Source organism: Equus przewalskii, chromosome 7 (genome assembly GCF_037783145.1).
Source record: "Equus przewalskii isolate Varuska chromosome 7, EquPr2, whole genome shotgun sequence".
Classification (NCBI taxonomy): Eukaryota; Metazoa; Chordata; class Mammalia; order Perissodactyla; family Equidae; genus Equus; species Equus przewalskii.
Window position 1 is genome coordinate 42,543,822 of NC_091837.1, and position 286,670 is coordinate 42,830,491.

The 286,670-nt window shown below is 42.0% G+C and overlaps 2 protein-coding genes and 1 long non-coding RNA gene across 7 annotated transcripts; 2 read left to right on the forward strand and 1 right to left on the reverse strand.

Annotated features, from left to right (window-relative positions):
* Nucleotides 1-30,006: 30,006 nt before the first annotated feature.
* COLEC12 (collectin subfamily member 12) lies at nt 30,007-209,534 on the reverse strand. 5 transcript variants are annotated; one of them, XM_070629739.1, is made up of 10 exons: nt 209,306-209,534; nt 191,218-191,268; nt 75,013-75,135; nt 67,061-67,159; nt 65,270-66,316; nt 53,410-53,898; nt 52,293-52,429; nt 50,950-51,059; nt 43,393-43,538; nt 30,007-33,604 (listed from the first exon to the last, which is right to left on the reverse strand). In XM_070629739.1, the coding sequence occupies exons 1-10, from the start codon at nt 209,310-209,312 to the stop codon at nt 33,585-33,587; spliced, it is 2,229 nt and encodes a 742-aa protein (XP_070485840.1). In that variant the 5' UTR covers nt 209,313-209,534; the 3' UTR covers nt 30,007-33,584. The 5 variants fall into 5 exon arrangements, with proteins under 5 accessions (XP_070485840.1, XP_070485838.1, XP_070485842.1 ...); XM_070629738.1 differs by lacking the exon at nt 30,007-33,604 and adding an exon at nt 42,606-43,059; XM_070629737.1 differs by lacking the exons at nt 191,218-191,268; nt 209,306-209,534 and adding an exon at nt 93,733-93,865.
* Nucleotides 94,225-102,148, forward strand: LOC139084826 (uncharacterized). The gene is made up of 2 exons (XR_011542614.1): nt 94,225-94,778; nt 101,585-102,148. It is a non-coding gene; the product is annotated as an uncharacterized lncRNA (long non-coding RNA).
* A 49,802-nt stretch (nt 209,535-259,336) lies between the features above and the next one.
* Nucleotides 259,337-260,821, forward strand: CETN1 (centrin 1). The gene has a single exon (XM_008535300.2). It carries the CDS (start codon nt 259,614-259,616, stop codon nt 260,130-260,132), a length of 519 nt encoding a protein of 172 aa, XP_008533522.1. The 5' UTR covers nt 259,337-259,613; the 3' UTR covers nt 260,133-260,821.
* The last annotated feature ends 25,849 nt before the right edge of the window (nt 260,822-286,670 follow it).

The window sequence follows — 286,670 nt, forward strand, 5'->3', positions numbered from 1 at the left end:
GGTTAATATCCAAAATATATATGGAACTCCAATAGCTCAATAGTAAGAAAACAAATAACCCAATTAAAAAATGGGCAATGGACCTGAATAGGCATTTCTTCAAAGAAGACATACAAATGACCAAAAGGGATATGAAAAGGTGCTCAACATCACTGGTCGTCAGGGAAATGCAAATCAAAATTACAATGAGATATCACCTCACACCTGTTAGAATGGCTATTATCAAAAAGACAAAAGATAAGTGTTGATGAGGATCTGGAGAGAGGGAAACTCTTGTACACTGTTGGGGGCAATGAAAAATGGTGCAGCCACTATGGAAAACAAAATGGAGGTTCCTCAAAAAATTAAAAATAGACGGCCATATGATCCAGCACTCTCACCTCTGGGTATATATGTATATATCCAAAGGAAATGAAATCAGTATCTTGAAGAGGTATCTGCACTCCCATGTTCATTGCAGCACTATTTACTATAGCTAAGATATGGAAACATCCTAAGGGTTTGTTGATGGATGAATAGGTAAAGTAAATGTGATACACACCCTGGAATATTATTCAGCCTTAAAAAAAGCCTTGTGCCATTTGTGACAACCTGGATGAACTTGAAGGGCGTTATGCTAAGTGAAATAAGCCAGACACAGAAAGACAAATATTGCATAACCTCATGTATATGTGGAATCTGAAAAAGTCAAACTCATTAACCATAGAGTAGACTGGTGTTTGCCAGGGGCTAGAGATGGAGGAAATGGGGAGATGCTGGTCAAAGGGTACAAACCTTCAGTTATGAGTACTGAGGATCTAATGTACAGCATAGTGACTATAGTTAATAATACTGTACTGTATACTTGAAATTTGCCAAGAGAGTAAATCTTAGGTGTTTTCATCAATCACAAAAAAGGTAACCATGTAGGGCCAGCCCGGTGGTGCAGCGGTTAAGTTAGCACATTCCGCTTCTCCGCGGCCCGGGGTTTGCCAGTTCAGATCCCGGCTGCAGACATGGTACCGCTTGGCACGCCATGCTGTGGTAGGCGTCCCACATATAAAGTAAAGGAAGATGGGCACGGATGTTAGCTCAGGGCCAGGCTTCCTCAGCAAAAAAGAGGAGGACTGGCAGTAGTTAGCTCAGGGCTAATATCCCTCAAAAAAAAAAAAATGTAACCATGTGAGGTGATAGATATGTTAATTAGCTTGATCGTGGTAATCATTTCACAATGTATACTATATCAAAACATCACGTTGTATACCTTAAATATAGTCAAGTTTTATTTGTCAATTTTTCCTCAGTAACACTGGTTAAAAATTAAAACCTGCCTTACCAGATATGAACTTATTAGAACCATAGTAATTAATATGCCATAGTAATAGTTTAGGTAAAGATAGGCTAATGAAAGAGAATAGGGAGCCCCAAACAGACCCATACATGTGTAAACAATTTATCTGTTTCACTGTATTACTTTATAAGACATTGTGACTAACAGTCAATAGGAAAATGAGAGATTGTATGATAAATCATTCTGGGTCAATTGGTTAGCTACATGTGAAAAAAACCCCTCATGTCATACGAAAAAATACTAGCTGGATTAAAGACAGTATGAAATGTAAAATTAAATTATTTAGAATATATCTTAATTACCTTGGAGTAGGGAGGGATTTCTCAAACAAAATACAAAAAACATAAACCATAAAGGAAAAGACTGATAATTTTGGCTACATTAAACTTAACTTCCGCTTATCAGAAGACATGATAATAAAAACAGAAAGAGAGAGAGGACTTAGAGTGGCAGAAGATATTTGCAACTCATATAACCAGTGGTTAGTGTCTAGAATATATTAAAAACTTTTATAAATCAATAAAAATGTGGCAAACAATCAAGTTAAAAATGGCAAAAGACATAAGCAGGAAATTCATACAGAAGAGGAAACATGAAAAAATGCTTAACCTCACGAGTAATCAGGGAAATGCATGTAACAATACTGAGATACTGTTTTCTCATCTATCAGATTGGCATGAGTCCAAAAAGCCTGATGAATGTTGGTGAGGAAATGGGGCACATATACTCAGTTGATGGAAATGTAACCTGGTACAACCATTTCGGAAAAGAATTTGGCATTCTAGTAAGGTTGAAGATGTAATACACTTCAATTCAAGAATTCTACTCTAGGTATAAACAAGAAGATTTCTTACACTTGTATACGAAGAACCCTGTACAAGAATGTTTATTTCAGTACAGTAGGTAATGCCACAGAATTAGAAATGGCCATGTCAATCAATGAATTGGTGAATAAATTTTTAAGTATTCATTTGATGAGCGTGTGAGACATTGAAAATGAAAGAACTAGATTGAGATTGCCAAGGAGAAAGCATTTTGTGGATGAAGTTTTTTTTCTTTTGCCATGAAAATATGATCATTTAACTTACTTTGCATCTTGCTATTCATAATAACACAAATTATCCTAAATTCCATTGGAATGATACCTTCTTTGAAGTAACTGATTCTTCCCACAAGAGGTCAGCATTTGCATGAAAATATTTCCTCCAAAATAGTATAGTGGAAAAACAGACAAAAAAATGAACTTTTTGTATTTAGATGTGTTCCTATCTGAAGTAGATTCTGGTATTGACCTTCAACTGATTTAGTCAATGCAAATTTTAAGTAAGTCATTACAGAAAACTGTGTATATAGTGCTGTTCTGAGTAACTCAGCAGCTCTATGCTGCAGAAGTCAAGAAGGTTTATCTTGATTTTGGTGGTGTGTTTCTTTCAAGGTGTTCCTCTAATGGCTATTTTTGCCAGTTTAACAAAATAAGTGACACATACCTTCATCAGAGGGACTTACTAAGTTATGAGGTTTTGTGACCTTCACTCTTGCATGTATTGTTTTTATTAATACCTCTTAGAGGAAAATGAAGCACTTTGCCCTCAGGGCTAGAAGAGATCTCTGCCACTTGGTTCTGATTAGACTTTCCTCTACAGTGTTTCTTCACTCAACTCCCGCTTCCTTCCACCCACTTTGTAAATGGAAAGTGAAGAGTTTCCTGTTTTGAAGTCAGCACCAGACTTACACTAAATTGTCAGCATTGATGGCTGTGAATCACAGACTTGGAGTCGAAGACAGCATTTTTATTCACACACCTTCCCCACAGTGCTTAGCATACTGTCTTGTACTTGAATATGTGCCTTAATGAAAACAGAAACCTGATCAATCTATTCCCAACTAAAAATCCTTCAGCTGCTTCGAATAGCTTTCAAGATCTACTTGAATTGGCTCCACATTCAAAACTATCCGTGTGGCCCTACCTAACCCGTCAGACTTATATATTAATATAATCGTATTAATAATCAGTTGCTTTGTGCTAAGAACTCATCATATTCCATCGTCTTTCATACTGTATATACAAGATCTCATTTATTCCTTACTTTTTGAGACATTGCATGCAAATGAGGAAACCAAGACTCAGAGAACTTTACTCTTTACACGCTGGGATTTGAACTCGAGTGTATTTGACTTCAAAGTCGTAAATGTATGTCATACTTTTCTCATCTTGCCTCTCCTCACAACCGCACACTCTACAGTCAGACTGAGTTACTCTCAGTTCCTTTTATGTCTGGTAACTTTTACACACTTTTTTGCCCTCTCTGGAATGCCTTTCTCCTCTGCTCTAACTGGTCAAATTCTTGTGTTTAAGACCCAGGTAGTCATCACCTGCTGTGGTTGACCCTCCCTGATCCATTCAGCTGTATTCTTGCCTCTGCTCTGAGTTACAGTCATAGCCCTGAGCAGCTTTCTTAGGATGTGTGTGTGGTGGTGTGGCAGGGGCTGGGGGAGGTAATTGCTGATGCGACACTGGAAGAACCGTCGCTCTGTGTAGTGTGGAAATCCGTTTTTAGCTTGAACCCCAACAAGGAGGTGATTCTTCCTTCCAAAGGGAGCGAAATAAGTCCCTCTCCCTTTACCTTCAGATACAGTCACTAGGAGAAAGAGAGTACTTACTGAAGCAGTAACTAAAGTGTCAAGACAGCGCTCCCAAGTCAGAAGGAGTTGCAGGGTAAGAGATTAGAAAAAGATATTACCTGGGTTAACAAATCAAACGGGCAGCTGTATTTAAAGGCGAGACTTGAAATGAACTTTGAGCCTTTGCAAATACGAAGACCAAAAAGGCCTCAAAAGTAAGGAACAACAATCTCCACCCACACTACTACAGGGAGGATGTGGGTACTGAGAACGGGCAAATCCAGAAAAGTAACAGCCCTTTCTTAAAATTCTTCTCTCTAGCTTATTGCTGTGTGAGCAATGTGGGAACAGAACATTTGAGGGATTATATTGCCAACATTCCTTCTCAAAAATTGGGAGCTAGACTTTCACTTAGATTTGTAGGATGAATGTTGCCTTTCTTATCTAGCTATGGTTTCTTCCTCTTTATTCTTTTATTTGCATGTTGAACAGCTTTCTAATTGATGAGGCTGTGAAAATTTCCAGGCAAATTATGGTTCCATTTTCTTGACAGGAAGGAATTCTTTAAAGATATGGCCTTAGTAGTTTCCCATTTCAAGTATTTTCTTTTCATCACTCATTTTGAAAATGTTACGAGAAAGGGAAGGGAATTAGCATTTACTGAGGATATGTGACGTGCCAGACTACTTTTTCACATGCGTTGTCTGATGTAATTCCCAACAGAGTCCCTGAGATATGTTAGTATTATCCCCATTTCATAGAGGAGGAGATAGAGACCGGGAGACATTGAATAACCTGCTGGTCAGTAAGGAAGCTGAGGTTTGAATAATCTGATTCCCCTACCCCAGGGTTGCCCAAATTTGAATGAAGAATAAATATGTATATATATATTTTTTAGGAAAACATTTCCACAAACCCTTTGTGTTGACTAAAGTTATTTTATGTTTCTTAAGTGAACAATCATAAAAGTAGACGTAAACATCTCATGCTTATGGCATTTATATAACTACAAATATACAAATTAAATAGAAACAGAACTTCAAAATCAATAAAATTCAAATTAATGTTAATAAGGGACAATTAATACGTTTTGTTGAAATAAAGTTGAAGCTTGCAATATAAATATAATATTGATTCTTATAGTGCAGGTTCTTTTTAATTTGGCATTTCTATCTGCTGTGTGATAAGTCCATTTTCACAATATTGTTTTCTCTTTGAACTACTGTGAAAATCCTAGATTTTTACAGCACATTGTGATGCAATTTAGCCTTTGTTTGGCCCAAATGGTGATTTCGTCATGAAATCCACCTCTGTTCCGGTTTCCTTAGCCCACGACAATAAAAAAGCACTATATTACTGGAACGTCCTCTCCTTGCAGGTGGGTCCTTTGTCTGCCTTTTTCACTGTTGTATTCTTGGTGTCTAGAACAGTACCTGGGCACATGGTAGGTGCTCAATAAATATTTATTGAACATAAGAGTTAACAAAAAAATACTTGGGGCTAATACATTATTAAATGTAAATGCTGGCTATGAAATCTTGCAGCAGTAATAGATTGTAAGATGGTCATCGAGATGATCCAAAATGTGCTTATACTGCTGAGATAATATCTAGATATTTATTGATTGATTTCTGCCTGTGTTTTCCCTCTCTAGTCATTCCCTTTCTTCGTGCCCCAGCCATTCAAGCAGGTACTTGGGTTCTAGGCCTGTGACCTCATGGGAGAGATATGGTGGGTCAGAAAAGCAGAAATTGTTTGCAAGCTTTCTTGGTTTGTGTTCCATAAGCCTCCAGATGAAAGAGCCATTTCTGAGTGCACTCTTCCTCAATGTGCTGCTTATCTTCCATTTGTACCTCCAGACCTACTCTCCATTCTTCTTCATCCTCATCTGTGCTCTTGGAGGCTGATCATTATGAGTTGCATCACTAGGCCCTCTTGCCGTTTGGCTTCTGCCTGGATTTAGCCAGTGGGAGGCCCTGGCATGAAATTGGGGGACCACATCTCACTGGCTACTTGTTTGGATAGGTGTTCTTCTCCGACACAGCACCCCATGCTTTGGTATTTGGGCTCTGTGAAGGGTCATGGAGTTGTATCAAAACCCTGGAGATGTGGAGTGAGGGAGCAAGGAGATCTGAGGTTAGGTTGTCTGTCTTCTTGGGGGAATGGTAGACTCAATGTTAGAAATTAAGTTTAATTATAGAGAACTAAGTAATACATTTTTCCATATATAAATTTGCAGACTGAGATTCATACTCTCTCTGTTATATTTTTTAAAGGTTATCATTAAAATGGAAACTTAAAACTTCAAAATTGTTGTAGTGAATTCAATTGACCCCATCTAGGAATCCAGTTTGAGTTATACTACACTATGTCATGCTAAACTTTGGGTTATAAAATTCTAAAAGCTGTTTTCTTGTGTGCATGAATAAAAGTTGTGATTAAAAGTTATACTCTGGGAAGCAGCAAAACATAGTGGATAAGAATGAGGGGTCTGGATTCAGAATCCAGCTTTGCCACTTAACAGCTGTATGACTTTTAGTAAATTGCTTAATCTCTGTTCCTCATCTGTAAAAGTACACAAAACTTTGAGGATTAAATAAGATAAATGTGTAAATAACTTAGAAAGTTGTACATGATAAGCTCTCAACAAGTGATTATTATTATTACTATTATTCTTCTGACCTCAGTAGTCACTGACGCATTCATTTGTTTCACTAATGTCTGCTTACACGAACCTTGAAATGCACAGCAGGAGGCACTCATGCAAAGATGATTAGAGCATTTATCTGCTTCTAAGCAGATGTCAAGCCATTCCTTGAGAAATCCATTTCTTCTTTTTTGGGACACACAGCTAGACTACCTTTCTTGCACCCTTACAGGTAGGCATTGACTGTAACTAAGTTCTAGCCAATGGTTTCTGAGTAGAATTTGCATGTCACTGTTGACTCAGGGTTTTTAGGAGGCTGATGTGCCTTCTTCATACGTGTTTCCTTCCATTGTTTCAATGCATAAGATGTCAAGGCCCTCGGAAATGACAGCCACAAAACAGATGAAGCCTAGGTTCCTGAATCACCATTGGAAGAGAGCTGCCAAACCAGTAGGAATATCTCCCTCACACTGAATTATGGGCAAGAAATAAACTTCTATGGTCTTTAAGCCATTACATACTTTTTTGAGGAGCTGTTTGTTATAGCAGCTAGTGTTATCCAAATTAATACACTCTCCTCATAACTATAACCATGATGGAACACATGGAAAGGGTGGATTTTTACAATCGAATGTGTTGTCTTGTTGGATTCAAATTTTCCGGAGGGGGAGTGTGGGGAAGAAGCTAGAAAAATGGAATCCTTTTGCATCTTGTTTTTTTTTTTACTGAAGCTAGACCCCTCCCAGATCCTCCTGGTCTCCCCATTGTGTTTCACCCTGGGCAATGTTTTCCCCTGACCTTTTCTCCATCATTTTCTTTGTTAGTAGAGCTTTGAGGCAGCAACCTCCTCAGCTCAACCATGAATAGCATCTGCTGGAAGTGCTGGCCCCTTTTTATATCTGGGTCATGCTTTGTGTGTCTTTCTGCATTAGTATGATAAAGAGCTCTTCCTGACCCTTTGGTTCCTTTCTCAAATGATCAATTGGCAATTTGTACAGTGAAAGATTGGTCTTCCAACAGTCCATAAATAATGTGACTTACTAATCAAAGGAAATTCATTATACACAAGGCACTTAAACCGTTTCTTTTAAAATACAGTATATTGTTACTTTGGGAAAATATTTTTTAAATTTCAGGTTAATGCACATCTACTTCTTGAGACAAAATACCTTAATTTCAGTCAGCACTTTTCTGGAATGAAAGACCTTCCCTAAAATGGTAAAAACAGGTCGTGGTTCCCGTACTATTTTAGCACCATCCTCTAACCTAAATTATGGTTTAACAGAGACGTTTCTCAGGACGGAAACAAACACCCATTTAGCAAATCTGTATATATCCCCAGACAGGCCTCTCCAGTGGGCTCAAGTGAAGACTGATTCTAAGGGTGCTGCTCTGATTCAGGGCAGCACAGGGAGACCTGCCCTGGGTCAGTTCCAGTGCAGCCTGCTCCAGGCTCTGTCTGGAGGCCTCCCTAAAGGGGCGGTGTACGTAGTGTCCAGTTCTTTCCCTCCTCCAGGGCACTGCCAATCTGCAACCTTAGCTTGAAAGGTGTAATAACACAACTAAAAACAAATCGTAGGTACATTTTCACCTGGAGTTGCCAACTGTCCTGGATTGACCATTCGCATCCAATAAGCAAACCTGAATCTAAGAGAAAAATAAGCACTTCAGAAACATTTGGATGTTCTCTCTCTCTCGTTTTTAGACTCCCAAAACCTGAAACCAAAAGAAGGCAATACTTCTTAAGTTGCTGTATGTAGATTCAAGTGCCTACATTGATAATATTTGCTATCAGGACTTCATTTTACATTTTAAAATAATATTCCAACTCTGAAAAAATTTACTCTTTTGGCAGGTTTTCAGGAAATAAATGCTTACCATGTGAGATTTTAGAAAAAAGGAAGGGAAATTAGTCACTCAATACTTCGAAGCATCCAGCAACTTCTAAATCCCTGGAAAAATCAACACAAGGCAGACCTGTTGCAGATTTCTTAACTTCTCTATTCTCCTAGGAATGCCAATCTCTCAGCTGGCTGGAACACAATTTGTGAGCTAGGACTGGCCCAAACCAAATCATGTTTTTTTCATTTTTCTATAGCAATGGCATTCAAACTACTCATAACAGCCACAGCCTGAAGTGTGTCCCCCTTACCCCCGCCTCCTCCCAAACTGGGCAGAGTTGGTTCTAGCACACAGATATTTTTCTGACGTGCTCTGTGGAGGGTGTCATGTTCTGGCCAGACACTAGAGTAGTAGTGACCACCCACTGGGCATGGAACTTATGGGGGAAACTACATCCCCCAACCCAGCACTACTCTGGTTTGGCAGGGTGGGTCACCAAGGAAAAGCACAGATGTAAGTGCCAAAGAGCGTCACTCATATTACATCTCTGCCCTGAACTGACCACAGCGGAGAAGTTAACCAGCCACCTACCATCCATTTACCAGCAAAGTGGACGATAAAGATCACAGGATCTCAGTGCCGGCTGGAAATGGACCGCTGCCATGTTATAGCCCCTCTCAGAGTGGCCTTAACAGAAAGCAGCAAGGGTAATTCTTCCAGTGGGAGGAGATGCAAGCAGCATACTTGGTGGCTCACTTTATAAAGAGGGAGAAGCAGCCTGAGATACAGATTGATATGAACTCTGGGACAAGAGTGAATGGCTTGGCTGCTTGGTCAAGGCCCAGAAGGAACAAGATTGGAAGGTTTATGATAAGGTAATCTGGGGAAGAGGCATGAGGACAAATCTATAGTTGTGGGCACAAAGTGTGTGTATCTTTAATCTTACATTAATGCCTACCAGAGAACTCCCGCTGCAGAGGAAGCTCTCAGCAATGAGGAAGACAAGATGTCTCATCCTGTGGATGTGGACAAGTAATGATGAGCCTTGAGAAGATCAGACCCCCACCTGATGGCAGAGTGATTTCAATTTCAATTTGTCCTGCCCACATGTCTCTGTTAGCACCACCATCCAAGGCTCACAGAATTCCTGGTCTATTGAAGTGGCATACTGTACAACATTGTGGCAATGGGCACATGACTGTGAGATCCACTGGTCTACCAGATATCTGATCAATCAGAAATAGCTGGTCTAATGGGACAGTGGAAAGATATTGCAGGTTCAGCTAGGGTGCTAGCCTTGGGGCAATAAGCTGTAGGGTTAGGGTGCTGTCCTCCAGTGTGTAGTATATGTACTAAATCAGTGAGTATGGTGCAGTGTTCCCATTAACTAGCATTCACAGGTACAGGAACCAAGGGGTAGATGTAGATATGGATCCTCCCACAATCACTGCTTTTCAAGCTTGCAACTTTAGGGTCTGCCCTATTAAAGGTCCTGGTTCCCACAAGGGAAACACCAGGCAGTAATTCACCTTGAAGCTGTGACCACTGCCAGGTCATTGTAGACTCCTCATATTAGTGGAAGGATTGGCAAAAAAAAACAATTACTACCTTGGTGGGTGAAATTGACCCTAATTACCATGAGGAGTAGGGTTGCTCCCACATAATGAAAGCATGGGGGAATTGACTGGAACCCAGAGGGACTTACTGGGTGTCCCGTAGTGCTTTCCTGCTAGGGATAACAGTAAATGGGCAACTTCAACAGCTATGGCTTGATGAGGCTAAGGCAGCTGAGGACTCAGGGCAGAGATTCTGCATCAGACCAGGCAGGCAGCCTTGACTGGAGTACTGGCCAAGGGTGAGTGAGATCTAGAATGGGTATTGGAGGAGGGAAATGAAGACTTTATCTTGGGATTCGCTTTCCAGGGAACTGAAGAAAGATCCCCAGCACGGACACAGGATCTGGAACATAGTAGAGAGGCCCTATGTAGTTGACTATATGAATCTTTGATGAATATATGAATAACTGTGCCCTGTGCTCTGTCATAAAGGTGCTCAAGTTAATTCATGTTTGAGAAGTGCTTGAGGATCTCAGGGGGAGGTCTGTATGTTAACACGTGGCACTCCCAGCCCCTGTTTCAGCAAGGTCCACTCACCGTCCCTCCTGCAGAACCAGGGTTTTGTGGTGAAGGCTCACACACAGCTTTGGAATTGCACCAAACCACCTCTCTGTTTGCCTCCGCAAGCCACTGTGTCACCAGCAGGAACTCATTATTCCCTCAGAGTCAGAGCAACAGAGAGAAATACAATCCTTAAGGCTTAACCATTTTCTTTCCCCCAAATAAAAAAGCCAAATCACACATGGCTACAATTTGGATGCTGTGTCACTTTCACACTTTATTTCTCCACATATAAGCCAATTGAATGTTTTTGTAAGTGACTGAATAAATTTAGTTTTTAAATTATCCCATGTACCTTACCCCGATAAATTACCAAAATAAACAGTAAGCGTAATATAATTACAGTGTTGACAGTGGTCTAAGGCTCAGCTTGATGAAAAATTGCTTTCCCTCCACCCCTTCATTTCTCTCTCCTGGGATGGGTTGGTTGGAGATGAATTCTCCAAATATGAGCTATCTTCTTGAAATGTAATAGTAGGCCTGGATGGGCTGGGAAGTGTTTTGCCGGGTGCCTAATTGTGAAAGCAGAGGCTTTGCAGATAGGGTCAGAAATCTTTCAGTTTTTCACTCTATTCCCATCCTTTCTGGTGTCTATTAGTTTTGACATTTTGACAGTCTGACTCAATGACTCTCAACTCCTACGTTTCTAGCCCATTCTTGTATGCTAGAATTTTGGTGGCATACTTGAAGAGATTGAAATACTCAAAACAACAGTAAACAAGTAAGCAATAAATTACCATGTGATCACTGCTAGGGTTTAACACTTTCTCATGGTGTCTATGAAAGCATCCACAGCTATTGCCTCTTTCACCTGACAGTTTCTTAGGCCATGTTGTTGTTCGAGAAGACTTTTTCACTGCCCTGGCCTTTTGCTCGCATGTTTAAATTTGCCTTTTCTACTGGCCCGATAAAAATATGCATTTTACCACCCTTACTCACAGTAGGTTGTACATAGCTCTATATTGCTTTTTCATAACCTTCTCACCTCTGTTTCATCTTTTTTTTAATGTGTGCTATTCTTTTTTACTTTTTTAATTGAAGTACAGTTGGCATGCAATATTATATTAATTTCAGGTGTACAACATAATGATTCAATATTTATATGCATTATGAAATGATCACCACATAAGTCTAGTTACCATCTGTCACTATACAAAGTTATTACAATATTATTGGCTGTATTCCCTATGCTGTACGTTATATCCCCATGACTTATTTTATAACTGGAAGTTTGTAATTCTAAATCCCCTTCACCTATTTCACCCATCCCCTGACTCCCCTGCCTTCTGGTGACCACCAGTTCCTTCTTTGTATCTATGAGTTTGTTTTTGTTTTATGTTTGTTCATTTGTTTTGTTTTTTAGATTCCACAAATAAGTGAAATCATATGCTATTTGTCTTTCTCTGTCTGACTTATTTCACTTAGCATAATACCTTCTAATTTCCTCCATGTTGTTGCAAATGGCAAGATTTCATTCTATTTTATGGCTGAGTAATGTTTCGTTTATATATATACCACATCTCCTTTATCCATTCATCCATCACTGGACACTTAGGTTGTTTTCATATCTTGGCTGTTGTAAATAGTGCTGCAATGAACATAGGGGTGCATATATCTTTTCGAATTAGTGTTTGCCTTTTCTTCAGATAAATACCCAGAAGTGGATTTGCTGGATCGTATGGTAGTTCTATTTTTAATTTTTTGAGGATCTTTCATAGTGTTTTCCATAGTGGCTGTACCAATTTACATTCCCACCAACAGTGTACAAGAGTTCCCTTTTCTCCACATCTTCATCAACACTTGTTATTTGTTGTCTTTTTGATAATAGCCATTCTGACATGTGTGAAATGATATCTCATTGTGGTTTTGATTTGCATTTCCCTGATGATGAGTGATGTTGAACATCTTTTCATGTGTCTGTTGGCCATCTGTATATATTCTTTGGAAAAATGTCTGTTCAGATCTGCCCATTTTCTAATTGGATTTTTTTTTCACTATTGAGTTATATGAGTTCTTTATATATTTTGGATATTAACCCCTTATCGGATGGATGATTTGCAAATATCTTGTCTTATTCAGTAGGTTGCCTTTTTTGTTGTTGATGGTTTCCTTAGCTGTGCAAAAGCTTTTTAGTTTGAAGTAGTCTCATTTGTTTATTTTTGCTATGCTGCCTTTGCCTGAGGAGATAGGTCCAAAAAAATATTGCTAAGACTGATGTCAAAGAACTGACTGCCTATGTTTTCCTCTGGGAGTTTCAGATGTAACACTTAAGACTTTAATCCATTTTGAGTTTATTTTTGTATATGGTGTCAGAAAGTGGTCCAGTTTCATTCTTTTGCATGTCCAGTTTTCCCACCACCATTTATTGAAGAGACTTTTTCCCATTGTATATTCTTGCCTCCTTTGTCATAGATTAATTTACCATATAAGTGTGGGTTTATTTCTGGGCTGTCTATTCTGTTCCATTGGTCTATGTGTCTGTTTTTATGCCAGTACCATACAGTTTTGATTACTATAGCTTTGTAGTATAGTTTGAAATCATGGAGTGTTATACCTTCAGCTTTGTTCTTCTTTCTCAAGATTCTTTGACTATTTGGGGTCTTTTGTGGTTCCATACAAATTTTAGGATTCTTAGTTCTAGTGCCATTCGTATTTTGATAGCGATTGCATTGAATCTACAGATTGTTTTGGGTAGTATGGACATTTTAACAATATTAATTCAATATTAATTCTTCCAATCCTTGATCACAGTGTATCTGTCCATTTATCTGTGTTGTCTTTAATTTCTTTTATTAGTGTCTTAGTAGTTTTCAGAGTACAGGTTAAATTTGGTTAAACTTATTTTTAGGTCTTTTCGTCTTTTTGATGCATCTATAAATGGGATTGTTTTCTTAATTTCTCTTTCTGATTGTTCATTCTTAGTGTATAGAAATGCAACAGATTTTTATATATTGATTTTGTATCCTGCAACTTTACTGAATTCATTTATTAGTTCTAATAGTTTTTTGGTAGAGTCTTTAGGGTTTTCTATGTATAGTATCATGTCACCTGCAAACAGTGACAGTTTTACTTCTTTCTTTCCAATTTGGATGCCTTTTATTTATTTTTCTTGTCTGATTGCTGTGGCTAGGACTTACAATACTGCATTGAATAAAAGTGGTGAGAGCGAGTATCCTTGTCTTGTTCCTGATCTTAGAGGAAAAGCTTCCAGCTTTTCACCATTGTATATGATGTTAGCTGTGGGTTTGTTACGTATGGCCTTTATTATGCTGAGGTATGTTCCCTATATACCAACTTTGTTGAGAGTTTTTATCATAAATGAATGGTGAATTTTGTCAAATGCTTTTTCTGCATCTATTGAGATGATCATATGATTTTTATTGTTCATTATGTTAATGTGGTATATCACATTGATTGATTTGTGGATATTGAATGTTCCTTGCATCTTTGGGATAAATTCTACTTGATCATGGCTTTTAATGTATTGTAGAATTTAGTTTGCTAATATTTTGTTGAGGATTTTTGCATCTGTGTTCATCAGGGATATTGGCCTGTAATTTTCTTCTTCTCTTGCTCTCTTCCCTTGTGATTTGATGACTTTCTTTAGTGTGATGTTTGTATTCCTTTCTCTTTATTTTTTGTGTATATATTATAGATTTTTGGTTTGTGGTTACCATGAGGTTCTTATATAACAATGTATGTATATAGCAGTCTATTTTAAGTTGGAAGTCACTTAAGGTTCAAATGCATTCTAAAAGCACTACATTTTTACTCCCCCTCCACATTTTTTTAACGTTGTATTTTACATCTTTTTATTTTGTCATCCCTTAGCTACTTGTTGTAGATGTAGATGACTTTACTACTTTTGTCTTTAAGCTTCATACTAGCTATATAGATGGTTTATCCATTACCTTTATTATATGTTTGCCATTACCAGTGAGATTTTTTTCTTTTGTAATTTTCTTATTTCTAGTTATGGCCTTTTTTTTTCATTTGAAGAAGTCCCTTTAACATAACATTTCTTGTAAGGCTGGTTTAGATGTGATGAACTCCTTTAGTTTTTGCTCATCTGGGAAACTCTTTATCTCTCCTTCAATTCTGAATGATAACCTTGCTGAATGGAGTATTCTTGGTTGTAAGTTTTTTTCCTTTCAGCACTTTGAATATATTGTGCCACTCCCTTCTGGCCTGTAAACTTTCTGCTGAAAAATCAGCTGATAGTCTCATGGGAGTTCCTTGTACATAGCGAGTTGTTTTTTTCTTGCTGCTTTTAAGATTCTCTCTTGATCTTTAACTTTTGACATTTTAATTGGAACGTGTCTTAGTGTGGGTCTCTTTGGGTGCATCGTTTTGGGGACTCTCCATGCTTCCTGGACTTGGATATCTGTTTCCTTCCCCAGGTTAGGGAAGTTTTCAGCCATTATTTCTTCAAATTAATTTTCTGCCCCTTTCTTTCTCTCCTCTCCTTTTGGGACCCCTATAATGAGAATGTTATTATGCTTGATGTTGTCCAAGAGGTCCCCTAGGCTATCCTCATTTTTTTAAAATTCTTTTTTCTTTTTGATGTTCTGATTAGGTGATTTTCACTACCCTGTCTTCAAGATTGCTGATCTATACTTCTGCACAATCTAATCTGCTGTGGATTCCCTTTAGTATATATTTCATTTCTTATTGTATTCTTCTTCTTCTTATTATTATTGTAGTTACTGTCTTCTTCAGCTCTGATTGGTTATTTTTTATATTTTGTATCTCTGCTGGAGTTTTCACTGTGTTCATCCATTCTTCCCCTGAGTTTGGTAAGCATCTTTATAACCATTACTTTGAACTCTTTATCTGCTACGTTGCTTATCTTTGTTTTGTTTAGTTCTTTTTCTGATATTTTGTGTTTTTCTTTCATTTGGAACGTATTCCTCCATCTCCTCATTTTGCCTAACTCTCTGTATTTCTTTGTATGTGTTATGAAGATCAGCTATATCTTCCAGTCTTGATATGGTGGTCTTATATAGATAGTGTTTTGTGGGGCCCAGTAGCACACTCCCCCCTGATCACTAGAACCAGGTGCTCCAGGGGTGCCTGGGCTGTGATTACTGTGGCACTATGGTGTGTGTGGCTGACCCTGTGGGGCAAGGGCTCCTTTGGAGAGCCACTGATGCTGGCTGGGGCCACTCACTGGGTGGAGCAGGTTGGGAGGCCCTTTGGAGGGGTATCAGCCAGGGCATGTTTGCAGGAGAACGCTGGGGTGTGGCAAGTGGAGCTAGCAAGGTAGATGAGGAGTGTTAGAAATGGTGCCCACCAGGGCTGGGCTGGGCTGGGCCAGCTAGGTAGAAGGAGAACAAAAAATGCACCCCGCCCCACCCCCCCCACCCCCCCCCCCGCTGTTCCATCCCTGGAGAAAGTTCCAACGGATCCCTGCCCCTCCAGCATATGCCTTAAAATTAGTCAATGAATCTCCTCATGTATAACCTAGGTACTTTTCAAACTGCTGCCTCTGTGCTGGGACTCAGAACAAAGTGAGTTTGTGTGTGTGTCCTTACAGAGTGGAGTCTTGGTTTCCTACAGTCCTCCAGCTCTCTGGGGTGTAAGCCCTGCTGTTTTTCAAAGCCAGACCATTATGGGGACTCAACTTTCTGGTGCAGGTCCCCCAGGCTGGCAAGCCTGATGTGGGGCTCAGGCCCCTTGCTCATCTGGGAGGACCTCTACAGCTGTGATATCCCTCCTGCTTGTGGGTTGCAGTGCTGGGGGTGTGGGTCCTGACCAGATCACATCTCCGTCCCTCTTACCCATCTCAGCGTGGCTTTTTCTTTATATCTTTAGTCGTGGAAAATCTGTTCTGCTAGTCTTCAGGTCATTCTCAGTGATAGTTCTATATGTAGTTGTAGTTTTCTGTGTTTGTATGAGGAGGTACGCTAAGGATCCCACTACTCTGCCATCTTGATCCAAGCCTCTTCCTGTGTTTCATCTTTCACTGTGTAACAGTAAGGATTCTAGTTGTGCCCAAAATGAAATTTATACCTTGATCACTATTTGGCCGCATGTTCGCAATGGATTTTTGAGATGCCATAGTTCGGTATGTGACCTACCCGTTAAGAACCACGGATCTAGCTAGTAGTAATGATTTCTGTGAAGAAAGCAGTATAAGAGTTACAAGCTATGTTTGTTGAGATAAAATTATCCAAACCTTGGAAATAAGATAAAAAGGATGAATGTGTATTCATGGAATTGTCATCCTGTCCTATTGACAAATAAGCCCATCTAAGGATCATCAGAACCTCTAGGGGAATGAAACTTTGATGACTTACGCTGATTATGGCTCAGAATCTGTGAAACTGGATGGTAATGAAGATAATTGATAAGCTGCCAATGATTATTGTCCAGCAGAGGGGCAGAAGATTTCCATCTGGCTGAAGAGATAACTCCAAAGGTTATGACTTTATCACTCTGCAGTATAGTTTTGCATCTAATTCAGTAACTTTTATTTTTTTTAAAAATAGACTTTAGGGGCCGGCCTGGTGGTGCAGCGATAAGTTCCCATGTTCTGCTTTGGCAGCCCGGGGTTTGCTGGTTCAGATCCTGGGTGCAGACACGGAACCGCTCAGCAAGTCATGCTGTGGCAGGCATCCCACGTATAAAGTAGAGGAAGATGGGCACAGATGTTAGCTCAGGGCCAGTATTCCTTAGCAAAAAGAGGAGGATTGGCAGCAGATGTTAGCTCAGGGCTAATCTTCCTCAAAAATAAACAATAGATTTTATTTTTTAGAATAGTTTCAGATTTACAGAAAAATTGAGGAGATAGTACAGAGGATTCCCTTATATCCTGCACCCAGTTTCCTTTATCATCTTACATTAGTATAATATGTGTGTTATAGCTAGTAAAACAATATTGATACATTATTATTAATCAAAGTCCATACTTTACTCAGATTCCCTTAGTTTTGACCTAATGTACTTCTTCTGTCCCAGGATCCCATCCAGGACCCTACCTTACATGTAGTTGTCAGGTCTCTATAGGCTCCTCTTGGCTATGGCAGTTTCTCAGTCTGTCTTTGTTTTGATGACATTGACAGTTTTGAGGAGTACTGGTCAGATATGTTGTAGGATGTCCCTCTATGGGAATGTGTCTGATGTTTTCCACATGATTAGGCTGGTTTTATTGGCTTTTGGGAGAAAGACTGCGGAGGTTAAGTGCCATTTTCATTACCACATATCGTATGACTTATGACTATTAATATTGGCCTGATCACCTGGCTGACATAGCATTTGTCAGGTTTCTCCACTGTAAACTTTCTCTTTTCTTCCCCCTTTCCACTCTGTCCTCTGTGTCAGGGAGTCGCCAGGTGCAGTCCATTCCTAAGGAGTGGGGAGGTTTGCTCCTCCTCCTGGAGGGTAGAGGATCTACATAGATTATTGGGAATTCTTCATGGGAGAATTGTCTCTTCTCCCCACATTAATTTATTCAATCATTTGTTTCTATCGTATTTATATGGGCTCATGGGTACTTGGTGCTGGGTGTACTTGTTGCTAATGGGGTGTTGCTTCTCTTGGACCCTCTGAGCTGACAGCATGGAAATATATATATGTCTATTACCCTGTATGTATACACATGTCGATGAATATTTCTACATGTAACCATCTGTATCCATGTTAAGCTAAACATGAGTTCTCACTGATGTCTCCAACTCTAACCACATGGATCATTCTTCCCCTTGCTTACCTGTAAATTCTCACTTCAAGAGTGAGAAGCCTGACTCCCCCTATCCACCATCCACTTACTTAATTGTTCAATTCCAGGATAGATGTAGAGCAGTATCAGAATTGTTCATCCGTGCCCCCATGGGAAACCATTTTATCCACTAGAGTACAGTGCTTATGTCCAGCACATTTGCCTTTAGTCTTACAGACTCCACTCATTCCCAAAGTTAGTGAAGTCAGCACCTTTTCCTCCTCCCTCTTCAGTGAGGTTGTTTCATACATTTGTAATACAGTTACATTCTCATGTCACAGTCTGCCTTCCTTCCTGGGATCCCCCAACTTCCTAAGTGATTTTTTTCAAATTTTGAACACATTAAGGTTCACTCTTTATACTGTAAAATTCTGTGGATTTTGACTATTGTAATAATGTTAAGTATCTACCATTATAGTTTCATACAGTTTTACTGTCCTAAAAATCCTCTGTGCTCCACCTCTTCATCCCTCTCCCCTCTCTCCTGGCAACCACTGATTTTTATGCTGTCTCTATAGTTTTGCCTTTTCCAGAATGTCATATGACTGGAATCATACAGTATGTAGCCTTCTACTTAGCAATATGTGTTTAAGTTTCTTTTATATCTTTTCATGGCTTGATAGCTCATTTCTTTTTGTCACTGAATAATATTCCATTGCACAGATGTACCACAGTTTGTGTATGCATTCACTTATTGAAGGACATCTTGGTTGCTTCCAGTTTTTGGCATTATGAAGAAAGCTGCTATAAACATTCATGCCAGCAAGCTTTTTTTTACTGACTATATAAACATTCATGTCTTGTGTACCTCTTTGAACCAGTTTTTCCGTCCTGCCAGTTCCCACATTAACGACATGTGCTCACTATATATTTGTATGAGAAGTATGTTTTTAACCTTTTGACAATTATACCTTGATATGCTATTTTTATAAAATGCCTATGAGACGATGTAAGTATTCCCTTTGTGACTTGGGGCACATGCTACATGACCTCAAGATTGGCCACCAACCTCATTTCCATAGGCGTGGACCTTGATGGGTGAGTCCTTCTAAGGGTAAGCCAAGAGGAGTATTTCTGATGAGTGGTGCTATTGTTGGTGACCTCCTACGAGAGAGGTTGTTGAAAGTACTACTTTGCTTTTAAAACTCCTTAAGATGATTCTGTGTGCGCTTAAGACTTTTATCAGGTCACATTAAGGACATTATTGTTGTAAGGAGAGTGACAAGAGAGTGGGATGGAAACAGCACTGGGTTTGAGGACCCCTCTGCTATTCAGTACCAAGTCTGTTAACACCTTGAGCCTCAGCTTGCTCATTTTGTAAGGTAGGATACATCTTAGCAATGCAATGATACTATGACTGATAAAATATCCTAATCCATTGAGATTTTTTGGAAATAAAAGAAATTATATGTGTAAAATACTTACTAAGCACTATAGAAGGATAAGTTATTACTGGCTAGCATAGGGGTTGGCAAACTTTTTCTATAAAGGAACAGATAGTAAATATTTTCAGCTTTGCAGGCTATATGGTCTCTGTCACAGCTACTCAACTCTGCTATTGCAGTTCAAAAGCAGCCATAGACAGCACATAAACCAATGGAGCATGGCTGTGTTCCAATAAAACTTTATTTATAAAAACAAACAGTGGGCTGTATTTGGCCTATGGGCTGTAGTATGCTGACTCCTTTGTCTCGAATAAGCGTGGAAAGACACAAACAACTCTCTGCTCCCTTCCTCTTGAAATCTCTTCCAAATACAGCGCTGGGGAGTACATTCAATAATTTACTGAGAGTCTTGACTCACAGACTACAAAGTCCCCAGGTGGGTTGAGTTACTTGTCAGCCCAGCTCTTTAAAAAACACAACTAGTTCCCTGCTTTCTACAAGGGGTCTCATCTTCCCTATGGGTGGAGCCCACCCTGCTCCTTCAGGAACTGCCACCCTTGTCTATGCATAAAACTGCTCATTCACTCCCCTGGGCCATAATATTAAATGTCTGGGATGACTAAAACCTTGTTATTTCCTTAGCTAAACCAGATACTTGGAAGAGAGATCCACAGAAATGGAAAGGACCTGAGATTTTTGTCTGCATCTTATGATCCAGACACTGTGCTAGATGCTTTTACTACTTGAACTCATTTAAAACTTGCAATAATTCTGTAAGATAGGTATTAATACACCTATTTTACACTTGGCAAGTTCAAATTTTATAATTAGTACATTCAGCTTTCCATATATGTACATTTCCTCTGAAGTCATGACATCCCAATTTCCACAGAGAACAGAAAATGTAATTTGTCAACTCAAGGTAACTCAATCACTTCTGCATTTCAGTGTAGTTAATACAGTTTTAAACTCAATTAATGCAAATTTCCTCCCCTCCCCTCCTTCACCCCTCATCCCTGGGGGTGAGCTAAGTTTCTGTGGCTTGGCTTATTTATATACCATTCTGGAGGGAGAGGTGGATGCTGGCCTCTGTCCTTGCTGCATTCTCCTGAGAAGGTTTGTCTTTTCTAGTCCTCATGGTTTCCTATCATGTCTGTGAGGATCGTACACTCCTGCTCCTTGTCCCAAACCCTGGCTCCTTTGGGACTGTGGCTCGTGCTCAGTCACTTTCCTGTTCCTCTAGGGGCGCACAGGAACCTTCTGCTTATGGTTCTATGAGGCTGCTCTGAGGGTTGCCTGACCAGGAAATTCCCTCAGCCGTTGTTAGGCTGCCCCTCTGGGGCCACACTGGACATGAGGCTTCTTCGTAAGACTTGGATTCTCCTTTGCTAGTCCTTGGGAAGCCAGGCAATGGTCTGTTTGCCTCTGGAGACCTTCTTGGGTTATCTGAAGTTTCTGTCTCCCCTCTGTCTAAGGTTTTTGATCCATGGAGGGGACCATTGTGCAGGGCATGTCTTAGGGGCATAAACATTGGCTATAGCCCCGCTGATCCTTCTTCCCACAATCACTGAATTCATCTTTTTTTTTTTTTTCCAAGTAGAGAAAAATGTTTTTGTGGCATCCTACATTTCCCCTGTTCTTTAGTTCATGGTATAAACTCTGCTGAAGCCTACCAGGATGCTAGTCCCTTAGGAGTTCAACATTTTCTCTCTCAAACCCCTGCCTGCTGCAGCAAAAAAGCTTTGTTTTCAGGATGTTGTCTCTGCCCTACGCTCTCAAAAGTCTGACTCGGAACTCAGAGGTGCGCAATTATTTCTTTGATTTCAGCATATTTGCCTTCCCCCTAAGAAGAGTATGTATGGAGAACTGCTTTCATTTTGTTGGCTCGTTTTTTCCTAGAAACAAACATTAGGAAAAGATTAAGATCAGGTTAAATATAGATCAGTTTAGGATTCTGTTTCTTTGTCTCAGTGACAGAGGAAAGGGAAAGGGCACAAGGAAGCTGGAGGAAGAAAAGCCTTGGGTAGCTTCTCTAAATACCATTCATGCATACTCACCTCTGAGGAACCCGAGGCCCTGAGAGGCACTGGAGAGAATGGAGGACTCAAGGCTCCTTGCTGGGTGGGCAGCCAGGTCTGCCTGACTCCAAAACAAACACTGGCAGGGGTGGGAGTGGGAGTGGCAGGGGGCAGGGGGAGAGTTTTAAAAGGAAGGAGTTTTCAGTTTCAGCAGTTTCAAATGCTGCAGAGACTCCCAGAAAGATAAGCATGAAGACAGAGGTTTTTCAGACGAGGGGGTCATAGGTAGCCTCTGACAGGGCTGTGCTTTGCTCCACGCTAGACCTCGTCCACTAGCACAAGACTGCAGACTCGCAAGTCCTGATCCAGAGGTCAGATGCACCACTGAGGCACTGCTGATTATGGAGAGCTCCCAAGGAGTGGTGCATCCTTAAAACATTTTATTCTGGGTGTCCAGTTGGAGAAGGTTCTAAAGACTAGAACGTCAGCAAGATATACAGTACTTGACCATTACATAAGAAACCTGGGCAGAGGAAAGTGCTAATTTGAAGAAAATAGGAAAAAGGAGGTTTTGAAGTGAGTGGATAAAGGGGTTTGAGTGAGGGCATGGGGGTGCCCCCAAATTCCCAAAGTGAGAAGCACCCGTGACAGAAAAGAGGCAAAGCTGGAAGGGCTACCCACTCTGAAGACAGGCTAACAATTGCCATCTGTGAGGGAATTCTTTCTTTTTAACTTTTTTGCAAACTTTTCTAAATAAGTGGTGTCAGTTTGTAGGCCCTCCCAAGCTGTGTGCTAAGTGCTAAGCATGCAGAGTCTTTGTTATCTTACTCCTGGAGGGTTGGCCGCTGCCTTCCTCTTACAGGACAGATTTTCTTTTTATCTTTTTTTTTTCTGGAACTGCCTCCTAAATGCCCTGTGACAGCAGGTTTCCAAGGCACAGGGCCTCACAGAGGTCTGTCCCCTCAATGACCTCACTGACGGGCCTCACTCCACCTGTGCAGTTTCAATTGGCTTTACGGTCTCCTGCTATGTAAGGAGCAAACACAGGGCTGGGAGGGAAAGGACATTAGTCATGAGATTGGAACCCATCTGTTTCTCAAACAGCAGCTTCTCGAGAATGGCCAGTCACTGGCGAGGGGGGAGAGGCAGCCTGTCGGGGAAGACTAGTCTACTCTCAAAACAAACTTTTGGCTGTTTGCTTCATTTCTTGTAGAAATATAAAAAGCTTAAATTCAGTTTAAATAAAGATGAGTTTAGGATTCTGTTCACTTTGTTCTTTTATATTTATTTTTTAAATTTTATTTATTGGTGAGGAAGATTGGCCTTGAGCTAACATCTGTTGCCAATCTTCCTCTTTTTGCTTGAGGAATATTTGCCCTGAGCTAACATCTGTGCCAGTCTTCCTCTATTTTGTATGTGGGACGCCGCCACAGAGTGGCTTGATGACTAGTGTGCAGGTCTGTGCCCAGGATCCAAACCTGCAAACCCTGGGCCGCCAAAGCAGAGCACATGAACTTAACCATTGTGTCACCAGGCCAGCCCCTTATTTATTTATTTTTAAAATTTTATTTTATTTATTTATTTTTAAAATTTTACATTATTGTGGGAAGAATACTTAACATGAGATCTACCCTCTTAACATGTTTCAATTGAGATATAATTAACATGTAACATTGTATTAGTTTTAGGTGTACAACATGACAATTTGATATATGTGCATCTTGTAAAATGATCACCACAATAAATTTAGTTAACATCCATCATCACCTCTTGACATTTTTTAAGTGCACAACACAGCATTGTTGACTGTCGGCACAATGTTCTACGACAGATCTCTAGAACTTACTCGTCTTAACTGAAACTTTATGCCTATTGATTAGTAACTCCCCTTCTCCCCCTCCCGTGTCCCTTTATTAATTCAATTTGACTCCTATGTGTTGAGCGCCTTCTATGTACAGGGCACTGTGGCAGGTGGCAATAAAAATGTGAAATAGAAAGTGCCAGCTCCTATTGCCTTGTGGGGCCAAGGTAGGCAAATATTCAGGTAACTATTACTTGGTGGAAGGTCAGTGCCTTAAGAGAGGAAGAAAGGGGCATGAGAGTTTTAAAAATTATTTCTGGTTGGAGTCTTCACAGAGAACATAGCATTTGAGGCAAAATTTATACGGCGGCCCCAATTTCACTGGGTGGAGGTGTGGATAAAGAGTGTTCCACCTGGGGGCTGGCCTGGTGATGCAGTGGTTAAATGCGCAGGTTCCGCTACAGCGGCCCGGGGTTCACCAATTTGGATCCTGGGTGCAGACATGGCACCACTTGGCATGCCACGCTGTGGCAGGCGTCCCACGTATAAAGTAGAGGAAGATGGGCATAGATGTCAGCTCAGGGCCAGTCTTCCTCAGCAAAAAGAGGAGGATTGGCAGCAGTTAGCTCAGGGCTAATCTTCCTCAAAAAAAAAAAAGAGTGTTCTACCTTGGGGAAGCTGGCTAAGGATATAGACATTCTGGACTTGTTGCCCCGCTACAGACCCCAGGCCACCTAATAGTAGAAGCAGATCCCACTGTGTTCCTCTGCTTTTTTCCCTAGGACTTCCTGAGACTTCAGTTTATTGTATAAAATTCCAAGCCACCTTGAATGTGGAAATAAACCAAAAGGACTTTCCTGGGAAGATGGAGAAGAGTTTGCTTTGGGAAAAGGATAAGAAATAGGTCCTAGGAAGCCAGAGAAGAGGGGGAAGAACAGACTTTGTCTGCAGAGGAAAGAAGTAACAAGTCAATGTAGGTGACTAACGACCTCTTAATGCCTCAATAGATCATGAAGAAGGGACAACCAGAGTTAGAAGAAAGACAGGATGTGCACTGCGGATGTGTGTCAGGAAAGGATGGATTTGAGGGATCAAAGCAGAGCTGTATCTGCAGCTATTTGCAGTTTGGCCTAGTGACCGCCTCATCAATCAGTGGGCTCATACGGGAAGGGCCATTTGGCACATACATTGAATTCTGAGGAGCTCACACCTGGACACTTGGGCTCTTTCTGCAAGTGGAGGTGGCCCTGTCCCTGGCAGCACTGCCCAGGTGCAGGCACAAAGGCCTGGTCAGTGCAGCAGGAGGGAAGCAAGGGCTGGGCAGGATGGTAGATGAGAAATAACAACCAGAGTACTTAGGGCAGATTCTGGGCTCTAAAGGCCTTAGCTGAATTTTCTAACTTAATCTCTGTAAAAAGTCAGGTGGTCACTGATGACCTTGGAGAGCACTTTTTCCAGAGGACAGTGGGAGTGGGAGCCAGGTCTGCAAGGGGTAAAGCACTGAGAAGGTGGAGGGAAATTGAAGGCTGCAGTTCTAGGCCATTCTAAGAAGCATGTCAGTGACAGGAAGTGGGAGAAAGCATAGCAGCTTAAAGAGGAAGAAAGTTCTTTTTTATATTTTTCCTTTTATTAATTTTTTTTCTTGCTATGAAATAAACTGAGGGGAGGGGAAGAAACAAGTGGCAGAGGAGAGGCTGCAAATACAAGAGAAGGGTCCCTTGAAGTGGCATGTTCCTGGAGGAGGCAGTGTGATGCTTCCTCCCAGTGGTGCAGTGAGTTGGTTCTGGGGACAAGTATAGATGGGGTCAGGGGGCACAGGGAGATGGGACTTCTTCCTCGACAAAAAAAGGAATGAACAGGTGAAGGCACAGACATATTAAAATAGGCAGGAGGAAGTTTGAAGAGTGCACTTTGATTGGCCTCAACATTTTTAATAAAGTGGGAGAAACAGTCATTTACTAAGAGCGAAGGGGGCATGAGGAGTGGTATGGACTCAGTTGTTTTCCCTCCCCTCCCAACCTTCCCAAATTCATATGTTGAAGTCCTAACCCCCAGTACCTCTGAATGTGACTGTATTTGGAGACAGGTTCTTTAAGGAGATCATTAAGTTAAGCAGGTTATTAAGGTGGGCCCAAATTCAATATGACTGCTGTCCTTATAAGAAGAGGAGATTAGGACACAGATACACACAGAGGGAAGATCATGTGAGGCCACAGCAAGAAGACGGCCATCTGCAAGCCAAAGAGAGAGGCCTTAGGAGAAACAAAACCTGCTGACACCTCGATCTCAGACATATAGCCTCCAGAACTTTGAGAAAATTAGTTCCTGTTGTTTAAGCTATCCAGCCTGTGGTACTTTGTTACAGCATCCCTAGCAGACTAGTATAGGGAGGAAGTGAAGGCTTGAGAAATGTCTAACAGCCAGGGCAGGGAATGTCATAAGGAGTGAAAACGAGGGTGGAGTGAGTGCCTGGTGGCAATTTGTGGGCAGAGGAGTTGAGACACCGGATATGTGTTGGACCCATTCAGCTTGGCTTCATGTATGAGTCAATTTGGAAAAAAAATTTTTTTAAGTCTTAAAAACAAAAGTTTTAGTACAAGCAGGAACAAAAAGTACTGGCTTAAATAAAAGGCAGGTGGGAGTCCCGTCCTCTAGCCAGCTTCCTCCCCACCTCCCAGCGCCACTGCAGCATAGCCCAGGGCCCTGAGGCTGGGGCAGAGCTGTTTCTCCCAGAGAGGACCATCTGTGTCTGCCACTTCTCAGCTGCCTGTGACCCACTAGCCTCTGGAGCAAGGAAGGGCAAGATGCAGGTACTTCTGTGTCACTTTCCGAGGGTTTTAGCCCACCTGAAGGGCTAAGGAGGGGGATGTGTGTGGGGGTGTGTATTTATAAACACACTGGTAGGTATCAAGGTTTCAGTCATCTTCCGTTTGGAAAGACATGACATGAAGATGTCTGATTTAAGAAGTTGCATGGTGATTTACACATATACAGGATAAACAATTAATCCAAAAGCTCTGAAAAGTTTTACACTATGTTCCCAAACCCCTAGGCAAAAGCAAAAAAAGAGGGGAGACAACATCCCTTCCCTCCCCCAGCTCCCAGCCACAGTCCTTCCTTCTAGTCTGTTCTATCCCCATCAGCTTCATATTCAGCCTTTCCTTGGTAAAGACAGATCCTCAGAGAAAGCTACCACATAATAATACATAATGTGAAAAATCTTCCTTTGTTTCTGCTGGTGAGATTTTGGAGGCCTGTCTGGCTCAGGGAGAGGAGTTATGGGAGGGTAAAACATACGAGGCTGGTGCCTTCTCTCTTGCTTCTCTCCCCAGAGAACTGCTTTGGGGCCTCTTCTCTTCCCTGCCAGAGCTTCTGAGATATGCATGAGATGCTAGCTGGACCCTCCCCAGGGCTGGCTTTAAGTGTAGGGTTGGGTCGTAGAGCAACCATGCCAGCCTGGGCTTTCCTTGAGAGTTCAGGATTTGTGTAACGTCAATTTGGCCAACAAAAAAGAAATTAAATTTACCAAACATGATTTTGGGGTGGATCTTTTTTAAAAAGCTTCTTTTAAAAAAAAATCACATTCACAAATTTTAGCAAAACACTTTGTCAAGATTTCCTATTCTAATATTTTGTTCATCAAACATGGTCCACTTATAGGTGGAGCACAGGGGATTTTTAGGGTGGTGAATGATTCTGTATGATCCAGTAATGATGGGCACATCATTATATATTTGTCAACATCCATAGAACATACAACACAAAGAATGAACCCTAATGTAAACTATGGGCCTTGGTTAATAGTTATCCGTATTGGTTCATCAACTATAACAAACGTACCACACAATACAAGATGTAAATAACAGGGGAAACAGAGTGTTGGGTGTTGCGGGGAGATGGAGGAGGGGATATGGGAACTCACTGTACTTTTTGATCATTTTCCATAAATCTAAAACTTCTCTAAAAATGTAACATCTATACAGATAAGGGTAAAAAATCACGGTCGCTTTATAAATTGTCATCCCCCTTTTTACTTCCTATCCCCAAATTCCTCCTCACAATAACTAAGAGTACACCTTTGGAGATAAGCTTCTTTGGGTGAAGTATCACCTTCCCAGCCTTGTTACTGAGGTTTGCCTTCTCCTCCCCTACCTCTCCCTCTGTCTCTTGTACTAATGGCTTTGGGTTTTATTGAGATTTGGTTTCTCGGGTGCAGACCCCTGGAGGGAGAGGCTGGAATCTTGCCTGAGGGCTGAGGTATGTTTCTGTTAATAACCTGAGTCAGGTGTCTCTCAGGGTGGACCCGTGGACCTGTGTAGGCAGGAGAGGGGCACTTCAGGGGGCTGCAAGCCTATGAGATGGTTCTAGACTGAGGGTTTTAAAGATGACTTCCAGTGGCAACCTGGAGCCAGGAAGGGAGGAGTCCAGGTGAGTCCTCTTTTCCCTGGAACCTTCCGAGGACGGCAAGCTCTGGATTGCTCTCTGTGGCTGTTCATCTTCTGTTGTGCCCTGGCCTTTTTGTAAAGCCTTCTTCAGAGCATCTAACCTAGAAGATGAAAGGAAGGGATTTGGTTCATCCTTGGGCATGAGTGTTGAAGGAGCCCCTCCCCTCCTTGCTGGGATGACAGCAGGGATCAGGGAGGGCCCCAGGAGAATGTGAACCTTAGGGACTTACCAGGCTGTGTGGCCCAGGACATTATCCTTCAAGTGCTAATCTCGGGGATTGGTTTATTTTCTTATGAGAACTGGTATTTTCTTACATAATCTCTAACACTAAGTATGAGATTATTTCTCAGAAATAGCAAGGGGCTGGACCAGAAAGGATGAGACTCCAGAGTTCATTCAAATGTTCAGACAGATCAGCCTTGCCTGCTTTTCACTGGTGCCAAATGCCGTCCCGCGGGGGTTCAGGTTCCCTGTTCTGCTCCTGGCAGATCTGCTCTTGGGGAGGTTCATTTCCAACCTGTGTTTGGATAACAAGCTGGGTTCTCGGTTTCCCCTGCCCTGGGCCCACTAAGTGCCCCTTGTTTCAGGGTGCACGTCAGTGAGCTGAATTACAGAGGGAGGAAAATTGTCCCCACAGGAGGAGGAAAGCAGCAATCTCAAATGCCAGGGCCAGTTGACCAAGATGCCAATTCTTACTGCAGACTGTGGAAAAAGCAATGCATGTGATTTTGTTGCCTGTGATGGAAAATGAAAACAGGAAAAGGTAATTTCTTGGGCTCTATAATTTCCAAACATTATAGCCGCAGACTTGAAAAGTGAGCACAAATGATCTTGAGCAGATGATTTTTTCATGTCCTCAGAAGTGTGTGTGTAGCAGTGCTAGCTCCTCCTAACCTGTCAGAACCTAAAACTCTGGCATGGGGCCAGGTGGAGAATTTCAGTGGACTTTAAGGGCACTGCTTTTTCCACTGAAAGAACTCTTTCAAATGGATTCTGGGTTAAAAAAAGTAACAGCTTTCTCCGAGCTGGTCCTCAAACTCTTTCTCTCTCTTCCCTTCTATGTATCTATGTGTATCTCTCTCTGTGTATCTATCTTTCTATTTTCCATCCATCCATCATCTAATTTTTCTAAGCTTTTTTTTTCCTTTTTGAGAAATGTCAGGGTCTATATGAAGATGTTGGTCATTATTCCTTGTGCCTATGGATTCAGGACTCCTGGTATACTTCACCCAGTGAAATTGTAGGTATAGGGTTGAAATAGGTGAAGTTCCATTATAAAATGATTATGTCTTTGCAGAGCATCAATTAAGTGGCATATTATAGAACCTGAAATCCAGACCATTTTATAAAATGGACCCCAAACTATACATTTGGAGAAAAAACAGCTTCTTTTCACGTGGTATTGTCCAAATGGAGGCCTAGCAAATAGTTATTTAGAAAAAAGTTATCACCATCAAAAACAAGGTAGTGTGAGTGCTACAGCATATGCTGATTAAGCCAAAGAAAAATGATTACTTTATTCATTTTACTGTATATGAACATCATGGTTGAAGATTTGAGCTAGGAAAACTTTTTTGGGGTGAAATTATAGATTTTTAAAAGCATGTTTGCAAGTCTACTGGGGACTGATGCTTTTTTGTGTGTTTGAGCAGGATTTCCCACAGCATCAGGCTTCTGCAGCATTCCTCTTGCACCACTTTCCCTCAGGTCTCACTAAGTGGGATCTGGAGCTGCCTAGCGCAACTAGTCCAGCCAGCTTCTCCCACATCCATTCTGACCTTTGGCTCCCCTTTAGTTGGCCTTTTAGAGTTTGACTGAAGTTCCAGGAGAGACGATTCCAGCAGGATTTGTGTAGGAGCAAAAAGACATTTTCCTACAGATTATGAGAAAGGGGGCAGAACCTGTGAAGAAACTGCTTATGGTGGGGTCCAGAGCCTGCCCATCCATGCACACATCCATGCATCCTTCCATCTGTTCATCTGCCCCTATAACAAAGAGAGAACACAGACTCCTTGATGTTAGAGATATTAAAATTCATTTTATTCATTTTGGGTAGATAAGATTTATACGCATAAAAAGTTAAAAACTAGTGTGCTGCATTAAAGTTTTCAAACTTTTAAAACAGTGACCCTCAAATGAAATCTCATATATGAGATAAATACGTAGCTGTCTGGGTAGTGATCTGGAGCTCCACTTGCTCTGCAAATACCCCCCTCCCAACCACTGTGGCAACTTCCCAGGGTCCCTGGGCTCCCCAGAGCATGGTTTACAGACTGCTGTGCTTCAGCGTGAAACAAAGTGTTATGATGTGGCGCGGGTGGTGGATCTTGGGAAAATTAAGGGAAGGGAGAGCTCACTGGGGCCTGGAGACTTTGGAGGAAGTGTCTTGAAAGAGGGAGTGTGCCTTGAAAGGGGCGTCATCTTTGGACCCACAAAGAAGAGAGGGAGACATGCTATGTGGCAGAGTAGAGGCCAGGGAAAGGATGAGCACAGGTCCTGGAGGTGGAGGTGGGGTACAGGTGCGGGTGGTGTAAGTCAGGGTCCAGCAGGAAAAAGATGGCACACTCAAGCTGGGTAATTGAGGACAGTGTAATTAAGGGGCAGGTGACAAAGCTGTGGACAGGGTTTAGGGAAAACAAGAGAGGAGAGTGCAGAATCTTGGGCCTAGTGGCAGCTGTGAGCCATTACTAGGGGCAAGAGGAAGTTGCCATTCCTGGACCCAGAGAGAGAGCTGGACCACCTGACAGGAGATGTGACCTTTGGTAGAGGGATACAACCTAGCCCTGGTGGCCTTCAGGGAGGAAGCCAGGGAAATAAATACCCCACTCATTCTCTGTCTCCTGCCAGTGGCTCTCACTGTCCAAATCAACTGGAAGCCAGAAGCTAAGGGAGCCCATAGAGACCTACCTCCCAAAGCCCAGAGAATGATGGAGAAGGGATCTGGAAGGGACAATAGAAAATAACCACATAGAGAGCTACTGGGTTAGAGCCTAAGAACTCATATCAGTTAGCTCTTGCTCCAATAATGCTATGTAATAAACAACCCCCAAATCTCAATGGAATATGTATCACATTAAGCATTTATTCTCACAGGTCTGTGGGTTGGCCAGATGGCTCTGCTGCAGGCTCTGAAGGTTGGGCTGGCTCTACTTCTTGCCGCAGGTCTGTCTTGGCTGGGGCAGCTTTGTTCCATATGGGCTCATTCTAGAGCTCAGGCCACAGAGGCAGCAGCTGCCCAGGGGAAGCCCTCAGGTGATGGCAGATGTGCAAGAGGACAAACTCAGTGACCCTAGCACTTCTCAAGCCTTTGGTCATGTTACATCCACCAATATTGGTCAAAGCAAGTCACATGCCTGAGCCCAAGTCAAGGAACAGGAAGGTTCCCTCCTCCCAGAGAGATGGGGGCATTGCCAGGTTGTGTGGCAAAGGGGTGGATAACTGGAGCCAGTAATTCAGTAATTCACCAAAGTCTCCATAGGAGACCAAGGTGGAAAATATGTTGTACAGGAGGGGAATGAGTGTGGGCGGCTTTGGATGGTGCAACTACCTATTCATACTCCCTCCCACCCATATACAGTCTTTCTTCCTTTTATCATAATAGGACTTTTAGGGTGGCATGTAACTGCATTTTGCAGCTAAAGACTATTTCCCAGCCTCCCTTACAAATAAGTCAGGTTATTTGACTTAGTTTTGGCTAAAGCGATGTGAGTGGAAATGATGTATGCAATTTCTGCCCTTAAATGGATTAATTTCTTTCCTCACCTCTCCCTCAAGTCTGCTTCCTGCAGTGTGGGTGTGTGCTGAGCCCTCTGGGACCATGCGAATGACGATGATAGTTTCAGGATGGCAGAGCAAGAAGACACCAGGAAGGTGGCTCCCTGGGCTGCTTATGCACATATAGTTAGATGTGTGGGAAAGAAGCCTCCGTCTTAAGCTGCCGTTATTTTGGGTCTTTATTTCAGCAGCCAAATCTGTAATTAACACAAATTGAGAGGAACCTCTACTCTGATACCTAATGGAAGGGATAACACAGAAAGAGATACAAATTAATTTTTTTTTTCAGTATGTACTGGTCTAAGAGAGAAGAGATATCACAATTTTAGTTTTTCTCTGTCACCCCTGTCCAGTATTTTGAAAGGATGCATTATCAGTGAGCTAACTGTCAATGCAAACTCTGCCTAGTGATATCAGGACAAGCAATGCCAGTTCTGAACCACTTCTGGATCAATGCTGGTTCTGTATGTGAGCAGAGGGCCTGGTGGGAAAAGGAGAGAGATGAGGGGAGAGAGCTATCTGCTGTTTGTTTGAATATGTTTCACAACTAGGAAGTAGGCAGCAGGATTCAAACCTGAGCCTGTTTGGCTCCAAAACCCATCTTTCATTTGACACTAATTATATCGGAGAACTCTGTGAGAGGTCCAGCTACTCTAGAATCTAGGGTGGTTTCTCCAAACTAGACCTCTTTGGACATCCATGGCATTGGACACAAGTCGACTTTTGACTCTTTGCTCATTGATAATGAAGGGATTGGTCTTGTACTTTTATCTAAAGTGCACAAATCAGGATTTCTACATTATCTCCCTGGTTCTGGTAGAAAGAGAGAGGTACTCTTGATGGCCTAAATAATTTCCTGTGGCAAAGATCAAAATACAATGCAAAAAGCCCAGGCACTCAGGAATGTCACTGTTGGAGTGTAGAAGACAGCATGGCAGGGTGGAAGCTAGGTGGCCATGGGTTCGAATCCCAGTTCTTGGGAATTTATTTAACCTGTCTCATCTTCAGTTTCCTTGCATAGAGGTTGGAGATAGTAGGTGCTGTTAGAGCTACTATAGAGCCAGCACTTGTGCTTGTTTATGTCAGGCCTGGCCTAGCTCCTTTGCTCCATACCACAGGAATTGATTTTAAGAATCTTATAATTTCCTGCAGCTTCCAGGAATGATTTAGTGGGTCATGGCAGTGAGTGATGATTAAAGAATACAGCAAACTCTGGCAGCAGAGGTTGGAAAACTGGCCAAAGGACAATTCTCCATCCCTGGCGAAGAGGACTAACTCAAGACCCTTTGGTTAAGCCCATTTAATGACCCGGCTGGATGAATTGTTGGCAGGATTCTTCTCACTGGTGGCTGACTCCTGCTCAAGTTGCATGGGCAATCCTTGCTTTGCAAACTCAGGGCTAAGAAGTCCTTGGAGAAGAGCTGGAGGCTGGGATACAATCCTGGCTGTGGCAGGCAGGGCTGGAGTGAGATAGTTCATTCATAGACCCATTCATTGAAAAATCTGAAAATCAGGGGCTTTGCCTCTGGAGAATTAAAATTTGGTTTCCTTAAGCCTGCTTTTCTCTGGACTTTTGCCCACCTGGTGTAACATGGGCATGCTGTGTACTTATTTGAACAAGAATATCTAGGAGGAGAGGAAAAAGGATGAACGGATCCTTGAGTAATGGTGGATGGTAAAGAACACTAGCTGTCAATTTTTTCAGTAATTGGTTTTTAGTGCTTTTTTTCAATCTGGGGAGAAGGTGATGCAATCAAAAAGAATTATCCTTTGCCTTTGAGAACTCTTTGAAAATTTGCTCATGTTATTACATCACCGTCCTTTATAATGCAGATGATAGTACTAAAAGAGAAGAAAAAGGATGGGCATTAGTTTTTTTTTTTTAAAGAATAACATACAATTCAAATAATGTTAATGTACCATTCAAAAAGGAACATGTATTTTTATAGGGAAGAGTCCAAAATACATCCTTCAATAATATTTATTGTTTCAAAGAAATGCCTAGAAGTCCTTATTCAGATTAAGTAAAAGTAAAGTTTCATTTTGAAGGAGCCTATTCTGGGGAAGCCTAGAATAACTCACATCCCAAATGGCCAAACAAGGCAAACAAATGACAAATCTAGGTCACTTGTCACCTTCTACTTGTTTAGGTATTTGTGTTCTCCCCCTGCAGCTGACCAGGCTGGAAGTTCCCTATGCATCTCGAGACTGCCAGCACTTGGACCAGTGGCTGACACATCAAAGATATTCACTATGTCTGTTGAATGGATATATGGATAATTTGTGTCTCAGTTACTACCAAAAATATATTTGAGCTTTTTGTTTACCAACAACTTAGTAATTTGATATTTGTAAATATTACGAAATAATCACCACAATAAGTCTACTTGACATCCATTACCACACATGGTTACAAAATTTTTTGTGTGATGAGAACTTTTAACAGCTTTTAGCAACTTTCAAAAATACAATACAGTATTATTAACTATAGTCACCATACTGTACATTACATCCCCATGACTGACTTATTTATTTATTTTTTTTAAAGATTTTATTTTTTCCTTTTTCTCCCCAAAGCCCTCCGGTACATAGTTGTATATTCTTCGTTGTGGGTCCTTCTAGTTGTGGCATGTGGGACGCTGCCTCAGCGTGGTTTGATGAGCAGTGCCATGTCCGCGCCCAGGATTCCAACCAACGAAACACTGGGCCGCCTGCAGCGGAGTGCGCGAACTTAACCACTCAGCCACGGGGCCAGCCCCCATGACTTACTTATTTTATAACTGGAAGTTTGTACCTTTTGACCCCCTTCAGCCATTTCACCCACCACTTCCCGCCTCTGGCAGCCACCTATTTGTTCTCTGTATCTATGAGTTGCATTTTTTTCAGATTCCACACACAAGTGAGATCATATGGTATTTGTCTTTCACTGTCTAATATATTTTACTTAGCACAATGCCTTCAAGGTCCATCCGTGCGTGTTGTCACAAATGGCAAGATTTCCTTCATTTTACAGCTGAGTAATATTCCATTGTATATATATACACCAAATTTACTTTATCCATTCATCCACAATGGACACTTAGGTTGCTTCCATGTCTTGCCGTTGTAAATAATGATGCAATGAACAAGGGGGTGCATATATCCTTTCAAGTTAGTGTTTTTGTTTTCTTCAGATAAATACCCAGTACCCAGAAGCAGATCTGCTGGATCTTATGGTAGTTCTATTTTTAATTTCTTGAGGAACTTCCATACTGTTTTCCATAGTGGCTTCACCAATTTACATTACTCAAACAGTGCACAAGGGTTCCCTTTTCTCCACATCCTCTCCAATGCTTGTTATTTCTTGTCTTTTTATAATAACCATTTTAACAGGTGTCAGGTCAAATCCCATTGTGGGTTTTTTTTTTTTTTTGATTGGCACCTGAGCTTACATCTGTTGCCAATCTTTTATTTTTCCTTCTTCTCCCCAAAGCCCCCCAGTACATAGTTGTATATTCTAGTTGTGGATCCTTCTAGTTGTCCTATATATGGGATCCTGCCTCAGCATGGCTTGATGAGCAGTGCCATGTCCTTGCCCAGGATCCGAACTGGTGAAACCCTGGGCAGCTGAAGCGGAGCATGCAAACTTAACCACTCAGCCATGGGGCTGGCCCCCTATCCCACTGTGGTTTTAATTTGCATTTCCTTGATGATTAGTGATGTTAACTATCTTTTCATGTACCTGTTGGCTATCTATATGTCTTCTCTGGTATGCTTTGGCCATTCAGGGTCTTTTGTGGTTCTGTACAAATTTTAAAATTGTTCTACTTCTGTGAAAAATGCCATTGGTATTCTGATGGGAATTGCATTGAATCTGTATATTGCTTTAGGTAGTATGGACATTTTAACAATATTAATTCTTCCAATCCATGAGCATGGTATATGTTTTCATCTATTTGTGTCGTCTTCAATTTCTTTCATCAGTCTTACAGTTTTCAGAGAATAGGTCTTTCACTTCCTTGGTTAAATTTATTCCTAGCTATTTTATTCTTTTTGATCCAACTGTAAATGGGATTGTGTGCTTAATTTCTCTGATAGCTTGTTATTAGTATTTAGATATGTGACAGATTTCTTTTTTTTTTTTTTTTTTTTTTTTTTTTAAAGATTTTATTTTTTCCTTTTTTTCTCCCCAAAGCCCTCCGGTACATAGTTGTGTATTCTTCGTTGTGGGTCCTTCTAGCTGTGGCATGTGGGACGCCGCCCCAGCGTGGTTCGATGAGCAGCGCCATGTCCGCGCCCAGGACTCGAACTAACGAAACACTGGGCCGCCTGCAGCGGAGCGCGCGAACCCAACCACTCGGCCACGGGGCCAGCCCCGATATGTGACAGATTTCTGTATGTTAATTTTGTGTCCAACTTTACTGAATTGATTTATCAGTTCTAATAGTTTTTTGGTGGAGTCTTTAGGGTTTTCTATGTATAGTATCATTTTACCTGCAAATAGTGAGTGTTTTACTTCTTTCCAATTTGGATGCCTTTTACTTCTTTTTCTTGCCTAATTGCTGTGGCTAGGACTTCTAATAGTATGTTGAATAAAAGTACTGAGAGTAGGCATCCCTGTCTTGTTACTGTTCTTAGAAAGGTTTCAGCTTTTCACCATTGAGTATAATGTTAGCTGTGGGTTTGTCATATATGGCCTTTATTACATTGAGGTATGTTCCTTCCAGACCCACTTTGTTTTTATCATAAATTGATGTTGAATTCTGTCAAATGCTTTTTCTGCATCTATTGTGATGATCATATGACTTTTATCCTTTGTTTTGTTAATATGGTGTAACATGCTAATTGACTTGCAGATGTTGAACCATCCTTGCATCCCTGGGATAAATCTTATGTGATCGTAGTATATGATCCTTTTAATATATTGTTGAATTTGGCTTGTTAATATTTTGCTGAGGATTTTTTCGTCTATGTTCCTCAGGGATATTGCCTGTAATTTTCCTTTTTTTGTGTTGTCTTCATTTGGTTTTGGTATCAGGGTAATGCTAAGCCGTGTAAAATGAGTTTGAAAATGTTCCTTCCTCTTCAATTTTCTGTAATAAACTGAGAAGGATAGGTGTTAACTCTTCTTTACGTGTTTGGTAGAATTCACTTGTGATGCCATCTGGTCCTGGACTTTTGCTTTTTGGAAGTTTTAAAATTACTGATTTCATTTCATTACTTGTAATCAGTCTATTCAGATTTTCTATTTCTTCATGATTCAGTCTTGGTAGGTTGTGTGTTTCTAGGAATTTATCCATTTCTTCTAAGTTTTCCAAGTTGTTGGGGTACAATTGTTCATAACAGTCTCTTATGATCCTTTATATTTTGTCTGATATGAGGATTGCTACCCCAGCTTTCTCTTCCTTTCCCTTTGCATGAAATATCTTTTTCCATCTCTTCACTTTCAGTCTGTGTATGTCTTTAGATCTGAATTGAGTCTCTCATATGCAGCATATTGATGGGTCTTGTTTTTTAATTCATTCAGCCACCTTATGTCTTTTGATTGTAGAATTTAGCCCATTTACATTTAAATTAATTATTAATAGGTATGTACTTATTGCCATTTTGTTAATTGTTTCTAGTTGTTTTTGCAGTTCTTCTCTGTTCCTTTCTTGGTCTCTTCCCTTGTGGTTTGATGGTTTCCTTTAGTGTTATGTTTGTATTCCTTTCTCTCTATTTTTTGTGTATCTATTGTAGGTTTTTCGTCTGTGGTTACCATGAGGTTCATATATAAAGTGATAGTTACTTAAGTTCGAACACATTCAAAAAGCACTACATTTTTACTCCCCTGACCCCACATTTTATGTTTTTGACAACACATTTTACATCTTTTTATTTTGTGTACCCCTTAACTACTTATTGTAGTTATAGTTGATTTTACCTTTTTTTTTTTGTCTTTTAATCTTCATACTAGCTTCATCCATTGCCTTTACTGAATATTTGCCTTTACCAGTGAGATTTTTTTCTTTCATATATTTTCTCATTTCTAGTTATGGCTTTTTCTTTTCTACTTAAAGAAAACCCTTTAACATTTCTTGTAAGGCCAGTTTAGTGGTGATGAACTCCTTTAGTTTTTGCTTGTCTGGGAAACTCTTTATGTCTCTTTCAATCCTGAATGATAACCTTGTTGGGCAGAGTATTCTTGGTTGTAAGTTTTTTTCCCTTCAGCACTTTAAATATATCATGACACTCCCTTCTTGCCTGCAAAGTTTCTGCTGAAAAATTAACTTATAGTCTTAGGGAGGTTCCTTTGTATGCGACTCGTTTTTCTCTTACTGACTTTAAGATTCTCTCTTTATCTTTAACTTTTGCCAATTTAATTATAATATATCTTAGTGTGAATCTCTTTGGGTTCATCTTGTCTGGAACTCTCCTGGATCTGGATGTCTGTTTCCTTCCCTAAGTTAGAGAAGTTTTCAGCCATTATTTCTTCAAATAAATTTTCCGCCCCTTTCTCTCTCTCTTCTCCTTCTGGGACACCAATAATGAGAATGTTATTATGCTTGATGTTGTCCCAGAGGTCCCTTAAAGTATCCTCATTTTTTAAAATTCTATTTTCTTTTTGATATTCTGATTGGTGATTTCCACTACTTTGTCTTCCAGACTGCTGATTCGTACTTTATCATCTAATCTGCTGTTGATTCCCCCTAGTGTATTTTTCATTTCCATTATTGTATTCTTTAGCTCTGATTGTTTCTTTCTTATATTTACTATTTGTTGAAGTTCTTACTGTGTTTCTCCATTCTTCTCCTGAGTTCAGTGAGCATCTTTATGACCTTTACTTTGAATTCTTCATCAAGTAAATTACTTATTTCCATTTCTTTAGAGTTTTTTCCTGTGGTTTTATCTTGTCCTTTTGTTTGGAACATATTCCTCTGTCTCCTCATCTTGTTTGACTTTCTGTATTTATTTTTATGAATTAGATAAAACAGCTACCTCTTCCAGTGTTGAAGGAGTGGCCTGTGTAGGAGCATCCCCTGTGTAGACTGCATGTGCTGGGTGGCTTTGCAGGCTAGCTGAAGTGGGTGCAGGCTGGAGGAGTCCTGGTGCTTGTTGCATCTGAGCTGCCTTGGTGGGATCGCTAGAGCTGGAGCAGACATGGGCCAGGGGGTGTCCTGGGGCATGCTGTGCTGGGACCACCTTGGTGGGACAGCTGGAGCTGGCACAGGCTGGGGGGTCCTGGTGCATGCCATGCTGAGGTTGTTTTGCTGGCACAGCTGGAGTTGGGGTGGGTGTGGGCAGGGGGACATGGTTTGTGCCACATGGGGCTGCCTTGGAGGGACAGATGGAGCTGGTGTGGGCCAGAGGCCTGGGGTATGCTGGGGTGGCCTTAGCAGGCTGGCCAGAGCGTCTGGACCAGGCTCCTGCCCTGGTTACCAAAGTGAAGGGAGAATGTGCCATATGGTGCTCGCCACTGCCTCCAGCCCCAGAGAGAGTTTCAGCAGTTCCCTGCCCATTTGGCAGATGCTCTAGAGTTACTAAATGGATTTCCTTCCCATATAGTCTAGGTGCCCTTTAAACTGCTGTTTTTTCACTGTGTCTCAGGGTGGGCAAGCCTGTGCAGGCCCCTCAGTGATATCTCTCCCTGCTACAGATTGCTGTGTTAGGGGCGGAGTTCCTGTCAATACCCTGTCTTTGTCTCTCCTACCCACATCTATGTGGTCCCTCTATCCTTTGTTGTGCACAAGCTGTTCAATCAGCCCTCAGTTCTTCTTCAGGAGGAATTGCTCTATGTGTAGACAAAGAGTCAGTTTGTCCTCTGGAGAAGGTGAGTTCACCATCTTCCTATGCCACCATCTTGGACCCTCCCTGTTTCAAGGTAATTTTTTATTTCCCTTCTGATTTCATTTTTGACTCATTGGTTGTTCAGTAGCATGTTGTTTAATCTCCACATATTTGTGAAGTTTTAAATTTTCTTGTAATTGCTTTCTAGTTTCATGCTGTTGTAATATGATTGGAAAAGATAACTTGAAATTATTTCAGTCTTCTTAAATGTAAGACATATTTTGTGGCCTAACATATGCTGTATCCTAGAGAATGTCCCATGTGCACTTAAGAAGAATATATTCTGTTGCTTTTGGACAGAATGTTCTGTATATATCTGTTAAGTTCATCTGGTGTAATGTGTCATTTAGGGCCAATATTTCCATATTGATTTTCTGTCTGGATAATCTATCCATTGATCAAAGTGGGGTATTATTAATCCCCTTCCATTATTGTATTGTCTATTTCTCCCTTTAGGTCTGTTAATATTTGCTTTATATATTTAGTGCTCCTATGTTTGGTGTATAAATATTTACAAATGTTATATCCTCTTGTGGGACTGACTCCTTTATCATTATGTGATGACCTTCTTTGTCTCTTATTACAGTCTTTGTTTTAAAGTCTATTCTGTCTGATATAAATATAGCTACCCCAGCTTTCTTTTTGTTCCCATTTGCATGAAATATCTTTTTCCATCCCTTCCCTTTCAGTCTGTGTATGTCCTTCATCTGAAGTGAGTCTCTTGTAGGCAGCATATAGATGGATCCTATATTTTTATTCTTGCAGCCACTCTGTCTTTTGATTGGAGAATTTAGTCCATTTACATTTAAAGTACTTATTGATAGGTATGTATTTACTGCCATTTTGTCAATTGTCTTCTGGCTGTTTTGTAGTTCCTCTGTTTCTTTCTTCTTCTCTTGCTCTCTTCCTTTGTAATTTGATGATTTTCTGTAGTGGGTATGCTTAGATTCCTTTCTCTTTATCTTTTGTGTATCTACTACAGGTTTTTGCTTTGTGGTTATGAGGCTTACATATAACAACTTATATTTACAACAGTCTATTTTAAGTTGATAACAACTTAAGTTCAAATGAATTCTAAAGCTCTACATTTTTACTCTCCCTACCGTAAGTTTTGTTTTGATGTAACAGTTTACAGATTTTTATTTTGTGTATCCCTTAATTATTGTATAGTTATTTTTACTACTTTTGTCTAACTTTCATACTAGCTTTATAAGTGATTGATCCACCACCTTTACAACATTAGGTTATTCTGAATTTTACTATATATTTACCTTTATCAGTGAGGTTTATACTTTCAAATGTCTTCCTGTTGTTAATTAGTACCTTCATTTTCAGCTTAACGAAGCCCCTTAACATATGTTGTAAGGCTGGTCTGGTGGTGATGAACCCTTTCAGCTTTTGCTGGTCTGGAAAACTCCTTCTCTGTCCTGCAATTGTGAAGGACAACTTTTCCAGGTAGAATATTCTTGGTTGTAAGTTTTTTTCTTTTAGCATTTGGAATATATTGTGCCAGTGCCTTCTGGTCTGCCAAGTTTCTGCTGAAAAATCTGGTGATAATATTATGGGGGTTCCCTTACATGTAACAAGTTGTTTATCTTTTGCTGCTTTTAAGATTCTCTTGCTGTCTTTAACTTTTGACACTTTAATGATGTGTCTTAGTGTGGGTCTCCTTGGGTTCCTCTTATTTGGAACTCTCTGGGTTTTCTGGATTTGGATGTCTATTTCCTTCCCCAAATTAGGGAAGTTTTTGGCAATTATTTCTTCAAATAAGTTTCTGCCCCTTTCTCTTTCTCTTCTCCTTCTGGGACCCACATAATGTGAATGTTGGTCCACTTGCTCTCTCTTAAGTCCCTTAAGCTGTCTTCACTTTTTTTCATTCCTTTTTCTTTTTCCTGCTGGATTGGGTGAGTTCCACTGCTCTGTCTTTTGAGTTCACTGACCCTACTGTTGAACTCCATTAGTCTATTTTTCAGTCCAGTTATTGTATTCTTCAGCTCTGTGACTTCTATTTGGTACTTTCTTATATTTTCTGTTTCTTTGTGGAAGTTCACTGTGTTCATCCATTCTCCTCCCAAGTTCAGTGAGCATCCTTATGACTATTATTTTGAACTCTTTATCAGGTAAGTTACTTACCTCTATTTCATAAAGGACTTTTTCTGTTGTTTTATCATATTCTTTCATTTGGGACATACTTCTCTTTCTTCATTTTCCTTGATTCTCTGTGTTGGTTTCTATGCATTAGATAAAACAGCCACTTCTCCCAGTCTTGAGGGAGTGGTCTTGTATAGGAATGAACCTTATCATTCAACCTAACCTAGCTCTTGGTTGTCTCTCAAACCTTTGTGATTATTCAAGCAGCCTATTTTATTTTTAGTGGCTCCCAGTAGTTGAGGGTATGCAAGACCTGTCAGTGTCCCAAAAAGGAGGATCTCAATCAGCACCTAGATTTAGGCTGATAGGCAACAAGACCCTCAGGCAGTAGCTTTTAAAGTATGCAGGCCTGTGGTACTACAAACATATGTCCACTGGCTGCCAGAGTCAGGTGACCTAGAAGTGTTTCCTGCACAGTTGTTGCAAAAATCGGGGCACCAGATTAGTGTACAAGGTCCTTTCCAGGAGGTACTGGTGACCTGCAGTGAGGCAGAGGGCGAGCACAAAGATGGCATCCAACAGCCTCTGTCCCTGGAGAACACCTAGGAGGCCCCTAGATGTATGCCAAAGCAGAAGCCTGCCCTTCTTGCCAAAGCTCCAGGACAAGCAAATAGGCCTGAAAGACTGGGGGAGTGTTTCAGTCTGCCCAGTGGTGGTAGCCGGCCAAGAACTCTCTCTCCATTTGTTTCAGTCCTATGGGGCCTGAGAATGCAAGCCCTGCTGGCCACAAGAGCTAGGTGACAAGGGGTGTCCCCTGGGCAGCAGCCACACAAAACTGGGGCACCCGACACATGTAGAAGCTCCTCTCTAGGACATACAAGTTCTCTGGAGCACAGCAAAGAGAGAGTGTGAAGACAGCACCTGCCTTCCAAGGTCTCCCACCAACTTTTTAAATAAAGTCTTTATGAGATATAATTCACATATCACATAATTCACCATTTGAAGGACACAATTCAGTGTTTTTTATAATATTACAAAGTTGTACAATTTAGAACTATCTACTCACATTTTAGGACATTTTCATCACCCCCAAGAGAAATCCCATACCTATTAGCACTCACTCCCCATTTCCTCCTTCCCCCACCACAAATTTTTAAATCTAGTTCTGATGAAAAAAAAATAAGATGCTACATTCTGAAGACGGTCATGTTTAAATGAAGCTTTACATAAAGTACTCTTTGAAATGAAAAAATATCTCCAAAAGCCTCTTTGGTTTATGAGCTTATAAAGGGCACAGATTATGTCCTCCATTATGTAGCACAGCATCTGGCTCATAGTAAATGCTCAATACATGTGGAATTGAATGCTTGGCCATCTGAATAGTCTGTGTATGGAACTCTCTGAAAAAGACATAGCATTGGTGCCATATGTTAAAGAACAATTGACTGACAATAATATAAGGTAATGACCTAGGCCACTTAGTCTAACATTTATTGAGTACTTCCTATACATTAGGCACATTTATTAACTTATTTAAGTCCTCACAATAACCCCATTAAGAAGTTACGATTATTATTCCCCTGGGGTTAATATCCTGCCCAGCCAGTAAGGGCAGAACCAGGGCTGGAACCCAATTGCAGAGCCTGGACTCAGAGCCCTTAGACTCCTCACCTCTCACTCTTTAATAGGATGTGAGCCCTGCAGCTCCCTCTTGAAGCCCCTCTACTGCTCACCTGTCTCTCTGTCTTTTTCACAAATGAAGTTATTGATGTCTTCACACTGGAAATCGTTCCACTGCCCAGCATAAATCAGCCCAGCGCAGTCTTCTCCTGGCCCATGGCCATGGCCCCAGTTATCTGGCTGTCCAGCTTTCCAATTTCTTTTAACAAAACAGAAATTGAGTGTTATTTGTGCACACAGATGTTGTCTTTACCCAAGAGCAGCAGAGAAATGTAAAAAATGAAACCGAAGCGTGTCATTTGTCCTAGAATGAAAATGCACTGTTTAAAAAGCCACGCATGCTCTTACTCAGAATAAGAAGCAGCTGTTTTGCAGAGTAGCGTATAATGAAGGACCTCCCTGCAGGCTTGTTATCTTTGCCACAGGGAAATCAACTCACTGAGCTGCTTCCTCACAGTGCCAAGGGAGTAAATCCTTCTTCAACACAGTTAGATGAATGACAACTTCCTAATGTGCACTGGAACGCTGACTTCTGGGCATGCGTGTATTTATTTGTGCATGAACATATACGCCCTCTGAGGACAGGATGCACACGCTCTTGTGAGAACCCAGAGGGATCCTTGTACATTAAGAGACCTTGCCTCTAAGAAATCAAAGCATCAGCCAGAGAAAGTGAGGGACCTTTGATATATATTTACAGGAACCTACAATTACAAACAGTTATGGTTGTCTGACCAAGCTGTAGATGTTTGATTGCTTTAGAAAGAAATAGTAATTTAGTCTTACTGAAAATGACTCATACATTTCATTGCCTTTTTTGGGAGAGAGATTCTTAAAAATAAATTTTCTTTAGGATGAGTTTACTTGGGGCTTGTTAACTTGGATACCGCTGCTCAAAACACCACTCTGGCAGGGTTCGTTGTTCTTGATTCTGTTTCCATGCAATAAATTAGATGTGCTTCCAAGACTCAAAACTTGAAAGCTGAATTTTCTCTAAGAAGCAGGTTCTTACACAGAAGCTTGTGGTTACTGCCTGAGAAGACAAGCTTGCCTCATGTGGAGGGTCTGAAAAAACATCTGCAGTGGGAGGTGCTTCCCATAAACAATGACTCATTATCCCATCAGCCATAGGGTGTCCCAGGGTCAGCCGAGGATAGAGCCCATATTGCCCGACATCTTTGGCCAATAAGACCATTAAACCAGAGGGCAGTGGGAAAGGACAGCTGAAATTTACAGTTAAAAGTGGGGAAACAAGGTAGAATTGACTCCCCCACACCAAATGAATATCTCGGGGTTTTTTAAAAATAAAAAGTCACCTCACTTAAATAAATCTAGTGATGAAAAGATAATTTAGATGAAACTATCAACTGATGAGAGTAAAAATGGGACAATATTTAGGATAGAGAGTGAGAAATAGCCACAGAGGACCTACTATGTGCCAGAGATAATGCTAGGTGATGACAGTACAGCAGTGCGGAGAACAGAGTCCCAGCCCTCACAGAACTTACCTAATAGGCAAGAAACAAATGAATTAAAAATCCCAGACTGCCACGGCCAGAGAGATGAAGTTGGAAGAATAAATAGTTTACTTTCATGTGTATTTCTGTCCACCCTGCAGAACCCCTCTGGAAACATGAACAATGCCCGAACAGTCTGATCTTGTTGATGTACCATTTTGTTCATTTCTGCCAGTAATGTGAGGGGGTTCGATTCCAATTTTGTTCACAGAATTTGAGATCTGTGATTTCTGAACTGTGTAACGATGGAAGATTCGATATTTTTTCTCTCTTAATTAAATGGGAAATTATATAAATATGACTTCTGATAGACGACCTGCTTAATATCTTTCCCTTGCATTTTCTTGTCATTTTAAGTAGATAAAAGGGATTTACAGACTCAACAAAAAGAGAACTGATTGACAAGAAAGGAGGTAATCTTTATCACCATTCTCCATTCATTTTTGAAGGTCATTGGAATTCTTCACATACAGTGCCCAAGGTTTTCTTTTGGGACTAAAGGTAGAGTGCAGGTCTCTGGCTGTGAGTGCAGTGACTGAGGTGGGACCAGCGTGGATGGTGGGGGAGGAGCCTGAAGCCAGGCTGCAGGGGCAATTTGTCTTGTAGACTGAGCACCCAGAGTCTCATAGCATCTCTTTGGAAAAGCTAAAAATCACATGGGGTGATGTGTGGCAAACCCCCTCAGTGTGCATGCTTGTAATAAATAACAGAACAGAACATGTCAGATAAAGAACATATATATTTTGGAAAAGAATTTCAGCTTAAATGGTGCCTTAACGTCATTTATAGGTGCACTCTGAAATAAAGCCTGAGCTGAAAATCCCTGAATCCCGTATTATAATGCACGTGTCATAGAAGTGGTTGGCTAACAACACACATATGCACTTGGACAGCAGACTCTAAGTAGACCAGGGACCTTGGAACACACTGGACTCACTGTTCCACTGCACTGGAAACACAGAAGCATGTCAGCTAGAGTGGGTGTGAACCTCCTCCAGGATTTTGGGTTTATTCTAATCGAAGCAGAGCACAAACTCTCAATCTTGGGAATGGCCCTTTTTGACCTCACAACTTAGTACTTTCTCATTGACCACAAGACTGACTGAGGCTTCAGGGTCAAGAAACTTCTGCTGGCAACAGCCTGGTCTCAAAGCAGGACAATCTTAGTAGTGAGAAGTGTTTCTTTGCTATAGAATTTTCTCCCACTATAAGGGTCTGTAAAGTGGAAGATTTCTCTCTAAGGCCTAAGCCAGAGCCACTCTGATAGAAATAAGAAGCATGGGTCACAGTGAGTTATTATTGAATTAGATGACACTGAAAGTTCCCTTCTGATCCCCGCCGTTCTATGGCTCTATATTCTAAAAAAAATATATATGCAATATTATAAGGTAGGAGTCTCTGTGGACAGAAAGGCAACCCAGGTTTTATCTTTGCCGTGTAGAGATGAAAGCAGCTACTCGTAACTTAACAGCATACTCCCACCAAATGATGTCCTGTGCAGGGGACCAAGAAGTGGACAAGAGGAAGAGAAGAGATTCAAGTGTGCTTTGGGAAACCCTCAGGAGGAATATCACATCTCTGGTGATCTAAGGTGGGCAAATGCAAGCAGCGTGGGGCATGGAAGGCCTTAAAGGCTACCTTATAGTTCTGCTCTGAGCGAGGGGGCAGACTCCCACATGCCTACCAGGCAGCCTCCATTAACAGTGATGACCTCTGCCAGACGACAGGCTTGCATTTATTCCATTAAGAGTAGAAAGATCAGCTTTAACATGCTCCTGGTTTCACTGATCTTCTCTATGGCTTGTCTATTTTCTATTTCATTGCTTTCTAGTCAGTATTATTTTCTTCCTTCTACTTACTTTGGGATTAATTTGCTCTTCTACCATCATAAAGTAGAAGCATAGATCATTAATTTTCAACTTAAAAAAAATTTTCCAAATATAAGCATTTTAAAGCTATAAATGCCCCCTCCAAACTGTTTTAGCTGCATCCCATAAATTTTGATGTGTTGTGTTTTCATTTTATTTGAAACATTTTCAAATTTCCTTTGTGATTTCTTCGACCCATGAGTTATTTAGAAGTGTGTCATTTAATTTCAAATATTTGGCCGTTTTGTAGATATTTTTCTGTTATTGGTTTGTAATTTAATTTTGTTTTGGTCAGAGAACATACTCTATATAATTTCAGTGCCTTTAAATTTATTGAGACTTGTTTGATGGCCCAGCATGTAGTTTATCTTGGTGAACATACTATATTCACTTGAAAGGAATGGGTATTTGTAGTTGTTGGGTGAAATGTTCCATAAATATCAATGAAGTCAAGTTAGTTGATAGTGTCTACTATTTCCCTTTTGATTTTTCTACCTACTTTTTCTATTAATTACTGAGAGAAGAACGCTGAAATCTCCTCCGAAGCCCTGCTCTTGGCCATATCCACAGTTAGGGTTGGTATGTCTGTCTTCTTGATTGTGACATGGTCCTGGAAATCAGACATTTTTACATGAATAGAACAACATCTCTCACTCATATTGCTGCCTCCACATTCTAGAAAATATCCTCCAGGCCAGCACAGAGGCTGGTTCACAGTGGATGCTCCAGTGTAATTCACTGAATGTTATCACAGGACTGTGAGCCAGTGGATCCCAATCGCCAGTTAGGGGGTCGGTGTTGGCCAGGAATGCAGTTTTCACAGGTCTGCAGTGAAATGAGAAAAAGAAGGACAACGTGTGTGTGTGTGTGTGTATGTATGTGTGAAAGTATGACGGCCAGCTGTCTTTTCTTGGAAAAGATTGTGGGTTTTGTTTTTGGTTTTTAATGCTGGGATTTGTTATTGGTAATTTTTAAAAACCATGTTCTTAATTGGCAAATAAAACCTTGGCAATATATTTCAGCCCTCCAGTCTTTCTTTGGGAACTGTATTGGTGTGTGGATCCAAAGCATTTGGAAACTTCTCCTAGGCACCATCCTGAGCCATCACAGATTGCTTCTCCTCCGTCCTTTTCTCTGACTGTTCCTGCCCTGCTTTAGGTCAGAAAGAGCTGTAGATTCAGCCAGGTCCTATGTTTCATTGGAAATAAACCATAGTTCAGGTCTGCATGTGCCCTAAGCCTTTGGCATCCTATCCACGTCACCAGTACTTTTTGTCTGTTTATTCCAGCACTGCCTTTCTCAACCATGAAAATGGAGTGTAGACAAGAGACAGAGGAGAGCGCCTTTATCCCTTGTCCGTTTCCTCTTTAGCAGTAACCACAAAAGTGTGAAACAACTTCAAAAGGGCTGTGAGAGTGTGTGTGTATGTGTGTTGGGGAGAAAGAGTGAGAGGAGAGCAGAAAGCCTTGGTTCTCCTGTGGCCCGGGCAGGGCCTGAGGAGGGGCCAGGGCAAGACACCATTGCTGGAGCAGGGAACGGAAGCAGATGGGCCAGTGTGTGGAGGCCACAGAGGCAAAGAGGAGGCGGGTAAAGGTGAGTCTGAATAGACAGAGTATTTGGAGAGACTTAAACTGGTGGGGGACCCCTGAGAGCCTGACCCCCAGTCTCCATCCCAGGCTATTGCAGAGAACATTCTTGTTTTCTTCACGAATCTGTGTGAGATCTGAGTGAAATACTGTGTGTGGCATCTCAATCAGGATACTATAAAATACACAAATCCTAGGTAGTATTATCCTGCAATTACTGACTAGTATAAAAATAATCATGACTATGACAATAATAGGAATAACGCCAATACCAGCAGATGACATTCCTTGAGCACTTCCCAGGGGCCAATGCTTTATATATATTATCTCATTTAATTTTCACAATGCCGACGTAGGTCCTTCTGCAATGTTCATTTCTAGATGAGGACACGAGAATTCGCAGGGTTGAGTAACTCACACAAGGTCACGCAGCTGTTGAGTGCTGGGTCGAGGCCTGGAACGTGACCTCATTCACTCCAGGGTATGTGCTCTCTCCCCTCGCTGCACTGGCTCTTTTTCTAGTTTGTGCAGTGTTTATTATTATATGTCAAGTTAAATTAGCCTTCAGTATTGAGGCCGTATAATATGTCTGCCTAATTTATTCCTGCCTTTAAAGTTTGATCCTGGGGATTTTGACAGGTATATGTATTCCTTTGGGTGGAAAACGAGAAGCATGGGTCTGTGCTGTGGCCGGGATGCAGAAGCCAAACTCTCAGGAGGCCCCAGGGTGGCTGTGGCTGGGGACTGAGTTCCAGGAAGGTGTCTGGTGATGTAATCCTTCTCAGGTCCTGGGTAGCAATGCTGGTGCTCTCCTCCCAGATCACATGATTCTTGCTGGAGCCCGGAAAGAGGAGAAAAGTTCCACCTCAGGAGAGCTGGTATAGACAGTGATGTTCTAGCTCTATCCATTCCATATTGGCCAATCCAGTTTTTTCTTGGAGGAAAGCTTAAGACTGAATTTCTGAGTGAGTCTAACCCAGAACTTTTGTGCATTTATGGCTGTGAGAGAAGTGGAGGAGACTGATTTTGTTTTCTAGCTCCCTGCCAACTCCCTTAAGAAAAATAATTCTGGCACTCTTGACTATCAAAGTCACAGATTTATCTTTGCCTTTAATAATCTCTGCCTCCCATCCCTACCTCCAACCCTGCACTTCCCTGATTTTAGACAACACCTCTCACAAGGGTTTACAGTCTCCTGAAGTGCATCTCCACATGCTGGGCGCTCTCCTCAGCCGTCAGCCCAATTCCCGAGTGCCAGGACGCGTGTGGGGCAGCTTCTCCTCCCGGAGGACAGGTGCAGAGGGAGCAGACAGGGACCCATCAGGCTAGCAGGTAGACAGCCGTTTGCTCTGGGGGCATCTGAGGCTCACCTTCGGAGCAGACCTAAAATCTTCAAATGTTTTGCTCGACGATTAGTCACTCTTTTTTAAAGAAATGGCCTTATTCTAGCTTCCACCTCTATCCTCTAATCATGCTCTTCACACGGAGGATTTAAAAGTACAAAGTTGCTTGTTCGTCTATCCACGTGCACAGTCATGTGCACACAAACATTTTTAAACTCCATCCGGCCCCTCCATCACCTCTGACCCCCACTCCTCCTTGACCACTACAGGTCCAGCCTCAATTCCTGAGACACTGACTTAGACTTGAAACACCTGGCTTTCTCCTCTCCTGGTGCCATGGATGCTTTGGTCTCCTCCATGCTTGGGACACGATCCTGAAGCCGAGATGCCCTCACACCTGCTTGAGCCTCTGCAGGGCCAGCCTTCTCTGTCTCCAGCAAAAGAAAGTTATTCAGAGGAGGTTTTTAGAGATTCTGCTCCATTTGGTACAGTTTATTGCATCTTTTCACACCCATTAGAGGCAAAGCAGGAGAAGGAAGTAGAAGTGAAGTTCAAATTGGCACAATTTAGTCATCTTAAAGGCCAGGGGTAGGAGGACGGAAGGAGGAAACCTGGGGTAGGATGAGGTTTGTGGAGACTTCTGTGTCCCTAGGGGCCCCGAGAAGGTACCGTCAAGTTCTCCATTCTTTTTCGCTGCCTTTCGAGAACTCAGGTCACATCGGACTTACAGAGACTCTTCAGATATTTGGGGGATGGTTGTCCCACATATGCCTTTGCTCATGGTGCAGCTGAACTTCCTATGTGGAGGAGAGTCGTGAACCTGTAATTCATCATCACACTCTGGCCAGAAAGCCAACCAGGTGAGGGGCACTGATGGTGTGACCCTGATGAGAGCTCCCAGCCCTTGTCAGAATCACAGCTCAGGTGAGCTCTGAACGTGCCTGAGGCAGCCTGGGCTTCCCAATCCTTCACGGTAGCATTTAAAGAGAACGCCTCGGCCACAAGTACTGTACTGTGTGGTGTGTGGTTTTATAAGCCTCTGATGGTTTGTTTTGTAGAAAGGAAAAAAAATTCATTCCATGAAAAGGAGAAAGGAAAATGCTATTTTACAGCATATAGATTCTCAACCACAATTTCTTTACATGGAAATATGTACAAAACCGGTACCAGGAGCCTCAGTTAGAGGAGCATCTAGGACATAAGGTCATTAGAGGAGAAACTGTAGGGAGTCAGGCAAGAGGAGAAAAACAGAACAGGAGAGTCTGACCACCACTCTGGAAGTTTCTGAGCACTCACTTATACTCTGGAGATGTCCCATCCAGCCACTTCCACTCGTTTTCGTGCTCCGAGTCCGTGAGGCCGATCCAGTGGCTCTCTCTCCCCACCATCTGCTTTTTTATCCATTGCTGAAAAAGAAATCAGTTGTCAGTGTGTTACTCTTTTCTTGGAACAGATGTCTGGGGGGCTTTCCCCCCAGCAACATTTAGGAAAAAAAAGACATTTCAAAAGAGGATGTTTATCAGAACACGTACACTGCTTTTGTGGCCCTCTTTTTTAGTGAACTTGCTTTGTTTTGCATTGTTTTGGGGGCTTTGACATTTTTTTCCCCTTATAAACTTACAAGTGATATTTCCTCTAAATCACCCAGATCACTCAATGAATTCCAGCAGCCTCCATCCCCTTCCACCACCTGGCCTTCCCATGTTCTAATAATAGTAACAGCTATGGCATCCTTGACTTCTTCCTCTGGGCCAGGTCCCACACTCAGTGTGTTGCTAGCACCATGTCTTGAAGTCTTTTCAACAATCTCCGTAGTGAAGACAATAAGTGGCTGAGCTGGGACTGGGCCCAGGGCTGTATACTCTAAAGCCCAGGCCTTGATTGTACTGTCATTCTTAGTCAGTTACTGCGGGAAGCAGCTGTTTCAGGGTTGTGTCTGTGCAGATACTTAGGGAAAAGGAAGGCGGCACTGGAACAGTGTGGCGCCAAAGAAAGAGCATTGGCCTTGCTGCTATATGGACCTCAGTTTCAGTCTCAGCACTGCATTTACTTGTCATCCCATGAATAAATCGTTCAGCCTTGCAGGGCCTCAGTTTTCTTAGCTGTAAAATGAGGATACTACTACCCATAGGTTGTAGGGTTAGTGTGAGGTTTAAAGGAGAAAATGCCTCATAAAGTGCCTGGTACGTAGTAGGGACCCAGGGAGTGGTCACCACTGTTATCTCATGTGGGCTGTGTCCCCATGGCCGCCTCCGTCCTCCCTGACCCTGCTGAGGCCACATACCTGGTCCCATGTATGCCACCCCACCCCTATAGTGCTCATGCCTCTTTGCTTCTCTCTCCATAAGTGCCTGCTGCTGGCCTGCAGGCTTCTCTTCTGCATTACGGCTCTCTTGACAGCCACACATCTCCAGGCTTGAGAAAGCAGTATCTTCCAGGTGGGAGCAAGAGGACATAACTCCCATGCCATGAATGCTTCTTGTCACTGGATGAGGCCCACATCTCCATAATGTAGCCTTCTGTGTTTATGTGACTATGAATTCTTGATATCTTTGAATCCCCAGTAAGCATGCAATTTCCAGATGTAAACTATCCTTAAATTATAGTTTTCTGCAATGGTAAGTACGCTGCAAACATACCTGTTCCTCTCTTGTGTTTATGAAAACGAGATGTGAAGACTTGTCTTCACAGAAAAGTTTTGCATCCTCAAAAATTTCTTTCTCAACCGAAAAATAGTAGCATTTGTCTGTGAAGTTCTTCCAGTGAGGCGGGCAGCCTAGGAGTGCAAAGGTTTAAAACATTGACTTAAAAAAACAAAGAAAGCACTCTGTCTTTCTTCCGCTATGTTTAAGAGGCCACAGCTATGGCCCTGCTTCCCTTGCAAGCCAGGAGCAGCCCCATCGTCTGTGTATGGAGCCCATGACTGCCGTTCACAGACATGCTGGGAGCAAAGACCAGTATAGGGATGTAGACTGCAGAGCACACAGTAGCTAAAACGGTATAACCTGGAAAATATCTATGCTGGGTCTTTGTTCTTCTGTGTCTGGAATAGTCTTTACAATGACAGAAATAACAGAAACAACAATACAAAGCAGTGCAGGCACAGGTGTTCAGCGTCAGTCTGGAATCATATGGAACCTATAAACAACCAGATGGGAGAACCCAGAACCAAAACTGGGCTATGACCCAAGGATGACCCAAGTTGTACTGAAGGAAATCAAGTGGAATCAAGTGTGGGTCAAAGGAGAGAAAAATAGGCTTGGTTGCAAAGCCAACAGTTAGGGTTTTACCAAAGGTTTAATCATCAGAGGACGAGAAGGCACCATAACACCTTCTCAAAAGGAAATGAAATCTGGGCTTCAGTAACAGAAAGTTCCATCTGCATGTTAACTGAGGGATGGTCTTTCCCCAGGGTGAAGGGCATAAAATGGGGACAGGACGGTCGTGGGGAGCCCAGCCTTGGACTTTTATGAAGGAAACGTCTGGGAACACGTTTGTCCCTGAGGACCAAACTCAGCTGAATAAACGAGTGCCAGAGAACCCAGTCGTGTTTAGACAGAAACGTGCGCCTGAGTGGCACCACCTGGCATGGAGGCTGTGAAGGCAGCAGGGCCCTGTGCCTGCCGCACGTGCTGCCTTCACTGCCCAACGAAATGAGGCGGGAGTGGAGGGACTGTGGGGTCGCACGCTGGGGGCCGCCCAGCCAGGAGCCCACGCACTGCTGGGCCCCTGGTGGGAGGAAGGGCTCAGACTTACCATTGGCCTCCGGTGCTGCGGTTGGCTCGTTCTGCAGGGCCTGGGGAACCACTGCGCCCGATGGACCTGGGGGGCCGGGGGGACCCTTGGGGCCTGGCATGCCTGGCACCCCAGGCAAACCCGGCAGCCCCCGCGGTCCCGGCACCCCGGGCTCCCCGACAGTCCCCTGCAGTCCCTGGAAGCCAGGAGGGCCCTGGGGGCCTGGAAGTCCATCCTTGCCTGGGGGGCCTGGGGGGCCTGGGTCTCCATTGGGGCCCTGAGGGCCGGGCTTCCCAGGGGACCCGCGGGAGCCTTTGGGGCCCTGCAGGCCTTTGGAGCCTTTGCCGCCGCGCTCTCCAGGGGGGCCGACTGGCCCAATTGGGCCCCTCTCACCGGCGGGGCCAGGTGGCCCAGGCTCCCCCTTTTCTCCTTTCTGCCCCTTGTTGCCAGTGGGACCAGGGGGGCCCTGCTGTCCTCTGTCACCTTTGGGACCCCTGGGGCCAGGAGGACCTAAAATATAAAAAAATGTAAATGGCATAAACATAAAATCCACCGTGAGTCATAGTGAAGAATTTATCTTCCTATAAAACCTCCAACTTAAAAAAATCTAGACATACAAAATCTATGCAATAAGGAATGCTTATTATTTTACCATGCTATTGTTGATGGCATTTTTTTTTATAAAAAGCTTTCTTTACTAAGTTTACCCTTCCTGCTCCAAGCATTTGGAATACATCTTAACAACACACCGCTTTTGAGTATCTGTGGATGTTTCAGGGTAAGGGACATCTTCCTGTTGACCCTGCCGCAGTGTGACTCACATCATTAACTTGGGCCCTTTTAGTTGTCTGGGACCATCTGTCACCAGCAGAAAAGCCATGCATGTTGGGATCAGGATTCCCTCCTACTTACTTCCTCTTCTTTTCATTAAGTTGACAAATATTTATTGACAACCTATTATATGACAAGCGCTGTGTAAGGTGCTTGGGATGAAGAGTTGACTTAGACACGAAAATGCCATCGAGCATTGAGAGGCACGGTCCTTTTCATTCCCTCACCACACCAAGCCCACCTGGTGCTCCTGTCCCCTCTGCCAGCATTGCTGCAGGGACACTGCTGTCCTTGGGGCTGACCCTCACCCATCGAGGACCAGCTCAGAGGGACGGGAGGTCTATGGAGAAAGCGCTCCCCTGGCCAGGGCTGAGGAGGGGCAGTGTCCGTTTCTCCAGTTTGTTTGTCCAATAATGCAAATAGGGAAGGGGAGATAGAGAAGAACCAGGGGGGCCGTCTAACTGGCGGGGGAGAAAAAATGACACCATTTTCCCACCAAAGGAGGAAAACGCAGTCCTCCCTAAAAAAAGCAGGGGAAGAAGGAAGCCAAGTGCCTTCTCATCCTGTAAAGCAGCTCCCTTAACACAGGACTGCTTTGTTTTCTTTGAGTTCTCAGGGGTAAGAGGCCATCTGACACCCATACACCACAACCAGGATTTGTGTTGTGAATGACTATACACTCGAAAGTTCGAGGTACTTTTACATACACTATGTCGCCTGACCTTCGTCTATGACATGTTATTCCCACAGCACATCTGAGGACAGGCAGGGCCAGAGATGTCAAGCTCTGTGTTCAGGGTTACTTAGCTACTCAGGACAGATAAACCCGGGGAACAAGGGATGGGCAGTCACAATCTAGTCATGGAGCTGGGACTGGAATCCAGGTCCTCTCCTGTTGACATGAATGGATCTCGGAGGACACTGTTCTCAAACTTTCTACTCCCCGGAATCTCAGAGTTTTGGAGATCTCCTGATTCTACATGAATAAGTAAAAGAGGCCCATGCTTGTTCTTTCTTCAGAAGCAGAAAGCCTTTCTGGCTGGAAGGGTGGAAGTGCTGGGGGGATGAATGGTGGGTAGGCCTCCCACCCTCAGTTTTCTCAATCCCCCTACATCACCACCAACCCCCAGCTGGTCAGGACAGAATGGTGCAGCAGCCTTCCCACCTCTGTGTGGGGATCTCTCTGCCCTGCTCCCCTCCTAGGCCCTGATGGACCTCACTGTACCCTCATACATGGCCCCAAGTCCATCCCATCCATCTGCTCTCAGCAAGAACCCAGGCCCTGGACTCGCTTTCCTTATTTAAGGCTACCCATGATGTCACCCATGGATTTACTGGCAGGACCCTCTACTGAGCTGTAAGAGAGTTTACGCTATACTAGGACTAGCTTCATTGAGACCCTTCTAGGGTTGTCTGCTCCATAACTGCAAGACTTTAGGACGAAGCACCCTCTCCCTGAACCCGACTCATTGACTTCTGCCCACCAACTTCTGTTGGCTCTTCTCTATCATCAGCTCTTCTGGGCTCTGGGTCCTTATTTCCATCTCATCATTGGATGGTCCATTTTCTCTGGGATGTCCTGCCAGTACCTCCAACCTGGCAGGTCTAAAACTGACCTTATCATCTCTTCGTTGTTATGATGTCTTTCCATCATCCCTTATCCCACCACATCATCATAACTGGCTCTCCCTTTCTGCTGCTCATCATGACCCTAGTGTGGGTGTCCTCTCTCTCTCCCCTCCCCCTACTCTGTCTTTTTGGTAGATTTTTATGGTAATCTCTTAACTGCTCTTCCTACCTCTGAGTTCTCTCCATTACCCCACTCTGTATCTTTCCCACATTTGTCTTCCTTACACACACCTCTGATCTCCACTTGTTCCAGAGTATTCAGCCCCTACTTGATCATCTGGTATCAAGGCTTTTGTGAGCAGGCGTCACATGTGTTTATTCCATCCTTCTCTGCACTTCTGCACATCTCTTCTCTTAGAATTTCCTCTGCCTGAATCCATCTGGAAAATTCCTATTCACTCACCATGTAATCCTCCCAGGTCACTCCAGATGGAAGTTTTTCCTCCTTCTCTATTCTTTTAGTCCTTGTTTGTTCTTCGGGGACACTTCCTCATCTAGCAGCCAGCAGCGTCTGGCACATAGTCATTGTTCAGCGAGTGTTTACCGGATCAATGTGCATCAAGGGTCAAAAGGCCCAAAGAGCTAATGCTAACATTTTGGGCCCCAGGAGACACCAGAAAGGAGAGATTTTTTCGGGAATGGTGAACTGCCTGGTGTCCCTCAGTTTAGTCTAAGAAGTATAGCTCCACTCAATCTATATGTCAATTGACCCTGGCTCCCACTATGGAATGATCATGGGGAGATGTCTTTTTTAAGAAATGATCCAGCGGTCTCTTCATCTGCAATCTGAGGTTTTTCTCTGTTTAACCTGAGGAGGTTCATTGAATAGTCCAGCCTATTTAGCAAAGATAGGGAAGGTGGATGTTCACTGCCAGATTCACCTTTTAAAAAGGTATATTAGTTCCTTTGTGTAGTTGAGAAATAGTGTCCTAGAGATTAATAGCGTGGAAGGTGGCATGTACATTCCCCATAATGGATGTAGCATTATGGAAAATTCTAGTGGAACAACACTGACAATAGGCCAAAGCATATATACAAATTCTAATTTATTTGGAGTAACGGCAAAAATGAAAGTAGCTTTTCTTCTCAACTATTTCTGTTTTCTGTTCTATGTTTAGCCTTAAGAAATCCAAATAATGAAGAAGGTCTGTTGGGAAATTCAAGTGGTTTAAAAATTCTTTATCCTTATTCTCTCTACAAATTTCACCAATAATCAGTGTTTCTCACTCACTCACATCTGGGTGCTATACTTGTAAGTGTATGAGTTTACCTGCGCCCATGAAATAGGGACTGTTCAGGGGCTGGTCTCCCTGTTCTGACACACCGATGTGGCAGGAGTTGTATTTCTTCCAGAACACCTTCCCCTGGTTTCTGACAACTCCAAAGACACACAACTCTCTTCCTCCCTTGACGTGAATCCAAGACGCCCCTCACCCAGGGTGACAGCTTTTCATTAATCTTATTTCTTTCTGGTGTTGGGTAGTTCATGGTGTTCAGCTGTTGCCCTCTGCACTGAGGTGGTTCTTGAATGTCCCCACTCACTCCACATAAGCTGTGGCTTATTTTAAGAACAGCGTCAAGCCTGGATCCCGCAGTCAGCACAAAATACCAGCAGATGCTAATTTAGAGATCTTGTGAAGGAAGGGAATAGATATTGGGAGAATATACAAGTTTTTGCCTTTGACAAAGGTCTAACATCCTACTTGTGATGGATTTCCCAGCTGGATTAGCACAAAAACCGAATTTTTCATACGAAGTACTAAATCCATCACAAATAGGTTATCTGTCTCTCTCTCACCAATACTCAATAAGGTTGAGTATTGGTGGCCGTGGACACACTCCTGGTAAGCACACTGTTAATGCTGTCTTCATCCACAGCTGCCCTGGCCTTGGGGAAACCATCACAGAGCTGGAGCAGGAAACCAGCGCTCTGCCTTCAGATGCTGGGCTCTGTGAAAATGTACTCTGTGTGTCCCATACATAAAGAGAGTCATATAATGTACTTTGCTCATTAAGACCTAGAAATTTGCTGTTTATTTCTTTTTAAAAATCACTGAGAAAGAGAGGTAAAACCATTTAAAAGTCAGCACTAGACCCCCTAAAAAAGTTGATTATTAATGCCAGGGGTGTATCTTCCTCTAGGACCCAGGACACTAGTATCACTTATTAGCATCTGGATGATCCCAGGCTTTTAGGTCTTACTTGAATCTTTTATTGGGCAGCTGTTGAAGTGAAAATAAAGTGAAATAAAATATAAGCCACCTTTTGTGCCTTAAAACCAAAAACACTGAGATATATGACATGGGAGTATTTGTGAGCTTGTGCAGTTACAACTTGAATTCAGGATCAAGAAAATGGCTACACTACATGTGGAAGTACATGTGATGTCCCAAACAGAAGCAAATTTGAGATTTGCTTTCAGTGCCAAGTGGGTGACTGCCTGGCTCAGCATTCTGAAATGCCCGGGATACCCGTGTTGCTGGTAAAGCCATCACAAGCTCCAGAAATGCCCAAATATGACTGAGACCCAAGCACTGAGCAGTCTCTGTTTGCACTGCCAGCAAAGCCCCCTCCCTGTGTTCCCCAGACTCCAGAGCTGGGAGCTGTGAACACCCGAATTCTCTAAACAAGCAGTTCAAAGAGGACAGAAGATTTGAAATCTCTGCGCCCTTTCTGCTTTGGCAACTACACTGCAGGCCTTCAGAAGGGCCCAGCCCCGGGTCCCACCCCTGAGATAAGGTTCCAATTTGTTTTCCAACAAAACAGGAAGTAGAGAAACCACTTTAATTCTTACTGCCATGCAAAATCTTGAAGACTTCATTTTAGAACCACTAGTGGTAAGGTTGGAGGATAGAGAAAAAGAGTAAAATAATCTGATGCATTTTTCTTCTCATTTAAAAATCTACTTTGAATGCAACTGAATTAAACATTTATTAAACACCTACAATATGAAAAAGTTATTCTGCTTCACTGAAGTGAATATAGAATGTACAAATTAAAAGGAAATTTAATTGATATTATATAGCAATTGTTTTGAAGAATAATTTGATTCTTGACTTGACTCCTGACTGTTTAAGACAGTCAGACTTCTAGGAAGCCACGAAAGCTCCTTGTCCACAGAGGAGGGTATATTTAAACCACTGTTTCTCACCAACTGCCCCCAGTCTGCTTCTATACCTTTGAACATGAGCTCTCAAGGATCCCTAGATAGCAGTCTTGTTTGGGGAAGTGTACCACGAGGGAGTACGGTAGGCAATGAGAGAAACTGAAGCCTCCTGCCTGATCCACTTTGCTTTGTCCCCTGCCCCTTCAGCTTTCCTATGCATCTTTCAAGGTCCAGCTCAAATGTTAGTTCCTTGATGAAGCCTAAACCAATTGTTCTCTTGAAAATAAACTCTCCTGCATTTCAACCTCCCTGAATATATCATCTGTTCTCTTGAATCATCATAGGGCAGCAGGGTGCCATTGGAGGCACGGGTTTGGGAACTAGACAGACCGAAGGTTAGCACTGTCTGCCATTTACTAGCTGCTTCATCTCAGATAAGTTACTCAGGCTCTCTCTGTGCCTCAGTTCCCTCCCCTGAAAATGGGGAATGCTGGTAATTCCTATCTCAAAGAGATGTATGTAATAATGAAAACAGACAATTTATCCAAGTGCTCAGCAGCATGATTGGCATATCGCAGACACTCAATAAATGTGGATTAAAAAATGAGTGAAAAGGGGCCAGCCTGGTGGCGCAGTGGTTAAGTTTGCCTGTTCCGCTTTGGTGGCCCAGGGTTCACTGGTTCAGTGTGGATATGGCACCACTTGGCATGCCACGCTGTGGTAAGCATCCCACATATAAAGTAGAGGAAGATGGGCACGGATGTTAGCTCAGGGCCAGTCTTCCTCAGCAAAAAGAGAAGGATTGGCAGCAGATGTTAGCTCAGGGCTAATCTTCCTCAAAAAAAAAAAATTAGTGAAAGCTGTTGACAGCACCTGAGTCTGACTCTTCTCCAGGGCTGAGCACCAGGAAGCCAGCAGGAAGTACTTTTGGACCCAAATCAACCTTAACCCCATCTGTACAATTTTATTCCTTGTGCACATGAGGCTGTTGTTTTCCAGTGCAATTGTACTGGGTGGGGCTACAGCAGAAGGGAAACCTTGGATGGGAACTGAACTTACTCACACCTGGGTATGACTATTAGCTAACTCCCGCCGGGCACTGCATTAAGCGCTTTACATTATCTCATTAAGTTCTCATAACCTCTAAAAGGTAGACACAGACGAGGAAACTGAGGCACAGAGAGGATGAGGAACTTGGTACTTGTATCCAGGTCTGTCCCTGTCAGATTCCAGAGCGCTTGTTCTTCCTTACTAAATCTTACATCTCTCTCAGAAGAGCGGATGAAGGGAACTCTGATCGTACTGGGAGGATGCAACTGACATTCTCCGTAGCGTGCGGAAGACCTCAGGATGTGAGGTGAATTCCTACCCAAGAGTGTGTGTTATGAGGTATGAAGTCCTCTGTGTCCATAATTAGGATAAAAATCTTTGTTATTTGTAACAACAAAAAAAATAAGGCTTTCATAACTAGGTTTTTTAGTTTATGGATGTAGAGATAATTGTCAGGATTCAACATGTTTTAATATCTGTTTCCACATTGTCATCTAGCTTCAGTGCAATCAGTCAGCTTCAGCTTTCACTTCTTCATTAGGCAATTGTCTTAGGTGGCTGAACTGTACAGGCAGCATCAGGGTTCATTAAGTGTGAGTCACCAAGAATTTCCCAGAAAGCATTAGAGTATTTTGAATCTTGCAGAGGCAAGCCCAACATAAGCCAATGTTAATCCCGTCCTGCTCCATCTTGCTTTATCCCATCCTTCCCTTATCCTCAGGGATGGGAGTTGCATGTAGAGAAAGAGGGAAGGCACTAGAGAAGAAGCATGGAAGGAAACGCTTGCATTGGGAAACGGAGTTCTTCCCTCAGTCCCTTGTGCTCTTGGAATAGCTAGTGGGCATTCCTGTTCTGGAGGAAGTTGAATAGGTTGAATAGACAGGGGGCAACTTGGTTGACTTGAGAAATTTCTCAGGTCAACATATAGAAAGTGCAGGTAATGACAAGACCAAGGACAGATTTAATATGGGCAGGCATATGTGAAAAGGAAAATAGCATTCAGAAACCAAGGTCTGAGGCATCTCAGAAACATTGAGTCAGAAACCTCATTCTAATAGACATCTTCCACTTAACAGGCCACTCTTTCTGTACCTCTCCAGTCTGTACCACCATCCACTGGTTGCTCAAGCTAAAAATTTAGGAGACATCTTGTTCCTCTCTTTCCCTCACTCCTCACAGCCCATCCATCCATCAACCTTGTCCAGCCACACACACCAGCCCCTGACCCTGTGTTCAATTTCTGTCCATTCCCCATCCCCCACCCCTACAACACAGAGGTACCACTTGGCTGCTTCTTTGGGCTTGGGATACTGCGGGTAGGGAATTCAAGGGTCCTGGGCACCAAACATGGTCAAGAACGGGTTGGCATGGGCTCTGAATACTCAGCCCGTTGAGCCTGTGGATTCCTCGCCTTGGTGGGGCATGGCTGGAGGAGGCCAGTCAGGACCTTTCACAGCAGGGCCCTCCTGTCCAGAGAAGGGCAGGGCTGCCCTTGAGTCTACCTCCAAGACTCCTCCTGAATGAAGAGACCCACTTCTATCATCTCCACCGCTACCATCCCATTCTAAGTCACCTATAACTGGTCCATAGCCTCTCACTGGACCCTTGCCTCCACACTCACTCTCCTGAAATCTATTTTCCTCCCAGCGCCAGCATTTATATTTTAAAAATATAAATCAGGTCATGTCACCACCTTGCTTAAAACCTCCCCCTCACACTGAGAATGAAATCCCAACTTCTTGCCCTCACAGACTCCTTCAGCAGCAACTGGGGACAGGGAAGAGGGACATCAGTTTCAGTTAGTATTGATGGGGTTAACAGCCTGGGCTTTGGTCCCACACAGCCTGGCCTCAGATCCTGTTTAGCTACTTGTCATTTCTGTAAGTTTGAGGAAGTTCCTTAAACTTCTCTAAGCCTTAGTTTCCTCATCTATAGACTGGTGATGATCCTGTAAGTGCCTATCTTACAGAGCTGTTGGCAGCACTCACTGGGATGGTTCGGGAAAAGCACTCAGTCAACTCACAGTCAATGTTAGCTGATAAAAATAATCAGTATAATGGAAACATTAAAGCCATTGTTTGATCTTCAACTATAAGTGTTCCATACACTTCCTTAGCTGACACGCCATACTGTCTATAAACTAAGGATGTCAGAAGTTTCCTTACAGAAAATAAGCTAACAATTAAACTAATGGAATAGTAAAACTATGAAATTTATAGATAGAAAATATCCAGAATACCATGATAGGATTGTCTAAGATACTATAATTGCAAGAGAAATTTAGAAAGCTCTCATTTTATTAGATTGCACATCTGCTAAGATCTGCCCTCATTCTGAATTTAGGTCGAGAAAGGATAGGAAAAAAAGTAAATTAAGCACTGAAGAGCTTTCTCATCATCTGCAAGCCCATCCCTTATTCAGAGGATGACTCACACCTACAGTGTCCCTGACTCCCAACTCTTCAGTCCCTCTCGAGTTTGGGCACTCATATTGCTAAGGGAAGCCATTATATTTTCAGGCAACACCAATTTTTCTAAGAAACATCATATAAAACCAAAATTTATCTTCCTTTAATGAACACCCACTTGTCTCAGTTTCACCCTCTGGACATCCTCAGATATCATTTAAAATCTCTTCCACATGATAGCCTTGTAAATAGTTGTAGATGGCTGCCCTGTTCCCCCACTAAGCAGTCTCTCCTGTAGGTTAAATTTTCCGGATCCTTCAATCCTTCCTCACAGCACATGGTTTCTATACTCCATCATCCTGGTCATATTCTTTTGACCATGCTGGTCTGTGAATGTCCCTCTTGAAAGAGACTCCCTAAAGTACACACTATTCTCCAGGGGTTGTCTTGCCATACTGAATGGAGCAAGATTATCACCTCCCTCATTTTGGATACCATGTTTTTATTGATATAGTCAAAAATCACATTAGATTCCCTGGTAGACACATTTACTTGCTTACAGTCAACTAAAACTACCATGCTTTTCATGCATACTTTCTTTAAGCCACGCCTTCCCATCAAATTTGTCTGTTTGATCTTTTCCATCTACAAGCAAGATTTTACATGTATTTCCTATCTATTTCCTTTTGTTGGCATCTCTTTACTCTTCCAGCCTCTCAAGATCATTTTGGATTATGATTCCATCATCCGCTAGCTAGTATATACAGTTTCATGTCACACAAGTATTGGATTATTTCCAATAGGTCATTCATATCTTCATGCTAGTCACCGACAAAGCTGTTGAACAGGGCCCTGCCATTGCCATCCAGACCTGCCTCTAGGCTCATGGGGGCTCATGAACTATTACTCTTAGTACTCGGTCATTCAACCAATGTGGTGGACACACCCTAGGTCACCCCCAATGACTCATGCCCTGTGTAATCCCTTCCCCTTGAGTGTGGAACCTGTGTCTTGTTTCTAACCAATAGAATATGGTGACGGTGATGGGATGTGACTCCCTTGAGTAGGTGACATTATATAAGACTTCACCTTTGCAGACTGGAGTGAAAGAGACTCCCTTGCTGGCTTTGAAGAAGTTGCAATGCTGTGAGATAGTCACATGGCAAGGGACGGTAGATGGCCTCTAGGAGCTGAGAGCAGTCTCCGGCTGACAGCCAAACAGAAAACAGGAACCTCAATCTTACACTTGTAAGGAGATCAATTCTGCCAGGAACCTGAGGGAGGTGGACATGGACTTTCCCCACTTGAGCCTCTGATGAATCCTCAGCCCCTCAATGAGACTGCAGCCTGGTGAGACCCTGAGCAGAGGACCCACCTAAGCCATGCCCAGACTCCTGGCCCACAGAAACTGTGAGATAAGAAATGGGTGTTGTCTTAATCTGCTGATTTTGTAGTAATTTGTTATGCAGCACAGAAAACTAATACAACCAATAAATCCATCAAACTGTGCTATAATCCAGCATCTATTTCTCCATCTTGTTCTTAAGGGTATCAGTGCCAAATGCCCTAGTAAAATCCAGATATGCTATTTTTCATTCTCCTAGTGTAAAAAAATCTAATAACTCTGTTAATGTGATGATATAAGATTAAGTTCACCTGCTTTCTTCTTAGTGCATTCATTCTGATGATTGCTGCTTTCCTAAAAGCTCACATATTATCCTTTTAATAATCTCTTCTCAGGCTTGAAGACAAATTCCTCATTTTACATAATTTGTAGAATCCACCTTTATCCCCTTTTTGAAAATCAGGATTGCTTTGCTTGGAGCCAGTCTCCTGATGCTCTAAAATTCTCTCGATTGTAAGCTATCTGAGGGCAAAGACCATCTGGTCTTCTTTGTATACTCCATTCAGAGTACTGAGCGCAGCATTTTCCACATAGTACTTTCAACTTAAAACCTGTGAAAATAGTTGCTAACTGGAACATACTATTAATATATAGTTGCTGCAAATCTTCAAAAGTAGACTTAATGTGAGCGAAGAACATTCACTTTATGTGGATGACCTGGAAGGGAGTAAAACTCAGATTTTGTATGCAAGTTATGTTGCTTCCTTTCTCTGTGGCCTTACAGTTACTGTGATGGCCAGCCATCTATCTGCTCATAACACTGGAAACAGGGATCTCTTAATGGTAACTCTGTGACCTAGAAGAATTAGTCTTGCTTTCAAAGGAGTCAATTTATAGTGGCATTGAAGTAGCTAGACACTGAGAAAATCCAAATTAACCAATCTTTCATTCAACAAATATTTAATGGAGTGTCTTTGAGCACTGTCCATAAAGTCTTAGTTATACCTCTCTTCAAGATGTGGAGCTTAATTCCCCTCCCCCTTGAGTGTGGGCTGGACTTAGTGACTTATTTCCAAAGAACAGAATATGGTGGATGTGATGGTATGTGACTTCTGAGTTTAGGTCATAGAAGGCATCGTAGCTTTCTTCTTGCTTTTTTTCTTGGATCGCTTGCTCTGGAGGCAGCCAGCTGCCATGTTGTAAGGATACTTGAGCAATTTCACATGGTGAGGAACTGAGGCCTCCTGCCAACTGCCGTGTAAATGACCTATCTTGGAAGCAGATCGTCAGCGCCAGTTAAGGCTTCAGATGGCTGCAGCCCTGGCCAATATCTTGACTACAACCTCATCAGAGATACTGAGCCAGAACCGCCCAACTAAGCTACTCCTGAATTCCTAATCCATAGAAACTATGAGATAATAAATGTTTATTGTTTTAAATTGCCAAGTTTTAGGGTAATTTGTTATACAGCAATCTATAACTAATACAATATAAATTCAGAATTTTCACTTACCTTGTAGTATCGTAAAGTTCTTGATAAGCTGACCATGCTTTGAGTCCACCAGCTTCATTTCTTCCATAATCACTGATAAGTTGGCTACTTCAGTGTCTAACCTCGACCTCATCATATCTTGTTGCATCCTGAGAGAAACAGAATCCAAGCGGATGTTGGCCAGTGTATTATTCAAGGAGGTCAGATCGTCCGTGTGTTTGGTCAGCGTATCCGTGCAAGTGGTCCTGACTTCATTCAGATTGCTGGTCAGTGTCCGAAGGTGGTGAGCTGTGTAACTGATGTTGCTGATGATGTTCACAATATCCGTCTCAAAGAGCTGGAAGCGTTCTTCCAGCTGGCTGAACTTGATGGCCATTCTGTTCTCCGCATCCCTGTGTACATCCTGCAGGTCTTTCAGGTTCTGCTCGTTGGCTTGTGAGGCCGTGGTGATGTTGTCCATCTGACCTGTGAATGAGCTGAGCTGGCTGTTCATATCCTCCAGGGTGTCATTGTTGGCTTTGGCCAAGGCAGAGTTATTGGCAGCCAGCGTCTGCAGGCTCTGCACTTTCTCCTTCAGCCAATCAGTGTCCTTCTTGGCTTGAAGGAAAACCTGCTGTAGATTTTGGAAGTCGTTCTTGATTCGCTGGATGGCCTGGCTCGTGTCATCCACAGACCGTTGCAGGTTAGTGATGAGGTTCCTCTGCTGCACCTGGGTCAGGTTCAGGTTGTTGAGGTTCATAATGACCACGTTGTGAGAATACATTTGGCTCTGCAGATTGCCCTGCAGCACGCTGGTATCTTGTTGCAGATTTGTGACGTAGCCATTGTACGCCTGCAGGGTTTTGTTCACAGTGGTGATGAGGAAAGTGTTATTCTCCAGAGTTTCTTTCAGTTGACTCTGCCTGTCCACCAGTACATCCCCACTCGCCTGCAACTTCTCCAGCGTATCTTTGTTCCTGCTGGTCTTCTCTGTGATCTCACGAAGTTGTTGTCGAAGATCCAGAATGTCTGATCGGAAGGTGGAGAGCTCTGAGTTGGTGCTTATAGCTTTCTTCCCAGTTTGGTCCCCTGGAATAAGGCACGTTTGTTACTTAGATTGGTGGTATGGACAAGTGTTCAGGTGAGGTCAAAGGTCCCAACGAGACTTAACTGGTATGCACTGTATTTCAGATATAAAATTTGTGGGATATGCAGACTGCTCTGCATTAGTAAAGTCCACATATCTATTAAAACTGGGTCCTGGGGAATTGGAAAGGATGCTGAGAATTAGGACCAACTAACTAGGGTCAATAGTTTTCTTAAAGAAGGAGAATTTACCTGATTCTAGAGCACTGGGCAGGGTGTCAAAAAGGAAATAACCTACTGTTGATTAAATTCACCAAAATTCCTTTTCAAAAAATGAAAACAAAAATCAAAGGATAGAATAGGCTGGAATCTTTCATTTTTAAAATTAATCTCTACAATTCTTCTATGCAGTTTAAAATAATTCAAATAGGAATTTACTGAGCATTTTATAAAACAGCTTTTAATAAAGAGTGTTTGTGGTTCTTTCTGATCAGGATTGGTCTTCAGATTTTATTTGGCACATAACAGTGTTTTGGGTGGGGAATTGAACTCCAAAATTGGTCCTTAACTTTAAAATTTAAAAATCTTCTAATTAAATCATGAAGAAAGATTCAATATACAATACAAAAGTTTATGTCCTTCTGAGTGAATATGGATTTACAGCAACATCATTCCAAAAAGCTGTGGTCATTTATACAAAGCAGAGTCAGAGGATTCAACTTTATGGCTACTCTCATTGCAGATTACCTAATTTTTTCAGGTCGCTTTCCACTGCTGTGAGCTTGTCGTCATAGGTTTGGCGAGATGTCTCCATGCCACCTGTGACATTGTCCATTTTCTCTACAACTGAGATGTGGAAATCAATGCATTAATAAACATACCTGCTCAAATTTTATTTTTCAGTTTGAACAAGAGATTCTTTCGTTAGAGAATAAAGGAAATAGATTGAAACAGAGTATGAATGAAATCAAATATGAGGAAAAAGCCATTCTTTTAGAAAAATAAATAACCTACTTGTCATAAAACCCAGTGGTAGTTTACTTGTAAATTAGAGAATTGTATGTTTTTAACTGTTCTCATGATTCGGTATTGTCTTTTAGAAACTGTTTGGCACTCATTTGTAAATTTTTATCTACTATGAAAGTCCTCAATCTGTATCATTTCCTATATTAATTTCCACAGATGGAAGCATAACACTGTGATCACTTACAAAATTTCATCACTCATCAGATTCCCTACCATTCCTGGCAGGTAGGACTCACTCACCTAGAGGGAGATTCCATGACAAATAACGCCTACCTCGAGTCTGTACACAGAGTCTCCGTAGAAGGGGTGCAAAGTCAAGAGTGTCTGCCCCTCTCTATCATGAGTTCCACCACTGAGGCCTGGAAATCTGCTTCTCCTTAGGGATAAGGGAACCTGTAGTTTATCAGTTCCCAGGAAGATGCCTCAGTGGGTTTCCAAACAATGATTTACCAAGAAGGCTTTTTTAAAAAAAATCATTTTCTTGATTATACATGAGAGGGAAAGTTAGTGATGTGGTATTAAATAAAAGCTTCTGTTCTTATTCGTTCTCAGAAGACAATAATTCTCTACGGTTGTGAGTTCAAGTTTGTTTTTCTAAAATGTCTAATAAGAGTGTATTTCTCCTGTGGGATCCAACCTCTAGCAGCTTGGGATTAGGTCTGACTGTCCTTCTTGGTATCAACAGCCTTTTTTTAAATAGTGGCTTTTTTTAAGCATGACTATGCTTTGCCTATTGTGAGCCAGTGGATCCAATTTATTGGATTCATCTAGTGTTCCTCCTACGCATGACTGTGTGAGGAGATTCTCCTGGCTCCAGCAGCAAGGAGAAGTACACGCCCACAGGTCTGCAGGACCGGAGTGAACCAGCTCCGTAGCTCCCGCGCTGTCCCTGGAGACTTCTACACTCTGGCTTTTATGAGATGTGAGCGATGCACCAAATGCTCTTTCTCACCTGAGCCTTCTCAGATGTTCTCCTTCCCACCTAGAATGTTCCTCTCTGGCCTCTTCACCAAGCTAAGCCCTACTTGCTGTTCAAGACCCAGCTCGTCACTTCCTGGGGGACATCTGTGCCAAAGTGCGTCTTGCCGAGCCCCCCCGGCAAGGAGTCCCCTCCCTATTGTGGGACTTCTTCACTGTGTTGTTGTGGCTTGGTGACTAGAAGATCTCTTAAGGCAGGGAAATTTGCCTTGAGTTTTATCTCCAGCTCTTGGCTCAGTGTGTGGCATTTAGTAGTTGTTCAACACATACTTACTTATTATGCCATTTATTTAAATAAATGAGAACCTGCCTGCTGGCTGCCGAGGCCTGTGAAAAATTGGCCGAGCCAGAGGTCACGCAAACACACACACAAACCCACCAGCCCAGGGAAGGCTTGGCACCCGCAGCAAGTGTGACATTTAGCTGAATAATTACTGTTTTTAAAAAAATGACTCTGTAGCCACAGAGGTATAGTTACAGTAATCCGCACCTCAGGGTTGTTTGATAGGTACTCCTAAATCCTTGGGAACTCTGAAGAACAAGATGTTTCAGCTGCATTTCAGCAAAGCTACACTTTTAAAAAATAAAACACAGAATGTTTACAAGTTTAGGTTTGGTTTTGATTCTCAAATCAAAACACATGCCTCAGTCTGTCCTCAAACCACACGCAGTCCTCCCTTTTTCCTGGAAGCCAAAGAAACCTCTCACTATGCTGACAACCAGTCATTTTCTACCCTCTCTGATTTTTCTTCCATGTGTGTTTGAAAAAGAACAGAACTGTCGTCGATGGATAATTCAAGTTTGCACAGAGTAAAAGGAACAAATACATTCACTTTTAAAAAAAAACCTGTTAGGTTTCTCTTCGGTACAGCAAGGAAACTATTTGCCCTGCCCACAAGTGCTAATGAACTAGTTACATGCACTGGGGCATGTGTGTCTGTGTTTAAAAAAAGGATCTTAGGGTGTCTGCCTCGTGGCATAGCAGTTAAGTTGATGCACTCCGCTTCTGTGGCTCAGGGTTCAGTGGTTCAGACCCCGGGTGCAGACCTAGCACTGCTTCTCAAGCCATGCTGCGGCAGGTGTCCCACATATAAAGTAGAAGATGGGCACAGATGTTAGCTCAGGGCCAGTCTTCCTCTGCAAGAAAAGGAGGATTGGTGGCGGACGTTAGCTCAGGGCCAATCTTCCTCAAAACAAAACAGGATCTTGGTATAAAGCTGCAAACATTAGGGTTGAAAAGCTGGCAGCTTCTCACTGCATAAAAATACTAGACTGACAGAGATCCAGAACCAATACCTGCTGTCACAGCACACAGCATTTTCGTTGGTTTTTACTCTTATCAACACAAATTCTCAATCAGGAAAACACGGGCAGAGCTGTCCTCTCTCTCCTGAGAAACTCCCAGTCTCTAGATGTCGACTCAGTTTGTAGATGATTCTCACATGAGGAAAATGGACGTGAGACACACAGGGTTACTAGCTGTCTGCTTCTTCAGGGGCTCCCCTTTATTGGAAACTGTTTCTTGACAGAGTTTTTCTTCAGAATATCAGTACTTCAGGTTACACCTGAAGATCTGTCCCTCTTCAAGTTCCCAAAGCCAACTCTCTGGGATAATCTGACAAGAACATCTCTTCTGTAAAAGCACTTTGGTATCATCCCTTAGCCTGGGCCACTAACCTCCTCCTCCCTTGTCTTGATCCCGCCCATCCTCTAAGGTCCACTCCAGCCCTCCCCCGACACTGTGCTAAGCCTTCCCTAATGGTTTGATTCCACACCACACCAACTGACCCTTTATCTGAATAGCAATAGGAACAGCCTCTATTTATTGAGCGCCTACTCTTTGCAAGGTGCACTGCACCACACTGCAGTTAAACCTTACAACTCTTTAACAGATGAAGAAATTGAGGCTCAGAGATGTTCAGTAACTTGTCCAGAGTTGCACAGCTTGGAAATAACTAAGTGGGATAGCAGGCCAGGAGCTCTAACTCCAAATCCATGCTTTCTCTGTAATTCCACATTGCCTTTCATTTAGCATTCCTTTTTCCTAAATCTAGTTGCCTCCAATAAAAATCCCTTGAAGTGAAGGATTGTGTCTTCTTTATCTTCTCTTTACAGGCATCATCCTCAGATGTTTACTAAGCATCTGCTACGTATATGGCACAGTGCTAGATACTGAGGACACAAGAGACACAGTTCACAGGCCCAGGCCTTGAAGACAGGGAACAAGAGCAGAGCACTGAGTTCCTATCCAGTGCTCACGAGTGTCTGTACCAGACTGATCATGGTCCTGAGGGGGGAACACAACCCCCCTGGTACCTGAGACTCCCCAGTAACACCCGTGATACTCCCAGGGAACGCAGTAAAGACCTCTCTACCTTGAACACTATTTCAGGTTTCATTACAGAAATGTGGAAGATCTGGTTATAGAATGTTACCCTGGATTCTAACAAGAGCTACACAGTGTGATCTGATGCACATCGGAAAACTTTCTCATCCAGTTGGAATCACTACTTTGGCCTTAAGGTAGACATTCTATGAGTAGGAATGTTGAGTCAGAGATTCTCACTGAGAAAGATTCAGATTTCTGCCTTTCTTCTTTGTTCTAACTACCTTAAGATAGATGCCTGCTGGGCAGGACAACTGGGTGGAATTTTCCTCTTCAGGGAATGTTCTGGAGGAAACATGATCCATTGAACTTAGGAGATGGCTTCTACCATGGAAGCTCTGTTGATGGATGATGAAAAATCCAGGGCGAGGGCTGGCCCGGTGGCATAGTGGTTAAGTCCCCACGGTCCGCTTTGGCGGCCGGTGTTCGCTGGTTCGGATCCCAGGCACAGACATGCGCACCACTTATCAAGCCATGCTGTGGCAGGTGTCCCACACATAGAGGAAGATGGGCACAGATATTAGCTCAGGGCTAATCTTCCTCAGCAAAACAGAGGAGGATTAGTGGTGGATGTTAGCTCAGAGCAAATCTTCCTCAAAAAAAAAAAAAAAAAAAAAAGGCCCAGCGCAAAGGATGCATCACGCTGTAACCGTCCAGGAATGTGCTTTCTGTAAAGTGGCTGACGTGCCTCCCAGTCACAGCCACTGTACAGACCTGTCTGCGTGACTCAGCAGTTCTCTGACTTGTTCAGCAAATTCTCTAGAGGGAACTTAAGTTTCATCCTAGCTTGTAGCTGTGTGAGTGACATAAAAGGAGAAGAAAAGGACAGTTTTGAGGAAAACAGTATGGAGTTGCCTTTGCTAACTCTGATAAATAAAGGAGTTTTTATTTTATTTCCCTTCAACTTCTCCTTCGGAGAAACATCGTTTCAATAAATAGTCCTTTTTTTCTTTCTTCCTTTTTTTTAATGGAGAGCTTCTCTAGACTGCAAAGGGAGACGTGTGAAGGGAGACTGGGTCTTGTCTTTCTGCCTCTTACAATGTTGGGTCACGAGAATCTCCTCAGCAAGAAAGAGGAATCATGTACAAGCAAGGAGAAAACACATCTGGAAAACAGCAACATTTCAGTTCACTGGGGCTGTGTTTGGAAACCAAAACTGCATGTTGTATTATCTTATTTTTGTCAGCAGAGGCCTGAGGGACGGGGGCCTTGAAGGGGGGAAAGAGGGGCGAGAACGCCATTCGCCTGCACTTGTCTTGCTCCCTCAGTCTCTCCTCCCTCCTTCTGCTCAGTTACACCCACAGGGCGGGCCCAGCGGATCCTCAGGATGTTGGGTGTCCAGGTAGGGCCTTGAGGTGCGGCGATTGTGACGGGTCCCCGGGCCTTGATTTGACTGCCTTTCTAGAGGTCCGTCCTAATCTACAACTCATGCATCCATCCATCCATCCTCTCATCAAATTATGCAGTAAACTTTATTGGTACATATTAAGCACCATGAGGCTTGGGGCTAGCGGGAGATAGAACAAATGAGTGATGGTCTCTTGCCTTCATGGAACTTAAAATTTGGGTGGTGAGACAGACAAGCCCACTGGCCATAATGAAACAGTGTGACAGAGGCTAAGAGTAAGTAAAGGTGCTAGGGAATAAATGGGGGGCTCCTAACTCGGCCTTCAGGGGCTTCTTGCAGGACACGTGTCTAAGTGAGCTATGAGGGGAAAGGAGGAGTCATTCAGGTAGCGAGCGGTGAAGAGGTGTTCCAGGCAAAGGGACCAGCACATGTAAAACATGTCAGAGCCGAGAAGGGCTTTCCATTGTCATAAAAATGGAGGAAATATCTGTACTTTAAAAACAATGAGCAAACAAACAAAACCCTCTCCTTTGGATCTTTCTGTATAATTCTGAAGGCATAAAGATCCTAGACCTTATTTCCTTCCAGAGGTAAAAATTACAAAATACCACACGGTGATACGCTCATCAAACCTTTCTCACCTCCCTTCCAGTAGTCAATGTTTACTTTCCTGTCATCACACAGTACTGAGCCAAAAGTTACTTATTAAATGACTGTTGTGGGGCCGGCCCATAGCCAAGTGGTTAAGTTTGCATGCTCTGCTTCGGCAGGCCAGGGTTTCACCAGTTCGCATCCTGGGTGTAGACATGGCACCACTCATCAGGCCATGCTGAGGCAGTGTCCCACATAGCACAACCAGAAGGACCTACAACTAGAATATACAACTATGTACTGGGGGGCTTTGGGGAGAAGAAGAAGAAGAAACAAAAAAGATTGGCAACAGTTGTTAGCTTAGGTGCCAATGTTTAAAAATAAACAAATAAATAAATGGCTGTTTGATTCCAAGCTTCTCCATTATCTGGGTTCAGTAGGAAAAGTCCTGGAGAAGTGAATAATGACCTGAATAACCCAGGAAAGGAGGAGAGCCAGTCTGAATTACCTGGGACATAAAATGCCCTCCTTTTTCCCACTAGGTTTCACTCCCACCCTCTGTCCAACCGTCGCCGTGACTTAATAACCTTTCTTAACCCTTACTCTCTTAATCCTAGGTCAGGTTAACTCATCACAAATGGATGAAATGACCTGGTAATTTTCCAAATTTCCACTGCCCAAATTCATCAGTCAACACACTCCAGGATGCACATAACTTTGCATGGATGTAGCCTTAGAGATGGGACTTGACAAGCCTTGACTATATTGAGTATTTTTAACATGTTTTGCCATTTTAATGGCTAGAGCTGTATAAATGCAGTTATGAAGAAGTGAGAAACAGAGAGAGAATGCTACTTACGTCCTGGGACCAACTATAGGACCGGTGGCTGACTTACATCATCTTTGCTCAGCCCAATCACTTTTAAAAGTGGCATTATTATTGCCCTTTTATAGATAAGAAATCAGAAACTCTAAGAGGTTATGATTCATACCCAGGTTACATAGCCATGCACAGGACTTAGCATGATGCCTGACATACCAGCTAGCACTTAATAAAGTACACAGTTGTATTACAAGTGGTGGAATCAAGAATTGAACTTGGGGACGGGTCCAGTGGTGTAGTGGTTAGGTTTGTGTGCTCTGCTTCGGCAGCCCGACATTCACCAGTTCAGATCCTGGGCGTGGACCTACACACTGCTCATCAAGCCACACTGTGGTGGGGTCCCACATACAAAATAGAGGAAGACTGGCACAGCTGTTAGCTCAGTGACAATCTTCCTCATCACAAAGAAAAAAAGAAAAAGAACTGAACTTGGACCATCTGGCTCCAAAGCCCATTCTCACTCCATTACACTGTATCTCAGGAAACTACTAAACAGTGGAAGAGAGGTGGGAGGAGTTACTAGATGGAGGGGATTCACTTTGACTCTTTCTCTTCCAGGTCAAGTCGATGGGCTAGAACAGAGACTGGAATGTGTGGGAATTCTCCTCTGTTAATCTGTCAGTTCTGAGGGAAGGCAGCTGAGACGGCTGCTGAGTGAAGGATTTGAAGCTCAGCAGACCCACGTCTGCCTCTTGCTGAAACCAGACGACGTGTCTGTCTCACGTGTCTTTGATGGGGAGGCTTCCACGGCTGTTTTCTGTAAGAGGGTTTATGTAGTTCATGATTCTGAATCATGACACCTTCTACCTGTGGTGTCTGGAATGGCTGTAGGGGGTGGGGAGAATTCACTTTGTCTGCAAGTCTGGAGGATTCAGGCAAAAATCCTCCACTGACCTTAAACCAGACACATTGAAAGAATGCCTAACGTCCCATAAAGTATAGTTGAGGTGGCGGTGCTGTCTCTGTGTTTAACTTCCACAGGGCAGTATTTTCATGGAGCTATATAAACAACAGTGACCACAGTAAATGTGCTGAAGAGAAAAGGGGAATTAATTGGCCAGTCCCTTGGTGAAGTAAGTCATATCCCTGGAGATCTTGTGTTTGGCTTTTCCTCTGTCAATACAGCTTTCCTGTGTGCTGACTCCAGGGTTCCCAGAGAGCCTCTTAGAGATAAGAGGAAAACAGATTGAGGAAAAGGGAGCAGCAGGAAATAGGTAGGAAAAAGCAACAAAGAGGAAAAATCTTCATAACACATAGAGGACCATTATTATTGTTGAAATGAGTCAAAGGTATTGCTTTTTTCCCCCTTTCAGTTCCTACAGCTACAAGAAGCTCAAGACACGAAGATGGAACTTAGGATATTGCTTAGTTTTGCCTCTGAGTTGTATTAATGAAATACTTGATACTTACAAATGGGTTTTTTTTTAAATGATTAAATTAATAAAGGGAAACTTACTATTTGGAAGGAAAAAGGAAAGAGTACTTACCTTTGTATCCCAAAATGGCTACTGTGATTGTTAGCAAGGCACACAAAATGTATAATAAAATGATAGAAAACTTCAGTGCCCAGTTATTTTTACATTTGGTACATTGCGTTCCTTCCTGAATATCTGTAAGAGAAGTCAAATTTTAATAATAGTAACCAAAAAGCATTTTTGAAAAGTATCTTTTTGCATTTTGGTTCAAATACTATGACTAAGAATAATTTTTACATATACCTTACTATAGGATGAGTGGTATTTTAAAATTAAACATACCACTTTAGCAACACAAGCACTTTAAATATTGCCATTATGTTGCTGTAATTTAATATGTTGTATTTAATATGACTTGAAAATAGCACATAACTTTGTCTCACAGAATAGTTTCAAATCAAATTTCATTATGATAATTACAATTATAATTTCTATAAAAATCTCTACATGACAGAAGATTTAAAACACTCAAATCTACTTGTTTCAACCATTACTGGACCTGTAGCAATTCCAATACAACCAGCCAAAAAAAATCGTGACTTGTCCCTTGATGTTTGTTTCAGTGGTATGCTCCAGCGAATTCCCACTGGCTTGCAAGAGTCAATTGTTAAAATTGTAGGAATTTGGGGAGCTGGTTGTTAAACTGTTGGTAGCTTGAAATCAGCCCTGGAGGGGGTATTTACACCACAGAAACTGGCAAACACTACAGATTATGATCCCCCTGACCCCCTAGAAGTGGTTTCCCAGCATGCCACTGGCTTAAATGTACTATAATCTATAGCAGAAAATATAGGTAATTTTATGATTAAAATGCTCCTATATATCCATTTTTGTACATTACATGGATACAGAAAACAGACACTGACCCTTATTTATCACAGTGATTTGAATAACAACTATGAAACAACTAGAAAAACTAGACAGTTTAGATAAGAGGAGGTCAATTTTTACTGCTCACAGTTCAACTTTTTGAAAGACATTCTAGTCTAAGTGGTAAACCACCATCACTTCTGTAAGTGACTCCGGAAACTAACCCATAAAAAGGGAACTTTCCATTGGATTGATTAGAAACACAGAAGACAAGACTGTGGACATTTTAATGTGAAAATCACATGGTAAGGAGTATTGGGAGATTCCTTATTTTCCCATGTGTTTCTTACAAATAGCATCCCCCAGGAGCAAAGGCATATAAAGGCCTCATCTCCTATAATTGCGCTCAATAACTTTTGATGGGTAAGTCGTGAGGATTAAGCCACAGCCAAAGTTTCTCTCTTCTGGTTTGTAATTTTACACATAGTGCCCTTTTTCAGTGAAAAGAGTTCTTCAGCTGTGTTTAATGCAAAATGATGAGAGAAACAATGACTCAAATTTAACTTTCAGGGTTTAACCAGTCCCTCTGGTGTTCTGGGCTACAGACCAAAGGAGAGGAGGTCCAATCTGCTTGTTTCATGATTCAGAGCAGTGATTCTCAAACTCTGGGGCACTCACTTGAAAGGCTCATTAAAACACAGCGTCTCTAATTCAGGAAGTCTGAGAAGGTGCCTGAGAATGTGGATTTCTAACAGGCTCCCAGGGGCTGCTGATGCTGCTAGTCTGCGCACCATGCTGTAAAATGGTGCTCCTCAAACCCTAAAGAGCTCACAAATCACATTCTTGAAATGCAGATTCCAGTTCAGTAGGTCTGAGGTAGGAGCTAAGATTCTGCATTTCTGACAAGGTCCAGAAGACGCTTTGTCAGAGAAACACATTTTGAGGAGCTAAGGTTTAGTTTAGCAGATGGGCAAGCTGGATCAACCTTTGGTTAGGCAATCCTTGAAGATGAAGCTGTAAAGTCAGATCCATTGATCAAACAGACCTAGAGTAAATCAGTTTCTTTGCATCACAGTTTTCCCACTCCTTTTCCTTTCCATCCTTTTTCTTTAATTGCCACCTAGATGTCTCAGCACTACCTCTCATGTCCCAAATGGACGTTGGTACTAGCCCTGCCAAACCAGATCTCCAATTTCCATCCAAGTTTCTTATTTCCATTCAACCTCAATACTACTACCATGCCAATGGTTAAACTCAAAGACATCCTAAAGTCTTCTCTTGTACTCATTCTCTAATTCAATCAGTCACCAGCCCTGCTAATCTTCCTGTAGGATATTTTTATCATGATCATCTCATCTACAGTTCACTGATGTTCATTTACTGCCTACCCTGTACCAGATTCTGAACTAGGTACTTTATACATGGCATCTTTAATCCATAAAATAACCCCTTAAAGAGACAAGCTAGTGACAGCTGAAACGGCACCCCTTATACACCACAGCTAGGATTCAAACCTGGGTCTGCCTCCAAATGCCATGATCTCTCCACTACGCCATGGTGCCTCTCTCTGGTCATTCTTTCCTCTGCATTTCCACTGCCACAATCCTAGTGAGAGATCTTTTAATCTCAGTGGAAACTTCCTCTTCCTTTCCCACTGGAATCCATCCTCACCCTGTACTAAGATACTGCTATCCTCATGACATGCCAAAAAGAAAAAAAATGCAAAAACACCTTAATGGCTCACCATTAGCTAAAGGATGAACATACAGTCACACACATACACCTCGCATGTGCACACTCTTATGCTCTCTATAATCTGGCAGTTTAAAATGAAACAAAGACCCCTCACATCCAGTTAAAATGAAAATATTTTTTGTAATTGGGAGAGGAAGAAGCATGGGTAGACCCACGAACATGCCACATTTCATGTTCAGAAACAATAAACTTGCTTTAGTGGCAAGTGTCAAACACAAGAGGAGGATAGACACAAGGATGCTGGAGGGGCCTCCCACAGAAAGACTGGATGACACTTTTATGGTTGATGGGGGGGTGTCATTCCTTTTAGATTTTAGGACCGCAGTGGATGAGCTTTTTACACCTCTCCAGGGCTGCTTCTCACATTCCCTGAGAAGAGCCCCAGGAGATTTGGTCAGAGGGGAGATCGTGGTAGATAATAGAATCTGGGGCCAGAAGGTTGCTTAGAGGTCATCTGGTCAAGCATCATTGTGTTATTGATGGGGAAAGTGAGGCCAGCAAAGTAAAGCAGAAACAGAAGCCACGCGTCCTGACTCCACATGTAGGGGTCTGTCCCTCCCATCCTGGCCATGTGCAAGCACTGTGTTTGCCATGCAGATCTGCTCCAAGATAGTTGTCACTAGTTCACATTCTGAAGAACAGGGTCACTTCCTCATGAGGTGCATTTCTCATTACTGACTGTATCAGCATTTAATCAATATCAGATGGCACCACCTGGCCTCCCTTTCCACTTGACACACTTTCTGTCTTGTTTCCCCAACTCCCCCCAAGACTTATTTTTAATAAGAGTTCTGTTTTATCTTTCCTTTTCTGCCCTCCGCTGGGAGGACATCTGGCCAAACACACGGGTGCCTATTACAAAGAGACCCTGCTGGCTCATGTAGCTGGGGGACCCCCTCCTCCTTGAACTTAGATGGTCACAAAAAACATTCACGAGAGATATCCCCCTGTTACCAGCCTTTGTAGTGTTTGTTTTCTTAGCATTGCTTTCCAGAGACTGGGGACTTTGTTCCCACTGGAGGGGGCGGGGAGGAAGGGCAAGGGAATGGACCTGCAGAGTGCTACGGGTAAGAGAGTCAGGTTCAGGAAGTGAAGCAGTTTTGCCCCTAACCACCAAGAGATCTAGCTCTTCAAAAGACCTGGCCCAAACAGCACATTTGTAATTCAGCAGGCTACAGACAGAATATGCCGGAAGGTTCCATGCTTTTTCATTGGTTATCCCTGGTGAACTGTCTCCCACTGAACTTGATTCTTGGCTCACGTTTGGAATGTATCTTCCAGTGTCCAAGTCTTTATAATACAAAAAAAGTTTGGGGGCCAAGTGAAGCCTGAATCACCCTGGTTAACTCCTTGAGTATCCTCCCGAAGTCCAGAATGGGCTAACAATTTGGTCCCAGTGCCCAAACCCAAAGTTCCTGGTGTTTCCCTATTTCCAACAACACATGTTTAAAGTAAGAAGGGTGGGGGCCAGTGGGGCCACCGATCAGGGGCAGTTAGCTGGGTGGAGAGAATAATTTAAACACTGCAGGGAGGCCAATGCAGAGGGCCAGAAGAGTTCACCAGCAGAGAGAATTCCTTTCTGCTGTGGTTCTCCATAAAGAGCCCTCCTAAGTGCTGTGGTCCAGCCTCCAACCCAGTGAGTTTTTCCAGTCTTCCTGGAGAACAAAAGAGTCTCCCTCACTGTCATATTTTTCTGCCATGTATATCACCAAAGGAGGGCTTGTCTGTTAAAATGGATAGATGTTGATCAATGCCCTTCCTCCTTGAGTGAAGGCAGCACTGTGGGCAGGTGTGGGGCACTCCTGGTCCATCTAATTATCACAAGTGTCTAGAGCCTGGTGGTGTTGCCATAAAGGCTCATGTTACCAAAGAGAAGCTTCAAAAAGCGGGTGGGTTGCAAAATCCAGAAAACCACAGGGTTTGATGTGAGATTTGCACTGGCCTTTTCATGTGGTTTTTTCATAGTTATTAATCTACTGCCTGGTGGCATATATTCCCATAAGCCCAGGAGAATGATTTGGCTCTAACAGTAAAACTGATGATTCCAATCAATTCCTACAATTAAAATGCCCTCAAAAGCAACAAAACAGCAAGAGCTCACATCTTGGTTAGCTATTTGCATGCTATACAGTATCACTAGGGCAAAAGTTAAATACATAAAACACTTTATCCTGCAAATATCTAGCTTTTTCTTATTATAAAGGCCATTTACTAAACGATGGGATATGGATTTACTTAGTGAAGAAATTCTTACTAGTGAGTAATCTAGTTCTCCAAATGCAAACCACAGTCCTACATACCTTATTACGCCAAGTTTCCTAAACAATGTGGAAAATCATGAAAACGGAAGCAGGACGAGAATTGGAAATGAAATCACTTTCTGTGCAAAGTAAATGAAGCCTTATAGCATCTCTGTATTCACAAAGATGTAGTCAAACCAGAAGAATTATTTAGAAGAGAGTTTTGTGAGTCTGAAATTTTCAGCATTCATTCTGAGCTTATATTAATATTCTGCACCTTTACCAAGGGTACAGTTTTTTCCATTAAAAAGTTTTCATGTATATATACATAAAAAGGCAGTCCATTCTGGTTTGGTTTTAATGTTTAAAAAAAGGAGTATGTATTGCTTATTTAACATTTATAATTTATACTTTCCATTAAAAAGGAATTGTAGGCAAAAGCCAGATGTAATGATGCTACTCAGAATATACAGTGTCTGCCAGACTACAGAGTGTCTTGAAAGAATGCCATTATTTTCTCTTTGTGGTTTTTATAAGACGACATCCTTTATTGTATGAACTGTACACAAATGCTTTCAATTCCGAGGAGAGGAATCCTTGCTCACTGGGGAGCTCAACCATCACATCTCTTACATTTGTCTCTCCTGGCTGGCCCCTTCCTCTTGGCCCCCTTCCTATTCATTTTAGTCTATGGGCAGAGAGAGAACTGTCAACAATCCTGATGATACATTTCAGCAACCCTGACTAGTTCATTATCTGGCACTACCAAACAATGTCCCTCTGTGATTAGGCACTGAATCTTTTAATTAAAAGGACTCATGAAAATTCAGCCCCAGCTCGGGCCATCAGAATCTGTTGCATAATTGAGCTGGACGCTTACACTGCACAGGTATTTGGAGGAAGGCCACTAGACATTTGCCTGTTGGTGAAGTTTGCTATTGCTGTGAAAACACAGAGGAATTGTTGAGGACTGCTGCCATTACTGAGGATCTGATATGTGCCAGGCAGCCCCTCCTGGTTACTTACAATCCCTTTAAGAATCTCACACAGTAGGAATTCTGACCCTAATTTTACAGATTTTAGGAAAGTGGGGGTCAAAGAGGTTAAGTATCCAAGCCAGTGAGTGGCTGAGCTGGGAGCTGGACCCCGATTATCACACAAGCTTACTGACTTCCAGAAATCGATGCCTAACCAGATAAACTACAGCAAGCTGACAAGTTAGACTTGTAGAAGTGTTCTGTCAAAAAAAGAGGTGCACAAACTTCCTTTCAAGTGCTGACAGATAAGCCTTTCTCAGAAATGAGCAGTAAAATTTAGTCTCCAGTAAGTTAACGATTATAGGCCTGAGGCTTCTACAGGCTGTAATTTCTCTCCTACCATTTTGTTGTGACACACTTGAGCAGCAAATTAATTCCACCCTAAATAAATGCTCATTATCTCTGTGAGAGGTCAGGCCTGGTGTGGAGGTTTGGCTGGTAAGGTCTGTTAGGTCCTCAGGGGAATCACCCCCAATGGTAATGAAACTTTGGGAACAGGGTGGGCCGGGAAGAGAAGGTATCTTTATAACTTCAAGGTAACTATGAGACACGCAGGGGCCTCGCTCAGTTTAAGCTTGAAACTAAAACAAGTTGGTTGCCCCTATTGACTTTTCTCCTGAAGTTCTAGTACACTGAAATAGGAGCCGCAAAAGCCAGTCTCCAATGGCTCATTCATCTATAGACCCAAACAACTGGTGCTGGTTCCAGCCTGCAGTACTGGGTGGGATAAGGTAGTGGAAAGGAGGAGGTGAAAGAAGGATTTATTAGATGGTGATAAAACATTAATTAAGCTCTAGCCTCTTAACCTCTCCCCCCTTAAAAAAAACCTGCCTAGAGTATACTGGAAAAAACAATTTCTTTTACAAATAACAGCTTGAACCCATGGTTCAGAAATCCACAGTAATTTTCCACTGCTATGGTAACAGCTCCAGGTGCTCAAAGTAGATTCTAAGATGCTCACCAGCCAGCATCCTCTGACCATGCGGGTTCTCAGAGCCTCAGGGCCAGGAGCAGCATCAGCTGTCATCACAGCCAACATCTCTCTTACCAACGAGGAAACTGTAGCCCAGTGAACTGCACTGCCTGCCGCTCACACACGGGCCAACCCTGGCTTTAGGACTCAGGTTTCGGGATTCTCCACCAGAGTTCTTTAGGCCAAAACACAGCCCACTTCACCACACTGCTTTCTTGCTGCATCTCAGTCATTAATTCAAAAAATAAATATGGAGCACCCACTACGTACCAGGCACTGGGTGTAATCGGGAACAAAACAGACAACAGTCTCTGCCTTATCAAACTTACAATCCAGGGGCAGAATATTTTAACATGTTAGCAGGTGCTAAATGCTCCGGAGAAGGATAAAGCCAGGAATGAGCGAAGGGCATGTGGGAGAAGAGGTGGACGGCGGTTGTAAATTGGTGGTCAGAGAAGGCCTGGCAGATTCACATTTGAGCAAAAGCTTGAAGGAATGTGGGAAAGAGCACCAGGGTACCTGGCTGGGCGCTCACGGCAGCACCCCAACCTCTGCCATTCCCTCTCCCTGCAACACCTGTCCTCTCCCTTTAAAACCTGACTCACAAACCTCCTTCTCAATGAAGCCTGTTCTGCTCAGCCTCGCCCCAAGCCCAGCCAGGCCTGAATCCCTTTGGTACCCATGTGGTTCACGTTGCATAAATCTAGGCTCATTTGTGTGCTTTTCAATTAATTTAAATGTCATCTTCATGGCTAACACCTCCTACAGGTATGAGAATTTAATTTTCTCCAGTATTTCTTTTGCATTTTTCTAAACAAACCAGCACCCTCGAGTACTCGGCTCGGCGCACAGTTTAACAGCCACAGACTGGAGTGTGGATCCCGGCAGCGGAGGAAGCCCGCTGCCTCGCTCCTTCACTCCCTCACACAAACTGGAAGCTCTCAGGGGCCGGATTTCACAACCTTCTCTCCCTTCGTGTCTAGCTTTCTAGGTGACCAGTGACATGCTGATCTATGCCGCTGTCTTCCCAGCCAGGGTACAGATGTCCTGGGAGAGCCATTCAGCTCAGGGGCCTGTCAGTCAAAACACAGACACTCAGGAGAACACCTTCCCCCAAGCAACCAGGGACCCGCGGTCCGAAAGGAGGAGGTCTCTTCCCATGGCGGAGGTGGGAGGCAGTGGGGTTTTCCGCCTTCCTTCAGGGCCTGTCTCAGACTGAAACAAATCCCAAGGCATAAAGCTGCACGGGAGCCTTTCTACAAGTCCCTCAGCACTCAGGAAACTAAATCTGACAGGGCCAAGAGGAAAAAAGTAAGCCCACAAGCCAGCACTTGCCTTGAGCGTGGTTGCCTTAAAAAGCGTCATTTGGGGGCAGCTAAGGAGCCAGTATAATGATGGTGGGGACCCTGCAGGGCTGAGCGGACAAGTCTCAGTTAATGACAGTGTACCTGTTGTTTACACTGGCGCAGTGTTGGGGCATGTGGGAATTACGCTGTGCAGCAGGTGCTGGCAAATGAGGCCTCAATCCATTCTCTCTCTCAAATACCTACTTGATTTTTTTAAACCCACAGAACTAGTGTTTTAAAGAAAAAAAAGGGAGTGGGGGCTTCAATGTAAATGAAAATATCAATCAGCCTGAGAGACATTCCTCATTCCTCCATGAATATGTGTTTTTTACTTTCTTTAAGTGAAGACTATAGTTGAGGACACTTCAATTAAGGGAAACTGAGCCAAGACAGTACTGTCGGTGTGTTAAAGGAATTCTCTATTCTGCCCTGAATGTAGCCTCAGTTCTGACGCTTAATGAGAAATGAGTCAATCGACTTGAAATGACCCAAATGAGAAAAAGTTGGCAAATAAATGATGAGGAAAGTGGGAGGGAGCTGTTGTATAGACTACTGGCCCATGGAGGCCGTGAGGGGAGTGTGACCCCAGATTCAGTGAGGAGCATCCCATTCACAAGCTTGTTATTCATACTTCTTATCAAAACTGGACACAGGACAGAGAGAGGAAGAAATCTGCACGGGGCAGACAGCCACGGTTGCAGAGTTCAAAAGAATGAAACTGGAAAATAAAAATGGAAAATGACTACACAAAAAAGTCAGAAGGCATGCAATAAATTATAATTGAATGTAAAGTAAGTGGGAAAATGTACGTTTATTAAATTTTCCATGCCTTTATAAAGAGTTCATAAAGGACTGTGTTAAATTTAGAAAATTGTTTAAAATGGAGATAACTAGATAAAAAGATAAATAAGTACATACATTTGTATGGACACACACAGAAAGTAACTTTCTTCAGACAGTGGAGATGTTTTTAAAAAAAAGGATTTCTAGGGGCCAGCCCAGTGGTGCAGTGGCTAAGTTTGCATGTTCTGCTTCGGTGGCCCAGGGTTCGCTGGTTCAGCTCCTGGGTGCGGGTCTACACACTGTTTGTCAAGCCATGCTGTGGCAGGCGTCCTACATATAAAGTAGAGGAAGATGGGAATGGATGTTAGCTCAGGGCCAGTCTTCCTTGGCAAGAAAAAAAAGGAGGATTGGTGGCAGATGTTAGCTCAGGGCTAATCTTCCTCAGAAAAAAAAAAAAAAGGATTTCTAGGGCAAAATTCAAATCCACAATTTCCCACAGATTTCTCAGAGTGTGCTGGAGCCAGCTTACAGTGACGGGTGAGAGCCAATTGGTTCTCTCTCTCATAACTCTCTGTTCAGTGACTCCAGTTGGCAGCTCGAAATTGGTCATGCTGGGAGTATTTATACCTCAAAAATCAGCAAATGCTATAAATCAGGGCTTTTGCTTCCTCGAGAGCTGCTTGTTAAACACTTGCCAGCACACCACTCAACCTGGTACAACTGACCCATCACATTTAAACAAGTCAAACGACCGCTCTGTCCATGACGAGTAATCGCTTGGGAAGTTCAGGATCACTGGCGCAGCCAAGCCTGGACATGGTGGAGATTCTACTGAACCACTGTTCTTTCTCTCCCCCTTGAGGCTGCAGAGGTACCATATGCATTCTTATTAGAGATATTTGTGCACAATAGATGGCTCAAATTCGAAACTTTCATGGAAATTTAATAAATTTCAAATTCATAATCTCTGTGCAGTGAGATAAGCTTAGATTCCCAGTGAGGCTGACAATGCTTAGGGCTCAATTCTCACATCTCTGTTAACCTCACACCACAGATACAGGTTTGACTTAACTCTGACCAATCACCCTAAAAGTGAATTCCCTTCTCAGGTAGAGACAACATGCAGAAGGATAGGCCTGATTGGTCACTCTCCTGAAGCCACCAGGGCAAAGTTAAGAGATGGAGCCCAGGGGAATCGGCCCTGGGACAGGCAGTTGTGGAAGACACATTTGGACTTGGATAGAGGAATCACCCAGAGGAAGGGATTTCGAATGACTACCCTCAGTCTGGAAGGTATTCTCTTTGCCTCCTAAAATCATGCAGGAATTAAAACCCCATCAGCTAGGCAGAAAAAATCCAAGAGTCCAAATGAGCACGAAACTTCCGAACATTCATGAGATGTACAAATGCCTGTGACAGCAACAATCAGACTCACAGACGGAAACAGGAAAAAACATTAGAAACACACCAGCTGAGCTGCAAATAGTGGAGGCAGAATGCCTTTTGAACTTGACCTCATACAGCAGAGAATTGCAAAATTTGGTCAGGGCCACATCAGCTCTGGTCTATTATTCAATGTAGATCAGAGATGCAGAAAATATATGCACAATTTCATACGATAAGAAATGCTTAGGGTAAAATCACTTAATTGTATTTCATACTCAAAGAAATAAATTGTGTGTCCCAGATGGCCAGTAGCTCCTAATTAGGGTTGTAAACTGGTTAAACAGGCTGAAAGAAGAGGCTTGGGACAAGTTCTTAACAACACTGTCCAATCCACACCCAGCTCAGGTTTTTCTCTAACCCAGTGAATGTGGAATTTGGAATTAGTATCAGAATGGCCCACTAGAGGAGTCATTCATATATTTCTCATTTGCAGCATATATTTATTGACATTAACTCTTAGTAAACTGTACATAGTGTAGAACATAATGTGAGGTCATTGCTTACTACTCTTTAAAATATCCTGTGGTAAGAGTCCCTCCTGGTTAACAAGAGGTACTTGTCTTGAGTGGCCATGACACAATGGGATGCTGGAGATGGGCTCAGCTCGGCAGACCAAGGGCACACACTCCTTCTAGAATGGGGCCCGAGCAGGGCTCTTCCTTCTTGGGGCAGTGCAACCTCTCACAGCTCTACTGTTGGGAAAGGCGCTCAGAGTTCAGGTCCTACTGATGACGGGTCAGCAGCATCGTCTTGCAAACACAAAGAGAACACTATTTCATTACCTTCACGTTATGCACGTCCTGAAGAGGAACTGAAAAAGAAGGATTCAGTGAGTCACAAAACGTCTGTTCCTAAATGAGGAATAAAACGAAATCTGGACTTAATAGCTTCAGCTACTATGCAAAGTTCCTTCCTGCTGGAAAGCAGTTGTGTTATAGCAGCAAAGCTAGTAAAGACAACCAACCACCTGTAAATAAACCTACTGGCTGCCCTGAAACAATCTGTCACTTTATACAGCACTTAGGGGAAACAACACCTAATAAACAACACCTAGTAAAGCAAAGGAACATACACTACACTGAAAGGAAAAATACTACCTACCACTGTGGTTATGCCAGTGCTTATAAAATTAGAAGCACTAATTTATTGGGGTAAACAGTGCCCCAAATGACTGTGTGACTGTATATTCACTAAATTTTATCTCTAGGACTATTGCATAGAAGTAAATTTTGGCTCTGAGTTTGGGGGGAAGATCTGTCTGTTTCCACTCCTGCTTATTTCCCAGACACACATCTCAACCAGACACAAATCATCTAAGAGAAATGTTTATCCAAGTGGAGCTGGAGAAGGCAGGGGCTCCGGGCAGGCCCTCGGGCTCCAGGAGGGCTCCCTCCTTCAAAGGCTTCTGCTGGACAGGCCTAGGGTAGGATGGAAAGGATCACAGAATAGGGGACAGAAACAAGAAAGAAATTTTTTTTTTGAGGAAAAGAGCCAAGATTTGTGAAAGAATAAGAGAAAGGAGAGAACTGTAGCAACAGGGAGATGAAAATACATAAGCAACTACAGGCCTCGTGAAATAGACCATTTGGAAGGTTCCTACCATCGAGTCATTATGTCCTAACAAGCTGCAAGACCCTGAAGTGGAGAGTCGGTGCGTCACTCATTGAGACACAGAGACGATGTGGATTATTCCTATTAATAATGAAGAGCAGCTTCTGGAGTGTGAAGGGAAAACAAACAAGAGCATGAAACGAATATTTGCACAACAGTCCTGTAAAATTACCTGGACATCTAGGGCAGAACCAAGCAAGTATGTCACATAAAGAAATAAGTACCAATCCAGCCTCTACCATTAAAATGCAGTGATTCTTATTTCCCAAATGGCCGATCTACCTCCAATACTAAGGTTTCATGTCTGTACACCTGGTCCTCAGAGCAGGGTGGTATCTCAGCTCCCACCCCCTCCCATCAGCCAGCTGCCTTCATGAGGCACCAAGATTGGGGACCAAGCACTGCAGCTCCACCCGTCCGTCCAATGCCCCGACTTGGGCACTGTGTCTAGACAATGAAAGCATTCTTCTTTAAATGCATTGCAGAGTCAACTCCCCTCCCTCCACCCATCCTCATGAAACACAAAATAGGTATTAAGTTGAAGAGACCAAACTGATTCCATTCATTTTCATTGCACTGTCTCTAGTAAGTCAAACGCCACAGTCCTAAAGTCCCTGAGCCACAGCGGGGAGCAGACTGTGCAAACCTTGAAGTGGGTGCAGAAGCAGGTGGACAAGAGAGTTTCCTACCTCTATCATTTTGTAGGGCACACCTGAGAGTGTTACCTACTGACCCTGGTAATGTAATTCACACAATGTTGAGCAGTCAGTGATTCAAGAGTATACCTCAAACTACTTTCTGCCAATGGGACATTTAATGTTGTGACACAGGAAGTATACTGACATCTCGCGAATAGGGGATCCATTTTTCAGTCTGATCTCCCAGCAGACAAAGAGTAAACCTCCTCCCATTCTTAAAGGAAACATTACAGCTCTGTTGCAAAAGATAATGACTCTCCCTGAGAGACTGATACTGTTAAATTAATTAAACAAGGAGGCCATTAGACTGAGGTGGCTCTAACGCCTGGCAGCCCACATAAACAAACCAAAACCTAAGCCAGAAATGCCTCATCGTTAGGAAATCAAAACCTAAGGACAACCAATCACAAACAGCCAACGAGGCTTTAACTACAGCCAATCAGTAATTTCCTTTCTTTGCTTCCACACCTTCTCTGTGTAAGTCCTTCCCCTGACTCCTGTTGGTGGAGCGCTCCTAACCACTTCTGGTTGGCCGCTGCCTGACTGGAATAGATTTTTGCTCAACTAAACTCTTAAAATTCTTACTATGCCTCAGTTTCTCTCTTAACAGTATATTCAAATTCGAGAGGAGCACAGACCACAGCTGCCCTGTGACCAGGACAAAACTGACAGGGTGGTGGTGGTGGTGGACAGGAACACAGACTGAATCTGTGGCGAGGGCATGTTTCATAGTTTTCCTCTTTTTAAATTTCCATCTTGATGAAAAATGTGAAATTCCTATGCAACTGAAGAACAAGTAAACAGACTTCTGTTTCATAATTTATACTGCCGATCTTATCTACTATCAGATCTGAACTTATTTGATGTTTCCGATGGTTATACTTTCTCCCCTCCACAGCGATAAACAGGGGGCATGTTGACGCTCTGACCTTGATGTGAGAAGCAGACATCTCCAGTGAGACTAAACAGTGGGGGAAGGGCAGTGTGGACATACGGCAATGGATTCCAACAGGACCAGAATGATTTCCTTAGCCATACTGATGAGGGGTTTTTACCAATTCCTTAGTGAGGAGGAACTGAAACCTGATATCAAAACTCACTGTATGTCCTTTATAGTTTATTGTATATAATTATGTACCATAAACTGTAGGGGGTTTGCATTCCAGGGCGTGGGATCAGTCATTCCCAACAAATCCTTTTGTTGACTTCTCTAAGTCCCAGCTAAGAACTCCTTGAGGGCTTCTCTGAACTGGGAAGAACTGACTAAAGTCGTAGAACTCTAGTGCTCAGGGGGAGCAGCAGCATCCCCACTGAATTCCGCCTGGTGTGCTTCAGGGACAACTGCAGGAGCGCATCAAACAACAGACACACTGGGTGCACCCTCTCCTCCAGTACCAGAGGACGCCAGTATGTGCCAGCGTGACTTTAGGAATGTCTATCTCTACTGTACTGCTGTCAAGTCACTACACTTCCCTGTTAAGTTTTTCTCTTTGTTCCCCTTCCGAGCTTGGACCTCATCTCGCATGTGGGCCCTGTTCCACGAAGGACCCAAGAGGATGGGGGGCTTCCAAATACCTAAGGTCCAGGTTGTTGTTTTAAACCACTTGGCTCATATGCGTGTCTGTAAAGCATTGCTAGAATTGGAGGTGTTTCAAAGGCAATGAGGAGCATATGAGAATAAATGATCTAATACAGCGAGTGAATTCCTGGTGATTTAGTCACTGAGCAAAGAGGCAAAACAGACCTTGAGTGATAGTACACCTTGATGTCCTCAAAAATACATTCCACACCTCCTAAAAGACCATCATTTATCTTTCTATCTTGGGAAAACTATAAGTAATATTTGTCAAACATAGGTATTACAGATTGTTAATATTAGGGAAGTAAAAGCTCCCTTTAAACCCCTTTGAAATGTGTACATTTTCACAGGCTTGCAGACAGGCTAATGCACTACCACATCCAATGTTGCAAATATGGCCTGCAATTGCGATGAAGCCATTCAAGGGACAAGCAACATGAAAGCTATGACCTCTCCCCAGAAAAATGCACACAGACATACATTTGGAGGTGATTTCAGGAGTTCCATGAGCTCCAGAAGCCACCGATAGACCTGAAGCTCAGAACTCATGATGCCTGGCTTCTCACAGGAAGTATGAGGATATCATAATCCGTTCCCCAAGGAATTTATAGGTGCTAGTAAGTTCTGTGTCTGTGACACTGAGAGGACAATTCCATTGACGAACATCTCCACCCTCACCCTTCCTCCATTGATCCTCTTGGTCGCCTGGCCCAAGCGATATTTACCTGTGAGTCCCTGGTTCCAATGACTAATTCAACACAGTTCCAAGTGTCGACCATAGTCGTCTATGCAGCCAGCTAAGAAGCATCATCAAGACAATGCAACGCAGAGAGGCAGCAAAGGACAGAACCATCCAGAAGAAGGGAGGAAGCTGGACACAGACAGGGGAAGTTGGGGAAAGTTCATCTGTTGCTAAAATCAACAAGTACAATGTTGACAGTGGAAGCCCAGATGTCCCGTGAAGAAATGTCCTACTCAAACAGTCTCAGAAAGTTGGCAACTGTCTTTGTGGGAACAACAGCAGGAGCAGCAGCTGTGGTGAAGGAATCAGAAGGGTCCTTTCTACACATCTGGCTTCCTCTTGATCATGTCCCTCCTCTGCTCAAACTCTTTGGGCAGTTTCTTCTTGCACTGAGACAAAGAGCTGAGGTCCATGAGGCCCCACAGCGTCTACTCCCCGACCCTGACCTCTCTGACCTCATCTACTCTCCCCCTCGCTCCTTCTACTCCAGTCACACTGGCCTCCTTGCTGAACCCTGAACACACCAGACACGTGGCCACAGGACCAGAATGATTTCCTTAGCCATACTGATGAAGGGTTTTTGCCAATTCCTTAGTGAGGAGGAACTGAAACCTGATATCAAAACCCAGTGTATGTCTGTTTCCTCTGCCTGGGACTCTCTCCCGTGGACACCCTCACAGCTCTCTTTCAGGTCTTTACTCAAATGTCACCTTGTCAGAGAGGTTTTCCCTGATCATCCTTTTGGAAATTGCAATATTCCCCCCACATTATCCATCCCCCTTTCCTGTTTTATTTTTCTCCATAGCACTTACTACCACATAACATATTATCTATTTTACTTATCTTTTGTGCTCCCTCAATAAGACTATAAGTTTCATGCAGGCAGAGACTTCTGTCAGTTACATTCACCACTGTATCCACAGGGGCTAGAATATGAAGGGCACAGCACCAACCTCACGGGGCTATTGAGAAGATGACATGAGTTAACACAGGTGAAACACCTGAAGAGCACATGGTAAATAATAAGAAGTAGGTAAATATTTGCTATTATTTTGATTTTTCTTTTACACTTCATGACAAACCTAATGAGTAGTTATTATTATACCAATTTTACAGATTAGGAGACTGAGGCTCAGAGTAACCTACTTGAGGTTACACATTAACAGTTGGCAGAACCAGGATTCAAACCCAGATCTGACTCTACGTTTTGTGCACTCACTCCCTTCCCTCTGCTTTGGAAGCCCTGGGATAGAGGAGAGGCAAAAATCCACTCATTCTGGAACAAGCTCAAAGCCTGAGAACGCTCTGGCCAAAGCGGGTGGGGTAAGGAATAAAGCTTCCAGAATCCAGAGACTTTATCCCGCACGAATCTGCAATGGCGTGTGGCATTCTGTTTACTTCCTAAGTTCTCCAAAAAATGTAATGGAGCCTGCCAATTAAAAAATATTTTCATGACCCCAGAAAATCTGTGTATTTGGAGACATTTACTTTAAACAGTCATTCCACCATAACAGGAAAAAGAGGGAGAGCAGAGGAGTTTATTATAACAGCTGCTTTCATACCCCAAACAAGGTTCTGGCTGTTTTTGGCAGGTTGTACTGTAGTAGAGTTGGCAAGAAGCTGACAGACTGCGCGAATTTCCTTTCAAAAGATCATTCTGCTTCCTCAGAAAAACCCATGACTGGCTATCTGGTGTGAACGGCACATGTTTGTTCCACCTTCGCTCCTCTGTCCTCCTAGGGCTACCACCCCAGCTGGGCCGAGAGGGGGCACAAGTCTGTAGGGCAGAAAGAGTGTGGGCTTTGGGCTTCTGAAGACCTCGGGGAGAATCCAATGTCTCCGTTATGAGCCGCTCGACTCTCTGAGACAGTGTCCTCGTCCGCAGGGCTATTACCAGGATCAGAGGAAGGCAAATGCAGCTCCTCACACACCACCAGGTACCGCTGGAGCTCTGGTTATGATGTCGTTATTATCACGACTTTAGAGAACTAGAGGCCCGATTTCCTGAGGGCTCTCCGGAGACCTTCCAGTTTACAAAATGCACAGAGCAGAGTATGTAAAATGCAGCTCCTTTCCTGGGAGCTTTTTAAAGTGACTCATCTGCAGTCTCTTCCCTTTGAACCTATAGAGTGGGCAAGAAATGGAACAAGGATAGATGCCAGGGACACCTGCAAGTGTCATTGTTCTTGGGGTCCAAAAGGGGAGGAAGGGGAAGGCAGAGAAGGGGACCTGATGGTGGCTTGGAGGGTAGGGCTTCACTGGGTTTTAAATTAGAAATCCTACAGGAAGTGAAAGGCTCCTGGCTCCTACACCCGGGCTGTGCTGGACCGCACCTCCTGCAACGCTGAGCGTACAGAAAGCGGCAGACGCCATTTCAATGCTAATGGCTTCCAGATGGCCGGAGAGCAACGGGCATGTGATGCACTCAGCACAGGTGAGTTCACAGGATCTGATGCCCAACAGTCAGGCTGGTGGCCCAAACTCATAAAGAACCCAAATGAATTAGAACCGGACCCCAGCCAGACTGGGTCCCCTAGCTGGACTGACAATGTGTGCTCCAGGATCCCAGTAATGGGCATACCTCTGGATTCTGCAGGGTCACAGTTGGCACGAAAGCCACCTCTCTCCCTCCTCCAGCAATGCTTGCTCCTGAGCATCCAAGTCTGAGACCCACAAAGAGCAGACTTTGTTGCACAAAGGAAAGGAGCTTCTCAGAGCAACTCAGAGATGTGTGCTGAGCTAGCTTTTTGGACCTGTGCTCTGGTGGAGGGAATCCCTGACCACTGCTGGCAGCTTTGACGAACTATTTTTGATTTCAAAAGACTTTAATGCTTTTGTCTATTCAGAGCCTGAACTTGGAGCACTTACTGTCCAAACAAAGATAGGGAAGCTGGTGAGTAGCACAGGGGGCGTGGAGACAAGGGGGCACCCCCAGCTGGGCATGATCAAGCCCTCACTTTTGGGCTTGAGCCTGGCCGGGAGTGGGGTTGGGGAAAAGTGGGTGAGTGAGTGGGTGGGGCTGCACTCTGACAAAGGGCTATGGTTTAATTCAGACGTCAAAACATCTCATATTCCAAATATCAGTTCAACCAAAAGGAGAATATGTGATTGTACACAACTTCAGCCCTAACCCCATATCCGTGGTGATCTTCCAAATGCTCGGGCACAGGCACTGATCAATAAGAAGGGATACACCACAGTGCTCCCCCGCCGAGTACCATCCCTGCCTGTATCCTGACAGAGACATGTAAAAAATACCACAGCAATTACTTGTGGATGGAATATCCCAGAGCAGCCAACACTTTCCACTGTTGACACAGGCCTTTCACTGCCTGGCATGTTTCCTGGAGGGCACCCTGCTCCATGGCAGCTTGGCCACACATAGCTAACGGTACATCAGAAGATGGACTACATGCCCCAGTTGTGAATTAAAAACAAAAACTGTTATAAAAGCAGACAGACAAATGGCTATTTTAAGTTGCTCCACGTTTCAGTAAAGCAGCTGCAAGGACAGGTGCCAGAGCTTGGAGAATATGCTTCCATTCTGGTGAAACTGTGTAAAACGCCAAGTGCATTGCTCTGTGAACCAAGACACTCAGATGTGATTGCCACAGGTCCTTCAGCAGGATGACCAACATCAAGTCCCAAAGGGCGTGATTAGTGAGGGAGAAAGGAGGCCAACAGCACCCACCTCCCACCTCCAGGAACTTACAGTTGAAGTCTTTGCAATTCTTGTCAAAGTCGTAGGTAACTGGCTCCTTCCATGTAGCAGTGTGTACTGCTCCACATGGGGGAATGCTGGGTGCCAAAGGATCTACTAAGAGAATCATATTTTGTCTTGTCCTTTCAAGACTGCTGACACCGTGTATTTCTTCCCAATCTATTCTCCCTTTTCACTCCTGGATGCTACCCTCTCAGTTCTCACCTTTCTTCCCTTCTTTCCTATACGCTTGCTCTCCGCTGCCGTCCCTTGCATTCCTAACAGTCCTACTTCTTCCTCCCAGTTTTTTCTTTCCACCGGTGCCCTCAAGAACCTTATATCCAAACCGCCAGAAAGAACCCTGAACCTTGGGTGAAGACTGAGTAGGACATCTTGGTGGACATGTGTAGGCTGGTTTCCAACAACACGCCCTCCCCGACCCAGGGTTCACTCTGTTTGCTTGAGCAGAGCTGGGCGGACTGTTCAACCCTTTTATCACAACACAATCTTCACTAGGAGAAAAAGTTGTAACAGGCAAAGAGGTTCACTTACTCCTAACCAGGTCCATGCAACCTAAAAATTTTGGAAAAGCGAAGGAAATAGAGGAAAACCAGAGGGAAAAAGGACGAAATAAAAGGAACAAAGAGCAGAAGAGAAAGACAACTTCAGAGTGATCACAACTTATTCAGGTCAAAGTTCAAAATACTAAAACTGTTTCTAATGTTCCACTAAGTAGCGGCCTCTCAGTGCCTCTGACAAGTGATTTAAGAGAAGTGGTCTGTTCCCAAGGGGGCTCATGAATCTCCACGCATGATGGGCCGATCGAGAGTCCAGAGTCGCACTTTGGGAAGGTGGCAATGCAAAGGTCAGAGTACGAGGGACGAGTTCATCCATCAACCATGACAGGCGAGCATGCCCAGGACAGCGCACAGGACGGGAGCCATCTGGCAGCTTTGCTTGCAAGACCAGATTAAGAAAGCACCAGCACAGAAACCACAAAGGAGAAGATGAAGCTGTATTTCCGGAGGAAAAAGCAAAGATTTCTACCCAAAGCTGAGGTAAGAGCTTTATTTATTTTTTTCCAATGATGAAGAAAGAATCCTACTTCCCTCTGATTCGGATTATTTTTAGCATATATGCCTCAGCTTCAATGCCCAACATGTCTGGCCATGTCTTTTCCCCAGCCTGAAATTTTTCAGTAGCTTCCCACTGCCTAGAGCATAAAACACAAACTCCACAGCATGGCTCCTGGGGCCTGCATGAGGAGCCCCACCTGACTCTTCCCCTTGCCTTCTTCCAGCATCCCTCAGCTCAGACTTCAGAGTGCCACTATCTTCCAGAGCACATTCTATTGCCGCAAACGTCCCTTGTACGTGCTTTGCCCTCTGCCTGGAACACCTTCCCCTGCTTGCTTGCCTCCCCAAATTTTACTCATTCTCTGTAACCTATCTCAAAATTCTCACTCCTCTGTGAAGCCTGACTTCTAAGGGGGTCCCTCTCTTAAACTCCCACTGCACTTGCACACCATCCTATTACATGAATTATCTCTCATTGTAATAGAGACTATCTTATCATCTTTTTGTCACCAGTGTCTAGTGTACAGGAAGTGCTCCAAACATATGCTATTAATATAGCATTCATTTGAATGCTACATGTATACACAATTACGCATACACACTGTCATCACCTCCTGCATCTCGAGGGTTGTGGGTTCTAGTGAGGACCCTGCCTTGAAGTTTCAGACCAGGGCCCCAAAGTTGGACAGATGCGATGGAACAGAGTGAGTGGTATATCAGAAACCAAGTTTGAAAGCTGAAAATGAATGGCTTTAAGTGCTTAGAGACTCAAATGCACAGGCCTCAGCTTTCAACTCAGGCAGAATATATATATTTGAATGAGAGAGGGGAGTAGACCAAAGCAAGTGAGAACAGAGGGAGAGGGATCCAGGGTCTTGGGCAGTCTCCCACCTGGTCCCCTTCCAGCTTCCTGGGCAAATGGCCCTGCCTGGTGAAAAAAATCTATTTCCATCAATTTGTTTAATTCCATTTCTAATTAGCCGTTTCTCGAAGAGCCACAGAATGTCAAAGGTGCTGGGATTAGCAGTTGAGACTTTTGTACATGTCAAAGCCAGCTGAACCAGATCCAGAGCGAGTCAGGTGAGCACAGGAAGGGACCCCTTGCATTCCACAGCACGTGCACAACAGTGCAGAAGTGGGTAGTTGTGCATGAAGGAATTTTTGAAATAGACCATTGTACTGAGACATAATTCTGCTTCAAAACCTCAATTGTCAATAAGTCTGGCAAGAAACTGACAGGAGGAGGAAAGGATATCTAAATCTCGAATGTTCTGCAGTTCTCAAGTCACATGTAATTTGTGTTCCATTAAAATAGTTTACCTCTCATCAGGAAAATAATTGCTGGATTTATGAATGTCAAGAACTCATTATTTGGGCATATTAAACAAGCATACCAGGTTTGTGATCTTCTAGAGATCTAAAAAAGCAGCTGCCACCCTGGGGGAGACAGAAGCCTTACCAGGAATTAGGAACGCACTGCTACAATTATCGGTAATGTACTCACGATGAAGCTGGAATGGTATTTTCATTACCATATTACCAGGGACACTATGGGTTAAACAGGTATTACAGATAGCCAAAAATAAAACATTATTTCTACAGCAAAATGTATCTTTAAATTATCAAACATCTGTCTTACAAATCACCTTTCCTGCTTCAAGTTCGGGGCTACCTGTAGAAATCATTCAGACACACTGATGAAAAAAAAATCCCCTTTTCTTTCTACTTTTCATGCCCAGGGTCAAGAATATAGGATCAATTAGTTTCACAAGTGTATGGTCTGACTTAACTACTTTATATAGCAAATTGCTCAAAGGCAGGAAGACAGTTTCCTAAGTTTTCTGCATCTTATCACAGTGGAGCAGGATTTCCTAACTTAGCAAATGCATGGCATGTAGAAATAGGATTCAGAAAGACTGAAAAGCTAGAACTCTGGAGGAAACCCAAAACAATGAGATTCAATAGGGATGAAGGGCCTTCCTTACCTTAGCAGCACGGTGTGGTGGCCATCCTGACACCCCACTTATTAGTGCTTAGCCCCTCTGAGCCCCAGTTTCCTCATCGGTAACATGGGCATAATTACATGCACATCACAGGACTATTGTATAGGTTAAACGAAATCATGCATTTACAATGTATATGGTGAATGTGGCACGTATTGGGCAAATGCGTTGCAGTTCACTCTTCTCCTTTTAAAATGCAATTCCTTTTTGGGGGTCTCTGCCTGCACACCGTCTCATCTACATCTCCATGCTGTACGTTTTACATGACAGTCCCCACTTGAGAAGTCTGTGGTTTTCCAGTACCGCCTGTGACCTCGTGGGAAAGTCCAGCTAACTCCAGAGTCTAGGATTGGGAAGCTCAATGCTATGGCACACCTAAGCCTCATTCTCCCACCCAGACTTTATCAGTATGAATGGTGAATTTTTTAATTAAAAAAAGAAGCAGGGGCCAGCCCTGGGGCCGAGTGGTTAAGTTTGGTGCTTTGCTTCGGTGGCCCAGGGTTTCTCTGGTTGAGATCCTGGGCATGGACATGACACCACTCATCAAGCCATGCTGAGACAGTGTCCCACACAGCACAACCAGAAGCACTCACCACTAGAATATACAACTATGTACTGGGGGGCTTTGGGGAGAAGATGACGACAAAAAAAAAAGAAGATTGGCAACAGATATTACCTCAGGTGCCAATCTTTAAAAAAAAGAAAAAGAAATTGCCAAAATATAAGATGAGCATAATGGCTTGATAGTACCATGAGGGCAAAAGACCTAGGAGTTTGAGTAGCAAATTCAATATGAGTTCATGATCTGGTGCAGCTAATGTATAATACGTAGTGTGACGGAGGTGGGGAGAGGAGTGATATGTCAGGAGGGAGAAGTCTATCCCCCCATCCCAACTCCCCGAATGCCTCATCATAACATCCCAGAGAGCAAAATGAAATAATATTTGCCAGAAACATGATAAAATATGGGACATAAAAACATGAGCTCAGCTAGCTCTGCCACGAAACTTAAATTATGACTATAATGGTTTTGTATCAATGTAAAAAAATTCAAGATTAAAACCTAAAAGCCAAGAAACAAATATGAGTTACAGCTTATGGAGAGACCTACCAATTCAACAACAGCTTGTAGCTTCTCCTCCACCCTAACCACCCTCCCCCACTCTCATCCCTTCTCCACACTCAACCTGTGCAGCCAGCAATGCCTCTGATTGTTAAAGACCTTAGAATAGTGGTTCTCAACCTCAGCTACATATGATATACTCCAACAGTTTTTACAAATCTTGATGCTAAGACCACACCCCAAGCCAATGAAATCAGGATCTCTGAACATGGGGTCTAGGCATCGTCCAGGTGATTCCAGTGTGCAGCCAAAGTTGAGACCAACTGCTCCAGAAGGCTAGTCTGACTCCAACCTGGAGGATGGTACCAATTCTGGGCCACAAACTGGGGGAAGGTTGAAAGAGGTAGGAGGCTGTTCAAAGAAGAGTGACCAGGACAGTGTAGAGTCTGATCTCTGACATAAGGACATGGAGACAAGGAGGCTCAGGGGGATATAATCATACTTAAAATACCTGAAGCCCTGTCACCTGTAAGAGGAAATGGTTTTGTTTTCCCTGCATTTCTATCGAAGGGTGGGAACTGGAGAGAAATGGATTTCAGCTCAATCTCAGGAAGAACTTTCTTATAAGGAGAACTTTTCAGAGAAGTAGGCCTTGAGGGGACTTACAACCTACAGCTGAACACGTGCGAGAGCAGACTAGCATGAGATCCGTTGCGCAGAGTCTGTGGAGGGAAATTAGGCATCAGGTGAGGGATTAGGCTGGATGACCTCTCAGGTCTGGTGTAACTCTGTGATTCCAGGTGTCATTGATTTCAGAGGCTCAATGGCTAGTAACAGACTAAATTATCAACTTTACACAATGAAGAAAAAAATTTTAACTCTGGAGAACAAATCCATTATAAACCTTACCAAATGGACAAACAAGAGTGGGCTGGGACATAGGAATAAACCCAAGAAGACTGAAATGCCCAAAAGTTCTTTCCACAATACCATACAATTCATTAGAACAATTCAAACTACAGCAATAGAAGGCAGCTACACTGAACAGCCTCGCGGCGGCAGCTCTCTAGCAGGCTCTCTGCTGATTTAGGAAGGCAGACACTCTGGAGGAGACCCCTGCTGTTTAAATGGTTGTCCAAGTTAATTATCCCTGTATTTTCAGATGAAGTGAATGGTAATCTGTTTATCTAGGTCAAATATTTGCAGCTGCCTTTGTCCCTTGACAGTCGTATGAAAATACATAGTGTTGTCCTTTTGGGCATTATAAAAAAAGATCAGGTTAAAAAAATAGTATCCACTTCTTTATAGGTTCAACACAGTGAGCCCTTACTTCTGAAGTACTCTAATTACTGGTTCAGAAATCCTATTCTAAACAAGTGGTTTAAAATGGGATTAAAAAAAAGAAAAGAAATTTTGAATTCATGCCATATTTTTGTCTTGAGTTTATGACTATGCTTCCCTATAGAGATAATGAAAATCTGGCCTCTGGCCTCTGCAGCCACTCCGGAGAGGAGTAACTTCCAACGCACATGGAAAGACGCATGGAGCTGCCATAGACAGTGAATAAAGTGCTGGTATCGGTTACCAGAACGAAGAGGGGTGTCAGAGGGGAGGAAGAAACTTTATAAGTCACAATGTATGTGGAGAGGATGTGATTAATTTAATCCACAAAATAAATACAATCTTTGGAAGAGTAAGGTGCTTCTTAATGGCATTTATCAGATGTCCTTTAAGGTTGGTCTCTCTTTGGACTAAGTCAGTCAGAGCTAGCTGGCGACAGAATTAGGGTGGATAAGCCTACTATGGAGAAAGTTAGGATTACCAGGGACCCTGCTGTGGGTAGGGGTGGGGAAGAAGGCCAGGCTCCGGTTTGGCCCTTGAGGGATGGAGCCTTCAGGGAACTACAGAATCTCTGAGTGGTTAAAGTTACAAACTTCCCTCTGACCATGTCTCTTTGAGCCACTTATTCTGTGCCAACTAGATCCAATGTATCTAGCATTACTGAGTACCAACTATGCAAGGCACCTAACCAAATGCGGACATGCAGCGATGACTGGAAGACTAAGATGTGCTTGCCGCCATCTTGGAATCCCAGAATGATAATGCTAGAGGACCTCCATACTTAAAGCACTGTCTGTGCACCAGCAGCATTGGCATCACCTGGAAACTTGTTAGATGCAGAACCTCAGGCCTCTCCCTAGACCTACTGAATCAGAATCTGCATTTTAACAAGCTCTTTAGGTGATGCCTTTGCTCATTAAAGTTGGAGAGGCATGTTGATAAAAGACCTAAGAGTTTCTATCCTCTCATTTAAAAAACATTAAGGCTTTACTTTTTAGAGCAGTTGTAGGTTCACAGTAAAACTGAGGGTAAGGTACAGAAATTTCTCATGTACTTCCTTCCTGCCCCCCCCCAACATGCATATCCTCCATTAACAACATTCCGCACCAGAGTGGTACATTTGTTACAATTGATGGACCTACATAAACACATCATAATCACCCAAAGACCATAGTTCACACTGGAGTTCATTCTTGGTGTTGTGCATTCTATGGGTTTGGACAAATGTATAATGACATGCATCCATCATTATGGTATCACACAGAGTAGTTTCACTTCCCTAAAAGTCCTCTGTGCTTTGCCCATTCATTCCTTCCTCTTCTTAATCCCTGTCAACCACCAATCTTTTTACTGTCTCCATAGTTTTGCTTTTTCTAGAACGTCGTATAGTTGGAATCACACAGCATGTAGCCTTTCCATATTGGCTTCTTTCACTTGGAAGAAACTTAAATGTATACTTCTATGTCTTTTCATGGCTTGACAAGCTTATTTCTTTTCAGTGCTGAATAATATTTCATTGTCTAGATGAACCACAGTTTATGTATCCATTCACCTATAAAAGACACTTGGTTGCTTCCAAGTTTGGCAATTATGAATAAAGCTGCTATAAACATCTGTGTGCAGGTTTCTCTGTGGACGTAAATTTTCAGCTCCTTTGGGTAAATATCAAGGAGTGTAACTGCTGGATCATAGGGTAAGAGCATGTTTAGTTTTGTAAGAATAACCTCTCATTTTTCAGCTACAAAGCTGAGGCCCAGAGAAGTTAAGTGTCTTGCCCAAAGTCACACCATAAAGTCATGGCAGCCAGGTCTAGAAAAAAACATTTCCTAATGCTTCACCAGGAAAGACATGTTGTTATGGGAAAAGAATGAATATAGTGGAAACCAGGGAGGCCTGAATTTGGAAGCTCCATGCCTCAGTTTCCCCACCTGTGGAAACCAAGATGCTTATACTTCCCTAGTAGTGTAACTGTGAAGACTCAGTGAAATGATATACCTGAAAGTGCCCAAGGTGCTCAAAAAATTTAACTTCCCCAATTTTTTTCTGTTCCTACAGCACCTTCTAGGAACACTGAGCCTCGGAAGAGGCCAGGCGTGTAACTGACTCAGGCCTGAGGGCTTCTCCACGTGGTGGGGAGTTATTTGGGCAAAGAATGCAGAACTCTACTTCATCTGCTGAAGGGTGGGGGGCCACGGTGCTGCCCATGTTCTTTCAGACTGTTGTCTATGCTTTATATAGATCCCTGGATGCTTCCAGTCCTGTTTTCTAACAGAGTGACATGCTCACTTTTGGCAGATTAATTGCACAGCTGCCTTTTATTGCCAATAAGCTTGGGTCCCTGTGAGCTGTGGCCTTAATTATTTGTTATTTCTTTTTCTAAGGGGGATAAAGTACGTCCTGCTGTAAGCTGGTGTTCTCTTGCATCAGGACAAGAAACTGAAGAACGTACTGAAGAATTTATCACGTGGCAGTGATTAGAAGGAGTGCCTTAGAAAAAGCAAAAAGTTAGCAGAGGCTACATCAGCCTTGAACTAGCCTTTTCCCTCACTTTTCTTTATCCTCTTATTCCGTCATTCTCATCCCCCCGACCCTCAAAAAAACCCCTGCTTAATGGAGGCCGAGGAGACACCTGCTCCCGGTCTAAGCCTCCTGCTGAAATTTCCAACGAGTGAAACACTGTGATTTCCCTCTCCCCACTTAAGAAATGTTTGAAGGCTTCTAAGCCATAGTGCAATCCCTCAGTGATGTTTTCTTATGCAATACTTGAGAATTGCTCGATCTCTCACAGCACCGTTGATTCAGAGACAACCACATCAACGGTTAATAATAATGTGCTCTAGGAAAGAGTCTTTGTTGACAGCATTTACAGAGTTAAGCAAAAATCATTTTGATGAGTGTAATCACTGTACAAACCGTGTGTAATTATAAAAAGCTTCACTATCTCATTGGATTTATCAGTTTTTCCTCACATGTGACAAAATTAATGTCATATAAAGCAGAATCCTGCTTGCTTTTTACCCTACCAAGAAATATTCAGTTCAGCCAATTACTGACTCTCTCTGACACTGGGGATCTAGGGAAATCAAAGGAAAATTTAATCCATGAGAACACAAAGGTCTGCTTTAGCCAATAGTTTTAGTGTCTTCCCCGTAGAATAGTTTACCAGATCTGCGCTAGGCAGAGAGATGCGAGTTTCACTTTCTTTCATTTCCACCTTCGAGTCAAGGGGGTAGTGAACTGTAAAACAGTCTCAACTGGACAGCAGGAGGGACAAGGAATGAAAAGAACTTGGTAATAGGGCATCTACGTAATTGGCCCTTGAAAAAAATCAAGCTTAAATGGAAATTTTTAAGAATGTTAGTAGCCCTCAGCTTCCACAGTGGCAAGACACAGTACACTACTTATTACACTACTTTATTATGGTCAAATACCACCTCATTTTAAAAAGAGGCCTTGTAAAATTGAACTAGATTGATGTCTTTATCAGAGTTATCTGTATAATCTCTAAGTAAATCCGTCTAATTGGATCATCTGAAAAGGCTCTTTTGGCCATTAGTCTTAATTAGCATGGCGCCATCATTACTGCGCATGCTCATGTGGCTTCCAAGTGGGAGCTAGCATCATCCATCAGCTTCTTTATGAAGAGATTCACTCAGTTTTTGTTTGTATGAGAGTCTCCCCAAATGCCAACCATACATCCAGTGAAGTTTGTAAACCCCAGTTTTAATATGCTGAAGCCACTTCATTACGTGTGGCCGCTCATGTCTGACAGCCAGTATGTCACAGGCATGAAGTAAATAGAGATCTTGCTGGAGAGACAGCTAAAGGTATTCCTGGCAATGATGGGCTACCAACTAATTAATGTGACATTAAAGCCAGCTTTTGCCACAAAATCTGATTCTGGGGACATTTGAAGAGGAGTAGACACATCAGTAAATGCAGTAACTGATTGTGCTTATAAAATTCTCACCCACCATTGCTGTCTTTCTTTCAGGCCAAAGAACCCTTAGGAGAGCACACACCTTCCCTCCCAGGGTCTGCTATATTTACATTTTCAACACAGGAAGAGGTTTATCTTTGGAGTCCTCCTGCCTCCATCTCTGCATTGCTCTTCTTTCTCCTGGACACACTTTCCGCACCCCCAGCGTGCTCACGTGGCCTGCCAGCAAAGCAAAGCTCCTTACTCGATTCCCTCTTTCTCAATTCTCCTTGCTTCCCAGTACCTCTTCCTCCTGTAACAAACCCTCCCCCTCCTGGAGAGTGTGTAAGCCAGGTGTCAGAAAGAAAGCAACCTTATTGTATTATTCACAATTTAGTGTGAAGATGGAACAACTCACTGCAACTCTTCCAAGAGTATTAACAATTGAAAAGATGAGCTTATTGATATAATTGAATTATAATTGATTGACTTTAAGCCAACGTAACTTTGGGAAGGAAGTTACTTTAGGCAGAAGTAGGAAAATGTGTTTGAAAAACAAGAGAGAGAGACATATTCATTTCACACACACCCATACCCATACACACAGAGAACCATGAAATAGAATACTATGCAGCAATTTTTTAAAATGAGGCATCGCTATATATACTAAAATGGATATTCTCCAAGATACTGTAACAGCAAGCCCCTTTTGGACTTCTTTAATCCAACCACAAGGTCACAAATAAGGTCATTGCTCGTCTTCCTCTACTAATTCAGAATAATCACCCCTCCCCTCCTCCTACTCCCCAGGAGAATCAAGCTCGCTCAGTGCCACCCAGAGGCTCAAGCCTGAAGAACGGAGCTGGAAACTTGGCACAGCACTTCTGAAAAACTGCTAATCCCAGAGCCCGACCAATGGATGTGGAAATCTCATTCATGGTCAAAATCACACTCACAGATCAGGCCACAAATGCAAATTCATTTTCCGCCATGGTATCCACAAAGCTCATCTATAGCTTTCTGGCGACTGGCTTTTGTTCTAAGGGATAGGCCAAAGATAAGATCCTGATGGAATTCTTTAACATTAAAAGCACAAATAAATAAAAACCAAAACACTGAGTGAACACACTGCCAGATTCTTTTTCACAGGATGTCACCTCAACCTGAGCAGTTCTCAGGACCCATAGGTGCTTTTGCCCAGCAGGGGACCACACTGTTCCCAATCACATCTGCATTTCCCAAGAGGAGGCTGAAGGTGTTCCCAAAATCTGGGTAAGGAAGCCAGTCCTGCTGCCCAAACCTTGGTTACGCTGCTGGGAAGGAGAGATGGTCTATGCCTCTCCTCTTATGAGCTGTTTTTGAAAGAGAGGCAAGATGAGAAACTTGAGTTAGAATCTTTCAAAGCACGAACTACAGTCTGGAACTTAGATGTTTTGGAATATGTTCCATTAACTATTTCAAGGCACTAAGGATCATTCAGCAAATGATTCTCTTCTGTGCTCAAAGATTAAAAAGATGGAGGCAGTGATGCCTTTGGTGCATGCACTGTACTCCCCAAGAGTTAAGAAGGACTTGTTTTCCTCATGCTGTTGTCACTGTATAGCAGCAGGCCACATAAGGCACTGGGGCACTCCTTGCCTGCTTCACTGATCGGACAGACATAGTCCCCACAGCAGCAAACTGGTGTTTATCAGGAAGCACCCATGCAGGTAGCTGTGGGCAGCTGTGTGTTGACAGGGAACTGGTTCCACTCTTTCTTCTTCTTTTTTTAACCTGAATTTTCAGTTTTATTGCAAAGCCATTTCTAAACAATGGGTTTTCCAAAGCAGTCTCAGGTTTGGCTGTCAGAGGTCTTGTTCCCACTGACTGAACATGAACTCTGACAATTTGGGGGTTGAAGAGAAGAGAGCTCTTTGGTGTGTAGCTACTTTCATCTTGTAGACCCAGTCTCTGTAAAATTCTAATGTTTTGAACTGAAAGAGACTTAGGAGATGATACATTCTCTCATTTTAGAAGTATGTGCAGATGACAACTGGAAAGGAGTGAGTGGTAATGTGTATGCCCAAAGAGAGAAGAGAACAGGAAAGAACATTCTGGAACATTTTACTCTGATGGTTTTGGAGATGGGTTGCTTCTGGAAACCTTTGGCAAGTAATTGCATCAAAGTGTCTCAGTTTTTCAGTGCACACACAACATGTATTGAGTTACCAAGTCTGCCTATGATACTGAGATCTGGAATCCCCTTCTCGGCTATAAATTGGGAATTTGGGGGACCTTATTGAGATCATCTCTTTTGAGCACCTGTGGCTCTCCAGTTATAAGTACTCTTGTTCATTGGGAGGAGAGTCCTGTCTTCTGGGACACTGTTTACAATTTAGTGCATTGTGCCAGTAGTGGCATCAATGTCTGAAGTTTACCTCATATCTTCATATTTTCAGAGGGAACAAAGAGAAAATACCATCTATATCCACAAATTCTCCATTGCACACCAACATAACTAGATATGAGTTAGCTCTTTAGATGTTCAATGAAAAAGTAGGCAGAAGGCGGCATTAGTTTATTTTTACTTAAGTAGACTACTCAAAAAAGCAATTATTATAACTTACAGAGTTCAAGTTCATCCTTCTATTTACAGTGAGTAAGGACCTTTGGGGAGATTTGGTCACTGAATATCAACAGGTAAGATTATTTAAAGTTTCTACAATGTTTGTGAAACTACCTTGCATTATACTGAGAACATACACAACCACACACTCATATGTGGCAACACACTTTGTATATTTGGTAAATAGAGGGTTGAAAGAACAAATCGTTGGGTTGTCTCCTGCCAGTGTATAACGCGGGCCATCCATGGGGTCCAGGGACTAGGGAGGGCTTGTCTTCCCACAAACAGATGCATCACTTTAGCATCCCTGCTGAAGAAGTTGATATTTTTTTCTGTGGTTAACGGAGGGGGAGGGCACTGCTATACTTACAGTGGGTTTGAATTTTTTCCCAATGGGCACCACCAAAGCCTGGTGGCTGCTGAGCATGGTTAACATGATCTACAATTCACTATTCCTTTGGATAAATCAGGTGAGCCTGGGAAGGTAGAAAAATAACTGTACTAAAATCACAAGACCTGGGCTATGATCCTGGTTCTCCTACCCCATGTCCATGCCAACTTGGTCAAGCCTTAGTTTTCTCATCTGTACAATGGGATAATCATACCAGTCCTGCTCAAGGTCTTTAAGCAATTCAAATTAGAAATTGGATGAGAACGATGGGAATATATCTTACAAATTGTACAATGTTGTATAAATATGTGGGATTTGTTATTTATTTTTGATGAAATTTACACTCTTTTAGCTTAGAGGCTATTTGGTGAATGCCACAAGCCTTCTGAGACGAAAACAAAACACACACACACACACACACACACACACACACCCCTTGAGCCTGTGAGACCTAGGTTTGTGTTTCACACAGTTGCTTCAGCTGCTAAGGAAAAGGGCCAAATCTCAAAAGATGCTCAGTCCACAGCTTTACTTCTATAATGTGAGGGCTTTTCATGCATCACCTTCAAACTACAGTTCACAGCAAAAGATGTGCTGTCAGGTCAGGGAACTCGCCTTAGTACCCCAGCCCTCATTCCAGGCCAGTGTGAGCTGAGCCACAGGGTTGCACTATTAGTCCAGGATGACCAATTACTTTCCTTCCATGATTAAACATCTTTGGAAAAGATTTTTTTGTTTGTTACATAACCCAAAGTTCAAACTCCTTTGTTCTTGAGGTCTTTGCCAACGAACAGAAGCTCGAGTTCACTGCCTGCTGTCCAATACTTTTTAAGAGCCCCGTTGTAAGAAATAATATTCATGGGTGATTGCCTAAAAGATACGAAGAACTTCTATTCCTCTAGCTACCCTAAATTGTATCCGCACATCAAGCCAAAGCATCAAAAAGCAGCAAGCTTAAGCTGAATTGTTCTGGCCATGTGTAGAGCTGTTTTTACTGAATTACACTTTGGCAGTATGCCATTGGCTTGCATTGAGGGACATTACAAGAAACAGTCCTATAAAAATTGCTAGTGTAGGGATACTGTTGAAGATATTTCCACTATATCCTCACACTGAGCCTTTGATGAGAATCAATGAAGAAGTTTCCCTTGGCTCTTAGTTCCAGCAAAAACCTGTTTCTCTTGAGCAACTGGCTTTTTTCATATGGGCACAGTCAAGTTCACATTTCCCTTTTTGCTTTGGCATCTAGGAAGCTCAGAGTCAAATTTCTGTCCCGACTCTAACTACTCACTGTACATAAACTGTAAGTAAACAACTAACTGTTCATGGTGTTATATTATTTTTCATCCCTTGTATTTCCCATGCTTTTATTTCTTCTTTATGGATTGTGCGTTGTTGTAAACTCCCCTGAATCTTTTTGAGAACAAACGTGTATTTAGCTCATTGGCCCTGCATAAGGCTCTTCCAGATCCCAACCTGCCTTTCCAACTTTGTCTTTGGCCACTTTCTCTCATAAATCTGTGATCCAGTCACACTGACCTGCATCACACCTTGACTATGCCATGCACTTTCACGTTGTTCTGCATCTGCCTGTGCAGGGTCTTCTGCTGAAATACCCTTTGCCCGTCTCTTAGCCAGGTGAAATTCTGGCAGAGCTCAGTTCCTGTCTCTGGTCCTGTATAGATTTTCATCCGCATCACCGTGTTGCACTTACATTATATTTCAGTAGACTACACATCGGTGCCCTTCGCTGGATCAGAAACTCCTTGAGGGCAATGCCATTTGCACTTATCTTTTTTTTTTTTTTTTTTTAAAGATTTTATTTTTTCCTTTTTCTCCCCAAAGCCCCCCGGTACATAGCTGTGTATTCTTCGTAGTGGGTTCTTCTAGTTGTGGCATGTGGGACGCTGCCTCAGCGTGGTCTGATGAGCAGTGCCATGTCCGTGCCCAGGATTCGAACTGACAAAACACTGGGCCGCCTGCAGCGGAGCGCACGAACTTAACCACTCGGCCACGGGGCCAGCCCCCATTTGCACTTATCTTTGTATCTCTGGTGCCTAGCCGCAGTTCCATATATACAATAGGTGCTCAACAAACATTTGTAAAATTAATGACTAAATGAATACTCCTCTTCCAGCACTTGCACCCGGGCCCCTTGGGATGCTTGTTACCAAGGCTGACAACAAGATGCATTTCAACATTTGCACAGGCTTCGTAGCAGTGGTTGCTGGAGGCACAGGTGCAAGTGGTGGTGCCTCCCAGCGTCTGGGGTACCTGGCTCCATCAGTCCTTCCTCAGAACAGACCCCAATCCTCAAACTTCCTTCTGGAGACAGAAATACTGGGATGCTTTTCTCCCCACAACATTTGCCTATGGCATTTGCTCAATTCCAGCTGTCTGCTGCCAATGAGGCTGACACCAGAAGAGCGATCAAATGAAGCCAGAAACATAAAAAATTGCACCTGATTCTGTTTTTGTGATTCCATAGGACATGGGAGGAAGCAGTGGGAGGTAACCTGGCGTACTGGGGGCACAGAGGGTATAAGCATGCACATAAGTGCTGAGGAAAGTTAACACTAGAAACCAATTATTCAATCAATTTTCCAAACACTGGGGTGGCAATGACACTCCCAAAGCCTCCCTTGTTCTTCCAGGGCCAGAAGGCTGTGCTTCTCATTGTTCAAGAATCCAAAATATCCACTGGATGATGAAACAAAACAAGACAATAGCCTCATGGCATTTAAAGCAGAATTTAACCCGAAACATATCAAAGGGCATGGCACAGCAACATTCACTGCAGTGAGCAGGAATTGTCTATCCTGACGGGGTTCCTGTTTTGCCTCTTGTTTGGTGTTTGTTTTCCTCAAAACCTTACAGTAAAACAAATGTGACTGGTACTGTTCCCACACGAAGACCCTTGAGTCTGACACCTCCATTTTACAAATGACAAGCTGAGGCTCTGTCGGACACCCTGACTCGTGTAAGGTTACACAATGAGTTTCCAGCAGAACCAATACTTGACCCCCCAGCCTACTGTTCTTCCAGGATGTCATGCCAGTTACGTCTTGGGAGTCATCAAACACAAACTAAGTACAAATAACCAGCAGTTCCTGGGAGAACAAGCCAGTCCACTAGTTTCTATATTGATGCCAAATCAAAACACACACACACATACAAACCCTTGTACTGAAGGGCTAAGAGACTCACTTACAGGTCTGAGCCAGTGACTGATGGGTACAGGGACAGGATCAAGGTCGCAAAGAGATGTTGTATCTTCAAGCCTGGCATCTGGGACTGTTTCTGCAAACACTCGGGAGAGCCTAGCATCTGTTGAACCAATTGCTGGAAGGAGATGAGGTGAACAAAAGCCAAGCGTGGAAGAATGCAGCAGGAATCTAGGACTCAGGCCTCCCGCTCTGCTGATGAATGTGTTATATATGTCACTTGGCAATGGGACATGGCGTGCATCAGCAAACAGACACTTAAGATTTCTGTAGTTGATCTGGGAGGGCACGAGGCCCTACAAACAGTTCACAATTCAGTTGGGAGTGTCGTAAGGAAGACAAGAGTATTGGTGCTTTATAGTTTCAATTCTGGCACAACATCCCATTTTTAGAGGGCCAAGTATTTCCACAATTCCCAGGCACGCACAGCATAAGGGAAAGGCTCATGTGTACCAACTCAACCACGGAAAGAGCACTAGACATTTCTGAGTTTCTGATTGCTGTTTTTAAACAATAAAAACATGGATAATAATCCTTCCCAGAAAAATGTGAGGTTAAAAGTTTAATCTGAGTTCACAGCACACACATTCCAAGGGGGCACTGTACTTGGGGAAATTACTCACCTAGAGTTTATATAAGTTCCGAGGCGATTAGAGTCAGCCGACAAATTGGAGCCAGAACACGTTTACATTTCAGGCTTAAAATGTAGAGTCCTCTTACGGAAAGAAAGAAGGGGGAAAAAATCACCCACCACCCAATGTTTCTTGTTAAGGGACCAGACCCCATTAAGTGTCAGTCCATCATCTGAAAGAGTGTGGAAGATGCCAATACATGACCCCCCTCTGTCTGTCCCTCTTGAAAAGCACACGTCCCATCTGCTTGCTATCAGCATTTATCTCGCAGCGTGCGTCTGACTCATTTGAAAACTCAAAGCACATGTTTACTCCTGCTGAGGAACCAGCCATTACCGCGCAATTTACAGGCCCTCTGCAACCAGAGCCCACTGCGATGGAGAGAACAGCCAAGGAGCTGCTCTGGGCTCTTGGTGCTGCTAGGTTTGATTACTTTGCTACCAGCTAAATGGAGATGACACCCTCTTCAGCCTCCAGCAAGCTCTCTTGTCACTTTGCAGTCTGAGTCACAACTAACCCTTCCCCTTCTGCGCTAGTCAGGGTGGGTGAGGACGCCAAAGTGAGTGTGTTTGGGAAGGAGTGGCAGCACGTAATGAATGAGAAACACACGGCTTGTTAGTTTCTGGAAACAAATGGCATTTATGCAACAACTCAAAAAGTCGTTTTCACAGAACAAAATCAATGTGCTCTTTCTTTTTCTAAATCCCTGAAGTCTTTGGGATGGATCTTAGTGATTGCAACACATTTTTCACATCGGGCTAATCTGATTTCAAGCAGCTTCTCTAACAATGTTAAAGGTGAGCACAACGTGAACCTACTTGACCTGAGCTACACAAAGCCACACTCCAGGTTGAAAAGTAAAAATTCACCACACTTAGCTTTTTGTCCATTGGATATTTTTTTCTGATTTTGGCTCTTTTCTCCCAAAATTCACAGCAAGGCAAGGCCATGGCGAGTCGACATGGGTGCCTTTGTGTGAGTTAGAAAAAGGTGCCCCTCCGGTGGATCAGCCCTCCAGGAGCCTTTCTGCAGAGCAAAACATGCACAACTGAATGTTGCAGCCCTGGCAAGAGCTCCAGGCCTTTTTTTTTTTTTTTCGCCAGAAAACTTTAAAGGTGATGGAAACTCTAAAGTTTGTTTGCCTTAACTGGAAAAGGCCACATTAGGATGATTAAATGTGAGAGGCCAAAGGTTTGAATCAAAACCTGCCATACACCTGTGTGTGTGTTCTCTGAATGCTGAACCACACAGAGAGCTGGATGGAGAGGCTGGCAGGAGTTAGCTCTACCTAATGGGCCTCCAACTGGCCAGACAGTCCAGTAATACTCGGTCTGTCCTCTGAGGCCACCCTCACCTTTGAAGATGCCATATATATTATCTACACAGGCTATTATCATTACTTAATACTTCAAGGCACAAAACATACTTAGAGTGAGATTATTATAACAATTATACATGTAAATTTTCATCCATACTTCCCGGTGATATTTTAATAATTTTGAAGGTTTTTTGGCCAATTGCTTGGCAAATCAAATTAGACTGTCACTGTTTCTACCTTGTAATGCTGTCATCTTGTAATGTGGTTGGCAAAGAGTTTGTGGTAGGAATAGCAGAAGTGCCACCTCTGCCGTTTTTTGTCTGTTTGGTTTTCTTGGGGACTCTATTGTTAGTGTGCTACCTTTAATCCATGCTTCCTCTAGAGGGGTCTTTTTAAGGCATGTGTCCATTTTGTGAAGGTTAAAACTAGATAATACAATGGTAAATCCATTAAACCAGGTATAAGTAACCATGGCATAGAATCACGCTGCCTTTTTTTTTTTTTTTTTAAAGATTTTATTTTTTCCTTTTCCTCCCCAAAGCCCCCCCGGTACATAGTTGTGTATTCTTCGTTGTGGGTTCTTCTAGTTGTGGCATGTGGGACGCTGCCTCAGCGTGGTCTGATGAGCAGTGCCATGTCCGCGCCCAGGATTCGAACTAACGAAACACTGGGCCGCCTGCAGCGGAGCGTGCGAACTTAACCACTCGGCCACGGGGCCAGCCCCAAATCACTCTACCTTTTAATTTCAGAACTTAGAGTCAAAAAACTGGCTCATTCATTCAATTAGGGTTAATACCATGTCACCCAGCCAGGAAAAAATGCAGAGGGTTTGGGGCCTGCCAGAAAAGTGATAATTTCACAGTTGATTCCACTCTACATCATTTCTGGTTTAGAGTATTTTCTACCAAGGGAAGAGAAGTTACAGATATTAAATATATCCAAGGGTCTTAAATACCTCCAAAGAGAAGCAGGTACGGTATATGACTTAACTTTCTAGGTTACAAAAAAAATTAAAAAGCAGGGCCTGTCTGCACACATATTTCCTCGAAGAGCACTTCAGGAAAGCATGGGAACCACAAGTCACTGGAGAAAGATCCCTTGTCCCGTCTCCCATTACACACTGCTTCTCATTCGGCAATAATATCTACAGTCTTAACACCTTCAGTAAATTGATTTTGTCACCCCATTCTAGGTTTGAAAAACATTAGAGTTGCTATATACATTTTCAATCTCGAGAGTCACAATTTCTAGTTTTAGACTTTATCCAAGAAAAGCACCCATCGTCAAGATGAAAGGAACAAGCGGCACATTCCCCTTTCCACCCACTTCTATGGTAAAAACACAAGATCAGCGGATTTCTCTGACGTTGCCAGTGAGGACTTTTCTCAAATGCTTGAAAACAACTGGCGCTTCTGACCCAGGTCTCCTGTCCAGGCAGGAGCCTCTCTCTGAGGGCAGAGGCAGGTCTGTCCATGCAGTGGGGAGGGGGCAAGCGCAGGGCGTGGGTAGCTGACTGTAGCAAGGTCAGCCGAGGAAAATCTCACAGACGGGAAGATTCAAACTGTGGAAGAGTGAGAGGAGCTAGTTAACTGTAAGTTAACTCTAAGTTAGCTCATACACCGAACTGACTCCGTGGCATCAGAATGAAGTTCAAAGAAGTCAATAATTATATAAAGAATAACAAACTGACGTTGAAGCCAATCAAAGATATGGACTGAGACATCCGAAATCTCCAGGCTTTAGGGGGAAAATACGGGAGCTGACACCTTGGCCCTCATGTTCCACATGCTGCCTCTTTTCGCGCTACTTGGAGGTGCTTATACACTGATCCTAAGTGTCCGTGGACTTAAGTAATACAAGAGGGAAAGAAAGAATTAAAAGCCGGTCTCATATGTAGTATCCAGACCTAAATCCTAACATAAACATATCCAAATTCCTCTGATCTTGTTACCAATTTAAGACAACAGAGCAGGTCCAAACAATGCCAAGGATTTCAGGGCCACCCATGGACACCAGGCTACTTTATCAGCAGCTCAAGGCACTGTTTATAGAAAGCAAAACCAAACAAACAAACCAACAAAAAACAACACAAAAAACCCAAATCTGGAAAATGCACTACAGAGTCTGAGGTTGAAGACATTTTCTACCCTACTGGTCTCAGGACCGAACTTCAGATGACTGGGTGGCGACCACCAGTGCTAGAGACCTGTTGTGTGTGGCAAGGACGTGGCCAAGAGAGCGACTCACTCAAAAGGGTACTTTTCCTCACTCCCCAGTGGGCAGCTCTGCGCCCCTGCATGAACTACTCCTGCTAGCTGGAGTCCTTTCCTGTCACACCAGCCTGAAGAGCAGGCCACGCTCTGCCATCGCATGGCATGTCTTTCACTAATTTATTCACCCATTTAGCAAATGTTTATTGAACTCCTCCTCAGGGTCAGGCCCTGGGGATACACACATGAATGGAACACACACGGCCTCTACCTTCATTTGAAGCCTTCTCTAAGTCTCTCTGGCAGGTTGTTTGCTTGAGTTTTAATCCTGGTTCAAGTGCGGACGCTGTGGGATAGAACGATACTTCATGCTATAACTAGTTGTTAGTTACGCAGAGTTTTTAAATTCAGGTTGATGCTGAGTACTTGGAAGGAACAGGCCTCTGCTGCGGCCGGGGCAGATGTGTGGTGAGGATCGTGGTGAAGCACTTGGGAAATCAATTTTCATCTGTTTCACAGTTTGCTTGGGACTAGCCCAACTTATAACAGACCCCCATTCTTGGCTCAATCCTCAGACAACCCTTGTTAAAGTGTGTGTGTGTGGCGGGGTGGCGGGTGGGGGGTGACTGGAGAGGCTCTATTTATTCAGAGTCTATAGAAAATTCCATGACATAGTTTTAGCAAGGACTTTCAGCATTCTCTTAGTATAAATGGTTAACCCTTTTCCTGTCCATTTAGGTCCTCGCTGCAGGTCTGTTGGTGACGCCAGGGAGGAAATGAATTGCAAAAAGACAGTGGCAAGGGAGTATCTAGGAGATGGAAAAGGCCCAGATAAATTCTAATCTGGATAATCTCTGGGTACTGGATAATGAAGCACCGGTGTGCTCTACAAAGTGGAGCAACTTTTAGTCCAACTCATGCCACTTGTGTGTTCAAAATTTTATAGGGTAAACAGATCCTTTAAGTCTGTCATAAATTCGTGCACTTGGAATGACCAATAATGCATACTTAAACATGTAATAGAACTTGAAGCAAAAGAGGGTTCAGGGCGTGCAGGGGAAATGAGCTAGACCACTCCTCTGGTATGGAAAGGCCGTTGTATTTCATGTAGGATTGGACCATGCTTCAGGAAAGCAATTTTGGCTTTAAATGGCACATTTCCTTTCTTCTTTATTAGGCTTCCTGAAGGGTTATTTCACCCCAGGTACTTTCTTACACTGAGTAGTATTTCAGCTGTACTGTGCAAACCCAGAGATCTTGCAGAGATCTCAGTAATACTTGGTATGTCACTAATGGTCAACAACCGGCAGACTGTGGTTCTGGAATCCCGAGATGCATACTTGAATCTGTGATGGATGTTTATAACTGTCGGAATGTGTCTTCAATCATCGCGGAAATGCCAGAGCACATGGCTGTCAGTTGTGCAATGTAAGACGTGACTGACTGTGTTTCTTAAGATGGCGGTTTGTGTCCTTATTTATTATTGTTCTGGTAACATTTACTATTTTGGAGGGTTTGTTGTTCCGTTTTAAGAAATAACAATTTGTGTATTTTTTTTTTTTTTAAAGAGGTAGCCTAAACCTTTTTTCCCTCAGTTTTGGAGCAAGGCAGCATCTGGGAACATATGGTTTTAGCTTCCTGAAAAATAAACTTTTCTTCCTTATTTTGTTAAGCTGCATACTTTATCCCTGGTGAAACAAGGACTAGATTAGTTAACGGAATTTTATTTCCTTGGGACTTCTCTACATGGGGACATCAGTCTCAGCAGAGCCTCTGGAGGCCAGGGCTGAGGGGATGCGGGCTATCTCGCACACGACTGTCTTCTGATCCTGACACAACAGTTCTCACCCGGGAACTGCAGAGGCTTTTGTCAGTATTATTTGCATGCAGGTTTGCTTCAACCTCCTTACTATTTAGGTACCTAAAACTAGTTATTCATGAGCAAAATCAAATATTTTCACTTGCACTATAGTGCTTCAGATCTGTAACCGCTCACATTGGCTGGTTTTGTACATAATTCCTCTGTAAAATCTCTAGCAACTCTGTCACTCAAAGCAATGCAGTTACCTTTGGCTTCCTTACAGGGATCCAACCCTCATTCCAAAGGAAACAGACCAGGTTTTCAAGAAGCCAAATGGGGGCCGGCCCGGTGGCGCAGCAGTTAAGTTCGCACATTCCGCTTCGGCCGCCCGGGGTTTGCCGGTTCGGATCCAGGGTGCGGACACGGCACCGCTTGGCAAGCCATGCTGTGGTAGGCATCCCACATATAAAGTAGAGGAAGATGGGCACAGATGTTAGATCAGGGCCAGTCTTCCTCAGCATAAAGAGGAGGATTGGCAGCAGTTAGCTCAGGGCTAATCTTCCTCGAAAAAAAAAAAGTAGCCAAACGGTCCTTGACTTCTTAGTTGCTCATGACAGTACAACTGTTATCAACAGAAAAGACACTTTCTAATGGTCACCAAGGACTTGTCTTCAGTGTTCTGAGATTGTCTGGGACTAAAGTTCTCCAGGTGAAACAGGCAGGGCTGGTGCCAGTGCTGGCCTGAGATTCACGATGCATCCTCTTGGCATCCAACATTCTTGTTTATGAAGTTGGACTATCTTATCCCTTAAAGACGCGAAGTACCTCAAGGGAATATGCTCAAACACTTGCTTCAGTATAATTCTTGGGGGGATGGCATTGGCCACATCGTGTTACATGAGGCGTCACAGCAGGTTTTAAGCCCTCTTTCTTCAGGGTCCAGGGACAGGAAGGCTGAAAACCAGCTGTGCTACATGATGACCTGAATCTCAGAGGACCTGAGAGGACCTTAAAGGGACATGCAGCTTCTGGAGGAGTTTATACTTGGCTCTCACAAAGGCCTCCATTCGAAGACAGCAGAAAGAGCTATACGCTGGAAGGCACAATTACTGCGCTCTGAGTCCAGCTATGGCAATGCCGTGGTTTATGGTTTTCTCACCTGTAAAATAAGGGTCTGGGTATATTCAACAACCTTCAGAACCCCTTCCGCTTCTCATTTGTGTGATCCTGTAATTCTGTTCTACTTAGAATTATACTCTAGCAGACCATGGTACAGCAAAACTGCAATACTACATTATGAAAGAAGGTACTTATGACAGTTAACCAAGGCCAGACAACACAAAGGCTAACCAGAAGTGAAGTGGGAGGTGACTTCCCGTGTCTCCTCTACTGCAGTTAGGAAATCTAAAAGATCCAGGAGAAGGCATGCCTTGCGAAATGTTCAACCTTAACATAATAAAGGGTCTTAGCAGGACTGGATTAGGGCTATCTCCACGGCTGGTATAACTATACCACCCCAACCCTGGGCGGCAGTAAAAGTTTGTTCCTTGCCTTCAGGTGTGTGTTTGGGAGCCTCTCAGTGGGTTGGGCCTCTGCACAAAAGCAGGAAGCACATGAACTGGGCATGAAGTGATGAAGCAGCCATGGCCTGAGTTACCGCTTTGGGGGAGGGTCTAAAGTGTTTCACAGGAAGTGTCCTAGGTGTCTGGGTTCCTGACAATGAGCCATCTATATTCACTTCTCCTTCAGGGATTAATTTACTCTGCCCTTCAAAAGGGCTTTTCAACTGCTCATCTGTAGTCTTAGCACTCAGAAGGATGCTAATCCTATTGAGAGGACTTTTAAATACTTGGTTCTTAAATACCAGACTTTAAGAAACAAAGACTAAGAGCCATGTGTGACCAGCTTATGAAAGATCCTGAAGTGAGGAGTACAAACCAGACCAAGTGGGACAAGATCAAGATAGACAGGACTCAGACTGGACCAGTGCATCACTGGCTAATGGTGACCAAGTCCTCAGTGAGATGGAACTGGCAACTTACAGCAGAACCCACCTTACCTTCTCTATGGTTTGTTGGGTGTATATGTGAATGGCAAACTGTGTAAGGTTTTTACTTACGACAGAGTGTATTTTTAATTACTCCCAAGAAATCCCTTTGTTGTCTTCATACAGACTCTGGGTTAAAAAAAACAACTCTTTCAAGTGTTTTCATAGATAGATAACATGAATTAGGTGAACACTAGATGATTCTAAGAAAGAAAATTCTGATGCCCTGAGAGAGAAAATCCAGGCTAGCAGCACCCATTCGCCATCTGTCAATACACAGAGGACAGACAGCACTGTGTGTGCTGACACTATCAACACACACTTATATGCACAAAAGAACAAGATATTAAACAAAGAATGTTTTGTTGGTGGCATTTATTTTACCTTCAGTGACCCTTTATCACAGAACCTTCTGAAAAGACAGCTTTGATTGAAAACACATGAATATAATTTCTTTTGGAAATTTCAATCCAAAATATAAATGGAGTCGATATTACAGTTCTATTTCCATTAGTTAACCAAAGTGGAGAGCTGAGCACATTATCCAGTTTGGGCAAAAGTAAGAGAAAACTTATCCTTTCAAATCTAAAATGTCCACATCATCTCCATAACCAATTTCACCAGGTCTTTGGGCAGCCCTCTGATTCACCTGAAGCTGAGTAACCATGGACCAGGGATGGCTTACATTTTGTTCTCATGTACCTATGGTACTAAAAAATAAAAAAAGAAAAGGAGGTTGGAAAAGGTTTTCTTCTGCTGCTCTGGAATTGGAAGAATTCCAAGATCCAAGCAGGGCATCTTCCTTTTTTCCAAAATGTATTCCTGGCTGGTTTATTTATTTATTTTAAGTAAAATGAGAATAGCAAAGCCAACTGAAAATTATGCATGAAATGGAAATTCTGATGGCTTTATCTCCACACAGGGCAGCACCAAAGTGCTAGTGTAACGTGGTAAAGACAGCTCAGCTAGATGAACTTCAGTGCCTTCTTTTGATCCCTCAAAATCTGTTTATTCTCCTGAACTGGAATAATTCCTGTGGCTTTGTTTGTTTATTAGCAATTGTTTTTCAAAGTTTGGAAAAATGCAGCAAAAAAATCCAAAAACAAATGATAAAACAAGAATATCATTCCTCTGCCTGCTGTTTACAAGGCACTAAAATGAATTAAAATTTACTCTAACAATACAGAATCCCAAAGTGCCATTTCATATGTTTAAAGATGTTATCGGTGGGATAGAAATTTATGGGGAATTGGCTTATGGTGTTGTAAACCAACACTTTTTTGACCAAGTCATGAACTTGTGTTACTGAAAAAACAAAATAATTCAAAAGACAGCATGGAGCCACATATTAATTTAAAGCGAGACTAAGCGGGGCTGTATAAATTGAATGAAAAATTAGCCACCCCTACACAGGCCTTTCAACCAAGTGATCCAATCACGGCCATATGGCTGGTGGCCAATACAAATGAGTCACAGATATGCAACAAGGGGGACGTCTGGCTTACCTTTCCATCTCCCTCTCACCTCACCCCATCCTATTCTCTACTCACTACATCTACTGGGCTTTCTGACCCTTTGACTTTGCCCTCTTCCCTGGCTTCCTGCTTGTCCCTTGGACTGGCGTGGGACACTGGCCTGGCCCTGAGTGCTCCCCAGGACTGGCTTGCACCCCTCTCATCTCTTCGGATAGTCATCTCCCCACTTGGTGCTGGCCTCTAGACCTCAAGTTCAGCTTTGGCCTTCTGGCCAGCACCCTGAGCAGAGTGACCTCAGACCCCCTGAGGGACGACTGGACAATGTGAGGTAACAGTGGACACTGAATAATAAGGTACCTTTACTTCCCAGGCTGCTCTTCCCATGATGGGACCTCCTCAGCCAGGCTGTGGCTTGGTAGCAAGGGAATGTGTTCCTTGATCGCACAGCTACTTCTGTGGATGGGCACACGTATAGACGCCAAGAGTCAGGCCCAAGCTGGCTGAGGGAAGCTTAGGTGCAGGAATGTGTGCTGCTTGTGACTGAGCCACATCCGCCCTGCATCATTGCTGATGTGGAACCTGACAGAGATGTCCCTCCAAACCCCCTTTGAAAGGAGCTTTCCTTGTGATATCTCTAGAGACATAAAGCAAGAAAAACCTCAGAGACGGAAAAGGTATCTAGAAGTCTTAGTTTAAAAGGCAGTGTATTAGTCAGCATTCTCCAGAGAAACAGAACCAATAGGATATATGGGAATTGGCTCACATAATTATGGAGGCTGAGAAGTCCCAAGATCTGCAGTCTGCAGGCTGCAGACCCAAGAGAGCCAATGGTTAAGTTTCAGACTGAAAGCCAGGAGGCTTGAGATCCAAGAAGAGCCCATGTTTCAGCTGAGTCTGAAGGCAGGAAAAAACCAATGTCACTGCTGAAGGCAGTTAGGCAGGAGGAGTTGCCTCTTACTCAGGGAGGGTGGGCCTTTTCGTTCTATTCAGGTCTTCAACAGATTGTCAGAGGCCCACCCACATTAGGGAGGGCAATCTGCTTTACTCAGTCTACTTAAATGTTAATCTCATTCAGAAACACACCCAGAATAACGTTTGACCAAATATCAGGTAACCCATGGCGCAGTCAACTCAACACATAAAATTAACCAGCAGCAGTGATGTTAAAGATCAGAGGAAGAGATGAGACTGCAATGTATCAATCCTGGCTGCACATCAGAACCACTGGGGACTTTAAAAGTAGCTGCCTGGGCCCCATCCCAGGCCAATCAGAATCTCTGTGGGGTGGAGCCTGGCGTAGTTTTTGAAAGTTCACCAGATGATTCTGCTGTGGAGTCAGAATTGAGAAGCTCTGGACTAAAAGGACAGAATACAATAAATGGCTAGACAGAAGATGAACAGAAGGAATCTAGTTGCTGGTGCTAACGTAGGAAATAAATTTTTAATAAGTCTTCTTCAGAATGCAAAAGGTTAAGTCAATTTCTTTGATTTTCAGCTTGAGAGTCTTTCAGGACGGTGTGGGGAAAACGTCCTGGAAACAGCACAGACTTGAGGATCTGAAGGATTTAGGGTCAATCCCAGCTCTATCACACAAGCTACTTCACTTCGGAACCCCAGATGACTAATGAGTAAACTTGCATTAACGATCACTGAGACACTATTGAAAGGTCAGCCTGGTGCCTGGCCCTGATGGGACATCAGCAAAAGTGTCTCTTCTCTAAACTTTGAAGGAACAGGTAGTATTAAAATTTGAGAATCAGCAACATTCTTATCATACATGTAATGCCATCTATGTTTTCAATAAATAAATAATACATTACGTACTGCACTGCCTTTAGCAGTCTTTTTTTTCAATCACCATCTTGTACAAAAACCTCCTGTAGCTCACAAACAGAAAAAAAGACGTCAGATATTGAACGTGGAAAGGAATGAATGCAGGCTTAAACCTGAATTATTCATAGTTGTCTCAAAGCTGAAACTCTCCAAGGAATTGAAGTATTGAAAATATCGAGAAAAAGAAAAAATGGGGAAAGTAAAAGGGAAGAAGGAAAGAGATTTAAGGTTATTTCTTTAAGTCAAATTTCAGAGACAGGAAACAGGTCTAAACTCATTCATGTGTATAGAGTTGCTTAGGAAACAATTTTGCCACATCTTACTTCACATTAAAATAGGAGTTGAAATTCCTGACTCAAGAAATGATGATGCTCCACAATTATTATCAGCTTATTAATCTTAAATGCAGTCAATAATTTTTCACAACTGAAAAAACATTATCAGGTTATTGGCCTGCAGGTAAATGTTTTAGGCTCTAAAACAAAAAAATGTCTCCTTCCCCTAAAATGCAAGTATTCCTATAAAGAGTGCCAATGAGTTGCTTTACTTACGATTTTGCAGGTACTTTATTCACTTATGGAATCAGTCCATTAGATCATGGGCACACTTTATATAGCTTACTGGGACATGTTGACATTAGTCAAAGTGTGATCGAATTCACTAATTTGGTCCTATAGGTATTTATTAATTATCTACCCTAAGTATAGGACTCCTCTCCAACTAGACAGTTATATCTACATCTATACACATAACCACATGTACATATTGTGAATATGTTTCACCTAATGGATTCAGAGTTACATGGGATTTACTAGGATTGGGCATGCAACAGAAGCAGGAAAGATCATCTCTGTGCTAGTTGAACTGTCAAGCTGACTGAGGCATGTGGTTGGGAGAAAACGTGGGCAAAACTGGCTTCAAATCCTGGCTTTGCCAACTACTAGCTGTGTGATCTGGAACAAGTTACTTAATTTCTCTGAACTTCAGTTCTCACCTCTGTAAATCAGTGTTAATAATACCCTCCCTGTAGTGTTATTCTGAGGATTAAGTGAAATTATGCATAAAGTGCCAAGCACATGGTCAACACTTTTCCCCTTACATAAATCTCAGAAACAAACGTTTTCTGCAGGTGGTTTGGTGTCCTTTTGGTTTGTTAAGTGGTGCCACATGTTCATAAAATATTGAGCTTGAAAAACCAAGCCAACTAAAAATTGAAGCTCCAGGATTCCACTTCCAGAAGATGAAGTAGACACACTTTCTCTCATTGCTCCTGCTAAGTACAAGTAAAACCTTGGACATCAGATATAAAACAAACAGAAGAAGACTCTCTCAGAGTGGAGGGAGGAAGGCAGATTAGCTAGGAATCTCACGACCTATGGAACAACACAGCACTGAGCTATTCTTATTTCCTTTTATTTCATGTATCCCACACTTAGAGTTGAAGAAGCCAGCAACCTGGGTATAGACAAAAGGGTACAGATGAAAAAAGTCCCCCCAAAAGCATGCTCTCTCAAGGAAAGGGGCAGCCTAGCAAGACAGTAAACTTTTAAATAATAAATGCTGTGTTCTAGCCAAATATCACACACAAAAAACTGGCCCAACTTCTACCCATGCCAGCAAAGCCCAGGCAGGGAGCCTAGCCTTCCACCCTCACGAGACTATAATGAAGTGCCCCAACACCCCCACTGGGGTGGTGTCAAAGAACACCAGTGGAGAGTCAGGACTTTCACCACAGACTAGTGATAATGAGGCCACCCCCACTGTGGTGCCAAAGGAGACATGTGGAGAGCTGGAACTTCCACCTGTGCCCAGCATGATGATAATGAGCAGTAATGGCACCCCTCAAGTGTCAGTGGAGGCCGAGTCGGGGAGCTGGACTTCTGCCTCCACCTAGGCTGTAATGAGGCAGTGTCCACCTCTCCCTTGCTGAAGTTCTGTCAGAAAAAGCCAGCTTAAAACTGGTTTCAATAAGACCCAGAGTCTCATAAAATACTACGAAAATATCCAAGTTTCAATGGGAGTCCCTTGTCATACCAAGAAAGAGAAAAATCTCAAACTCAATGAAAAATGACAGTCAACAGATGCCAATACCACAATGACAGAAAATGAAGATTACCTGAGAAGGATTTTAAAGAGGCCATGATAAATTGCTTCAATGAGCAATTACTAATATGTTTTGAAAAAATGAAAAATAGATAACCTCAGGAAAGAAAGTCTCAGGAAAGAAACAGATGACCTAAAGAAGAATGAAATGGAAATTTAGAACTAAAAAAATACCATAATCAAAATAAAAAGCTCACTGGAAGGGCTCAACAACTGAATAGAGAGAACAGAGGAAAGAATCAGTGAACTGAAAGATAGAATAGTATAAACTACCCAATCTGTACAAGAGAGGGAAAATAGATTAAAAAGAAAATGAGCCTCAAGGACCTGTGGAACCAAGACAAAAATCTAACATTCATGTCATCAGAATGCTGGAAGGAGAGGAGAAAAAGGAGGGGCTAGAAAAGTACTTGGAGAAACAATTGCTGTGAAAACTTACCAAATTTGTCAAGAGACATAAACCTACAGATTCAGAAGCTGAATGAACCCCAAACAGGATAAAGCCAAAGAAATCCATGGCAGGACACATCATAATTAAACTGCTGAAAATTAAGCCCAAAGAAAACATTTTGAAGGCAGCAAGAGAGAAACACACTTTACCTACAGGAGAAAAATAATTCAAACAACAGTGGCTTTCTCGTAAGAAAATATAGAAGTGGAAACAATATTTTTCAAGTGTTGAAAGAAAACAACTGTTAGCCCAGAATCCTATACCTAGGAAAAACATCCTTCAGGAATGAAGGGGGTATGAAGACATTCTCAGAGGAAGGAAAACTAAGAGAATAGCTAAGCAGACCTTCTCTGAAATAATAGCTAAAGGAAGTTCTCTAAACAGAAACGACAAGAGAAAAGCAGAAACCACGGAACGCTAGGAAGGAAAGAAGGACACAGTAAACAAAAATATGGGTAAGTGTAGTAGACTTTTCTCTTCCTCTTGAGTTTTCTAAGTTATGTTTGATGGTGAAGCAAAAATTTTTGACAAAGGTGCAAAAGCCAGTCAGTGAAGCAAAGACAGCATTTTCAACAAATAGTGCTGGAGTAATTGGACATCCATAGGCAATTCTCACACTTTGTATAAAACAACTCAAAATGGATCACTGACTTAAAAATGAAACATAAAACTTTTAGGGAAAAAGAAAGGAACATCTTCAGGATGTCCAGCTAGGCAAAGAGTTCTCAGACTTGACACCAAAAGCACAATACAGAAAAGGAAAAATTGATAAATTAAACTTCATCAAAATTAAAAACTTTGCCTCTGGAAAAAAAACCCTGTTAAGAGGATGAAAAGACAAGCTATAGAAAAATATTTGCAAATCATATATCCAACAAAGAACTAGTAGAGAATATGCATAAAGAACTTTCAAAAACTCAACAGCAGGGGCCTGCTTGCATAGTGGTTAAGTTCGGGCACTCTGCTTCAGCGGCCCAGGGTTCGCGGGTCCGGATCCTGGGCATGGACCTATACACTGCTCATCAAGCCATGCTGTGGCAGCGTCCACATACAATGTAGAGGAAGATTGGCATGGATGTTAGCTCAGCAACAATTTTCCTCAAACAAAAAGAGGAAGATTGGCAACAGATGTTAGCTCAGGGCCAATCTTCCTCACCAAAAACAAAACAAAATCTCAACAGCAAAAAAGCAAATGATCCAATTAAAACATGGGCAAAAGATATAAAGAGATGTTTCACCAAAGAAGACAAAGAGATGGCACATCAACTCATGAAAAGATATGCAACATAATTTGCCATTAGAGTAATATAAATTAAAACCACAATGATATACCATGCGCACCTATCAGAATAGCTAAAATAAAAGATAGTGACACCACCAAATGCTGGTGAGGATGTGGTGAAACGAGATCCCTCACACATTGCTGGTGGGAATGTAAAATGGTGCAGCCACTCTGGAAAACAGTTTGGCAGTTTCTTAAACAACTAAACATGCAACTACTACTATATGACCCAGCAATTGCAGTCTTGGGTATTTATCCCAGATAAAGGAAGACTCAATGTTCCCACAGCAATCTGTACACAAACGTTCATAGCTGCCTTATTCATAAATAAATATAGCCCCAAACCGGAAACAACCCAGATGTCCTTCAACGAATGAATGGCAAAACAAATCGTGATATATCCATCTCATGGAATATTACTTGCCAATAAAAAGGAATGAAGTACTGATACGTGCAACAATGTTAATGAAGTGCCACAGAATTGTGCTCAGTGGGGGTAAAAATAGCCAACCACGAAAGGTTATATATAGTATAATTCTGTTGATAGAACATTCTTGAAATGACAAAATTATAGAAATGGACAACAGATTAGTGGTTGACAGGGATTAAGGAGAAGGTGGAGGGGAGGGAAGTTAGTGAAGCTATCTACATAAGGGAAGCATGCGGGAACCTTGTGATAATGGACATTTTCTGTATCTTGACTCTCAGAATGCCAATATATCCTGGTTGTGATAGTGTACGTACCATAGTTCTGCAAGATGTTAGTTACCGTTGGGGGAAACTGGGTAAAGGGTACACAGGGTTGCTCTGTATTATTTCTTACAACTGCATGTGAATCTACAATGGTCTCAAAACAAAATTTAATTACAAAATTTAATGCTCCAGAGGTAACTTGCAAACTAGTAAAGAAAGTAAGCAAAAGCTAAACAAAACAAGCAAACAAAAACCAAACTCTTATGCAAATATGGACCTTTAAAGAGAGAAGCATCCTTAATTATCAATCTGTTTGACTTCTTGATCTGTAATTGGGAAATGGAGGTCTCGAGGTGGAGTGACTTGCCCGAGGACAGATCTGGGACTTGACCACCACAGTCTTGGTCTGACACCCAGCCTGCAGGCCACAGCAAACGCATGCAATCACCTGCCATTCTCTAGGAGGGAATGCAGGAACTATTTCCTTTTCTGAGCACGGAATATTTCACTTGGATTATTGCCCTGCGTCTCTACACCGAATAAAGCTACTGTCACAAAGACAAGGGAGTAGCCTTGATTTTCAAAGGTCAATTTCAAAATGCATTTGTGCAACCTTGGAATCAAGTGATTACTTATGATAACTCCTCTAGAATTACATACATTGTAGAGCCAAGGTGAGGACAACAGACAGTGGCATGAAGCTTTACAATTTATTAACACATGTATTTCACCATTTCACTTGATCACAGCAACACTTCTGTGTGATGCAGGAATTATCACCATCTCCATTTTACAGATGAGGCAACTAAGTCTCAATAAAGCTCAATGGCCAACCCAGAGACAGAAAACTAGCAAACTGCAGAACCAGGGCTCCTACCTAGATTTTCTCTGCTCAGTCACTGCTGCCTTTTCCTCGTCTTGCTGTGATATTCTGATGCTGACCTAGAGATGAGACAGTACCTAAATCACTGCCAAGCTAACTCCATCCTCATGTGAATGCCACTCTCCAGACCCGAAGTTAGGCCTAACTGCTACCACCCCCGCTCCAGACCTTCTCTACACCACCAAATCATTTTGCACAACATACTCTTATTTTTTGTGGTTAACTGAATTATAATTATTTGTTCAACTGTCTCATACTAGTCTTTGTATCCCCTACAATAGATATCCACTGAAGTGACTTATTTGTAAAAGTTGCCTCTCTTGTCCTGTACATACATTGGGCTATCTTATCCAGTGACTTCTTTAAAGTTTAAAGGCTTTGGGATTTAGACATCCAGAAGTTCCCATAAGGCACTGGCAAGCAGATTTGTGTCACCAGAGAAAAGGAACTGGCTCTTTAGGAGCTAAGAGAAATGGAATAAATAACACAGATTTTCTGACTAAATGTGCAATAACATGGAGGTTTATTCAGTTGCCTGTCATAGTGGCATGTGAAGCTAACTAGGCTGCAATTCACATCTGTCTTTCTTCAACTACTCAGTACTCTGGTGTTGAATATGTTACACTTAAAATAAGTTGGACTTAATAAAAATAAATGAGAAATGATAATTAATAGCACTAATTCTTAACCAGGCTACTGATTTTCACTGCCCTCAAATGAGTCATCATCATGATAGTAGATGTGGGTGAAATATTTTTGGGGTGGAGAGATGACATTTAAACCTCTTTGTCTGGATTCTCCAGTTCCTATTTTCTTCTTTTCTTAAAGAAACCAATAGGACCAACAGATCAAAATTCAAACCTGACATGTTATGTGTGTTGACCCACAAAAAAATCAATTTGGGAACCGTTTCATCAAAAAGCAAAAGCAAACTGAAACTAGCAAAGACCAGCCAGGAATATGTAGTGAAGTACTTACCACACGCTGGCTACTGTAGGTGACTGAAGCATTAAACAGAACTGGGTGTTATGAGGTTATCTAATGTGGAGGAAAGGAAGCAAAGAAAGATGAATCAGGTCAGAGGTTGAAAAGAAATGTAGTGGGAGAGTCACTGCCATAATATCTACATGTTATGAGTCTAACTGCTCCCTCCACATTTTGGTTAAATGTCTTCTTATTATATTCTAGAGGAATTCCACAACTCATTGAAAGTTGATTCTGCCTCCTCTCTGGTAGGGAATCTCTTCCACCATGAGCAGAGAGGTAAGTTCAAGTTTTCATCCACACAACAAGGCTTTGGGACTCTTCCATGCTCTGCTGTGCTCCCTCGCACAGCAGAAACACTGTTCACATGCTTCTCCTGGAAGGGGGATCACTGAGAAGGCACCAGCTTTAGAGAAGATTGAGGTCTGATAGGTCTCTGTACTTAAAGTTAAAAAAAAATAACAATAATATTAAAGTTAGAAGACCTCTCTTGCCCTGCATTCTGGACAGCATGAGATGAAGTCTGGCAAGCTAATGGGGTGGAGGGGAGGTAGAAAAGAAGGGAGGGCAAAGGCATTCCAGGCAGAGGGTCTAGCATGTGCAAGGGCCTGGGTGTGTGGGAAAGTGTGCTGCGTTTAAAGAATAGCAGTAACTAGGAATGGTTCATTCATTCGTTAAGCACCTGGCCCAGGCATTGGTCTAAGGGTTATAGTGATGAGCAACCCAGACAAGGTCCCTACCCCCATGAACTTGCCTCTGAGATGGGCATGAAGGGGTGGTGAGGAGATGCACAATAAACAAAGTAACATGAAAATATCAGACAGTGATAAGTACTACACAGAGAATCAAAGTGGCTGCTTTTAGATTGGGTCCTCAAGGAAGTCAGGAGGTGATTATTACGCTGAAATCTGAATGACAAGGAGCCAGTCCTAGCAAGAACACTGGGAGACAGAGTAGCTGGTGCAAAGGTCTCAATGCAAGGAGGAGCCTGAGAAGAGAAAGAGGGCCAGTATAGCAGTGGGGGAGGAATGTGGAGCTAGCAAGTGTGTCCTGAAGCTGCAGCCAACGTTCAGAGTGATTGCTTCCATCTAAATGGAAAAATGGAAATGTTTCTTAATGTTGCTTCAGTTGAAATGAAAAACTAAATAATTTATTCCCTCGTTTCTCTGTGACATCTATAGATGTGAGATACGGGATCTGCCCAAATATTCACCAATATAGGTTCAAACTTGGGTTCCAAACTTCTGCCTTGTCCTCCTCACCTTGAGCCTAGCTCCACTTCCCTAGAATACAGCCACAGCTAAGCCATGTTCCCAAGGCCATTGTCAACATGTCTATCTGGTGACCTGAGCCGAGACCTGTCTTGCCCTACCTTTTGGCCAGGAGGAGCTGATGGGGGGAAATGGATATGGTAGAGGTGCTGAAACGCTGGAGCCAAGTCTGCTACTATCAGCATCAGAAGCATGATTAACAGAGGAGAAATTTCATTCCTAAAGCCTGCTGCTGTCAGCAAGTTCCAAGAGACACTGGCCTTTGCTGTAGCAACAGATTTCACATGCATCAGGAGAAATCACAACAGTATTAGTTCTCCCTGGAGACAACGTGGAAACCGCCTGTGATTAGAGAGATCTCCTCATTTCCTCTAATGATGCTGGCACTGCCCTGATCTGTCTGCCTTTCTCGAACCGCTCTGGGTTCTTCAGTCTTCTGAAGCCTCCCGTTTTTATCCCTGATGAGGATGGTCCCACCTTATACAACTAAGCCGTTTATATGCTATTCTGAGCCTTCAAAGGCCAAGAAACTGGGAGTGGGGGTGTGAGGGGTGGGGATCAGAGCAGGAGAAATCACAGGATTCAGAGTTTAAATCACAGGATTCTGGGCTTGGGCATCAGCTCTATCAGTTAGCCATGTGACCCATAAGCAGCTTACTTAACCTCTCTGTACTTCTGTTTCCCCATCTGAAAAATGGTGCTATTAACAATACCTCTCTTATGAGATCAGCATGTCGAACAAAGCAGATAATAGGTGTAAAAATACTTTGTAAGTATAAAAGCCAGGCAAACACCAAGTATTCCCCTGAAGAAAAGGATCTTCTCTTCATTTTAGGAGGTAAACATCCAAAATGATGATATTTATTCAAAGTCCTTACCACGCTCTTTGTTTTACTTCTCCCTATATTAAGGAATTCAAGGAGGCCATCGATGAAAGTACACAACTAACCTAATTTTGGTCGCGCCTCTGCCACCATCAATAGCCACGTGATCTGGGACACTTAATCATTCAGAGCCTCAGCTTCCTCATTTAGAAAATGAAGATAATAATACCCAAGAGCTGATACAGGGATCAGGTAATATATCTTAAAATTCTTTAGAAAATATCTAATAAATGTAAAGATATACATTTGGATATCCTCATACAATTATGTATTATGTAATCACATATATGTAATATTCTAGATGATTATGGAGTCACAATTTAAGTCTGAAGTCAAAATTTTTCCATCAAAAGGTGTGCCATCAAGAATCTTTATACCAAAAGAACTCCCAAATGAACTGCAGTTGAATATCTACCTTTTTAAGGCAGGTACAGAGTGAGATTTTTTTTTTTTTTTTAAAGATTGGCACCTGAGCTAACAACTGTTGCCAATCTTTTTTTTTTTCTCCTGTTTTTTCTCCCCAAACCCCCCAGTACATAGTTGCATATTTTAATCATGGGTCCTGCTAGTTGTGGCATGTGGGATGCCACCTCAGTGTGGCCTGATGAGCGGTGCCATGTCTGCATCCAGGATCCGAACGGGCAAAACACTGGGCCGCCGAAGCAGAGCGCAGGAACTTAACCACTTGGACCCGGGGCCGGCTCCTGATCTCTTTTTTGTAGATATGCTAACCGCCAAGAATTACTGATTTGCCATTTGTGGTGGATTAAGGATGACCACAGATTCTTTGCTGTTCCTCCCATTGAGAGGTGAAGTCTGTGTCCCCTCCCCTTGAACCTGCAGGATGAGGATGTGGGTATCTCTGGAAACTTAACCAACAGAATATGGCAGAAAGGAAGCGGCGCCACGACAATTTCTAGGCTAAGCCTTAAGACGCTAGCCGCTTCTACTTTCTGACTCTCGGAAGACTTGTTCCTGGAGCCCTGAGCCACTATAAGTCTGACTATACCAAGGCTGCCATTCTGTGAGGAAACCCAAGCTGGTCACTTGGAGAGACCACATGAGGAGAGTCGTCTGGCCACCCCTAGGTTTTACAGTTCTGAGCCATTCCTGTCAACCCAGCTGAGACCCAGGATGGCAGCATGGAAGTGAGCTGTACCTGCTGTACTGTCTGAATCCCTGACCCACAGGACCAGAGACAGAAGAATAAAAAAATAACTTTAAGCTACTGCATTTTAGAGCGGTTTGTTTCACAGCAACAGGTAACTAGAAAATCATCCAAACATGAAATCATAAAATATTTGATACCAATTTATGGAAGTGTATGTCACTAAAATGAAATGTCAGCCCCAAAGTTCCTTCAGTCTTAGAACAGGGAAACATTTTCCTGTGGCTAGCTGCCAGTGGGTGTGTGAGAAATTATGGCAAACTGGAATGATTTCTCAGTATTTCCAAGTACACTGAAAAGGGGAAAAGCCTCATTAAGCACGTAAAGGAACAAAATCCATGCAGGCTAAATCTCTTCTGCAGAAATACAACAGAAAAAGTCTAAAAAAGGCCCTCAGAAAGTTTTTGGGTGTGGGAGCAGAGGTTTCTGGAATACTCTCCAAGGTTGAGGTTAAAGGTTAAACTCATCATTGGACAATCACTTAAGGACTGTATAAATACTGCATCATTCATTCAAAATCATGTAGATCACTAAAGACAAATTACTTCTAGAACATATTTGGCAAATGATTATATAACTCCGCAAGAGATAACTAAGAAAGATTCAAACAAACAAATACATTAAACTCATTTGTATCGCATATATTTTTTAATATTAGGATGTTTTGACATCTTATTATAAAAAAACCTTTCTAGGTAAGGAGAGACTGTCCCTCCTGGGACTAGCCAATTCTTGGAGCTGGCAAAGGGCCCAGCTGGGTGCACGCCTTTGATATGCAAACTAACCAATCCAGAGCCAGACCTGGTCTAATCTGGGCCATACACCCCAGGAGGCCTTAATCATCCCAGGGCCAGGTACCAGCCAACTAGAGACCACCCCTATAGCCCAAAGCCCTCCAAAATTATTCAAACTAGCCAATTCTAAACTATTTACCCTTTTCTGCCTTGCCTTTTCCATGGAAACCCCAAAAAAGGCTGTGGTCTTATTTTACCAAACCATATCCAACATGGACATTCTTAGAATATCATTCAAAGGGTTACACGTTCAAAGACTTAGCTGAAGTCAAGTGTAGCTAGTGGGTGAGGTTAGGCTAGTTTAATAACTGTGGAATCATGGAGAGGCTTTTCTCTCCTCCAAGGCAGCCTCCTGACTGATGTCACTCACTGATGTCAGTGAGGCCCAGTTTGGGAGTGCAGATGGCCACCACGGCTAGAAAACCACCCCAGAAACCCTGACTTTGAAGGGAGGATTAGTCATGTCATCTTCCTCACAAAGGAGAACAGGTGAGAGAGTGCAGGAGAAGAGAAATTCAGCTGCTTAACTCCAAAATCCAGTTTCTCATGTAGTCTAGCAGAAAAATGTTATGTAGCTTGAGAAACACCCACTTCATTTAGTTCTTATAAATAAAATATCTCAATGGCTGTGTAGTTTTAAAGAGCGTACACAGCTTTAAATCGTATAGGGCTACATATCTTCTGAAAATGAAGCCTCTCTCTCTTAGTGAGTTATATTATATTAAGGTTATAAGCATATACTTTAATGGAAATACAAGATGAAATTGAGCGTCCTTGTCTGGTTATATAAACCAAATGTTTTATTAAGAGCCCATGTTCGTTGAGAGCAGATGGCGAAAAATGTAGAGAGGTATGACTCACTTCTACCTTGAAATGCTTTACTATTCTTTACCATCAGCAGAAATCAGACATCATATCTTCTAAACTGCCAAACATGGTACCTTTATTTTTCTCTGAGAAAGGCTATAGTGAAAACAAATGAATTGAGGTTTTTCATCCCTTTCCAGATCCTCTGCCTTCACCACTGCTCATCTGCTGGTTGGTAGATGAAGCAGGAGGCAAACGTGAACAACTCAGAGGAATCTAGGAGAAATCTGGAGGTGTAATTAAAAGAATTACATGTCTGCCATTTTGTGCCTTTAATTTAGGAAGTCAGTGGCTTAAATCACCTGTTTCTCAGCATGAGTAATGCACAGAAAGTCTGTGCTGTTGCCACATTTAAAGGGACTCTGCCACTCAGACTGAAGCTGAGTGGCATTTTCTTCACTGGATCAAAATACTTCAGTGATTCTTTTTTTTTTTTCGAGGAAGACTAGCCCTGAGCTAACTGCTGCCAATCCTCCTCTTTTTTCTGAGGAAGACTGGCCCTCAGCTAACATCCATGCCCGTCTTCCTCTACTTTAATATGTGGGATGCCTACCACAGCATGGCTTGCCACGCAGTGCCATGTCCATACCCAGGATCCGAACCAGTGAACCCTGGGCCGCCGAGAAGCGGAATGTGCAAACTTAACCGCTGCACCACCTGGCTGGCCCCTGCTTAAATGATTCTAACAACTGACTACTGATGGTAGTGAAACCGGCAAACAGTTAGCCACTGATGATTAAGTAGCTAGGAACTAAAGATGTTTTACTTTTTGCAATTACTGATTATAGCTTTTAGTTGTGTCTCCCCACGCCCCCTCATTGTTAACTGTGCTGCTCAGGCAATATGCCATCTGACTCTCACTACATTCCTAGAGGTAACATCTTCCTGGAGCCTGGGCCACCATGGTAACTGATGTTTGAGCTGTTTTTCAGGAATTAGAACCCCTTGTCCACTTCAGGCTGGTTGAGACCACCAACCCATCAACTGGGCCCGCGCAGACATCCGATAAGCGACCTTTTAACATCAAGAAGCCAAAAACTCCACCCTCAGATCATGCCAATGCCACCATTTTGTGAACACGTGTCCTATGAAGAGGAATGGATCTGACCACGCTTGTGCAGATCAGCAATTACCTCACCTCTCCTCACCTCCAATCGTCTATCTCCACGCTTCAGATCACCTTGCCCCCTCCCCCATAAATATCCTTGAGTCTTCCTTTTCAGGGAAGGATTTGAGACTCATTCTCTCACTTCCTCACATGGCTGCCCTGTGATTAAACCCTCTCTGCTGCAATCTCATCATCTCGGTGTTTGGCTTTGGCGGCAGGCAAAAACGAAACTGGGTTTGGTAACAGTAGTCTTATCTAGACATTCCTGCCGTTGGGACCTTTCTACTACCTTCTTCAAAAAAACTCCAAGCTGCCATTCAAGCATTTTTAAATATTGTCAGCTCATTTCCTACATGAGGGACCAAGAAAGGGTTCCATGCATTTGGGTCATGCCAGCTGGAGTGGGGTTAAAAGTTCTTACTCATCACGTCAGTTTCTGGACATCAAGCTACAGAACAGGCCTATCTGGTCGACTCAGGCAAATGCGTGGTGACTGTGCCAATGGATTCTTTCTCCTTCCCAGAATGGCCTCATTAGTTCTTCAGATGGTCTAGCAAACCAGTTGTTGCCTGAACATGGTTGTGAGTACACAGGCCTTTCAGATCCTCATGCCTGTCCAGCCCTATCAGGTGAGCAGGTCACCAGGGTTAGTGGCCTTCCTGACAGACCACTGGCTTTGTTAGGCAGTAGATAAACCCACAGGGACACCTACCATTAGGTGTAATATTATGTTACTATACACAATACTACGTTATTTACCAATAGCAGTTAGTAGCTAATTTGGGGCAGTTTAGTTTTTAAAAGTGGAAAATACGTAGTTCAGCAATGGCAACCCAAAACTATTCCTTCATTTCCGATGGCCACTTCCAGCGATAGACCCACATGATGTCCTCTTTTCCTAAATCTTCAGTTCAATTTCCTTGTCATCACCCCACTCCTAACTCTCTCAAAGCCAAATGTTTGAGTATAATTTTTATGCCACTCTATTGACTGATTCACCTATGTGTTGTTTAACACTGACTGAAGTACCAGACCATGAGTTAAGAATCGGAGATACAAAAATGCATACTCATTATAGGAAGATTTCAAAAAATGAGAAACATATAACATAAAAATCTGAAAGTTCCCTTTATCTTTCCCAATTTTACTCCCTCTCTAGAGATAACCATTGTTATCTATATTTCTCATAGCTTTAAAAATGCATGTATATGTGCACATGTAGTCTCTGCATTACATGCTAAGCACATACACATGCAAGTGTTGGGATGTATGTGTGTTCATGCACAATTTTAGATATACTACTCATGAGGTTAAAGGCACAAATTATTGAAAATTATACTACATATTCTTTTTAAAGCCCCACTCTGATCTTTTGTTTTAGACAAATTCCTCAGAGTTTGCAGAAAGAAGACACCACTGGACTCACAGCCAGCTGGCCCAGAGGCTCTGTAAATATTCTTCTCACTCATTCATTCAAGAAATACTTATTGGGCCCAGACCATCTTCCAGACATTGTGTTGACCAAGAGTACGAAAATGAAGATGGAACCTTACCCTCAAGTCTGGAATACAGAGGATTAAAATGAACATATGTACTACTTTTCCAAATCAAATTCTTATCTTTTTAGAAAATAACCTCAAAAATCCTCTTGGTTATAAATAGTTTTTTTTAATTGTATAAACCCTCAGGTGTTCTAATGATAGTTGTTCAAATATTGGCCTTCCCAGGTAACAAGACATGGCAACTCAGTATCAATGCATGTCTCCCCAGAAGAGCCTTAAGAAGCAACTTTTCAGGTAACGTGAGAAACTTTGGGCAGCTTTTACATCATACTAGCCACACATGCGCAGGGCTTGCCTGATGGGAAGGATTGCTGAGGAGCACTATGTGTTTTTTATTTCTTTATAACCGAGGTCAGCTCAGTTAGAATGTGCTGACGTGGTCCTGGGTTCAGGGACAGGGGAAGAAGTGACCTAGAGACCCCTCTGTACTCCCCAGGAGATCATTATGCAGGTTGAGAGAGCTGAGAGTTCATTTGACTTCAAGCTTTAATGCCATCCTTTCCCTCTCACCTTAGTAGAAGACAGTCTCTTACTCCTTCTTTCAACTAGGAAGGAAAAGAAAGTGACTTTGGAACGTCCTATAGATGGGCTTTTATAGCTACCACTAAACTCAGTTTTAAGAACAGCATCTTCTAGTGAGAGAAAAAATTATTCAACAAATGTCCCTGATCATTTTTCCATGTCGAGTGAAAGCCCAGTCATAAATTAGACTGAATACTTAAATCATGGCATGACCTACAAGTGACCTTTTGGCTTCCATGGGTCCAGCCAGCCTGGTGACTCCCCACAACCACTGTCACCGTGGATCCATGGACGTTGTATTACAGAAGGAATGAAGGTTGTAGTGGGACTTACGTAACCCACAGACCCATCTCTATCCCAGCCCTCTGCTCACATTAACACTAAGCAGTATATCATTTAGAAAGGGGAAATGCGATCATAGCTTTTGCCCCCACACTGCTATGAAATTCCAGGCTTTTACATGCAGGAAGCTCCATGTTGATCTTGGCGTCTCCATGGGTTAAAAATCTTGTTTAAATGTTGCAGCCTTAGAATAGTCTTTGAGGTTTTTCTATGTTGTTTTATAAAAGGCTTCTGCCTGATTATTTACAGATGCTGTCTCTGAGAAAGCTGAAAATAGTCTCACTTAACGAATGCTAGAATTTGGAGTTGGGCTTCCCTTACTATTTTATGGTGAACAGTTCAACAGAGCTCAAGCCCAAAGGTTGGCCTGCTCGTCCAGCTTTAAATGGGATTTCTGTCAGTGTCTCCAGCACTGAGGTTTCTGTTGACCTGACCTCAGCCCGTCAAGCAGTCATTCATCAAAGCACTCATTCAACAAATATTTGTTGAGCCCTACTAAACATCCGGTCTTATGCCAGGTGCTGGGGACAAGGAGGTAAAAACCAAGGCTCAGCCTTGGAGGAGCTCAGTCTAAGGAGAGGAAGTAAGTCAACCAACAGCTAAAAGATGGTCTGATGAATGCTGTAACAGATAAGCAGAGCATGCTGGGGTCGCCTCACTGGACACAGGGAGGGAGAGGAGGTGAACTCCTCTCATTTCAGTTGCTCAAGCTCTCCTACCCTCACCTCGCTCCTTAACTCATAATAACAAGGTAGGACAAGCAAGGTGTGGTTCCCTTGTCTCCGTTTTATCTTTCTTCAAACCTGAATCAGGCCTCTGCCAGATTAAGAGCCCATTTTGTTTTTCAAAATCTCCAGAAAAGAACTTAGGGCAACCTTCATAAATGTGCCCAGAGCATTCTCCTACTTAGGAGACTCCTCTTTGGTCTCCATAACCACAGTCCTTGAGCTGTTGTTGAAGCTGCTTTCTCCTGTGCCTGCCTTGGCGGAAAGCTGGCCTTTGTGGAAGCATCTGTCCATACTTAGAGTCACGCCCCCGCCTTCTCTTTTCCAGGCTAAGCGGTCCAGCCCCTCCCACTCAGGGCTCGTTCATCTCCTCTCAATGCTTTCAGTGTCATGTCCTGGACTCACTCCAAACCCTCCTTATCCCTTCTCAATTACAAAACCCAGAACTGGGCCAGGAAAGGAGTGTGCTGGGCCAAAGATTTTCCTTCCCAATTCCTACAAATTCCTTAGAGTCTCCACAGGCTGGTTAAATGAGTCTCTCTTTACATGATAACCAGGGGAGACTCTGAGATGACAGCACTAGGGGAGGAGTTAGAGGAGAGTAAAATACAGCCCTTATATGTTTAATTAGGGACACATGACGCCCATGGTCATCAACATTACCACTCCTGGCACCACTAACTTCTCTCCAGAGCCAACAGGACATGTGGGTGAATAGTGGAGAGTGCTTTTGGATTAACAGTAGTACCATAAATCACTGTTACTGAGTTAAAGACTTCTCCAAGTGATTTACAACTTGTAGTAATACAGACCTGGTGAGTTTAAGAACTCACCACTCCATCTCTCGTTCTATAGTCTCTTCTTAAAGAAAAATGAACCAAAATTTAAGGTGAGAGCAATAACATAATCACATCTCATCTTGGTATAGCATTTTTTATTTCCCAAAGTACTTTCCCACATCTCACCTCACCTAATCCTCACAATAACCTTGTGCAGTGAATCTTAAATACACTGACTTACAACTAAGAAAACAGGTACAAAGGTGTTAAGCGACTTGCTCAAGGTCACAGAAAGTATCAGAGGTAGGACTCAAAGGTCTGCCTCACCTCTCTCTTTTATGCTATAACTATTTGCAAAATATGTCATAGTTACACACCAACTTTTCATATATATTATTTTATTGGTCCTCAAAACATTCCTAGGATGCAAATAAGGAACTAGCAATAATAAAAACTGTGTAGGAAATGATTGTGAAGAATTTTGAAATGGATCAGAAGGATTAATAGGTATTGTCAATGGAAAACTAGACGCTGCCTAGCGGACCCTTCTGGATTATCTGATTCTATGAGGTCTCTGCAAATGTGGGTCTTTAAGCTATTTGATAACTTGTAAGTTATAGATAACTGAGAGCAATGTAAATGATTCTTGCCCATAGACACGCAAATGAATTTGGTCCGCTGGAAGTGCAATTGATTTCCCCCTCTCTGTGGAAGAAGTCAGTTTTGCATTCACTAAGCCGATTTACTTCACAATTCCTGATTGCCTATCTATGGCACCTGCCCTTTGGATTCTCCCTTGAACTGGCTGCATCATCTTATTGATTCTCTCATTAATTAACAATTTAAATAAACCCGTGACACATGTTCATTTGATGTTTGTATGAAAGTCATGATTTTACCTTTTAAAAGAAGTATCCTCTAACAACACTTATTTAGCTCTTACTATAAGCCCTTACTAAGGACTTTATATACATTTAATTCTCACAACCACCATAAGGTACACACTCCTATTATCTCAATTTTGTAGATGATAAGACAGAGGTTCAGAAAGATGAAATAACTTGCTTGAAGTCTCACATTCAGTAAGGGAGGGAATTACTTCTCTCTGAGGCCATTGCTATTGATTTTTCCGTGGGGTCTGCAATATCTGGAACTAAATAACTAGGGCAGCAAGGTCCCTGACAGGTGGACACATGAGTCCCTCTTGAGTAACTGCAGATGGCAGCCTGCAGTTCATGCACTGTGAAGTTAAAATCATTTTCATTTGGGACTGATCAACCTCCTGCTGAGAGACAGTCTGGGGTGCACTCGATGTTATCTGTCTCCCACACCACGTGAGTCGAAGGAAGCTGGTATCCTGGAAACAGCACTGGCTTCATCCGTAGAAGACGGGCATTCTTATCCCGGATCAGCTACTGACAAGCAGTGTGACCCTAAACAAGGCACTTAACCTTTCTAGTTCTCCTCTACAAAGTGAGGAAGATTGGATGGACAGAAGGGTAAGCAGGAGGACAAATTAAGCTGTGCCCACATACTAACAAAGACAACATGTGCTGACCCAGGTGAGCACGGTATGTGGGTCCCTGCCCTTTCAGTCAATAAACCCCAGCCTCAGGGGGAGAAAAAAATCCTCATTTTAAAACTGGTAAAGGAGCAAGAATTGCAGGTCACCAAGTACACTCAAGCAGAAATGTTGTCCCCTTTGCCCCAGCTGGGCAGAGCTGTCCTGGGTGATCTCCCAGGCCTAGCCCTTTAGAGGCTTCTTCACTGGGTCCCTGGCAGTGGCTCAGGGATGCAGCCCCTTTGGAAGAAAAGTGGAACTCTATGGCTGGGACTCAAAAGATCTAAGGCTTATCTATGAAACTATTAATTCCTAGAGGAGAAAGACCTTGTCTTTTTTATCTTGGTGTCTCCCCAGTGACTTGCACAGCTCATAACTAGTTCTCAAAAGTGCACTGAATTGAATTGAATACAAGCCCATTAACTAGTTAAATAGTTGATGCAACAAACATATTTATGGGTCATCTACCACAGGCCCGGCAATATCCCAGATGAAGGAGACCTCGACCCCATCCCACAGTGCTCATGGGGCAAGTGAGACGTGCTCCCCAGATTCCACTCTCCTCTCCGGTTGCCTTTGGGGAGACACTCTCTTCCCTTTTCAAAGTTGTCTTTGGTGTTTAACTATCATCTTTTAAAAATATGCAATTCTACATGCACTGTTACTTGCCCCCATGGAGGTCCTACTTAAAGAGATTTTTCCAACAAATATCGATTGCATGCTTACCATGGGTTATGCCTTGTTCTATGCTCTGGATTCAAACAGAGAAAGTCTCTGCTCCCATAGAGTTTACTTACATTTTAGGGTGACACAGGGTGGTAAGAGGAGATAGATGAAACTAAAAGAATTTTTTAAAAGGAATATAGGGGCCGGCCCCGTGGCTGAGAGGTTATGTTCCTGTGTTCTGCTTCAGTAGCCCAGGGTTCTGCTGGTTCGGTTCCTGGGCGCGGACATGGCACTGCTCATGAGGCTGAGGCGGTGTCCCACATGCTACAACCACAAGGACCCACAACTAAAAATATACAACTATGTACCGGGGGGCTTTGGGGAGAAAAAGGAAAAATAAAAGCCTCAAAAAAAAAAGGGAATATAAATCGGAAAGGAAAAAGTAAAATTGTATCTATTTGCAGATGACACGTTATATATAGAAAGCCCTAAAGATACCACCAAAAAACCCTTAGAACTAATGAATGAATTCAGTAAAGCTGCAGGAAACAAAATCAATATACAAAAATCTATTACATTTCTAAACACTAACAATGAACTATCAGAAAGAGAAATTAATAATCCCATTTACAATTGCACCAAAAAAAAATACTTAGGAAAAAATTTAACCAAGGAGGTGAAAGACTTGTACACTGAAAATAATAAGACATTGATGAAAGAAACTGAAGAAGACACAAATAAATGGAAAGATATTTCATGCTCAAGGATTGGAAGCATTAATGTTGTTAAAATGTCTATACTACCCAAAGCAATCTACAGATTCAATGCAATCCTATCAAAATTTGAATGGCATTTTTCACAGACATAGAACAAATAATCCTGAAATTTGATAGAACCACAAAAGACCCCAAACAGCCAAAGCAATCCTGAGAAAGAACAACAAAGCTGGAGGCATCACATTTCCTGACTTCAAACTACACTACAAAGCTACAGTAATCAAAACAGTATGGTACTGGCATTAAAAAAAGACCCACAGACCAACAGAAGAGAAGAGAGAGTCCAGAAATAAACCCACATATATATGGTCAATTAATTTCTAACAAAGGAGTCAAGAACTTACAATGAGGAAAGAGTAGTCTTGTCAATAAATGATGCTGGGAAAACTGGACAGTCACATGCAAAAAGAATGAAACTAGACCATTATCTTACACCATACACAAAGATAAACTCCAATTGGATTAAAGACTTGAACATAAGACCTGAAACCATAAGACTCCTTTAAGAAAACAGAGAGTAACCTTCTTGACATTGGTCTTGGCAATGACTTCTTGAATTTGACACCAAAAGCAAAGGCAACAAAAGCAAAAATAGATAAGTAGGATAACATCAAATTAAAAGGCTTCTGCAGAGCAAAGGAAACCATCAACAAAATGAAAAGACAATCTATGGAATCAGAGAAAATATCTGCAAATCCACTAAGGGGTTAATATCCAAAATACGCAAGGAACTCAAACAACTCAATAGCAAAAAGCCAAATATGTAACCCAATTAAAAAATGGGTAAAGGGGGCCGGGCCAGTGGCGCAGCAGTTAAGTGCACATGTTCCACTTTAGTAGCCCAGGGTTCGCCGGTTCGGATCCTGGGTGCGGACATGGCACTGCTTGACAAGCCATGCTGTGGCAGGCGTCCCACATATAAAAAAGTGGAGGAAGACGGGCACGGATGTTAGCTCAGGGCCAGCCTTCCTCAGCAAAAAGAGGAGGATTGGCAGCAGTTAGTTCAGGGCTAATCTTCCTCAAAACAACAACAACAACAACAAAAATGAGCAAAGGATCTGAGTAGACATTTTTCCAAAGAAAACATATAGATGGCCAACAGGTACATGAAAAGGTGCTCAATATCACTAATCATCAGGGAAATGCAAATCAATACCACAATGAGCCATCACCTCACACCTGTTAGGATGGCTATCGTCAAAAAGAAAAGAGATAATAAATGCTGGTGAGGATGCAGAAAACAAGCGGGAATGTAAACTGTGCAACCACTATGGAAAACAGTATGGCGGTTCAAGTAAGTAAAAATAAAATTACCCTATGATCCAGCAATCTCACCTCTGGATATAGATCCAAAGGAAATGAAATCATTATCTTGAAGAGATATCTGGACTCCCATATTCTTTGCAGCATATTCACAATAGCCAAGGTTTGGAAGCAACGTAAATGTCTGTTGATGGAAGAATGGATAAAGAAAATGTGAAAAATCATATTTTTATATGTATATATTTGTGTGTGTGTATGAATACATATAAATGTATTTGCATGCATTTTGATACATATTGTGTTTATTTATATATATATTTGATTATATATATTTTGATACATATATGTATATATACACACAGAATGGAATATTATTCAGCCTTTAAAAAGAAAGAAATCCTGGAATTTGCAACAAAATGGATGAACCTGCAGGGGATTATGCTAAGTGAAATAAGCTAGACAGAGAAAGACAATACTGCATGGTATCGCTTGTGTATGAAATCTAAAAAAAAGTCAAACTCTGTGAGTAGAAAGATAACTGCCAGGGGCTGGGGAATGAGGGATCTAGGGAGAGGGTGGTAAAAGGATACAGGCTGTCAGTTCTAAGATGAATGAGGTCTGAGGATCGAATGTAAAACATGGTGACTATAGTTGATAACACTGCTCTGTACAACTAAAATTTGCTAAGAGAGTAGAACTTAAATATTCTCCCCAAAAAAGAAAAAATAGTAAATATGTGAGGTGATGGATGTGTTAACTTGATGGGGAGAATACTTTCTCAACATACACATACAGCAAATCATCACACGGTACACTAAATATGTTACAATTTTGTCAATTATATCTCAATAAAACTGAAAAAAGAACTTTAAAAAATTTTACGCTATGAAACTTTAAAAAGTTATTAGAAATCTCATCTTGAATTTCAAAAATAAAATAAACTAAAAAATAACCTAAGCAAGAAAAACTCATACCTTTCATATCTTTCCAGAACAAGTTAAATGATGGCAAAGAATTTTGATTTCCATGATTCTCGGATATCTCCCATTTTCAGAGAATAGAGAAATCAGATCTCTTTGTTAAAATTAGTGCTAAGTAATTGGTTACTTCAAGTTACTCATTGGGTACCTGAATCAAATGGATCACAATACATGCCATGGATTGCTCAGCAATCTGTTTTATGGCTAAAAAAGTAATTGATTAGAAATTATATCCAATTAATATAAACAGACACATTTCTGTGGGAGATAATTACTTTATGGGGGCTGGCCCCGTGGCCGAGTGGTTAAGTTCTCGCACTGCCCTGCAGGCGGCCCAGTGTTTCGTTAGTTCGAATCCTGGGCGCAGACATGGCACTGCTTTTCAAGCCACGCTGAGGCAGCATCCCACGTGCTAGAAGGACCCACAACTAGAAGGACCCACAACGAAGAATATACAACTATGTACCGGGGGACTTTGGGGAGAGAAAGAAAAAAATAAAATCTTTAAAAAAAAAAAAAGATAATTACTTTAAACAAAGTATTATTCCATAAATTAAGCAGCATTATATTTAACTAGATAATTAAAAACTTTTTTGAGACAAATTAAAAATTATAGTCCATATAATTTGGGAAAATAATAATTAAGACACCAAACTATATAAAAATATAATGGTTTTTCCATTAAGATTTGATTAACTTAATGTTTTCTCCCCCTTGGATTAAATTACATCGTGCCAAAAGGAACTCACCCTTCAGCAAATTTTCTAAGAAATGAATATAACATTTATTAGGGAACACAAACACTCTAAAGGAATCTTTTTTTTTAAAGATATTTTTTAACCAGATGGAAGGCTTTACTTTAAAAATGTAAAAGGTCATAAAGTCCCCCCTTTTGGGGTAATCATAATTTTTTAAACAGGCCAAAGTGTATATTATAAGCTTACAAATGAGACTTTCAATTCTTTAAAATGCAGTGGGGAGTGATTATTCCTGAACAGTAAGGAGGAAAATCCCTCTGAGATTGTGATGTCACGGAACTTGAGACGAAAAATATACTCTTGTGGAGACACTGTTAGTTAACCATCTGCTCTGTGTTTGCGTGTTTTCTTAATGACAGCATTTTGTGTCCCCCATTGTAAGGGAGAGGGTTTCAAAGTACTTAAACTATTGTTAGGACAACGTGTTCTCTACACTTGGCTGATTTGTTAATAAACACCACGAGCTATTTTCTGATGCAATTCATTATCAGCAGAAGCTACAGAAGAATATGCACCAGAGTGCAGGGAAGGAGGACAGCGTGATGGCAGATGTGGATTTGAACGTCTCATTCCAGGCCTACGTGAATGAACGAAATCTCAGTGAAGACCACGTAGAGAGGAGACCTACATTCTCAGAGCAATTCTGCACCACCCCATCTGTGGAATCCAGCTCTCTTTACTCTAATCCTTGTTGTCTTTATTTTAATTCACAGCTCTGATTACTGCTCTATTTTTTATTCATTTATTTTCCCTCTCTCCCAGTAGAATGTGAACTGCCTGAGGGCAGGGCTCTGGCTTGCTCACTGCTGCATCCCTAGCCCCTGGAACAAGGCCTGAAGATTGAAGTTGCTCAGTAAATATTTGGCGAAAGAATGAATAAATCCTTTGGAGAACTGCAGACTCTGGAACTTGACCTATTAAGTATCCCTATTTTGAAAAATTATATTTTTCAAGAGCTCTTTCCTAATTTATTATTTATTGATAAATTACTAATAGTACATTTTGAAAAATAATGTTCCCTTTCACTTATATGGTAAATTTGAAACTTACAGTGAATTAAAAATTCTAAGGTTTTATTTGTACAGACAAAACTGCTCAGAATATGAGTATGAACGGACTAAGGTAAATTTATAAATCCAGCCTAGTATATAAGAAGCAGAAATTTTTTTAAACTGAAAAGTCAATTTTAAATTGTTTTCAACCTGTCTTTATATCACTACAAAAAACAATCATCATACAGACACAAATCCAACTGAAGGACTGAATATTCTAAAAAAGAGGGAAAACTTTGACTGTAAAGTCATTGTCGTGTGAAAGAACATTTTTAGGACCCAAAATGAAGAATATTAGGAGTAATAAAACTAGTTTTCCTAACAAAGATGTTTTGTTAACCCAAGGAGTCAAAATTCTAAAAATATAAAATGACCCTATGATTATACCCTTCATCAACTTCACATGTAGACGGTTGTTCACTTTGCATTTAAATGGGTGGCAACACAGGAACTTTGGTCATATCATGTGGCCTCTTACAGCTGGTCAACACATTTTATCATGACTTGCCTACTGATGTGGGATGTGGATCAAGCACTTCATAGTTTGCATCTCCGTCTTATAATACATTGGAGATTCTTCAGGATAAAGATCATGTCTTACTCATGCTTATTCCTTGAAGCACTCTGGAGAGTGCCTGGCACACAGCTGGTACTCAATAAAATCACAGTTGGATGAATGAATGACCCATGGAATGTGGAGGGGGAAGGAGAGAGTAGAGGTCAACTGAGGTTTCTAGCTCGGATGAATAGTGACGGCATTGACGCCAGTGGGAATTCATGAGAAGGAGCACAGTGGGAGCGAGCTAATGACTTTGATTTGGGACATGTTGGGTTTGAAGTCCTGTTACATATCTGGGTGGAGAAGTCCAGTAAGTAGTTGGGAAAACTAGGCTGCAGCTCAGGAGAAGTACCAGGGCTCCTTCTCTCACATTCATTTGTCCTTGGTTCCCTCCAACATTCAGAGGGGTATGTTGGAAAAGCAGCAGCAACAGTAGTAGTCTAGTGGTGATGGTGATGACGATGATGATGATGATGATGATGATGATGGTGATGACGATGATAATAACTGCTAACAATTATTGAACCACTGAACCGTCGCCATGAGCCAGACACTGTGCTAAGAGTTTATACATATGATCTCATCTAACTCTTACAAAAACCCAGTGAGTAGATGCCAGTATTATCTAGGGAGGTTAAAAAATTTGCCTGTGGTCTGTTACAAGTCCATACTCTTAATCATTTTATTAAAATCCAAACCAACCCAAGACGACTTGAGGAACATAAAGAAAGAGTATGCCATACTTAAAATATATAATATATCTTCTCTATATGCCCATCTAGGCTTAGGTCTGGAACTGGATCATAGTGAACCTGGACTTGATTATGTCCATTCACTAACCTCATTAATTTATCCATTCACTTACTAATAAATACTTATTCAGTTCCAGATATTACGTTAAGCGCTGGCATCTATATTAAAGAGCTAGTTCTGAAATCTACATTAAAACAATTAAGTACTAAAATAATGTTATCATCAACAATAACAATACTAACAGCAGGGATTTATAAAACACAGTGAAAGAGGCAAAAGAGTATAATGGATATTCCTACCGCAAAAGGAGCTTGGTGTCCAGGAATCCACGCTCAGCTCAGCTACTAACCTGGCAACAAAACTTCATTTAGCCTGGCTGGGTCTCAAGGTCCTTACATAAAAACTAAGGGGTAAGATTACAGCCCATTCTGCTATATTGCTTGTTTTGAAAATACAAATTCTTTCCAACTCATTTGATATATTAGGGAACAATTTGAGCATGACATGAATTTTGCTTTCCTGCTTATGCACAATTTCTTCTGTGAAAAACACTAAGTGAATGGAGAAAACTTCATCCAGCTGAACTGAGTCTCACTGGAATACACGAAACATACAGACACTCTTTAAACATCTCCCAGCTACCTCCGTTCACCACGTATCGTGAGCCGCACCCATCAACATCTGGTGTCAGAACTTTCCATCTCATATCAGACAGCCCCCTTTCAACCCCTTCACAAAAACTCACAAGTTGCAACCTTCCGGTGCCTCCCTCCTAAAGCAAACTTTTCAAGGCAAAGTGCCTTGTTTATTACAGTATTTCTGTATTTCTTAACCATTTAACATGTGTAAAACAGTGCTAACATTTTTATTAGGATCTGATCTCTTTTTTTATACAGGTCACTGGTGAAGTTTTTAGCCTTGTGCCCCTTACTCAACTTTTCCCATAAGCCTGTGGTTTTCATCTCATGATTCTGCCTAGTGTGGTGGTTTTTAGGAAGGCAGTACGCTGCGTGACAGCAGACCTGACTGTATTAAGATCAGTTTCAAATTTAACATTCAGTTCTGCATACCTTCCCTATGTGATTCCTAGAACAAATGTTTACCTTTGGTAATCCTTTAAACGAAACTAAACACACTGAATCACATCCATAGGAGGCTGAAAATAATAGGGATCACTTATGTAAGTCTGAGCTTACTTTTATTTTTCCTATGAGGAAAAAAAGGATCAAGTCATACAACTAAAATGACCATGCACTCACTATGCACTTCCTTGCACTTGGAAATTCAGCATTTTCGAAAGCTGCCCTTTGGTTTCCTACCTCAACTGGGGATGCTTGGGCCTTCATTTAAGGCAGGACTCAAATGGGTCCAAGAAACTCAATCGAGTCTGAAGGCTATTGGGATGCTGCTGCCAGTTTCTTCTCTGAGACTCCTGTGGTAACTGAACAATTGGTTTCTTAGAAGATTCTGGCACCCCCAGGAGCCGGTGAAGTCAAGTTGTTTCTCAGCCTAGAAGCCAATGAGCTCTAAGAGTCACCACTTACAGAAGAAAACAGAAGGCTTTACAGGCCTGGTCTGATCATTACATCCTGAATCTGAGTCTGCCCTGTTTACTGAAGAGATTTGTTTGTGGCAGCTGGTAATCTTCTAAATAAAACTAAGAGAGAGAGAGGAAAGGAGAAGAGAAGGGTTAAGAACCCTGAAAAGTCTACCACAAAAATCAAATTCATACTCCAAGACTGAGTCATTACACAAACATACAAGGCCATCATTCTTATTACTAATAACATAACACTACTGGAATATTATCCATTAATCATTAAGCCATTCTCATTGACTGGGAAAAAGGAATAGGAATTATTAAAATATGTGCTTTCTACAGATAACAAAATACTGTGAAAGAATATGCCAACAATTGAAAAGTGGTTCAAAGCACCATTTGCCAATGCAAGAAATAAAAGAATATGAACTGTTTAAAATTGCAGATATTTTAAAAATATACAAGCCAATAATGGCTGATAATGATCTAGAAGGATAAAGGCTGCCGCCATCTCCTTCCTGGTGTGACGCAATGGATTATCAAACTCAAATCCCTATGTCAGATACCGCCTCTCTCTGATCACTTCCCTACTCACCCTGCCATCAAAATGATCTTCCCAAAGCTCGTACTTGAAGCTCACTCTGCTCCGCTGTCACACAGTGACTCCTTTTCCTCACAGACTACTTCAGATGGCTTTTAATGCAAACATCATCTGCACCGCACCCCACTGACTTCGCCTAAACCATCTTTTCCTGCTTCATCTCTCATCCTGGCCATCCACACATCCCTCAGTTGAGCCAAACCACCTGCCAATTCTTAGAAGAAGTGCCCTACCTGACACTTTCCTCCAGGCCAATGCTCATACCATTTGCTCAGCTTGGAATGTCAATCCCCTCATCCTTGCCTATTGTCTGACTTCCCTGATCTGGACTAGCAGCTTTTTGGTGCTGACTTAGTACTTCTTATTCCTGATATTATAATTCTCTTCACTTAACTTCCCAAGATGGATTCTGACTTTCTTAAAGATTTTAGCACTTGGCATACTCTCTCACACATAACGAACACTCTATTAATGTTCACTAAAATGTAACTGGGTTGAACTTCTAATTAGAGAAAGGATGAGAAATTCTTTGAGAGATATACATAAATTCTTTGTACATATATACACACATACATACACACATATGTGTATATATACATATGCACATACATAGATATACATATACACATGTGTATATATATGTATATTATACATATAGATGTTTATATATATATATGGCTGACACATATTTAAAGTATCTTTGTATACACTGGCTTTTTCTGAATATCCAGAGGTAGACAAAGCATTCAGAATTTTGCCTAACAAAAAAATGCTTCTGGATATACAAAATCTGGATATTGTACTGTACTGAGTAACTTTCTACACATAAGTTGAAGAAACTCATTTGTTTTCAAAATGCAAAAAGTGTTGAAATATAATGACTATTATTTTTATGGGTCAGTTTAAAGAATTTCCTGGAACTTCGCACTCTTGTTTCTGATAACACACAACAGAAATTTGGACTGAAATCTAGACTCTTCATCTCCGACTCACAGCAAATGTCTGCAAAAGACTCTTGATTGTGTTTCTGGCAGTCAGATATTCTTAATAACTGTTCACCTTTCCCCTTTGGTCTTCTATGTGTCTGTGTTGTCTCTGGAGAGAATTTAAGTCAGAATCCGTGACTAATGTGCATAGTATGTCAGCCAGACTATTGCTACAAAACAAGTAACCTCCAGCTAGCCATCACCTCTTTGTCATAACATTGCTTCTTAGTCAAGTTACTTGACTGCATGAAAGAGCCCTACTTAGTGATTAAAATTCTGCTTAAATTGGCCCTGCTCTACCAGGGGGCTAGGTAGAGAAAAGGGTCTCTCTCAGCTAGAGATCTGTTTAATTTGCAGGTAATAAAGGAAAAAAGAAAGGGTGGCTTTCAGGAATTTAGATTTGGGGTCCTACACGGTAAATGTAGTTTTGGTCTAGACGTTACATAGATCCCCTCTGTGTTCAACTGGGATTTTCAGGCTTTACTTTCAGCCTGTCCGGGGTCATCTGAAGCAAAAGTCACAACCAGAGGTAGATACCACATGGAGGCAAGTTGTTTTCCTAAACAGCTACGAAAGAGTATTGCACTGTTTTCTGATGATCTTACTTGTGTCAACCTTTCTTCCACAACCAGACTACAAGTTTCTTGAGGTCAAGTCCCATGTTTTATATTTGATTTGTCTCCCTCATTTGGCTGGTAGAGTTACCAATGTTGAAATATCTAGCACATGCTCAATTAATTGGTTTTGCCATAAAAACAAAAGCAGCACAGTATTTGTGGTTTTTGGAGCTTTCCAGCTCATGACTAGAAATAACCATACATTTATACAACCCAGGAGCTTCTAAGGTGAGAAGCAATTCTCTGAGGGGAATAAAATCAGAGGTGGGGGCAAGGGGGACAGTGGAGGAAGGGAGGCAGCAGTCACTAAGGTGAAGTTACAGGGTACAGTAGGCTCTCTTGGCCCAAACCAGGGCCTCTCTTACCAGGACTCTATATTTTCAGAGAACAGCTCCATTAAATATTGATGATAGGACTGTAAAAGGCCTAGAATTAAATTCCAATCCTGTTTTAACTTTATGGGATATGCAACATAAAGACTGAGAAAGAACATCTGGGCCACTGGGCCACAATACACATGTTCACAGCTGGAAGAGATCATAGATGACCCAAGTTAAATTAGCTTCAGGGTGGCCACCTGCACAACATTTTCATTTCTCTAAAATTCTTTCCCCTGCCCATTTTGACCTGTCCCATGACTCTCCCCTTAAACTGGATTTTTTTCCCAAGTCTATTTCCGTCGTCTCTTTTCTCTCATCCTCTCAAGTTGGTTTTCATTGCGTTGGCGGTGCGTGTGCACACACACAGAATGAGGAACTTGCAATCATTTGCTCAGTTGATAGCTGGTTCAGTTATCTCTCTTTAGTATATTCCTAAGTACAATTAGAAAGGACAGGAAATGACTCCAGGGCTAAAAGTTTTATTCTGATTTGGATAAGTGGCTTGAGTCAACCCAGATGGTGATACTTCATGTGACAGTATTTCAGTTAAAAGAAGAATCTTTGGAGAAATAATAATCATGACAATAGTTTGCATTTACTGAGCCCTTACCAGATGACAGACACTTTTCTAAATTCTTTTGCATCAATTCATTCATTTAATGAGCTATTTGAGCTATTAATTGGGTAAAAAAAAAAATCCCTAATATTTCTCTGACAACTAATAAAACAGACTAAGGAAAGTAAAATTTAAAGCTTTGACTTGTCATCCCATAGCACACTTATTTCTGAAGAAATATGCTTTTTAGAAATTTACAGTCTACATACCTATGTTACATATATATAGTCGATTAAAATTCAGCTTTGAACTCTTGGAAATATTTTGAGTTTAACTTTTAAAAAAAATTACAAAAGGGGTAAAATGACATATGTGCTAGATTGTAATGTAAAAGCCATATTCTTAAATAAATGTAAAAAAGGAATTAATTTGGTCATAGAGATACTATTGGATATAAAAAAGTAGACATGAGTGATTTCAGATGTTGTAAAGCCGGAGTGCCAGCATAAACCTCATGCTATTACAACCCAGGCTGAGAGAGGAATTAATAATTTACTTTTCCTAACTCTCTTCTCCCAAGTTGATAGCTTAGCCTCAAATATAAAATGGTACTATATCATGGAGCTAAAATTCATTCCAAATTTTAACATACTCTATATTTCTGCCAACTGCTTATTATTTTTAAACATATTAAAATCTTAAGTGAACATGTGTCCTTTCACTTTCAATCATTTAAAGATTTATACATCAAGTTTAGCTGTACTTCATGGAAAACGACGAGATACAGGGAAGATAAAAATTCTCATTCCACAAAGTCCCCATCACCTCACATCTACCAACTTTCATCGACTCTCTCTGAATAGCCACAGAGGACAGAAGAATACACCTGAAGTTAGGTGGTGAGGCCACGATTTTGGAAAGTTAAAGAGCAGCTGGCAGGAAGGAAGAATAACAAAGCAAGCAGGAATAATAACTTGAATAGAAACTGGCTGCTCTTAACATGCCTCGTCCACCTGGGACACTTTCTCAAGACCCAACTCAAACTTCTCCACCTTCCTCTGACAGTACCTTTGCCCTGAGAAATCAACTGCAGCCCAGCATTCTTTTTTCCAATAATTTTATTGAGATCATAATGGGTTATAACATTGTGTAATTTCGGGTGTACATTATTATTAATCAATTTCTAAATAGACTTCATCATGCTCACCATCAGTAGTCTAATTTTTGTCCATCACCATATATGTCTGCCCCTTTACCCCTTTCACCCACCCCCAGCCCCCTTCCCCTCAGTTAAGCACTAATCTGTTGTCTTTATCCATGTGTTTGTTTATCTTCCACATATGAGTGAAATCTTGCTGTATTTGCCTTTATCTGTCTGGCTTATTTTGCTTAACATCATACCCTCAAGGGCCATTCATGTTGTCGCAAATGGGATGATTTTTTCTTTTTTTATGCCTGAGTAGTATTCCATTACACCACATCCTTTCTATCCAATCATCCGTAGAAGGGCACTTGGGTTGCTTCCACGTCTTGGCCATTGTGAATAATGCCGCAGTGAACATAGGGGTGCATAAATCTCTCTGGATCATTGATTTCAAGTTCTTTGGATAAATACCCAGTAGTGGGATAGCTGGGTTATACGGTATTTCTATTTTCAATATTTTGAGAAATCTCCATAGTGTTTTCGATAGTGGCTGCAGCCCGGCATTCTTTATACAAACTTCCACAATGGCACACTCTTTGCTGTTTTATAATTATTTGTTTCCATGCCTGCTTTTTCCTCAAAACCATGAACAACTTAAGAGATATTTCTTTTCTTCTGATTTACTGTCCTTATGCCTATACCAACCAAAATGGTACATCATCTTTGATGCTTCATAAGTATTGGTTGGATAAATGAATGAATGAGTGAATGAACAAATGAATGGAAAGAGGTATCTATACCAACAAGGGAGAGAAAAACTGGAACACAGAGAGGAGAAAATCAGATCCTGATAGCCACAATTCAAAATTTTTAAACCTCATGTTCTCCAGAAGCATGCATTTTTTTCATTTTTCCAATTATTTCTATCTATCAACCTTTATTGAGATATAATTCAAATACCATAAAATTCATCTATCTGGAGAACAGCACATATAGTAATAATAATTAGGAAGGAGTATAACAACTCACACTTGAATAGAGTTTTACACAAAAGCATTTTCACATATGTTAACGCACTGGATTCTTCCAACATTTCTTTAAGTTACATACCATAGATTTTATCATCCCCATTGTACATATCAGGTACCTCAGTTTTGGAAAGGTTAAACTATTCACAGTCACAGATGATTCTGGGAAACGCGGGGTTAGACTGAGTTAACTTTACTCGGGGCTTCACTTTAAAGTGCTATGCACACTTTAATGTGCTATGCACACTCTACTTCCCCAAAGGAGGCTATGCTATGCAGCTTTTCCTGCACTGACATGATCAAGAGGCATGTTTTCAAGGATCATTTTTGGAGACTATCTTCAAGGAACACACTTTGGGAAACACTGGACTTAATCATTCAGTGTTCATTTGGAAGTGCTCATCATACTACATGACACAGGTATGTAATGGTGAGCAAAGCAGACATGGTCCTTGCCTTCTCTAGCTTACAGACTGCACTTTAGGGCATTCATGGTATGGATGTAGAAGGACACTGTCCACACGCCTATACCATGTTCCTTACCCAGATTTGTGAGAAAAAGAAAATATATTAGGGGATTGGAAAAATAATTAGTCAACCAGCATTTATTGAACATCTACTGTGTGTTAGGTAATAAGGATGAGAGGAATGAGACAAAATCTCTCCCCTCAAGTTGTACAGAGTCTACAGAACAGCCAAGTATAAGAAACATTATCATTCGATACAATGAATGCCACAATAAAAGAATGGAATGAGTAATATTGGAGAACCAAAAGAGGACACCCAAATCGGCTGGAGGTGGGGAGAGGGGGCAAAGTGGCAGAGAAATGCAATGCTTAAACTGAGTCTGGAACTATGAGTAGTAGTTAAATGTCTAAAGTCTCTTCCAGTATTATCATTCTGATTTCTTTTACCACTTCACTCTTAAAATGAAATTCTAGAAGCTAATAAAAAAAATTGCTTCTGACGACCACCATTAGGAAATGAGAAGGCTTACATACAGGTACTGGAAGCCTGTATGCTAATGCTGTATCCTTGATGCTGGGGACATCTGAGGAGTAAGTCAGAGAATGATGCAGAGAGAGAAGAAGACATTACAAAGTGTGAAATGGAGGCTGGCATTTTCTTTCCTCCATATTCGTACCATGGCTCGATTTTCCATCTCCACAACAAGTCTTCGATTATGACATCTATGCAGAGGGCATGTGACTCTTTACCGTCAGCCCTGACTTCTCTCCTGAGCTCTTCATGGGGAGGTCCAACTCTGTGTACATACTTCTACTTGAAAATCTTATTGTCACCTCACACTGCTTTCCTCAAACTAGGTAATAGCCATAGGTCACCTCATAAGGATTCCTGAGTCCAATCTTTCCTTTCTTTCAATTCATTTTACACACTGCAACCAAACTAATGTTCCTAAAACAGAAGTTATGGTATGGCTCCACTATGTGACAGCATCCAGACTTTCTAAGCTGATCTCCAACAAATCCCTTGTCTCACTCAGGACAGGATCCTAGAATAATGGATAGGAGCATGGGCAAAAGGCCTGCCTCTAGGATTTGTCTCCCATGGCTTTGGGCAAATAACCAAGCCTGGAGGACTGACTGAGAAAACCCATGCTAATGCTTGGCCCAGATCCAGCACTCAGTCCCCCTCAATAAGGAAGGCTTACTTACTAAGTTTTGTGTGTTCTTGACCTTTGCTTTTTTCATATACTGCTTCTCCTATGTGAGTTCAAGTTTCATCTTGCTTGTGAAACTTTCTTTCAGCCCTCCAGCCCAGAATGACCTCTGCTTCTCCAAACTCCTAGGACCTTTACCAACAGCTCCTCTCCACAATCCAGAGCCAGCTCTCTGAAAGGTAGAAGTCACTGTAAGAGTTTATTTGATCCAGTCAGTTGCTAGCAAGAGAGTCATCTCTTTTTACTGGTGAATCAAGGCTGTCTCATACATAATTCTGATTGTTCACTAATTTTCTATATGTGTATTAACATGGAATATATATATATATATATATATACACACACACACGAAAATATGTATACTATATGTGCAAATTCTCTTTCCAACTACTTTGTAAGCTTTTGAAGAAAAAAACGCTTTTCTGCTTTTCCCATAGCACCTAAAATATAGTATGTACTTGAGTATTTAACTGACTTTAGGTGTTTTCAGACTGGAATTAAATTATTGATCAAAATCTCCAAATCTGGAAAAACAGATATATCCATTTTCTCATGCTGGAAGAAACCAAAGGTCAAACCTGAAAGAAACTCAACTAGCTTGTATCTCATTTTCATGTTTTTTGGTTAGTAGAGTAAAACCACTCTAATTTTTCATTTAAATATCCTCTTGGGGCTTCTTAACCACTACTGAAATGGTGGTTAAGAATAGCTGGCTCTGGAAGGGTGGCTGTCCTCTCAGGTTTTCATGGGAATGTGTGTGTTCATGAATCCCAGGTTTCTTGGCTCCAGATTTATGTCTGTGTTCCCTCAGCCTACTGGTGTAGGATGAGGGGAAACAGAACCAGGGAAATGGGTCGTGGAGTGGGAGCATAAGGATAAGGGTTATTTTATGATGGGAAAGAGAAGGCAAAGAAAAAAGGGGGGTTCTCTCCAAACTTTTTTGATCAAACACCCTTATCAAAAACAAAGTAATCAGCAATCATCCTTCAGTATATGCATTTTATTTATAAATTACATACATACACTATGTGTATACACACATTAAACAGTATTACAACTTAAATGGCTTTCTCTTTCTTCAGATAAAAAATAAACTTGTTTATACTGCACTTTGGAGATCTCTGGAGTCTAGAATCCATAGCTAGGGGCTAGACCAGTGAAAAGGCTGTGGCAGCTGAAAAGGTTGACAAAATTGAAGCTAAACCTAAAAATAATATACCATCTGTACAGTTAATAAAGCCATGCGGATAGAAAACATAAGCACACATTTACATTTCAGTGTAAAATGTAAGCAGTGGTTTTGATATGAAATTAATTTATTTTTGAGACACGATATTCCCAAAAGTGGCTTTCGATCCTGAGACACTCAACTTTCTTGGAGCACTATTTTTTTGTTGTTGTTTTTTTGGAGGAGGAGTGTGGGATAGACAGGGGAAAGAAAAGGTTAAAATATAAACATAGGTATGAAAAACAAGAAAACTATCTTTTCCTAATGTGAATACAACTTTTATTTGAAAAAATATATATCTCTATATAAATGAGATAGACACATGGTATTTCCACATTGACTTAACGCAAGCAATTTAGAGTTGTCAGCGACAATATCCTGAAATCCTCCCGCCGGGTCTCAAACCCATGGCAACTGCAGCTCTCCCAGTGGTATGTGAGATCTGACAGAGGGGAACACGCACAATGCTTGCCCAGACCTAGGAAAATACTTCCTTGATTCCTCGTGTTTTGTTTTTACTTTGTCAGTTTAAGCTATTTTTATTTGTTGAAATATTTTTCTTATGTATTATTTTTAAATGGAGGTCAAACATGACTCATTGCCCTCTTTCTACAACATTCGCAGTTTGTTTCTTCCAGTTGAAAATGGTTTTCCACAGGATGTTTGCACTCCGAGGTGAACGTATAATACAGCAATCAGACCTGACCAGTGCAATAATTTTCATATGGAGAAGACAATGAAACGAATGCCAGAAAGTGCAATAACACGCACTTGTTCTTTCAGTGTGGCACAAAGTAGGCACCAGCAGATTCCATTTCAGAGCACCCTGGAAAAAACATAACTGTTCTCTCCTATGTTATGGCTACCACTTCTCAACCTTGCTCCTTTTAACTTGCAGGTGTCGCCTACATCATAATGTAAGATCTTATTCATTTGAATGCCAATCATTCATGTTTATGAAAATTCTGATAGCGATGGACTGACATTTATCTTTTTTTAACAGAACTTTATTGAGATATATTCACACACCATACAATTCACCCAGTTAAAGTGGTCAATTCAATGGTTTTTAGGATATTCACAGAGTTGTGCGACCATCACCATAATCAATTCAAGAACAATTTTCAACATCCCAGAAAGAAACCGAATACCCATTAGCAGTCCTCCAGCTCCTGTGCCAGCCCCTGGCAACCACTAATCCATTTTCTGTCTCTATAGATTTGCCTGTTCTGACACTTAATATAAACAGAATCATTTTGTCTCTGGTTTCTTTCATTTAGCATAAGACTTCCAAGGTTCATCCATGCTGAAGCATGTACTGGTACTTCCCTTTTACAGCTGAATAATATTCCATTTTATGATTGTACTACATTTTATTTATCCACTCATCAGTTGATAACACTTGGGCTGTTTCCATCTTTTGGCTATTATGAATAATGCTGTCACAGACATTCATGTGCAAGTTTCATGTGGACACGTTTTCATTTCATGCCTAGGAGTGGAATTGCTGGGTCACATGAAACTTCTATGTTCTATCCTTTGAGGAACTCCCAGATTATTCTGACATTTATCTTTTTATCTATGTAAATAAGTTTTGTGAACAAATTAAAATGCAAAATGCAAAAGTAAGAATATTCTGCCTCTTTTCTAAAACAATTTCCAAATCTTTCAAACTTTTAGCAATATTTGCATAAAATATTTACTATTAACTGCAAATTATTCTGTCTTATCAGACCAAGTCCAGTTTATCTTAATGAACACTGTAACATTTGTCAGCCATTCATTTGTATTATTGAGCACCCCTAAAAACAACCAAAAAGGCATTTACTTCATTCACATTTTCCATGTGACTTCTCCCTAATTATCCTGAATTATTTTACCCATTTATCTTCAGAATAAAGGGTGCTGGGGCACACAAACACATCAGTAGGCTTCTGGAAAAATTACACATTCATCCTTGACAGTAAACCTTGAGTGGTCAGTACCACTTTCACAGTTATTCTTGGTCATTTGTACTGGTTTATCATCCCATGTTAAAATACCAACTATTTATGTGCTCCTCTGGCTCGTGACTGAAGGGGGTGACTCCCTCCTGGGAATAACATGGCTTTTAAGTCAGACAGTCATATGCTGCATCCCTATGAAAGACTGTTCGCACTATGCAAACAACACACGCATTCTAGCTTTCTCCTTGGCTTACAGCTTTTGTTAAGCAACAAAAATGGTATCTTTTAGCAAATCTTCTTTTTCTACATATAATTTGGAGTGAGCCATGGTTGCACCATCTAAGAGATAGTTGTATCAGTGGCACCTTCCTATACAGGGAGAGATCTTGCTCTTCTGAGTAGGATCTGACTTCATCAGAAGGCAATCGAATATTCCTTCAAATTCCCCTGGGGCAGCATGAACCTTCTCTATTTCTCACGAAAGTAGAGGCAAAGCAGAGCAGCCTACAACTTCTGGAAATTCACCCACAGTTCTTGCCTGGCGTGCCGAATGGAGGCCACCCAGTCTGGCTTTTTGAATAGAATTTGACGACTTCGCCAGACCAAGTGAAACAGATCCACCATAGAGGCACTCCAGGAAAAACAGCAGACCGTAACCTTGGCGTGCTGAGAATCTGGTGTACTGCTCTTTATGAGCCACTGTAAAAAGTGGGAGGGGATAATCCCAGTTTCTCCTTTTGCGAAATTCACTCCCCCACATATTCTTGACATTACAAAGTAGTTGTTTTTAGTGCTGGGATCTTTTACTAATACGTAGTGTACGTAATATGTAGGTAAAACCACGGTAAACACACAGGTAAAGCCATAAATGCAGGTCCTGTCCTCTCTGATTTTACTAAGTAGAACGCTACAGATCACTTTTTTCCCCTCCAGCAAAATATAGCAATACTGTAATTAAATGGGGAGAAAAATTTCAACCTGCATTTTTGATAATTATCAAATATTTTTAGAACTCTTTCCCAAAACAGCCAGCAGTCAAGGTAAATTGGAATGTGGAGGAGGATATCTGACTTTCGGGAAGAGTGTGCATGAAAATAGGCATCTAAAAAGTTCCATGTGGAATGCAGCACTGCTGTGACTGAAAAACAGTAATTCTGCTGCTTTCAAATACCCAAGTGGTAGCCACAAAGCTTGTCTCTCTCTCAAGCCTGTCTGTATCAATGCCTTTTGTCTCTCTTGAAAACATTACTTTGTACAGTAATCTTCCTTTTAACCACTTTGCCATCATCATGGGATAAACACAACAGAGTTTCCAAAATGAACTGAGGAGGTTGGAGTTGTCTAGATAAAACATGACGGACTCTGTCTGGCAAATGAGTGCTCATGAAGGGCCTGATCCTGTAATCTCTGTGTTGGCAGAACACTGCTGTAGTATAACTCGGTTTGGCAAACATTGAGTAAAAATAGGCCCCTTGACTTAAGATACCGTGTAAACAGACTGACTTCCTAAAACCCTCAATGGGTATGTGGTGAATGAATGCTTAGGCTCAGAGTCTGCTATGTAAAACCAAATTAGCTTGAAATACAATTTTTCTCTTCTATATATTTTTTTCATAATATACAGGCAGCCCGATCCATATTCCCCTGCCGAAAACTTCACTGTTACTATCCCAATTCCTATGGAGTCCCAAGGGGAGGTGGGATTCAACTACTGGTGGACTTTCAATAAAATGAGATGTCTATGAGGCCAATTAGGTTGTCAGTGGCCAAAAATAAGCATAAATTAGAACAATTAAGTAAATGAAAATCATCAAAAGGAATTTACAGGAGGAAATTTTTTTAATAGATTCCGTTTCCATTATACAAATACAAATACTATTTTTAATGAGTTTTAAAGATTTTAAAAATTAATACTGTACCTAAACCTGATGAAAATAAAGCATGCCTTTTGTTATAGTGTCCAGAGGAATAAATTCCGCAGTTTCTTTTAAAAAGTTACTTTCATTGAAGGAATATTGTACATTCAGTATATTTATAAACAATAAAAAGAATTAGTGGCCAGATATACAGAACAAGGTCATTTTTCTGCTCCCAAAGTAATGACATCTAGGGGGATTAATACTGTTTACTTGAATTCATCTCTTTCATTGAAATTATACTTAAGTCTACATATTATAATAAAAGATTGTAAGAAAAACATTATAATAAAAGTAGACAACTTTTAAAATGTAGAATATACATCTTTTAAAAAATGAGTATCTTTCAGGGGTGGATGGTTACAGCAGACTTTTACTTTCTAAGTTATATATTTCTATACCTAAATTGTTATAGAAACTGTGTATTATTTCATTAATCAGAAAATGTGTTAATTAAAAAATAACTCTAGAGTGAGAGGTTTTCTCTGAGGTTAGGTTGAGGAAAAATATATTGTTGTTGTTGTTTATACTAAATAGAGACAAACACCAAAAGCACCAGTGCTGGGCCAGTCCCAGTGGCCTAGAGGTTAAGTTCGGCATGCTTTGCTCCAGTGGCCCAGGTTTGGTTCCTGGTGTGGACCTACACCACTCATTTGTCACTGGCTATGCTGTGACAGCGGCTCACATACAAAAGAAAAAAAAGAGGAAGACTGGCATGGATGTTAGCTCAGGGAAATCTTCCTCAGCAAAAAATAAGTAAATAAAAATACTCGCGCTTGTTTGAAGGTGATCTGCAGTGCCACATAGACAAACTCTGAAACGCTGTTCCTGCCTTATGAACTGCTATAACTAAGCTTCCTCAGCAAACTCTCACAGGGGTTCCCAGACTAAGATGCTTATCTAGAGGGCGGGAAAAATCATTGTGCAGCCTCAGAGGTGCACCACTCAGATCTCCCTTCCTGAGAGAACCAGCTGTGACCTCCAGCTGCTACATCTTTGAGATTGGCCACAGCTCTCCTGCTGAGGCCATGCTGCCCCAGGTCTGTGCCTAGTCAATGCCTGAGCACAGCCAACGTCATTTATTCCCGACATGCAAACTTCTAACAAGCAAGCTCTGCTCCGAGACTCCCCACCAGCCTGGCTGAGACCATCTCAGGGCTGCACTGCATCCTTCAGCCTTTCTCCACTCTTTTCAAAAGTGTCAGACCTGTATCACAGTCTGAAGGCTCTCTGGTTATTTTGGCTCCCTCACCCCATTATCTTTCACATGTATTTCCATAATAATTCTCTCACACTTCTAATTCTGCCTAGGCTTCTGCTCGCCAAAGGACAGAAACGAATGAGGTCACCATGGGTTCCAACCTACATTCTCATGGGAAAAATGCGATGCTGGGCTAGCCTTGCAATACCTGTAGCATATACACAGATCTTTACATGAGAACGTCTAGGCCACTTTATCTGAACACCTTGTGCTCTTCTGCTCAGACCTAGCTTCTCCTCTCCACTCCAAGGTAGTTCACAGAACCTTGATATCAACTCTGGTTTAGCTACAGCCAGGAAATGTTCTTCTCCTTAAAAAACTGTATCCCCAGAAACTACATAACATTTTGAAAATAATATTGTTATTGATTGATAATATTACTAAAAAATAACTTTCACTGCTGGGGCCGGCCTGGTGGCACAGTACTTGAGTTTGCGCACTCCACTTCAGCAGCCCAGGGCTCACAGGTTCAGATCCAGGCCTGGACCTAGCACCACTAGTCAAGCCACGCTGTTATAGCATCCCACATAAAACAGAGGAAGATGGGCACAGATGTTAGCTCAGTGACAATCTTCCTCAAGCAAAAAGAAGAAGACTGGCAAGAGATGTTAACTCAGGGTCAGTCTTCCTCACAAAAAAATTAATAACAGTAACTTTCACTGGGGTATTTCTTATAATTTAAAAAACCTTTCACTTACAAAAATTTCATTTCATCTCCTTTTATTTTTATGTCAGTCATGTGTGCTAAGTATATCATTTATTATTAGAATATTTAATGAAGACATTAGGCATAGATTGCCTTCACTTGCATTAGTAGACATTTATGTTACATAAAGGTATAAAATTGACACTAAACAAAATTATTGATTAAAATACAAGAACGTTCTTTTTTTTCAATTTTTTTTATTGTGTTAAAATACACGTAACATAAAATTTTTAAGTGTATATAGTTCAGTAGTGCTAAGTACATTCAGATGGTTGTGCAACAAATCTCCAGAATTTTCATCTTGCAAAACTGAAACTCTGTACCCGTTAAACAATAACCCCTCATTCTCCCCTCTCTCCAGCCTCTGGCAACCACCACTCTACTTTCTGTCTCTATGTTTTGACCACAGTCATGCACTGCATAATAATGTTTTGGTCAGTGATGGACCGCATATTCGATGGTGGTCCCATAAGATTTGTATCATATAGCCTAGGTGTGTAGTAGGCTATACCATCTAGGTTTGTGTAAGTACACTCTATGATATTCGCACAACAAAATCACCTGACGACGCATTTCTCAGAACATACGCATCATTAAGTGGCGCATGACTGTACTCTAAGTAACTCTCATATAAGTGGACTCACACAGTATTTGTTCTGTTGTGATCGGCTAATTTCAGTTAGCATAACGTCCTCAAGGTTTGCCCATGCTGTGGCATATGAAAGACTTTATTTAAATTCCTCCCTTGGCTTCCATGACACCATACTCTCCCGGCTCTTTTCCCAACTCTTCTACAACTCTTTTCAACCCCTTTCACTGGATCATTTTCTTCCAACTACATCTTTCATGTGGACATTCCCCAGAGTTCTGTCCCCGGCTCCCTCCTGCTCCCTGTGCACAACCATATCCACTCTCATGTATGTTCTGATCATCTCCCTCCTGTGGACTTCAGACTCACATCTGACTGAGTGCTGGACAGGTCCAGCTAGATGTCAGAGGACCTGGGGTAGCCTGATAATGGCCCCCAAAGATATCAGCTCCTAATCCCTGGGATCTGTAAATGTTACCTTATTCAGAAAAAGAATATTTACAGATGTGATTAAGGATTTTGAGATGAGAAGATTATCCTGGATTATCTGAGTGGGCCCTAAGTCCAATCACAACCCTTCGTGTAAGAAAGAAGCTGAGGGAGATCTGACAACCACACAGAGGAGAAGCCAATGTGACCACCGAGAGAGAGACTGGATCGATGTGGGACAAAGCCTAGGAACACCAGCATCTACCAGAGGCCGGAAGAGGCAAGCAACAGATTCTCTCCTGGAGCCTCCCGAAGGAACCCGCCCTGCTGACGCCTGACTTTGGCCTGGTGAAACTGATCCTAGACTTCTCCAGAACTGTGAGAGAACACATTTTTGTTGTTTTAAGCCACCAAGTTTATGGTGATTTGTTATAGCAGCCCCAGAAAGCTGAGCACTGTATTAATTTCCTAGGACTGCTGTAATGAAGTAACACAAACTGGGCGACTTAAACAGCAGAAATTCATTCTCTCATAGTTCTGGAGGCCAGATGTCCAAGATCAAGGTGTCAGCAAGGTTGGTGCCTTCCAAGAGCGGTGCTAGAGAATGTCTTCCATGCCTCTCTCCTAGCTTCTGGCAGTTTGCTGACAATATTTGGCATTCCTTGGCTTCTCCTGCATCCCCCAATCTCTGCCTTCATCTTTACTTGGTGTTCTCCCTGAGTGGAAGTTCTCTATGTCCAAATTTCCCCTCTTATAAGGACAACAGTCATATTAGATTAAAGCCCACCCTAATGACCTCATTTTAACTTAATCTGCTAAAACTCCACTTCCAAATAAGGTCATATTCACAGGTACTGAGGGTTTAGGACTTTAATATCTTTGGGGGGACACAATTCAACCCATAACAGTCTATTCTCTGTCTCCCAAAAATTCATGTCCTTCCCACATGCAGAATACAGTGACCTCACCACTACATCCCCCAAAGTCTTAATCATTCTGGCATCAACTCTAAATCCCCAATCTCATCTAAACATCATCAACTCAAAGTCCTGAATCTCATCATCTAAACATCCAAATCTGTTATGGGTGAGACTTGGAGTAAGATTCATCCTGGAGCAAAATTCCTCTCCCTCTGTGACACTGTGAAACTGGACAATAGGTTATCTCCTTCTAAACTACAATGGTGGAACAGGCATAGGAAAGACATTCCCACTCCAAAAGGGAGTAATCAGAAGGATAAAAGGCGCTGTCATCCCAAGTCAGTCAGAAAATCGGCACGGCAAATTCCGCTAGATTGTGAGATTTAGAAATAATCCTCTTTGGCTTAATACTCCGTCCTCCAGGCCCACTGGGGTAGCAGCCCCACCCTCTGGAAATGAGGAGGTGGCCCTGATCCCCAGGCCTGTGCCCTCTGGGACCATGGTGACAACGGCAGCCCTGCTGACCTCTGAACTGCCTTCACAAGGGTCATTCTTCTCTTTTCCTGAAGAACAGCTCTCCAGCCCATCTCCTCCCTACAGAATCCTAGAAGTCTTCCTCCATTTCGTCCCAGCTCTGTCCCCTTTGGTCCAAGGTGGCAGCATTTCTGCTGAGATGGTTGTTTGGATCCACAAGTCACACACCTAATCTCTTTAGCAAATAGCTGTCCAGCCACATCCTTGGTTTTCTCTCCAGAGCACACTTTCTTGTTCTTTGCAATATGGGTAGGCATAGAATTTTCCAAACCTTCAAGTTCTGTTTCCTTTTTGCTTAACAATTCCTTCTCCAATTTATCTCTGAATTTTACTATAAGGTGTGCACGTCCTCTGTGTCCAAATTTCCCTTTTTATAAGGACACCAATCATACTGGATTAGGGCCCACCCTAATGACCTCATATTAAGTTGATCATCTGCAAAAACTGGTACTAGGGATTAAGACTTCAGCATCTTTTGGGGAGGCATAAGTCAACTCATGTCAAGTACCTGAAATTCAACACGTAAAAACATAATTAACATTCCTTCCCAAAAAAATGTTGTTCTTCTTATACACCATCTGTGAGATGGTGACACCAGCACCACTGATCCAGTTAGAAGTCTTCGAGTTACCTTTGATGCCCTGCTTTCCTCTGAACTCCACACTTAATCCTGCTTATTTTACCCTTAGATATTTGTTGGCTTTATCAGCATCTCTCCATCTCTCCAGCTAAAGCCTTTCAGTTCAGCATTGAGGCCCTTATCATCTGGACTATTGCAATAGACTCTTAACTGGTCTCCCACCCTCCAGTCTTACCCTCTCTCTCTCTCTCTCACAGTTGCCCTCCGATCTTCTGAGCTCCTTGATGACATGAACTGTGTCTCATTCATCTTGTCATCATGTAGAAGATACTCAGTAAATGTGAATCATTGAACTCATTCAAGAAATTGCATTATATACACAACAGTAAAACCATACCATTTGAGGCTTTCTGTGGGATTTAGAGATAAATTCCTCTATTGAAACAAATGTTACAGTGTTTCTTAGAAGGGGATTTTACCAACAAATGTTTCATTTTGGTGGAGAGCACACCTTAAGTATTACTTACGGTGGTGTTTTACACACCATTAGTTAAAAAGATCACAGAGGAAGCCATCACCTTGACCTTTGTCCCTCAGATGTCTTGCTCTCCCTTAAACATCTGCACTATTTGTCTATACCTCTGATCAGGCACTTGGTTACATACTGCCTTACATTCTGCTCTATTTTTTTTAGATATGTCTTCTGCCACACCTAGATTGTAATTTGTTTGAGAAAAAGAGTAATGTCTCATATCTTTGAATGCCCCTACTATGCATGATCTAGTGTTAAACAGAGTAGATATTGTTAGTTAATAAATTTCACTGGCATCAATGATCACTCACACAGATTCTGTTAAAAAAGAAAACCAACTTGACTGTGCAACATTGTTTCCAACATATATGATTTAAATTGGGAGCTTGCGTTCTGAAATCAGACAGATTTGGTTTCAAATTTCTCCCACCTACCAGCCTAAACATTGGGCAATTTATACAACTTCTTGAAGCCTCAGCTTCCTCATCAATAAATTGGGATCCCTCCCTTTAGTACCTCCTGTAAAGAACTATACTAAGGATTCACTGAGATGAGGCAGGCAAAATACAGCACAGTGTCTGGCACACATAAGCTCTCACCAAATGGGGGTCATCATTATCATTTTTTCTTCCTTTAAAGGCTTTGTTTGCCGTTTCTAGAAACCTCCTCCGGCAACAGCATCCTCCTCCTCCTCCCCATCCCCACTACCATCAAAGAATATTTCTTAAGAATCCTGGAAGAAATCTTGCACTTCCAGGTATTGGCTCTGGCAGGATTCTGTGGGAGTGAAGAAGATCAGCTGATACTACCCCTGACAAAACCAAAAATTTTTGCAATTCAAGCCAAGAGTCAAAGATTTGATCTCCAGGACTGACTTGCTGGTTTGTTTTTTTAATTACTGTGTTCTGCCAATATCTTTTTTTGCCTTGTATTTCTCTCCTACTGAACTTCACATCTGTTCCTCCTGCCACACGAGCGCCTAAGAGGCTTGGCAACCGGCACTTCCAACCAGAGAATGGCGCTGCTGGTCGGGGAGTGGGCGGTGGGGGGGTGGTTAAGGACACTGTTTTTGTCCCATCAAACAGTGCCACTCAGGGATATAACGTCAGAAGTCCTAACCATGGGCATCTGAAGCTAACATTCTACAAGTTGAAAGAATGTAACCAACAGACATCATCCTAAAAACCAGCAGGAAACCAGGGTTATTTTTTATAACACACTGCCAAATCCATCTTCTGATACAGAGAACTTCTGAATAACAAAGAGAGGTCTCTAGCGTTAGATGATTTATTCCCCTTCACCCAGTCCAACTTCTCCTACCTTCTTAGAGGTGACAGTGAATTTAGCAAGCAAGAATTCTGAATTATTGTCATATGACCGATGTCACTGGGCTTGTTCTGGAGACCAGCAAAGACAGGAATGTGCTAGGAGACACAAAAACAAGATCCACTCCTGGCCAGGTTGAGGAGCTCTAGAATTAATCAAGAAAGGAAGGAGAAGGAAGAAAGAAGGAGAAGGGAGGGAGGAGGAAGAGGAAAATTAGAAAGATGAGGAAGAAAGAGGAAGAGAAAATTACCAGCCCATGTCTCCCCTGCCCCCCAACACACACGAAGAGCACAGAGCTGTCTGTTGGGAGTGAGGAAACGGGCGTGTACAATCTAGGTGTGTCAGTGCTGAACTTTGCAGAATAGAATGCTTAGTTCCTCCTCTCTTCTCAACCTTTAAATAATACTGCAGGGTGAGTCCTTAGCCCCCATCTTTTCTGTCAACACTCTCTCCTTATGTAATTGCATCTAGTCCTTTGACTTTATGCTGAAGATTCCCTTTTTTGGGTGATGGAGGGTGAGGAAGATTTGCTCTGAGCTAACATCTGTTGCCAACCTTCCTCTTTCTTTGCTTGAGGAAGATTAGCCCTGGGCTAACATCTGTGCCAATCTTCCTCTATTTTGTTTGTAGGATGCCTCCATAGCATGACTGATGAGTGGAGTAGGTCCGCACCCCAGTTCCAAACCTGCAAACCTGGGCCACTGAAGCAGAGCATGCAGAACTTTAACCACTCGACCACGGGGCTGACCCCACAAAGATTCTCAACTTTTATCTGCAGTCACAGCTTTTTCACTGAGCTCCAGACTCATGCAACTATATCCCACTGGATGCATAAAAGCATCTCAAAATTGACATGTTTAAGACAAAATTCCAAATCTGCTCCTCCCTTAGGCTTTCTAATGTCAATAAATGTACCACTGTTCACCAAGATGCTTAGACCAAGCCTGGTCAGCATTTCCTCTAAAACACACCCCAAATCCTATCACTTCGCATCATCTCCAGGACTACCATTCCATCACCTCCCATCTAGTCTACCGACACAACCTCCTGCAGGTCTCCCTGCTTCCACACTTGCCTCCCCACCCTCCATACTCCATAAACACTTTTCCAGAGAGGAATCATTATGAAATGTAAGCCAGACCATGCCACTTCTCTACCTGAACCCTAACAAGGCTCTCCAAAGTCCTCCCCATGGATCCCAGGTCTTAACATATTTCAGCCCCTACCACTTCTTGACCTCATCTTTCCATCTCCCCTTCACTCTATTCTAGCAACATCTGACTTAGTTCTGTTCCTAGAACACTCTAGGCTGTTTCCACCACAGGGGCTTTTTACTTACTTACTTTACTTTACTTTATACTTACTCAGGCTATAATGCTTCCCCAAATCACAGCATCCATCATTTTATTCCTGTCTCTGTTCCAACATCACCTCCTGTGAGAGGCCTTTCCTAACCATTCCATCTAAAACAGCCATTCATGTCCATCACTCCTTAGTCCCCTGTCCTGGTTTTTCTCCATAGCACCTATCACTATTTGAATTTTTTTATTAGTTTATTATCTATCTTCTCCACCTGCCTGAGGACAGGTACTTTCTATCTTCTTCTCCACTATATTCCCAGAGCCTAAAACAGCGTTTGCCACATAACAGATATTCAATAAATGTCTGAATAAATAAATGTTGAGCCATTGAGATTGGCCAGAAAGGGCTTCCTATAATGAGAATTTTGAGTTTTATTTTCAAAGAGATGAAGGATACATGTTGGCTGGAATCATACTTGAAGATCACTCATGTTCCTGATCTTACTTATGTCCAAGCAACCCCCAACCCCCACCAGCAGGGCCATCTTTCATGAGCACAGACCACACATCATTGTTCAGATGGTGCTCGCGAGCTAGGCAGAAACAACGTTAAAAATCATTGTTTCCCATTCCAAGACTGTGTGGTAGCTAAATGGAAAGCCACACTGGAAGATAAAAAGAAATGAAAGGCACTGTGAGGCTATAATGTTATAACAAGAGCACAATCTATTTAAATGACACAATACTTATCAGGCACACTCAAGCAGGGCGTGAAATCAGACCATGTGTCAGCCCTCAGGTGGGATTACAAAGCACGTGGCTGTAGGCTGACTGGTTTAAGAGCACCTCACAACACACTATATGGAGCATTTTACTACTTTTCTGAATTGAACCTTTTCTGAGTTGAGAAAAATGAAACTTCCACATTTATCCAGTCTCATCGAGGTGGGCATGCAGCATTAAAATCCAACAGGCACACTGTAGCTATGCTCAGTCCAAATTCTCACTGCAGAACTACAATATTGGTGTTACGTTGTGTTTAAGTCTTAAGAAAATAAAACACTGATTTCCATCTTGCACACCGCTTCTACAAGCTTCAGGCAAAACACAACCCCTTGCTGATCAGAAAGCACTGGGGGTACAGACCAATAGCATGCCGTGAGCAACTTGTGCTCATGAGCCAGGCCCACACAGCTGAAACACTTTGCACAAGGAGGAAAAAGCTGTCCAGAAACCTCCTCTGGAGAAATACTCAACATTGGCCGGGCTCTCCCTTCAGTGCCGGAAACAGCAGAATGACTTCTGAGTTACCAATGATCTGTTCTCCACACTTCACTGGAGCCTTCCCACACCTCAGTTCAAGAAGGTCACAAACCCACTTTGGGTTAAATGCTCTCCCAGCTTACTGGAAACCCACTGGCGGCTGATGTAGTGTTTTGAGAATAAACTATGTAATCTTCAAGATTTCCAAAAGGCACATTTTCCCTTCCAACAAAGAAGAGATTCTGACTGAGCTGTGGGCTGGGAGCAGTGGTAACCCCTCGGCTGCTATTTTGATTCTGGAGAGATCGCACATGAGGATCAAAGGCTGTTGGGACAGCAAGATCAGCTTTCCAGCTAGAAAGTAAAAATAAAATACAGGTGGCAGGGAAGAGCGAGGCAGCATGCCCACGTAATGCACAACCCCGAGACCGCAGCTACCTCTGGTCAAGTGTTCAGCCCTGCCGCTTCTCCGAGGACAAGCCTGGGAACACCTTCAAGTTCTTAAATATTTCCCTGCTTTTCAGCAGGGTTTTCACAGGCATTTTGTTAGAACGATGTCCTCGTGTCCCTGCGAGTTCTCTCTTGGCAAGGATCAGGGCAGCTAGGTGACTGCTCTTCCTCTTCATGAGCTTTAATTAGATTATGTTTAACAGCACGGACTGCACAGCGAGGCCGCTGATCTACAGACAAGGAGCGGCTTACCCTGTAAGTTAATAGGCCTGACTGGGATTATGGAAGCTAGCTGTGTAAACGTGAACAGAGCCCCCTCGCCAACAGTCCTTGGCCTGCTGACACAGCTGCGCCAGAGTGCCCAATCACCGGCAAGCCAAGGATATTCAGTTACAGTGAAGAAATCATAACAAAGACAGGAAACAGATCAGCACACTCTGGATTTAACACCCTCCCGGGGGAACTCGGCTGATTTCTAGGTTGCAGATGTTTTTAACCCTGCCTTGAAGAATGTCCATGTCACATGCTCAAGCTGATGGAGTAGGTACGGTACTTAAACCAGGCATTCACATTCAGAGAGTGAATCAAAATTAAGCTGATTAGAGTTCCTCATCTCTGAAATAAAGGTGGGGCAACTCTTAGAATCTGTAGGATCTTTGGTGGAGTTTGCTGAGCTGTCGGGAAACGGATGCCCACGAGGTCCAAGGTTTACTTAAAATAAGGTGTAAATGAAGCCAACCAGACTCTTCCACGAAGATCTGGCTGGTCCCTTCCAGTTGTGGCATTTCTCAGCTGCCTCCTCCTTTTTGCTCCTCTCAGCACTCCACATCAAGCAGAGGAGAATGAAAACAAGCCTCCTTCATTCAGCATTTTTAAACATCACGGCCAACAAAAACGGGCTCCTTGACTGTTTAGAGTTTATGATTAAGGGGATGGATGGCATATCTTACTGGCAGGATATAGGTCATTTTTCAAAAGTTACAGTAAGTTTGAAGCATTGGAAATTTACCTTTTTAAATTCTTCTGAGTTACATAAATACATCTAAAGCTGCAAAAAGATGTGGTTTGCCAGAGGCACCACATTTTCTTTGTGGCAAAGGGACTGGCGGTACCCTGCCAGAAAGGAGTTCAGACAAGAGAACTATGGATGTTAGATAAAACTCAAGCCTGAGAGTTGGAAAAAGACAAAAATGTTCAGCTCACTTGTGATCTTTTGGGGGGGGGGGAGGGTCTCATTTGCAGTTATTTTACTGTTTTACATTTCCTTATCTATAAAATGAGTAATTTTTTTAAAATGCTCTCAGAGGACCCTGTCAAGACCAAAAACTCTATCACTAATTTCCTAACTTACCCTTGAAACATCCCACTAAGGACATATTTTTGTTTCTCATCTTAAGAAAGCAATGATCTTTTAACTGCTACCGAATTAAGTCTCGTGTTGGAACACACACGGATCTCTGGTAATTGAGAGCAATTCCCCTTTCTCCACCTGAACTTGCAGACTTATCCAAACAACTGAGAAGATGTGAGGGTGGGCCAGAGAGGGGGAGAGGAGGAGAAGCTGCCTGAATTACCCATGCTGGCCCTCTCCTCTAGCCACAGGCATCAGCAAACAGCTGTTTCTCGACTGCGCAGACCCACTTTCCAAAGGCAAGCATTCTCTTCTGTGAATGGGTGGCAGTTCAGGACCTAGGAGCTGACAATGACTTACAGGTGGCCTGGACCACTGTTGGACAGGTTCACCTGTTAAAAAGACCCTCTTCATTTTGGACATCCTCTGTCTAAATTCCCGTCAGGCAGAATTTATGATCCCAGATCCCCCCCACCTTAGATCATGCCCCAAGACTTCTCTTTCCCGGATGAAGCCATTTCTCCCACTTTCCTCTCTGCTCTACCACTGCACCTGATGGAGTTCTCACTTTGCACTGTGGGTACTCAGAGAGTCCTTACTTGCTATCTGAATAACCAGTGGATAGAGTTGAATCAGCCAGACTCTAATGAGGAAGCTGGGCTGATTAGAGACAATACAGGCAGGGGAATTGTTAAGATTTGAAGGGTGCCAACAAAACTGAGTCTGTCCTGTCAATCTACTCAAAGTCTGGAAGGTCATTTGTTGTGTGTTCTTCTTTGGGATTAAGGAGCACCCTGTCACAAAGATCTGCCTTAGAACGAATGATCACCCGGAAGAGTGAGCATGCGCAGCACCAGGTACATATGTGTTGAATGAATTTATAAGTGATTTTATAAATCAGACAGCTTCTCCCACTCAGAGAGCTGGAAGGAGAGAAGGGGCTGGATGCCTGGAAGAGACAGGTAGGGGCTAGGTATGTATAACCTGAGTGGAGATATGAGTTGAAGATAGTTCTGTCTACCCTAAAACTGTGCTAAGGCCAGGTCCACATCAGGGAACCCCAGACTAGCTTCCTCTGCACACCCAGGTCAGCAAGCATCCTTTATGTGCTGGACCTCTTATGTTTACTCATTTCTCTACCTTCTAGAAGCTTTGTGGTGGAAGTGCAGTCAGGGCCAGGATACAATTGCTTGACTCTTCCATGCTCTCCTATGAGGTGGGAGAGTACAGGAGGGAAAAAGGATGCTGTGGACCTTCTCAGAGGAGGATCATTGTTTGGCCCTGAAATCAACCAGCAAATTCAACAAAACACAAGTGTTCAACACACAAAATTAGTTTATCAGACAGTTGTCTCGCTTTTAATTATCCTGTTTGTCAGTAAACCATCATGACCTCTCAGTACTTCCCAGGGGAACTGCCCTGAGGTTCTTCCTTTAAAATGGGCAAGTGATGAGTGATGACTGATTAGCCTGTGGAATCCTTCACTTAAGAACTCGTCAAGAGGAAGAAGAAGAAAATGGACTAGCTATTCTGCTTTGGCAGTGAGCTCAAGAAGGGAACATCAGTAAAACAGTAAGAATGTTTTTGACAAGAGACGTCATTTAAACACACATGGAGTCCCTCTGCTGTCATCCAAGAATAAAATCCTGGCTGGCTCCTACCCATTTTTATTCTTCTCCTTTCATGGTTATTTGGGATGGGCCACAAGAGAGATCAGGATTCTTCATTCACTATATGCCCAAAGGTTTCCTGGACTTTGTCTCACCTTTTGAGTCTAACCCCCACCCCCACCCCACCCCAAGTTTCATTTTACACATCAGCGAAAGCCTCAGCCAAGGCAAAGAAGTTTTCTTCCCATTGGAGTAGAATTCAGGAATTTATCTGTCTTAAGGTCTGGAGTCAAGCTAAATTATGTTACCTAGGGATGTTGCCAAAACACAGGTCTGTTCTCTGTTTTGAATCATGAAACCACTAGTGGTAACCTTATGTCCGGATATTTGAGATTAAAAACACCAGTACATGATGTGGGTTTTACATAAGAGGGTTGCCAGGTATGTTATGCCTTCAACACAGCTTTCCTGGTTATCTGAATATTGACCTTCAACAAAAAAGGCAGGTGACCAGCCCAGCGCCAACTCTCTCTATGGTACTCACACATTAGCTAAAAGATGACCCAGTGACCAATCTCCCCCAACATCTCCCCAATAGTTTGCCGCATATGTCTCGTCTTCTTTTCTTTTTCAGTCTGCAATGTTCACTGGTCACTCTCCAGGGTTATACAGCAGAGAGGGGGCATTATCTCAGGCCAGCCCGTTACTGGGAGGGGCAGTGAAGGAGCTGTATGCAACCATCACAGGACTTCGCTTTCATGCCTTTACGGGGATGTGTCTGTTCATTAAGACTTTGGCTTATTTTGTTGGGTGGGTGATGCATTAACTTGGAAGGAAGGTTGACTGGTTGGTGAGCCAAGGCCCCAGTGCTGAAAGCTGACTGGCACTCTCTGACTTGCTGTTCTCACTCAAGTAGCAGACGGATTCCTGGTCTTTCTTCAGTGACAAAAAGATTTGCTAATAATCATCTGAGTTCACCCAAAAGGTATTTAGATTAATTTTTTTTCTTTTCCAGTAGTCCAAAAAACAAGCCTTGAAAATAGCATATAACAGCACCATCCAACAGAAATAATTTAAAATTTTCTAGTAGCCACATTAAAAAAAGTAAAAAGAAACAAGTGAAGTTATTTTTAACAGTATATTTTATTTAACTCAACAGACCTCAAATACTATCTTTTCAACATGTAATCAATATAAAAATTATTATGAGATATTTTACATTCTTCCTTTCAAATTAAGTCTTCCAAATTTGGGTAGAGTTTTAGACTTATTCCATATTCAATATCTGAATTTCCGAGGGCTCAGTAGCCACATACGGCTCGTGGCTGCCATACTGGCACCTCAGGTATAGCACTGCCCTGCACCCTCACTGACTTAAACAGGAACTCAGGGAACGGGGGAGAAAAGGAATGTTAATCAGGTCACCTTTTCTACATGGTGGTAAACTGAAGTGTATTGAAATGTATAGATATTGAGAGGTAAATAAATGACACCATACCTAAAACCACTCCCAGATCATTTAACTTCTTTTCCTTTTTAGTTAATACATATCATGCCTGTATGATAGAAAAATAATTCAAGCTGATTCTTTTCCCTGTGAGGTAAAAGAAATGGGGATACTCAATAATGGAGTGGTGCAGCCACTTTGGAACATAGTCTGGAAGTACTTCAAAAGGTAAAACATAGAGTTGCCCCACGACTCAGCAATCCCACTCCAAGGTATATACCCAAGAGAAGCGAAAACAGACATCCACACAAAAACTGGTACATGAATGTTCACAGCAGCATTATTCATAACAGCCAAAAAGGAGACACAACCTAAATGCCTATCAACTGATGAATGGATAAATAAAATGTGGTATATCCATACAATGGAATATTATTCAGTCATAAAAAGGAATGAAGTAGTGACACATGCTACAACATGAACCCTAAAGATGTCATGTTAAGTGAAATAAGCCAGACACAAAAGACGGCAATATTGTATGTTTCCATTTATATAAAATGTACAGGACAGGAAAATCCAGAAAGTCAGAAAATAGCTTAGTGGTTGCTGAGACGGGTCGGGGAGGGGGAGTCAGAGGGAAAAGGGGAGTAACTGCAAATGGGAACAGTTTTCTTTCTGGGGTGATGCAAAGGCTCTAGAATTGATTGTGGTGATGGCCGCCCAACTCTCAATATACTAAAAGCTATCGAATTGTACACTTTAAAGCAGTAAATTGCGTGACATGTGAACTATATCTCAATAAAGCTGTTATTAAAAAATATATAACTAAGAAGGACTGCTGCCTGATGTCTGAGGCCCCTCCAAACCACACACATTTTATCAGGTGCTCATCTGAGACTGAGCACATGACCACAGATATGTGGACATATAAGCATTCTACCAACACAGACAACGGTTGAAATGTTGAAGCTCATATGTTTGTTTTTTTTGAAAAAGGCAAAGTAGAGCAGCCCCAAGTTAATTCCTCCTCAGCCAGAGTTTATCAAGAGAAGTGCATGCAGTCTCTCAGATTTAAGCCCTCCCCAGCAACAAGGGAAGAGCCAGCTCTTTCCATGCCTGTGCTTCCCGGAGGACTGGGTCATGGGGGGAGTTTGGGAAGAGACTGGCAGGTTCTGCAGAAGCACAGGCTCTGATTGAGAGGTCCTGCTGATTCCTGCAATCCCACTACCCTCCTTGGTGCGGTCAGCTCAGCTCTCACTCACCACCTCCTCCTCCTCGGGCTCGGTTCCCAAAATGAGCTTCCAACCTCAGAGCTGGCTGTCAGCCTCGGCTCTTCCAGAAAGCCATTTACTTACCCTTGGCAGAGTATTATCCTCACTGATTTTTTCATTTCATACTTCTTTTACAACGTTTTGTTTTAGGCTCGGTTTATTGTTGTTTTGTTTTCCCCCAAATCAAAAACGTTTCCAACACCACACTGGCACACCCGAGGAGCAACAGCTGCTTAGTAAAAAGTGCTCATTATCAGTCGCTGGCTATACACGGTGCATTTAAGATATCTGGCAATAACCAAGCAAACCAAAAGATCTATTAAAATTAAGAAAGCAATAAACTACACACACACACAAAGAAAACTAATTAGTTGCCTAATCATCTGAATGCAACTAAAGGTGGCAGCATGCGCCTGGCTTCCTCCGGCAGGGCTGAGCTCCGCTGTGCCGCGCAGGGGCTGCGCTGCCGCTGCTACTCCCTCGCTGACCTTTCAATCTCAGGGGCAGATGCTATCAGCGACCAAAGTAAGAGTCAGCGACATCTTGGAGTCACAGATTACAGTGTCTCTCTCACTTCATTCCAGTTGTCACAAGTACATTATCAGCTTATTCACTGGCGACAGCTACAGCTCTCCTCCCCTACCCCCTATCTTCCACATCAAACTAAAAAGCTTCTGCACAGCAAAGGAAACCATCAACAAAACAGAAAAGCAACCTACTGACAGGGAGAAGATACTTGCAAATCACTTTCTCTTCTTTCTCTATAATACTAAGTAGTAACATAGCATCAGTCGCTCTCAATACTCCTTTTGCTACACAGACTGCTCTGTTAAAACACTTTCAGAGACTGGTTATTTTAACGGAATCAAGTCTAAATGCTTTAGCCTAGTTTTCAGTTCCATGTCTGGCCCCATCCTTCCCCCCTCCCACCAATGTACAAACCCAGCTCCAGGCAGGAAGGTTTCTGACTGTTTCCCTCTCCGGGGGCCTTTTCTCTCCATCCCCACATGCATCCTGAGCTAATTCCAGCCTCTCCTTGCCCCAAGCCCCAGGCTGCTGCAATGGTTTTCCTTCTCCTTTCCCTATTTCCTCTTGTCTGGACTTGTCTTCACCACAGATCCCTCCTGACATACTGACTTGGACTGTCTGCCATTGCTTCATGTGAGTAACTTTTGTCCGCTTAACTTGCTTGTAACATCCTGAGAGCAAGAACCATAACTTACTATTCTGAATCCTTCACAGCACTAGCATATACGAAGCGCCTAAGAGACACAGCATTTAATGGCTCTCACCAGTGACTGGATCCCAGAGGTGGACTGCAACCTCTGCTTGGGGGTGTACATGTGTTTCCCTCCCAGGTACATGCCCCGGTCCATTTTCGCATGAAGACAGGGACTTAAGCCTCCTTGATGCTACTGCTGTATCTTCACTGTGATTTTTCCGCCTCGAGGCTCTCTCCCACTGATCACCTGCAAACGTCCTCATTTTAATGCCCTTCCCTTGATCAATCATCTTTCTCTATTGCCTTCTCTGATCACGGGTTCCTCCTCTCTTGCAGAATTAGTAACTTCAGAATCTGGTCCTCTATGTATCCTGTAATTCCCTTTAGACATCTTTCAAACTATACAATGATTATATTGATTTTTTTCTCTCCTGTTAGACTGTGAAGACCATAAATACCGTGCCATGTCTTAGCAATCTAATCCCAGGGTCTAGCATAGGGGTAGGTTATAATAGGTACACAACTGAAGCTGCTGAATTTTATTTGATGAGTTCTCACTGAAGGCCCAAGACTCACACAGATTATAAGAACCCACTTCCTATTCCTAGTACAAGTTCACCCTTTTCTTGAGGAGTCCTTCCCAGCAGGCAGGGAGGGACTCAGCACCAGGGACCAGGAAGCCGACTCAACCTCAGGCTCTGCAGAGATGGGGCTCTGGAGACCCCTGCTATTCTGGGGACCTATATTAAAGGAAATTTCTCCTGGGATTGCATTCTCCCTCAAGCCCCCTTAAAGATGTTCCCTTCTTACCTGCAGGAAAAGACCTGCAGAAAATTGTTAATTATAGAAAGTCTGTGTGTCACACTCTCCTCTCTGAGCTCCTGCCCCACATTTGAAACTTTTCTTCCCCAAACCCAGGCGCCTTTGATCCAAAGCTTCTTGAAGTTTTCATATCTCTGAAAGATGAATCTCTTAAAAACAATTTGCCTGATTTCAGCTAGATTTTAGGAAGAAAGCAATCTGATTAAATTAAATAGTTCACCCTAAAGTGCAGGTGACTATTAGTAACCATCATCCTTTCTAAAACTGCCTAGCACATTTGTACTTCATGAGAGCTCTATAATATTAACTAAATTTGACTACAAAATAAAGTAAATTCAGATGAAGCAAAAGGACCCGCCCAGAGTCTTTCCGAAGAAGCAGATACCTACCTTAGAGATTTTTCACGTGCTCAGGGCAGTCCTGCTTTCCTCAGTCTTCTTCCTCTAACTGACACTAGAAAACTCTCTGGTCTCCCCTTCCCCAGCGTTGGCCTTGGTTTGGTTTGTCTTCTTTCTTCTCAGACCTCCCCTCAAAACACTGTCTTTTACTTTTCCTGGATTTGAGTCTGTGTGCTGTGACTGACTGCTTGATTTGGGGTCTCAGCCTCTGCCTCCCCAGAATTCAACTTTGGAAAACGTTCTTTGTCCAGAAACAGGTGCCTTCGGGGAGGGACCTACCAGATCATGAGCTTTGGTAAGATTTAAGACAACACCCTGAGTAAGAGACACATAAGCACGCAAAACACATTACTCTTCCTTTCTTAAATATTTGTAAAGTCGAGGAACTGTCCTAGGTACAACGGTGAACAAAAAAAACACCATCTCTGTCCTCACTGAACTTACACCATGGCAGGAAAAATCGAGTTTAAAAAAAAGGAAGTAATCATAGGCTAAAATGGTTTGCTCACTCCCTTCTTCCTGTAATCCCTGGCCCTCAACTAGATAAGACTGCCTCACACCCTCACTCCCAAAGCCTGCAGAACTTTCTGCCCCTCCAGTCTTCTCTCTCCTCCCTCCCCGATTTCCTTTCCTTTCTCTTTCTTCCCTTAACACCCAGGGAATTCCAAAATCTTCAGTTCTCTCCAGCTGTGTGTGTACCTAAATCCACCCAAGTGCTCAGCAGGGGAAAAAAAAGACTTTGAATTTATCAGAATCCACCTTTTCTAGGAGTCTGCAATTATAAACAGAAAAAAAAAATGTAATACTCTTCCTTCTTTCCTTCCTTCCTTTCTTTTTCCCTTCATTCTAATGCTGATTCACTCACACTTTCCAAAGTGAGGTTAACTATTTACAGGAAGGCAGAGAGGGATGGAACTGACCTAGTAATTTCCCAATTGGGAAAAGGACTAGCTCACGAGCTTTTAAAATATAAGTGTTCCCACTTTACATAATAACCATCTCAGAGGAAGGAAAAAAAGCCCAAAACAAAGAAGACCACCTGGTACTCTTTTTTTTTACCCCCTGTGGATTCTAATACTTGGTCACTAACGTGAGAAGGCGAGAAATCCACAGCTCCTAAAGGGTCATCTTCTCAATAACGGGCACGGTGAAAGTGATTTTTTCCTTTGTTGATAACTAGCAGATTGATGTTTTCATTCAATGTGTCTTTCATTAACATGAGAAGCACAAGGAAAAATTTCATAATATGATAAATATAAACAGATCACTGAATTGAGAGAAACTGCCAAATTTTCTTGAGATTATTAATAGAAACATTATGTTTTTTATTAAACTTGCAGACATGTGTATCTGAATGATTACTCACTGATTTTATGAAGTTTGGAGGGAAGAGAATATTCCACATTTGAGTGTAGAGATTTAGAATAAAGTGAGTTCAAAACACTTCAGCCTAGAAAATGCTTCAATACCTCTAAAGTTACATGAAAAGAACATAAAACCAAATGGAAAACCAATAATAATGAGATCACTAATATTTTAGACAAAACTAATGAGAAGAGTTTTCCATCTGCCAATTTTCACCAACTAAATTTTGTATCAGATAACTGGGGAAATATATCTGAAACGAGGGTACCAAAATATTTATTCTGAATTGTTGGAGTAAGCACAAGAAAGAGTAAAACATAATGTATTTTCTTAAAAAATCAAATCTACTAGCAGAACAGAGCACTGGATCACATTACAGATGCAAACCCATAACACTGTATGGCCTAAAGAAGTCTTCAAAATCACCTACTCCAATGCCTTTATTTTGCAGAAGAGCATATTAGAGACCCAGAGAGTTACATCATTTTGCTAAATTTGCATAGCTGGTTAATGTGTAGCAAAAGAAAGACAACAATTCTGATCTCCATACTTCCAATTCAAAATTTTTCAAATACCCAGTGATGCATGCATGCACATGTGCACAGGTATACACACAGTATTTACACGCGTGTGTGTATAAACAGAGAGAAAGGGAGATAGAGCTCAAATGAAGTACTGACTCAATTTTTTAAAAACACCTACTTGTCCATCTTTGTCTTTGTCTCTTGCTTGGTAATGTGCACTTATGGAATACCTTCTAAGTGCCGGCACTGTGCTAAGCACTTGACTTAACACTAGCTCATCCTCACAGCGCCCCTGTAACACAGGTAGTCTTGTTATCCTTCTTTCCATAACAAGCAAATACAAGCTTAGTGATGTAAATGTGCGTGTTCAGGTCACTCGGGCCCTCTGAGATCCTTATTCACAGGCTTTACTGTTTATAGGAGTTATATTTTGGTCTACCAAAAGTGGAACAAATAGTAAAGGCTTCTGAACCAATTAGTTTTATTACACACTTTCTGAATTGTGTTTTAAAAGAGCAAAGCTGCTGTGGATTCACATGGCAGCAGTTGAGTAACAGCTGTGGGTCCATGAGGGTACAGCATATGGAGATGGAAATTACCTTCTAACCTTCTTTCACAGGTTTATATCAAACAGATTTGCACACCTCATCCTGAGCCTCTTCTGTGGGGCACAGGAAAGGGACTCCACACATACCTCTTCACTTGTACACTGGGGGAGAGGAGGATGCAAAGGAGAGTCCCAACCTTACCTGGAAACCACTGAAGTTTTGCCAATACTGAATTTACAACAACACTGGAGACAGAAAGAAGAGGCAGCTCACATTCCATCTGGCATGTGGTGCCCTCTATTGTGCCTTTTGAAATTTTGTGGGTGGGAGGGGAAGCAATTTGTAGGGTTGGCTGATATTTTTCTTTTATGCAAATGCACCACTGTTGGAAAACTCTGCTTTTCATTAAATTTGAAATTCCCAAAGGCAAAAGGCTATGTCTCCCTTCTTTACTGTACATGATGCCTAACACATTATGGATGGTTAATAAATGTCACATCGTTTTCACATCGCATTGACCAGGAATGACATTTTTCTATGAGTCTTGCTTGCTTCGATGGCTCAGCAAATCTCACAAAGTGCATACATATCCCAAGAAAAAGGCACTGTTAAAGGTCAGTCTTCCTTATCTGAATCTCTTCCCCAAATTCCCATTAATGTTTCACTCACCTTTATCCTGGGACACTCACCTTTTCCGCCTAGCCACCCCCAATCTGTTCTACACTCTTTTTCCACTCCCTCCTGCAGAACCCACATGTAAATCTCTGACACTCTATTTCATATCATTTCCATCACAAAATGGCAATCCTCTATTCTACATATACTTTATGACCCTTCTTGGGAAGCCTTTGATGAGGCTTATCATCTGGGCTATTACTAATATGGACATCTTTGGAAGAAAATTTTTGTTTTTATAAGGATTTTTATAACTTTCGTTTTCTGAGAAACTGAAAAAGAAAGAATTACAAATGTTGATGATGATGAACAAAATAGTCAAGAGCAGGGACCTTGCTTTATTCATCTTTGTAACCCAGTTCATGGCACACAGGAGGCAGTCAGTGAATGCTCATCAGAATGATAAGCATTCCTATTTCCCAATTATTGCCAAAAGCAACTCAACAGTAAGACTTCCACATAAAACGTGAGGGAGAGCAATCACTACATCCTGACAATCATTATCAAATGGCCCCATAAAAGTACTAAATATGATAACAATGCAAAATAAAATAAAACCCAAGGGGGAAGAACATGGCTATCTCTCACACAGCTGGGAACGCTTGAGCTTAGATTGAAGATTCAAAATCTAAAATGTCAGCAATATTTTACTTATGCATTTTCTTGCTTCACAGAACAAGAAGGACATGTTAGAAAGGCTATTTCAACTACTGGAGAATAGAGGGCATCTTCAGGCATTTGGAACAAGAATGGAGTCTGGATTTCTGCCAGAACTTTTGCAGACTTCTAGTTCCATTCTCCTGTTTTCTGACAAGTCCTTCATCTTCTGCAGCATAGGAAAGACACTGACCTGTGTATGGAAATATTTACACCAATCGAAAAAAAACTATCCTAGTCATAAAAAGAGAAGTTGTTTCAATCAGGGCCAAATGTCAGTTTTCAAAAACTTATAAAAAGGATAAAAATGAAATTTCAGAAGAAGCAGAAAATGTTTATAGTTATGACTCAGAACAGGAGACCAATTTCACAATGTTTCCTGTGGCAAGAGTTGTATTTACTAAGATTTGGGGCTTTCTCCTTTTTTTTCTTTTTTAAGTTCCTCTTCTGAAAAAAATTGTTTCTTCAAATCTGCTTAGCACTATTGAGAATACTGAGTTCCAAGAAAGCAAAATAACTTTTGTTCATTCATTTATGCACTGCCTTCTTATCATACTGATTTCTTGTTTTTGAAGTTTTCTCTTTTTATAAACTGTCAAAAACTAAGAACTCTCAGTTCTTGAGAATTCAGCACCTTGTCGTTCCATTTATAACAAAATTACAAATCATTTAAAAGTAAACCTGTAATTATTTTGTGAATAAACTGAATTTTTCAATGTATTACATAAAACATGACAATAAGTGAAAAAATTACAAATAATAATGGGTCAAATTACAATTAAATTATATTGCCATTTCAACATTAAATAATAAACATAATATTATACATTATACCATGTATTATAATACACACATAATACTATATACTGTGGATATTCAGTTATACATAATAATAGTGGTTAGAGCACCTAATTTCTCACCATACATTTTACCCCAAACAAATAGTGCAAGCCAACCAGAGCCAGACCATTCCCTTTGTCCATAACTCATTTAGGAAAGGACTTGTGACTCAATGTTGACCAATGACATTCGAGGGAAAGTTTACTAAAGGCCTTCTGGGAAAGTCTCCTTGCTTCCAAAAAGACAACACTGGAACAAAGACTGTCTTTCACCCACCTGGAACGGTTGCAGCCACCTTGTGACCATTTATATCACTTTTCATAATACATACATTTATGTAGTTCTTTCTCTCTGGAAGGCACTGCTGTAAGCATTAACTCACTCAGTTCTGACAACATCCCTGCAAGTTGATACTGTAATGACCCCATCTTTTAGATGGGGGCACTGAGGCACTTGAGAGGTTAACTTGTGCAAGGTTACCTCACTAGTAAGTGGCAAAGCTGGAAACCTGACGTGGCATTCTGGCTCTGGCATACATTCTCTCAGCTTTGAGGATGCTATGCCACCTCTCCATGAAAGCTGCTCTTAGCCCCCAGTACGTGCTATCTTCCTTAAAATGTATTCTTTGCTGGTGGTCACTAAGCCTTTAAATTTTACAAAAAAGTCTTGCAAGATAATAAACTCCTTTGATACTTCCTGAACAAACTATGGCCCTGACGCAAGGCAAAGAATAGAGGAGCGAGGGCAGTAAGATCGTGATGGAGGGAGAAGAGAAAATGGGAAGGATCAGAGAGCAGGAGGCCTGGTGTGCTTCGCAAAGGGTGAGCTGAGGCAAGACCAAACCAGGGACGCAGTGGCTTGGGGAAGGGAAGAGAAGAGGGTGAGAGGGCTGACTGCTGTCAGCAGGTTAATGACAGCCACAGTTCAGTGCAGACCTCCTATATACCCAGCCCCTCATATATTATTTATAGGTTTTATAATCTACATACCCTGCCATTCCCATTTCACAGACGAGCAAAGTGAGGCTTAGAGACGTTGGGTGACTTGCTGGTGAGAAAGCAAAGCCAGCATGTGAACCAGGACTGTCAGACTCTAAAGCCTTGCCTCTTAACCAGCCACTGTCCTGAACGTCAAGGGCACTGTGGGGACCTGAAATTGGCCACCCCAAGGTATGTCTCTTTGGCATCAGGATTATTTGAGGCTGATTGCTTTTGATAAACTGGGACAGGCAAGGAGGCTCTGAGGAATGGAACTTGCCCTTTGTTAGGACACGTTTACATTTGTAAGGTAAATCTCTATCTGTAAAAGGTGCCTCCCTCTCTGTACCAGGAAGAAGAAAGGCGATGACCTACTCTCCAAAAACTCTTAATCAATACCAAAGGCAAGGACTTAAAATCTGCATTTTATTGTGCTAGTCTGGTAACCTCCTGTAACTGACTTCCCTCCCCCTCCCAACGTTGGCATCTCCTTAAAGATTAAGCATCTTTCTTTAGGCTGGGAACCGATTGTGGCGCTCATCTGTGACCCCCCCCAGCCCGAGGCAACACACCTGCCACCCTGCGGCGCTCACTGAGACAGCAGACCTATCTGTCGTTTCCATCGAGTTCTGTGCTGACAGAGCAGCCTCGTGACGATTGTAAAAGAGACTTTTCAATCACATGTGAAACACCCCATTTGGGGGCTATATAACCACTATGTGCACCCCACTTCTTCGGTGCCCTTTCTTCCTTCGGGAAGAAAGGCCCCGGGCCACGGTTCCTCATAAAGCTTTGTTTAATTTTCTCTTGCTATTCTGTCTCATGTGAATTTAATTCGTTCTCCAGCCAGACGAACCCCCATTTGGGGAGAGGAAATGTCCTCCTCCCCTACAGCACCAATGGGGAGCATGAGAGAGAAAAAGAGCCACTCCAGCTCACAACGCTGCTGAGGACAGCGCTCTTCCCTCCAAACCTACGGCTCTAGGACATCTTTACCTTTCCCAGGCAGCCTCCAAACGAACAACTCGGATCTTTCAAGGAAAGTTTCAGAGTTCATCTGTTTTAAGTTGCTTGCAGTTGCTACCAAAAGTAATAACTCTTTCCCACCCTACCGCCAACAACCAAACACTAGAAACGACCTAATGTCTTCATGCTGTCATAACGGGAAAATGGCTGAGTAGATTTTTCTTTAATTTTTCCAAAAATAAAAACAAACCACATTCAGCTTCAACCCAATTTTAGGGAAAACAAATTAGTCTCCCTCTTCTCCACCACTACGTTCTTACCAGGATTCATAAGTGAATGAAAACCAGGAAAGGGCAGGGAGGAATTATACTTAAAATGGTTGAAAAACTCAGGGCTCAAGTATTCAATCTATAAATATTATGAAATATAAGACCGTGTATAAACAGCTGCAGATTTAATCCACATATATCTATGATCATTTATTTTCCCATCAAAATCTTGGGATGCTCTGAGAATGGACACATCTGTGTGCTTCTCAGCCATGGGCAGGGTGGAAAGATCAGTGAGGAGTGAAGTCAAGGTGAACTCAATGTTGACCATGCCACTCAGCCTTGGGAGCTTCAGTTTCCTCACTTGCAAACTGCAGGTAATTCTCACCTCGAAGGATTTCTGGGAGAATTAAATGAACCAATGAGTGGGAAACCACATAGCATATAGTAGATATTCAAGAAAGGAGGCTTAATGGTTTCTTTCACATGAAAATGGTAAAAAAAAAAAAAATCATAGTCACATGGGAACACAGTGTTGAACAAATTTCTACTGATGAGCAAGAAAGCCTAAGCGGGAGGATCTGGCCTAACAGTGAGACGTTCTTGATGGGAAAAGAAGTGAAACCTGGACAATCACTGTTGGCCAGGGAGATTGTGAATATCATCTGTAAGGGTGAAAATTAGGAAATCTCCTCAGGTTATTTAAAAGAAAGTGATGGCTGGCAAACTCCTTTCTCAGGTCTCAGGAGCCCCACCTGGCTGACTGGAAGCAGAGGCTGAGGGGCCGTGTGAGCTCTTCAGCAAATCCGCCTCAAGGTGATTCTACCTGAGAATCTCTTATGTGTCTACTACTCCACAGCCATCTGACTCCAAATTCTTATACAATCAGAAATATCAACTCCATTAGGATTCACAAAGCACGTAAATAAAACCCTCCCACTAAGTGATGCAAACGGCTTGAACACTTCAAAGAAATCCCAGAGGGGCACCAAGTCAGACTCTTGCTCCCTGCCCTTAACCTCTCTCTCTGCACGGGGTCAGTCCCTGCCTGATGCGGTACCTTTCCCCTTTAGAGATGTTTGGAAAAGGTACTGCTGAAAGGACAGCCTCATGCTGGGCTGACTGAGTCGTTCCCCACAGGAAATGATGGAAATTCCTGGCATTCTTATCAGGGAAAGGGGTAAACTCTGCTGGTGTCAGTCCTGAAGGGCTGTGGTGAGAGGAATGCGTGGAGCCCTCCTTTGTTGTTGGAGGTGGATGACTTCAAAGCAGCGCCTTTTCTGAATCCAAAGTGGAAGCCAGGCTCTGGGAGGAATCCCAGGAGAGGAGAGACAGGCAGCCTGGTCCCCAAGGCCAAACCACCAGAAGTGGAGGCATCCACGTGCTTATCTTGAGCAGCTTCCCAAAGACAGGCCAGCATCCTCTTGGTAAACTCTTTCAGTCCTCTGCACTGAAAGCAGAGACTCACATGTGCCTTGGATGAACCTTTTTTTCCCGGGTTTGGCTGAGCATGTATGTGTAGCTATTTCTTCTACACTTTTAGACATTCAGTTCCTCTAAACCTCTTGGCAAGAAACAGCTCAATGATTTACCTACAGTCATTGATTTGTAGTTTCATGGTTTCTCTCTCTGGAGGATGAGTTTGGAAGGAGGGGTAGGGTGGGGGCACTCTGCAACAGGGCTGGGCTCTATTCAATACAGATTTCTCAGGCTGCCTCCATGTACTCAGCACTGTGCAGGTTAAACTGTTAAAAATATTCTTGCTGATCTGAAATTATTCAAGGGAAGAAAGGGAAAAGAAAAAGCCCAGCTTGCTTGAAACTACAGGTACAGGGTGAAATTGTGGGCGAACAAAACCATCCAAAGCCCCACTTCAGGCAACATACTTAGGAAAAGGCATCTGATACCCCTTTTTTGGCTGTAACCCTGAAATAATTTTTCAGTAGTTTTCTTAGGATTTTTCCACTTAGTTTTTACAAAAGACTTGAGTTCTACTCCATAGAGAATGTTTCCTTTTACTTTTTTGTTATTGTTTCACCGTTTGCAATTTTTCAGATCTTTTTCTCTCATAGCTATCAATATTCCCTATAGCTGAGCCCCAAGGAAGCAATTTTGTCAAAGCTTTGTTTGTCAAACACAAACAACGTTTCCAGCTGCCCCTTCTTGCTCACTGTCAAGACTTACATCGACCCATGATTTTCACAGGTGGAACTGCCTACCTCTTGCTCCTTCATCATTCCAACTTTGGACATCCTATTATTACACCAGATTATATTCCAAAGATAACACAAGAGAACCCAATGCTATCAATGAAACAGAATCGGTCTACTGCCTCTCTCCTCAGCACAGAAATGGGGCAAAGTAGGATCCAGAAGGAGGGCCAGGGACCTCGGGGTGGTGCTCGCCATTAGGCTCCCACACTGCTGATCAGGTGCTTGGGCAGAGAGGCGCGGTCCTCAGGCCTTCTTGCCACTCCTAGGTTTTAGCAGAAAAGCAGGGGGTGTGATGGAACAAAAATCCATGAGGCTGCTGGCTACAAGAAGGTTCCAGGAGCCTACTAAATCCTAGGCACTATGTTCAAGCAGCAGGACCGAAAGGTTTAAGAGGGAACCTAGTATCAGAACGATGGTCAACACTTATGGGGTGCTCACAGTGTGCCAGGCACTGTGCTAACCCAGCACCACACTTAATTCCACAACAACCCTATGAAGTGGGCCTATGATAAACCAAACTTTACAAGGGAGGACACTGAGACTTTACAATTTTGGACAATAACGTGCCCAAGGTTACACAGTTGGTGAGTGTTAGAACTCAGATCCAAACCCACATCTGGCTCCAGTGCCCACACACCTAACCACTGCACCCCACTGCCTCCAGAAAAGGTGAAAAGCAGCCAGCAAATGGGAAAGATGGCACGCAGCCTGCTGGCCTCCTGGAGTGGAATTTTCATGCACTTATCCCTTGGAACTGAAATGACATTCTTCTTTCCTCCTACTCCATATCATTTTAAAGAAAAAAAATTTTTTAACTTGAATGCATTCATGTTAATCATATGACTAATCAGAAAGTTTCGGAAGACATTTTTGGATCAATTTATCACAAAACACAAAATTTATAATAAAATCTCTTAGATATACACTAATTCTCTGTCCCTTTCTGGTAACCATAATAACACAGGATTCTAGAACCATGTGTGTTATTTTTGAAGAAAACAGTAACTGGGAAATAAGTAGAAAGACATCATTGTAGTATATATCAGATTCTATCTACAGAAAATAGAAGTTCATATACTGGCACCTCATGTTCCAGAGAACGAATTCTGCCAAATTATAATGATAGTTAACATCCCAAATTAATTAGCTCTGCAACCTGGGGCCAAGAAACGCTGACCCTCAGAGCCTGATGAAAGTTTGAAAATGCTCACTTCATTAACTTTTCAAGGCTTCCCCTCCTCGAAGTTGTTGTCAGAGGAGCAAATAAGTGGCAAACCCATCAGATTTAACTCTGCCTCTTCTCCAGACACCTGTCCAGAACTTCTGGAAAGGCGCTAACAAGCTGCTAACATATGGAGAGACAGAAGAAAAACAGAAGATCTGGTTGAACCTAAAATGCAATAATGAATCCCCAAATAAACAAGGGATGATGGTCCTAAAATAATACATCACACTAGATCACCAGAGAAGATCGCCCATTTTGCTCTTTATTGCAATATTGCACTGAATTCGAAAAAGCACAATATTATTATGTAAACAGCCTTGACTTTATGTAGCAAATGTTTACGAATAACTATATATGAATGCCTTTGGAAACAGGCCCACTAGGTAACAATTTGCAAAAACACTGGCCCCTTTGCTCTGCAAATTATTAAACCCTGGTTCATCTGCAGTCTAAATTCAGGTTGTGATCCTTGTATTTGCATGAACAAGTCATACCTAAAATTAGACAATAACTAACCCTATTTATAGTTTCCAAAAATAAAAGCCAACAATATCACCACGTCCAGAGGTAAATCACATATTTCCATCTCTTCAGGAATGAGGTCTCAGACCTGCTACACTTTCATGTTCGGCAGAGGCTGTACCCAAACGTCTAGAGAGCGATAATAGCCCAAAATCTCAGGAAAGTGATAACACCACCTTTGTTTTGATAGGGCTGCACCTTCAAAGCACTTGTCCCTCTGGTCTCCTAGTGTCATCAAAGGCCTGTGAGGCAGACCTACCTACCTCGGCAGGTGACATTGCACGCACCGGGCAGATGCAGCATCTGAGGCACACAGAGTTTAAGTGACTGGTTTCAAGTCACAGGAGTAAGGAGGGGCAGCACCCACAGGGCTGTCTGGTCTCTGGATGCCTCCCACCCACCACTTTACTACCAACTTTGTCCTCTTTTAATGGTTAAGGTTTAACCGTACCTGAAGGAGTGGGTTATTGGATTCTGCTGCTTTCAATGACCAGCTTTGGCCACTTCTTAGGAAGTGAAAAACCAGTTCTCTTCTACAGAATCAGGTCTAGAGTCCTAGGACCTGTAAAAGTGACAAGGCCACCCTGGTATGGCCAGATTACATATTCAGCCCACTTTAGGGTTCCAGGACTGCAGGGACCCTTCTAGGACACAGAATTTGAGAGGTCACCCCAACCTCATTGCTGGACCCCTCCCCAAAACCGCACTAGCCTGAGAGTTGGAAGACCCAGCATCCAATCCCAGAGCCAGCTAACTTGCTGAGCAAGGACTTCATCTATCTGGGTCTCACCTTCCCCATCTGGAAAACTAAAGGCTGATTTCAATCATCTCCAAGCCTCTTCCATTGCCAACATTCCACTCTCCCCCTATGCTGGATATCCACCACTTTGTCCAAAAGCTGAATCCAGGAATTCTAAACTTCGGAATGTCTCTTTCACCGCCTATCCCAAGGTTTCACATTTTATTTATCTATTTATTTTTCTTAGATTGGCACCTGAGCTAACATCTGTTGCCAATCTTTTTTTTCTTCTTCTTCTTCTTCTTTCTCCCCAGTACATAATTGTATATTCTAGTTGTAGGTCCTTCTGACTCTGCTATGTGGGACGCTGCCTCAGCATGGCCTAGATGAGTGGTGCCATGTCCACGCCCAGGATCCGAACCGGCGAAACCCTGGGCCACGGAAGCAGAGCTCGAGAACTTAACCACTCGGCCACAGGGCCAGCCCCTTTCCCATTTTAACATCCCTCTCTCCTACTTGTATCACTTGGTATCAATCTCTTCACGCCTCTCTGTTATGCTCTCCAACATTTGTCAGTTGTTATCATGTTCCTCTGAGTCATCAGTTTGTGATTTCTACACATAATTTAACCACCATAAATTAAATCCTTTCAGCAACTTATTATTTTCTTGTGTTTTTCACCAAATCCCCACCCACCTAGCTAGTTACATGGTCATAAAATTTTAAATAAGATTTCTCCCAAGGTCACTCTTTCTAAAGAAAACTTTTCTCTTGGTTCTTCATATTTCTACTGATTTCCAAACACAGATTTGAAATCTACTGATTTCCAAAATACATCCCCATGTCAACATTTATCTTGCCTTATTTTTACCAGTTTGTTTTTCCTTTTTATTTCTGCCTTTCAATTTTCGTTTTGTTTTGTTTTCCTTTATAATTCTTGGCTTCATTTTCACTCCTACTACCACCCTCAGTGAACACACCACAGGAAAGCAGGACAACACAGGGTCCCAATCCAGAAATATGTAATTGTGTAGATAAAGAAGAGCAGTGTGGAGGAAGGGAGAAGTCCTGAGCATAAACCCCTCTGCCAGCGTGTGAATGGAGGAGCTGCAGGCTTGGTGCCACTGCATTCCTATGTTAAAGCCATATTTTTTCCCAGAAAGAAATGCAGAAGTGTGTATCCAGAAGGAAAAATGCTAAAGTGATGCAGGAGCCAGAGCAGCTGAGGGTTGTTAGCTTACATCAAAGTCCAGCCAGGATTTTTTTTTAAACAACAGGAAGTAGATTCATTCTCTTTCATATTCTCTCTCCCTCCCTCTCTCTCTCTCTGTCTCTCTCTCTCTCTGTCTCTCTCTCTCTCTGTGTCTCTCTCTCTCTCCCTCCCTCTCTCTCTCTCTGTCTCTCTCTCTCTCTGTCTCTCTCTCTCTCTCTCTCTCTCTCTCTCTCTCGCTCTCTCTCACACACATACACACACACATACCACACACTCTCTCTCTCTTTCTTTTCTCCTATCTCCTTCTTCATTTCCTCTGGCCAAGGCACAGAAACAAGCTGGACATAAAAACCTCAGTTCCCCTGAACTGTCTTTGGAACTTTGCAATGTTCACTGTCAGTTCAAAGCCAAATTGCAGAACAGGAAAAGCACAGTCAGAGAGAAGAGCACCGTGTGCAGCAGCCGGGGAGGCAGAGAAGCATGTGTTAGCTCCCCACGGCTGCTGTCATAGATGACCACAAACGTGCTGGCTTAAAGAACACAAATTCCTTCCCTTACAGTTTTAGAGGCCAGAGGACTGAAATCAGCTTCAGTCGGCTGAAATGAAGATGCTGGCAAGGCTATGCTCCCTCTGGAGGGTCTGAACAGAAAACCCATTTCCTTGCTTTTTTCAGCTTCTAGAGGCCACCTGTATTCCTTGGCTTGTGGCCCCTTCCTCCACCTTTGCAGCACAGCACTCCAATCTCCGCTTCCATCATCATACTGCCTTCTCCTCTTGGTAGTCGAATCTCCCTCTCTCCCTCTCTTATAAGGACACTTGTGATTGCATTTAGAGCCCATCCCGATAACCCAGGACAATCTCCTCATCTCGAGCTCTCCAACATAATCATATCTGCAACGCACTTTCTGCCATATAAAGTAACATTCCAGATCCACATATGAGGATGGAGATATCTTCGGGGGCCACTATTCAGCCAACCACAGAGCACTTGTGTCTAGCTGGGTTCCTGGAAAAAGTCTTCCTTTCACACATCCACTAACACTAAGTTATGAACAGGGGGCCTGAGGGAAAAGAGGAAAAAGATATTCTCTAAATATCAAAATAGAGAAATCCCATGTATTTTTGCTCCTCTCTTGTCCCACCATGTTTTGCCTATTAAGCCATCTGATTTGTATTCCGCAAACCCCATAAGCACCCCATCACTTCCCCACGCCTGAGCACGGCTCCTGTCCCGTCGCTCAGCATTGTGAGAAATCATCCACCTGTTATACAGAAATTCAATTTCCAACCAAAATTGGGCCTCTTAGTCACACATGTTCATGTGTGGCAAAGGTCTGGCAATGGTTCTTGTTACCGCATCTCAAGTGGAGCACGGAGAAGGCAAAGAGCTTTGTTAGAACTCACCAAACCTCTTGTAACCGAAGGACTGCACCTCGTCCTCCTCTGCGAAGTCGTCTGTAGGAGAAGGAAAGACACAATGTTAACCCTGGTAGGGCCCAGAAGCACAGGGTCAGTGTGGGACTCAACTGCCCCAATTTCCATCTGTTCCAGCCTCCCCTGCACCCACGACACTCATCACAGTGGCTTTCATTCTGTTCCTGGAACACACCATGCTTTCTGAGAGAGACCACAGGGTCCCTGCACTCGCTGCTCCCTGTGCCTGGAATGCTCTTCCTCCTGTTCTTTATCTGACTCCTAATTCAGGTCTCAGCCAAAGTGTGACGCCTTTGAGATGCCTTTCCAGACCACCAACCAGCCACTCCCTGTCACACCAACTTGTTTTAATATTACTCTCTGATATTGTCCTCATTTATGTTTGTGTGTGTCATCATACATCCTGTGAGCAGAAACTTTTTCTGTCTTGCTTCATGAGTGAATCCCCTGGGCCTAGAATGGTGCCTGTCATAGGGCAGGAGCTTAATAAATTTTGTTCAATGAATGGCTGAATAATTAACTGTCCAAACGGTTATCTTCACATAACCAACTCTGAAGCCCTCCCTTTCAGATGCCCAGGCTCTGGGGCCATCTCTTCCACCAACTGTCACATCTCAGGAGCCCAGCATGACTCCTGCAATGAAAACCAAATCCTGCCCCGCTCTCCTTCCATTGCATAAGTGGGACTGACAGATGGTTTCCCAGCAAAAGTATCTCAAAGACGGCCTTGCTGTGGGAATTCCTAACCGTAGGGCCACTGTGGAAACAAGACGGATGTTATGTCGGCAAAGCTGTCTACCAAGACGCCTAGATCCCCCTCCTAATGTGGACATGAGGCAATTCCTTATCAAAATGATAAAGAACTTCTCATTTTACAGTTCTGCCAGGTATGAGTCTGGCAATTTATCGTGCAATTAAAGGACACTTTTGATGACATGTAAAGGTATCAAGTCCGGGTCTTTCCAAGGAGCCCAGACCAATTATTCTTGAGTTGGTCACCATTACTGCACCAATACCCAGCTTTTGCCCCACATGCAGGTCAGTTCAAAAGCATTTATTTGGCACTTACTATGGACCAGAGACTGCCAGGCAGTGCTGCTTTAGCAATGAGTGAGACACGGTCCCACCCCTCAAGAAGCTGATGGGCTTTCAAGGAAGAGAGGCATGTAGGAGGAAAATGAAGCCTCTGTGATTGTCTTTTTCAGCCCTCAAGTAGAATATCTGGCTATATGTGGAACCTCAAATATTATGGAAAAACTCAAGATGCATGATATCAATAATACCATGTGGTGAACCTTAGAACACTAGTTTGCAATGGAGTGCTATGAAAACATAGGTGAGAGAGCAATTATTTCTAATAGAGAATGGAGAGGCATGATATCTTTCTATTTTACCATTGTTTCCTTATTCAGAGAACAGGGAAGAAATCTTTTTTGGAACCTAGAAAGCCAGGTCTTATCATTAAAGTAGTCTTCCACTTTAAAAGATTTCTACATTTAAAAGATGTCAAAGATGAAAGCTTTAGTTCTTTCTACAAGGAAGAGCATGCTGACAACCAAGAGAACAGCCCCTTTCTCACTAACTCAGTGATTGGTTAGTTCAGCAAATACATATTAAGCCCCTCCTCTGTGCCGGCTTTCCTTAGCAATTCTATCATATTAATGGCTGAGAGGCCTGGTCTAGTCTCAGTTAAAGAGAAACCTTTGTCTGCTGCTTCTGCTTAGAAAGCCATACATTCATTTCTTCATTCATTCAATAAATACACACTTATAGCCTAGTGAAGTGGAAGAGACATGAACACAGGTAACGATGCCACCCAGGCATCAGCTTCCCCTGCCAGCTCCAGTCCCTCTGCTGCCACGCACATCTGTGAAAGAATCTACTCACACACGGACGTCGTGGGCCAAGGAGGCAGCACTGACAACTTCACAGTGGAAACAAAAGGGCAATTTATGCTGCGCCCCCAATAGCAAACAGTTTAAAATTTCCCATTAGACATTTCGGTTCTCCCTCAAAGCTTCTTTTCAGCAAGCCTACATTAGTTTGTTTGTTTGTTTGTTTTCTTTTTCCTCTCTGATCTTTTTCCCATGCAGCATTTAGTTTGACTAACTCCTCTCTCCTTCCTGACATTTCCCTGGGAACTTCAAACGTCTCACAGTTTTGTTATTAAAGCAATTCAGCCCCACCTCCCAATGAACATACTCAGACCTGTTAGTGGTTCAAGAAAACAAGGCCTTATAGGTGACCCCTAATAGGACTCAAGAGGCTCTCCTGCTTCTTGTCTTAACCCGCATCCCAAAAGGATCAGGAATTCTTATAGCAGCTACTAAAAGAATACAAACTTCTGGGGCCGGCCTGGTGGTGCAGCGGTTAAGTGCGCACGTTCCGCTTCAGCAGCCCGGGATTCGCTGGTTCAGATCCTGGGTGCGGACATGACACCGCTTGGCAAGCCATGCTGTAGCAGGCGTCCCACATATAAAGTAGAGGAAGATGGGCACGGACGTTAGCTCAGGACCAGTCTTCCTCAGCAAAAAGAGGAGGATTGGCAGCAGATGTTAGTTCAGGGCTAATCTTCCTCAAAAAAAAAAAAAAAAGAATACAAACTTCTATCTCACCCAACTCTATGATAAGTGAGAAGATCATACAAGACATGAGGGGCACAAGTAAAGCAGCAGGGATCATGCCTGCCTGAGGTGATCAGGGAAGGTCTGACAGAGGAGCATCTGAAATCACCTTTCTTCATTCTTCTGTGGAGGGAAAAAGAGAATCTGGGAAACACTGCATGCTGCACCCCTTTCTTGGAAACTCTGAGAAGTGCTAAGAGAGAGGAAAGAAAACTGGTTTCACTTTGTTTTACTCAATGCTTTCAAGAGTTGACTTTAGAATTCCTTTTTCACATCCTTAAAAGCTGGACAGAGTTGGGCAGGTAACACTCAGTATATAATTAGCATAGGTGTCCCCCGGAGCCAGCTGCCAAATTTCCCCAGCTGTGCAGTTAACAGGAAGCCGATTCACAAACAGGCTGGTGATGGAGTTAGGCATTTAGGGAATTGAGAAAGAGGAAGAGGCAACAGCTGATGGGGCTTATGGCTGTGTGGACAACCCACACGGGGCTACAAGAGCGAAAGAAGAAAGGATGAGAGGTTAGGTGTTCCTAATACCCCATCGTTTTAGAGGGTGAAGACTGTGACAAGCCCCAGTGGCTGACAGACGGGTTTGAGGAAGACAAAGAGCCTGACAGTACGCACCATGTGATATTCTGTTCTCAAAGTCTTTCCTCACACTGTGTAGACCCCAGCTATGGGTCCCAGATTGTCTCTGTGGCATCAGGGGCCTGCAAAAGTGCTACATTCAAATAAGGATATTCTCCCTAGAAAAGATCCAGTCACCTTAGTAACTTACGACTCTTCACAATCTGTCTCTGAGACAATCTAAGCCACATAACTCTACACTCCCACAGGAGCAGGATTTGGTTAAGATTAAGGCCCCTAAGTTCTGCAGTGGCCATAACCTGATCCCTGCTTCTGTAGGGAAGAAGTCACCTTAACATACTAACTAACAAAACGTGTTTAATTTGAGATTCATTTCTGCAAGAATGTACTTTCTTGGCTTCCCCAGTTGTACTTTAGCATTTTCATTTTAATAGCTCTGGGCTACATTGTCTTTTGCTTGCCTATTTCAAAATGTGATCTTTATTTATTTATTTTTATTTATTTATTTATTTATTTACTTTCCTTGGCAACTGGCACAGAGCCACGTGGGCCAGAAGTTTCGTGATAGAGAACACTGAACAGAACTCTGTTGCTGATGTATTCTTTGAGCCCAGCTATTTTAGAGTACCACGAGTTCAATGAATTTTAGTTTCGTTGGCTTAGAAAGCTGAAGTCATACATATTAAAATGTTCCAATCAATCTGTGGACCAAGTTGTGGGATATCCCTGTGGCTGGAATTTACCTCTCCTTGCCAGCATTCTTTTTCTATCAGTGTGACAGCACTTGCCTCCATCTGCCTTAGATTCCAGCTTTGGTTTTGACTCCACCAGGTGGAAACCCATCTGAAAAGAGGAAACCTGTCACACTGTTCCCTCAGCCACTAGTACATTTGTGGCACATTATAGGCACTCAGTAGCAGTTGCTGAAAATCAAGCAGATTGGAGTAATAGATGTGTGTATCTCTCCCACTAGCTGATGAAGTCCTGAAAAGAAGAGATTAAATCTTTCTCTTTTTGAATATCCACCATGCTTAGGGAAGATAAGAGAACCAATATTTAGTCAGTAACTACTGAATGCTACGTGCTTCCCATTCATTATGCTTCTCTATTTTACAGAGGAGAAAACCGAGGTTCAGAGAAGTTACGTAATTTAACCCAAGGTATCACAACTTGTGAGCAGCCAGACCAAGACTAAGACTGAGGTCTGTGGGACCCTCCAGTTCCACACCATGATGGTCACTGACTCCACAGACCCAAGAAACTGAGCCCTGTGTCAGCAGCAGGGAAAGCGAAGAAGCAATGGTTTACATCACAGAATCCCGAAAAGGCTCAGGAATTTGGGACACAGGTCACTCTGGAAGAGGAATAAAGATGAAGCTAAAACAGGAGGACTGGTTGAATGTATGTTTAAGAAGCATCTGACTATACTCAAAAAGGTAGTAAGTGTTGGCAAGGATATGGAGAAATTAGAACCCTCATATGCTGATGGTAATGCAACATGGTGCAGCCACTTTGGAAACCAGCTCCTCAAAAGTTTAAACATAGAATTACCGTATAATCCAACAATTCCACTCCTGGGTAAACAGCCAAAAGAAGTGAAAACATATCTCCATATAAAAACTTGTACATGAACGCTTGTAGCAGCATTATTCATAATAGTAAAAAACAGTGGAAACAACCCAAATGTCCATCAACTGATGAATGGATAAATGAATTACGGTATATCCATACAATGGAACATTATTCAGCAATAAAAAGAAATGAAGTACTGAGACATGCTACAATATGGATGAACCTTGAAAACATTGCTAAGTGAAAGAAGTAATCACAAAATACCACATGTTGTATGATTCTATTTATATGAAATGTCCACATGAGGCAAATGTGTAGAGTCAGCAGATTAATGGTTGCTTAGGGCTAGGGTTTTAGGGAAAAATACGGAGTGACTGCTAATGGGCTTGGAGTTTCTTTTTAGGGTGACAAAAATGTTCTAAAATTGATTGTAATAATGGTTGCAAAGCCTGTGAATATACAGAAACAAAAAACCACTGAATTGTATACTTTAAATGGATGATTTGTGTAGTGGTACCTCCCAAGTACCCCCAGAGCTGAGTGACTGCCCCTCCCTGAACACAGCAGAAGATCTAAGATTTACTATTCAGAGAAGTTAAAACAAAAGATGTCTTGTCCACCAGGCACCAGGAACAGCAGAGATGAGGGGCCTGTAACGGAATCAGGGGAAAAGGTGAAAGTTTACATGCTGAATGTTCAGACACTCAGTTCTCTTCTCCCACCCAGTCAGCCAGACTGTACCCTCCAGGCTAAGGACTGGAAGGTTCTTCCTGGGAAATCTGACCAGTTCAGAGAAAAATAAACTAATGATTCTAATCCCAGGAGGTCCCCAAAGGAACAGCCCAGTCAGGTCAGCCTAGACTGACAGTCACAGTTCACAAAACCCACCAAAACAAAGAGGTTCTAATTAACTTTTAGACTGCTCTGCTCTTACATATGAGAAGACAGCCAAGGATCACCAGACACCAGGCATAGCCTCTAATATGGAAAGACAGAGATGAAAATAAAGAAACCAGATAAAGAATTGGGAGGAAATATACAATATGCAGGATGATAAAAATTTCAAAAAGAAAAGCCACTTCCTACTGTTAATATCCTTGTAAAGACAGAAGATAAAATATCCATAAAATAAGAACAGGATGCTATTAAAAAAGGAAAGATGAGAGAAAAATAAAGAACTCTTGGACATTAAAAATATGACCACAGAAACAAAAACTTAACAGATGAGTTGGAAGATAGAATTGAAATATTCCAGAAGTAGGAAAAAAAGGTAAATAAGTAGGAAAGAGTAAAGATAAGAAGAAAATTAGAGAATCAATTCAGTGGGTCCAATATTCAAATACCAAGTGTCTCAGGAAAAAGAACAGAAGGAGACAACCGCGGGAGGAATAACTGAACAACCTTTTCCAGTACTGAAGGACAAGAGTGTTCAGAATGAAAGGGCCCATCACTTCCTAGCACAAGCAGAGGAAAGAGATCCACTTAAGGGACATCTTCATAAAATTTCAGAACACTGAGGACAAAAAGAAAACCCTAAAAGCTTCCAGACAGGAAAAAAAGATTACTTACAAGAATTAAAAAAAATGGCTTCACACTTCTGACCAGCAAAACTGGGGCTAAAAGAAAATAGATCAGCACCTTCAAAACTCTAAGGCTAAATTATTTCCAACATAGAAATCTCTCAATTAAATGAGAAAGTAACATAAAACCCCTTTCAGACCTGCAGATTTGCCAAAAACGTACCTCTCATGCACACTTTTCTCAGGAATTTATTGGAGAATATATTCCACTAAAATAAGGAACAAACCCCAAAAGACATGTGTGTGTGTGTGTGTGTGTGCGCATGCACGTGTGCACACGCATGTGTATACCCTAACCTAACCCCAACCCTGAATAAGTCAGAAGGCTCCAGGAAAGATTTCTTCAAGAAGATGAAAACGAGAGAATAACCACTATGTTTGAACACATCGTGTGGAGATTTAGGAAAGTAGAAGATACTTTGGGGATGAATGAAGATGTATACATACACAGGAAGCTAAACAAAATAACAAGAGGGTTATTAACTCCAGGTGAAACGAAATTATGCAATAAACAAATATGAGTCAGCTGTGAAGACCATTTTATCCTCACAACAATATAAACACCAACTCATATTGATCGAATCAAGATTGTATTATAACTATATTGGGATGATGGAGGGGAACAGAGGTGTCTGTGAGGCTTGTTCGGTGGAGGCGAAGGGTGAAAGAACTAAACCCTCATCTGCTATAAAGGGAAATCAATACTTAATGCCTATAAATGATAATAATAATGATAAGCAAGAGCACCATAAGCATGTCACTTAGAGATATGGGGTTGTGTTAGATCGTCTACATAAAGGGCTACCAACAGTTCTTTCCACCTCTCCATATGCCAGTCCATTTCCACTCCTCTTGAATCTGGGAGGCCCCGTGACTTGCTCTGGCCGATGGAAAGTGGCAGAAGTGGCAAGGGGTGACCTCAGGGCCTCAGAGGCCTTTCAGCTTCAGTTTTTACCCTCTTGGCAGCCAGCTGCCATATAAAAAGTCCGACAATCCTAATGGACTGTGGGCCACTTAGAAAGAGAGGATCCCTGGAGGATGAGAAACTCTGAAGGGAAGGAGAGAGATTCCAGCCGGCCCTCAGCCCTTCCAGCCACCCTGCTGACACTCCAGCCACGGGAGTGAGGCTGTCCAGCCCAGCAGCACCTCAGGAAGCAGAGACCAGCGTCCCCACCTAGCCTGGCCCAAATGGCAGAATTGCGAACAAATAAACAGCTGTAGTTTTAAGCTACAGGGTTTGGGGATGGTTTTTCAGGTATCAGTGGATAACTGAAACAGAAGTAAATGCCAAAAGAAAATGCTAGAAACATCTCAAGAGGTTGCCTCTGGGGACTGGAAAACAATGAAACGAAGGTGGGCTGGGCAGGAAATTGCTGTTTTTCATAATAAATCTGTGACATTATTTGACTCTTTAAATAATGTGCATCTCTAACCTTGATAAAAACAAAAAATAAAGTAAAGAAAAGGAAACAAGGGAATGTGAATTGAAGATAAAAGTCAAGTACAAAAAGAAAAGTGCTCAGCAGAGGTCCAACAGAAGCAAATGACCAGAAAGGCACCTGCTCCAAGAGCCTGCGTGCAGAGTTCAACCTGAAGCAACAGAATAAAAAGTTTGGACCTGCGGCCTCAAATACCTGGCACAAAATAGGTTCTGAAAAATGCCAAATAAAACAGAAGAAGTTCAGACTTTTTGAGGAGCCAGGCTGAAGGACCGTGGACAGAGGCTAGGCTGCATTCAGACTTCTTTTCCAAGCTGGCCTTGGTGCTGCCATCCACATGTGTGTATCTATCAGCTGCTCTCTCCTGTTTCTACCTCAACGCAGCCCTGGCTCTTATATAGTCATCACTATTAGAACCAGAGTTCAATCCCATCAGCTGTTAAAATATCTAACTGCTCCCAAACCAGCTGGTGAACACCCTCTGCACTGAGCATTCCTGCAAGTTGTCCCTGTTTGTCCCCACCAGCACTACTTATTGTGCCAGGCCTGAGTGGTGACAAGGGGAGAAGGTGCCCCTGCACCCCTGGGGCCAAATGCCCAGTGCCATCTGGATCCCTGAATCTACGGCCACCCTCCACTGGCCAGTGTTTCACAAGTTGCTTTCATGTGGTCATCTGTGGGAACTGTGGCCTCCATAGTGTGTCACTCTGGTTGCTAAATACTTTGCATATCCACTTAAAATGTTGCTGTGTTATTCTGGAAGACTTTTTCCCTAAGGCCAGAGGTTGATGGAATGGCAAAGCCTGGACTCTGGAATTAAAAGTTTGCAGTTTTAAACCTAGAAGTTTAAAGGTTTGTGGTGGGCTCTATCTTGTACAGGCAATGTAAGCTCACGGATGCCTCTCAGTCTCCCAGAAGATGGGACCAATAATTCCTATTGCACACAGTGTTGGGAGGAAAAGGTGAACTGATACAGGGAAAACACCAACACATACCAGGTGCTTAATTAATACTGCATGAGGGCTTTTTAAAATTTTATTTATTTTTATTTTTTTAAGATTTTTTTTTTTTCTCCCCAAAGCCCCCCAGTACATAGTTGTATATTCTTCATTGTGGGTCCTTCCAGTTGTGGCATGTGGGACGCTGCCTCAGCGTGGCTTGATGAGCAGTGCCATGTCCGCGCCCAGGATTCGAACCAACGAAACACTGGGCCGCCTGCAGCGGAGCACGCGAACTTAACCACTCGGCCACCGGGCCAGCCCCTTTATTTATTTATTTTTGAGGAAGATTAGCCCTGAGCTAACATCCATGCCCATCTTCCTCTACTTTATATGTGGAAGGCCACCACAGCATGGCTTGACAAGCACTGTGTAGGTCTGCATCCAGGATCCAAACCGGTGAACCCCAGGACGCTGAAGCGGAGCACGCGAACTTAACTGCTGCACCACTGGGCCGGCCCCATGAGGGCTTTTTTTGACATAACGGGCACAGGAGGCAATAGCAACTACTATGCTCTAAGGCCCCAAATAAATATCACAGGCCTTGAAAGTTCATGAAATACAGAACGGCTTGAGGTTTGGGGAGGGGTTCCTTTAATTATCTAGTTTCAAAAGACACAAAGCTCCAGTCTGAAGTGAGCATCTGGGGGAGGGTGATGGGAGGGAAGTTTGATTAGCAGAAGAGTAATACATGGGGTGTGCTCAATTGGAACTGTAGCTAATTGGCACTAGAGTGTCTACTTGATATTGAAGAAGATTTATCTCAATGTATTTGGGGTATAAAAACTGCAAGACAGACATTCTTTAACCTCAATTTAACCCTAAGAGTGGTATTGGTAATATTTGCCCTGGTTTTATAGCTTTACAAATATAAAACCTCATGTGGCCCCTTGTATAGTTTCTTTTTGCCCCATTGGCAGTTCTGGGCCACAATTGTTAAGTACTCTGCCAGTAAATGAGCTCAGAGCAATGTAATAAAATATCAAGGTTCAGAATATTTTTGATGGGGTAATTATATCTGCCTTCCATTTAACTGCTCCAAGTCTCCCCCCTCCACTCCAAATGGATAAAGGAATTGTAGCAATTTAATACTTGTAGATTATCCCAAATATTACAGGAGATTTATTTCAATTACTCCATTGCTTCCTGAATTTTATGTTTTGCAACAATAGGATCACTTTTTGATTCAGTGGAATAGTTTTTTTTTTAAGTCAAAATTATCAAGACACAAAATGATTCCAATTTCTAGCACAACTTGTAATTCTGATGTTTGTAAAAACAGTAGATACTTGCCTTTAGGAAAAAGAGAGATATGGTATCTTTTTCCTGCCTTTACAGTCGAACAAAATTGAGGGGATTTTTTCATTACTTTTATGCCTAGATTGGTAATATTTGGTAGTAGGGTCTAAACCAGATTACCCCAGCAGCCAACTTCAACAACTTAAAAAGTAAGAAACGAATATGACACTCAAAACCTTGACCCCACAGCTATCATTCCTGGGTAACTACAGGGCAGGTGATGTGCCTCCCTCTCTTTTATGAGGGACCTTCTCATCCAATCACGTTGGTCAGCTCAATAATGAGAGTCAGGATGAGGACTTGAAACACTGCCTCAACTTTTATAAGGGCCTCAAACACATGGGTCATTTGGCAAGAAAAACTAATGCCATCCATTTCTCTGGAGGCACACAAAAAATAAGTAGTCTTTGTTAAAAAAAAAAACTAACAAACTAAAATAACTGATACACCTGTTTTGTTTTGAAGTCACTTAACTTTATTTTAGGTTACCCAAACAGTTACGCCAAAGTAATATATTATAATTAATTACAAATGATGAACCAAAATTGAGCTTAGGAGACAACGTTTGAGAAAACCTTGAATTTGATTTTCTCTCACCTCCCACACTGAAGTGTCACACTTGAATCTTTCAGGGCGGCCCGAGGTACCATTTGGCTCTAATTACTTTTACCCTATTAGAGTAATGTAATCTGAAATAGGAAGCATAATTCAAGATAATGGATTAGCTTGAATATCCCCTCCAAATGAAAACATCCCTGTCTTCAGCCAGGTTGCCCTCTCCTCCATTGTCCTCCAGCAGCACCTGTCTCAACCTCCAATAGCGCACTTTTCACCTTTGACGCTGGCCTCCAGTTGTTTATACCTAAGTCTTATCCTGCCTACCAGAGGGCAAGTTCCTTGAGAACAGAGGCTACACAGGTACTGAACATTTGAGTATATTTAAATAATATACTAAATAAAGAATAAATGAAAGCTAGTTAGGACTTGATGGCCAATTGTAAATAATAAACAAAATAGAAATATGACAGCTTAATGGAAAATTAATAGTACCAATGAAACAGATATGATGTCATATGGTAAAAAAAAATACTATAGGTACGCCTGTCCTAATATTTATTTAAAGACTAATTTATTTTGTTTTGATTCCTTGATGTCAAATCCCTACTGGATAAAATTGGACACTGGATTTGAGATACAAATCATTAAAAATATTATGGGATCATCAGTAGGCACCTCAACAATAATGCTCCTGGAAAATTAGTGCTCCTAGGTAAATTAAATGTATTTACATATATTCAACAACTTTATACCACTATCGTAACAAATGGGAAAACTGTACTATTTCACTATAATTACAAACTTCGCTATAAATATGGTCTCTGCATTTTCAGTAGGGCTGATTTTTTACTACATTACAAAAACGACATAACACGAGTGATGACAGTGGAGATCGACCAATACTAACATTGTTCCCCACAGAGAGCACAGCTCCCTGCTATTCCTGAGGTCAGTTTTAACACGTTTGAAATTCAAAAATTACTTGGATTTCAAAACTGAACTTTTGCCTTCATTGTATAAACTGTATCACTTGATTAACAACACAAATGGCTCATAATTGGCAATTATATTACTGCCTGGAGGAAGCAGCAGGTTATAATTACTGTATAGTATTACAATCACTAAAATGTCTTGAGTTCTTATTAAGTGCTAGACACCATTCTAAACAACTGATCCATACTAACTAACGTATTAATCCTCAGAACAACTCTATCAGGTTGGTGCCACGATTATGCCCCATGTGATAGATAAGGAAACTGGGGGCCCTGAGAGTTAAGTAATTTGCATGTGGTCACCAGGTCCCCTGGTTTCAGAGCACACACTCCTCGCCAGCACACTAAAATTATCAGGTCCAACTCCTGGGATCACTACACATAATTACATTTTATGAAACAGTTATATTTTAAAGTATACATTATCAACTATAAAGTTGGACTCTTTTACCTCCGAATAATAAATTTTTATATAAACATCAGCTAGTTTCCTAACATCTCCATCGCACAAGGAAATGACTGAGGCCCAGAGAAGTGCAGATACTTCCACAGAACCAATGACAAGTTCGTTTTTCACACAGAACGTCCAATGTCCACCCTCTCAGGCTAGTGAATATGACTTTATGTAATACTGAGTTATAATCCCAAGACATTCAGGAAACATAAAGGAGTCATATTTAACTTATCCAAGTCCATAAATCTACTCAATTTTAAGTCTTCTCCCATGCTGAAACATACATTTCTCTTATATTTTTTAAGAGTACTGATTGAATATTCATGATAAATTCAGGGGTCAGGAGAGCTCCTAGGACCTCTTTGGAATCTTAATTTGGGGTTACTAACTTCTGCATTCATTGGCTTCCACTCCTATACAATTACAAAGGTCCCTGAAGCAGTCAGCAGGACCTTTTCCAGGTACTATATTGGTTTGGACTCTTGAAATATCATTCACTTAAATAGAAATCAAATCACTGCATGACTGAAAAGTTACCTCCTTCAAGCTTTAGATGGTGTGTGTGGTTAGAAACCGTTGTCAGCAGTAAAGAAAGAAAGACATTCCATGAAGAATGTCTATACCTCCCTATCCCTTGTTTAAGATGTTTATTTATTATTTTTAATTTTAATTTTTACTTTTTACTGGTGGTTACGGTCTGTTCCTGAAAATGGCACTTCTGACAAAGTTCTGTCATCTTATGGCAAACCTGTCAGTAAGACTGGTGCAGGGGCTGTTATCAGAGTCGATGGCTTCAGTGGGCCATGCGCATTCATTCAATGAGCTATAAGCAAAACCTCCCAGAAGATAAACTCGGCACAGGGCAGCAGCCCTGGAATCTGCTTTATCTGTGTAAGAGCTCCAGTCTAGAGAGTCTCCTCCAGTGGCTGGCTGAAGAGCACATCAGTTTCTTTAGACCTTTGATGCCAGGTTATTAGAGGTCTGAGACCAGACAGTACGACCTTCTCTATCTGGCTCACTCAGTATCTAGTGGAATGTGGCACACATTAGGTACTTAACAAAGATGTGTTGACTGAATGAAATATTAGGGTGTGGCTAAAAGGAGCCTAAGCTAGAGGTATAACATGTGCGTTCTGGAGTCAGTCTGCCTGAGTTAAAATACCAATTTCCCCAGCTGAGTGCCCTTAGATGAGTAACTCGACTTGTCTGAGCCTAAGTTTACCTATCTGTAAAAGGAAGCAAACGAGTAAAAAATCTGTAAAAGGAGCACCTGGCATGGCAGGTGCTCAATAAATGTTAGCAATCATTAAGGAGAAAAGTAATAAGTGGGGGTATTAAGAGGCCTATGAGTCACACCTAAGAAGTTGTTTGTAAGTACAAACCACCTTACAGATCAACCTGGTCCCTAGCATTGATCTTCCAACACATGATCCTGTTCCCTGCCTCACAGCCATAGACAGGAACTCCAGATGCTGAGAGAGAGAGCCTGTGCCTTTGGAGTGGCAAAAGAGCAGAAGATGGAGAGGGCAGGACCAGCCAGCTGATCTCACGGTGCAGGCCACTCTCTTCACAGATGATCAGCTCCAAGCCCTAGAACGCTGTCCCCCTGACCCCAACTGCCTGACTTCTTTTCACTTGCATTCACCAGCTGAAGCTCCAAAGCACCATGGACACACACTGCCAGCAGGAAGGCTGAGCTCCGGGGGTCCTCTCCTGGGGCCCCACCCCTGCTTCCCACTGAGGGGAGATGTGTGTGTCAGACTTGCCCCCCAAGAGATTACCCACAGGCAAAACATACTTTTCTATCACAAAATTTAAATGTCTATTTTCCCATTTGAAAATGAATACTTTTGGGGCCATTTAAATTACTTTGGCAGCAGTTGCATCAACTGTTTTGAAATTATATACATAAACATTTTTTGCTGAGGAAGATGGCCCTGAGCTATCCTGAGAGGAGGATCTGTTGCCAACCCTCCTCTTTTTTTGCTTGAGGAAGATCGTCCCTGAGCTAACACCTGTGCCAATCTTCCTCTATTTTTTTGTATGTGGGACACCTCCACAGCACGGCTGGTGAGCAGAGTAAGTCTGCATCCGGGATCCAAACCTACGAACCTGAGCCACCAAAGTGGAGTGGGTGGAACTTTAACCATTTGGCCACCAGGCTGGGCCCTGAAATAATATTTTAATGAGAATAACATTAATTCTGAAAAGCAGACACTTACTTATCATATAGCTTGAAAGCTATCATCTAGCAGCCTTTTCCACTCACATCATGATCAGTGGATGAGCCACATGGTGAAGGGGAGCAGGGAACAATCTTGGGAAACTGCATACGAGACCACAGAGAAGATCTATACTTAGCAATAATTAAACCTCAGATTAAGAATGTCAAGAATCCCCCAGCTAATCAAAAGTTAAAAGTGTAATTAGATTGTAAATATGCCTTCCAGAGGAAGGGCAGCCCCAATTCCAAATGAGTGAAGGGGAAAAGGTCTCATTTTGTTTCCACTTTCCTTCAGAAAACATGATTCTTTCGATGTTAAATGCAGTCAGCCCTTACATGCTTGTCTGCTTACTCCAGGTAAGGACAAGAAATCTTAGAGAGACACTGGGCAGCAAGGAGACCACGAGTCCAGGAAAACTACAGGCAGTAGAAGTATACTGCTTACTAGTGCATTTTAAAAGTATTATTGCCAAACAGTATTTCAGAAATGTTTATATTCAAAAGCACAAAAATAAGCAGCTGAACACTGTGTTTTGATGGCACCAACCTCCTCCCTGTGTTAAATTACAACTGTGGTTTGGACCTCTGTGGTCCCGCATCCTGGTGGTGGTTTTCAGCCGTCTTTTAGACAACCAGTGCTGCTGCATTGAAACTCACCGATATTGCCAACTTTCAGACCAGAAATGTTATTTCGTAATGACACACCTAACTCTAGAGGAGTCAGATTCCTTCATAAAGAATGTGAATATTTATCCCAAACCATGAGATTTATGGTGCAATACAGCTAATTGAAAATGAAATTGGAAATAAATTAAAACCAACTTGATGTTTTAATCATCTTGGAAGACTTCAAGTATTGCAGCAATGGAGTAAGTAATTTTCTTCTGGAAAATATATAATGATGTCATTATTTTGGTACTTGTGACTCAAGGGATGGAGGAAATAGTGCCGAGACAGACATTTGCTGAATGCAACAGATAGGTGGTGCTGTGGCCCACCACAGATACAGAATTACACTCCCAAAGCCAGGGTTATTACAGAGGCCACCACCAGGGTCTAGCCACGAAAACTAGGAAGTCAAATAGGTATCTTAAAAAGGTATCTGACTCGCACAGGAGCTAAATTTTTGCATTGGCAAATAAACCTCTGTAACTTCTAAGGTGTCCACTAATCTATTTGGCTACAGAATGTTTTACCTTAACTACTTTAAGCATTTGCAAGGCTTGTCATTGACATGTATCATTTAGGAAAATCAAATTCTAATGAAACATTGGCTTTCTGAAGTATAATGAGTTAATAACTACGCGACATAATCACGAACCCAAGAAAAACTCTGGGTTGTTTACCTATGGCAAACTGTCAAAAATAATTCCACTTGGTAAAGGCAGCTTTCCTTTTGGGCTAGGAATGCCCTCTGTGCTCAGCTTCAGAAGTTTTGTGTCCAATTTCTTGGCTCCACCCCTTTCTGGCCGCTGCACCAATTGTGGGTTACCTGGCTACTTCGTGTCTGAGATTCATTTTTCTTCTAGTCTACACTAGAGGTGATCGTATCTGGTGTCCTAGGTCTTTCCAAGCAACACAGGGAAACAGGCAAAGCTTGTCTTTAGATGCTTCCCATCCTCCTAGTTACCAGTTCCTATTTCTTCTAGACTCAGTTTCCATGTCTACAGTGAGGGGGTTAAAATACCTACCTCATAGCGTTATTGACAGGCTTCATTTATAGAGTGCTTGTAGAGGGCATGGCACAGTGGCTGGTGCTTAGTAGGTACTAAAAAATTATTACTGTCCCCTCCCTTCCCCACTTCACCAACTAGAGAGATGAATGCAAATTAAAAAGCAACAGTTGGTAAGCAAACTTCTCACAGACTATTTCACTTTAAAAGACGCCTTCAAAGTGACTAGTCTAACCAGAGATTCACCAGTCCCTCTCCCCCACTGGGGCAGAAGGTGAGTGAAGGCTTTGAGGAGGTGCCCAGACCACAGTGGGTAAGCAACGAGCCTTCTCTGGGAAGTCTGCAAGCTGGTCCAGAACACAGCATAAATCTCACAAAAACATTTTTAAGACTTTCAGGTGTGTTTTCCATTGCAGGCTTGAATTAACACTGAAAAGTACCCAAACTGCAGTAATGGTCATTTACCCAGTGAAAAGCATAACAAGATTTTCAGGATTTAGGAACCCACATGGGAGCTGACGGAGTGAGTAGCAGGCGTATCTTTCTAAGAATTCACAAACTGCTGGCCTCAGTGACCAGCAATGAGATTAACTTCTGGCTAAAATGATGGTAACTGAGCCTCAGAGTAACTTTTAGCCCTGTGCACTCTCCTTTCTGGAGAGGGTCCTTTAATCAGCGCTAGCAAAGGAAAGTGCGTGTTTCCTAAAACACAAGTGAGAAAACAGAAACAGTCGGAGAGAGAAGGAACACACACCACTAGCCAGAGAGCTGTATCTTGTCTTTTGTTTTCCTTTCCCTGGGGCGGGCACGTTTCACCTGGCGTTCAGTCCTCTCCCTTTCTAGGGTCTCCTCACGTAGAGACATAACGCCTTGGAAAGAGAGCAAATTGGTGGCACATGAATGCTCCAGACAGTTTAGCGAGAAGTGCCTTTCAGAGAAACCTAGAGCCAAAGGTTTCTCTCCAAGCGTGTGGGGCTCCCGGGGCGCCTCCCTCGGACAGCAACGCTGGCAAGCCACAGCGACCACACTGCGTGGCTGGGCAGGCTGGAAACTCGGTCCCCGGGATCGACGGCTTTTCGCACTCAGCCCCCTCACTCAACCCCAACCCGCGCGGGCACCGAAACGTGTTATCCTAGCACAAAACCAGGAACTCGAGTCTTGGATAAACACCACGCTTGCCCATCCCCAAAGGATCGCCTTGGATGCTTCGGCCGTAATTACTTATCTCACATGTAAATCAGGATTCTCCTGACAGATCTCTGTGTTTCTGCTAAACAGAAGGCTAAAGCCCGTCTCCTCGTGATTCCGTTTAAAGGTATGATAACATCTGACACATCCCTATACCAGCCTGCAGAGGACACCGCCCAGGGGACGATTAACGGGACGACGTGTGTCACCCCTGAACACACGTGGGCACACCAACTCCACAGGCGGGCACGCGGAAGGGACGCGGAACAGAGAGCAGTTGTTTTCCAGTCAGTGGGCCTGATGCAGAAAGATGCCAAACTCACTCTCCGAGCCAGCTGAACTCCGCGGGCACCTAATCATTGCCAGATGTGGGGAGGGCGCACCGAGAACATCCCCGAGTCCGGGAGCAAACACCCGGCCGGCAGCACAGAGACTTCTCGGATGGAGAAACGGCAACTGCGGGCAGGAGAGAAGACCCCAGAGGGAGCGGGGAGCGCTGCCGAGCGGAAAACGGCCCGTGGCGGGGCGGGAGGGGGGGATGATGATGCCTTCACTCTCCTCCGCATATTTTGTCAATTAGAAGGTTGAGAACCGGAATTTCTAAACAACGACTCAGGGCTTCCAACTACTTTGCAGAAACTCGATGGGGAACATACTTGCGCGCTTCAAAACCCCAACCTCTAGGTCTCCTGCCGTGCCCAACTCCGGAGCAGGGGGCGCCCCAAGGGCGCACGCACGACCCCGGCGCCGGGTCTCCGCGGGCCCTCAGCCCCCAGAAAGTTCGCGCAGGGACGCACCTCCGCGCCCTCCTGCGCGCCCCGAAGCGCGCCCCGCCGGCCCCGAGCCCCGCGCAGCCGCCACCGCCCTACCTTTCATGGTGACCGAGGAGACGCACCGCCAGCCGGGAGCTCCGTGCCGCCGAGGAAGTTCGCGCTGCGCAGCCGGTCACTGCGCGCCCATGGCAGCCGCGCCGCCCGTCGGCCTCCGCGCTCTAGCACTCCGTCGCCGCCGCCGCCGTCCGCTCGCTTCCCGCTCACCGCTCTGTGCCGCGGGCCGCCTCGCGCGCCGCTCACCCCAGGCGGGAGGCGCCGCGCCGCCAGCGCCCCTCCCCCTGGGCCGCCGGACCGCCGCGCCCACGCCCCTCGCGCCCCCCGCGCCCGCCCCGCCCCTGCCCGGGCCGCTTCGCGCCGGCCAGTCCTCGCCCGCGCTCACCGGGGCTCTCTGCTGCCCGCTGGACCCGCAGCGGAACGCGGTCGGAGGAAAGCGTCCCCCGGGTGGTCAAGTGTCACCCTCAGTGTGCGCGGAAGGTGCTGCTGCCGATCTCTTCTCTAGACCACAAACTACCTAAAGTGGCCAGTGAGAGAGTGGGGAAGCAGTGTCGCGGGGGCGGCGCGATGAGATTGTGCCTTCCCCAGACGGCTCTGGGGCATTGAGCGTTAGAGCGTTCAGCGGGGGCGAGAACGTCCCTGGGGTTCAGTTTCCAAGCGTGCTTGTTGACGCCCGAAGGAAACGGGGTCGAAGGGAGCGTGCTCACCGTCGCCCGGAGAGAGCTTCGCTGAATCCGGTCACCACTAGACGGTCCCCCGCGGAATACGATTTCAGCTCTTATACCTTCCAGGAGAGACGCACACACATAGACAAACAACCCACCATACCCGCTTGGTTGGACAAGCCACCCTTCTACCCACCGCCCCTGAAAAGATCAGGTCGTCCTTGTTTTACTACAAAAGGAGGCTGGGCAACTGGGTGGCTTCATAATGTTTCATTGTGGCCAGCGTGTTGCCCCACTGTGTTTGTCTTTCCCTTTAGAACCTCCCACACCCCCCCCCCCCAAAGCAGACCCATTGCTTTAAAACATTAAGTGGTGAGTGGAGCTGTGGGAGCGAGGTGCAAAGGAACTTTCCTCAACGAGGGTGAAATGAAAGATGATCACGCGCTTAGTAGCACACGAAGAGCAGTACAATGCGGGCTGGGCAGCGGGTGTAGCTTCCGATTGCCGCTCCCGAGGACTTGCTAAGACGGGGTAACCAGCCCATTGATTCGATCTAGACAGGGAGCTCTTTGCTCTAGTAAAAGACAGTGCCCGGAAATGAATATATTCTAAAATATTTCACAGACTCTCCGTTCCAAAAAGCTGTCTTTTTTGAACATTAGGGGAAAACTTGTACACGACTAGCAAAGAAAAAGACAAAAACTGGCACTTTTTTTTTTTCCACTCTAGAGGTTGATGAAATTACAGGGTCCGTGAAAGTTGCTCTGGGGACTTGCTCCTTTTCCCACCAAAGTAGCTGCCTTGTCTTGCAGGGCAAGTGAGGGTCCCTGAAGGGAGCCCAGGTTATGGATTCTCAGCCCCGAGCTTACTAACCACTGTTGGGTTAGAGTAAGTCGATCAGTTTCTTTGTGTAATAATTTCTCCACCTGAAAAATAAAGAGAATTTTGGCTCCCATATTTGAATTGGAAAAAAATCATTAAAAAAATCTATATAATAGATATGACACCAAAAACTCAGTCAACAAAAGAAAAAATGGATAAACTGGATTTCATCAAAATTAAGAACTTTTGTGCATTAAAACACACTTTGAGAGTGAAAAGGCAACCCATAGAATGAGAGAAAATATTTGAAAAGCACATATCTGATGAGGGATTAATATCCAAAATATATAAAGAACTCCTACAGCTCAACAAAAAAATAAACAACCCAATTCAAAAATGAGCAAAGAACTTAAATGGACGTTTCCTCAAAGAAGATATACAAATGGCCAATAAGCATATGGAAAGATGTTTAATATCATTAATTATTGGGAAAAGGCAAATCAAAACCACAATGAGATATTACTTCACATCCATTAGGATGAGTTTTGTAAAAAATTAAAATTAAAAAAAGAAAACAAGTGTTGTCGAGGATATGGAGAAATTAGATCTCTTGTGCATTGCTGATAGGAATGTAAAATTGTGCAGCAACTATGGAAAAAAGTATGATGATTTCTCAAAAAATTAAACATAGAATTATCAAATGACCCAGCAATTCCACTTCTGGATAAATACCCCAAAGAATTGAAAGGAGGGACTCAAATAGATATTTGTACACCTGTGTTCATAGCAGCATCATTCACAATAGCCAAGAGGTGGAAGCATGGAGAGTTCAACGGAAGAGTGGATAAACAAAATGTGGTATATACATACAATGGAATATTATTCAGCCTTAAAAAGGAAGGAAATTCTGATGCATGTTACAACATGGTTGAACCTCGAAGGCATTATGCTAAGTCAAATAAGCCAGTCACAAAAGGACAAATACTGTATGATTCTTCTTGTATAAGGAACCCAGAGTAGTCAAATTCATAGAGATAGACAGTAGAATGGTGGTTGTCAGGGCTGGGGAGAGGAGAGAATGGGGATTATTGTTTAATGAGTACAGATTTTCAGCTTTACAAGATGAGGAGTTCTGGAGATGGATGGTGGTGAGGGCTGCAGAACAAGGTGAATGTACTTAACACCACTAGCCTGCATGCTTACTGGTTAGGATGGTAAGTTTTGTGTTATGTGTATTTTACCACAATAGCAACAAAAAAATTCTAACAGAAGAATTATGAGGTTAGAAAAACACTACAAAATCCTAAACCTATGATGTTGGCTATAGTTAGCTAGACTCATAGACCTGCCAATGAGAAAGCAGACTCAGCAACTCTTTAGAGAACAAATTTTTTTTTTTTTTTTAAGAGAACAATTCTAAGGAGGGCTTCTGGCAGATCACCTCCTCCCCAAACCTGACCGCCTGCAGCACGGAGAGGATTGAGCCCCGAAGATACATCCCGCAGGTCCCCGCCTCTTCTGAGCCCCACTTTGGAGGATCCACGGGCTAGATTCCAAGGTTGGAGAGGACTGAGTCATACCGGTGAAGATGCTTTGAACTCCTCACTGGAAATGGGCTTCAGGTCGTACTCAAGCCTCCCCACCTCCAGAGGCAGCAGCCGCACCCTACATTCACAGTACGTTTATAAACCTGGAGAAGGCATCGTCTCATTTATCCCTCGCTCCAACCCTGTACTGGTATCTCCTTTTTACTAATAAAAAATCCCAATCACCCCTGCCTCCTTCCTTCCCCTCAATCCTACCTCCTCGCCAAGCTCGCCTTCTACCTTCAAAATATATCTCACACTTCTCCACTTCTCTCCATCTCCACAGCATCCCCCATGTAAAGACCACTGTAGCACATGTGGAATTCTGCAAGAACCGTCCAAGTGGTCCACTGTTCTCCTTCTCCCCTCTTTTCTCCAACATGCAGCTGCTAGAGTGGCGAGGAAGGACAGATGAGAGATGGGAAATGAACAAGCTGAACTCTACAGTTTCCCCAGCTTAGTGCCGTCAGAGAGTTTCTAGGCCATGGTATGAGGAAGGGAAACCCAGGCCGAGCCCCACAGACTCCTTGAGAGGAAGAGAGCTGTGAGTGCAGAGAGGCCAAGGCAGCATGGAGTACTGGAGGAGAGAGAGCGCAATTTGTGCTGCGCCCTGGGATCACTATGATACCTTGATCTCTGATGCTTTGATCTGTGCTTCCTCTCTTGCTGACAGCAGCTGTCATGGCCACCACCACCTCCCATTGCCCACTCATTTCTCCTCCCTCCTTGTGCAGCTCCTTTTGCTCCATGTCAGCCAGGCTCTTTAGTGTCTCCCCGCACATCATGTGCTTATTCCCATCTAGAAAGCTTTGTACCTAGCATTCCATCTCTGAAAACATTCTCTTGTGTGGGTAGGTTTATCCATGTCCACTTTAAAAACATAGCTCTCCAATTAGAAATGGACCTCTTCATCCAGCAAGCAAAACTTACATGATTATTATATACTAGGCACTGTGCTACATGCTACTTAGAATGCAAAATCAGGTCAGACACAGTGCCCTATCCAGGAGTCCAGTGGGTGAGACAAGGCATTCCAGAAAGAACCTATAGGAAAGACAGAAAGGGGGAGAAGGTCAGTGTCATGAGAGATAGAGATAAAGTGCCAGAGAAGGAAAAAAGGTGATGACTTCTAACTAAGGCAACACAGCAAATTTCATTTGGACTGGGTCCTGAAGGGTGGTTGAAATTCTAATGAACATGGGAATTGCTTGCTCACCTCCTTCCTAGACCAGTGGGTTGAGCAATGGGGTCTGGAGCCGCCTCTGTCAGAATCACTCGGGTACTTTTATAAGGTGCAGATGGTGGGCTTCACCTCAGACCTCTGAATCAGAATCTTTCAGGGAGAGGCTGGGGCTGCTTCCGCTTTCTATCACTCCTCAGCTCATTTTTGTGCTCACTGAACTTGGAGAATCATCAACATACAGTATGAGCTTCTTAAGCTTCTTCATCTTTGTAACAACAGCTTCTAGCAATTATTATTCAATGAAAGAGTGAATACGTGGAAAAGAGATTAGCAATGGAGAGAAGTGCCCAAAAAATGCAGAGCAGGGAAAGCAAAATGCACTGGATGCCCCAGAGGAGAGCCATCAATGGATGCTACCCTGTGTTCTGTAGATCAAGCCTCTGAGTACAGCAGGAGAGCCAGCTTGTTTTTTGAGGATATTGGCGTCTACAGCTCCATCATCAGAGCGACTTCATATTCTCTTCCACACATGACAAAGAATAAACTTTGCCAGAGTCGCCATTGTGCTGTTAAGCAAGTCTGCTAAAATGTTATGATCCCATAAAGAGACTAACGGTGTTGTAACGGACACCAGGTACTGTCTCAGTCCTCTGAGATGTGATTATGCTTGAAATCTGTGTGAAAAGTTTTTTTGGATAAAGAAATAGCTTTTAGGTCTTTAAAAGCTTTTGGTTTCTGTCAGTTAGTGTTTCTTTTTCTTTAGTTTTTAAGCAAACAGGATTTTTGGAAGAAGGCTTTGATTGAGAGCTGCTTTCCCTGTTTGTCTAAAAAGCCACTATTTTACTCCATTTGATGTGTCATACTTCAGAGTATCAGTGTGAAATTGCTCCTCTAGTCCACTTCAGGGCCACCGATGGTTCTCAGAATGGGTACGGGAGCCTCTTTCTAAGTTTAGTGAAAAGGCAAGAGCCTGGAAAACGGAAATGTGGCCCCTGAGTCATAGCCTGCAGACCTGGGACTGTCGCAGGGTGAGCGTGATATCCTCCTCATGACCTGGGGAGTCTGAGGTAGATGACCAGTGGTCCGGTTCCAACACCAGAATGTCAGGATTGTTTTCCTATGAGGCTTCAGATGTCTTACAACTGGACATTCAGACTATTGGCCTATATAAAAAAGATTTTTAGAGTTTACTTTTGCTCTTAGCATGTGCCTTTTGCAGGGATGTAGATGAGAGGGATTTACTTGGGTTTCATCTCTCCTTTGGTGTCGTCGTGCGTTTGTTCTGGTGGAGATGAGGCATGTGGACGTGAGCAAAGGCACCATCTGGTGATCAGTAGATGGTGACTCCAGGCCCTGTCTGTTGTTAGGTGTGTCTCTGATTAGGGCAGGCTTCTACATCTCTAGGCCTAAATATTCTCACTATAACATGAGAGGTTTTAGACTAGATAATTTCTAAGGTCTTTTTCAGCTAAGAACTCTAACGTGAAACTATTATAAACACTACTTGAGTACAGAGAACTCATGGAAAATGTGAAAGTTGGAAATTCAGGAATATTTGGATATACATATAAATATCCAAAATATGTGTGGTTCCAACTTTCACAGTGATCAGCTGCAAATATATATTTATATATATTTATTTAAATATATATTTGTCTATATGCATTTATAGCTGATCACTATGAAAGTTGTAAATTCAGATAAATGTCTATGTTTATATATCTACATATATTTATTGTATATGTATATATGTGACTGATCACTTTTTAAAATATTGAACTAGCTCAGAGGTACATTTTGTCCATATATTCACGCTGGTATTCCCAGCGCATAGTAAGCATTCAGTAAATGTTTGCTGAACGAATAAATGAATGAACATTCAAATGTAACTGAAACAGATACAAAAGATAGAGGAGCTGTTTTATCTGTCCATCAGTTCTCTCTCCCCTTTGTGGTAATACAGTAGGCATAGCTCACATTTATTGAGTGCTTTCTATGTTTAGGCCCTCCATTTAGCCCTTGATACACATTACCTTACGTACATATCAGATTCAGAAAATACTTGGGACTTTAAGGAAATCACTTAACTTTGAGTATGGATTTCCTCATCAGAGAAATAAGGACAATAATATCTGTCTTGCAATATTTTGGAAGGGATTAAAGATAATGTTTTAAAATACCTCACAAATTCCGTGTCACTTGGAAGAAGTTCAGTAAATTGTAGTAATTTTTCTCATAATTAATTAACTTATCTTCTATTTTGCTTTTAAAGGTAAAGCAGAAGACCAAATTAAACAAAGGTAAAATAATTTTGTTCAATTATTTTATATGAAAGAACAATTTTGCTATGTAGGAAAAAGCCTAGTAAAATAAGTTTAAAGTCTGGATGATGGACTATCTTTAAAGAGACAGTTTTATTTTTAAGTGCAAACAAGTACAAAAATAGTAGGGATCCTAAAAAGAACTACTTTAAGGGATAGATTAAAATGTTTATAATTCACATGTACATTATTACTAAGTATGGTACGCTCAGAATACTTGAACATAATTTGTTCTCTAAAGTAATTTAAACATTAACTTTATGAATATTGTTTATACTATAATTTGATTAATAATGGTGAAAAGGTAAACTTCTGCTAAGCTTTTGTCAAAATGGTTACAAATTCCAAATAAGTATATCAAGGTTGGTGATGTTTCCCAGTACAGTTTTATTCCTATGTGGTATTATCTGTTGATATTATAGTCTTTCAAGATTGACAAAATTTTATTTTACTTCTTACTTATTATAAATAACTAGCTATTTTCATTGGAGTTTTTGACTCCTATAAATAACCTACACTACATTTTTAATTTAAGGTTAAGATCCAATATTTCTTTCTACTTTAGTTACTTATATCTTTCATTGGGACAATACATTATACTCTGAGCTCAACTTTTCTTTACCTTGAATGTACTTTCTTAGCACTAGAAGTATAAATAATTTATTAAATAAGATCTTTTATGTTCATAGCCTTTTTGCTGAATTTGAAAAGTGTTCATTGTTGATTGTTCCCATGCTGTAGTGAATTCTCATATCTCCCATTAAGTTTATCTGCTCTATAGATTTTAAAAGTTGTAGATTTCCAATCACACACAAGTAAAATATTTAGTATTCCGGATAATGGAAGCTAAAGCTCAGAAGAGTTCTGTACTTTTCGAAGCCCAGGACAGTTAAAATAAGGTTCCCTTAAGATTCATTTTGAATGTGTTCACAACAAGCACATCTCAAATTGCATATGATTTTCCCATAATTGCAGTTTAACTGAGTGAAAAACTTGGGACTGAAAAGAAGAATGTGAACTTTATAACTAAACCTACAATGCTGCAAGAATATAGAAATCTGGATAGATGAAAAGTCATTCTCACATTCTATTTAATATCTTCTATGGAGAAAGTATGACTAATGAAATCTTTATAAGTCTTTATAAAATATTAGAATCCTGGATTTTAACGTGCTGTAAAAGAACATGCCCACAAGTCAGAACCGGGGTCCTGGTCCAGCACAGACTACCTCTGCTGGGGCCTGACTAGTGTCTCAGTGTCCTTGTGCATGCTCTGGGCAGCCCACTTCCCCATTTTCCCTGGGACTACTCCTGACTTTCTCAAGGACCCTGCTTGACGCCTACCCTCTTACTCTCCGCAGATGACCTCATCTCCTCCTCTGTAGAAAATCAGAGGTTATCTGGCAGGAATCCCCTTGAGTTCCTGCACTCTCTCCTACTCCCACCCTCTCTACAACTTATCTCTCTCAGCACCTGGCCTCACACTTCCCCTTATTATCACAGGAAAAGGCATCTTAACTGCCATTCAGGACTCCCCTTCCACCTGTGTTCTCAAACTCCACCTCTCCCTACTCTCACGCCCCATCCACATCTATTATTGTTGTTTCTCTCTCTCTCTTTCTGTCTCTATCTCTCTCCCTTTCTCTCTCTCTGTGGATTCTTCTTTACTTCCTACACTCCTCTTTTCGTCAGAGCCAAGCTCCTAAAGTCGTCTGCACTTGCACTGTCACTTTCAGGACCTGTTCCCTCTTCAGACATCAGCCATAGGTCTGCTGCCACACGGTGGCGCTGGCCCTGCTATAACAAAGGTCATTCAAGCCATTCAAACTGCCAAATCCAATGGGCACTTTGCGCTCCATCCTTGATTGGTTTAACTTCTCTTCTGTTGACCACTTAACTTCTTGAACTGCTCTCCTCCCTCTGATAGGTGTCGTCACGTCTCTCTGATTCTCCCACTTAACTCCGTTACCCTTACTCTTGGTCTTTATGGCAGCTCCTCCTTCAAAAATAATGCCAAAATAATGCTTCCAAATAATGACATTCCTAAGGATCTTGCCATCAGTTCTGCATCCAAGACATTAATAACTATCTGTTTCTGATGACCTCTGTTTCCTACCTGGACTTTTTTGTGCTCCGGATATAAATATACAATTGCTTATTAGTTATTTTGAAACCTTTCCCTTTCGTGTAGAGTTTCACATTTACTGGCTTGAAGTTCATTGTAGTCGCTTATGATTTTTTTAAGAATCTCACCTCTGTGTTGATATCTCTTCTTGTTCCTGATATTATTTGTATCTTCTATCTGCTGGAGGTTTGCCTATTTCAAAGAAACAGCTTTGGTGTTGCTCATCTATATATTTTTATTTTGTTCCTTTCTCTATTTTATTTCTACTCTTACCTTTGTTATTTTCTTCCTTTTCCTGTCTTTGGTTTTCCTCTGTTGTTTTTCTAGTTTTTTGAATTGAATGCTAACTCGTCTGTAACTTTCTTACTTTTGTTCATTGATGGAGTTAAGGATCATGGTGGATGCTTGTTACTCTTTGGAGCATCCAGCACCTGAATTCTCCTACTATGTTTGGGTCATTTCCCACCACATGAGTATTGAAGGGAGGCACAGCCTTCTTCCCACTATAGAAGCAGAAAAGCCACATATTTGCTGTCTCCATTTATCAAAGTATAAGATTTTAAATTGCCAATTATTATTGCTCAACAGTTTAGCTTCTGACATGTATTGTTGCTGAAGAAAAGTTCGATATCAATCTAATTGCTATTTCTTTACCTTTGCTCTGTGTTTTCTGACAGCTTTTTAGGATTTTTCTCTTTATCCTTGAGATTCCGTGGTTTCAATTATAATGTATTTAGATATTGAATGATTTTTATTTATCTTGCTTGATATTAGGAATGCACTTTCAATGTCAGAACTCATATCTTTCTTGTCTTCTAGAAAATTCTCAGCCATTTACCTCTTTGAATATTGCTTCCTCACAAATTCCATCAATTCCCTTCTTTTGGAATATCTATTTGATGCATGTGGGAGCCTCTCTATCTGCATATTGTTAAGTGCTTTTTCATATTGTTTATATTTTTGTCTCCCTGTGTTTGATACTGGGTGAATTCCTCACTACTATCTTCAGTTTACTTTGTCCATCTAGAGTTTACCTCTTCTACTGAATTTTACAAATTTTAATGAATACATTGTTCAGTGTCAAGATTTCTAATTTTCTTTTTCATATTTATGTATTTTTGTTTTATTTCTCTCTTGTTTTTGTTTATAATATCACATTCTGTTTTTATCACTGTGATTTTTCCTTCATTTATCTTTTTTGAGCATGTTTAGCTACTTAGTTTAAAGATTTTTAAAAAGATTATCCCATTCATTTAATTTCATCTGGAATGAATTCTTATTCTGAAAGGTGGTCTTGTTTGTTGTCTGTGTAGGTTCTTCACTTCCCTGGAATAGAATTATATGTTCACACTTTTACTCTGGCCTCATGGTAGGTGGAGTATACTTGCCTGCCTCTTTACTTTTGGCTTGTCCATATGACTTGCTTTGGCCATTTTTGAAGTGACTTGAAATATTCCTGTGCTCTTGTGCTTGCCCTCCTGCTCTCTGATGATCTGTCATGAGAGGAACATGAACCAGGTAACTGCTGTCCTTCCAGCCTGGGCTCCCTAATGGGAAATGTGAAGCCAACCTCATGCCCTAGGTAGTGATACCGAGCCTCTTAATCTCAAGTTTCTGTGCTCAAGGCACAATAAGCCAAACACTGAGAGATTGGTGCTTGGAGATGGAGAAAGTTTTATTCAAATTGGCCAAAACGAGAAGGTGGGAGCATGGGTTCACTCAAACCCGTCTTAAGAAGAGCAGAAAGCAGAGGGTTTTATAGAGCTAAGGGTCTTGGCAAGACAAACTTTGGAGAAACAAAGGGGTCACTCCTGATAAGCCCGTGGGCAATCCACAAGGGCTGCTGGGGGCTGGCCACCTGGTGATCGCCACCTCCCCAAACGCATTCTCTTTTTTCTGCAAAACAAGCTCGCATGTCCTCCTGACCTCTGAGTCACCCCTCAAGTTAAACAAGAAAACAGCATATTGAACAAGGTCGAAAGGCAAGCATGTTCTCATTGAATATCTACAGTAACCCTCTGGTACCCAGCTTTAGTAGCATTCAGTCCCAGAAGGATGAGAGACACATGAACCAGACCTGAAACCAACCTGGAGCCTGGAGCCCAGAGGCTGGTTCCTTGAACCTAGAGTCCAACCAAGCCCAGCCAAGCCCAGCCGAGTGGCAGCCTGCCAGCAGCTCCATGTACTTGAGGGCAAATGGGTATGTTTTTAAGCTACTGAGTTTTGTTGTACAGCATTGTTGTGGCAATAGCTGACACCTTATACTTTATTACATTTGTTTTCTTCACCTGTTTTGAGAGTTTTGGTTTGCAGGCATATTTTGAATGGGAGGGTTTCTGTTTATTTTCCTCTATCTTCTCTGTGCTAATCATTACCTGTTAGATTTCAGAAGCCTCCATGCAGGCCCCTAGGGCTCCAGAGCCCACCTCCTCGAGAGCAGAGATCATTTTACTTTTCAGTATCTAACATCAAATCCGACATTCAGCATGAGCCCAATGAATGCTGCTTGAATTGTTAGGATGAAACATAGGGGGGTCTTTTTTCCACTAGGTCTTCTGTTTTCTCTTTAGTAAATGACGGAGTTAGACTAGATGAAGTCTAAGAGTCCTTTCAGGCTCTTCATTCTGCTGTTGTTATGCCTCGAATGTATATTTTAACTACAATTCAGATGTAAATTATTATTTATAGGTAATATCAGTAAATCTTTGATGTTTCATGCCTAAAATATGACGGCAGTAAAATTGATGGTTGCTTTAATAAATGTTTCTAGTTTACCCTGGGTTTGGTGGTGGTAGTACTGTTATTTTAGACTAAAAGCAAAATATAAAAGAAGACTGTCAGGTAAAAAGGTGCCATACTCCAAGTTTTTTTGGACACGATTACTTCTGATTCTTTAATATAGTATTTATATTTTTATTTAAAGTACTTGATTATCATTCTATTCCAATGGGAATCTTTTATTTGCAGCTGTTTAGATTTTATATTATTGTTTTAAGGATTTAGAAACTTATTTAAGGGGGCCGGCCCAGTGGAGTGAGGGTTAAGCTTGCACTCTCCACTTCAGCAGCCCAGGGTCTGTAGGTTCAGATCCTGGGCGTGGACCTCCACATGCCTCTTCAAGTCACGCTGAGGCAGTGTCCCACATACAAAATGGAGGAAGATTGGCACAGATGTTAGCTCAGGGACAAATCTTCCTCACCAAAAAAAATTTTTTTAAACCTGTTTAATGGAGATGTTAGCTAATTGGGTACAACTGAACTATTTTGGAAATCAGAAATTTCATTTCAATCTCCACCTGGCTTGGCTGCTCAAAACTTTTCAGGTTCATGTTGGAGATTTCAAGCACCTGTAAATGGCATGAAATCTAAGCAAACTGAAAGTTTTGTTCAGGTCACTCATGGCTCACCAAAATTTGCCATTAGTTCATTTTATTCATTCAACAAACATTCATGCAGTGTCTACTAGGAATCAAGCACCAGGAACACAATAGTGACAAGTTAGAGCAGTTTCTGCTCTCAAAGATCTCAGCTTGTTTGTTGGGGGAAAGAAACAATTAAACAGGGAAGAAAAATACCATGTATAAGTGCTGATGAGTTAAGAAGCTTTTGAATGCAGCCAACAGAGCACTCAACTCCAACTGGGTTAACAAGAAAGGAAATTTACAGACGCCTGAGAAGTTCAGAGGGAGGCTGGCTTTATCAAGATTTGATGGAGGCATTTCAAACCATGTGATCAGACCCAGCACTTCTGTCTCTTCATTTCTCAGCATTGCCTCAGTGAAGTCGGCTCTTTTGTTGTCAGAATCCTCTTAAAATCCCAAGACGGCTCCAAGCAACTCCTAAAGCTGCAGGCTACAGCATTCACATATGGTGGGGAAGAATGAGTCTGTGTCCTGGCATTCCCAGCATCCCAGCAAAAGTCTCAAGATTCGTTCTGATTGGACCAACAAAGGGCATGTGCCTACCCTACACCATCACTATGAACAATGGGAGGGGATCTGTTGACTGGTTTAGCTTACATTATGTATTTCAGCCCTGGGTCCAGGGATGCAAACAGTGTAACCAGGTTGAAATAGAAAGTTGTTGTGCAGGGAACAAAGGATGGCTACTGGGCAGGCAATCCACTAACCTTACCTACAAGTGCTGTAATAGGAAAAGCAGAGAGTGCTTTGTGAGCAAATAGTACTTTGGGAGGCAGGATAGTGTAGTGGTTAGCAGCGAGGCTCTGAGGTTACATTGCCTGTGTTTGAATGCCAGTTCTGCCGTCTCACTTTCCTGCCCTGTACTCAGCTTTTTCAAGTGCAAAATAGAGATTATAATAGTATCTTACCCCCTCAGATTAGTTTGAGGATTAAATGAGATAATGCATGTAAACAGCCTAAGACATGCACGGCACTCTTAGCAGTTATGATTTTTGTATTAAAGTGGGTCTAGAGGCATCAGGGAAGGCCTCCAGGAAGAAATGGCATTGAGATTAACTCCTAGAGGACGAGGAAGGTCATCTAAGGAAAAAGAAGATGGGTTTTTAAGAGAGAATAAACTGGGTGCCTCAGTTTTGGGCCCTAAATGAAACTTGTACTACCTCAGAAGTGTTTCTCATGTCTCATTTTCTAAGTGAAACATGTAAGGATTTTACCAGAAATCTAACTTCTGTAATGACTGGAGAGGACTAGCTTTTGAGTAGAGGAGCAATGCAAAAATGGAGCTCAATGAAAGGAAATTTGGAAATAAAAGTTAGTTTGTGCAAATTGTTTTGCAGTTTGGCTTTTTAAAAAGGTATGTGTATATGCAAGAAACTCTTCAGATTTTGAATTACCAAACACCCAGCTATGTTTGGTAGATTTATCGTAAGAGGAGGTTAGAGAAGAAAGTGGGGAGAGGGAGAGTGTCACAGTTAATTGCTCATGGGCCATTGAAGCTGGTGAGGAGTTGGATGCAAAGACACACAAGACCCAACTTGGAGAATCTGGAATTTATTATCATGAGTCAGAGAAGTGCTGAGCAACTACAAAGGGAATCCATAGAAAGGAAATGAGGCATCTTCCAGAGAGAAAGCAAACCCCAACCCATTGATAACGTAGGTCAGTGAGGACAAACTGGCCTTCACCAATCCCGTTCCTTTCCATACTCAGGTCCATCCTAAACTGTGTCTATAGTTACCACCAGCCAGCTACAGAGGGCAGCCAGAATTCATTTAGTAAAAACTGCACTCAGTCGCATCTCTGGGCAAGGCACTTTGTTAAGTATGGAAAATACAAACGAGAGTCAAACACACACCCTTCTAGGCTCTTGTCTCCTGGAAGTAATAAGAATAGCTAGCTAACATTCATTGAGCACATAAGTGAGTAGAAAGTCTGCTGACTGCTTTGTGAGTAGGTTATTCCCATTTTACAGATGAGGAAATTGAGGCTCTGAGAAGTTAAGTAGCTTGCTCAAGGTCCCACAGGTGATCAGGGTCAGAACTAGGACTCACTGATGGCTGGCTGACCTCAAGGGTTTGATTTTAACCTTATCTGTGTTGTCTAAGCAGCAGGTCTCACTTTGGTGTTTGTGGGAAGTGGGTACCACATGTCTGCAGACAGCCATGCTCTGGTCTCTTTGCTGGGCGGGGGATGTGATGAGAACCAGAGAACCTCAGGTGGCTGCTGTGGGCTGCCAAAACGGAGTGTTCTCATCAGCTTCCCCCTGTTGTTCTCCAAGGTGGTTGAGATCCATTCGATTCTTCGTGGTGAATACTCTGATCTTCTCTTTCTGGAGAGTGAACTTGAAAATTGGGGTGCACATTAGGAGGACTTTGTTGGTCTTTATATATGCACTGACTTTTTTCTAACAATCAAATTTAAATTCCAATTGCTTTTATCTTTAGCCCTGAACGTAGTTTTAGTTCTATGTAACCTATAAAACTGTAAGCTGGGTAGAGGATAGTCTTAAAAGTTTCACTAATTAAATGTGTATTATTTCAGATTTTAACTCATATCCCAAAAATGAGAATGTTTGAAAGAGTCTGTGTGTATATGCATGTGTGTGTGTAAGAGAGAGACAGACTTTCTCCTTGAAATTTTGTTTGTCTTCTTTTAGATTGGCACCTGAGCTAACATCTGTTGCCAATCTTCTTTTTCTTCTTCCTCTTCCTCTTCCCCTTCCCCTCCCCCTCCCCCCCCAAAGCCCCCCAGTACATAGTTGTGTATTCTAGTTGTGAGTGCCTCTGGTTGTGCAGTGTGGGATGCTGCCTCAGCATGGCCTGATGAGTGGTGCCATGTCTGCGCCCAAGATCTGAACTGGTGAAACCCTGGGCCGCTAAAGCAGAACACCAGAACTTAACCACTCGGCCACGGGGCTGGCCCCTCTTTGAGATGTTTTTAAGTCAGAATTTTTCTGAACATTTTGAGCACAAAAGCAGTCCTTTCTTCCTCTTAGTTTCTTTATTTATATTTTTATAAATTAGCAAAATTTACTGTTGCTAAAAATCACTTGAAACAATTTTCACCCACTTTAACAGTACTTTATAATCTTCTTGATAAGGTGAAGTTGCACTGGTTCTTAAGAAAACACGCCAAGCAAAGACTATCTCAAGAATGTGTAAATATTATTAATCTTATTTCCTAACCTCCTTTCAAGAATGGAGATTCATTTAGTTGAAATCTCCTTTGGCAACCATTTATTCAGTTTCTGGATCTTCTGTTATAGTGACTTGATTTTTTTTTTTTTTTTTTGATTATTTGCAACACAGAGAGCTGGATCTCAGTTTTGTGTGTTTGCTGAGCACTTATGAATGTAGATTTGGGTTGGTACATTCAAAATGATTAAAGTGCAGCTACTAATATCTTGCTATTCTGTTGGCTATCTTTCAACAAAGTTGCTATTTCAATAAAACTGTTTATTGACCTGATCTTGCCTGCCAATATGGTCAGGAAGCAGATCCCTCACATGTACACGTACCTTTGTTTGGTGTTGGATTGACGGTAGAATATGCATCTTACTACAGCAAGCTGTACCTGCAGGAGAGGCTGCTTCTATCACACCGTGGACTCTCAGCTGTGGAAAGCAATAAGTAGTAGACATGGATCAAAAGGTGGTGGCCTATCTAGGAACTGTTCATGGCAAAACTAGATCACAGCATAGTTGCTCAGTGTCACTAGCTCAGAGGTCAGAGCAAAAGCTTTGCAGTCATGCACTCCTGAATTTGAATTTCAGTTATGCCACCGTTCATCATCTGAGTGACATTGGGCAAGTTGCTTAACCTCTCTGAATCTCACGTCTTCACGTGTAAAATCAGGGCAATGATATGTCCCTTAGAGAACTGTTGTGAGGACTGAACGAGATGATATATGTAAAGTGCTTGAAACGTAGTGAGCTCTCAATAAGTGCCAGCTATTATTGATTATCAGTCTTCCAGATGCTTTTAACAGTCCCTCATCTTTTTGGTCAGTTGAACTGCCTGTGTCTAGAATCTTGGCTGATTAAATTATCTTCTCTCCACTGAATGCTTCCGTTCTTGTCTAACAGAGTGTGCTCCCTAATAATTTGCAGTCTCTGATCATTTGTAATTATTGATGGTATTGTCCTCTCCCACAAAGTCCTCCCATCTCAGACTCAGGGGGTGTGAGCCCCGTGACTATCCACACTGACCAGGTCTGTTCTTTGCCACTCACACTTCAGTCTTATTCAGGGTCTACCACTTCCACCATTCCTGAGGCCCAGAGCAGACCAAGCTGTAAGCTTAGTTTCTACTTTAGGTGAAAATTTTAAGAAGCTTCTCCTTGGGACAGAAGTTTACTTCAAAAGTCAAGGTCTCTGTCTAGAGGCACTGATTTCTGATCAGCTGTTTACCCTTTAAAGGGCTAGCCTTAGTCCTGAGTCTCTGGGCTCCTCTCGCTGGCTATCAGACCACTCATCACAGGCACTACTCTGTGAGGTTGTAGAGGAGATCCTCACTTGGATGGCCTTTGTGATACCTTTCAGCACTGAGAACCTACGTCTACCTTGTTTTATGACCACTGCCTCTCCCTGACAGTCAGCTCTCGTTTGCTTCTGCACCAGTCTGCTTAGAGATGCAAATCAAAGCCCTGGCATTCTCAGGTGAATTCCTTGACCTGAAGTCAACCCCCTCTGCCACTTCATGATGTGACGCTGGTCCTGACCTGCCTGCCACCTTGTTACTCGGATGTTAAGGTTGGAGCAGCCTTGGTGATATAGATCTTCACAGTTGGAGCCACAACATTCCAAGGAGACCAAAACGTGAATCACATTGTGAAAAGTTCCTGAATGCGAGACTGAAAATGCTGATGCCGACTTTTTGGATTGAAAAAAATTCAATGCATCAATTTTAGTTGGATAAAGGAGAGAGATGATGAGTGACAATATTTATTAAATATTGGCTATGGTTCAACAGCATGAAATCTTGGTGATCAGACAAAAGGTGTGTCTAAGCATAACTTCCACTGACGTTGTTATTTTATTCATTGGTCTTAGATCAAGCTAGAGATAGGACCAAGACTGCTAGACAAACCTCACAAGGGAGTAAGTTTACTCAGATGATAGTCATTGTCAGGAGTCGATCATTTATTCAACACACTAACACATTTTCCTTGACTGTCCATTTTGTGACAGACAATGTTTTAGATGCTAAGAGTAGCTAAAAAGCACCAGGGGGGATTCAACAGTCTGGTGTGGAGACAGACAGGTAACGAATCGTCTCAACATAGCGCCTGCAGTAGGGAGATGTGTAGGCAGCAGTGAGGACTGGAAGAAGGAGGGAGACAGCCTCCCTGGGGGGTCCAGAAGTCCCTGCAGAGGGGATGTTCTATGAGATGTCAGCTCATCTTGTGCTCTGTTCATATGCAGAATCCTTCCCCTTTGCCATCTGGAAGTTCCCAACTTTGGAGAATCATTTAGACTATGAATAATTTTAACATCTCTAAATTTAGGGACATTCAACACAGTATCTTGCATTCACTGAAAGAAAGCCATTAGTAATTTAAAAAATCTATTTATCTCTAGTGAGATATGCTTACTGAATACAAGATTGAAATCATTTAAACATACCTGAAAGATAGTCAAGCTTTAGAACTTTGCCCTAATGACTCTGAAAGGCAAAAACAGGCCTCTGAAAGTCAGTTCCCCTTGAGCAGGATTTTGTTGATTCTGCTTGTTTTTCACCAGACTCCTCAGGGCTTTGAAAGATAGCCCCTGAGAGTCAGAAACCTATAATGTGATCGCATTCCCACTATTTCCCCTAATTCCCACTAATCCCACAAGCATTACTAGGAATTTGAGTACCAACTCTGCAGAGTTTATTACAAAACTAAAAGAACACTGAAAAACACTCAAAACAAATAATGCAGAAAACGAAAACAGTTTCTGAGACTCTCTCTCACTTCCAAAGAACAGCCTTTCTTTTCTTTTCTTTCCTTCCTTCCTTTCTTTCTCTCTCCTCCCTCCTTCCTTTCTTTCTTCCTTCTTTTTTTTAATTGAAGTATAATTGACATAAAATATCCTATTAGTTTCAGATGTCCATCATAGTGATTCAATATTTATACACATCATGAAATGATCACCACAGGAGTCTAGTAACCATCTGTCACCATACAAAGTTATTACAATATTATTGACTATATTCCCTATGCTGTACATTACATCCCATGACATTAATTTTATAACTGGAAGTCTGCACAGTCTGTACCTTTTAATCCCCTTCACCTGTTTCACCTGCCTCCCCACCCTCTGGTGACTACCCATTTGTTTCCTGTATCTATGAGTCTCTTTCTGTTTTATTTTGCTTGTTCATTTGTTTTTGTTTTTTTAGATTCCACATATACGTGAAATCTTATTTGTCTTTCTCTGTCTGACTTATTTCACTTAGTATAATACCCTCCAGATCCCTCCATGTTGTTGAACATGGCAAGATTCCATTCTTTTTTGTGGCTGAGTAATATTCCATTGTATGTATGTGTGTGTATATATATATACACACCACATCTTCTTTATCCATTCATTTATCAATGGGCACTTAGGTTGCTTCCATATCTTGGCTATTTTAGATAATGCTGCAATGAACATAGGGGTGCGTATATCTCTTCAAATTAGTGTTTTTGTTTTCTTCAGATAAATACCCAGAAGTGGAATTGCTGGATCATATGGCAGTTCTATTTTTAACTTTCTGAGGATCCTCCACACTGTTTTCCACAGCGTGCACCAATTTACATTCCCACCAACAGTGCACAAGGGCTTGCTTGCTTGCTTGCTTGCTTGCTTGCTTTCTTCCTTCCTTCCTTCCTCCATTCCTCCCTCCCTCCCTCCACCTGTCTCTCTCTTTCTTTTTGGTGAACCTTCTTGTTTTTCTTGGTGCAACTTTGATCCTTAAAATGAACCCATTTGCAGTTCTCTGTGGCTCACTCTCGAATCACACCGTCAATCCAAAACTAGGAACACATCACTTACAGGATACATTTTAACCTGACAGCTGCCTTTAATCTACATATTTATTAAAACTATTAAATGTATTCATTGAAACGGTAATTTTTCAAAATGCATATTAAAAGCACCATCAACAAGGCAGCTGGGACTCAGTACATATCGCCAGCTACCATCTCTCACATTTATTTGTCACCCTCCAGGCTGGACCGCTTCCCCTATTTTCCACTCTACTCCCCTCCCCCCACTCCCTTCCCACCACTTTTAACTAGTCAACTGCTACTTATTCAGACTTCACCTTGTCCTGGAAAGAAAGCCTTAAACCCTCCCAGAACAAGCCAAGTATTCCTCCTTGGGGGTTCCACTTAGCCCTTCCACTGCCTTGTAACCATCTGTTTTTATTTTTAAAAACAAATGCTGCATCGTGTACACTCTTTTATCCTCTGTGCCTAGCACAGAGAAGCTCAAAAAATATTCATGAAGTGAATGAAAGAATTTGGTCACCCTGTAAATCAATAAGTAGGACTGTAATGACAGTGAACATCTATGAGGCATGTGTAATGTATCAGGCACCAGGCTTATGAGACTAAATGCTTTATATGTATTTCATTTTATTTAACCTTCACAACAGCCCTGTGAGGTAGATACTAAGACTCTGCTCATTTTATAGATGTAGACACTGAGGCTTGAGGGTTTGGGAGATTGTCCAAAGGTAGGATGAGAGAGGGTCAGAGCTGACTCCAGGTCTGGTCTGACTCCAGAGTTCAAGCTCTTTAATTGTGTAGTCTCTTCAACAGATATCCTTTTAGAAAGAAGTTATAACCACCCTGTCCTTAGACGATGGATGCATTCTCTTGAAACAGGTATCTTTTAGATGATCTCTTTTTGGACTTATTTCTTCAAACTTCACAGCTGAGGCTTGTTCAGCTGCCAATCACGTTGACCTGATGATGTCTTTCTATGACATTACCTCTGATGTGTTATGTTTCAAGTTCAAAATTCCTTCTAACTCAACAGCCCTTGTGATGTGGTAGAGCAAAAGAAGGGACGAAGAGTCACAACTCTCGCTGGCCCCGTCTGGAGTAAGCTGAGGGCTCTGGGCAAGTCACTCAGTCCCTCTGGACCTCCAAATCCTTGTCTTTAAAGTAAGAGTCCTCCCCAGCAGTTGCATTCTTCCAGGATCTCCAGTGCTCTCCGTCTTAAATCTTGAAAGGGGCCCTATATAGTGACACGTTCTGTGAATTTAATTTTGGCACTTCTTTTATTTTCTTTCTCAAAAAGTGCGCCTAGAAACACAAGATGAAATAAAGTACTGAGTTAACCATCCAGAGTAATTCAGGCCAAAAAGAAGTGCTAGTAAGACAACTTTTTGTCTTTGCCTGAATGCACTGGTTCGTCCAGCCTCCCTAACCAAATAGTGCCATCTCTGATGTCCAACTGTCCTTCGCCGGTGAGGACCCAGCTAGATGCAGTTGGGGCTTTTGCTGTCCAGATACTAATTGTAACACAATGTTTCCAGCATCCACAAGGAGAAAATGCGAACTTTGAAGCTGAATCCCACAAGACAGATCTTAATTGGAAACAGTAGAAAGAAATCTATTTCCATAGAAAATTGTCCATAGTTCAATGTGGATTTGTCTGTAATTATTCCCAAGGAGTTCTTTACTCATCAAAGCCACTGTATCTAAAATAGATAAAAGTCATTTTTCTCAGAGAAACAAATTGAGAAAACAAAAGGCCACACCCGAATCAATTCTGAGGAACACTTGGCATGGCAGAGGCAGCTCTTGGTAGAGCAGAGGGTGGAGGGCAGTATTTCTGGTGGATTCACACACAGCCAGAGAAGGGCTTGTCAAGCCAGCAACTTCTGCCCCACGCAGGAGGCTCCTGTCTCCTCAAGATGCATCATCAGGGGTCTTCACTTTCGGGTGGTCTGTTTTTCCAACTTGTTGTGCTTGTTGTATTATCTTATCACTCTTCTGTTTTCCGTAGCTTCCCTCCCTTCCTCCCAACCTTCCTCCTTCTCCCTCACGCTCACCAACACCCCCTCCTCCATGCACACACTCTTTCTCACTTGTGGCCCATAAGTGAAATTCAAGGCAGTCTTTCATTATAGGAGAAAAACGAAAAACAAGAGCGAAACATAGAGATTATTTTCTAACACAGAATTTTTATGTTGGGAGTATCTTTAGAAAGTACCCAGGCAAACTCTGCATTTGACCATGAGTCAACCAGCCTGAGGAGCTGAAGTGATTGTCTCCAGTAATTACACAACTAGAGCAAGGATTAAAACCCAAGGCTCCCAGCACCCAGACATTCCTCACCATCATCTGATCACAGCAACATCTTGGACATTGATGAAATTCTGACTTTACAAAGCGCTTTCCACTATGGGACTCAGTCTAGGAATTAGACCAGGGGGCTATTTATAACCCCTATTATTATTTATGCAAATAACAAAGCTAAATGAGCACACATCCTCTGCTGGATCACCTGATTATTCAGGGGCAGAGGCAACCTCAAACTCTGGGGTCGTAGACCATCTACTTTCCACATCGTGTTCCTATGCCTTCTCACATTTGTATTTTAGGGTCAGTTTTACATACACAAATTTATATATATTGACAGAAATGATCTGGTGTGAGTGATAAGCTCTTAAGTGTGAGTCAGTACTATAAAATGATTGAGGAAAGGTCTGTTTGCTCAGATGGTGCTTCCTGGCTCAGCCTGTAAGCACCATGGCCAATCCCGATATGTTCTCTTAATGTCTTCTCTTAAATGGAAGACTCTGGATTTAAGGCCTCATCTGTCTTATCACCAATCTCATCCTGGAACTCAGGATAGAAGGAGCACAAGTACATTCTAGGGCAGGAAAAGCCTATTTGGGGGACTACGCTTTACCCTGTTTTTATCATGTAGTGCTGTATCATGACTCTTTTCCATGCCCACAAATACATTCCTATAATAGGATTTGTAATAGCTGCATAGGATTTCACTTTATGTATGTACTGTATCTTGTCTAGCCAATCCTGGGTTGTCGAATTAAGGTTGCCTCTGGTTTTTGACGTTACTAACTGAAAACATCAGTAACATTTAAACCATTTGTTATGACTCCTTTCCTATTTGAAGACAATATGAAAAAGTTGGAATATAGAAGGTCAGGTTGATGTACCTGACATACGGACCTGTACGTTTTCCCCCTGAACGGTGTTTGTTCAATGGTTTGCTTAGTGTCATCGAACCAAAAAAAAAAAAGAGAGAGAAGCCGATTAATACCTCACTCATGGATGTTAATTCATTCATTTAGCCAATCAGTTATGAAATATTGATTGCACATTGCAATATTCCAGGCACTGTTCTAGGCATGGCCTAGACAAAGATGATTTAAGACAGACTCACATCTTGGTCAGAACTCACAGTCTGGTGACATGAGGCATTAGTGTCCACGTCAGTCTTCCAGCCTAGAGAATGAGCAACTTGAAGGCAAGAAGGAAATTGATCCCCTCTTTGCCCACATGGCACCTACCTTAGTGATTTGTGCCTAAAAGTCATGGTAAACATTTACTAAAGGGATAAGCACATTTACCTAAAGTGAATGGTTGGAGCCACTGTACTTTCCAAAACTGAGGAAAGAACCCAGGATTATGTGAAAGAAAAGGAACTTGGTTTCTTTCCTGTTTTAAAGGGCCTGAATTTCAGATTTATGGGGAATTGTATAAGAGCACCTCATCTTTCATGTTGGCTTGTTTTTCTACCTTTTATTATTTGTTTTGAGTATCATCCACACAAGACATTAGTTCCTAGTTACCCAGTTTCTTGTTACTAAAGACTGTTAAAATCAAACCTAATTAATACAAATCTTCATAAATATTAAATAACTATTAAGGTATTAAACAGACATGGTTAATGTTAGAATAATCTATTTATTCTTGTTCCCAATAGCTTTCTTTTATCCATGAAGATTGCCTAAAATTTCTTAAAAGAAAACTTTTATCATTGGCCAAGCGAAATTTTAAAAACTCTCTTCTTTTTTATTCATCTTTTAGAAAAAGGCTTTAAACAATCTCATATTCCAAAGCAATCTTACAAGACATTTTTATTTTCATTTGTAGTGAAACCTGTCTCTCAAATTTTCTGAAAGTAATTTTGAAGTTGCTGTAAATAACCTGATTAAAAAATTAATTAGCACCGAATCAAGAAGAAAATTAGGATTATAGACTCTTTGAGCTAAGAAAAGCTTCGAAATAAGATTAAATGCCTCATGTAGATTTATATTCATAGTGAAATTCTGAGCACTAACGAAGTTGGGCATTGATAAGGGAGGGGAAAAAAGTTGTGTTCTAACAATAATCAGTACACAATTTGCTAGGCACAGACAGGAAACAAGAATAAATAGGACATAATCCCTTCAGTCTCGCTTAGAGAAGGAGTTATACACAGAACGTAATGGAGTGAGGGAGGGGCAGTGGCAGGGCTAGCTACAGGATTTGTGAGAATGGGGGCGAAATGAAATGTGAGACATTTCAACAATTATTAAGCATTTCAAGACAGCAAGAACAGAGCGTTAAATCCAGCACAATTTGCATGCCCGTGAAGCCAGCCTTGAATAATGGGTTAGCCATTGCCCCAACCCACCAAACACAGATTCTGGGGCTTTTCCTTCTATACCAGTGTCACTTCTCTGCATGTCAAGAGGCACACCCTCTGTTTCCCAGTACTTACAAGCATTTCAGGCTCTAAAAGACCCTGGAGAACGATATCCAGACTCGGCACATGTCGGGACATGGGTGATCCAAAGCTGCGTGAGGGCAGTTGTGTAGTACTTATGGCGCCTTGAAGGAAAGTTGCCTTTTATGGTTCCTTTCCCCGAGTGGTTTGCTGTGTTCTTTTGAATAGCAATAATCTCAAAGAATCTTAAGGCAGTGGGAACAAAGCAAAACTTTCTTTTGTCACATCCCTCCCAGATTCTCCATAGCAAAATGTTTGCATAGTTTAGCAATTCTGGGCCCTGTCTTAGAAGTCCCACCCAGCCCACCCACCCTCACAAGCTTTGCCCTTACAATTCTCTCTCTGAAATGTTTAGGCTAAATCCTTGTCCCCTTAAAACAGCCTCAGAAGAGGGATGGCCCACACCAGTGAACAGCTTTGGAGGGAGGGCTTTGGGGAGATACCTTGGTTTGGAAGCCATTGTCGCAGAATAATAAACCACATGTGGCATTTGGGCTGTGAGACAAACCACCGAAGACAATTGGACCTCCGTCATGCTAATGTCGCTTGAAAAATGAAAATAGAACATACTTTCTTCTTTAGGCAGACGCAGTCTGACACCAAATTGATAAGCAGTTGGGATGGGTGTGACTCAGTGGTGGGTGGTGAAGGGTGGTGAAATGGGCATTGAACCAGAACCCAAGGGTCCTACTTTTTGATTTGACTCAGCCTCTTTCTAGCTGTGTGAGTTTAGATAAATAACATAATCTCTCTGAGTCTCAATGACCTTGTCTCTTTAATGAGGAGGTTGGACTCTCAACTTTTAGATCTCTTCCTGTGAAAGAAGAGAAGTTCTACATGTATTTCGTTGAAAAGGTGTTGAGGGAAGATCTGACAAAGAAAGAGGAAAGAGTCTGGTTAAGGGACAAAGAGTTTGTTCACTGACATAAACAAGGAAATACCCAGGGTGGGTGAATCATGTCCAGGAAACCAGAGAAGACAAGAGAAAGGACTAATATTTAGGGGTTGAGATAATTAGCTACAGAGCACGTCAGGGTGGTGGGCCAGGGAGTTGAAGTATGTTCAAGGGCACGTTCTTGGCTTTGTGTAATGTAAGAGGCGGGAAAAAGGCTGGATGGGATACAGATTTTAATTTCAAACTTCCAAGAGGTTATTATAAACAACTGGAGAAAACGTTGTTTTAAATTGTGTTTAATGTGAGTATTCACTTGTTGGCAGTGATAGCATTTCCTATAAATACCACTTACATCTTACGGAATGAAGCTGTAACGTGTAACGTGTAACATGTAAGAAGGGGTGAAGAAAGAGCAGTGAGGGAAACTTGGAGCCTGAGCACTTGGCATGAAAAGTTGGGGAAATTGAACTCCCCTCCTTTTATTCTTTTTGGAACTGATGGTGAACAATTGCCTTTTGAATGGCTGTGTTCTTATACATTTTTGCTTTGCTTTTGGGTATTTAATGTGCTCTCCAGAGAATTGTTCAAAGCATTTAAAATAGCATTTGCCAATTTCTCCTTCTAATTAATACCAAGTGGTTTCATTCAAACCGATTTTCAAGCTGATTCTACATAAGCAAAACTAAACCCAGAGTCGAGCTTTGGAGCCAGAACGGCCTAGACTTGGATCCCTGCCCCACCACTGGCTAGCTGTAGGACCTTAGGAAAAGGACTTAACCTATCAGAATTTTAAACGCATCTTTTTTTATAATTAAGCCTGCTATGATTATTAAACATAATAGACAAAATACGCAAAACATCTGACACCGTTCTTGACATACAGTAGAAACTCAACAAACAGGAGCTCTTCCTCTTCTTCCACTGACTCTCTCTCCCCTAGAGGAGAAGCATGTTATTTTGGAGGTCTGAGTGATTAGTCCAGATACTTACATCGGTCACATTACCCAGGATGGCCACTTACCCTGTTCTACTTCGTGCCTGCAGAGGAAGGCTTAGGCAAGAGCCTCTCCTAAATATCTTATCTCTTTATTTGGCTCATGTGAGTACGTCATACCTTGGTTCGTGTAGTCCCATGTGCCTGCAGTGCCCATCTGTCCTTCCCACTCAACCCTGCTTTCAGGCTCATCGCAGTAGGTTACACATGAAGAAACATTTCCTGCTCCCTTCTATTATGGGTCCTCTGACAATGCACTGTGCACACTGTGATGAATTTCCCTCACCACTTTGTATTGCCAGTATCTATTTATGTGTTAGGCTTCCCTATTGGTCTGTGTGTCATGAAGGCAGGAACATGGCTCCCAGTACCTGGTGGGCATGCAATATTTGTTGAGTGAAAGAATAAAAATCATCATATCCAGAACTATCTTTTCCCATAAAGTTCAGTTTCCTCCTGGCTTTCCCATTTTTGTTGATGCCAACCAATTCTTCCAGAAGTGCTTTCTGAAGACTCCAGCAAACCTTTTCTCACTTCCTATTACCCAAAATAGGCCCATGTGACAATCCCTGACCAGGAATGATGGCCAGAGGCTGAGATAATGTGACTAACTGAGCCATACACCCAGTTCTTCAATGCAAGGGTGTAATCTTTTCCTCTAAAGCACATCCCTATATTTGAGTGGGTGAATATTGAAGTTAAAACTGGAATAGTTACCAAGAAAAGGAGGAATGAATGTTAAGAAGACACCACAATATCCAGACTATCGATGGTGAGAGCTAGCTGAGGTGGATGCAGATTCAATTTTGTCTTAGAATGTTGTTGCTTTCATGTTTCCCTATTTGATATGGCATATTTATGCAATTTTGGTTGGGTTCTGATCTACTGAAGCTGAAATTTGGAGAAACATGTATGAACCCAAAAAATGGCCTTGGTGCCACGATGTTAGGGGTACTTGGTTCCAAACTGGATTTGGCAGTGTTCATGTTGTGAAAGTGAGAAGCCAAGCGCTCTCAAGGATTAACATTACTGGATGATGCCTACGAAGACAAGCAGCTCCTAACTGGGGGAAAGGTCACGCTGACAAGCTGGCTGCTCCTGTCTCTCTTGACAATGCTTCTCTGATTTTTCATGATGACAGGAAGATGAACTGAGAGCAGATTTTAAAATGTACGTTTAGAAAATGGGATGATAATATATGCACTTCTTAGAGTTAAACTTGGAATGTTGCCTTGCCTCTGCCTGAGCCCATGAAAGCAATATCGTTTCCTGAGCTTCTTCGTGTCAGACTGGCCTTCTCTCCTCAACCTCAGAGGAGCCATAAGAATAGGACCCAGTGTCCTAGCAGAAGAAATATGTTTTCACTCCTCTCCTCAGAAATCTACAGTGGACCCCCACACTCAAGGACAGCTGCATTCTCTTTCCAACAGTCCTTATTAGACTTTTTACACACCCCACATTCAGGCAGCCTGGAGATACATATGTGCAGCTCTTGACCCTCTGTATCTCTTTCCTCACTCCCCTCAGGATGGCTCAAACCATTCCCTCAGCCTTGAATGCCCTCTTTCCACTATCCTTTCTTTCAAGTCCCACCTCACATAGTCCCTCCTCCTTAAATCCTTCCTTACACCCCAGCCAGAAGTGATCTGTCCTCCAGTTCTTTGCTTGTGTGTGTCATATGTCCAGTGCTGAATGTATGAGCGGAAGATAGGTCTCTGCTTGCGATATCTTCCTTGGATTATTGGAGTTTATTTTTATCAGGAAAAAAACATGGGGAAATTATTTCCACATAGGTAATAACGGTTTTGAAAATGGACTTTTGTGAGTCAGTGTAGTATTTAATCCGTAGGAACACGTTCATCGTAGAGAGCTAGAATTAAGATCTCAACTTATTTTGCGGTTTCTTTTACATCAACATCTTTTTCTTTCCTGTTATAGAAAGGCTTACATTCTCAGTTGCAGCCCCAAATGTCAGTGTGTGGGACACGGAGCTGTTTGAGGGGTAACAATGGAAGTGCTGATATACACATCTTGATTAGATGGAAAACAGTCACCTCCCCTTCTCCTTTTCACATGCCCTCTTCTCTTTTTCCTGTTTGAATTGGTGTGTAGATGTGGTGGTTCTGCCAAGTGAGTAAGCTGAAATGAGAAAATTCTTTTTTTTTTTTTTCAGCCAAAAGAGTGTCAGTATTGATCTGGGGAGAAGGTGCTGCTGTGTGTCCTGGCAGAGCCTATCACAAGAACAGCACCAAGAGGGTTTGAAGAAAGTCCAACATGAGTCAATGGATTGTCTGACAGTTTAACTAAATGTGCTTGCACTGAACTATCTAAAACTAGCTGTCTTTTCAAATGAAGTATGATCAGGTCTAGTTGCATGACAATAAAATAATTCCAAGCCTGTTCTGATTCTAAATTTTCATGGAACACACATACATAGGAGCACACACAGAAGTAGTCGTCATTCTGACTGTGCAGTTTTCTGCACTGGCTCCTGCAAATGAGTTCCAAAAGAAGGTAATGAGAACAGCTTGTCACACATCTAGACAGCCAAAGTCCTACATGTAGGTCCCAGCAGGAGCTTTTCTACCTACATCAATTAATCTCATAAACTTCTAGCAATTTTGGAATGCTTATGAACACTGACAGGAAGTGCCGAGACTGGGGGGCTATTTCACGGAGCAAATTCCTGCTGTAAGTCCTGACAGAGGTCCCCTAGGAATTCAGAGCCTTCTGCTATATTCTTATGAGAAAATTGAGAAAATGGATGAACTCTCAGCAAGCTGTTTTGGGCTGAGGATCTGGGATACTAAGGGGTTAGTGGGATCTGAGTGATGAATAGGAGTAGCTGGTGGTGCCAACTGGAAGAGCAGCAGAACATCAGAGGAGGGAGGCCATCCCCTCTGCAGTTAGTGACAACTTTCCAAGGTGGAGAGGATGGGACAGGCAAACCAAAAAGCAGACTCAGGCCATCACCTACTCCCCGCTCCCTCCTGTGCCATCTGGAGCAGTGGTCCATTGGGGTGTGAGAAGAAAAAAAATTAACATATCTGACTATAAAATTCTGCTTTAAAAATAAGAAAAATCAAGATTTCTTAATATTTAATATTCCTAATGTTTAATATTAATTCCTAATATTTAATAATTTATTAACTTCCATTGGAACCTGCATTCCAACAGTTTGTTAGTTTTACATGCACTATATTTACTAAGAAAGGAGTGGTAACCTTGTTTTTGTGTTTACTTTCAGTATATTTCAAAGTTTTAAAGATGTCTGCTATAAGATGTCTTTATTGAGACTGATTTTATAAAATGAGATTTTATAAAAAGTGAGATGGAAAATGACCTAGAAAAACTTCCATACCATTGGTTATCTTAGAGCAAAGCATTTAAAAGAATTGTTGAATATAAAGATGAGTTATACATTATTTTTACAAAATATTGGACCCTCAAGCTGGATCCTTGCCTTACACCATATACAAAAATTAACTCAGAACAAGTCAAAGACTTAAACAAGAGCTAAAACTATAAAATTGTTAAAATAAAAAATGGGGAAAAGCTTCATGACATTGGATTTAGCAATGATTTCTTGGATATGACACCAAAAGCATGGTCAACACAAGAAAAAATAAATAAATTGTACTTCATCAAAATTAAAAGCTTTTGTGCATCAAAGGACATTATCAACAGTGAAAAGGCAACCCACTGAATGGTGAAAAAATATTTGCAAACAATATGTCTGATAAGGGATTAATACCTGGAGTATATAAAAAAATTCCTACAATTCAACTACAACAACAAAAACCAACACAATTAAAAAAATGAGCAAAGGACTTAATAGACATTTCTTCAAAGAAGGTATACAAATAGCCAATAAGCATATGAAAAGATGCTCAACATCACTAATCATTAGGGAAATGCAAATCAAAACCACAATAAGATACCACTTCACACCCAATAGGATGGCTGTTATCAGAAAAAACACCCAGAAAATAACAAGTGTTGATGAGGATGTACAGCAGTTGGAACTCTTGTGCACTGCTGGAAGAAAGGTAAAGCAGTGCAGCCTCTATGGAAAACAGTATTGTGATGCTCAAAAAATCAAACATAGAGTTACCATATGACCCAGCAATTCCACTTCTGGGTGTATACCCCAAAGAAGTAAAAGCAGGGACTCGAATAAGCGTATTTGTTATACCCATGTTCATAGCAGTGTCATTCACAATAGTCAAATAGTGGAAACAACCCAAATGTACCTTGATAGATGAATGGACAAACAAAATGTGATGCCCACATACTGTGGAATATTATTCAACCTTAAAAAGGAAAGAAATTCTGACACACGCTACAACATGGATGAAACTTGACAATATTTTGCTAAATGAAATAAGCCAGACACAAAAGGACAAATATTGTATGGTACCTTATATGAAGTACCGAGAATGGTCAAATTTATAGAGACAGACAGTAGAATGGTGGTTGCCAGGGGCTGGGTGAGGGAAAATTGGGTTATTGTTTAATGAGTAGAGATTTTCAGGTTTATAAGATGTAGCATTCTGCAGATGGATGGTGGTGATGGTTGCACAACAATGTGAATATACTTATTGCTACTGAACTGAACGCTTAAAAATGGTTAAGGAGGCCGGCCCCGTGGCCAAGTGGTTAAGTTCACGTGCTCCACTTTGGCAGCCCAGGGTTCTCCGGTTTGGGTCCTGGGCGTGGACCACATTGAGCCATGCTGTGGCAGTATCCCATGTAGAGGAACTAGAATGACCTACAAGTAGGACATACAACTATGCCCTGGGGCTTTGGGGAGAAAAAAAAAAGAAGAAGAAGATTGGCAACAGATGTTAGCTCAGGGCTGATGTCCTCAAAAAAAAAAAAAAAGTAAAAAACCACAAAAAAAATGGTTAAAATGGTAACTTTTATGTTATGTATATTTTACCACAATAAGAAACAAATAGATAAATAAAAATAAACACTCTTTATCACTTCACAATAAAGTTAACATGTTCACAATGAATGAGAGAATAAATATTGTCTGAATGTAATTTGTGCTATGGAGAAATTGTGAAACTGGATGTCTGGAAATGTTTCCATAATTATGAAATTCTTGCCAAAAATAGTATGTGTCATCTATCAAAACTCTAACATCTGTACTTTTTAAAAACTTGGAAAGAGAATTTCCAGCTTCTTTTCAAAATCTTACAGTTTAAGAGTTTCGTGGGGTTTTCAATTTATTTTTGAATGCACAGTACCGAAATGCAATACTTTTTAGTTTGCAAGAACTAACTGATTAACATCAGTAAATATGTAGGTTTACTAGATGAATTTGAACAAAAAGCTTTGTATAACTGGTGGATGCAACTGAAAATTAGGTATCTTGTCTTAGAAAATCTAGCCAATGATGTAATTCTTCTATTTGCATCTATTTATCTTTGTAAGAAATCTTTTTCTGTGTTGGTTGTTAAAAACTAGTATGATGTATATAAACATGGGTTAGTACACACATCTCTGTGTGTGTGTGTGTGTGTGTGTGTGTGTGTGTGCGCGCCCCAGTTCTGTCTCCTGAGTGAGCCTAGAAGAAATGATATCCCAATAGCATTGAGCACACTCAGTGCCTAGATCTTGATTTCTAAACACCATTCTCCAACAAATGGAACCAGGACTCCTAGGAGAAATAACTGATTCCAGAGCTGGGACAGAGAAACCTGGGGCATCTTGTAGTACCAGAAGGTAAAGAATTTGCCAGAAAAAAAAACACCAAAAGTGTGGTGGCATATTAGACGGGCACAGGTGCCGACCTACAAGAACTTCCAACAGCCAAAGCTGGAAAAATTTGAGCAACAAAATAAATAATATTGGATTGGATTATAATCCAAACTATAAAATAAATATCCATGAGTCAATACTGATATAAATAAATGACTGAATAAATAAATAAGTGGGAGAAGAAGAGACAAATCTTCCCCACAGAAGAATTACAAACAATATATGTAGAAACTACTCTTTCAGGAAGTAGAACTTAATTCCCAACTCCATTTCCCCTGCCATGAGAGTGGGCTAGCCATAGTGACTTGCTTCCAAAGAATAGAGTAGGGAAAGGAAAAAATAGTAACTCTACAGTGGAAAACTTGGCAAATACTGCCTTAACCAAGTGATGGCTAACATCCCCTGTGATGTCAGGTAGCCATTACGTACCCCTGACATAATATAGTGAAAAGAGCACTTTACCTCTATAATATTCGTTCCAAAACACCATCACCCCAGTCTAATCCCAAGAAAAACATCAGACAAACACAGATTGAGGGGCATTCTATAGACTACTTGGCTAATACTTCTCGAGACTGTCAAGGTCATGAAAGACAAGGAAAGACGGAGGAGCTGTCACAGACCAGAGGAGACTGGGAGACATGACAACTGAATGCAACGTGGGACCCTGTGTTGGATCTTGGAGCAGAAACAGGACATTAATGGAAAAACTGGTGAAATCCAATAAGTCTGGAGTTTAGTTAATGCACCAATGTCAGTGTCTAAGTTCTGGCAAATGTACCACAGTAATAGAAGATGCTAACAATGGGTGGAACTAGGTGAGAGGTATATACAACTTTGTACTATCTTTGCAATTTTTTGTAAAACTAAAATTATTCCAAACTAAAAAGTTTATTTTTTAAGTATCAAAATATATTGAGTCGAGGACCAAACGAAAATCACTACATCACAAAGTATTAAGCCCAGATTTTCATAAATATTGAAGCTTTGACTATCACATCTCCCTAAAAATTAACATTATTAATAATCATAGTTAGAGGAAAATTTGGTTTTGCTTAATTAATAAATAAGATGAATTATTTTTTGAAACTCATTTATTTCATTTTTACCCTTCGAAATGTCTGTTTTTTTGGTATATTCTATAATGCACTTAATATATTAACATTGTCGTTCATTTTACAATTTATAAATAAGTAGACATAAGCATGTTTGGAGTACATGCTCAAATATTTTCATAGGAATATGAGGCTAAAAAAAGCTTGTCTATCAGTGGTTTAAGGATATAACCATCATGTCGTAACAGAAATCAAACCAGGACATCTGGGTTCAGGCTCCAGCTCCACTGGCTTCTAGCTGAGTGATCATGTGCAAGTCACTTCTCTGAGCCTCATTTTTCTCATCTATGAAATGGGAATATTGATACTACCTACTTCTCAGGGTTGTTATGTTGGGCAAATGAGATCATGAATGTGAAAGGCTTAATAACAGTAAAGTGCCCCATAAAGGTGAGCAGAAAATCTGACTAAAAGAAGATAGGATGTCCATGGTACCAATGCCCAAAGCTGAAATCCAAGGTCAGAAAAAGCACAAAGTGGAGAATTGATTGCAAACCAAAGCAATGTAGTGAGCTTTAAAATATGGCCCCTTAGTGCTTCCCTGGGCACTCGAGGCGGCTGGAATCATAGCTGTGCCGGGCACCCCTTCAGGTCAATTGAGGCTTTGTGGGCTGCTGAGGTTATAAGCTCACGGCGGCCTGGAGCCTGGGCCTCAGATTTTATCTTTCGTTCAAAACCCTGCTCTAATCAGTTCATTCAAGGGTGTTGGAGCCCAAGGAATGAATGTCTACACTAACCAAACTTGAGAAAATTGATTTATGAGCTGGTAACACATCTCTCAATCATGATAGTCCATGCGTTTGCCATGGAAAGTGGAATAATGGGCCGGCTGGCCAGGGCCCACCTTTCCTTGGAGAATGGAGAACTACAATGCCAAGAGTGAGATCTTCATCTAGCTGGATATTCTGCTCTCCCACAGGAATGACTTGCCACACAAATCAGAACTCCTTGGTGTGCTAAAGAGAAACTTCCTTTTCCAGGTTTCTGGTTGACCATCTCTTACTGTTGCCATGACAACACTCCTTCTTCTCCATATCATCCAGTTTTCACTGTGGGTTACAATCTGGGGACAAAACATTACAAAACAGAGATGGTGCCTGCTCCTTCTACTACCTACAGAGGCATGTTAATCTCATCAGTAACATCACTAACCCCACAGCAGGGCCCTTTCTTTCCGAGAGGGCTTCAGACCATCTGGACCTGTCTGGGTGAATTTCAAAAGCTTCAATCTTAGAAGCTATTGCTGTTGTAATGGTTGTCATTTAAAAAACATGCTCAGAGGGTGGTATTTCCCTCACTTGGGCATCATATCCTCCTCCTGACTTCCCACTCCAGATGTGTCCCATCTTAAATCTCTGGGCCTTTCTTGAGGCTGTTTGTATTTCCACCGCAATGAGTAAGACATGGAGATTGTGTGTGTGTGCACATCCAGACACTTCTGTTTCCCTTCTCACTGATCTTCAGAGATTTGAGCTTGAAATCCACTGCTGAGATTTCCTGCCCAGTGACTTCCTGTGTAAACAAAAACAGCTCATCAAGAGCCAAATAAAAAAATACAAGCATCTCCTTATGTAGTACAGTTATACCATTCATTCCTCTTGGAGGAAGACTTTACCTCTTAACCCAATAAGAAGCTGGGTGTCCCAATCTATGATTATTAAGATTCTCATCACATAGGTTTTGAACAACGTTTGGCTTCATAAAAAAAAAAAAGAAAAAAGTTGTTGGTGCCACACAAACACAACCATCTCTTTCATCAAAGTGCTTTGAAAAGAAAAGCTGCAGAAGTTATGGATTCCACTGTCAGAAGGAGATTCCTTTGATAGAGGAATGTTTTTAATTATTTAAATACTTTCACAGCAAGAGCTCACAGTAGGTTGGTTTCTAAAGTATTAAGAGAGGCTCACTGCAGGTAACCATGTAACGTGGTCAGGGGCGCTGATTAAGCAGCCTGGCATGAGGTAAAGCATCTGCGGGCGAGTGCTCACCCCACATGTAAACAGGCAGGCTGAGTATTAGCAACCACTTATTTGCTAGGCTTGCTTCACTTTCACTTCTGCAAGACTCAAAGTATTACTATAACATGGACTTCTAGGGTCAAGGTGGGAGGTGCATAATCCAGCCGCAAACCTCTGCTGGCTTTTTGTCTTTTAAAAGACGATGAAAGAATAACGCCAAAGACAAAGGAATATTTTCCAATCCATAGGCAATTAGGAGTAGCCTTCAGACTCTACGAAAATAGAATTCACTAATTCCTCTATCCCTTGGGAAAACATTTTCACATATAGAGAGGTAATTGCTGTGCTGGGAATCTTTTTTGACTGCTCTCATTAAAAATAAGTGCCGAAGAGGCTTCAAATAAGGCCAAAGCTGAACTGGCCAAAACTACAGGCATTCCTTCTGAAACATCCGTATAAGAACATACCCAATTCTTTCTTCTCTTTTATTTTCCTTTCCTTCCTTTCTGTTTTCTTTCTTTTCTTCTTTCCAAAAATATTTAGCGCCTACTGTGTGCAAGCATTATGCTAGATACTTGGGATAAAGAGATAAGTAAGAAGCGGTCCCCTCCTTCAGATTACAGTCTATGGAGGAAACCAAACAATTAGGTCCTCATTCATTCATTCATTCAATCATTCATTCATGCATTCACCCAACCATTCATTACCTACTGAGTGCCTACTGTGTGTGTCCTGTATTGCAATGAAATTAAAACTCTCAGTTCCCTAGGGATTTAAGTGAATGCTAAGGCCACCTGGGTCAAAAATAAAGGCATGGTGGATGTTCATGCTCTGGATTTCTTGACCTGCTTGTGTGTTTGAAATATACAATAATAACAAATAGACATGAGCATTTTTAAATGATCCACTATCTAGATCTTTGACATAAAAAATTATGATTAAGATTAAATATAATGAAATACCCATAAGGCAGTAAGAGGCTTCAGCTGCACTGAAATGTAGTAAAATGTTTTATGCCGAAGATAAAAAACTAGACAATAGATAGTCTCTGCAGAGTACGTTTAGAAATCTTTCCATTATTAGATAACTTTCTTGCCTAAAAGATGTGTTTCTTCTCTTAGAGCTCTTTTATCTGCCTACTTAGAGTTGAAAAAGATTACTTTTTCAACTCTTCCAAGTGAAGAATGTCAATGGTTTTTGAACCATTTGTCAAAAATAGAAAAAAGCAATATCCTCAGGTCAGGGAAGATGGAATTTTTCTAACTAAATATTAAGAAAATCTTGCATAAATGGTGCCTGGAACTCAAAAAGAAAAAAAACCCACCATTTGTAAGTGCATCTAAGGATATACATCTTTCATTTTTGTTTTTATCTATCTATGTGAGGCATCTTTTTCAGCTATGATAGTCATTAAAATCAAGCATAAAAATAAATGAACTTAGAACCAGACTTTCAAGAAGTTGTATCATAAGCTGTTACACCAAAATTTTAAAGCAAAGATTTTTAACATTAATAAATGTTTAAAATATATATTAATAACTATTATTAATTATTAAATATTAAAGTATTGTAAAGGAGAATAGAGAAATTTTATAGTGCTAAATGGTTATGACAATAAAGAATAAAGACTGAAAATCTGTGAACCAAATACGCTGCTTAAGAAGTTAAAAAGAATAGCAGGGGGGAAAAAAAAGCAGAAGAAAGAAACTAATAAAGATAGTAAAATAAGACATTCATAAATAATTCATCAGCTACTAGCAGTTAGAATACTCAGATAAAAGAAAAAAGTACCATTAGCACTAGCAACAAAAAATATAAGATACCTAGGAATAATTCCAACAAAAGATCTGCAAGACTTATAAGCAAAACTCATTAAGAATTTTAAAAAAGACATTAAATAACACCTTTTTTAATGAAGAGATAAATGTTTATAGATTTAAAAAACTCAACATTTAAAGACATAAATCCCCCTCTCAAATGATTTATGGAGTCAATGCAAATCCAACCAAAATCCCAAAGAGGATTTATCATGGAATTTAACAAGATGATACTAAAATTTATATGGAAGACCAAACAGTCAAGAAAATAGTCAAGACATTAATGAAAAATAAAAGAAAGGGATTTGCCCTACCAGAGATCAAGACTTATTATGCAACTGTAGTAATTAAAAGAGGGAGATATGGTGTAGCAACAGACAAACAGAATCAAGGGTCCAGCCACGGACCCAGCATACATGGGAAACTGATGAGCCCATCCAACGTGATGCTGAAACAGCCATCCATATGGTAGAAAAAAATGAAAGTGGACCCCCTACTTTACCCCATTCAAGATAGATTAAGGAACTTTATGAAATATAAAATTTAAAACTTTTAGTAGAAAATATAGTAACTTAAAGTGGAGATAGATTTCTCAAATAACACATAGAAAGCACTAACCATAGAAGAAAACATTGAAAAATTCAAGTACAGCATAAGTTAAAACTTCTGATAATCAAAAGATATCATAAGGAGAGTAAAAAAAATAGACACTGGGAGAAGATTTTTAGAAACATACACAGTAACTTGTTTCTACTATCTATTGTGTAACAAACTGCTCCAAAACTTGCTGGCTGGAAACAATTATTTTACGGCCCATGATTCTGTGGTTCAGGAATTCGGGCTGAGCTCAGATGGGCAGTTCTTCTGCTTCCAGTGGTGTCAGCTGAGGTCACACGTGTATCCAGCTGGGAACTTGGCTGGGGCTAGAACTTCCAAGACAGCTTCACTCATATGTATAGCATATGAGCTGAGGTGGTTGGAACGGCTAGGGGTGCCTGGACCTCTCTTTCTCCCTACGGTCTCTCATCCTGTAGGGCCTCTGTCTCTCTCCACATGGCCTCTCTCTCCATCAGGACAGCCAGAACTTTTCACATGGCAGCTGGCTTCCCAGAGGATGAAATGGAAGCTTCAAGGGCTCTATGAACCCTAGGCCCTGAGGTCACCCAGCATCTCTGCTGCCACATTCTATTGATCAAAGCAAGACATGGGATCAGGTCAGATCCCAGAGGAGGAGAAATAGACCCCAGATCTTGGTGAAGGAGGTGTGTGCCTACAGGAAGGGGACGAATTACTGGCAGCCATCTTTACAGGCATTCCACACACCAATAAAATTTTAGTATCCAAAATTTGTAAAGAACTCCTATGAATCATCAAGAAAAAGACCAATAAAAAAAATCTGAAACACATGCAAAAATACAGATATTCATAGAAGAGATAACACAAATTGCCAATAAACATGAAAATATGCTTATGCTCATTATTAATCAGAGGAAAAACGTTAAACCTAGCAAAAGACAAAAATTTAAAAGTCAGACAAAACATAGTGTTAGTAGGAACTATTGCCTAGAGCTGGTAGGGATGTAAAATGATACACTACTTTAGGAAGGAATTTTGCATTACCTAATAAAGATGGACATGCATAGACAACCAGTTCCATTCTTAGGAGAAATTTTTGAACATATGCCCTGAAGACCAGTACAATAATATTCTTAGGAGCATTTTTTTTGTGGGGGAAGCACTTTAAACAACCCAAAAGTCAATCAACAATAGAGTGGATAAATAAATTACAGTAGATTCATAGCACGGAATACTATAATGCAGTGAAAATGAATGATCTACAGCTAGACATGCATCAACGTGGACAAATCTCAAAAACATCACATCGAGGGACTGGTCCAGTGGCACAGTGGTTAAGTATGAGCACTCTGCTTCAGCAGCCTGGGGTTTGCAGGTTTGGATCCCAGGCGCAGACCTACACACTACTCATCAAGACAAGCTGTGGCAGTATCCCGCATACAAAATAGAGGAAGATTGGCACAGCTGTTAGCTCAGGGCCAATCTTCCTCACCAAAACAAATAAACAAACAAACAAAAACAAAAGCCAAAAAGCACATCATGTTGAGATGGAAAAAGTCACAGAAGAATATTTATGTGATTCTATTTATAGGAAAAGTCTACAAACAGGTGAAAAAACTGAACATATGGTAAATACACAAGCACACACAGAGGTGTGTCTGGGAAATGATTAGCCCAAATTTTGGGATAGAGGGTAATTAGAGGGGAGGAGGAGAGGAAGCAAAGGACGGTAAGGTCTTGGTCATATTCTCTCTGTCTCCTGCTCTCTCTTTAGCTCAATCATGGTTACGTGGGTATTTATTCTAATATTATTCTAATATTTTTAGTTCTGATATTGTTGGTCATATAAACATTTTGCATATATAATGTATTTTTATGTGGAAAATGACCTTTCAATAAATTGCTAACTGAGAATAAACACTCGGATAACAATAAACAGAAAAATAATGCTTTTAGATATGGCCAAGAAGGGACATCAGATTGGCATGGGAATCAAACCTTTCTTATTGCCACATACTAAACTCTTTATAGATGAAATTTCTGGAATTAGCTTCCAAGTAACCTGAGGATGGGGTGATGCTGAAACAATATTGACATGAGTCGATAATTGTTGAAGCTGGAGGATGGGTACAGGGGAGCTCATTTATATTACCCTCCCTATTATTGTGTATGTGTGAGGGGGAGGAAGAGGAAAGGGAGGAAGGAAGGTGATGGAGAAATCTCTCAGAAGAGAACTGAATAAGAGAAAATATTTACTGGTCATCTGAATGTTAAGCATTCCCTGCTATAAAGAATAAAGCATATAGAGAATTTAAAAGGAAAGGGAACAAAAGGGGTCTTTGTCAGCTCTTTATATGCAGGAAAGAGTCTGGTTGGCTAGAACACATAAACTGTGTAGGCATGAAGACATAAAAGGCCCAGCCAGGCCGGCTGGGGGAAAAGGGGTGTTGGTGAGATCATGAAGGCAGGTGGCCACGGATGATCCCACGAGCTGGCAAGAGGCTGCCCGTCTCCTGCTGCTCTGAGGACCTTCATGGTCTTGCAGTGGATCTGAGCCTTTGGGCTGGCTCACAAGTGGGATGCTGTGGTCATCTTGGTGTGCTACACCAACCATCAGCCAGCTGGCTGGGAAACCCACATCTCCACCAGACCATCCCGTTGGCACGACTCTGACTCTCACTCCCACGACTTCCAAGGCTTGTGCCTGCCGCTCCAATGCCTTCTATGCACGAGTATGTGGCAGATCTCCACAGGGCCCAGTCTGTTCCCAACTCCCCACCCCTCGTGTTCACATACATACATCAACCAGACAGGCCACTTGCAGCTCTGAACTTGCTGTTCCCTTTCTTGCTTCTACTCCTTTGTATGTGTTATTCCCTCACCTAAAAGTCTGCTCTTCCATCATCCTAGACAATTCAAAATCCCCCTGCCAGAATGGACTTGAGTGGGGCCTCCTCCAGGAGACTCTCGCTGACCCACAGGCCGAGGGGAACCCTTCCTCCCCTGTTTTATAGCATCATCCTCAGTGGTACGATTACTTACAACACTTCTGGCTCTTTCCACTCTGCTGAACTGTCCCTCTGCTGAACATTCCACAATTGAGGAAGAACTCTTTCTGTATCTCTATAACCATCATTATACACAGGGAAGTCATCTCAAAAAAGCCCATGTTTGCCATTTTAAAAATTGTAGAAGATATCAGAAGAAGGTTATTATGTGCACAAGGGGATGCTGCAGTTTAATCCTAGTTTTGTTCTTCGTGCTTTTCTGTAATTACAGGTTGCTGTGATTTAGATGGAGGTAGCCTAGAGAAGTTTCTGCTGAAACAAAGGACTGTGGTTGATGCCTTCCTCACCTGAGTATTTGTCTCTATTTCACATTAAATGACCACACTCACCAACACCCACCATTTGCAAAGCCAGGCCGACCCCCAAGTGAGCCAGGCCTGGGGGGATGGAGACCACAGAGAAGGTTCCACTTTTCAGAAAGTTCGAATACTAATGCCCTTCTTACAAGTAAAGAGATATCTGGCTCATTAAGTATTAGATCATTTTCTTTAAAAAGGCAACCTAAATTACCTCACGAAATCTATGCTAAAACAGAGCAGGATGCAGTTGAACTGAAGTGAGTTTTTCTGTTCCACTACAAGACTCCTGTGTTTGTTAATCCTGGAAGAAGTAATAGCACTAGCTGTAGCCAAACCTGGCAATTTAAACATCTGTCACATCCACAGTATCTGTTTTTATTTAGTAACATTGTATATTTTTATCCAGCGCTGTTCTATTTCGCATATGACATTTTAGTGCATGTGCAATGTTTTGGATCATACCTATGATACAGAGGGCAGTCACTTTAATTTATGGGTGATCCCAATTGTCACTTCCCCCGAACAGCAATGGAATTTTTCAATATCCTCAGAATAAATCCCTCCTCTGGAGCAGTAAACATAATATGACAGTGTGTCAACCCCGGATTTGTTTCAAGATTATTTACTTACAATTCAACAACACCGCTGCCCACGGAGTGCCCCGTCAGCAGAAGCTGCATTGTTCGAAGTAGCTCAGGGAAACAGCCAGCGTTTCAGAATCCAAAGAATGTAGTTTTTCTAAATACCTCAGGATTATGAGATGCTATAGAACTAATAAATTTGCTCCTTAAAATAGTCCAGAAGGAATCCTTAACTATTCCTACATGTTTGAAAGTTCAGGTTATTGATGGGGAGAGAGAGCGCTGTTTCGTCCCTTGGGCTCTCGCAACAAGCATCATGGGTACCTTTTTACCTTTTCCTCTCTTTATGATTATTTTTTAAAGGATAAATTCCAGAGATAGATAATCTTTTGAAAGAGAAGGACATAATGATGAAATGAAGAGAGATTATCTGCAAGAACCCACTTCAGTGCAACCTTTTAAGCAGCAAATGTTTACCCAATACTGAGCACTGTTTCCTGGGAGAGAGGGCTGGGCAGGTTCCTCAACCTATGGGGTGAATTGGATCCTACTCTGTAGGTAAACCTGCCTGGTCATATAGTAACAGAACAGAATGGAATGTTCTGCCATTGGTTTATTGTTTACATTTCGGCAGTAACCAATACTAAACTCTAGTCACATCATCTTTTATGTGTTTTAAAGTTCTTTCTCATCTGCAATCTCATTTTTCTCACAATCACCCAGAGAAAGGAGTTATTACTATCCCATTTTACAGAAGAGGAAATTTAGGCCCAGAAGACTTAAGGAACTTGCCTAAATTCACATACACTGTGAGTCAAAGATTGTGGGCAAAAACTCAGGTCTCTTAGTTCAGTGGTCATAACCTCTGGTCTATCTATGATGTATTTAATTGTGCAAATTCACATTTGTCTAAGAGAAATATGCACATGAATCATGTGCAGAGACTTCCTTCATAATATTAGATTTTTTAACTGGGAGCATGGCCACCCAGAATAAAGAATTCACTTCTCAGCCTCTATTGCAACTACATGTGGCCAACAGAGTGTGAGTAGAAGGGATGCTGGCAACTTCTGGTTCATAGATGGCTTGTGTGCTTCCCTCTCTTGCCCTGGGTTCCCCTGAGAGTAGAATCTGAAGCTAAAGCTTGACTGCAGGTTTATTTGGGGAGTGATCCCAGGGAGCAGAAATGACATGGAAGAGCGTGTGAAGGAAGGAGGGAGAGCCCATCCGAGAATCTGTTACCGAGTTGGCCACTATTACAGATGACTAGTACTCCATCCACCACAAGACGTTCTGATGGGGAGACACAAGAAGGGGCTATCCACTGATACTCATCTGCCATTGGTCACGGTGTTAACTCTCCTACATAACTGGATTGCACTTGCTGTGATGTCTGAGAAGCCCCAGAACAGAAAGTGAGAGGCTTGGAGCTGGGGCCAAGGTGAGGCAGTGCCAGGTTGCAACTATGCAAACTAGAAAAGTCTGCATGGCTCTAGGCATCACAGAAGTGGCTAGTTGGGGCTGACAGGCTCTGAAGCGGTGCTCAGGAAGGGCACAGTAACTCCCACTTCCTGGTGGCTAAGATGCATGTGGTGTGGAGCCATCTGGGACAGTGTGACAAGGACAAATGCCCTTGGAGGCCTAGAGCAATAATACTGAATGAACTTGGTGCCCTGGGAGTAGCTGAGTAACCAGGTGAACTTGGACTGTATAAGAGAGAGAAAGAAATCTCTTTCATTTAAGCAGCTGTTATTGTGGGAACTAATAAAAGATAAGTCTGATAATCATAAGTTGTGAACACCACACTGGAAGGATTTGTTTAGAGAATGATGTCAGTAAGTAGCTGGCAGCTCCATGGTCTACACGACAATCATATTCAAAATTTCACCACCATGTGGCTCAGTCAATGACCCCAAAGAGGAGATCCAACAATTTGGTGGTGTTGCCATCCAAACGCAGCCCCTCCAAATACTTTATTAAATACATGCTTTCTTGCCTTAGCAGAGTGTATTTTAAGCTGAAGCAATGCAAATATAGTAATGTTTTTTACAAACATGATTATTTTATATCACTGTATCACACCAATTCTTAAGGAAAATTGAAATAGCCTGTAGGACACTAAATACACCCCACTGAATAATTAAACTTTGTAGCTAATAAGTGACTAAACTTGACAAAGCCTGAATAGGACGCTCCTTCAAATCGCATACAGTGACCTAAAGGGAAAACTGTGTCCTATGGTGAAGGAGGAGACGGGTACAGAGAGGTGGGGCAATTTGACCAGAGTAGCACAGCGGGGAAGTGCTGGAGCCAGGACTGGAACCCAGGTTTGTTGAGCTCGAAAGCCTCTGCTTTACCCATTACGCTAAATCTGACTGAATAAAGCTTTAGGCTTTGATAGGCTCTGGGACTTTAGAATGTCTAAAATAAGTAGTTCACCTGTCTTGTGTCTAAAGTGGGGGACAGTAAAGGAAGAGCCTCAGAGTTGAGATGAGAAGACAGTTGAGTCCTTGCCCTGTGGCTTCCTATATGCATAGGGAAACGGCTGAGAGTCTCTGACCTCAGGTTCTTCACTGATAAAATGGGACTAATAACACCTACATTGTAGGCTTCTTAAGACGTTAAACTAGACAGTATGTGCATGTAGGAGTGCTTTGTACTCGTAGAGCACTTCCTTTCCTGAGTGCTGACTGTAGGCCACATATAGTATTAAATACTCTACATGGATTACTCATTTAATCACCACTGCAACCTTATGAGCTAACTACTTTTCCACCCTGCTTGATAGGAATTTGAAGCTTAGCTTGCCCCAGGTCACGTAACTAGTGGTGAGAGGGGCTGGCATTCAAAGGCAGGCGCCCAGGGCTCTGGGCCCCACTCACGCCTCCCATCATACTGCTGACCTGTGCACATGGGCCATACGGGCACCCCCTATATATTTACATACTACCTACATAATTTAGACAGCTCATCTCAGATTAAAATGTACCCTATAGCTGCACTATGTCTGTCTTCTCCCTGTTGGAGCTGCCATAGGCTCCAGCAGAAGTGGAAATGACTGGTCAGAGCAGAGACATCTCTCTGCCCATGAGCTGCTTTTCACTGAGATGAGGAATACAATTTCTGGACATGTTCTCAACCTTATTCCATTTGTCTAGACATTGATCCTAGCCTTGTAAGATTCTAGAGTGCCCCTAAGCTAAATTCAAATTTAATTGTTTTTGTGCATTCTAAATTAAACCTTAGTGAACCAGGAATTACAAGGCATCCTTTCCTTTATTTTGAACAATATGTAAGCATAAAATACAGAGCTTATGCCTTAGTCTCTAAAATTTGACTGTGTTGGGAAATTAGGAAGTTCACAGTTTTAAAGCAGAAATAGGCTAAATAATGTCTATCACTTTCTTAGGATTCACCAAATACTCAGAGTTTTGGTAAGTTCGTAAAGACACTTCTGTGGTGAGATACGTATTCTCCCCCTTTATCCTTTCAACTCAACTTGGGAGACGAGTTTGAAGTATGAGTTTATATCTGAGGGCTAATTTCTCCCCCTTTCTCTCCCCGCCTCATTCCTATCTGTTACCCTTAAAATACTATTTTTCCAAGTGCCTGCATGAAATCTGTTCTTAGAGGACGTGGGAGCTTTAAAATTAACCAACTGTGGACTCACACTGATGCAATGGGGCCTGAAATCACCCTGGCAGGCAAACGCTTTGTATGAGGTACACTTGAAAACAATACCAGAAGTACATGACCCAGTTTCCATTCTAAGCTTTGTCCCACGCACAGGGTTCAGGGCAAAAGGAACCCTGACTGGTGCCAAAGGAAAAAAACAAAAGAAGATGGATTTCAGATAAGAAACATCCAGAAACCAAAGGAATTTGGAAAGGCCTTCACAGACCCAAAGTAGCAAACGCAGAACATGAACGAAAGTAGGAAGGCCAGCAATTCTGGGTGGTGAACCCACTGGGTTTCAAAAGATGTTTAACCAACACCTGAATGAAAAGCCTCCATGGGGATGGTCAGTTGCCAGCTGGAAAGGATGAGGGAGATGCCTTCTCCCCCTGCCCTAATTGCACCCCCTTCCCATTTAGAGGCTTAGCAGGAGGGGCTGTAATATGATTACTTGTGGATAGAAGGATTCCTCAGTTGCTGCTTCAGAGGAGACTAACATGACCTATTGGTTTCCTTTGATGTTTTGTTTGCTGACACAACTGCTAAACTTTGAAATGCAGTAGAACCGTAATTTAGTTAAGAAGCTTTTTAAAAAATGTATATGGCAGTCACAGTACTGATTTTTACTCGAAATCCACTTCTCAGAAATTTTTAAGACACATTCTTTCTTCATAAAAAATCTGTTTCCTCTACCATCTACTGTCACTTTCGTTTGGTTTCCCCAATTCCCAATGAGCTGGGGAGCAGACTTCTAGAAACACGGCCGTTGGGGCGTATGTGGGCAAGGGTCACAGTCCCAGCTGTTCTGCTCTCTCATTGTGCCACGCAGAGGCCCTCAGGGGTAGCCTCTAACGGACTGTACCTAGATCGGCCTCACTGCCAATCACAGGGTGCTGGTGGAAAAGGACACCAGGACACGGCGGGCAGGGTGGGCCCCTCTCCTTCCAAGCTGGTTCAAGGGAGAACTCAAACAGATTATTGCTACATGTGCAGTAGTTCACTTTCCGTATGGGGCTGGACTTACAGCATGGTCCATCCTCCAGTAAAGATATTTATGTTGTACTAAAAGAACTAGGCATAAACAGGCTTTGGGCTAGAATTCAACTTTCCCTCTATCTCTGTCCTTTTCTCTGAGAAGTGTCATTACTACTTGAGCCCCAGCAGAAGAAGTAGCCAATACGAGGACTGAATGAACAACGTGCAGCTTGTAAGTCAAGTTCTGCCTGACCCATTTTCCATAAGATCTGTTTTCCTGGGCCTGTGCAGTTATTTTGTTTGCTTTGCTTTTAATTTGAATTTCAATGTCTTTTAAAAGGGCACAAACTCCCCAGGTCACTGCTAATCCCTAAATATACCCTTAACATGCAGCCCACTGGGCTCATTCTGTTACTAACACCCCTGTGGGCCTTTGACCTTTCCCCTTCTGGTGAGCAGAAAATCCTCCTCAGTTAACAGCCTCAGAGTCAGCTTTGGATGCTAAAGTCTTGGGGCCCTTAGAGAATGAAGAAGGTGGATCAAAGAGTAAACCAGTAGCTTAGTCTACAAGATGTTTTAAAAATCCAAGAAAGCCACTTCCAGGCCTCTTGGTCCTGCATTTTCTGTTGCATACCTGCACTTGGGGGGCTCTCTGCAGACTGCTTACAGGTGGTGCAACTGCTGGATCATAAGTCCTGTGAGGTTTTGCTTTGAGTTTGTATTAACAGAGATGATGTCTTTTCTCAGCTTGTTTCAAACAAAGTGATGTTTAAGTTGGGCTGATTTGGGCTCTGGGAAGAGAGGGCAGTCATTCTTTCCTTGGATGCATTTAATTTCACTCCACCTATCAACTGCCAAATGCTCTGGGGAGCATCCATCTTCCTTCCTCTCCTCCTCACACTTTCTCTTCCTCCTCTTTCCTCTTGGACTCCCAAATCCAAATGATGTATAAGTGGGGAGGCTCTTGGTTTGGCAGGGGAGCAAAACATTGTCAATCTTTAGTTTTTTCACTTCAAGCTCTGTTAGATCCCACATCTGAGTTTGCTAAAACATGTAAAGTTCTCCTAGCTGCTGGTCGTGTCCTCAGGGTACACTTAAAGTCACAGAATAAGCACAGTGCATTTTTGGGAAGGAATCAAATTTGCTTGATGGTCAGTCATTTAAACCATAATAGAACCAGCAAATTATGTGCTATGAGGCAGAGAGCAAAATTCACTTTTTTAGAAGATAAAATACATAGTAATAAAGGCATTTCATGCATGTTGTAGGCTTCCTCCAAATGTTTCCCTGAACCCCAAGGGAGTGCTTTAAATTTCCTTTGCGATGAGGAGGTTTGGGGTGAAAGTTTGAGAAGCAGTGTGAGATTCTGGCAAATTCTTTTCTAAAACATAGTCTGCTTTTATATCTGAAAGGGGCATTTCTTTATTTCTGGGGTTCGTGGAGTGAGAAATTATGTAGCCCTTGGCTGGACACTTAAATCTGTTTCTGGGCTTGCCAAAAAGACTTGGGTTGAGTCACTGGACTGGACTTCATATTCCCCTTCCGAGACCACCGGGATTGTAAACTCCTGCTGCCGCGTCCATTTCTTGTAAATGGCTCCACATTTTCAAGAATAGTTTAGTCTTGTGCCCCTCGCCACCCGCACTGTTGTCCTGCTTGTGTAGAAGTGTCAAGCATTTCTCTGTTCTGCATTTGTTGGAAAGTAAATAGGCAGCAAAAAAGAAACTTTATTATGCATGTTTTCTGCCTTGGGTGGCACCTGGAATTTGCTGAATTTGCAGAGAGCAACTTAAATTTTAAAAGGCTCCTGAGCCTCACCTTTTTCTTGCCATGCAAGTCAAATGGAAAAACAAATAATTAGAATAAGTAAGCTGCGTGGGTCCTTTCTCTTGGTCTCAACTGACTCCAGACCCTATTGTGGAATTCCAACACCTCTTTTTTTCCCCTTTCCAGCTGTTAAGCTTCCACGACCAGATTCAAACAACCATCTCCTCTCTGCCTCTCAGATAGTCAACAACTGATTTAGCTTATTACCTAGGACATAATGGTACAAAAAATTTTAAGTGCAAAAACAAACCAAAACCAGTCATATCCATTGATTTTCCAGGACATCTCATTTCCTTTGTGTCGGTCTTATTAGAACTTGAAAAGTGACTTTAAAGCAATGAAGCTGATTTTCACAAGCATTGTATGGTTTCTCACTAAAGCCAGCCAAAAGCACTTTGCCCAGATGGCTTCTCACTAACTTGTGCCTGGAGCTGAAAGCAGGAAATAGAATGAAGCAGAATTGAAGAAGAACAAACGTAAGCACTGAGCATTTGGCTCTTTCTCTCAGTGACTCGCTTCAGAATGGAATCCTGTCTGAGATCCTACAAAATCCATCTTCCTAGGCAAGATGTTTAATTACTGTTAGGTGTAGGAAAGAAAATTAGTACCACACTTCCCAGTGATACTACGTTTTGGTAACAATCTCAGCTTTTGGAGAAGGCATCAAGGTGTGGTGGAGGAAGCCTCAGCACTGGACGCAGACAGGCCAAGGTTAAATTTCAGAGCCACCATGTATTGGCTGGGACCACTGGGTATGTTACAGACCTCTCCCAGGCCTCACTTTTCTTTTTCATCTGCAAAATGGGAAATGATGGCAAAGATTAAATGAGACAGCAAATGCAAGGAGCCAGCGCAAAGCTAGACACACAATCAATTAAGTTTCTCTTCCCTTTTTAAATCAGATTGCAATTATGAATATAAAGTACCTCCCTACCAAGAGCTGACTCTGGCTGAGGGCACTGTTTTCTATGAAGGGAGCTCTTGGTGGCCCTTAGTTGTGACTGTTGATTGCACACATCTGGAAACTATGACAACACTTTTGCTTTGAGCTCAGCTTGGCCCAAATGTAGCTCTATACAAGGCAGCTTCTATCCTTCAGTTTTTCCCAACACATCATAGCTTGGCTTGAATTTGGGCAGAGGAGTGGGAGTCAGAAGAAATGCACAATGTCTGGGAGGAATTCAGACTCAACTAACAATTACTCAGCCCTGTATAGACCCGTTGGGGATTGTCCGTGGAGTAGCTTGTTGACACATATGGGAGCCCTACTGAGAAGCTGTATCATTATGCCCACTTCACAGATGCTTCAACTGAGTCTGGGAGGTTAAGTAACTTTCTCAGGCATGAACTTGGGAAAAGATCCCAGGGTTTTCAATCTGGTTAATAAAGCAGGAGGATTTGCAGTGTTGGAAGATGGGAACCTGCAGTGTCTACTTGCCAAAGTCTACTTTGAGGTGACACTGTCTGCGCCAAGTACTGGGAGGTGGGGGTGGAGATGGGAGGTTCTGGGTGAGTTTCCTTGACCTTTAGAAATCCTGCGCCCAGGCCCTCTGGCCATTATGTCACATATCGACTGGGGTAGGTAATGAGCCTTGGCTAATTAAACACGTCATATAAACAATATCTGACCACTAATTTAAAAAAACAGAATTTGTAAAACACTCCTAGCATAATTTAACCTTTGGGGATTTTTGTTTGTTTTATTTTGATGATTCAGAGGTATTTTAGGATCAATATTGTCATTCTTTTATTCAACAAATATTTACTAATCTACCTACTATGTGTCAAGCACTGTTCTAGAGGCTGGGGATACAAAATCTCTGGAAAGTGCCCTCTCTTGTAACTGATGGAGTACTGATAAATTGAGTCATTTTTTTTCTTTTTTGGGGAAGAATGCTAAAAAATAAGTCATCCTCCTTTCTTTTCAACCGTTTAAAGAAATACTAGTGGCAATTTTTTTATGGGCTCACTTGATGACTTTTTCTTTCTTTCCACCTGAAAAACTTCCATTTTTCTCTTGCCCCTTTGTTCTTAAGAGGCAATTTTGAGTCCCAACGTGCTCTGCATCATCTCCTCCCATGTCCATTGCCAAAGGAGGGCAATCAGAGTGTAGGTTTCAGCACAGCCCTGATTGGATGATAAACAGGGCGAGTAATATGCTGCTTGAGTTTTTAAAACAATACCAGAATACCAGAACACAGTATTGCAAACCCCCTCTCTCCAAATCCAAAGCCTAGTGAATGAAATTATGACTGTTATTCAAGGGCAATTATACTGAGTACGTACAATTGGAACACTAAAAGCAAATCATACATTTGGATATTGCATTTCATATTTGAGCATATGCCAAATAAGCTAGTAAAGTTTTATTATTGTTGAGTGTAATGTCAGGAGACAAACTTCTACAAATTTTATACATAAGTTTTTCCATTTTATCTGTTTTCCATTTATGTCAAGTTGAACACATGGTGTGACTTTTAATATTCTCTCCTCTTTCTTCCCCACATTTAATGCCAAGGGATCAAACTCAATCTTGATTATCATAAATTTACCTTTAGGTAACCTCAGACCAAGAAAGGTTTTTCAATTAGTATGGAAAAGGAGAGAGGAGGAGCCTCCAAATAACCCTATACACCTGGACCTATGGATGCTGACAAACGGTCTGGAAAGAACAGCAAGTGCCAGTGCATTACGGAAGACAACAGTGGCTGCAGCGAGTTCTTGCCAGCTGAAGTCTCAACACGTGGAAACTGGGTAATAACCGAGGGAACTGTGGATTATACCATAAATAAGATCTCACAGACATGGCAGTTTAGTGAGCAGGGTCTCACCGGGAGACCCAAGCAACGGTTTGGGAATGAAAGAGGGGAGGCCCCGCACCCGCGCTCCAGGTGGGGGCGCTCCAGCGCGAGCGCGGTGACCGCGGTGACTCTGTTAAGGTCATAACCGCCTCAGGAGGATGGCTTCCAGCTTTAAGAAGACAAATTCTGCCTCTACCAGCCAGAAAAGAAAGGTGGGTCCTAAGCCTGAACTCACTGAAGATCAGAAGCAAGAAGTTCGAGAAGCGTTTGACCTCTTCGATGCCAACGGAAGCGGGACCATCGACGTGAAGGAGCTGAAGGTGGCCATGAGAGCGTTGGGCTTTGAACCCAGGAAGGAGGAGATGAAGAAGATGATCTCCGAAGTGGACAAAGAAGGCACGGGGAAAATCAGCTTCAATGACTTCCTGGCCGTGATGACTCAGAAGATGGCCGAGAAAGACACCAAAGAAGAAATCCTGAAGGCTTTCAGGCTCTTTGATGATGATGAAACTGGGAAGATCTCTTTCAAAAACCTAAAGCGCGTGGCCAACGAGTTGGGGGAAAACCTCACTGATGAGGAGCTGCAGGAAATGATTGACGAAGCCGACCGCGATGGAGACGGGGAAGTGAACCAGGAAGAGTTTCTCCGGATCATGAAAAAGACCAACCTATATTAAAGCCGGTTTCTCCCGCAGGCATGTGCAGAGAAGCTGAGTGACTTGCTGGGTTTCCTGCCTCTGTTTTGTGAAACGTTGAGTGGGAGAACAGCAGTATCAGTCCTCTTATCCCCAGTTTGTCTAGTTACTTCTATTTACAAATCTTTGGAATTATATTATAGACTTTTAAAGATGCTTTTAACATGAGTTTTGGTTTTTCGTTCTCAAAAGCAGACCCAGAGTACTTGAGGTTGAAGAAAGGGCCCCGAAGCTTTGGTCCACCCACCGTTTGCCTTGTCTTGGTGGACATCCATTAAACTGAACGCAGGATGGCTTCTCGGGACAAATAGCAATGTGGTTCTCTTGTCACCTCTTTGGTGGTGTTAAATTATTTCACTTCATACGTTATTCCTTAAATTCAACTCCTTGTTCTAGCATGATGAGGTGGAATGGGCCAGCCCGTCATCCTAGCCATTGCTTTTCACTTAACTGAATACTGATTTGAAGGAAAACAATGCAGCCACTTATTTGGCTCAGGAAAGATACTGTTCTAACTGATAGGCTTGCCTTTGGTTGATGGTAAATTGTGCAACTTAGACTATTCTCTGACTTCATCACATGCAAATGATTCTGTGTGTGTGTTAATTATTTACTGTGCCAGAATGTACACTTGGGCTACAGAATAAAAGTGAAATTTAATATTGGCCCAACCAAAGTATTATTTACTTAAGTAAAGGGGGATTAAGCTAACTAATGATGTTGACTAAATATTTACAAATGTAAGATCTTAGTTCAGGAAATTGTAAAAAAAAATCTATAATACATTTTAAGCTACTTATCTATCCTTAGATTGATCAAGCGTTTTAGTTATTAGACTACTATACTGTAACCTTAGTCATTTTATTACTGCTTTATTACAAGCCAGTATCTACCCGCTAATTCTTAGAACATCTTAGTTCTTGGTACTTGATTCTCCTCCTGTGGTATACAGTTGATGCCAGAGTGTCTAGCGTGTAAGTACTTCTCTATTTTAGAATGTCAGGAAATTATTTTACTATGGCTTGTGTATGTTAATACTACTTGTTCTCTGTTATAAATTAAGCCTTTCTTGTTTTGAAATAAGATACCTACTCTTTTGAATATCTACACATCTGAAGTTAGAGAAAATTTTAAGTAATATAATTGTGGGACAATAACATAATCTATCTGCTGAGATGGAGGCCTAGATTAATGTTTTGAGAATAGGCAACAAAACTATTAAACAGGCAAGATATTTTGGTCACAACGAAACATAAATTAAATCTTCATACAAAGTCCCATTAAGATAAATGCTGGAATGCTGGAAAACTTTTCACTTGCTTTGGCAGCAATTTTTCCCTTTAGAGGGTGGTGGATCTAATCAGAGGAACTGCTGCTCTGGGCTTAATTCTCATTAACAGGGACTAATTCGTCAAAGCAGCGGTACTAGCTGAAGTGATGGGTATGTAGGCATTCACAGTGAGAAGGATTTTGCTGAGGTGGCTGGCACAGGTCAGGGGAACTCACCAGGGCTACAAATGCTAACAATTCAGGTTCAAAGTCTTAGTGTGGATTCAGGGGCAGTTGTAGGGGACACAGGTATAACTTGGGCCGGCATCAGTGTGAAGAGCCTGATCTGAGGGCAAGGGGAGGAGTGCGGCATTCTGGGAAGCAAGTGTTCCTGGCATCCAGTTGACCAGAGTCTTGGCCCAAGGATCTACATATGGATCGAAGTAGAAATACCAAAAACAAAGAAAGTTGGCAGAAACTAGAAGAAAGGGTCAACTCAGTCAACTGGACTAGGTCCAGTATTGGCCCCTGTCCCAGCAAAGAAAGAAGTGAAAACCGGGAACCTAGGCTGAAGCCCAGCAGTCAGGCTGCCCGAAGAGAAGAGTGTAGAGTCAACTGTAGAGGCTGTAACCCAGTACTCAAAGGGTTGCCCTGAGGGCACATCTGCCCCACACAGGGGGAGGGAGCTCCAGAATATTTCTGAACCCCATTCACTGCTAAGGAAGAACCTCTCAATGCACTATTCGTCTTGCTTCTCAATTGCCTCATACTCTGGGGGACAGAGAGTATAGGGGCCGGGGTGAATGACTAGAGCAGGCTGAGACTGACATATGAATTTAAGAGCAGTTTATCATACATATCTGGCTGGGTCAGACATGTATCCTAGTCTTTACAAAAGTAGAACACAAAAAATTCAAAGAAAATTCACTGATACCTTTTTGCAGATGAGGAAACACAGCCATAAAGGTTAGGAAGAACTAAAAAAGTAACTTTCACTGGGCACATGGTCCCAATAAAGAAGCAGGAAGCGTACCAAAGAAACCACGTGACTGTGTAGAGACTTGATTGATAAGCCCTTGCTTTCTAATGATAAACATAACAGATGAAAAACAGAGCATAGGGCCAAGGATGAAAATATGACAGCATCAAGGTTGTATTAATGTCAAGAAGGCGAATGCCCCAAATGAGCAGAGGACAATAAAGGGATTTTTTTAAAAAAGACATCTCAGTTATGTTTAAGAAGATATAGGAAGGGACAGGTCCAACTCTTTAGATTGTTAGAGGTTGGTTTCCATGGAAAGCTAACTCTGAGTCTGGGATTTGTGTGCAGGAAGTTTATTTGAGTATGTTCTCTAGATCCTAGGGGTAGAGGAAAGAAGAAACCAGGACTGGGCAGGGGGAGAAGCTGGGCTGTGATGTAGTCACAACAAAGACCTCAGCTGACCCCATGGGGAGCTCTGGGCAAGGATGATCCTGCAGAGACATCCCAAACTGGCACAAGGAAGTTGAGGCTTTAAAATTTTTTGTTGACAGTCACTGGACATGAGCTGTCCCCAGGAAGGGGATGTGACCTCAAGCAAGGTGGCCCTCCTCAGCCAAGGGTGATCATTGGGAGGGAGAACTCAGTTGCAAACTGTTAGCTGTCAACACTCCTAGCACTTGGGGGGGATGAGGACTTCAGTTCTGAAGTGCGGGGCCAGAGGGGAGATCTGGGCAGTGCCCCACAGCTTCCGCTACAGTCCACCCCTTACCCCTTAGATCTACTGGCTTTACATAAGTTCTGGGAGAGTTAATTCAGGATTCTGATGGATCTCTCTTCCTGAGGGAAACTTAGAAAAAATAGAGGGACAAACTACAACCTCTGCCACAGTAGCTGGTCTTGAGGCCACAAATAATAGTTAGCTCCCTCCACTATCCCATAGAGATTCCCCTCCCCCTCAGCACCTTTGTTGATATAGGAGACTTACCTGGTGGGATGACCCAGATCCTCATTCTTGAGAAGTCTGAGTCCCCAGTCACCATGTCCCTGTCAGGCTGTGGCTGCTGCACTTATCCCTTTACCCTCAAAACTGAGTGAAAGAGCACTGAAAGAAATTCAAGTGAATTACCTGGGTGCCAAACATACTCTTTCCACATTCTTCCTGCGTCTCTCCCTCCTCCTGATGACCAGAGTCAGTTACTCACAGGTGGTGATTCCTTTACTTGACTCTTGCTCTCTCAGCGTGAGGAACCCACTGCGATTGGGTGGCACACGTAGTTTGAAATTTAATATCTCTCTTGCTGTGCTCACTGGTGGCCTCTGGGAGCCAAGGTCTCTAAATGCACGTGGTCCAAAGCTGTGGGTATGAAAAGCACAAATTAAAGAGCAGATGACTGAGAGTTAAGGTAAGAACTATTTCCACCCTTGGTTTGCTGGACCCATGTATTCTGCTTAAGAGATAGCACACCATATAATGGTCATTGATTTAGAATGTATGCTGCATCCTGGAGGATGGCACCACATCCTCACTGGTTATCATTTCCAAGCTGGCCCCTCAGAGGCATCTTCAACAGGCTCCTCCATTAGTCCAGCAGGCTGAATGATTCTTTGTGTTATAGGACAAGTAGATTCTGTGGCCATATCCCCACTGCTGCACCTCCTTTCCTGTAAAGTAGGTCCCTTGGTCCAATGTTATATTATGTGGGATCCTATGTCAGTAGAATAAATACTCAGATCTGGTACTGGCTGAAGTTCTGCAAGCAGGAAAGGCAAATCCATGACCGAAATATGTGTCAAGTCCAATCATGATGAGTCACTGGTCTTTCCAAGATAAAACGGATCCAATTAGACTACTCGACACCAAGAGGCCAGTTGATCTCTTTGAGACAGTGTTGTTCTGCATTTGGCAGCAGCAGTAGCTGTATCATCCTTGGTGACTGGGAGCCTACGATGTTGGGCTTATGCATAGCCTCCACCTCTGCCACAATGTCTACTCCATCCATGTGCTTATTGTGCCAGCACTGCGGTGGCCAGTGACAGAGCCAGACTGATGTCAACTGGCCAAGTCATTCTGTCTTCTTGGTTGGTAGATGTCTCTTCTATGATAGGCACTCTCTGATAGGTGTTAATGTGAATTACAAAGATCCTTACATTTCCTACCCATTGCCATAAATACATCTATGTGCCTTTTCTCCGGAACTTTTTATTCCTGATGCTTCCTTTTCCAGGGCCCTGGTTGGTCATCAGTCAAATGATTGGTCATCACTGTCTGAATCCACGTATGTTCTAATCCCAGGCCACTTCCTTTTTCATACAAAATGGATGACCAAGTGCCCTACCAGAAATTCAGCCCATTGGCAGGATTTTCCCCTCTCACTGTTATCTTTCTGGTCCACCTTTGAGTGGTGATGTAATGCATCTGTAGTTCATTATACCAAGCTGACCTATCCTTGAACCAAGTTCAGCCTTTTTGCTCCTCCAACAGCTGATCATAAAGGACCCCTTTCCCCCATGTGGGCACAGGTATGAGCTGAGGGAGAGATTTTGGTGCTGCATGACGGATGACGTGAGGGATCTCCTCCTCATGCAGCTTGCTTGGGCCCTGATCCCAGATATACCACTTCTTTTTCTAGTTTCCTAAGGTGGCAAACTACATTATTGATTTTAGATCTTTCTTCTTTTCTAATATATGCATTCAGTGCTATAAATTTCCCTCTAATCACTGCTTTCATTGTATCCCACACATTTTGACAGGTTGTGTTTACATTTTTATTTAGTTCCAAATATTTTAATTTTTCTTGAGACTTCCTCTTTGACTATGTGATATTGAGAAGCCTATTGTTTAATCTCAAATATTTTGTGATTTACCAGCTATTCTTCTGTTATCTTTTCTAATTTAATTCCCTGTGGCCTGAGAGCATAGTTTATATGAGATTTATTCTTTCAAATGTGTTAAGGTACGCTTTATGGCCCAGAATGTGGTCTATCTTGGTGAATGTTCCATGTGAGCTTGCTCCATTCTGCTTTTGTTGGATGAAGCAGTCTATACATGTCAATTATATCGAGTAGGTTGTTGGTGGTGTTGAGTTCAGCTGTGTCCTTACCGATTTTCAGCCTGCCGGATCCATCTATTACTGATAGAGGCATGTTGAAGCCTCCAACTATAATAGTGGATTCATCTATTTCTCCTTGCTGTTCTATCAGTTTTTGCCTCATGTATTTTGATGCTCAGTTTTTAAGCACATACATGTTAAGAAGTTTTATGCCTTCCTGGAGAAGTGACTCTTTTATCATTATGTAATTCCCCTCTTTATCCCTGATAATTTTCCGTGCTCTGAAGTCTACTTTGCCTGCAATTAATATGACTACTTCAGCTTTCTTTTGATTAGTGTTAGCATGGTATATCTTTCTATATCTCTTTACTTTCAATCTATCTATGTCTTTATATTTAAAATGGGTTTTTTATAGACAACATACAGTTGGGTATTGTTTTTCTATCCACTCCGTCAGTTTCTGTCTTTTAACTGGTGTATTTAGACTACTCACTTTTAAAGCGATTATTGGCATGGTTGGCTTAATATCTACCATTTTTGTTGCTGTTTTCTATTCATTGCCCTTGTACATTTGTTCTTTCTTGCTTTCTTTCTTTCTTTCATTCATTCATTCATTCATCCTTTCTTTCTTTCTTCTTACATTCTTTTTCTGCCTTCTCTGGTTTTAATTGAGAATTTCATATGATTGCATTTTCTCTTCTCTTTTAGCATATGTTATATTTATTTTTAAAAAATTTTTAGTGATTTCCCTAGACTTTGCAATATACACTTATGACTAATCCAAGACCACTTTCATATAACACTATACTGTTTCTCAGATAGTGCAGTACTTTATTCCCGTTATCCCTCTCTTCCCTTATAATGTTTCTAACATCCATAACATTTCCCTTATCCATAAGCTATAATCACCGAATACATTGTTGCTATTATTTTCAATAAATTATTATCTCTTAGATCAATTAAGAGTAAGAAAAATAAAAGATTTTATTTTACCTTCATTTATTCTTTCTCTAATGCATTTCTTTCTTTATGTATATCCCAATTTCTGACCTAAATCATTTTCCTTTTCTCTTGAAGAACTTCTTTCTTACCAGACAGATTTACTGATAGTATGTCTACTAATTCTCTCAGTTTTTGCTTGTGTGAGAAAGTCTTTCTTTCTCCTTTCAGTTCCATTAGTTTTTGCTTCACACATTTTGCAGCTCTATTGTTTGGTGGGCAGACATGTAGGATTGCTATGACTTCTTGATGGATTGACCATTTAATTATTATATAATTTTTCTCTCAGTCTCTGGTAATTTTACTTGCTCTGAAGTCTATGTTATCTGATATAAATATAGCACTTCTACTCCCTTTGATTGTTTGCATGATGCATCATCTTTAATCCTTTTACTTTCAACTTGCCTATATCATCATATTTGGATTGAATTTCTTGTAGGCAGCATGAGGTTGGTCACGTTTTTAATCCACTCTATCAATACCTGTCTTTTAACTGGTATATTTAGGCCATTTGTATTTAATGTAAATATTGATGTGTAAGGGCTTAAATCTGCTATTTTATTTTCGTTTTCTCTTTGTTCTCTCCATTTTTTAGCTCTGTTTTCTTTTTCCTGCTTTCATACTGGCTACCTGAACATTTTTAGCCATTCCGTTTTGATTTACCTGTAGTGTTTTAAAGTATATTTCTTTGGATAGCTTATTTAGTGGTTGCTCTAGGTGTTACATTACATATACATAACTTATCACAGCATACTGGAGTCATCATTTTATGAGTTCAAGTGAAGTACAGAAACATTTTCTCCCTTTACATGTCTTTACTTTATCACATTTATAATATAACTATCTTAAATTTATCTTCTACATACATTTAGAATCAGATCAATGTTATAATTTTTGCTTTAGCCATCAAATAATTTAGAAAAGTCAAGGGGAGAAGGAAAGCTTATTGTATTCACCCATAATTGCTTACCATGTTCTTTCTTCCTTCTTGATGTTCCACAGTTCCTTCTTTTTTCAGAGAAACTCCCTAGCCATTCTTTTAGTGTAGCTCTGCTGGAGACAAATTGTCTTAGTTTTCTTTCCACTGAGAATGATATCATTTCCCCCTTCATTCCTGAAGGATATCTTCACTGGATATGGGAATCTGGGTTAACAGTTCTTTTCTTCTGGCATGTTAGTAAATGTGCAGTATACTGTCAAAATAAGAACTAAAGTAAAAATGAATGTGCTCTCGAGCTATATTAATAAAAGTACTATTCGCTGAACAAGGAAGGAGGTGTGTCTCTTTGATCTGGAGGACTGTGCCCACTTCTGGCTATTACATCGTAAAAGGAACTGGAGAAATTAAGGCCTGTTGAGACCAGTGAGATTAATAGGGTGAGGGGATACAAAACCATGTCCTAAGAGAGATGGTTTAAAAGAGCTAATGCTGCTTCTCCTGAAAAGAAAATACCGTGGGGGCATATGACCTCTGAAGAAATCGCACTTGTTCCATTGGGCTCTAAGGGGTTTCAATGAGAGAGAATGATAAGGGAAAGAGATTTCAGTTTAGTATCAAGAAGACTTTTCAATAACCAAAGCTTCCCAAAGATGCCTCACTGCCTAAAGATTATGCTGCTGTCATAAAGGTGTGGAGGTATGGACTGGATAAATATTTTGCCAAGATTCCACTATTTCAAGCTATTGATGTTGCAATGCCATACCAGGCATCTCCATTTTCACACAAGTTTCTTGGATCTAAAAAGAAATGGAATGTATTGAGATAGAGAATCTTTAGATTCACAGATTTCATTTTGATTTTAACAACCAAACAAAATTCATTTTCCTAGATAAGAATGTTTTATTACTACAGTTGACCATGACTACTTGTAGAAAACATGTCTGCCTTGTTATTAATCTTGCCTAATATGTTTATAATTCAAGGTGATACTATAAAGTGATATGTGTGATTTTCACAATAGCCAACTTTTAAATAGCACTTACTCCATGCCACCCACTGCTCCAGGAGCTTCGAAGTATTCACTTATTATCTCCATTTTACAAAAGAGAAAACTGAGACATGGAGAGAGTAAGTAATTTGTGCAAAGCTACAAGCTAGTAAGTGGTAAAGGGAAGATTTGAACCCAGTCTGTCTGTCTCCTGAGTCCAGACTCAAAACTTATACACTGGCCAACACCCTGTGTCTTTATTTAGTTTAATCAACTTGTCAGGACCTATCCAGTCCAATGCAAATGTCGTCTTCAGAGGTCACACGCTTCACCAGTGGCGCTACTGGGCTCAGAATATTTTTGGAACTCCTCTTTTGGATACAATCTAAAAACCTCCAGCATATTCTTCTGAACATTCTCAAGAGGCAAATCTAACTCTGTTGAGACTGGGCTTAATTTTTAGAAGTAGCCTCAAGTTACTTATACTCAAGCTGATGAACAGAATGGCTGGAAAAGCTGGATATTATTATCTGAGGTGTAAAACGGTAAATGCCACTCAAATGATGAGCCTAATTTCTTTGAATGGTTTGTAAACTGGCTTTGAAGATATTTCCAAAAGAGAAACACTGGAAAGGTGGTGACTGAGGACAGCATTGTTGGGTTAGGTCTCTAATCACCAAGGCAACCAGTGTTTTGAAGGAACAACACTCATTGGGATGTGTACATCTGGTGATGTGGTTATTTTCAAAGTTATACGCTACACAGATGCATCCTTTGCTTTGCAAAGGAACTGTTCTTGCATTTATTAAGAAATAAAAAGAGGGAGGGAGAAGGCACCAAATGGGAGATTTCCATGCATTAAGTGCTTGAATAACATAGACTTTCGTTAGGTGACATAAGGGAGAAAAGACAAAGCCTTTGCCAACTCCGGTAGAAGTAGCAGAGCCATCATCTCGTCTTAGGGCAGCAGCAGCTTCCCAGTGGGTCAGACCCAGGTTAGCAGCCCAGCACAGAGCCCCTTCCTAGCCAGCCTGAGGAAAAGTTACTTCTCTACACCTTAATATCTTCATCTGGAAAATAGAGCAAATTATGTTACCTCGTCAAGATGTTGTCAGAGTTAGAAAAAATTATGTATAGTGATCTGACACATAGTAGACCAAAAAAGGAAGATATTAAAAATAATAATAGATGATGTATACCAAAAAAGATAAAGTAGATAAATAAGTACATCTTTCTCACATGTAGAGTGCAATCACCTCAGAAAAATGCTGTCTAAAATAAAGTTGCCCACTGATCCAACGTTCGCCATCCGGGACTACTGAGAGGAGGGCTGGGACCTGGTGTGGAGGAAATATTTTTAAATGTTACGGCCCCTTAGCAAGAGTAGACTTGCAGTTTCTGTTGGTTTCCCCGCTCTCCAGCTACCTCTTCCATCATCCAGAGTTTGTGAACCTGAGGCCCAGGAGCAGAACCTGACTGGTACAGAGGCACTTGGCAGCTACACAGGAGCCGCCATGAAGCACCCAGCCAGCAGGCGAGCGGAGGCTGAAACCCTGCCAGGACGCACACATCAAGCCCAGCACCCCGCACAGGGAGCAACTGCTCAGAGGTACCTTTTACTTGGCACACAGGCACTGACCGCCTTTTTTTTTCCTGCTTTCTCTGCCCAGAGGAGTGCTTTTTTCCAATTTGCACAAGGCATTGTGTATATTACCCACGGTCCTGCCATCACAATGTTTTTCTGTTTTTCTTTTTTAACTGAGTTAGGCTGCCAACTTTGAAAAGTCAGGAATTTCACACAAGAATTGACATTTCTGGCTTCTTCTGAAAGGCTAGGTATTCCTTCCACAGTAGGCCCATGTTCCTTCCTGAGAACAATCATTTAGCTGGAGCCCAATGGCTGCTGCTCCCTTCAGACCTGGACACGCTGGTTCTCTCCAGGCCCCTAAAATCCTGTTAGGTTTCCCACCCCAGGTGGGGACTAACCCTCTGTTCTAACGGGTCTGACTGCCAGCTAGTGGCATAGATGCCTCCAGAGGGCAGCAGTCGAGCACATGGGAGTGACAGGCGAGGGATGACATCCTTCAGGTCAGAGAAATTCCTCTCCTCACCTCTCCTGCCTACTTCTCCCGAGAGCCAGAGAAAGCCGCTCTCAGGTCAGGCAGGGCAAACCCCACGGACATCCAGCCTCTCCAGCAAGAGCAGCACTTCTTGCTGGGAGCATGGAAACACCGGGGGCTCCCTCAGAGGAGCCGGCAAAACTCAGGCGACCTCCTAGGCTGTTCCAATCCATGTCTTCTCTTTCATCAAAACAGCCAGGAGGAGGCGGTAGATGCAGGGAGACGACCCATCCCTACAAAACCAGTGGCAAAAACCCCCAAAAAACAAAAACCAGGCAGTAAGAGACTCATGCTGACATGCACGTGTCAATGTTCATGGACTCTCAGCACAGCTTCCTAAATTCGATGTTGGAGGAAACGGCACATGAGGCCAGTGACTAACCCACGTTCCTGATGGGCCCTGGTTAACCAAGGCTAATGAAATAAAGAGCTGCGCACACTATTGGGCTAGATTAAGCCGATTACTCTAGATTAGCCTACTTTCAATGTACAGACCTCACCAGTGAACAACACACTGCTTTATTATCTGTTTTTCTCTCCCTGAGACCTTTCTCTGGACATTGAAAACAGAAATCCTAATAAGACGTTTTTTTTATACCTGTCTAATTCTGAGAACAGCGTTTTCCAACTGCCCCCCTCAACACTGATGAAACCCCTCAGTCCCTGACAGTGAGCCGTGAACGTCTCCAAAAATATGCAGCAGCACAATTACTGAGAAGAGATGAGATGTTGTTACCTAATAAAAATGCCATAAATATAGAATGATGAACTACCACGGGAAATGAATCGATAGAGAAGGACATGTTGGAATGCGGGATAGTAAAAATCACTTAAACTTTGTGTGACCTTGCAGAAAGTCACGGCGATTTGCTTTGTCAGGTCCCTCAGAGAGTGTGTTGGGATGCGGCTGTCTCCCAAGTCTTACTGTCTAGTCAGCTGAGTAGACCCTTCGGAGCCGTCTTCCTTGGACGGCCTGGAGTCTCTCTTGAGTCCAAAGGGTTGCCCAAGTTCCTCCCTTCACTTAACGTCCTTTAAGCAGGATTAGCTAATGAGACAGTTAATTCCTTGGAAGCTCTGTTTGCAGCAGTGGGGACAGAGATGCGGCACTGATAATTTAGAACAGTGGTGAGCAGAGGGTCAGATCTCCCTGGGGAGGTGTCGCACACTGCTAAAGTGGCTGTGGCTCTGCACTCCTCTACGGTTTTCTACAGCTGGTCCAGATTTTCCATGGGCTCACCTTTAAATTAAAAGAATTTCTGCACTTTCAAGAATTTGAAAACAAAGCCATGTGTGAGAACATGAGATCCACTCATATGCCCTTGCAAGAAATAGGTGGCATTCCTTTTGCTGCACCGAAAAAAAAAAAAGCACCTCTTTCTCTTTTTTTCCAGAGCGCCATATATGTAAATGATCCCAAATTAATCTTTAGCATGTGCCCATGTTGTTTTGATTTACTAAGCCTTTAAAAATATGCCCACTGTTCCCTATTAACAGCTTTTGGCAACTTTTTCAGAAATTGAAATATATGAGAAAATTAGCAAAATGAGTAGAATTAACAAGCACCATTCAGCAAGCACTAAAGATACAAATACCTGTATAATACACAGAAAACAGCATTATAGATCTTATAATGCTATATAAGGTTTCTTATTTAATTTCACTTAATTAGCAAAATATAATAAAATTATATAGAGAGAAGAAAAATAATGTAGTTACCAGAATACTATTTTTACATGTCTTTAATTGATTTGGGTTTTGTTTTTAAGGTAATTATGTGAAGTAGCAAAAAGAACAAAGAGATCTGGGTTAGAATTCTGGTTCTCTACCTTAGCAGTTTTGTGACATTGGGAAAATTACTTAACTTCTTTGATCTTCATTTATCTAGAAAATGGGGTTGGTGATACTCATATCACAGGGTTGAAAGGATTAACTGAAATTCTACATAAAATGTCTAACAGGGTGCCTGACACACTGTAAGAAGCTCAGCAAGAGTAACTTTCATTACTAGTAGTTTTCTCAGATGCTGGTAACTTAAGACGCTTAGGTAAATTTTGTAAAACTTTAGGGATTTTATTTTTCAAATTATTTAAATGATTTCTTTTTAGCACCAAAAATGTCAGTGACTGCCATAATCACAAAAATTAATAATGATTTCAATCATAAGTATTAAGCTATTTCCCTTATATCACATAGGCAAATCTTGGTTTTGGTGACTGGTTATCTATTTCCCTCAAAAGCAAACTGTCATCGGCCTATTATCACTTGCATGCTGTTACTACTCAGCAGTTGGATTTTTTTTTTTTTAATTCACTTTGGTAGCATTAACCTTTCCTACCAAGATTCAAAGCCATCCATTTGCCAATTTTTTCCTCAAATCTCTCATAAATTATAAATACTATATACTAGCTAAAGATTTCCTGTGCTTATATAAAGGATACATAAATCAGTATCTATATGATGTTTCTCACTAATAAAAGGAGTTTATGTGGTTCAAGAACCAGGCGGTTTTATTGTGTATCAAGTTTCTATAGTTCAGCCAAAAGTTTGAGGATAAAGATTTGCTGCAAAAAGTCTCAAATTGTTCTCAAACATTTTCTCACTCAGCTTTTACAAAGATTAGAAATGGCCACTGTACAACAGTTTTGTGTGCATATTCCTCCAGTAGAACATTAGGACAAGGGACTTGTAGTTTCCAGGGGAAAAGGCTGGCAAAGTGCTTGGAAATAGATCCAGAACCCTGAGGAAATTCATGGAAAGAAAGACTTGTTATTTCTATAAATACGCTACAGTACATTTTGATTTTACACCTGGGGAACTGATTAGATTAAGCAGTTTTGAAAGGCTTCTGGTTAACAGAATACTAGCAGTGAAGGGTTTTTCTTAGGACTTGTTAATTGGTTAATCAGTGAAGTTCCCAGATCCCAGTTAGAGAAGGTTCGAAGTTTTACAAAACTCAAGATAGCTGTCAAAGAGCTGTAATAGCTTAATCATCTTGGGAAAATACCTGTTAATGAGAACTATATCAAGAGAAATAAAAATTTAGATTTTTAATTGACCCTAATTGTAGGGTGACTAACTGTTCCAGTTGATCTGCGACCAAGAGTTTTCACTCTGATGGACTTTCACTCCTAAAACCAGGACAGTCCCAGGCAACCAGGACAGTTGGTCATCCTACCCAATGGCCTCATCTGTAGCTTTACATAGAGAATCTGGATTACTTCATGCCTCAGAAATCTACCTGGCTTGCCTGACTCCAGACAGTCCACAAGCTTGTATTCATGCGTACTGAGGGCCAGGATCTGGAGATGGTGTTGTACAATCGGCAGACAAGCATCACTAATTGAAATATTTTGTGGTTCTTATGCTTTGTATCTCATGCTGATAGCCCCACATGGATAGTTCTATTTACAGGTACATGTTGCCTTTGGGACCATAAGACTGAACTCAGCTAAGCAGGATGCCCAAAATTACAGTGGATTCTGTCCTGGTTGTGTTCTTGTCACCTAAGTTAGATATGATATCAAGAAACAAAAAAATTTCTGTGTGAAAGTGAATGAAAATGGGCCCAAGATAGATAGTAAACAGCTTGTCTGCTTTCCTACAAATATTAAGTTAAATGTAATCTATGCCCTAACCTTGTAGTTCACCTCCACAAAGATTTATTGAATGATTAATCTGGGCTGAGCCTTATACTCAGTGCTAGGGCTACAAGGAATGGTCTTGAGCAATGGTCTTGCCCTCAGGAAACTTTCATCTAATGGAGAGATAAACACGTGTGCTGGTTGATCTCTGTTCTCCACCCTCCCCCATGTCCATTCTCTTCTTCTCTCTGCCTTGCTCCATGCCCCAAGGATTTGACCTCTATGAGTTGCATCTCAGGGGCTCCTGATATGCCCCCTATAGCTCTGTGGCTTCTGGGTGAGTCCAGCAAATGGGAGGCATTGTTTTGGTGTGGCAGCTCTGGCAGTTCCTCTACAGTTGCAATTCCCTCCTCCAAGGCTCCAGCACTCTCTGGGCTCCTGTATCCAATAATCGATTTCCTTACCTCTGCCCTCTTCTGTTAATAGTCCCTTCCCAAAATTATTTTCATGATTTTATCCAAGTGTGCCTGCCGTTTCCTATTCAGACCCTGACTGATTCAATATGTAAATAAACTATTGAAATAAAGGAAGGTAAGTGCAAGAATAGAGGTATATACAAGTAGAATAGTGTAATAAAGGAGGGTGCTATCAAGAACGCCCAGAGAATGGAAATAAGTAAATGCTCTTGATCTGAATATTGAGAGATAAGTAACAAGTAGGAGAAAGACCCAGAAGGGGCAACGTATAGCATAGAGAGAAAATAAACCATGATGTATTCATGCAACTGTTAGCACTTTAGGACAGCTGGAGCACAAATTATATGAAAGGAAGCGATGGGTGATAGTGTGGAGAGATAAGCCAGGGTCAGACCATGTAAGTATGCTAAGCAATTCTGTTCATTACACACACACACACACACACACAAACACACATATACTATGTGCCAAACACTGTCCTAGGCACTTGAGATTCATTTGACAGTAAAACAAAGATCTCCACTCTTAGGAGAACACAAACAATAAGCAATATGCAAATAAATTATATAGTATGCTAGAAGGTGATAAGTGTTATGTTAGAAGAAAAAGTAGAAGGAGTAAGAGAGATCAGGAATGGGGTGGAGGTTAATTGGTTGCAATTTTTCTTTAAAGATTTTATTTTTTTCCTTTTTCTCCCCAAAGCCCCCAGGTACATAGTTGTGTATTCTTAGTTGTCGGTCCTTCTAGTTGTGATATGTGGGACGCTGCCTCAGCATGGCTTGAGGAGCAGTGCCGTGTCTGCGCCCAGGATTTGAACCTACAAAACCCTGGGCCACCTGCAGTGGAGCGTGCGAACTTAACTACTCAGCCAGGGGCCTGGCCCCTGGTTGCAATTTTAAAGAGGGAAATAAGCCTCATTGGATAAGCCACATTAAGAAGGCAATTTGTGCACAGAGTTGAAGTAATGAAGGGAGTTAAGGATGTGAATATCTGGACAAAGAGCATTCTAGGCATAAGGATCAGCCAATGTAAAGGCCCCGTGGCAAGATCATGCCTGGCATATTCCAAGAACATCAATAAGGCCAGTGAAGCTACAGCTGAGCTGAAGTGAAAAAGGAGAGGATAATGGGAGATGAGGGCAGAGAGTTTCAGGTTGGGGAATGTCTTGAAAAGCCTTGTAAGCCACTGTAAATCCTTTGAATTTTCCCCTGAGAGACATGGGAAGCCACTGGAGACTTTGAGCGAGAAGTTACATGCTCTGACTGAACTTTATTCTGGGGACAATGAGAATCAACTGAAGAGATTTAAATATGGGATACCATGGGGGACAAAAATGCTTAAGATCCTTGCTACTCAAAGTGTGATCTAAGACCAGCGACATTGGTATCACCTGGGAACTTGTTGGAAATGCAGAATCCCAGGCCACACCTAGACATACTAAATCAGAACCCGCATTTTAACAAGATCCCAACTGGTTCATTTGCATGGTAGAGTTTAAGAAGCATGGGTGTAAAAGATCTCTCTGATAGGAGGGTGGAGGATGAATTTGAGGCAGGTGAGACAAGTCAGAGAGAGGTGGGGGGCCTAAAACAGGGCAGCAGTAGGGATGTAAAGGAAGGGACAAACATAAAGGAAATCAAAAAGGAGGACAACGCCCAGCACAATGCAGACAACTCCTAGATACTTTTTCTTTTTTTTGGTGAGGAAGATTGTCCCTGAGCTAGCCTCCATGCCAATCTTCCTCTATTTCATATGTGGGACACCACCTCAACATAGCTCAATGAGTGCTGTGTAGGTCTGTCCCTGGGATCCAAACCCACAAAACCCAGGCCGCCAAAGCTGAGCATGCACACTTAACCACTACACCCCCAGGCCAGCCCCCCAGATACTTTTTTTAATTTTTAATTTTGAAATAATTATATATTCACAGCAGGTTACAAAGAAATTCATAGGGAAGCCCCATGTACCCTTCATCCAGCCTCCTCCAATGTTAACATCTTATACAACTATAATACAATATCAAAACCAAGAAATGGACATTGATACAATCCAAGTGTATTCCGATTTCACCAGTTATACATGCACTTGTGTTTGTGTGTGTGTATGTGTGTAGCTCTATGCAATTTTATCATAGGTGTAGCATTACCACCACAACCAATGCACTCAAACCATCATGTTGCCTCTTTATAGCCATATCCATCCCCCATCCCTAACTCTTGGCAACTACTAATCTGTTCTGCATCTCTATAATTATGATATTTCACGAATGTTACATAAACGGAATCATGCACTACATATCCTTTTGGGATTGGCTTTTTTCACTCAGCATAATTTCCTTGAGGTTCATCCAAGTTGTGTGTATCAATATTTCACTCCTTTTTTTGCTGAGTAGTATTCCATGGTGTGGATGTACCAGAGTTTGTTCAACCCATTGAACACATTGAAAGACGTGTGGTAGTTTCCAGCTTGGGGCTATTATGAACAAATCTGCTGTGAACAATTGTGTACAACTTAGACACTTTTTGAATAAATGAATGAGATAGAATGGATGAGATTTAATGACCAGCTGTGGAGGGATGAAGAGTGGCATAAATAGTAAAAAACTGAGCCCCAATGCTATGTGCCGCCACCAAGTACTACAAAAAGAGTTTATTTTGTTTCACATATGTACACATATTATACATATGTATATACCCACTTTAATAATAATTGAATAGTATCCTTTTTAAAATAAAACAATAATTTAAGATAAGCAAACTGTGAACTTAAAAATGGAAAGTAAAATTTGACAACACAAATAGAGACAATAGCTCTCAGGACAATCATTTTAAGTGTTTAAGCAAATTTAGAAATATCTTTGTTGTGATTTGGCATTTTAAAACTTCCGGGTTTTCTTTTCCTTCTCCCCCCCAAAGCCCCCTGGTACACAGTTGTATATTCTAGTTTAGGTGCTTCTAGTTGTGGCATGTGGGACGCCACCTCAGCATGGCTTGATGAGAGGTGCTAGGTCCGAGCCCAGGATCTGAACCAGTGAAACCCTGGGCTGCCAAAGTGGAGAGTACAAACTTAGCCACTGGGCCACAGAGCCAGCCCTTAAAAATTCTTGTGTTTTACAAATTCTGTTTTGTTAGTTGCTTGAGCCCCTATTCTGTAATGTGCTATTAAGCACTATTGTATCACAGCTTTCCTTAAAGAGTTTTACAATTAGTTCTAATTTAAGAAAGAACATTCTACACAAATAGTGTAGACACAAAAAGTGTCAAAAATAAAAATGATAAAGGACACATTTCAGGAAAACATGAATGGTTTACATCATCTACTTTAGAATAATTCCAGAATGGTTTCCTTTTGTTTTGTTTCTTATTCTGTTTTTTAGTGAATTTACATATTATCTAAAATGTTCTCTAGTTTTTCTGCCTTCCAGAATCACACTTTCCTTTAACATTCACACGAGTCCAGTCTACAGCCCTCCGCTCTACCAGGTGAGCTATCGAAGGGTGCTCTCTAATATTCAAACATGAATCATTCAAGTCCTTACCCCGCAGGTCAGAAGAACAGTCTCCTTTCTCGGTTGGTATTTGCCACCTCCAGCTATGAGCCCCTACCCCAGAATGCTCCTCGGTCAATGTCCCCCCCTGAAATGATACTACCACCACTGAGCAGACCCAGAGGTGGAAGAAGGAAAGCCACGCTTCCGCCTCCCCTGCCCCAGGGTGCGCACAGCCTGACTCCTAGTGCCCCACGACCAGGCTCGAATCTAGAGGAATACAGCACAGAACAGGAAACAACTGAAGACCTCGCGGCCTTTCTCTGAGGGCACCTACTGAGCACCTCCCCGCTAGGGCCCAGTTCACCATCCAGAAGACAGGCATCCAGCTTCCCCTTAAATCACAGTTCTTTCTTCTCAGCATTTCTTTCCTAAGTCCCAGGGCCCACACCTCTGAGACTCTGGCCGTCTTCCCAAGCCTCATTCCTACTCCCACCCTCCTCACCCACCCCCGGCCAAGAGAAGCCACATCATCTGTCAGCTTCATCACAATCCAAGTCTTTCACTTCCTCACCTCAGGCTCGCTCCAGACTAACCTGCAGCCCTTCTTTTTATATATCCAAAAGGCTACTGCAAATAAAAGAGGTTCTACTGAAGGCTAGAGATTAAAAGAAAAAAAGATGATAATAAAAATAAAACATCAAACACACAAACAAAAATAAGTTAATTTTAGATATGGTTGCTCCCAGAGTGTTCAGACCAGAAACCTTCTGGGGCATCTCACTCCCTAGCCCTCCTCTCTCCTTCTCCCCCATCCCCCATCCCCCCCACGGCAAGGCAAGTTTACCTTCAGCTCCCACGACTTTGCAGTGTTAATAATATCTGTAATAGTTTTAGTAAATCTCCTAAAACTTCTCTTGTATTGTTTGTGCATTTCTCCCAATTGCCTCTTCATCTACAGAAAGTAATTAAGATGTAGGGAGAAGAGAAACAAGTCAACAGCAATGCTTAGTCCTTGAAGGTTTGTACGATTCTGGGTAGTATGTCGGTTGCACAGTGCAGAACATGAACCGCCGTCCCTCCACCTGAAACGCAGTGGTGAAGATCAGAGAACCAGCACCCAGTGTCAGGGCAAAGCAGAGTGGGGTTTTGTGGGCACTCTGCTGTGGCCATGTCACACCCCACTTCTCAGCCTTGCTCTGTGCCCCGGAAAGGTTGAGTCCTGTGGTCGGCATCATGGGCCTCTTGTCCTCTGGATCCCTGGGGTCTCCCTTTAGGACCACTGCTCCCACCAGCCAGCCCCTCTCCCAGCTCCGGCTCTCACAGGGCTCCAGATGACTGTTTCCTCCCCTTGTCCCTTCAGCCTTAGTAGTGGGAAAGGATTTCTGCTGGTGAGTACCCATCCTTAAGTTCTCTTCGTCTGAATCACATGAGATAAATCCTATTTTATTGCAGGACCCCGACAGACACAGACCAGAACAGGTGATGCAAAAATCTGTTAGGTGTCATCTGATCTTGTGATTAATAAGGTGTTGTTTTTTCCTTAAAGTGGACACATAATTTTAAAAATGATCCACTTTCACCTTCCATAAGAGAAGGATCATGTTAATTCACAATTCTGATTTTTTAAAAAAGACAATTTCTGTGACATTTTGGCTAACAAGTGGCCCAGTATCAAAGCTTTGTGGATCATAGCGAGCGCTCTGCCTTCACTCATCCTGACAAGTATCTTGACTCCCTTCAGATAAAAATCCAGCAATGACCCAAAGAGCTTTCATAAGAGCTCTTATCTGTTTGCAAGATATGTGTATAATTTCTTTGCCCATTATAACAATCTAAGTGTGTTGTCTTCTTCTTCCAAAAATTTGCAGAATAAGTGCACAAGAGGAATTCTTTTTTCCATACAGGCAAGGTCTGATTTGCTCAGATAAACTCAAGTCAAGTAATATATTCTATTATTTATATGCTCCTGTTTGTATTTTATTATTTAATTTGGCCTTGCAACTATTTAGCCAATTATGGATCAGAAAGTGAGATTAAAATGTTACTGTACAACTGATAGAATGATTTATGCCATAGTTCATCGGGATAGGCCACAGTTATCAAATACTTACAGTATTTTACCCATTCTGTTGCCACGGGGATTGAGAACCAAATTAAAACACATTTTACCAAGTCATAATACTGTAGTCAGCATTCAAAGAAAAACGTGATTTTTAATCATGTATAATTTCCCTTGTTTGCTCTGATGGTCTACCAATTTCTGCATGCTTTAGCGTATCAATAATAAAGCCCAGCACTTCTCAAGCCATTAGCTCACATAGGCCTTTGCATTCCACAGGCCCAGATACAATGCAGCATCTGGCAGTCTGCTTGGGTTGGCCACTGGATTGAAAGAGAATGAAGTCTGGGATGATTCCCAAACGTCTGATCGGGTGACAGGGAGACCATGGCAGGGTGAGCTTGAGGAGAAAAAGCTGGCTTAGGAGCTGTGGGATCTGAAATCCCTGTGGTCATGTGGTCAGAGACACAGCCAGAAGAAGGTTGGTATGCCTGTCTGTGGTTCTAGGTCACATCAGCCAAAGAGTGTGCCATGGCACTTTCCCCAAGGACAAAATCCTGAGGAAGATAAACATCTAAGGGTGGGCCAGAGGAAGAGGGGTCAGGAGAAAGCCCATGCAGGTGTCTGGGGTCTGGTAAAGTGCCTGGCACACAGCAGGCACATGGCAAATATCGTTGAAGAGATGAATACACAATACGGCTATCAGGCCCGTGGGGGGTGAGATGGACAAACTGAGTCAGCCCATTCTTACTGGTAGCTCTGAAATTCAGCTGGAACCTGGAGGCTCCTGTAACATATCTTGCCTGCTCTTCTCAGATCACCGTCTGTTCAGCTCTGAGTCCATGTCACATGCCCTGTCCCCATCTTGCTTGCTCTCCTTGCACTTCACTCTTCTCCACTTCTCCAGGATTCTGGCTCAGCTCACCCCAGTGACCTATTCCCTCCTGCCTGTGTTGTCACACTCTTCAGAGTGGAGCACCAACAAGTAGAGATTGCATTTTCACCAATACAGATTGCCTCTCGTGACATAACTGTGGTTCCTCATTGTCCTAAAAGACTCTCCTCCTATAGAAGCGTCGGGATGGATAAGACAAAGGAGAGTTAGAAGACGGAGACCCTCACTGACAATGGGGTGGAACTGAAAGGAGGAAGGGGAGGCAATCCGGTCCTCCCGCAAATAAAAGGAGCAATCTGAGAGGTAGGAGGAGAACTCAGAGAAAATGGCAACATTAATATCAAAGGAGTAGATGCTCTACAAAACAGCTGCTCATCAACTGCACCAGTGCCACATGAGGATAAGTAAGAAAGGCGACAAGAAGTAAGCAGTTGATTTGGCCATCAGTAGCTCTGTGACGCCTTTAGCAACAAGAATTCCCATTGGCAGTGAGCTGAAATTCAGGCAGGCTGGGGCTTGGGCGGGGTGTCCAAGGGAGGTGGGTGAGGGCAACATGCCCCAGCCTTTCTCATGTTGGACAATGGCATCACCATCCACCCAAGACTCAAGCAAAAGCCCAGCAGTCACCCTTGAGTCTGCTCTTTCCCTCACCTCACAATGGACTCCTGCCTCTAAAACAAGCCCTAAATCTGGCTGCTCCTCACTCTGCCCAGGGAGCCACCATGGTTTCTGTCCTGGTGATGAAAACAGACTCCAACTGGTTCTCCTCTTACCTTACTGTCCTGTAACATGTTCTTCACACAGTCGTTTTTTTTTTGAGAAAGATTAGCCCTGAGCTAACTGCTGCCAATCCTCTTCCTTTTTTGCTGAGGAAGACTGGCCCTGAGTTAACATCTGTGCCCATCTTCCTCTACTTTATATGCGGGATGCCTACCACAGCATGGCTTGTCATGCGGTGCCACGTTCACACTGGGATGGAAACCAGCGAACCCCAGGCAGCAAAAGCAGAACGTGGGCACTTAACCGCTGCGCCGTCGCACCGGTCCCCACAGTCATCTTTTAAAACCAGTCAATCAGACCATATTATTGCCCTTTGTAAATTCCTCCACAATTATCTCATCTCACTTTTTAAAAGAAATTTTAAGTTCTCTGCACATCTGCCCCTTTCCGCCTCTTCACCTAATATCGCACTTCCTCTTCCTCTCCCTGCGCCCTGCCACGTGGCCTCCATCCCCTTCCGCCAACGCGCTGGCCTCCTTCCCACCCCCGCGCTTGCTCGTGTCCCTCTGGCAGGGCTGACTCCCTGCGATTGGTTTAATGCTCTGCGGTTGCCGTCTTAAAATCCTTAATAATTTTTCAACAAGGGGCTCTGCCTTTTAATTTCGCTCTGGGCCCTGCAGATTAGGTAGCTGGACAGGCTCTCAGGTATCGGACCTGCATTCGAGGATCGTGTTAGATGGAGGTCCCTCCTGGAGAGGCCTTCTTTGACTGCCTAGCCGAAAGTAGCACCTCCCCTTCCAAATTATTCGCAACCACCTTCCTCGGCTTTTATTTTCTTCGTGACAGCTTTCATTCTCCCATACGCTCTTCTTATGTACTTCCTTGTGTATTGTTCCCTCCCTCCGTTTGGAACGCGACATGAGCGCCTCGGTAGCAGAGGCTGTCTGTTTGTCCTCACTCTGTCCTCAGTGTGGGGGACGTACCAGGTGTCCAACATACATTTCCTGGAGAAGCTACTCCAAGAGCCGAACTCGCTGGAAGCAAGAGAGGTACCATGCTGGGTATAATGGAAATTTTAGAATGTATTTGGTATTTATATACATCCTGATCAATAATTAAATTTATGTAATGCTTGTAGGTACAGATAAATTCTGTTTTCATGATGAGGTTAAGTGGGGTGTAATTTCCTCATATTGTATTCAAGCTTCATGTTTTTCATGACAGGTTTTGAAGTCTGGATTCAATGCCCACTTTTGCTGCCTATGTTATATGAGTCTAAAATAATAATTTTAGTTTAGTCTGAATTTTTTAAAGAGGCTGTTGTTCTGCCTTCCAATTACGTTGAGCTCTATGGCTCAATAAAACATTTTCATTTGTATTAACTTAAGTGACCTGTTCAGCAACTCTATAGGAGAGATAAGGTCGCAGTAAATGTTTTATTTTTCAGGTAGATTCAACTCATCTATTACCGTCAAACTGTAATGAAGCTTGGTGAGAGTAAGCAAATGATAACCACAGAACTTTAGAGCTGGGAGAAACAGTTTAGATGATTTCTTCCGATTATTTCTCATTTTTAGATGAGGACAGAGCACCAGAGTGAACAGAATGGTAGGGATTTTGATGGAAGCTGATCTCTTAGATTAGTGATCCTTATGTTAAGCCATTGGACCTTTTTGTTAGCGAGTCAGCCAACCTTCGACTGCAAAGGCAATAATTTTTAAAAGAGAATTTATACTCCACTTCTAAAATTTTTCTTTTTAATGTGAATCACGTCCTTTAAGTTTGTTAAATGAATGGCTGAATGAATGAGGAGAAAAAAGAAAGGGAGGGAGGGAGGGAGGAAGGAAGGACAGGAGAAAGGGGGGAAGGAAATAGATCTAGTGAAATTAATTACTATTATCATCTATGTAAGTAATTTTTTTGGATCTTTTAGCTTTTGTCTTTTATTTTACTTCTCTTTTGTGTTCCCTCCTTATTTTTTATTTTTTTGGTGGGCAGGGGGAGGAAGATGGCCTCCTGTTACTGTGAAGGGCCTTCTACCAGGGTAGCACTCCTGTCTCATTCTCCCAAGCAGGAATAAGTTATTTGGCTCATGGGAGAATCTCTTAGTCCCTGGATCTCATCAGTTAAGGACAATTCATTAGAGATTCTCTCTTTTCTTCCCTTTCCAACCTTACGGGCGCAAGACAGCAAATCCCAGCTTGTCTACAGGACACCTGCACGGCTTCCAGGTTGCACAACTCCAGGGACCATTAACATTGTATCCTGGAGTTGGGCTTCACATGGGAAATAGCACGAATGGTACAAGTGGCACGGTCTGCTCTCCGCAGAGTAAGTGTCCCAACGAGAAGCCCAGAGGTTGTCTGGGAAGGCCAGTAGCATGGTGGGCGAATCTAATCAGGGGTAACATAGCAGCAAGTCCATTATGGCTGCACATCTAAGACACGGTGTCCCAGCCTGAACTCAGCAACTTAGCCTGAGATTTCGAAGTGCATCTGTCTGACTCCTCTATCTGTTTCTTGGTTGATAGGGCGTGCATATTCTTGCAGTCTTTCTTAGCTAAGATGACCTTGCTTCGAGGTCTCCTTAGTTATAACCAGCTATCTGTAATATTTTATAATCCACTTCAATCTTGAACATAATGATGGCATAATTATGAAAGTAACTGAATTTGTATGAAGTATTGCTTACTCTTAAGAACAAAATGGCAGCTGTGAAAACAGATGAAATAATTAGAGGAAGAAATTATTTCTTTTTGGAAGTTTCAAGATATTTTAAAAGTAATTAGTACTAGTTAGCAATAAAGTTCTGTTCTCAGAAATTACACTTAAAAGAGAGACCATGGATTACAGAAAAAATCTGCCACTAGAAGGTGAGCCACTGGATTTCCTAAACAACTGGTTCCATTTTCAATAAAATTTGGGTTCGTTGAAAAAGAGTGTGAAGATGCCAGCCATGACCTCAAATGGGCCCAAACTTGGACAACAGCAAACCAGTGAGCAAGGGTTCTCAGGCTCAGAGTAGCGCTGGACAGTTTCCTATAACTGACTTTTCCAGAACTGTGCTCTTCTCTTCCTAAGAAAAATACTCTAAGTGCTGCTTCTTCCATTGGCCAACTGGTCACCTCTCAGGACAGGATGCAGCTGTTTATAGGTGTGGATTGTAATTGCTCAAAAGTGACATTAGGCTACTTAAAATCATCATAGTTCAAGTTTTGCTCTGAGCTGATCTGTTTTCCAACAGAGCTGAGAGGTTTCCAACTAAAACAGAGACTTAGCGGGTAATCAAGACAGCTGAAATGGGGTGTGGGCTGGCCTTTGAGTGTGTCCTGTAATTGCCCATCCCGGTGCCCAAGTAGAGCAGAGATAAGCTATGGACTACAGGTTGCTGAAGCACAAGGACCAACCTCTGAGGGCCCCTGAAAGGCAGGTGGTCCAGTTCAGAACTGTCCGTCTGACCTGCTTAGAAAGTACCGGGCACATAGCGTTGATTGGCTAATCCAGAAAAACCTTCAAAGGGGGCCCGAGACGATTTTGAGATTTCAGGAGCCAGGGAGACCCATGGCTGTAGATTCTACACTGGCTGTAATGACTAACAGCTGAGTTGTTTTTAAATGAATCATCGGGGGACCACATTTTTAGTTCAGCTAATCAATTATCAAACTGTAGTGGGCCTGAAATACTCATCTATTGCGTTATTCATATGCTAGATTTTATCACTTAGTCTAGTTAAAATACGTTTGCATATAGTCAAAAAATGCCAAACTATGTAAATAATCTTCAAAATGTTTTATGTAAGAGTTTGCTTGCCCTATTTCATATTGTTGCTTATGTTTCCAATCAAAGAAATTTGTTTGACTCTATAGGAGTATACATATCATAAATTTCAAATTAATAAAAAAATTTTTAAGGCTTTAATTCGTCCTATCAAACATATTTGTGTAGGGGGCTGGCCCAGGGACATAGTGGTTAAGATTGTGGGCTCCGCTTCAGTGACCTGGAGTTCGCCAGTTTGGATCCTGGGTGTGGACCTACACACTGCTCATCAAACCATGCTGTGGAGGCATCCCACGTACAAAATAGAGGAAGATTGGCACAGATGTTAGCTCAGGGACAGTCTTCCTCAAGCAAAAAGAGGAGGATTGGCAACAGATGTTAGCTCAGGGCCAATCTTCCTCACATTCAGACACACACACACACACACACACACACACACAAACCAAAGGCCAAAAAACAAAAAAACCCCCACAAAGACCTTGTTTGTGTACAATAAAGTAGCTCAGGGTCATTGTTCCTGATCATATGCACAGCCCGCCCTCTAGCGTTTCTTTTTAAACACAGCAAATTTTAACCACTCTCTTAATCTTGAGAATTTTAGGGTAATAGGATTAAGAACTGTGTCATCAAATTACTAGAAGGAGGCTAAATCCCTGACACGGTGAAAATTAACTCAGAGAAAAGTGAAGGTGCTTCCAGAAGCTGGTGTTAACCTTACTGGAGAGAGACTGCAAAGTCAGAGGTAAATATATTGTATTAAAAAGTTTCATTTGGTAAATAGAGTCTTAATAGAAAGAAAAGAATTAGTTCAAATGACAGACGTAGATCTACGTAAAATGTGATAACTTAGTAACTACTTGTACCAATGTTATTTTATCATATTAAAAAGGTGTTTTTTTAATGTTGATTAATGTTGGTTAAATAATGGAGGGTTTGTTTCCCAAAGTAGCAAATACACATAAAGCAGATTAATATCCCCTTTGGGGGAGAGTTAATCTAACATTTTATAAATTTAACTTTATTAAAGCATACAATTATTTTAATTTATTTAATTTTTTTTAGTAAAGTTTTAAACATTTGAATTTGGAATGTTTATAATTAGTGTATATCAAATTAAATTTAAAAGGAAATTCATTATCTGAGAAGAAAAAAATTTAACTTGCGCTATTCATGTA

What these genes read in the sequence shown, in the direction of transcription:
- COLEC12 (XM_070629737.1), bottom strand. Translation starts at nt 93,850, where the DNA reads ATGATTCTCTTAGTAGATCCTTTGGCACCCAGCATTCCCCCATGTGGA. An exon ending in AAGCGACCTGAAAAAATTAG is followed by an intron (nt 66,317 to 67,060) that starts GTAATCTGCAAT and finishes GCCTTATTCCAG; the next exon opens with GGGACCAAACTGGGAAGAAA. An exon ending in GAACTTTACGATACTACAAG is followed by an intron (nt 53,899 to 65,269) that starts GTAAGTGAAAAT and finishes TTTATATTTTAG; the next exon opens with GTCCTCCTGGCCCCAGGGGT.
- CETN1 (XM_008535300.2), top strand. Translation starts at nt 259,614, where the DNA reads ATGGCTTCCAGCTTTAAGAAGACAAATTCTGCCTCTACCAGCCAGAAA.